Source organism: Microtus oregoni, unplaced genomic scaffold, assembly GCF_018167655.1.
Source record: "Microtus oregoni isolate MIOR12 unplaced genomic scaffold, Mior012 000008F_ref0000371, whole genome shotgun sequence".
Taxonomy (NCBI): Eukaryota; Metazoa; Chordata; class Mammalia; order Rodentia; family Cricetidae; genus Microtus; species Microtus oregoni.
This window is the reverse complement of record NW_024543067.1, coordinates 10741593-11029950: the sequence shown is the minus strand read 5'-3', so window position 1 is coordinate 11029950 and position 288358 is coordinate 10741593. Positions and strand designations below refer to the sequence as shown.

The following is a 288358-nucleotide window of genomic DNA, read 5'->3' as shown; positions in this document are numbered from 1 at the left end:
CCATGCTTTTTCAGTCACAGTCCAACTGGCCTTGGTGAGCTCCCAATAGATCAGCTCCACTGTCTCAGTGGGTGGGTGCACCCCTCGTGGTCCCGACTTCTTTGCTCATGTTCTCCCTCCTTCTGCTCCTCATTGGGACCTTGGGAGCTCAGTCCAGTGCTCCAGTGTGGGTCTCTGTCCATCACCAGATGAAGGTTCTATGATGATATGCAAGATATTCGTCAGTATTGCTATAGGATAGGGTCATTTCAGGTTCCCTATTCTCAGCTGCCCAAGGAACTGACTGGGGACCTTGGCTTGGGCATCTGGGAGCCACTCTAGGTTCAAGTCTCCTGCCAACTCCAAGGTGGCTCCCTTAACTAAGAATTGTGCTTCCGTGCTCCCCTATCTAACCTTCCTTTATCCCAATCCTCCTTTATCCCCAAGTTCCCCCCATTCTCCCCTTCTCCCTTTTCTCTTCCCATCTCCCCTTACCCCCATCCCACCCCACCCCCAAGATCTCAATTTTCTCCCCGGCAATTTTGTCAGCAGAGTGCTCTTAATATATGGATCTTTTTGTATGCCATGAAATATTTATGGAAAAAGCGACAGCCAGTACATCATGATAGGTAACTACTTTCAGCTCCAGTTGTCAATCTAATAAAGTCATGACTCTGGAAAAGGTTGACAGAGCAAACACACATTTTGGGCTTTGCTTTGTGCTTGTGCCTTTAGCCATTGTTGGCTATTTCGTGGCTGTTGTGTGTCATTATGTGTGAGATAGGGAGAGAGGAAACTCTCTGTGCCCTAAGGGCTGTCCAAGATTTGCCTTTATTATTTTTAAATAGCGGGTGAAAAATGAGAAATCTACTACATTTGAAATATATAAATATACTTGATATAGAAAGAATGTTGGTGGAACATGGTGGCTATCCTTGTTCTTCTGATTGTTGTTTATAGACAGATTGTAAATGCTTGTTTAAGAGATGTAATAAACTATTTTATCCATTTACGGACTTGTTCTTTTTAATTAAAAGCTCCAAGGAAGCCAATTCGTTAGATATTAAGTAGTTCACAAAATTTAAGGCACTTCACCATGAAACCAACCATCTGGAAGGTTTTGAATCTTAAGCAGCAAGAACGAAAGCAGAGTGGGGATGAAATCTGAAGACAGACCATGTAGGGATAAGTCCCGCCCCTTAGGGGGCATGTTCGCCTCGGGCTAATGTCTGCCTATAAATTTGGCAAGCGTGCTCCAAGCTCTCTCTTCTGCTTTCCTGGTCTCCGCGGGAATGGTGGTTCTGTAAGTCTATTTCTACATTAAAACTATATATATTTTTACAATCTGTCTGCATTCGTTTACGCCGCTACATTTTGGCGTCCAACGTCGGGCTATTTTGCCCCCGACTCAAGCGGGTAGCCCGCTAGCTAACACAGCACCCTCCCGGGTGCTGTTTTTCAGTTCATGACTCTGGCCCCAGTGCCGAGTCTGAGACATACTTGGCCACACAGGCCCATTCTGCCTGCCTTGGCTAAGTTTTGCAGCAGAACCCCACTGCCTGAATTAGCAGAAGCTCAAGTACCTGCGGTTTTGCAACAAAAGCTGCCACAGCGTCAGATTTGGTCTGATACAAAGTGATTTAGCCGGGCAGTGGTGGCGTACGCTTTTGCTACCAGCACTTGGGAGGCAAGGGCAGGCGGATCTCTGTGAGTTTGAGGCTGGCCAGGCAGTGGTAGCGCACGCCTTTAATCCCAGCACTTGGGAAGCAGAGGCAGGTAGATCTCTGTGAGTTTGAGGCCTGCCAGGCCGTGGTGGTGCACGCCTTTAATCCCAGCACTTGGGAGGCAGAGACAGGCGGATCTCTGTGAGTTCGAGGCCAGCCTGGTCTACAAGAGCTAGTTCTAGGACAGGCTCCAAAAACACAGAGACCACCACTGACAGGAACCGATCATTGCAGGTAAAAAATTTTTCTTTTATAAATGAAATGTCTGAACACATTACTGTTCAAGAATTTAACAGTTTTTTTAATTGTACCACGTGGGAGATTTTACAAGAGGTGTCTATCACCCCACATCTATGGATCCTTCTGGGATTCGTAGTTTTCATTGGCACCAAATGGTTTGATAATAGAAATATGATAAAGTCTTTACGAGACGAATCCAGGATTCTTAAGGCAGAGATTGAACGCTTAAAAACAATTGAGAATGATAACAATCTTCTCAAGAATAAGTTTGAAGTTCTCCAGGCTGATAACAATCTTCTCAAGAATCAGTTTGAAGTTCTCCAGACTGATAACAATCTTCTCAAGAATCAGTTTGAAGTTCTCCAGGCTGATGTTAAGGAGAAATTCATTACTATGGAAGAGGGAACAGCTGATCTGGACCATAAGATTCAGTCCCTTTCTGTAGGAAATGAAACATTAACTGAGAGAATCAAAACTGCTGAATGTGACAATCGGATTTTGTCTAAAGCTTATGACAGATTGACGGAAAGATTGTCAATACAAGAAGGCACGGTTTATGCCATAAACATTATGTCCAAAGATGAGGTGTTTTCTCTAACGGACAAACTTCATACTTTAGAATCCTCAATGAAGGCTTTGGAACATAATTCTGGACAGGAGATTCAGACATTGCAGAAGGCAATGGTGAATAGAATTGAAAAGATTGAGGAATTTCTAAATTCTGATGAAGAAGAGCAAAGGGTAGAAAGGCAAATTTTAACTACATCTGTGGGTAAGTCTCTCCAGGACAATTTCCACAAAGCTCTACCTACAGCTCTACCTGCCTTTCCAGTAATAACAACAGAGAAGGTGATTGGTTCCAAAAACCCTAGGGTCATCAAGGAGGATACATGGGAGCCTGTCCGTATGAATGACCTCAAGGAAATTAAACAGGCTGTTATGACTTTTGGGATGCAAGCCTCTTTTGTTAAAGAGATGCTAAGAACTTGGGCCACAACAAGCAGAGCAGCCCCCTCGGACTGGCTCCAGCTGAGCTCTGCAGTACTTGAGAGTGGACCACAATTGAAATGGAAATGCTTATTCAGGCAAGAGGCTAGACTCTTAGAACAGCAGGAAAAAGCGAAGGGAATTGACATTTCCCTAGATCAAATTCTAGGTGAAGGGCCCTTTTCCGATCCTCAGGAACAAGCTAATTTGGATGAAAACACACTCTCCATGTGTACTACAGCAGCCTTAAGGGCTTGGGACAGGGTACAAGACCTAGGACAGAGAATGGAATCATTTGTCAGAGTTAAACAGGGTCAGAGAGAACCCTTTAGTGACTTTTTACAAAGATTAACTAAGGCTGTACAAATAGGGATATCTGACCCAGAAGCAAGACGTATAATGATTGCGTCTTTGGCTTATGAAAATGCAAATGTGGAATGCAAAAGGATTTTGGGGCCTTTAAAGCTCAGATCAGAGCCTTTGGAAGAATGGGTCTTGCATACACTCAATGTTGATACATTTGATTATGGCACTGAAGCATGGGTAGAAGAAGCAATTTCCAATGGTAAAAGGAGACACCAGAATACCAAATGTTTTAATTGTGGCAAAATGGGTCATATGAAAAGGAATTGTAGACAACGGATTTTCAGAAATAATAATAATAATGCATCTTTCAGAAATAATAATAATAATAATGCATCTTCTAGAAATAACAGAAATAGGAGGACTCAGCCTTCAGGTTTATGTAGAAGATGTGGAAAAGGCAGACATTAGACAAATGAATGCAGGTCTACAAGAGATAGACAAGGCAACCTGATACAGTCGGGAAACGTGAGAGGGGGGGCCTCACAGGCCCCCATGGCAAACATGGTTCAGTCATATCCAGTTTCTGCAGAGAATGTGCCTCATCAGGACAATTAGGAAGCCCCATGCCTACTGTTACAAGCAATAATGATCAGAAAGATAAGTTACGTGTGTTTTGGCAAACTTCTATAAATGATCAAAGATCTAAACTGAGAGTGTGTGTAAATGTCATTTTTATTACTGGCCTGCTGGACACAAGTGCTGATGTAAGAATCATTACCCCAGAATCTTGGCATCCGTATTGGCCTCTTCAGAATGTAAATGTTCAGCTCCTGGGAATTGGAACCCTATCTCGAGTAAGGCAGAGCACGAGATGGGTTGAATGTATAGGGCCAGAGGGACAAATAGGAAAATTAAAGCCATATGTAGCCAATATCACAATGAATTTATGGGGTCGTGACCTATTACAACAATAGAATACCGAAATTAACATTCCTGCTAAATCTAGAGCCTATATTTCTGAGAATAATATTAAAAGATATTACAAACGGAGAAAACCAGCCATTCGAGCTGTACAAGAACAAGCAATTGATGTCCCTTCAGAGATACCAACAGCCTTGCCTCTAAAATGGTTGACTGAGAAACCAATATGGACAAAGCAATGGCCTTTAGCTGAGGAAAAGTTACAGGCTTTATAACAGCTGGTACAAGAACAATTAGATGCTGGACATATAGAAGAATCTACCAGCCCTTGGAATTCTCCTGTATTTGTGGTTAAGAAAAAATCAGGTAAATGGAGAATGGTGACAGATCTCAGGGCCATCAACAAGGTTATTCAACCTATGGGCCCTCTGCAATCTGGAATTCCTTTGCCCTCTTTATTACCAAAAGGATGGCCTCTCATAGTTATTGATTTAAAGGATTGTTTTTTCACTATACCTTTGCAAAAAGAAGATAGAGAAAAATTTGCCTTCACAGTGCCTACTTATAACAATTCTCAACCTTCGAGGAGGTACCACTGGACCGTTCTCCCCCAGGGTATGTTAAATAGCCCCTCCCTGTGCCAATATTTTGTGAACCAACCATTGCAAGTAATACGCAAGAAATTTCCCAAATCTATAGTATACCATTACATGGACAACATCTTGTTATCTGATTCAAACATGGATACCTTGAACAGACTGTTTGAAGAAATAAAGATACTTTTACCTAAATGGGGATTGCAAATCGCTCCTGAAAAGATTCAGAAGGGAGATTCTGTTAATTATTTAGGTTATAAAATAGGTTTGCAAAAAATTAAGACACAAAAAGCACAAATTAGGAGAGATCGCCTACGGACTCTTAATGACTTTCAAAGACTGTTAGGAGACATTTCCAGTCTACGACCTGTAGTAATAAGAGCGGCGGGGCTGCGTCCCCAAGCCGCCTGCTTGGCTAGCTTATGCCCCAAAATAACAACACACAAACTGTATTCATTTAATTACTGCTTGGCCCATTCTCTTCTAGGCTAATTCTCACATATTAATTTAGCCCATTTCTAATCATCTGTGTGTAGCACCCCAAGGTGCGCTTACCGGGGAGATTCTAGCCTAGTCCATCCTGGGTCGGAGCTTCATCCCGGGAGCGGGGCATGGCGTCTCTGCTGAGGCATCTGCTCAGGAGAGCAGAGCTGTGGAGTCTCTGCTCACTTCCTCTTCCTCCCAGCGTTCTGTTCTGTTTCCACCTCCCACCTATCTTCTAACCAATAAAATGGGCCAAGGCAGTTCCTTTATTAGCCAATGACCTTCCTCCATCAACGACCAGCTATTGGAATAACACCTGATCTAATTATTCATTTGAACAAAACCTTGGATGGTGATAAAGATTTAAACAGTCCCAGAGAATTAACAGCTGAAGCAGAAAAGGAACTGACAATGATTGAGGAAAAATTACAACAGGCACATGTGGACAGGGTGAATCCAGAGCTCGATTGTATTCTCGTTATACTACCATCAAAAATTTCTCCTACAGGAATTTTAATGCAGAGAGATGATATTATTTTGGAATGGGTCTTTTTACCACATAAACCAAGTAAGAAACTGAAAACTTATGTGGAAAAAGTCTCTGAGTTAATTATAAAAGGCAAGCTGAGACTTTGTCAACTAGCAGGCATAGACCCAGCAGAAATTATAGTGCCTTTCACTGCTGATGAACTAAAGAAATTATGGGAAGATAACGAACCATGGCAAAGAGCTTGTGCTAATTTTTTGGGAGACATTAATAACAACTATCCAAAAAGCAAGTGGCTTAACTTCATAAAGAGAACTTCTTGGATTCTTCCTCGAATCGTCCGTGATGCTCCAATAACTGGAGCCCGTACATTCTATACTGATGCCAATAAATCAGGGAAGGCAGGTTACAAATCAGAAGACTTGGATAAGGTGGAACAAAGTCCGTATAATTCTGTCCAGAAGGCGGAATTATATGCCATTCTTATGGTGCTAAGGGATTTTAAAGAACCTATTAATATAGTTACAGATTGACAATACGCAGAAAGAGTTATTTTACATATTGAAACTGCTGAATTTATACCTGATGATACTGAACTAACCTCATTGTTCCTCCAGGTTCAAGATTTGATCAGGAACAGGCTTTGCCCTATGTACATAACACACATCCGATCCCATACGGGTCTGCCAGGTCCTCTAGCACAAGGTAATGCAGAAATTGATCAATTATTGATTGGTAGTGTGCTACAAGCCTCTGAATTTCATAAAAAACATCATGTTAATAGCAAAGGTTTGAAGAAAGAATTTTCAATTACATGGCAACAAGCTAAGGAGATTGTAAAGAAATGCCCTACTTGCTCTTTCTATAACCAAACGCCACTGCCTGCAGGGGCTAATCCAAAGGGCACCCAAAGGAATGAAATCTGGCAGATGGATGTGTTCCACTTTGCAGAATTTGGCAAATTAAAATATGTTCATCACACCATTGACACTTATTCAGGCTTTCAGTGGGCAACTGCTTTAAGTTCAGAAAAAGCTGATTCAGTAATCACTCATTTATTAGAAGTCATGGCTATCATGGGTATACCTACACAAATAAAAACGGACAATGGTCCTGCTTATGTTTCTAGGAAAATGAAACGGTTTTTTGATTATTACAATATCAAGCATGTTACAGGTATACCATACAATCCTACAGGTCAAGCAGTCATAGAAAGATCAAATCGAACTATAAAAGATATGTTGAACAAACAGAAAGGGGTGGAAAACACCCCCAGAAATAGGTTACATAATGCTTTGTTAACCTTGAATTTTCTCAACGCTAATGAGAAGGGAACAACGGCTGCAGAAAGACATTGGATAATGGAAAAGTCTACTGAACTAAATAAACCAGTTTATTTCAAGGATGTGCTGACCTCACAATGGAAGCCAGGATATGTGCTACGTTGGGGAAGGGGTTTTGCTCTTATCTCCACAGGTGAGGAAAAATTGTGGATACCATCAAAATTAATAAAGGTTCGGTTTGAAGAAGAGAAGCCACTTGGAAAAGATAAACAACAATTCTTTCATAAGGATGGCAAACATACTGATGGTAAGAAATACAGATAGGTTGGAGGCAGGGTTCTTTTCTTATCTCCACAGGAAAATACTCATCTTCAAAGAAACTGAGGGACCCTGAATATTTAATTACTGATGGATGGACACATTTTGTAAGTATTAATTTTTATTTATATGTCTTATTAAACATTTCTTTATAAATATATAGAGCTGGTTTTGAAGTTGGACCCTGGCTCAGTCCCTCTCCAATTCCAAGCCTGTTAGTAAGAGAAAAACCCAGAGTTTCTGGAGTTTCTGTCTCATGTCAAGAGCCATGATATGGGACAGAAAGAAATATGAGTTTAGAAAACATCTTTGCTTTTCTTCATATCTATCATACTTTTCATTGAATATATCTATCATGCCTTTCATTGAATATATATATATATATGTATGTCTATATATGTCTATATGATTAATGTTTAAGTTTTTCACAATGAACAATGAGTTTTTCCTGAAGTGACATTTGAAGTTTCCAGGAAGAATATGGGGACCCACAACAACAACTCTACCTGGTAGATATGATGTCATGATACTGATAGCGCTACTACAAGACCTGTTTTGGATACCAGCTGCACAAGACGATCCCAACTTGGTTAGCTGAAATGGTGCACATCTTGTACAACATTCTGGCCAGACCTCCACAAAATACTCAGAGACTATTTGCAATTTTAAAAGACATTGATCTTGAAATTTAACCATCATTTTACTTTCACAGGATTCCCCAGAAAGAACGTCGCCCCCATGACAGCTGGAAGTAATTCTAGAGGACGACATCCCCTCTCCCAGTAAAGTTTACCCCTGGGTTTAGGGACATCATTTAGGGGTTGGGAGGTTGGGGGAGGAATTTTATAAGCTCAGGGATCATTTTGAAAAAAAAAAGAGGGAATGATGGGATAATAGATTTATAATTGTGAGTTACTGCTTTTAGACAAATATATTGGTATCAATTCTTGTATATTGAAACAAAGTTAAATTATATTGACTATTGTATGCATGCATGTTTCTATGTCTGTTTAAAACATTTTTATGTATTGACATATATTGTATTGAAATATATATTGTATATATTTACCATATTGCAATGTACATTTCTACCTCTGATTAAGATACTTATATAATGTTTGTGTATTGATATATATTTGCCATATTGCAATGTATATTTGTACAGTGTTTATATTTGGAGGTCATTATCCTCATTTGTTACACAGTTGTTTATTGTCTTAGTCTTTAAGTTAGATAGATATTGAGAATTATATAGATAAATAGTCATCTAAGTTTGTCATTTATAATCAGGCTAATCAGGTTCTTTAGATATATAGAGATTATACTCAGTATAGATAGATAATCTTCAACCTCTTCAAAGAGCTGTAGAAAATGGCCTTTAATCTAACTCAGAGTTTTGTGATAGTGAGACACAATTGCTCCTGGCAACACCGCTCTATTCCCGAGAGAATGTTGAGCACCAAAGACACTCCACCTGGAGCCTTTCTATTTGGCAGAACTGGCCTTTGGGCAAAGAAATGCCCATACTGCAACCACTGACACAGATACAGAGCATGCATCAATGGATAAAACAGGATTGTCATATCCTGCCAAGACAGGGTAAGATAGTTTTGAAAAGTTCCTTGCCTTTAATAATGGTATGTCAGTTATGTTAGGCCTTAGCCAAAATTGGTTGACTCAACGTTGCAAACGAGACTTTGGGTGATTGCCCAGGTAGTCAGTTGTCTCTGTCAATTGTTGCACATTTTGGATATATCTTGTTTGTTGAGTAGTGTTTATTCCCTTCTCAGATCTTTGACTGAGTTGAAGATTATATAATTGTAGTTACTCTTTACATTATTTGGACTCCTTAAGATAGAATGTTTAGCAAAGCTTTTGTTCTCAATATTGTTTGTTATATTTATTATTTGTTGTTATTGTATGTAGTTGTATTTGGTTTAGTTCTGTCTTATTTAGACAAAAAGGGGAGATGTAGGGATAAGTCCCGCCCCTTAGGGGGCATGTTCGCCTCGGGCTAATGTCTGCCTATAAATTTGGCGAGCGTGCTCCAAGCTCTCTCTTCTGCTTTCCTGGTCTCCGTGGGAACGGTGGTTCTGTAAGTCTATTTCTACATTAAAACTATATATATTTTTACAATCTGTCTGCATTCATTTACGCCGCTACAAGACCATGTCTCCAGTCTCTGGACGAAAGTCCACTAAACAGGGTACCACATTGGTCTCCTTTACAGAAAAGCCTCCTGTGTCATGGGCATTGAAAACTGTAGAACTGGTTAGTAAAGATGACATCACAGTTTGCTGGAAGTTTCATAGATTTAGTAACTGGCTCCATTACCTCATGACTCCAGATATTTCTGAACTTCCTGTTGTCTCATCAATAAAATTTTGAAGATTTATATCTGAAATCTCACAAAAGCATATTCCATAGTTCTCTATAACAATGGCAGTGCCAAGGTCCGAAATTTTAGCCATGTCATTGAAGTTTATTTCAGTTACTGCTTTTAGGGTTATTTCATTCATTTTTGTGCAAAGCATTATTAAATACTTTGGAGTTCGTTTTTATAATTTGTTAATAATTTATATATTAAATAATTAACAGGATATTTCTAATCATACCATTATGATAAATTAAATATTTATGTGTATCAAATGCAGTAGATTTCTCATTTTTAGCTCACTATTTAAAAATATAATAAGGGGGAAATCTCGGGCCACTAAAGGGTACAGAGAGCTTTATCTCTCTCCATCTCACCTATGGTGACACAGGGCAAACATGAAGTCACAGTAGTCATCAAGTATCATAGCATCTCTTGGATCCAACTTTGAAGGACAGTCATGAAAGAAAGAATTTACCATAGCCAAATTTAGGGCTGTGCATATGATAGTGCATTTTGTTTGGGAGGGAAAAATGGGCAGATGTGCACTTATATACTAATTAATGGGTGTTAGCCAATGGTTTGGCTAGATAGTTGGAAATTTGGATGGAGTATGATTGAATATTGGTGAGAAATGTCTGTAAAAGGGTGTGTGGATAGATCTCTCCCACTGAGTTGGACTAAGACATATGCTGGTCACTTAAGGGTCCTGATAATCTTGATGAACACACTAAGAATTGAATTAGTTTCAGTGGTGATCATTGATCCAGACTCTCAGGGGGGAATTGAACAGCTTATCTAGAATGGAGCTAAGAAAAAAATGTGTCTTGGGTACAGGAAATTCTTTAGTGCATCTCTTGGTGTTACCATACCTTACCATACCCTCTGCTTAAAATCAGTGGGAAACTGGTACTAGAGCCCAAGCAAGCTGAGAAATGGCCAAGAATCTTCCAGAATGAAAGTGCAAGCCACATCTCCAGAGACCTGAGATGTACTATCTGAAGATAGGAAATGTGAAATAAGTAGATGTTAGAAATACCAGCTAAAGCCTCATAGCAATTTACGTAAACAAGAGTCATGACTGCCATGCATGTTTCTGTCTTATTTTGTTATGAATTTTACAGTTCTAGAACTGAATAAAAATAAAAGCACAGCACATAAGAACATACAGGTTACAATGGAAGTACTTAAAATACCAGAGGGAAGGCAAAATGGATACGCAGGTAAAGGTGCTTTCCACCAAGCCAGATGATCTGATTTCAGTTCTTGGGAATTACTTGATACAAGGAGAGGACAAACAACTTATTCTGAAATTTATGAATGGCCAGCACTTGTGTTCACACACATCAACTAAGTGAATCAAAATAAGAAAATACCTGAAAAATCTTTAATTAGTAGTTTAATGGTGTATCTCAATTTCTTAGAACACCAAAAGAATTCAAATTAAAAAAATTAATGAATGAACATAATAGTAAAGAAGTGGGCAGAAACTAGTGAAATGGAAACAGAAAATAGCAACACAATGAACCAGTGAAACCACAGACTGGGTTTGGAAAAGATGAAAAAGTTGGCAAACTCTTAGCCAACTAATGAACAGGGAGGAAGAAGATGCAAATTAATAAAATAAGAACTTACAATTCAGACATTATGGAGTCTCCTCCCTCAGTCTGCAACAGGAGACTAGCAGCAGTCTTTCTTCCCTGATGCCTATATCCCCAGTGGATCCCAAAGACCATCCCTTCCTAATCTCCCTCTGCACACTTATCCCTATATCCCAGCCTCCAATTCTAGCACATAACCCCTACTAACCCTCAAGCCACACCTGCCAGAAAATTATGTAGGCTGACTATAAACTTTCTTCTATCTCTCACTCTTTTCCTCCAGACCAAATCCTCCCAGTGTCATCCCTAGAGCTTCCACAGAACTTACAACCTTCCCTCCCAAATATCCACTTGTCCTGTGGATCCCACAGACTATTCCTTCCTAAACCTCCTCCCCTATTTGTTGCTTTGTTCCAGAGCCCAACTGTAACAGGCATTCTGGCTAATCAATTGCCTCTCCTCTAAAGGCAACAATAGGCTCAAGGAATACCCACACCTTTCCTACTGCTCCTGATATCCAATCTCACCATTCTCATCCCCAGCTCTGTAAGAGGAAACCCATGATCTCCCTTTCCTCTCTAATCTCATCCACAGTAGATTAAAAAAGACCTTCGCCTCCAATCTTCTCTTCCCAAACTCATTCCAGTCTCCCAGCCTCCAACATCAGAAGATATTCCCTATGAACACACCAGGAAAACAAGAACACACAGCCATCATATTCTACAGATATTCAGATAGGACACAGAATCCAAGGAACAAACTTGCACCCAACAAAGACAAAATCAGAAATCAGCCTCTTTAAGCATCCCAAACTCAGATGCCTAAACAACATAATAGAAAGTCAATTACAATTAACAGCCAGGGCAATATGTCTGCCCTAGAGTCCAGATATTCAAACACAGTAGTCCCCAAATATTCTAGTATATTTGAAGTACAAAAAAAAAAGAAGAATTTAAAGCAGCCTTTACAAATATGACAAATGTCCTTAAAGAGCACATGAATAAATCACTTAAATAAATCTATGAAAGCACAAACCATGGAAGGAAATGACATTTTAAGATGTGAAATTAGAAGTAGAATTAATAAGGAAAACTAATATTGAGGGAATTCTGGGAATTGTAAATTTAGGAATTAGAAAAAGAACTACAAAGGCAAGCTTCACAAGAGACTACAAGAGACAGAAGGGAGAATCTCAGGCATTGGAGATGCAATAGAAGAAATGGATACATTGGTCAAAATTCGTTAAATCCAAAAACTCCTCACATAAAACATCCAGGCAATCTGGGACACTATGAAAAGACCAAGCCTAAGAATATTAGGAATAAAAGAATCCCAGCTCCAAGACTGAGGAAATATTTTCAAGAAAATAATAGAAGAAAATATTCCTAACCTAAAGAAAGAGATGCCTATAAAGGTACAAGAAGCTAACAGGACACCAAATAGATTGGACTAGAAATAGATTGGACATAATAATGAAAACACTAGATATACAGAACAAAGAAGGAATATTTAAAAAGTCCAGGAAAAAAGAACATGTAACAAGTAAAGGCAGACCTATCAGAATTAAACCTACTTCGCAATGGAGACTTTATGAGTCATAAGGACCTAGACAAATGTGCTACAGTCTCCAATAGACCACAGATACCAGAATAGACTAATTACTATACTCAGCAAAATTTTCGATCACCATAGGTGGAGAAAATAAAAAGTATTTTAAAAATAAATAAAAATAAAATATTCTATGATAAAGTCAAATTTAAATAATATATATCTATAAGTCCAGATTTATGGAAGGAGCTATATGGAAAACTCCAACCTAAGGAGGTCACCTACATACATGAAAATCTAGGAAATAAATAACATCACACCAGCAAAAGTGAAAAGAAGGGAAGTACATACATATAACCACTACCACCATCACCACCAAAATAACAATAATTAACAGAACAATCATTGGTCATTGATATCTCCCAATACCATTGGTCTCATTTCCCCAATAAAAAGACACAGACTAACAGAATGGGTGTAAAAACAAGATCCACTTTTCTTCTGTGTACAAGAAACACAACTCAGCATCAAGTATAGATATTACCTCAAGGTAAAGGGTTAGAAAAAGACTTTCTGAGCAAATGGACCTAAGAAGCAAGATAGTGTAGCCCTTTTTATATCTAACAAAATAGATTTCAGGTTAAAAAAAAAACTAATGAAAAGAGATGGGGAGGCATTTCATACTCATGAGAGGAAAAATCTACAAAGATGACATTTCAATTCTTAAAATTTATGCCACAAACACAAGGGCACCCAAGCTTGTAAAAGAAACACTACTACAGACTAAATCACATATTGATCTTCACACACTGATCATGGGAGACATCAATAACCCACTCTCACCACTAAACAGGTTATCCAGACAAAAACTAAGCAGAGAAATACTGTAGCTAACAGACATTATAAATCAAATGTACCTCATGGAACTTTTTCCAAGACTGACCACATATTGGACACAAAGCAAGTCTCAACAGATGAAAGAAAATTGAAATAACAAGCTGCACCCTCCCAGGCAACCCTGTATTAAAGCTGGATATCAACAAAAGAAACAACAGAAAGCTTACAAATTCCTGAAAACTGACCAGCTCTCTACTGACTGAAAAATGTGTTAAGACAAAAGTAAAGATGGAGCTTAAGCTTAACTTTCTACAGTTAAATAGAAATGAGTACTCAGCATACCCAAACTTATGGGGTGCAATGAAAGTGGTTCTAAAAGGAAAGAGAAAAGTCTAAATGCTTACATTGAAAAAGAGAGCTCTTTTAGGGGCTTGAAAGCGCAGCTAACAAGACCCTACCCAGCGTAACTTAGATAAGACTTATCGAGAGTGGGGTTTGAAGGATTTCTAAAGTAACTTCACACATGATCTGTTCTGGTCATGCTCTTAATTATTCAGCTTATTTTTCTGTTATAGCTCTACTCTTATAGTTTCTAATTCCTTCTAAATTCTAATTCTTTTTAGGTCTCCTTTGTTTCAATTTTACCCTGCTTCTTTGTTCACCTAGCTTAAATTAATTTTTCCAGGAGATTTGGGGCAATGGGAAAAGAGGTTATAAGAGTTATATGTCATTGAATAAATGATATTGGCAGAGCCATTTACAATGGCAATGCAATGTTTCAAGGTTTCTGGTGTAAGTCTGTGACCAGAGGCTAAGGGCACAGTGCCCAGTGAGACAAACTGAGAGACATAGGTCTTTATCAGCCAGATTCAACAAGTAATGAATTAGCATGATTTCTTTTAGGTTGCTTTGTATTTGGTTAGACATCAGCAACTTTGGCCTTGTGCATTTGCTGTAAGATTTTTACTTACGGTCCATTTACAGAAACATTCTGTCTAGTTTGAACGTGTTCTGTGGTAAAAATGAACTGTGTCTAGTTTTCTAAGACTGGGGAGAAATTGTTTTCTTGTGTTAGTCCGAACCAAAAAAAAAAAAAAAAAGCAAGTTACACATGGCAAAATATAGTTTTCAGAGAGGCATACATAAACAAATAACAACAGTCAGTTGTAATTGTTAATATGAAGCAAACTCACTCCTATCCACTACATCTGGGAGGGACACAGAAGCATAATCCAAGATCAATTTCTCGTTTTGAAGAAATTGATGTCACAAGACTCTTGCCATGGTTTCTCGAAGTTTTTCACAAGCACTCAGAAATCTCCTCACTCAGCTCCATTCTTGGACCATGTTCTGACAGTAAGCTTGTTAATCAGAATAAAGGCTGTAAAAGGAGGTTTAAGAAAGCTGATATAGAAGCACCAGAGCTACAGACTTACTGTAGGAGAGAAATAAGATGAATTTTTTATCTCGCTTTATGTATGTTGTCCACTGAATAAACTAAAATGAACCTCCACTTACAAACCTCAGCTTGCTTGGCTGCTTTCCAGCCTCTTTGCTTTTAAAACAAACTTAAATGGCTATCCAAAGGTATTCTCAGTCCCTGATAATTAAACAATAAACCTACGGCTGGAAAATTCTCTGACAGCCTCTATTTGCAGTAAAGGACAATAAGCATCGCACTCTAAAAATTGTATGAATTTAAACCACAAAAGAATTGCGTCATGCTTTGGTACCATTAGCTCGAGTTGCATCAGCTTTCTAGCTTTGTATAGATACACATCAGCACTATCATCCCAGGACCCCACTGCGGTTACTCCATCACAAGGAGATGTTGACTGAGGTAGAGTGTTCATCCCATACCAGATCATGATATTCCATGAAATGGGTCCCACTCTCTGCCTGTGTTTCCACATTGTCGCTCACTTCTCAGTGTTTCAAGGGAGCACAAATGCCAGGTTTCTGAATAAAAGTGTCGCATTATTTTGTCTCAAAGGGAGGGGGAGGAAACCACATGTATACAACCTTTAAAAAATCTGTTTCGTGCATTCGGGCTGTGTACTCTGAAAGTTTAGAGATAGATATGACTTCTTAGTATTCCCACGTTTCAAGGAACAGCTTTTGAAGATTAGGACAGCATAGTCTCACCATCTGTGTGATGTATAGGAAAATGGCATTGTAAGAATAAAGTAAAGGCCCGGGAGAGGACTCCCGCAACACCTCTGCCTGATGCCATTTAGCTGGGGTGGGTGGGGGAGCATCCAAATGTAGCCCAAAGTTTCTAGCTATGACCTGCAAGAGAATTCCAGCACCACCTTTGCACCAACTAAAAGCCCACCCAGCACCAAAGGCACTGGCTGTTAGGCACTACTTTGATCATTTTGTGATAAAGAAGCACGGTCCTTCCCAGTGCCATGATGAACTGAGCAGGACAAGGAGACCTACATTCAAAGTGGGGGAGGTCTGCCCCGGGCTGCAAGGAGAAAACATGGGTCCACCAGGCACCTTGCAACACCCGGCAGATGGGCACTATTATGGTTAGCACATGTATAAGGTGATATGGGAGACAGCGAGAGACAGAATGGTTCATGTCCTGTGGACAGGGGTTTTTCTGAAGAGGCAAGAGGGGAAGAGAGGACTGATGGGGTGACTTGATGGGGTCCCTTCTCTTGTTTTCTTAATTTTCTTTGTTATTTTTTTCCTTATTAAAAAAGAGTCTTCGTGTGTGAACTTCTGTCTTCAAAATAAAGTCAACTCCTCAGTTAAGAGTTCAATAACTGCATCTCTAGGCAATAGACTGTTGCTACAGCAGCACAGAAGATAGACATGGAGGTTGTCCAATGACAGAATCAACCCTCTTTTTGGTTTTGTTTATAATTGAAATTATTTAAAATTTAATAGTTAATATATTACGGTGGAAGGATACTAAAACCCGTGTCTTTCAAACTTCAAATTCTAAGTAGAATTTTCAGAAAAAAAATGACTTCAGAGCAAACTCAGTCTTGGATGCAGGCATCCATGCTCAGGAAAGTAGTGTCCAAATCATACTGTATTCATGGAAACAACAGACCAAAATATTCAGGTAAGATTGACCAGGAGGCCAGGGATAGAGACCGTATTCTCTGGCTGATTTGTTTGTGAGTTATTCATGCCATCCATGTCTTTGAGCACTGCTTTCCAGCCAAAAAAAAAAAAAAAAACAAAAAAAAAAAAAAAAACCTGAGACAAAATCTTGTCTATGCCTTCTTTTGCCTCTGTAGAAGTAGCATGAACTATTCTCATTAAGTTTTTTTCTAAATATGGGACTCCAGAATAAAAAGCAAGGAAAATGTAAACACTTATATAGTTCAACTTAGGTAACAGGCAATGACAGACATGTCTACAACATTCAGTAACAATAATAATAACAGTAAAGCAGCTCAGAATTTAGCTGCCTTTCTTTGTTCTGATGAGTATGAATTTTAAAGTTTTCAATAATTCTGAAATGTTGGGGTATGTCACCTCCTTCTTGACTCCTATACCTTGCCAGAAAAAAATTGTTTTGTCTTTGAAGAGAATCTGACTTTTGAGATTTTGCTAAATGTGGTAAATTTATTGTGTAATAAAGCAATAATCAACTTTTATTTATTCTCTGTGTTATTCCATGGGCATTATCACATTAAAAGCAACAAAACTATATTGTATAATATTAAACATAGCTTCCTATGACACCAAATACCTAGATTGCAATACAACCAAATGTTGTGAGTGTGAATGCCAACATAGCAGTCACTAACCATCTGTATCTAGTGAACATTCTAAATGTAGCTAGTGCAGTCAAGCAACTGACTTTCAAATTTTATTTGATTTTAATTAACTTAAATTTAATTAGGCATATGTGGCTAATGGCTACCATATTGGATTGTGCAGGAACCAGATTTTTCACAAAAAAACAATAAAAGTCATCTATTTGCAGATTTCCAAATACTTGACAAAATACTTTACAAAGTCTAGAAATAAAGCTATAGTTTTCTTAGTTGTTCATATGGGTTTGGGTCTGAAGAACTGTTTAATCTGAATTGCTTCCATGACAATGACATCTACCACCCTGTAGCTTAATAATGTGGTATTCTTACAGATATATCATACACATTATTTAAAATCCCCAAACAGGCAACTTTGTCACTATTTTTCCATAAGAATAGACTGGAACTTCCAGTCCAGTCAGTAAAAAGCAGTGATTCAAATCTAGTTTAGAAAAATGTCAATCTTGCCCTTCACCTCCGTACTAACTAATAGCATGGCTTATTATAAAATTAAAAATGTAAGGTCTTTTCGTGGTCTTGAGTTTTGTATAATGGTGATACTAATGTGATGCACATGTGTTTTCAATGTTTGTCTATTGAGGAAAAGAAGAACAAAGGGGAGTCACAAATTTTGTTGGGAGAGAATGTAACTCGTTCAGTTTCAGAAGAATGGATATTACTTAGGATCAAAAACAGTGAAGTAAAACCCAGTGAGCCAGTATTCTCTTCTGCAGGTCTAAAAGAACATATGTTATTTTAGGGACAAGGAAAGCAAATCACCTGCCATGTATTCGGCACATCCAGCTCTCTAGCTTTGTCTAGAGGTAAGATCTTCCTCCCCCATCGGTCAGGTGAAAGCTCACTAAGATAGGACTGTTTTTCCTCTTTATATCCTGTTCTCAATACAGCGCTTAACACTTTGCAGGCATGCTATGTTTCTACAGGAGTAGGGTAATATATAAATACAAACAGGAATGCTCCAGATTCAAGGAACATGCAATTACACTGATGCGGCACTTTGACAACTGGGTTCTTACCACATGTAAGTATTCATCGCATTTACATTAAGGCCATATTGTATTACTGTTAACGTGGGTCCCTAATAAGGCAGATTGAACTATTTTGTTGATAGAACTCTGGTGTGAGAATTCCTTCTGTCTGTGTGTTGCTTTTCTTGGTTAATGAATAAAGAAACTGCCTTGGCCTATTGATAGGGCAGAACTTAGGTAGCCAGGGAAACTAAACGGAATGCTGGGAGAAAGAAGGGCAGAGTGAGGAGATGCCATGGAACTACCCCTGCCAGAGATAGACATGCTGAGTCTTTGCTGGTAGGCTACAACCTCGTGGTAATATGCAGATTAATAAAATGGGTTAAATTAAGATGTAAGAGTTAACCAATAAGAAGTTAGAGCTAATGGGCCAAACAGTGAATTAATTAATACAGTATCTGTATGGTTATTTTGATTCTGAGTGGTTGGGATGAACAAGTTGTCTCCTTCTACAGAGCTCCATTATTTGCTTCATGTCTTGATATGGTAAATGTTCAACTAGTATTGGCAAGCACTAAATAAATGGATATACATTTTCTTTATAATCTACTTAATAATTCTTAAATTTAATTATAGCACAAACAATAAAAACCCAGAGATAGATATTGGGGTTCAAGCTGAAAGATCAGAGAAGAAAAGCAGCAAGCAGCCAGCCACTAGAGACTGAAAAGAGAGTAAGTTCCTGTCTCATCCAACCTTATATTCCTCTCCAGTGCTGGTATTAAAAGCGTGCACCACCACTGCCTGGCCTGTATGGCTGACTAGTGTGACTATCTTTGCACTCTGATCTTCAGGCAAGCTTTATTTGTTAAAACACAAATAAAATATCACTATATTTAATTTTATATTTTTTCTTTTTATTTTATATTTTAAGGTAATTTGATCTTAAATTTACAGCAACTCTACAAAGGATATGCAAAATATTTAATCATTCTCTTATATTTTTAAAAGCCAAAGGTCATATCTTCCAGTGGTTCAACTGTGGCTTCATGGCCAGGAAATCAGAGTGGCACCAGAAACTTTATTCTCTTACAATATCTACACTACAATGGAAATACACAATAGAATTCAGAGTTTAAACACAAAATTTCATCTGAGTTTAAGTTTTTCAAATGCATCAAGAAGAATAGGTTGAGACGCACAGAGGCGCAGCGGCGGCGGCGCCAGACGCACAGAGGCGCAGCGGCGGCGGCGCCAGACGCACAGAGGCGCAGCGGCGGCGGCGCCAGACGCACAGAGGCGCAGCGGCGGCGGCGCCAGACGCACAGAGGCGCAGCGGCGGCGGCGCCAGACGCACAGAGGCGCAGCGGCGGCGGCGCCAGACGCACAGAGGCGCAGCGGCGGCGGCGCCAGACGCACAGAGGCGCAGCGGCGGCGGCGCCAGACGCACAGAGGCGCAGCGGCGGCGGCGCCAGACGCACAGAGGCGCAGCGGCGGCGGCGCCAGACGCACAGAGGCGCAGCGGCGGCGGCGCCAGACGCACAGAGGCGCAGCGGCGGCGGCGCCAGACGCACAGAGGCGCAGCGGCGGCGGCGCCAGACGCGGCGCAGCGGCGGCAGCACGGCGGCGGAGCAAGGCCAGACCCAAGCGGCTGGGACAGGCGTGCAATAAGGAGAGCAGATCGCCCTACTACAATTGAATCAAAGAGGTAGGCCTTTGGTTGGCCAGGTCACTGGCACAAGGGGAGCCTGGTCCTGTCCTGAAGATCCTTCGGAGGGGTGAGAGGGTTCTTGGCCTGCAGCAGGAACCACGAAAGAGAGTGAGGGCATTTTGTAAGCGGAGCCCTTGGCCAGCAGGGAAACCTGATCCGGTTTCTAAAGGATCCATTGGATAGGATCAAGAGGAGGAGATGGGCAGGCGCCAAGGCAAGAACTCACCCAATAATCCGAAAAACAACATGAAAACATCAGAACCCAATGATCTTACAACAGAAGTATTTGAACAACCTAACACAGAAGAAGTGGAAAAAATCGACTTTATGAAGATAATAGAGTCCCTTAAACAACATGTAAAAAATGCCCTTATAGAAATGGATGAGAAGTATAACAAAAAGTTTGAAGAAATGAGTAAATACGTACATGATACCCTGGGAAACCAAGAAAAAACCATCAAACAGGTAATGGAAACAGTTCAAGAATTGAAAACTGAAATGAAGGCAAAGAAGAAAATACAAACTGAGGACCAGCTGGATATGGAAAATCTAGGCCAACGAGCAGAGTCTACAGAAACAAGCATAATCAATAGAATACAAGAGCTAGAAGAAAGACTCTCAGATGCTGAGGACACCATAGAGAAAATAAACGAACAGATCAAAGAAAACAGCAAAGCCAACAAATTCTCAACACAAAACATTCAGGAACTATGGGACACAATAAAAAAACCAAACCTAAGAATAATAGGAATAGAAGAAGGAGAAGAGTCACAGCTCAAAGGCCCAGAAAATATTTTCAACAAAATTATGGAAGAAAACTTTCCCAACTTAAAGAAAGATATTCATTTAAATATTCAAGAAGCATACAGAACACCAAACAGACTGGATCAAAGAAAAACATCTCCTCGCCATATAATAATCAAAACACAAAATATACAGGTTAAAGAAAGAATATTAAGAGCTGCAAAAGAAAAAGGGCAAGTAACTTATAAAGGTAAACCGATCAGACTTACACCTGACTTCTCGATGGAAACTATGAAAGCCAGAAGGTCCTGGATAGAGGTTCTGCAGAAGCTAAGAGACCATGGATGCAAACCCAAACTACTATACCCAGCCAAGCTATCGTTCATTATCAATGGAGAAAACAAGACATTCCAGGATAAGAACAAATTTAAACAATACGTAGCCACAAATCCAGCCCTACAGAAAGTAATAGAAGGAAAATCGCAACCCAAGGAATCCAACACTGCCAACACTGCCTACAATAACCCAGGCATCTAATGACCCTTCACGAGCACATCTCAAAGAAGGGAGACACACAATCTCTACTACCAAAAGCAAAAAGAATAACCGGAGTAAACAACCACTGGTCATTAATATCACTTAATATTAATGGGCTCAATTCACCTATAAAAAGGCACAGGCTAAAAGATTGGATACGAAAACAGGATCCAACATTCTGCTGTTTGCAAGAAACGCATCTCAACCACAAAGACAGGCACCTACTCAGAGTAAAGGGTTGGGAAAAGGTGTTTCAAGCAAATGGTCCTAAGAAAAAAGCAGGTGTGGCCATACTAATTTCTAACAAAACTGACTTCAAACTAAAATCAATCAGAAGAGACCGAGACGGTCACTTTATACTCATAACAGGAACAATTCATCAGGAGGACGTCTCAATCCTGAATATATACGCCCCCAATATAAAAGCACCTACTTATGTAAAAGAAATATTACTAGAACTCAAGGCAGACATCAAACCACACACACTAGTAGTAGGAGACTTCAACACACCTCTCTCTCCAAGGGACAGGTCAATCAGACAGAAACCTAATAGAGAATTAAGAGAATTATTGGAGGTAATGAAGCAAATGGACTTAACAGACATCTATAGAACATTCCACCCAAATAGGAAAGAATATACCTTCTTCTCTGCAGCTCATGGAACCTTCTCAAAAATTGACCACATACTCGGAAACAAAGGAAACCTCCACAGATACAAAAAAATATCAGTGTCCACCTGTGTCTTATCAGATCATCACGGATTAAAGTTAGAAGGCAACAACCACGCTGCCCTCAAAAAACCGACAAACTCATGGAAACTGAACAGTCAACTACTGAACCACACCTGGGTCAAGGAAGAAATCAAGAAAGAAATTAAAGTCTTCCTTGAATTTAATGAAAATAAAGGGACAACATACTCAAACCTATGGGACACAATGAAAGCAGTGCTAAGAGGAAAGTTCATAGCACTAAGTGCCCACTTAAAGAAAACGGAGAATGCATACATTGGGGACTTAAAAACACACCTGAAAGCTCTAGAAAAAAAAAGAAGCAGACGCGCCCAGGAGAAGTAGAAGACTGGAAATAATCAAACTGAGGGCTGAAATCAACAAAATAGAAACACAGAAAACAGTCCAAAGAATCAATGAAACAAAAAGCTGGTTCTTGGAGAAAATCAACAAGATCGACAAACCCCTATCCAAACTAATTAAACGACAGAGAGAGAACACGCAAATAAATAAGATCAGAAATGAAAAGGGGGACATAACCACAGACACAGAGGAAATTCAGAGAATCATTAGATCTTACTACAAAAGCCTGTATGCCACAAAACTGGAAAATACAAAAGAAATGGACATTTTTTTAAATAAGTATCATATACCAAAGCTAAACCAAGACCAGGTGAATGATCTAAATAGACCGGTTTCTCGCGAAGAATTGGAAATGGTTATCAAAAATCTCCCTTCGAAAAAAAGCCCAGGACCAGATGGTTTCAATGCAGAATTCTACCAGAACTTCCAAGAAGAATTAATACCTATACTCCTTAAGGTATTTCACAATATAGAATCAGAAGAGTCATTGCCAAATTCCTTTTATGAAGCTACAGTTACCCTGATACCAAAACCACAAAAAGACCCAACCAAGAAAGAGAATTACAGACCGATCTCACTCATGAACATCGACGCAAAAATCCTCAATAAAATACTGGCAAACCGAATCCAAGAACACATAAGAAAAATTATCCATTATGATCAAGTAGGCTTCATCCCAGAGATGCAGGGCTGGTTCAACATACGCAAATCTATCAATGTAATCCACCATATAAATAAACTGAAAGAAAAAAACCATATGATCATTTCACTAGATGCGGAAAAAGCATTCGACAAAATTCAACACCCCTTTATGATAAAGGTCTTGGAGAGAATAGGGATACAAGGGTCCTACCTAAATATAATAAAAGCTATTTACAGCAAGCCAACAGCTAACATTAAATTAAACGGAGAAAAACTCAAAGCCATCCCACTAAAATCAGGAACACGACAAGGATGTCCACTCTCGCCATACCTCTTCAATATAGTGCTTGAAATTCTAGCAATAGCAATAAGACAACATAAGGAGATCAAGGGGATTCGTATTGGAAAGGAAGAAGTTAAGCTTTCGTTATTTGCAGATGATATGATAGTGTACATAAGCGACCCCAAAAATTCTACCAAAGAACTCCTACAGCTGATAAACAGCTTTAGTAACGTGGCAGGATACAAGATCAACTCCAAAAAATCAGTTGCCTTCCTATACACCAAGGATAAGGAAGCAGAGAGGGAAATCAGAGAAGCATCACCTTTCACGATAGCCACAAATAGCATAAAATACCTTGGGGTAACCCTGACCAAGGAAGTGAAAGATCTACTTGACAAGAACTATAAGTCTTTGAAGAAAGAAATTGAAGAAGACACCAGAAAATGGAAAGACCTCCCTTGCTCTTGGATTGGGAGGACCAACATAGTAAAAATGGCAATTCTACCAAAAGCAATCTATAGATTCAATGCAATCCCCATCAAAATCCCATCAAAATTCTTCACAGATCTGGAGAAGACAATAATCAACTTTATATGGAAAAACAAAAAACCCAGGATAGCCAAAACAATCTTATACAATAAAGGTTTGTCTGGAGGCATTACCATCCCTGACTTCAAACTCTATTACAGAGCTACAGTATTGAAAACAGCTTGGTATTGGCATAAAAACAGAGAAGTCGACCAATGGAATCGAATAGAAGACCCTGACATTAACCCACAAACCTATGAACACCTGATCTTCGATAAAGGAGCTAAAAGTATACAATGGAAAAAAGAGAGCATCTTCAACAAATGGTGCTGGCAAAACTGGATGTCAATCTGTAGAAGAATGAAAATAGATCCATATCTATCACCATGCACAAAACTCAAATCCAAATGGATTAAAGACCTCAATATCAGTCCGAACACACTGAACCTGATAGAAGAGAAAGTGGGAAGTACTCTACAGCACATGGGCACAGGAGACCACTTCCTATGTATAACCCCAGCAGCACAGACACTAAGGGCATCATTGAATAAATGGGACTTCCTGAGGCTGAGAAGCTTCTGTAAAGCAAAGGACACTGTCACTAAGACAAAAAGACAACCCACTGACTGGGAGAAGATCTTCACCAACCCTGCAACTGACAAAGGTTTGATCTCCAAAATATATAAAGAACTCAAGAAACTAGACCGTAAAAGGCTAATCAACCCAATTATAAAATGGGGCACTGATCTGAACAGAGAATTCTCAACAGAAGAACTTCAAATGGCCAAAAGACACTCAACTTCCTTAGCGATCAGGGAAATGCAAATCAAGACAACTTTAAGATACCACCTTACACCTGTCAGAATGGCTAAAATAAAAAACACCAATGATAGCCTTTGCTGGAGAGGTTGTGGAGAAAGGGGTACACTCACCCATTGCTGGTGGGAATGCAAACTTGTGCAACCACTCTGGAAAGCAGTGTTTCGGTTTCTCAGGAAATTCGGGATCAACCTACCCCTGGATCCAGCAATACCACTCTTGGGAATATACCCAAGAGAGGCCCTATCATACAACAAAAGTATATGCTCAACTATGTTCATGGCAGCATTGTTTGTAATAGCCAGAACCTGGAAACAACCTAGATGCCCTTCAACGGAAGAATGGATGAAGAAAGTATGGAATATATACATATTAGAGTATTACTCAGCAGTAAAAAACAAGGACTTCTTGAATTTTGCATACAAATGGATGGAAATAGAAAACACTATCCTGAGTGAGGTAAGCCAGACCCAAAAAGAGGAACATGGGATGTACTCACTCATATTTGGTTTCTAGCCATAAATAAAGGACATTGAGCCTATAATTCATGTTCCTAGAGAAGCTAAATAAGGCGAATCCAAAGACAAACACATAGGCATCCTCAGGAATATTAACCTTCATCAGGCGATGAAAGGAGACAGAGACAGAGACCCACACGGGAGCACCGGACAGAAATCTCAAGGTCCAAATCAGGAGCAGAAGGAGACGGAGCACGAGCAAGGAACTCAGGACCACGAGGGGTGCACCCACACACTAAGACAATGGGGATGTTCTATTGGGATCTCACCAAGGCCAGCTGGCCTAGGTCTGAAAAAGCATGGGATAAATCTGGACTAGCTGAACATAGCGGACAATGAGGAATACTGAGAATTCAAGAACAATTGCAGTGGGTTTTTGATCCTACTGCACGTACTGGCTTTGTGGGAGCCTAGGCAGTTTGAATGCTCACCTTACGAGACCTGGATAGAGGTGGGCAGTCCTTGGGCTTCTCACAGGTCAGGGAACCCTGATTGCTCTTCGAGCAGATGAGGGGGGGGGGGGACTTGATCGGGGGAGGGGGAGGGAAATGGGAAGCGGTTGTGGGGACGAGGCAGAAATCCTTAATAAATAAATAAATTAAAAAAAATAAATAAATAAATAAATATGAAGATCATCTGTGTCAAAAAAAAAAAAAAAAAAGAAGAATAGGTTTTTACCTCCATATTACACGTGAGGATATTAAACCTCAGAGACATTGACTGTAGCAAGGTTACAGAACCAGCAGAAAGCTAAGTATGTATTTGAGAAGCAGAAACAGGAACCGGTCTCTAAGATGGAGTCCAGTTTTCTTTTTAGCTCAGTGCTTACTCCAGAAGGAACCCATGCTGACTCTTACAAAGGTGTGCTTGCTGGTGCTGCTAAGGAGAATACTCCCTGGGAAAGAAGCTTTGACTCTTACTTAAATAGACAGAATGGTGTGGTCTAGTAGCTGGGAAAGGCATGCTGGGTGTCATGGCTGCAGTAAACTGGAGAAGCAGAATTTTGCCATGATGGCAGCACACCTTTGGCATGGAAATGACACTTTTCTTTTTTTGTTCGTTTTCTTTTTTTTTTGTGTGTGTGTGTGTGTGTTTGTTTTTGTTTTTCGAGACAGGGTTTCTCTGTAGCTTTGGAGCCTGTCCTGGCACTAGCTCTTGTATACCAGGCTGGCCTCGAACTCACAGAGATCCGCCTGCCTCTGCCTCCCGAGTGCTGGGATTAAAGGTGTGCGCCACCACCGCCCGGCTGGAAATGACACTTTTCAACAGCTCTCTTTCTCTTTATAATCAACAACAAAATTCCCAGGAAACCACCCCTTACCTGCACAGACAAAGACGACTAGTGTTGTGATTCTATTCATGGACTCAGAGAATGTTCTTTAGAAAGTATTCTTGTCAGGTAATTTGGGTACAATAATCTGCACACATAAATTGTGCCACTGAGAGGTGAAGGCAGGAGGGATTCAGGGTGGTGAAGACAGAGCAAGGTTGTCTTTATAGGTATGCGAATTCTCTATGGAGTTATTACAAATTAGGCAAATACATTTACTCCAAGAATAAAGGGAAAGACAAACTAACAAGTACACTTCAGCTACACAAGGATAAAGAAAACTGATGTACTGGAAGAGATCAGTAAGATACCAGAGCCTTCCCATTGACCAGACAGGCATGGTTTTAACATAACTGATTCAATAAAAGTTACAAAGTTGAGTTACTATAAAAATTCAGAATCTAGAAATAAGTCTAAAATCAGAGGTCACACAACGTACAGAGAATGAAAGCAAAAGGAGCGAGAGAGCTGCCTCTCAGTAGCCAGCTAGTAGAGGGATATTGGCTTCTCATGAACTAACCTAGAATGTGATTGAATAAAGTCCATCTTGGTATTCTACTAGAGAGTGGGCAGCCAGGTGAAAACGTTTACCCAAATTAACAAAGGTTCAAAGAACTATCAGAGCATTTCTGAGAGAGAGTAAGGCAAGAACTCACCCCACTAGTGCTGTAATGTGTTATGAGTCCGTAGTAATTGAGGTAATAAAGAGGTGGTGGTGTATCTATGGGCTGTGTCTCTAGAAACTTGATACAGGGTGTTCCTGCTTTGCACAGCAGTGTACGGCCACGAAAAAACAAAAACAACCTGCTGTGGGAACTGGTAAGAAAGAGGTAGTGTTAGATGACTTTTCAACGTTTTGGTTATCAAGAAAGAGAGCAATTTGAGATAAGGAAATGAAGTAAATAGCAGAGATGATATTTAGTATATAGCAATTTAAAACAGTAAATATTAAAAATTAAAAGGGGTTTTATTCTGTTTTAAAAAAAATCTAAAGAGTAGTTTGAGCAATGCTTGCCATCTTTCTCTTGCTGTTTACAGTGCCGTGGTATCTTTTCTTTTTGTGCCTTACCAAACTGCTAAACTCCCTGAGTTTGCAGCAAGTCCCAGCATGTCATCTTTGGTATTGTCAGTGTCCTAAATTTAGAAGCATTCTTTTAGTGTCAACTCTTCTATCCTGTTGTCAGAACCACTTTCCTCATTTATGGTATCCATCTCCTTCACTGGGTTCCCCTGGCTGCCTAATTGACAATCTCAGCCTTCCCAAGACCAGTTACATGACACTCGAACTTCACGTCAGCTCCGTCATTTCCCCTTCTTTGATTCTGCAGTTGTAAACTGCTCCAAAGGGTTCGTCACTAGTAGACAAGGGAGCAACCTAATTATATTCTTTGCTGTCTGGGCCTGAACTTAAAAGCAGATGCACACTGGCCATTTGCCACCAGACAGACTCTGAAAGAAGAGAGATGCTAGGCCACTGATCAGGGTGTTATACACCTGTTATACAAGTAATGATTTGTGGATCAAGAAAGTGGCCTGTTGAGCTTGTACTTTGCATAATTTGATTAAGGTATTTATAGTGAATAAAGTCCACTGAAATTTGAACCACATGGTTGGGTGACTGGCCTGTTAAGTAAATCAACAAAACAATATTTATATATAACAATGTACCTAAAGCCTGTATGTACAGAAACTACAAAAAGCAAAGATTAATGGCCTCCAATAAAGGTGGCCTTGTAGAGCCCTAGAGTAATATGGTGATAGTAACATATGGATAAAATAAAAATGGGTTCTATCATCATGTTCTACAAAAGGTCAATTACAGATGAAACAATATGTGCATGTACATATCAGCATATATATAATATGTATATATTTCTCCCTCTTCCTCTCTTTTCCTCTTATTCTTTCTTATATCTTCTGTTCATTCTTTTTCTCCTTTTCCCTCTTTCACTCCCTTCTCTTTTCCATCTCCTATTTCTTTCTTTCCTACCCCCTCTTCAACATCTTTTTGCACTTCTTTCTCCTCTTCCCTCCCTCCCTCTCTCTCTCTCTCTCTCTCTCTCTCTCTCTCTCTCTCTCTCTCTCCTCACTGGAATGCCCTAGGGATACAGAAGACTTTCTTAAATAAGCCACAATGTATGCTGGCCAGTTTAAAGATAGCAGACTGCTAAATTCAGCTGTATTAAAATATTAAAATCAAGTATTTCCATCATGAAGATGACACAGCAGCTTTAAAGACCCATTAAGGGAAAAGTTTCTGGTCAAGAGAATGAAGTCTCTGACCTAAGTGGAGACCTAACATTCCAGCTGGACAGAGTTAAGGAGCTGGTAAGGGACGACACCTATGAAAGTAGGTTCATCCTGAGCCAGGCTAAAGAGGTACAGAAGGCTAATTATTTCTCTAAAGTGATAACATACTTTTCTTACCGAGAATTCCTGATCCTGAGGCTGCAAGCATGCAGCTTTGTAAGTCTGCCTGATGTTCTGCATTACTCAGAAAAGTGTAACTTCTCCTTTACTGCTTTCCTTCTCCCTTCCCAGCATGCTTGTCCAAGCACTGTGAACTCCCCTAATACTTTGGGCTTATTTTACTTCATCTTTCGAGCTCTCCTCACTGTGTGGCTGCCTACTGCCATGTGGCTAACCCCTGTGCCATCTTAACTCAAACAATAATGTTTGAATAGGTGTCGTTTTTTTCTTCTCCATTCCTCTGCTCTGGGGATTCTCCAGTACTTCTATCTTGCCTGGCCTGAGGTTTGCTTTTAAACTCTAACAAAAAATGTTTTTGAACATCCATTTGAGTTCATTCTTAAATTCTTTTACTAATAAAACTACAAATTCCCACAGGGAACTATCTTTCTTTGTTATCAACTGTTTATCTAGATGGGACCCCAAAAATTTCTGGTAACAAAGAATTCCTGCTGAAAAGGTGGTGTGAATTACTACTGGGCACTCTTCCCTCTTTGGCATCTCTTGGTGTCCCGAAGCTGGGCTTGAACTGTCTAAGTCGGTTCTCAGTCATGAATAAACTATGACCAGAAGCTGTGTGTACGTGTCCATCTCCTCTGCTTAATGGACGGTCTTTCCATGATCTTCTCTTCTTGTTGGCATGCTGTGACCAGCTCTGACCACACAGAGATATACAACACCTTGTTAATGAGATAGCATGATTAAAGGCACCAAGTCCCTAGGGCTAGGTGAATCATTTTAACAAACTCATAAAAAATAATTACCAGGCTTCAAATGCCATTAATGCTAATAACGAGAAACCTTGCTTCAGTGAAAAATCAATTTTTTTCCTGAATTTCCATTAATCTATTCCTGTCCATTTAATCCCATCTGAAAAGCTCAGCAAAGTCCCCAAGTATTCAAAGTCCAGCAGGTATTCCACCTAGCAACCACATTTTATCTTTGCTTTGGAGAGCTTCCTGCTTGTGCTTTCAGTGGCTTCTCTACCACGTGGCACAATATTATCTTTTAGATCATTGGCAGAATATGTATCATATTATGTTAATTTAATAAAAATTTTTATGTCTATCTGCTGCCACTTGACCTACAAGAATGCCTGCATCTTGCCCGCCATTGCAAGCCAGCCTCTGATGAAATACCCAGCCTAGAGCAGCCCTCTGTGAGAACCTCTTACATTGTGAATCAGTTCGTGTGAACCAGACTCCCTTTTGCCATGTTAAAGCCACAGAATAAAACCCATTCATTTCTGTTTACTAAGTACTTGCCAGACCACAGTATCTGAGATAGAGCCCAAGTGTCTGTTTTATTGAATTTTGCAGCTCAAAAAAATCTTCTTGATATTATGAAACTTTATAATTTTTGGCAACATGATGCTTCCTGTCTGTCCTCTGCTGTTAGCTCCCTGCAGACAAGCTGCACTGATATTAATACTGTAGGGCCCTCTTCTCTTTTTAACATGGAAATAAACTCTGGGTGATGGCACCTGCTTCTCATTCCCAAAACTTAGGAGGCCAATGCTAGAGGATTGTAAATTCAAAGCCAGCCAAGATCATATAAAGGAATTCCATCTCAAATAATGAAAAAAGAAAAGAGAAAAGCAACAGATGAAAAAGAACCTTGAGAGAATTTCACTGTCACCTCTCCATATCAGTAACAAGTTTCTGTAACAAATCCTTCCCTGGAAGGCAAATCTGTTTTCTTATGAGCCAACTTCTTTCTCCACAGACAACCCTTCCTGTTTGAGTAACTTTGTATGGAAAAAAAATCAGAATCACGGTGCTCCCTTCATTTTCCTTACAGCCATTTTCTTAACTTTCTAGAAACAAGTATGGTTAGAACATGTTCCCATACGCATTCCAGACCCCTGAGTGCTCCAGCTGCGTTCCTTTACCCATAATAGTTTCTGCCCAGCTGTTTTAGCACCCTGACTTCACTCCAGCCTTGCTAGGGTGGACTAGGCTTTCTATATCACCTGTCCCTTCTGTACCAAAGCAAAGATCAGAATCATTTTTAAAAGCACCTATATACATACATAGATTTCCATATTCAAGAAATTTGCAGTCGAGGCATGGGGCTATATGCCAAATCACAGAATCATAAAAAAATGAAAGACACAACTTGTTCTAGATCTCAAGTACTTGCAAAGTATGCTACTTGCATGGGAAATTTGATAAATGCTGAAAGAAGGGGGGTCAGTTCTTATTAATGGTATGACTTCTGGTAGAGTGATTACTCTCTGGAGCAGGACCCACACTAAAGAGCATTTGAGAAATACAAGGTAGATTCAATTGTGGTTGTTTGTTTGCTTGCTTGTTTGTAGAAGAGAACTCAAAGTTGGGTTGTTAGGGTTTGATGAGTGGATCTGGAAGGTGGTGGGGGCAGATGGTGATTATGACCAAAATATTTAGCATTAATCTCTCAAAGAATTAATTAAATTAATTAATTTTTAAAGTGGGGTTTGAAGAGATGGTTCTGTGGTGAAGAGAACTTGTCACTCTTGTAGAGGACCCATGTGGTGACTCACAACTATTTAAATGCAACTTGAGTTCCAAGACATCCTACGCCTTATCCTGACTTGCATGGCACCAGGTACATATGCTGAGAATACATATACACAAGTAAAACACTCATACATGTAATAAATTTTTAATTAAAGGTAAAGGGAAAGACTATTTCTGAGAAACCCTGGGCTTCCTACTACCTGCTTTGTTCCCATCCATGTCCAGCCTTCAGAATGAATAGAGAATGCACTGAGGCTCTACTGTGATACCTTCTGCAGGAACAGCACTTGATAGTGATGTTATTGAACGGTATCATTCTGTAATGATGCCACTGCAATACAACTCTGTGTAGTGGCATCTTTCTGTACTGACATCTCTTTATGGTGAAATGACTTGATAGTGGCATCCCTCTATAGGGATCACCTGCATTGACACTCCCCTATTGTGATGCCCTCTGTGGTGACATGACATTATAGTGGTATTCCTCTATGATGATGCATCCTGTTCGAATACTTTCAGTAGAGAAATAACTTTACATCTTTTATCTCTCTATAGCGATGCTACCTCCAGTGATATCTCCGTGTAGTGACACACCATAGTAGTGACACTGTATTATAGTAACAGCCTATAATAGTGTCACCATTCTAAATGCGTACCCCTATATAGTGACACACTCCTACAGTTACGTTTATAGGGTCACCCATTTAATGTCACACTCCCTTAGTGATACCCACTATAGTTACACTCCTTAAAGTGATATTCCTCTACCATGTCACCCTCTAAAGTTACATCTTTTCTCAGTGATATTCCATTATAGTGATATCCTTCTACACAGTAAAGATAACTATATCCAGTGGTATCCCTCTACTGTGATGTCCATCTATAGTGACAGCACTTTAAAGTGACAGCATGCTACATTGATATCCATTATAGTGATATCCACCTGCAGTAACACCTATATAAAGAGATAGCACTCTGTAGTGAAATCCCTTCATAGTGACGCCCTGCTATATCGACACTCATCTATAGAAACACTCCTATACGATACACTTCTACAGTGTCAGATCTTTACTGTGTTACTCCTCGACAATGACTTTCCTCCCCAGTGACGTTGCTCCATAGAGAACTGATGTTATCCTACAGTGACATCCCTCTAACAGCTTTCTTCAGTGTAACCCCTTCACACAGTGACTCCTATCTCTAGCGACACTGTCTAGTGACATCCATATACAGAAGCACTCAATAGTGAAAACAACTGTAGTTACACCACTCTTTGCTAACACAAAGACGCGTGTAACTCTACATTGTCATGGCTCTATAAGTGCCAGGTCTCTGCTATTACACCCTGTCCAGCTACATCCCAGTGTACTGACATACCAGTGGTGACAGCAAGTGATATTTCCAGAGATATCTCTCTACGCTGACACATGTTTATTGTCACATTTTCTATAGTGTCCTTCTCTAAAGTGACATTTCTCTATAATGGCACTAATATATAGTGACTTTTCTCTATATATATATATATATATATATATATATATATATATATATATATATGAATGACACCCCTGTATATTGACACTTTCCACAGTGGCATACCATCATGTTGATCCTTCTATAGTGACACTTCTCTATACTAAAATCTCTGTACAGTGACAGCCTTCTATACTAGCATCATCCTATAATGGCATCACTGCACACTGAAATTCTTCAGTAGTAGTACTTCACTATATTGGCATCCACCAAAAGTGATATCTCTCTACAGTGAAATCCTCTACAGTGACATCCACCTATAGTAACATCCTCTGCAACGGCATAAATCTTTAATGGCACATCCAGATAGTGACATCTCTACACCCTGGCATCATTCTGTAATGTCACTTGCTATTATGACACACCTCTGTAGTTACTCTGCAACAGTGAATGCTCCTTATCCTCATATGCTCTAGAGTGAGATCCTTGTAGAGTAACATCCAACTGTAGAACACCTCTCTAGAGTGATAGCCCACTTCAGTGAGTTCCCCCTGTATTAACGTCATTCTCTAGTGACACCTTCTGCCAAGATGTCTCGATACAGTGATACCAGTCTATAATGGCATTCCCCTACAATGGCATCTCTCATCACTGATGTATCTATAGTGACAATCTCTAAATTTATACCCTTCTATAGAGCCACCCTTCTTCAGCCACTTCTCTTTATAGTAATATCACTTGCTAGTGACACCTTCTGCAAAGACACCCAACTATAGCAACACCCACTCATAATGACATCTCTCTACAGTGATATCTTCCTTTAGTGACACCCATTATGGTTTGATCCTTCTATAGATTCATCTTTCTATAGTGAAATATCTCCCTGTGACATCCCTCCACAGGTATTTTCTTCTATAGTATATATTTCCAGAGTGCCATCCTTCTTTAGTGACATCCCTCCACAGTCAAATCCTTCTACAGTAATGCCTGTGTCTAGTGACATCATCATGTAGTGGCATCACTCCATAGTGACATCCATGTCTACTCACATCCTTATACAACACCTTTCTGCAGTGACACCCTCTGTAGTGACAGCCCTCTCTATGATACCCTTGTACAATGGTACCAGAGTAAAATACATCATATTCCCACATCCTTACTCAAGAAAATTTCTCACTTTCTCACTTTTACCTTGCTCTAATAATTTTATCCACACGACCCTGAACTCATGGAGCAGTTTCTCCACTGACTATTTCCCTATAGTCCTCTGTTCTCTGTATTTTTCAAAACATACATGTGTCTTCCTTGAAGTGGTTTTTCTATTAACATTTTCTGATTCCTTTTAAAATCATTATTGATTTCATTTTGATTGTTTAAATATATTCTTTCAATAAATGGTCATTAAAATATTGATACTGCAAAGCTGTCTACCAAAGACTAGGAAGATAAAGACAAATGATATATAATTCCAAGTTTTGAAAATAAAAACCTAACCTAAGGAGAGAGTAGGGATACAGGTAAAATACATTAGTACTCCTGCAATATGCATTAAAACATGTAACTGTATCATAGCAGCCAAGACCACATTTCTGGATCTGAATTGAGGAGCTTGAGTTTAGCTCTAGGAAGATGAGAAACATTAATGTGATATGGGAGTCCCCTGTATGCTGTGAGTACCATTGGTTAATAAAGAAACAGGCTTCGCCTGATACGGTAGAACAGAGCTATGTGGGGGAAACTAAACTGAATGCTGGGAGAAAGAAGGGCAGAGTGAGGAGAAGCCATATAGCCCCACCAGAGACAGACACTGGAACTTTAGCCGGTAAGCCACAGTCTCATGATAATACACATCTTAATGAGGATGGGTTAAATTAATATGTAAGAGCTACCCAGCTAATAGGCCAAGCAGTGATTTAATTAATACAGTTTCTGTGTGGTTTTCTCAGGGCTGAGCATCCTGGAACTAATAAGGGGCTTCTTACAACGTCAATGAACTACACTGACAGGACTTGCAACTGTTCCAGAAACAAATGGCGGGGGGGGGGGGTAAAGAGGATAAAGAAAGCCCCCAAGCCACAGCCTTTGGGGTGAGGTGGAGTGAGGCACACGGGAAAGAAGTTACTAATAATACCACCGGGGGGCAGAAGAACAGACACATGCACATACACTCGACATTTTCGCATTTCTGAAAATATCCCATTCCTTATGACATAAGTTTGTTTTTGTTTTTGTTTGTTATATAATAAGCGTCACTTTATAAAACGTCACCTAGAAAAGCTAATCAAGGTTTCATTGAGTGGTGGGCTTAGTCACTAATAGTGTGGCAGTGTTGGCTCATCAGTTGTGATAGCCCTTGCAGGTGGTATGTATGGGAAGTCTATCTACATGACATTCATGCAAGTTGAAAAGCTGCAAAATGAAAGCTTATTTAGAGAAACATTTTCTCTTAGATATGCTTTCTCAGGTTCCTATGACCTGTGCAACCATTTTATCTTCCACCTGCCTCTTATAGTACCTTTTAACAAAGTTGGAAAGCAAACTTTTAACCAAAAATCCAAATAAACTTTATTTGAGACCAGATTTCTCTGTGTTGCTTTGGAGTTTGTCCTGAAACTAGCTTTTGTAGAGCAGGCTGGCCTCAAACCCACAGAGATCCACCTGCCTCTGCCTCCCAAGTGCTGGGATTAAGCATATATGGTACCACCACCTGGCTCAAAGATCCAAATCTTACCTGGACCCATCTCATCATGACTGGTCAGAACATCCTTTGGTTTACTAAGAGACGACCTTAGTGGAAAAAAAATGTTCACTTATAAGATAAATAAACTCAGGAACCATTGAGACAGCTCCTTTCTACAGGAAAACAAAAGAACAGTATTTCTACCAATTACTCCATTGCTATCAGGTTGATGTACATCACCATGACATCATGAGTATATCATTACTTACTATTTTATGGGTGAAGCCACCATTTCCCTAAATTCCCTTTGGTTTCACTGAAATATCGGAAATCAGATATCATCCTTCTCATTTGTATTTTTGGAGTTAGATACATTATAAGAGAACAAAATGTTCTTTAATATAGTTAAGTTGCTCCATGATGTGGCCCCAGTTCTCAATTAAGTATTAACTTTCAGACACGCTCCAGGTTACATATGTTTATGTCTTTCGTACAGAAAGGCTATTCCCCAAACCACTGTTTCAAAATGACTATTATTGGCAATTATGAACTTCCATTAACCACTATACTTTTTATAGGTATCATAAGAAGTCAAAATTAAAATACAAATCTGTCTCCAATTCTAATTAGATGAAGTTGGAAGGTTTTTCTGCCTGAAGCTTGACTGGTCTAATTACAGCTGGCCACCCCCGCTACATCAGAGAGATTATTATTCCAATAAAAAATATGTTAAATAGCCCTTGAAAAAGAAAAGAATTCAAAGATCTGGAAGACAGACAGAGAAAGAGACAAAGAGCAAGTTCATTGCCAGTGAGGTGCTAGCCCATTAGAGCCCACTGCACTTGACCTTAGAATTAAGGTCATTCTGAGACCTGGTAGAAGTCACTCATCAGAGAAGAGACTATTTGTGAACCATAGTGATATTAGTCATTATGATATCACATTAGTCATAGTGATATTACTGGTGCAAATGAGGACTTTATAATAGTCCTAGATCCTAGAACTCTTCATCAATCCCACACTGCAATTGCTCAGGCACATTTTTATAAATTACCATTGTCCAAAGAACTAAGACATGGAAGCACAATAAATAAGAGGTCTCTGTAAGAGGGACACATGGATGGCCAGGGAAGGGAATTAGGTGAGATCTCCTGGGTAAACTGGTAATGGGGAGGGAACATGATGGAACAGGGTGGTCAAGGTAGGAGAGGGATGGAATTAGAGAGCAATGGAAGAGCGATCTTGATAGAGAGAGCCACTATGGGGCTAGGGAGAAGCCTGATGCTAGGGAAATTCTCAAGATTCTATAAGGATGACCCCAGCTAAGACTCCTAGCAATACTGGAGAGGGAGTCTGAACTGGCCTTCCCCTGTAATCAGATTGGTGAATACTCCAACTATCATCAAAGAACCTTCATCCAACAACTGCTTGAATAAGATGCAGAGATCCACAATTAAGCACTTAGGCTGAGCTCCGAAAATCAAATTGAAGAGAGGGAGGAGGGAATATATGAGCAAGGGAGATCAAAATCATGATAGAGAAATCTACAGAGACAACTGGACCAAGCTCATGGAAAGTCAATAACTCTATACCAACAGCTGTGGAGTCTCTATAGGACTAAATTAGGTTCTCTATATGTGAAAAACCATGGTGAAGCTTGAACTATCTGTGAGGCGCCTGGCTGAAGGACCAGGATCTATCCCTGGTGCATGTGCTAGCTTTTTGGAGCTTATTCCCTAGGGTGAGATGCTATGCTCAGCCTTAATGCAGGAGGAGGGGCTTTTTCCTGCCCCAACTTAACATGCCAGACTTTGTTGACTTCCCTGTGGGGGCCCATACACTTTGGGAGGCATGGATGGACGGTGTGTTGGGTTGAGGTAAGGATGGAGAGTAAGGGATAAGGAGTGAGGGGAGAAGTAGGGGAAGAACTATGGATGGAATGTAAAATGAAATTAAAAAACATATTAACTAAAAAAAAGAAAAGAAAAAAGGTACATGAGGACCATTGCCTGTCTCTCTCATGTCTGACCTTTAGAAAGACAAATGTAGTGTATTGGGAAATTGTATGAACAGATGAAATAATCAGTTTATTTGTGCAGTCTGATATATTCTAAAATACCCCCAGAGTGAAAGTCAGCAGAGTTTAAACAGAAAATAAGAACATTCTTGTGAATTCTGGAAAATTCAGAGGCATCTTTAAAAGTATGCACTGAACAGAGTTGTTCTGACAACCTCTGGAGAGGCTGGCACAGAAGCCCAAGCTGCTGTTTGATTCTCTAGAGCAGAAACAAAGCTGAGTGTGTTGTGAGGTCTTTGTAGAGAAGGCTGGCTTCCATCTGCTGAAAACTGGCTCCCCTTTCTGCTGAAGAGTGAACATCTTTATTTCTTTTAAAAGGGAATGTTAAAACACACCAAGATAATTATGTGAACAGTTTTAGGTTTAGGATATCAAAAACATCAAAAATCATTGAAGACACAATCACACATGTGCAACAGGGACAAAGCTTGAACTTCCCCAAGTGTTGCATAAACACCAAAAAATCAAAATCCTAAAGCAGCTAATCTACACATGGTCTCAGGTACACCTCAAAAGAATGATTGGGAAGTTTTGATTAGACTGAATTAGACATTGGGTAGACTGAATAGACACGCATTAACAATAAACAGAAGCCAGACCAAACTCCCTTGCCATTGATACCTCAGAGGAGAAAAAAAAAATTGCACCCAAACTCTGATATGCTGGCTCCTGTGATTACACTGAATTCATACATAAACTGTATTAAGGGAGTTTCATACTTTGAGTTGGAAGGTAAATGGAAACACAATCCCACCTAGACATTGTGCTGGAGTCTTTAACATTGACTCTATTTTACTTAGTTCAATAACATAATTCACTAAATATTTCCTACACTTCAAAACAAAACAAAACCCTAAATTTTTATTGCTAAATTTATGATAGATTCTGGTCCAGACTTTCCATGTTTTTTAGAAAATTCTTCTTCATCTCACTTATACCAAAAGTAGAATTTAAAGAATGCTTAGCAGGCCACCTCAACAAACCCTGAAATATTTTATGTTTTAAATGTGGTCTACCTAGAAAAGAAACTCACAGAAAATCCTTTCTTTAGTCCTTCTTGTTGGCTAGGAAACATCAGGCTCTGAAGGTTGATTTAAGGCAGAGCCATATGTCCTCACTAACACTCAGTCTGTTGCAAGAATGGATGAATCTAACAAATTGTCCTTAGTCCAAGAGAGAGCCAGTCTCCCAGTGGAGATTAACACAATGCTAACTCTGGTATAAGAACAGAGCTTTGACTAAATACACTACTTTAAAAATACAGAGATGGGGTTTGAAATGTAGATATCTGACATATGGAAAAGACCATTTTACTTGAAAATATTGAATGACAAGCATTAAATATTGTAACTATAGTTCTTGCTTGATAACTGTTTTGTTGTATATAATCTTGCGATTTTTTGGGGGGTGGTTGGTTTTTCAAGACAGATTTTCTCTGTGGTTTTGAAGCCTGTCCTAGAACTAGCTCTTATAGACCAGGTGGCCTCAAACTCACAGAGATCCAGCTGCCTCTGCCTCCTGAGTGCTGGAATTAAAGGTGTGTGCCACCACTGCCGGCCTGCAATCTTGCTATGTTAAAGTTAAAACCTTTCTTTTTATTTGATCAGAAAAGGGGAAATGGTGTGGGAAGTCCTTCTGTATATGTGTTGTTTTTATTGGTTAATGAATGAAGCTGCTTTCAGCCAAGGGCTTAACAGAGTAAAGCCAGGTGGGAAATCAAAACAGAGACGTAGAAAGAGAGTAAGTGGAGTCAGGGAGGAGCCATGTAGACACAACAAGAGACAGATACCTTTGCCGGAGCCAGCCGAAACTTTGCTGGTAGGCCACAATGTTGTGGTGATACACAGATTAATGGAGATGGGTTACTTTAGGATATGAGAGTTATCTAGAAACACACTTAAGCTATTGGCCAAACAGTATTGCAAATAATATTGTTTCTGTATGATTATTTTGGGTCAGAGCAGCAGGGAACAAACAGCCTCTGCCAACAAAGCATTGCTACTCAACTATTCTAAGACAAATAATTGTACTTAAAGAATCTAAGAAGTAACTCTTATTATTAAGTATCAGCTTAATAAACTTAGCATCATCAATTACAGGCAGCAGTGAAAGTTATCTGTATAATTTATTTATATATGTCAGATACTTAGACTCAACTTTCACACACAATGTTTTCTTTGTGAGAATATTTTTGTCTGCTTATGAATACCTCCCTCACCTTGAAATTCTACAAGAAGCCAAACACTACTTGTCCTCCTCTTTGTCACACTGTAGGTCAACTTCACTGAGGGCTGCACTCAATTTTCACCATTAAAACTCTTTTAGATGCCGTCATGTTCAACAGTCTCATCCTTACCTTTACTGTGGTTGCTATAGTCCCAGTAGCTTCAGCCCCTCTCAGGGAAGGTTGGCATATGTGGCCATGTGAAAGTTTAGCAGCTTTTCAATGTCTTCATGCTTTAACTTATTCTTTGAACTGATGAGTGTGAGGTTGTTGTAATGAGATTTAACAGCATCTCATTAGACACCTGGAAAACTTCCAAGGCCTTTACTTGTAGGTTTATTTTCAAACACCAACACCATTGTAAGCTAAAATCTTTGTCAAGTGTTTGTTAATGTTGATTTATCAGCATCAAGTGTAATCATTAACATCACCATAAATAGTCTCCTTCACTTTGAAATTCTTCAGTCTTCTAACTGTAAAAGGAGAATGAAAAAGAATCATGTACTTTCTCTCCCTGGAGACATATAATTCATTAATATGCCATGTTGTTTTCAGGAAATGGGCTGAAATAACCTCCCCTGATGTAAAACTTCACTGGAGGTGTTCAGGAGACAGCTGGATAAAGCATGTGTCCAGGAGAACTTCATGTTCTTCTTCTAATCCAATTTGAGTGCAGTGAAGGAATAGAACTGAGAGAAATGAAACTGGCCAGAGTGACCTAAATGTTCTCCAGCTGAACCATGCTGCCTAGGCTAAAGGAATAAACACTTCCTACGTGACAAGGGCCATCTGGCAGGAGCTGATAACAACTGGGAGAGTGTTGCTTCAAGGATAGCCAAGAACTGGCCAATTAAAAATATGTTTATAGTATGCTTCATCTACATACCCCAAGGACAGATAGGAATGGGCCAACTGAGAATATACTAATGTCCATACTTCATTTACTGTTTTATTAGAACAATAGAGAGCAAACCAGAACAGGCCCTATTGATATTCAACAAGAAAAGAGGCAATACTTAGAAAAGACAGTTCATAAACTTTGTATGGAAACACACAAAAAAAAATCAGGAAAGTGTAACCAATCTTGAATAATAAAAGAACTGCAGGAGGCATCACCAGGCCCAATCTCCAGTTATACTACATAGCTATAGTAATAAAACCAGCATGGTATTGACATAAAACAGACACATTTATAAATGGTATTAAATTCAAGACTCAGACATAAGTCCACACACCTATAGACATATGATTTTTGACAAAGAAGTCAGAAATACACACTGGAAAAAGTATCATTTTCAACAAATAATACTGATCAAACTGGATGGCTACATGTAGAACTAGAACTAAAATTGGGTTAAAGATGTAAGCAGAGAATTCTCAAAAGATGAAACACAAATGACTGAGAAACACTTAAAGAAATGTTCAACCTCTCTAGTCAAAGAAATGTCAGGGAAATACAAGATAGAGCTACTTTGAGAGTCCATCTTACACAAATGAAAATGGTGAAGACGAATTCTTTCTAACAAGGATTAGGAGTAAAGCGAACACTCATCCATTGCTAGTGGGAGTGCAAACTTGCAGTTACTGTGGGTGTCGGTGTTGTGATTTCCCAGGAAGCTGGAGATAGATCTTCTTCAAGATCCAGCTGTACCACTCCTGGGCATCCATTCAGCAGACTGTACATTCTACTACAGAAACAGTAGCTTAGCCATGATCATTGCTCTTTATTCATAATACTCAGAAATTGGGAAAAGTTAAATGCCTGTCAACAGATGAATGAACAATGAAAATGTGGTACAATTTGCAGAATATGATATTACTCAACTGTTAAAAAATATGAAATTTATATATTAATGTATAGAGCTAGAAAAAAACCATGCTCAGTAAAATAATCCAGACCCAAAAAGATATATATGGTATATATTGTTTTTTTTTCTTTTTTTTATTGCGAAAAGAAGAAAAAAAACATAAACAAAAAACAAGTTTCCACCTCCTCCCAGCCTCCCATTTCCCTTCCCCTCCTCCCACCCTTCTCCCCCTCCTCCCACCCTTCTCCCCCTCCTCCCACCCTTCTCCCCCTCCCCCCACTCCTCTCCCCCTCCCTCTCCAGTCCACAGAGCAGTCCGGGTTCCCTGCCCTGTGTTAAGTCCTAGGTCCTCTCCGTCATATTGTTTTATATTGTGCATATTGCTATAATCCATATAAACACTTAGGCTAGGTAAAGAGTAAGGTACTAGGCAGAAGGAAGGATCTCCCAGGGAAGGGGAACTAGAAAGGAGAGCTAAGGAGAGAAGGGGTTGGGGACTAGAATGGAAGAATTAAATATAGAGGGGAGGGAAGGGGAGAAAGGAAGGGACTTGGAGAGGGACAGATAACACTAAGGGCCATTTGAGGAGTCATATGAAAACCTATCATAATAGAAGCTTGTGTGTGTGTGTGTGTGTGTGTGTGTGTGTGTGTGTGTGTAAAAATCTACATGGAGGGCTGGAGAGATGGCTCAGCGGTTAAGAGCATTGCCTGCTCTTCCAAAGGTCCTGAGTTCAATTCCCAGCAACCACATGGTGGCTCACAACCATCTGTAATGAGGTCTGGTGCCCTCTTCTGGCCTGCAGACATACACACAAACAGAATATTGTATACATAATAAATAAATAAATAAATAAATAAATAAATAAATAAAAATCTACATGGAATCACCAAATAACAGAGAAGACAAAGTCCTGACTATACACCTGTTACCACCAAATGGAACCTCCAGTGCCACAAATGGTTTACATCTAATTGGGCTGTTGACTAGAGAGACTCTATGGAAACCCCGAAACCACTCAGGGTATCGCAATATTATAAAATGATGTTAATGCCCTATTACTTCAAACAACACTTAGATATCTCATTGAGCACAGAGAAGTTTAGTTGGGACCTACTTAGAGCCTTCATTCCTACTGACTAGTGTTCATGGTTCTAGAAGGTACTCTGATGGTACCAGAGGAGAAATGTGAATACCAATAATCTATAAGCCCTCTGATCTGCAATTGTGAACTGCTCAATGGTGCAGTTACAATTGTGGCACAATATTTAGAGGAGGAACCAGTCACCATCTTATTTGATTTAAGGCCCACTCCACGAGTTAAAGACTATGCCTGAGAAGGACCACCACGAACCCAGGATGAGATATCATACTGAATGCCTGCAAAGAGGTGCTGAGAACAAAATTATGTCAGCCCAAGAAGAAAGAGTGACAAGACACAGACTGATGCCTGTGCTAAGTGTGACACTTGTCAGTCTCAGAACTCAAAACGAATTAGAGAAGGCAGGCGGCAGGCAACCACTTTCATAGATGCAGAGGACTATTACTATTAGCAGCTCTTCTAATTTTGGGTGGTTTTGAACAAACGATGAAATAACATTTGCCACAGAGGCGGAGCGGCGGCAGCGCCAGACGCACAGAGGCGGAGCGGCGGCGCCAGATGCGGCAGAGCAACAACGCATACAGGAAGAAGCTTTCGGGGACCAGCACAGCAGCAGACCCAAGCAGCGGGGACAGGCGTGCAATAAGGAGAGCAGATCGCCCTACTACAATTGAATCAAAGAGGTAGGCCTTTGGTTGGCCAGGTCACTGGCACAAGGGGAGCCTGGTCCTGTCCTGAAGATCCTTCGAGGGGTGAGAGGGTTCTTGGCCTGCAGCAGGAACCACGAAAGAGAGTGAGGGCATTTTGTAAGCGGAGCCCTTGGCCAGCAGGGAAACCTGATCCGGTTTCTAAAGGACCCATTGGATAGGATCAATAGGAGGAGATGCGCAGGCGCCAAGGCAAGAACTCACCCAATAATCCGAAAAACAACATGAAAACATCAGAACCCAATGATCTTACAACAGAAGTATTTGAACAACCTAACACAGAAGAAGTGGAAAAAATCGACTTTATGAAGATAATAGAGTCCCTTAAACAACATGTAAAAAATGCCCTTATAGAAATGGATGAGAAGTATAACAAAAAGTTTGAAGAAATGAGTAAATACGTACATGATACCCTGGGAAACCAAGAAAAAACCATCAAACAGGCAATGGAAACAGTTCAAGAATTGAAAACTGAAATGAAGGCAAAGAAGAAAATACAAACTGAGGACCAGCTAGATATGGAAAATCTAGGCCAACGAGCAGAGTCTACAGAAATAAGCATAAGCAATAGAATACAAGAGCTAGAAGAAAGACTCTCAGATGCTGAGGACACCATAGAGAAAATAAACGAACAGATCAAAGAAAACAGCAAAGCCAACAAATTCTCAACACAAAACATTCAGGAACTATGGGACACAATAAAAAAACCAAACCTAAGAATAATAGGAATAGAAGAAGGAGAAGAGTCACAGCTCAAAGGCCCAGAAAATATTTTCAACAAAATTATGGAAGAAAACTTTCCCAACTTAAAGAAAGATATTCATTTAAATATTCAAGAAGCATACAGAACACCAAACAGACTGGATCAAAGAAAAACATCTCCTCGCCATATAATAATCAAAACACAAAATATACAGGTTAAAGAAAGAATATTAAGAGCTGCAAAAGAAAAAGGGCAAGTAACTTATAAAGGTAAACCGATCAGACTTACACCTGACTTCTCGATGGAAACTATGAAAGCCAGAAGGTCCTGGATAGAGGTTCTGCAGAAGCTAAGAGACCATGGATGCAAACCCAAACTACTATACCCAGCCAAGCTATCGTTCACTATCAACGGAGAAAACAAGACATTCCAGGATAAGAACAAATTTAAACAATACGTAGCCACAAATCCAGCCCTACAGAAAGTAATAGAAGGAAAATCGCAACCCAAGGAATCCAACACTGCCAACACTGCCTACAATAACCCAGGCATCTAATGACCCTTCACAAGCACATCTCAAAGAAGGGAGACACACAATCTCTACTACCAAAAGCAATAAGAATAACCGGAGTAAACAACCACTGGTCATTAATATCACTTAATATTAATGGGCTCAATTCACCTATAAAAAGGCACAGGCTAAAAGATTGGATACGAAAACAGGATCCAACATTCTGCTGTTTGCAAGAAACACATCTCAACCACAAAGACAGGCACCTACTCAGAGTAAAGGGTTGGGAAAAGGTGTTTCAAGCAAATGGTCCTAAGAAAAAAGCAGGTGTGGCCATACTAATATCTAACAAAACTGACTTCAAACTAAAATCAATCAGAAGAGACCGAGACGGTCACTTTATACTCATAACAGGAACATTTCATCAGGAGGACGTCTCAATCCTGAATATATACGCCCCCAATATAAAAGAACCTACTTATGTAAAAGAAATATTACTAGAACTCAAGGCAGACACCAAACCACACACACTAGTAGTAGGAGACTTCAACACACCTCTCTCTCCAAGGGACAGGTCAATCAGACAGAAACCTAATAGAGAATTAAGAGAATTATTGGAGGTAATGAAGCAAATGGACTTAACAGACATCTATAGAACATTCCACCCAAATAGGAAAGAATATACCTTCTTCTCTGCAGCTCATGGAACCTTCTCAAAAATTGACCACATACTTGGAAACAAAGGAAACCTCCACAGATACAAAAAAATATCAGTGTCCACCTGTGTCTTATCAGATCATCACGGATTAAAGTTAGAAGGCAACAACCACGCTGCCCTCAAAAAACCGACAAACTCATGGAAACTGAACAGTCAACTACTGAACCACACCTGGGTCAAGGAAGAAATCAAGAAAGAAATTAAAGTCTTCCTTGAATTTAATGAAAATAAAGGGACAACATACTCAAACCTATGGGACACAATGAAAGCAGTGCTAAGAGGAAAGTTCATAGCACTAAGTGCCCACTTAAAGAAAACGGAGAATGCATACATTGGGGACTTAAAAACACACCTGAAAGCTCTAGAAAAAAAAGAAGCAGACGCGCCCAGGAGAAGTAGAAGACTGGAAATAATAAAACTGAGGGCTGAAATCAACAAAATAGAAACCCAGAAAACAGTCCAAAGAATCAATGAAACAAAAAGCTGGTTCTTGGAGAAAATCAACAAGATCGACAAACCCTATCCAAACTAATTAAACGACAGAGAGAGAACACGCAAATAAATAAGATCAGAAATGAAAAGGGGGACATAACCACAGACACAGAGGAAATTCAGAGAATCATTAGATCTTACTACAAAAGCCTGTATGCCACAAAACTGGAAAATACAAAAGAAATGGACATTTTTTTAAATAAGTATCATATACCAAAGCTAAACCAAGACCAGGTGAATGATCTAAATAGACCGGTTTCTCGCGAAGAATTAGAAATGGTTATCAAAAATCTCCCTTCGAAAAAAAGCCCAGGACCAGATGGTTTCAATGCAGAATTCTACCAGAACTTCCAAGAAGAACTAATACCTATACTCCTTAATGTATTTCACAATATAGAATCAGAAGAGTCATTGCCAAATTCCTTTTATGAAGCTACAGTTACCCTGATACCAAAACCACAAAAAGACCCAACCAAGAAAGAGAATTACAGACCGATCTCACTCATGAACATCGACGCAAAAATTTTCAATAAAATACTGGCAAACCGAATCCAAGAACACATAAGAAAAATTATCCATTATGATCAAGTAGGCTTCATCCCAGAGATACAGGGCTGGTTCAACATACGCAAATCTATCAATGTAATCCACCATATAAATAAACTGAAAGAAAAAAACCATATGATCATTTCACTAGATGCTGAAAAAGCATTCGACAAAATTCAACACCCCTTTATGATAAAGGTCTTGGAGAGAATAGGGATACAAGGGTCCTACCTAAATATAATAAAAGCTATTTACAGCAAGCCAACAGCTAACATTAAATTAAACGGAGAAAAACTCAAAGCCATCCCACTAAAATCAGGAACACGACAAGGATGTCCACTCTCTCCATACCTCTTCAATATAGTGCTTGAAATTCTAGCAATAGCAATAAGACAACATAAGGAGATCAAGGGGATTCGTATTGGAAAGGAAGAAGTTAAGCTTTCGTTATTTGCAGATGATATGATAGTGTACATAAGCGACCCCAAAAATTCTACCAAAGAACTCCTACAGCTGATAAACAGCTTTAGTAACGTGGCAGGATACAAGATCAACTCCAAAAAATCAGTTGCCTTCCTACACACCAAGGATAAGGAAGCAGAGAGGGAAATCAGAGAAGCATCACCTTTCACGATAGCCACAAATAGCATAAAATACCTTGGGGTAACCCTGACCAAGGAAGTGAAAGATCTACTTGACAAGAACTATAAGTCTTTGAAGAAAGAAATTGAAGAAGACACCAGAAAATGGAAAAACCTCCCTTGCTCTTGGATTGGGAGGACCAACATAGTAAAAATGGCAATTCTACCAAAAGCAATCTATAGATTCAATGCAATCCCCATCAAAATCCCATCAAAATTCTTCACAGATCTGGAGAAGACAATAATCAACTTTATATGGAAAAACAAAAAACCCAGGATAGCCAAAACAATCTTATACAATAAAGGATTGTCTGGAGGCATTACCATCCCTGACTTCAAACTCTATTACAGAGCTACAGTATTGAAAACAGCTTGGTATTGGCATAAAAACAGAGAAGTCGACCAATGGAATCGAATAGAAGACCCTGACATTAACCCACAAACCTATGAACACCTGATCTTCGATAAAGGAGCTAAAAGTATACAATGGAAAAAAGAGAGCATCTTCAACAAATGGTGCTGGCAAAACTGGATGTCAATCTGTAGAAGAATGAAAATAGATCCATATCTATCACCATGCACAAAACTCAAATCCAAATGGATTAAAGACCTCAATATCAGTCCGAACACACTGAACCTGATAGAAGAGAAAGTGGGAAGTACTCTACAGCACATGGGCACAGGAGACCACTTCCTATGTATAACCCCAGCAGCACAGACACTAAGGGCATCATTGAATAAATGGGACTTCCTGAGGCTGAGAAGCTTCTGTAAAGCAAAGGACACTGTCACTAAGACAAAAAGACAACCCACTGACTGGGAGAATATCTTCACCAACCCTGCAACTGACAAAGGTTTGATCTCCAAAATATATAAAGAACTCAAGAAACTAGACCGTAAAAGGCTAATCAACCCAATTATAAAATGGGGCACTGATCTGAACAGAGAATTCTCAACAGAAGAACTTCAAATGGCCAAAAGACACTCAACTTCCTTAGCGATCAGGGAAATGCAAATCAAGACAACTTTAAGATACCACCTTACACCTGTCAGAATGGCTAAAATAAAAAACACCAATGATAGCCTTTGCTGGAGAGGTTGTGGAGAAAGGGGTACACTCACCCATTGCTGGTGGGAATGCAAACTTGTGCAACCACTCTGGAAAGCAGTGTTTCGGTTTCTCAGGAAATTCGGGATCAACCTACCCCTGGATCCAGCAATACCACTCTTGGGAATATACCCAAGGGAGGCCCTATCATACAACAAAAGTATATGCTCAACTATGTTCATGGCAGCATTGTTTGTAATAGCCAGAACCTGGAAACAACCTAGATGCCCTTCAATGGAAGAATGGATGAAGAAAGTATGGAATATATACATATTAGAGTATTACTCAGCAGTAAAAAACAAGGACTTCTTGAATTTTGCATACAAATGGATGGAAATAGAAAACACTATCCTGAGTGAGGTAAGCCAGACACAAAAAGAGGAACATGGGATGTACTCACTCATATTTGGTTTCTAGCCATAAATAAAGGACATTGAGCCTATAATTCATGTTCCTAGAGAAGCTAAATAAGGTTAATCCAAAGACAAACACATAGGCATCCTCAGGAATATTAACCTTCATCAGGCGATGAAAGGAGACAGAGACAGAGACCCACACGGGAGCACCGGACAGAAATCTCAAGGTCCAAATCAGGAGCAGAAGGAGACAGAGCACGAGCAAGGAACTCAGGACCACGAGGGGTGCACCCACACACTAAGACAATGGGGATGTTCTATTGGGATCTCACCAAGGCCAGCTGGCCTAGGTCTGAAAAAGCATGGGATAAATCCGGACTAGCTGAACATAGCGGACAATGAGGAATACTGAGAATTCAAGAACAATTGCAGTGGGTTTTTGATCCTACTGCACGTACTGGCTTTGTGCGAGCCTAGGCAGTTTGAATGCTCACCTTACGAGACCTGGATAGAGGTGGGCAGTCCTTGGGCTTCCCACAGGTCAGGGAACCCTGATTGCTCTTCGAGCAGATGAGGGGGGGGGGGACTTGATCGGGGGAGGGGGAGGGAAATGGGAAGCGGTTGTGGGGACGAGGCAGAAATCCTTAATAAATAAATAAATTTTAAAAAATAATAAAAAAAAAAGAAATAACATTTGCCATTCTGCCTTTTAAAGTCACCTGAATCTACCAGTGTTCTGTAAAGCAGTGACTGTGCTCTCCAAACTGTCTGGAACCCAAGCTGCCAACCTAGCCGGAGTGTCTAGAGTATACTGCCTGCTTGTGTTCATATGTGAATGGGACATCTCTGCTTGCTGATCTCAAATGCCTCCCTCATCTCACAAGTGCAAGGCTTCTATCTATTTCAGAACGCTTAGCTCTGGGCACCTGTAATTATTTACAGGATAAACAAAGGTTCATCATCTGCCTGACACTGTGCTGTGCACCCTTGATGCTCATTGCCCCAAACTACTCAAGTATGAATTATCTAGAGTGTCCTGACAGCTCTAGCCCCAGTACCTCTGTGCATGTGATTTTAACCATGCCTGTATTCTCAGATACAATAACCCCCCAGTCCCAAAACAGGTGCCAGCACGAGGGTAAGAGGAACTTGTTTCTTCATCCCAGCATTGCTCTTGCTCCCTACTCTACTTTAGACCCCCAATTAACCCCAAATAACCTTTATGCTTGTCTTGGGTCTGCATATGGATCATAAGTTGGCCTCTAAGAGCTGTCATGAATTACTCTGTAGCATTATTGAAGAAAGGAGATGGATATTGAACTATATATAGCAATCTTCAACCCTTATGTCAGATAGAGATGTAGAAAGTTCTCCTAAGACAAGTCATTTAAAATACTTCCTTGTGTGTTGTAGTCATACTTTTCCATTGGGACCGCCAGACCACCAATAATGACACAGAGACTTACTATTAGTTTTGAATGCTCAGCCTTAGTCTAGGCTTGCCTCCAACTAGCACCTATAACTTAAATTAACCCATTTATTTTAATCTATGTTCGGCCAAGAGCTACTGCCTCATCTCTGTACTGTTCATCTTGCTTCCTTCCAGCCTGTCTGACAACTCCATCCTTGTTCTTCCCCGAGTTCTCTCTCTGCCTGGAAGCCCCCCTGTACCTCTTGCCTAGTTATTGGTCATTCAGCTTTTTATTATACCAATCACAGCAATACATCTTCACACAGTGTACAAATATCCTACCACAGAGTTCATCTTCAGACAGCATGTGACCCGGCAGATCATTCATTCCCTTTTTGCAATACTATCCAATTTTTATCCCTTTATAAAATAAATATTGGGTTCACATAAAAATATCGTCCTAGGGCTGGTGACATAGCTCAGAAGTAGAGTGGTAGAGCTTAGAGCTAAAACATTTATCTAAAAGTATACAAGGCGCAACAGAGGAAAGAAAGGGAAGAAGGAAAAGGAGGAGGAGGCTGAGAAAAAAAGAGGACAAAGGAAAAAGGGAAAGAAGAGGAAGAAGGAGAATGGGAAGGGTGAGGCGAAAAAGAAGAGGAGGAGGGGGAGAAAGAGGCTTCCAGTTATATCTCTAATGTTACAAATTTCCATTCTTGTGATGTAGTACATAGCTCAAATTTCATTGTCAAATAACCCATGAATCTATGTTTCTGCATATATGTGAGACAAAGAGAAACTCCATATTATAAGGCAGTGGTTCTTAACCCTCCTAATGCTGTGACCCTTTAATACAGTTCCTCATGTTGTGGTGATCAAAACCGTAAGATTACTTTTGTAGGAACTTCATAACTGTAATTTTACTACTGTTATGAATCATAATAAAAATATTTGTGTTTTCCAATGGTCTTAGAGGACCCTTGTGAAATTTTCATTCAACTGCAAAAGGGTAATGCTCACAGGTTGAAAACCACTGCTATATAAGGTCTTGCGCTGGAACAAATAGCCATTACTGTTCAATAGAACTCATGCAATCCATTACCTTCAGCATATCTTTATATGAGATCATTTCAAATATTTTGCTGTCTAATTTATTTATAATTTTTATATATAGTGCTCCTGAGCATTCTCTGACATATTGCTCTCTCCATATCAAACCATCCTGGACCACGGATGGCATCTCATCACTGCAACCTCCTCCTGGGAACAACCTCTGGATATGTTTCAGGTCCTACCATGCTTGGATGATTTCACCATTAAATAGAAAAATACACCAGAAGGCTGGAAAGCCATGAATTATTATTTATATTCCCATTCTTGTCTCAGAAAATACAGTATTTTAGTAAATACAAGTTTTTGATTTTTATACCCTTTTAACAAGAAAAAAGCAAAGACGCTTAGTTGTCTTTATTGAACTTCCCTTGTTTATAGTGATAAGGACCAAACATATCTATGTAATACTGAGTGACTTTGTCCTGCAGGATGTTGAGATGGACCTCTTTCCTACAGGAAGCCAAAGTCCTCTCTACACCTAGGTACCTGCATTGACCAATGCCTGCAGGCTACTAGAACAGCAGGTAGGACAGGAGCAGGATCCTAGGTGGTCCTGGTGATACCTGTGTAACTCTATGGACCAGTGTAGCACTGTGTTTTCTAAAGATAAACCTCGGGGCCCCATATTTATTTTCATTTAATTGACTATTTGAGAGCTTTCTCTCATGGCTCCAAGAATTAAACTGTATCAGCACTTACTGTGTAGTAATCCTGTTGATACAAATGGCCTAAAGCTCAGAACAGATGGTAAATAAATTAAAACATGTGCACACAATTCAGCTGCAGTCTTTACTGAAGGTTTGTGGCTCCATATTGTACACAAAGGAATGTGGGGGGGCAAGATCTGCATGTGTTTAGTGGTTGATTATTTCTCTTGTTGCTGAAAAGAGAAAGGGAGGCTGTAGAGAGAACTGAAGATCCAACGGAAAAGTGGAATTCCTCACTGCTATGAAGAGTCCTGTTAGGAAGACGTCACTGGGAAGGTCCTTTGGATTTGCAGCCAAACGTGGAGGATTTGGCCAGCCAGGCTTTTTCTAAGGAAGGATAGTATGTGCAAAACTGGGTAGAGGCCTTGGGGTTCCAGCAAAGTATGCAGGGACCACTAGGGAGGAATAGGGTGGAACAGGTAGGGATTCAAGTAGGACTTGCAGAACAACATGAGAACTGTCACTTACAGGCCCAGCCAGCTAGGGAAAGTGTGGAGGGTTGTAAGAAACGAACTGCTATCTGATTGCTGTTTGAAACTTGCCACTTAGGCCGTGGATTGACAAACAGGCCACACTAATGCCCAAGTGTTCTTCCTAATCCCTATTCTCAACATACAGTAAATATCCTCAAGGAAGGTGGTTGGAAAGAAAGTGGAGGGAACAGGACAGGGAATCAGTTGAGTGTTTACCACATCCACACCTTATGCGTAGCTCCCCTGCTCTTCAGAAACTCAGGACAGCCTTTGTTTGCCTAGAATGGGTCCAAAGCACCCAGCCACTCTGTGGACAATCCTTCACGGAACTGGCTTTTCTCTCAAGAAAAATCTGGGTTTGATGGTGATTTGTGTGATGAGTACTACTACTAAGTACTCTAGTACTAAGATCCTGGATTCCTGTTTTTTTTTAGATGAAGTCTTTGAGACTCAGAAAACTTGGCTAGGTGGTCCCCAGTCAAAAAGCTGGGGACTGAGACGCGGAAATGAAACTGGATTGCTCAATTGAGCCTGTGAGATCTCCTGAGTACAATTGTCTGTCTTACTGGGAAGGCCCTATCTGCCCTAGGACATGAATAAGAAGGGACAAGGAATAGATGAAGAGGAAGGGAAGGGAAGGGAAAAGGATTAATTTAACAACAAACCTAACCTAGTAATCACCTGAACCTTGCTGAAGATTTCCTGCAACTATCTCAGACCTTTCCTCACTTCTTAAAGTCCTATAATTGATAATATGCTAGTTGCTTAATTTTTAAAAAATTATTTTAAGTATGTTTTTAATTGAAATAGAAAGACATCACTTCCCCGTTCCTCTCTTCCTCCCCCCAGCCCCCTTCCAGGTACTCTTCCATGTGCCTCCCCACTCTCAAGTGGATAGCTTCTTTATTTTTACATAGGTGTAAATGTCTACATATTTATTCACATAGCTATATGAATGCAACCTGCTGAATCTGCTTTTGATGTCTGTGTGTAGATGGTTTCAGGGCTGACCATTCTGCACTGGACAACCAGTAAGGAGGCTCATCCCTGGGAGAGGCTAATTCTCCTTCTCCCAGCAGTCTTTGTTTTTCTTTGTCTGGGACTATGGCCCAGTAAAAGTGCCCTACTTCAAGAGGAAATATTCCAAAGTAGACCCTGTTTGACCCCAACAGAGTTTTCACATGGCCTCTGAGAGTTAATACTTGTGTTGAGCTCCCTACCTTCCCCCTTGCCAAGGTCCAGCATCAACCCAACATTCCTTCAACCATGGGTGTGACCTCAAGTCTCATCCCCTTACTATCCATCTTTTCTAAAGATAGTCCAGAACTGGATCCTGTACCGTGGCCACCGTAAGCCGAGCTGGTACTCTTATCCACTCTGGTCACCCTCGCCAGGACATTAAATAAAGATCCTCAAGGACAACAAACCAAGGGCAATCAGCTGCTCCTTGGCACTGCTCCGTGCAAACCCGCCAGACTGTGAATAAATCAGGGGAGGCATGTAACGAGTTGAACTTGGCAGTGCCTACCCTGGGAGTATGAGCTCCAATTCCACCAGCAATCTCGTTCAGCCTCCAAAAAACAGTGATTTGTGGTCCCCCAGTTCCAAACACCCTGACTTCTAAAAGCCTCCCAGAAAAAAAAAAAAAAGAGGCAAACCTGCAGAACTAATGGGCTCAGAGTGAAAGTACAAACTGCATGGAAACCACTCATCTTGTGCAACTAATCACTTTGTGGCCAGTCCTGGGGACTCCATGTAGACTCCAAGCTAAATATTAATCATTGACTTTCAAAAAGGTCTCCCTTATCAACCTTGCTTGAGTTCTTTCCTAGGCTGACTGTGGAATGTTTTGACAGACAGGAAGACAATTCTAAAATATCAAAGGTCAGTGTGCCTATCTTTTCCTCTTGAGCCAAGGACAGAGAAGCCTCAAGTCAGTTGTCTGTATCTGCTGTGGGTTCGTATGATGCCACGGGAGCCCTGTCTGGCACATGAAGAATGCCACTCATCAGCACAGTGGTTCTAGTCTCTAGTTAATTCCTCAATATTGGAATGGCATTATTCTTTTGCCTTATTTTTTAAAATTGTTTTCCCCTAAATGAGTATATCTTCAATCTGGGAAAGGAGATACTGCTTTGGTTTGTCAGAAACTGAGAAAAATGAGAATTTGTGTCACATCAGATATAAGTTCCATTATTACCTAGTTTTGCTGGAAAGGGTGTCTTAAGAACTAGTTAGTTTGCTTCCAATAAAAGCAACTGCTTGAAGCAGGAAGAGCTAATGGCTGAAGCATCCTTAGCTGGTTTGGGGAAGGTGCAGGGAGATGTGCTGAGCCTTACTGCCGCCCATGTTAAATCACCCCCAAATCAAAAGTTCACATAAAGTACAATGCAAATTTGTTCTCAGATGGTTTTTAAATGGTGGTTTTAAAAGTGTTTTCATGTAGCAAACTGTGAATGTGCCTACTAAGGGGCTACTGGAAAAAAATACAAAATAGTCTAAAAGAGCTTAAGTAAATATCATCGAAAAATAGTGCACCCTTTAAAACACAAGTGGAAATGTAACAATAGAGATGCTGATAAGATTCCCCTATTTCTACTGGAACAAGTAGGTGCTGTGAGTCTCAGATTCTCTGAGTATCTTCTTCTCAGCCCCTCCTTCTTTTTATCAAAGTCTGTTTAGGACAGGTATTCGTGTCTGGATGAACAGAATACACAGGCTTGTGATGTGCAGAGAATAAACAGGTTTCTACTTTTTCAAGAACCTTCTGGAATCTTCCAGGTCAACATCTTCTGAACATTCTTGGGTGCTACTGTGATTCTCACATGATGCCTGCGGGTCACTGCAAACCAGCAGAATGTGGAACTTGGTTCTTAAATTCTATTTAAGAAAATATTTTGAAATCTACCAAATTATTGCAGATATAAAGAATTTATATTATAGGTTTTTTTCTCTCATTCTGGTCATTTCTAGATTAATTGGCACATATTATTTCTGGTATCCAACCATACCATGTGTTCTGTACTGTCTTTGTTCCAGGGACTGGACTATGTGTGGAACCACTGTTAGGTATCGAATAAGAAAGTGATGGAGCTGGGTGGTGGAGGTGCACACCTTTAATCCCAACACTCAGGAGGCAGAGGCAGGCAGATCTCTGTGACTTTGAGGCTTCAGATGCTCAAGCCAGGCCCGGTGTCATTCTCTCTTCCTGCTGCCTGCTGATCTAGATGTAAAACTCTCAGCTTCCTCTATAACACTATGTCTGCTTGCATACCTCCATGTCCCACCATGATGATAATGGGCTGAACTGTAAGCCACCCCATTAAAAGTTTTCCTTTATAAGAGTTGCCATGATCATGGGGTCTCTTCACAGCAATAGCAATTCTAACTAAGACAGGCAGCTATAACAAATACTTAGTAAGGGAATTCGGGTGCTCCTGAGTTTATGATTGCTGACATTTATAAGCACAGTATAACTAAGAAGAAAGTCACATTTGAGTGGCAGTAAAGGCCCTTTCAAAATGAGTTGACCTTGTGCAGATCACTGAACATTTTTTTTCAGCCTTGCACAAACACAAAACCAATTCTCCTGGGCAGGGTAGGAAGTCCTTATACCTCCTGTGGGCTACAACTGAGTACTACCTGTCTTTGTACAACCCAGGAATGAAGAAAGCTTTTTATTTTTGTTGGTAGTTAAAAAAATTTTAAGCAGAATAGTATATGTTGACAAATAAAGTTTATAGAAAACTTTAATTTCAATGTCCGTAAAATGAAGTATTACTGGTCACGTTGCTGCTTTTGGTTATGTGTTGTCTACAGCTGTGTCTGCCTTGTGCTTGCAGAACTGAGGAGTCCTGATAGATACTTTCATGGCTCACATAATACAAGATAGGTGGTATCTTGTCTTTTATGGAAATGGTATCATCCCCTGTTCTAAATAATCTCAATTATTTTAGTTTTGAAAAAGCTCAAAAGGAAATGCAGTAACATACCCAGAAGTGGCCCTCTATGAGCTCTTACAACAGGGAACTCTTTCTGTGTCCCCATCATTTTCACTGCCAGGTATCCAGGGATCAACAGTTAAACAAAGTAGTTCACGTGTGGCCATATTCTCAAGTGTAACTTCCACATACTACCTGGGATCCTCCCCACTGTCGTCATGGCCCGTGTGTATTTTATAGATTTCACCAATATCTTTAAGGTTAATCTGTAACTCAATGAGGTAAAAAGGAAATAAAAATCCTTGCTTCTCAAACTTGTTTTTTTAAATGCCAAATTTATACTCAGTTTGAATTAAATATTTACTTCTAAAAAATAAAGCACACAAATACCACTTACTAGTTTCCCTAGAGTGAGGCGCATATCCACTGAGTGTGCAGAAACCTAGTTCTCATTATTTCTCCAATTGCTGTTTACAAATTACTGTTTTTCAGTAATTGCTGATACTCCTACTTATTTGATGGTGAGACTTGAAGACATAGGATAATTGAATTAGTTTGTACCTTTGGATGAATTTTGCTGTCAGAAAAGACCATCAAAGAACAGGGAGGTGTACGATGGCTTTGATCACACAGCACTGAAAAAGGCACAAAAACAGGGGATTCCTGACAATTTAGCTGCATTCCCAATGCAGCTAAATTCTCTTGCACACCTCTTCCAAGCACCTGATGGACACGTACAATGAATAATCAAATGTGTTATTCGCATAGAATAAGCAGTATTTTTCTTTTGAGAATTATTAGAAGCGCCGGATTTAAAATTTGATCAATTTGACTGTTTTTTTTTTTTTTAATCTGCCACAATGACCACAACGTTCTTTGCATAGAAGCAGACACATTTGTCTTCTCTTGTTCTGTGAGCCCAAGTTCTGTGCATGGTGGTTCATCTAAATCCCCATTTAAGACTTCACAAGCCACAGTCAGAGTGCTAACTGTGCTAGTCTGTCCTCAGAAGGCCCTGGAAGCTTCCAAAGCTTTCAGGCTATTGACAGAGTCCTGTGAACAGCAAAGACCTCATCCTTGAAACCTGTGGCTACTCAGCAGGAGGAAGCTGCTCATTCTAGAGTCTTCTTTGATTTAGATCAGGCCCACTTGCCTAAACCAGGCTAACTTCTCTATTTTAAAGCAAGCAACCTCAATTACACCTGTAAATGCCTTTGCACCACATATTCATGGGCATAATGCTGGGGCCAAAGTCTATAAAACTGATCAAAATTCTTACTGCTCCATACTGTGTTTGAAACAGTAATGTCTATCTTCCAGTATTTTGTCTTTTCTCCTCATCATAGCCTCATGTAACAACCTTTCTTCTCTTTGACATTACTATAAATATATTGCCACATAAAGTAACTTCTGTGTTGGTGTATGCCTGCCACCCATTCCTACTAAACTATCTTTTTTGCCAATATAATTTTGAGTTACCATATGGATGATAAATGATCAGGGTAAATTCTGTCTCATAACCAAAGTGCTCTTAGTCATGGTATATGGAACAAGAATTCAAGGCTAGCTTTAAAGTAGGCCCTGGCTATTATTCTAAAGCTATGCAGTTATTTAAGTCCTATCTCAGAGAAATGTGTTAATGTGGTGTTTAGGATAGGTAAATGAACTTCTGAAATTGTAAGTCCCTTGCATTAAATGTTTTCCCTAAGAGTTGCCATGGTGATGGTGTTTTTTCACAGCAACTGAAACCCTAACTAAGACACTAAGCCTCAGTAAGTGCCCTGTTCCTGTTTGAGTGCTATAATACATATGAAAGTCCCTAACGCAAACATCCCTGCTGTAGGAATTCCTACTGCCGGTAACCTTTAAGTTACCTGCCCCACTGCCACATTCATGGCCGCATGGCGTCTCTTGTGTAGCTTCCATTTTGTGGTTCTTACCTGTGAGTTCTGGGCTTCTTGCTCCATGTATGGAATTGATTTAATTGCTTGTAATTAGTCAAGCAAAGCATATTTCTCAGTATTAACCAGTACCAAGGCAGGAAACTAAAGTGACTCATTGCAACAGATTGGTGCCCAGAACGGGAACCAACAGGTGGCACCCTCCTCCAACACATGAGAAGTCTGAAATGCCCCCAAATCCAAAGCATTCTTGGTGCTGATGAGATAAATACCATGAGGGGAAAACTGTATCCCATGAAACTGTTCCATGCACACCATTGAAAGCACCAAATAAAACCCCTGTTAGCACATGAATATAGATGTTAGACTCAGCTCTTATTCTCATCATATTTGTCTCATCATTTATTGTCTATATGCAAATATTCCTAAATCTAAAACATTTCCCTTCCTAAGTATTTGAAATAAAAGATACTCAGCTTCTACTAATAATCTTAAAAAGGATTATAATCCTCTTAAATAGAGGTTCTTAACCTACCTAATGCTGTTTAACCTCATTTTGAGGTGACCCCCAACCATAAAACTATTTTTGTTGCTGCTTCAAAACTGTAATTTTGCTACTGATGTGAGTCACAATATAACTATCTGTGCTTTCCAATAATCTTAAGTAACCCCTGGGAAAGGGTTGTTTGATGCCCCAAAGCGTCACGACCCACAAGTTGAGAAATGAAGCTCTAAAACATTAGTAACTATTGCTTTGCTAATCAGAATTCTGTACTAATGACAAGGAAAAATGTCTGAATCTCACTTAATCTAATGACAACAGAAATGATCAGACAAGAACTCACAGAGGAAATAAGAACTAGTATTTGGCTATCATAAGGGAACCTGAAATTGCTAAACCCTCTTAACACTGCTGGTAAAAATAAATATTTGCGAATGATTATGGAAGGGTGCTATAGTACAAGCACTAAATTACTGTCATGAGCAACTACCTATGAGCCATCTTAGGGCATTCCGCTATGCCCTTTTTCAAAGGATCATCCCTACTGTGTGTGTGTGTGTGTGTGTGTGTGTGTGTGTGTGTGTGTGTGTGTTTATACTCTAGACTGGAGAAGACTAGAATAATGGAGGCTTTGTTTCTATGAGGAAAACCTGACCCTACAGAGTTAAGTCTTTCCAGGTACAGCCTGCTGAGAGAGAAGGAGCACCAACTCCCTGAAAGGAACTCCAACTAGGCATTTCAAGAAAACCTGATAAGCTCATTGATTCCTCAGAGTGAACATTGGAATTGTGCCTCATTTTGTTGTTGGCAACTTAGGAAGAAGAGTAGGCATTGTTTATGTTTCCCCCTGGAAAGAAATTTTAGCAACAATTGCCCACATAGCACTCATGCCTGAGCCAGTCCATTCCAACCCGAGCTATAGTAACCACAGCACAGGCTAATGGGATAGATTGCCCTCAAACTTCTTCTAGCACATAATTCAGATGGTTTAAAACTTTCAGCTTTATATAGCCAACCTGGGTCACCTCAGCTTCAATCAAATAAAAATATAACATGTCAAGGAATTATTCTTGTAGGTGACTGCTCTTGGTTTCTGTATTTAGCTCTCAATATTTGAAAATAAAAAGGACATTGGTTCCAAAATGTAGGATAACTTTCATCACAAAGTTACACCAAGCCATGGCTCAGCAACTTTCTATGCTCAAAGGAGGCCACAGACATAGATTAAAATATTTTTTCCAACTCAAGGACCAAAGAGACATATGAATTTAAAGAGAAATCACCAGAAAGAGCAAGGAACAGAAATCTGGAAATAGACCTTCATCCCTAATGCTCTAATGGCACATTTTGAAAACTGAAATAATACTTATAAAATTCTCTCTATGCGACTGGAGAGCATAGAAAAAAATACTATTGAAGAATTTCTAATTTTAGTAGTAGAAATTCTTTAAATTTTAAAAGTTCATTTATTCTGCATGTGTGTGTTGTGTGTGAGTTTGTGCATGTGTGTGCGCGCACTTGTGTGTGTTTGTGTGTGTGTGTGCACACACAGGCAGCATGACAGGGTCCAGTAGTGATGTCTGTCAGCAGTGGTTCTACACCATCTCTGGCCTAACTGGGTCAGAGCTTGCTGGGAATCAGGGAATTAGAAGGAAAACATAAAGTTTGTCATTGGAAAGTCAACATGGAAGTCTCGTCCCCCTACCCCATTTGTTTTCATTAATGTTGTTTTCTATCAGTGTGTATTCACTGTATGAAATGAAGGATTCCATTATTATCATCACCCTTGCATAGTCTGTGTTCTGCTTATACTCAGGCCCAGTGCTCTCTCTATAGCTTCTCTTTCCTCTGTATTCTTCTCCCCATTTCTTTTCTGCAAATAGTCTTTCTCTATTTTTGCTAAGATATACATACATTCTAGATTCCACATAAGAGCTAAAATTTGTGATATCTGTAATAACTATATTTATGAGTTGGCTTTATTTTGCTTAACATGGTGACATCCAGTTCTATCCGTTTGCTTACAGATTACACAATCTCATTCTTCGGTGTGGTTGAGTAAAACGCCACCATCTTGTACCACAGGTTCTTTATTTATTCATGTTTTGACATTGCACTCATTTCACTTCATTTTCCTGAGTCTCAAGTCTCTGTTTGTAGATAGTACTGTAAGGACCACATTTGGTAACCTTTGAAACACACTTCTCAGTTCACAGAGGAGTCATCTCCTACACATCTGAGGACAGAGGAGGTGGAGGGAGAGGTGGAGAGGCTTCTACAGTGAAGCCAGGAAACTCATTTGGCAGCTTGCGTTTAGACCACCACAGTCCTCTCCTTAGTGCTCATTTGATTGACAGAGTTGGGGAAAATCACAGACTAAATAAAATGCTACTCAAGAGATAATTTGAATATTATCACAAAAAAGACTTTTTCATTTGTTAATAAAAGTGGAAATATTAGTGCAAAAAAATAGGAGAAAACAAGGCTGTCAGAGTTGAAATCTGTGCCTCAATAAAGTACATTCTCTTGTCAAATTCGATGATACAGTATACATTCTACATTTTCAAACATGGAGGCTTTTCTGTAGACAAATCTCAGCACCGAGAGAATAGTCAGGCAGAAAAACAGGAAGCCAAACAAACTGGATCTCTATCCTAGTAAGGGTTACTTTTGCTGTGTCTTAGTTGATGCTTTTTATTACTGTGAAGAGACACCATGATCACAGCAACTCTTATAAAGAAGACATTTAATTGGGATGGCTCATTGAATTTTCAGAGATCAGTCAATTATCATCATGGTGAGGAGCATGGCACTGTACAGGCAGAAGTGGTGCTGGCTAAAACTTCACTTTCAAGGAACAGGATGTCAACTGACACACTGGGCAGTATCCTAAGCATAGGAAACCTCAAAGCCCACCCCCACAGTGACATACTTCCTCCAATAAAGCCATACCCAATCCAAAAGCCACAGCTCCTAATAGTGCCACCACGAGGTCGTGGTCTACCAGCAAAGTTTCAGTACATCTGTCTCCAACGGCAGCTCCATGGCTTCCTTCTGACTCTGCCTTTCTTTCTCCCAATATTCAATTTTGTTTTCCCCACCTACATAAGTTCTGTCCTGCTATATGTCCACAGCAGTTTTCTTTATTCATTAATGCTAATCACAGCATACAGAGGGAAATCCCACATCAGATGTATTTTTATATACTGAGTGATCAAGGCTATTCACCCCTAAAATACTGTTTCTGATACTAAACAGTCCTGTCCTTTTTGCCAAATAGTGTTCTTGGTTTCACACCACCCTCTAACAACATGATGTGAAACCAGGGTGTCAGTACTGACTGCAGGCTATGTGGGACCCTCTGTGCTTTTCTTATGACTGGGAATACATAACTTTAAAAGGAAAATTGAGCTGGAGATCATTGTGCTAAGTGAAATAAAGCAGTGTGCCATGTGACTTCACTCACTCTGAGTTTAAAAGGCCAAGCCTGTGGGTGCAAAAGTAGGAGGTTATTACCAGTGGTAGGCAGCAGGCTTGGTCCATGAGGGCCAAGTCCAATCAGACCGTGAGAAGCAAGCAACTTCCGTGTGCTGCGTACAGAAGGGAGACTGTCCATAACAGTTATGGATGCATTTCAGAAAACTAGATGAAAGGATCTTGATAGCTTTTGTCATTGAAAAACATTAAATGTTTGACCAGATATTGATATTTACCATAATTTTGGGATTGCACGGTATATCAAATATAACATGGTACTACATGAATGTGTATGATTTTTGTTTGTTTGCATCAGTTAAAAATAAATTTAGCTTACATTACAAAAACCACTGAACATAGAAAAATGAAACATTAGTGGAGTCATCAAGACTGCTCAGCAGATAAAAGCACTGACCATGGAAAGCCGAGAACTGGAGTGCGATCTTGAGACACATCAGAAAGCAGAACGGAATCCAAAATGCTGTCCTCTGACATGCAAGGCACCTATATACTTAAGCAGTCACACCACACGCCATCTTAATTAGTAAAAGTTTCAGAGTTTTGATAGATCCTTATTAGCATTTTGCTATAATTAGGAGTTTCGTCTATGGCTCATCTGGGTGAGAAATAGCCCTTCTCTTGTCACTTGACTGACTTACCATTTTGGAGCACTCAGTAAGACACTGTGAACGACCATGGAACTGAGACAATAACATCCATCAGACTTTGGTAGACTTTTCTATCCTGGACCTACAATTTGGTACTTTTTCCTCCCTTCCCACACAGATAAAAACCAGTACATTTGTCCTTATGAACAGATACCTAAAGAAAATAAGACGTAAAATACTGATATATGCAAGATATTCACGAACTGTGAGATTTAAATTTTAATACATTTGCATCTACAGAGAATATAAATGATTTTTGATATATAAAAGAGACAAAATGTACTCATTATTTAAAAGTGATAAGGATTCATCTTTTTAAAATGTCTTTTATACACCAGGTATTAAGTACTATACTGGGCTTAGGGCTTAATGATTTTGCTATCATTATCCAAAGTCATGATGGATTGTTGAGAATAAGATTTCTTCAGTAACTCATGTTTCTCTTTGTGTAAATTTTCCCAGTAATATTTTGCAGATTGTTTATACCTTTTACAGAAGTGAATTTGTTAAAATTTCAAATGGCACAGGAATCCCATTTATTAACTCTCTTTTACTTATTCAAATCAATAAATAATTAAACATACACCCTTGCATACATCCTTCTTTATGTCTATATTTTGTACATTCAGCATCCACTTTTCTGTTTTGAATATGATTATTAATTCATGGCCTTTCATATTCTCCATTTTTCAATTAACAACTGTGCTTATGATCATCATTAAAATGATGGTCCTTGCTGCTTACCAATGGAAGCCCCTTTACATTTGTATTTCTGTCCTAGAACGGTGCCCTTCAGTGTTATCTTAGCTTCACTTCCTGTTACCGTCATAAAATACCCTGACAATTTAAAGGAGAAACTTCTTTGAGCTCATAATTCCAGGTTACAGTATGTTATACTATAGAAGTCAGGGTGGCCCCAGCTTGAGAAAACCAGTCATTTTACACCCACAGTCAGAGAGGGAGCAATAGATTAATTCACTCACACCTCCAGTGTTCAGCTCTCATTCTCTCATCATGCCCTTCAAGCCTAGAGAATGGTGCTATCCTCTGCTAGGGGGCTTAAGTTGTCTTCCTGCCTCAATCAAGAGAAACCCCCATAAACATGCCCATGGTCCAACCTGATCCAGACAATCCCTCATTAAGTCTTCTTCCTAGATGATACTACATGGTATCAAGTGGACAATTGAAACCAACCAGTACAACTACTTTTATATTCTATTTTGTTGGTTGTACTAGAAATTGAGCCTAGGGTTCTGCACACACGAGGCAAGCAAGCAGCCACCCAGCTCTGTACTCTGTTGTGCCCTTGACATGCTTCAAGTCACACTTGGCTCCAGGCAACAAAAGGATACTCTACACCAATTCTTTTGTCCTTTTTTTTTTCTTCTTTAAGATATGGAATCAGCTATCCTTCCAGATCCCTGGTTCTTTAAAGGAAGTACAGTTTTAGAGATACAATACAGGTACTTCAGCTCCCATGATAGTCAGTGTAAAGGAAGAAAAGCCAACACGGAGACAAAGGTGACAAATTAGAAAATGTGCATCCTGCCTTCCCCAGAACTCAGGCAGACTCCATAGGCCCCAGTGCAGTTCATACCAGTCAGAAGAATGGGTGAGTGACCTACCTCCCAGTTGAGCTGCGCTACACCCCAGATGGTTTCAGCACAGAATTCTACCGAACTTTTAAAAAAGAGTTAATACCAATATTTCTCAAATTATTCCACAAAATAGAAATCAACCCCACAATTGATATAGGGCCAATTTCCAAAATATATAAAGAACACAAGAATGAAACATAAACAAACCAAATAATCTAATTTAAAATGGGGTATATATCTAAACAGAGAATTCTCAATAGAAAATCTCAAATGACTGAGAAACACTTAAAGAAATATTTAATATCCTTAGCCATCGGGGAAATGCAAATCGAAATGACTCTGGGATTCCATCTTATACCTGTCAGAATGGATAAGCTAAAAAGCACAAGTGACAGCTCAGGCTGGAGAGGACGTGTAGCAAAGGGAGCACTCCTCCATTGCTGGTGGGAGTGTAAATATATACAATGACTTTGGAAATCAATATGGAGGTTTCTCAGAAAACTGGGAGTCGACCTACCTCAAGACCCAGCTGTACCACTTTTGGGCATGTTCCCAAAGGATGCTCAACTGTGTTCACAGTGGCATTAATCATGATAGTCAGAAACTGGAAACAACTCAGATGCCCCTCAATCAAAGAAGGGATGAAGAAAATGTGGTACAATGATGGTCCAGCCTGAGACTCATGCCATTAGAGTGAGCCCACCTCTGACACTTCCTCAAGTACCGGGCTGAATGGTCCAGAGACCTAGGATAGAATCAAACACAAGGGGAGAAAAAAGTCATTATAATGACTTCTAACAATATTCCTCTCTACTCAAAAATAAATGCCTAACCCAGTTGTCATAGAGAACCTTCATCAGATACCTAATGGGAACAGATGCAGACCCACAGCCGAACACTAGACAGAGACCGGGGAACCCTGATGAAGAGAGGGACGAAGGATTAGAGGAGCTGGAGATGGGGGTCAAGGACATCACAAGAAGACCCACAGAAACAACTAACGTAGGCTCTCAGGAGCTCACAGATTCTGAACCAACAACCAGGGAGCCTCCATGAGACTGACCTAGACCCTCTACTTTTGTGTGACAGTTGTGTAGCTTGATCTACTATAGAGACATTGAACAATAGGGGCAGGAATTGACCTTAATGCTTTGGTTGACTTTTGGGAGCTTATTCCTGCCTGGCCTGGCCCTAAAACAAGGGGAGGAGCTTAGTTGATATGCCATGCTTTGTTGATACCCATAGGAGCCTACCTCCTTCTGAACAGAAACAGAGGAGTTGTATATTTGATAGGGGGGAGGGCAGAAGGAATACTGGGGGAGGGAATGGAGGTACAGGAAGGAGGGGAAACTGTGGTTGGGATGCAAAATAAATAAATAAATTTAAGTAAATAAAGAAGAAGACATTTTAGGCAAATCTTTATCTTCCTTGAGATTTCCCTTAACAAAAGTAGAAATGTACAAAATCAAAAGTTAAAAAGAAAATGTGCATCTTTTTACACCATGAATCTTAATGAGTTTTCCAATTAAACACAGTGCTCTCCCATTTTTTTCCCCAGAGCGTGTAATTTATTGAATTCTGGAACCTGCCTACACGGATAGCTTCTTTCTCCTGATCTGTATACGGGGTAAGTGCCTGTGACCCTCCTGCACAGGTCAGAATGCCTGCCAAGATCTAACGAATACCAAGTAGGCCTCCTCTACTCAACACAGCCACACATGGAGCTCAGCCCCCAGTTCCCAGACACACGTTACACAACACAGACTTGCTGAAACTGGGACAGACATGTGCATGGAAATTATTTGTATGGCTTGGCAGATCGCCTTTCAGGAGGAAAACCACTGGGATTGTCCCAAAGTCGACTCAGGTACCTTTGAATATATGGGTCTGTAGCCTCTGGCTTGCATAAGGATAAGTGGCGCCGTCTGCAGCTACAGAAAGTCAATCCCATTTCATTTTGATAATTAATTTCAGGCACCCCACCCTGCTCATCTTCCAAAACACCCTCCTTTTCTCTCTGTTCTTGAACCTGTATCTCCAATTTCTTTCTTCTTTCTTTCTGGGAGACCATTACTGATTAAGTCCTCAGCAGTGGTCCCCAGCCCCCTTCCCCCTATGTGCGGTTTTATAATTCGAATTGCTTCTTCATCACAACATACCAGCCTATGGATTCCCAGAGACCAGGGCTCCATTATACTTCTGAGGACACCAGCGACCTTAGCCAGAGCAAGGTCTCAACTTTACACCATTTGTTAGCCAGCCCCTCCCTCCTCTGCCTCCTAGTGCACAGCCCTCTCCTGCTGCACCCTGTACAGCACTTACTGACTTCTCATGTCTGCTCTGCCCGGCTTGAGTACTTCACCCTACCTCATAGAATGCTCCCTGCCACTTCCCATTTCCTCTTATTTATTGCTCTGTGGTTGCTGTTCTGAGATTCTGGCTTGAAAAGTCAAAGCCCATAGTAAATAGCATCACAAAGAAATTTTACATAGGCAGAGAGGAGAACATTCCCTTTGACACACGCTCAGGAAGCCAGCACAATGGTTCTCCAACAGCCCATCTCCCTGCCTTTCCTTCCACAGCCAACTCACAACAGGTGAAGCTGAGCCAGAACCCTCACCAGCAAGAAATCGCTCATCAAGGGATTTGCTATAGGGTTTCTATGATGATAGTTTTTAACTATTTCTGAATTTTCATGTTTGATATGAGATTGAGGCTATTTTGGACAAAAAGCTTCAGCTTAATCAAATTAGATGGATTTTGTTGTTGTTGTTGTTGTTTGAGACAAGGTTTCTCTGTGTAGCCCTCACTGTCCTGAACTTGCTCCAGGCTGACCTCCAGCTCACAGAGATCTGCCTGCCTCTGTCTCCCTAGTGCTGGGATTAAAGGTGTACATAACCATTGCCCAGCTAAATCTGATACATTTCTATAAAATGACACCTCTTAGGGTTGACAGAAGTGAAGAGATAGGAAATCTCTTGTCGAAGAAGGCCGTTGTTAACATAAGGCTAATTACAGCTGCCATTTGTGTTTTTGTGAGGGCTTCTTCACAGCTGAAGAAACCGAGCTAAATGAGTCAGTGTCAGGTTTCACCAGAAGCATGCACAATGAAGAATGCCTGCCTCCAGTAGACATTTCCTTCAAAACTCTCAGTCAAATTCACTCCTAATCAAACTAAGGTAAGATGACCTTGGCATAAAAACATACCCTAGGCATTTAATCTATTGTATCTGCAATGTAAAAACTGAAGGAAGACTTTATACATTTCTGAGGTTTCCTGACTGATTTTTTCTTGTTATGTTAGAGAAATCTCTGAGGATAATATTTGGGGTCAAGCTTCATGGAAAAACTACTATTTCTGCAAGCACTGTCACATTTCCCAAATATTAGAGGCCTTTGTGAAAATAATATCAGACAGACTGAACCCTAATTAAGATTTCTTTAGCAATGGAAGTTTGTAACACAATAGCCAAAATGTGACCAAATGAAACAGGGACTGTGTATTACTTTTAGAGGAAAAAATATTTTGTAAACATTATGCGTATATGAGCACCAGGAGGTTTGATCGATGAAATAAACATATATTGTAGAATAATTTTTTTCAATACTAGGTGAGAAGATCCTTAAGAACACAGATATGAAAAATTGTAATGTGTTTCCTCCAATATTATGAATAATTCTATTTTATACACAAATGCACAGAAATAATTGCTACATTTTGGATGTGAGCATTCAACACTTCTGACTAGTTTTCAAACACTCATCTTCCTCTCTCTGTTCCTACACTGACTCTATCCTCTCTAACCTCACTGTTACAGTGTGCTCATCTCCCAGTGAGCATCTCCTCCACCCCATGTCCATGGTCCACATCTCTTTTCTACCTTCTCAACCTATCAGTAGATACCATACAAAGGTTTAGCTCAAATACACCATTTTCTAATCCCCAAGACACCATCTCTAACCCACATGAATCTCCCATGTCTGAGAATTCCCAAGTTATTTAGTTGTTGCTGTCTCTAAGTTAGAAGTTAGGAATGTCCCACATGGGGGAGATCAATTCCAGGGCCTTATACACACCAAGCATATGGCCTGTTGTTGGCCATATATGCAACCCAAATGTGACTAGTTTTCAAATAATAAGTCAATCAGTCATCCAAAATTTGACATATACTATTAAGAGAATATTGTGTCAGCCTAAGTGAGAGAGGATGGGACCAACACTAGAATAAAATGACTACTGGAGAAAAGGGGAGCATCCTGAACATACTTGGGACACATTTCATGTCACATATCTTTTTAATTGCTGCACTTTTGTCTGTATACCACATTTGTACCTTGCCTGCAGAAACTGAAAGACAGTGTTTGATCCCATAAAACTGTAGTTAAATATGGTTATGGACCACTCTGTAGGTGCTGGAATCTACACCCAAGTCGCTAGCCATCCCTCTTGACTACTGAGCGTCTCTCCATCTCACCACACCACATATGTTTCTAATCACCTTCCCCTTAAGTGCTCAACAAAATACTCGCAAACTGAATCCAAAAATCCAAAAGTATCAAAAAGATCAGCCACCATGATGAGGTAGGCTTTTTCTCAGAGATGCAGAGACGGTTCAACATACTGAAATCTATCAATGTAATATACCATATAAACAAACTGCAAGAAAATGGTCACATTATCATCTCATTAGTTGCTGAAAAAGTCTTTGAAAAATCCAACATCCCTTCATGATTAAGTCCTGGAGAGACCAAGGTTACAAGGGACATATGTAAACATAATAAAGGCAGCTTACTGCAATTCAATAACCAACAGCAAATTCAATGGAGAGAAATGAAAAGCAATTACACTCAAATCAGGAACAAGACGAGACTGTCCACTCTCTCCATATCTATTCAATAGAATACTTGAAGTTCTAGCTAGGGCAATAAGACAACTAAAGGAGATTAAATTGGAGAGGAAGAAGTCAAAGTATCAGTATTTGCAAATTATATGATAGTATACACAAGCGACCCCAAAAATGCTACCAGAGAACTCCTACAACTGATACACACCTTCAACCAAGTGGCTGGCTACAGGATTAACCCAAAAAATATCAGTATCCCTCCTAGACACAAACGACAAATGGACTGAAAAAGAAATCAGGGAAGCAACATCCTTTACAACAGCCACAATCTAAAATATCTTGGAGTAACTCTATCCAAACAAGAGAAAGACCTGTAAAATGTAAAAACATTCTTTAAATAAGGAAATTGAAGAAGATATCAGAAGATAGAAATCTCTCCCATACTCATGGACAGATAGGATTAACATAGTAAAAACAGCCATCCTACCAAAAGCAATCTACAGATTCAATGCAATTCCCATCCAAATTCCACCACTTATTGGACTGAAATACCATTTATTTACTTTTTTCATTTATTACTTCTATGATTCTGAGTCCCAAATACAAGTAGAAAATACTGGCTGGTTAGGGTTTCCATCCATTGTGATGGGCAGGCACAGCAACAAGAATGTGTGTGGAGGCTGAAATCAAGGAGTCCGGTTCCTGGTTACCTTCTCTGCCAGGCAGTTTCACTTCAAAAAGGTACCTCTGCCGACCTAACACTCTGAGTTGAGAACAGGCTGAGAAAGAGTCTGTGGCAAACATTGCAGATTTGGACCAAAACAGGTACGTCTACCCTCTGTTGCCTGTAGTGCACATTAGCCAGGCTATACTCTCTTTATCCCATTCGTCATTGCTTTCGGTGGCTGCTGACATTCCCCAGTACCTCTATGCAAGGCTTCAACCTTGAGTTCTCCAAAAAAAGCTGCTGCAATTTATTTTCATAGATTTTTAAAAAACTTTTTAATAGAATTTTTCATACAATGTATTCTGATTATAGATGCTGTGCCCCCAACTCCTCCGGGAATCCCCACCGCTCCCCTCCCATCTGAACCCACACCCTATCTGTCTCTCTTAGAAAACAAACAGGCATTTAAAGAATAATGAAACAAGATAAAATGAAATAAAAGCAATTAAACAAAAATCAGACAAAACAAACAGAAGGAAAAGACCCAAAGAAAAGGCATAAGAAACACATATTGATGCAGAGACGTAAGTGTTTGCACACACAAAAATCCCATAAAAATACAAACCCGGAATCCATAATATATGCACAAAGGATGTGCAAGGTTAAAAAAAAAAACAATTATGAGACAAAGAATCCCAAAGATTCCACTGAGTTCACTTTGTGTTGGTCATCATTTCTATGGACCTTTTTAATTTTACCTTTTAATGCTATTTAGAACACAATTTTTAAAGAACAAATTTCACCACAGAAATTAAATGTCATCATAACTGGTTGAAGAAATACTTCCCCCCTTCCATCATTGGATTGTTATAAGTGGATGGTCAGAATTTTATTTTTAAGAATTGTCCTTCCGTCCAAGCCAGGTTCCAAAGGTTTAACATTTACACCTGTGAAAGAATAGAGTCAGGTGTTCAGCAGTTGTCTTGAGCACTCAGGCCGTGTGCTGGTCAAATTGGAATGGGCCTATATGCACAGGTATATCTGTGCCATTAAAATTGCTCAAATAAGAAAGCCCCAAGAAGCAAAAGTAACATGTGCATGTCTAGACATAAGCTAATCCCATTATAATAATTAACTGGAGTCTGGCCGAATAGCAAATTCTTTTTTAAAAATATTAGCATTAACAAAGAGAACTTGGAGGTAGGCATCTTTGATGAAAACTAAAATGTTAGTCTTGTTTTTAATTATTCTGTCTCTCTCTCTCTCTCTCTCTCTCTCTCTCTCTCTCTCTCTCTCTCATAAAAGTTCTTCCAAGCGTTAAGGGCTGCACAAACCATCTTTGAACCATGAGAAGACTTAAAACTGGGCATCCTAGACCATGAAGAAAATTCTATACTTTCTTTGTAATTACCTCAATATTCACACCATAGGCAGTAATGCTATCCCAAGCTACACTGTTTGTTGCATAGTAACTTGTACTGGTCCTGTTAATAGGCTACCTCTGAAAAATGCCCTTTCTCATTGAGTTTGTGCAAATGTGCTCTCTCTGTGCTCCACTCACTGAAGTATAGAAGGAGTTTTATTTTTTGTTTCAAGCAGATTTTTTGAGGTCTGACTGATGTATAAGTGTTATAGGTTTAATGTATATAGACAATTTATACCTGTGAACTAACAATACACCACAATGGAGCATTCCCACTGGCCTCAAAAGCATATTCCTACTTGAGAACTAGGCTGTTTCTCTAGGGTGACGAATCATTCATCAAGCATGCTTTGAGAGTATTTTGAAAATATTTCTTCCATAAACTGATATCCAAAGATACTTTCAGAGGCAAAGGACTCTGTGCAGAAGCTGTGGTGGGGAATAGGGTCAGGAAAATCAGGGATTGGCTATAGATTATTTAATCTCTGAAACAGACACTAGTTGTTAAAACTGTTAAAACTCCCTCCTTTTTTTCTTGTAAACAAAATTTCTGCCTTTATCTATGGCAATTTCATTTACAATTACTGGCAAACTTCCAAAGACAAAGATAAGACAACCAAAGTGATTTGAGGATCATCAAACATCAACTTAATCAAATTAATAATTTATTGTGCCAGGTTTTATCTTTTGGGCCACCAATCAGCTCCCAAATCATGACACAGAGACTTATCAATTTTGAAAGCTCAGCATAAGCTTACCACATTTCTAGCTAGTTCTTTTAACTTAACCTGTTTCTCTCTCTATCTGTTTTGCCTCAAAGGTTTTTGTTTTGTTGGGTTTCTTTTTTTTTTGTTGGATTTTTTTCCTTACATTTTCTTACTTTCTTGATGTATCTATGTCTTACTGCCTGACTTCTGGCCCCAGGCATGTCCCTCATAATCTCCTCTCTTCTTCTCTGGTTCTTTCCCAGCCTAGATTTCTCCTCCTTCTTATTCTCTCTCCCTGCCATTCCAGCCTATCCTTTATCTGCCAAGCTATTGGCCATTCAGCTATTAGACCAATCTGGTGCCTTAGGCAGGCTAGTCTTGTCTACAGAGTGAGTTCCAGAATAGGCTCCAAAGCTACAGAGAGAAAGCTTGTCTTGAAAAAAAATGTAAAATATCTTTACATATTTAATATAACATTCCACAGCAATGTATCAAGTGAAAGACCTAAGTGACTACAGAACTGAGAACATTTCAAAAGTGTTATAATGAAAGCCATTCCTTCACAGGCAAGTGAGAAGACCCCAGTACAGATCCACTACCTCCACCAATAGCCCCATTCCAGGACAGGTCTGCTACAAGAACTTCATTGATGAGTTCTGTGAAAATATTCCAGGTTTTCATGGTCTACTAGTTCTCTATCATGGATGGCATGTTCTCAGTAGATGCAGGCTTTAGTCAGCTTTCTCTTCCTATAACAAAATAACTGAGACAATATATGTATGAAGCGAGGTATATTTTGGCTTATAGTTTGTCACAGGTTTACTATGTTCTGTTGGGCCTGTGCTAACACATCATAATATAAGCACACGACAGAGAAAGGCCTCACAACTCATGTCTAAGAAGCAAAATCCAGAAGAGGAAGGAATCGGGATACCAAGGTTTCCTTCTGGGATGTTCCCAAGACCTAAGGACCCAATTTCTCATTACAGTGTACCTTCTATAGGTTCTACTGTCTCCCAACAACAGCTCTTTGGTGACCAAGTCTTTAACATGTGAGTCTTAGGGCAGCATTCAGTGCCCACACTGTGGTAGTATCAAAGTCCTAAGCACTACAAAGAACACAGCCTCTGGGAAATGTTTTGAATCTTGTTTTCACTTTAACTATTAAAATATATATTCATTCCTTACTGAGTTTATCCTAGGGCTAATTATCACTGTTGATTAAATAGCCGGAACTATTCCGTGGGTCCATTCTTAGTGTTGCATGAGTAGCCTGGCCCTTCTGTGGGTACATTCAGATGTATGCCAAGAAAGGTCCTTACATGCGTGCCTGTTGCCACTTAAAATTAACCTAGTCTTTAAAAAAAATCCAGCCTTCCTTTATCCCAATCCTCCTTTTTCCCCAAGTTCCCCCCATTCTCCCCTTCTCCCTTTACTCTCCCCATCTCCCCTTACCACCATCCCACCCCACCCCCAAGATCTCAATTTTCTCCCCGGCCATTTTGTCTACTTCCCATAGCCAAGAGGACAACTATATGATTTTCCTTTGGTTCACCTTCTTACTTAGCTTCTTTGGGATCACCAATTGTAGACTCCGTGACCCTTGTTTATGGCTAGAAACCAATTATGAGTGAGTACATCCCATATTCATCTTTTTGGGTCTGGGTTACCTCACTCAGGATAGTGTTTTCTATTTCCATCCATTTGCATGCAAAATTTGAGAAGTCATTGTTTTTTACCGCAGCGTAGTACTCTAGTGTGTATATATTCCATACTTTCTTCATCCATTCTTCCTTTGAAGGGCATCTAGGTTGTTTCCAGGTTCTGGCTATTACAAATAATACTGCTATGAACATAGTTGAACAAATGCTCTTGTCATATGATCGGTTGGATAGGGGAGCACGGAAGCACAATTCTTAGTTAAGGGAGCCACCTTAGAGTTGGCAAGAGACTTGAACCTAGAGTGGCTCCCAGATGCCCAAGCCAAGGTCCCCAGTCAGTTCCTTGGGCAGCTGAGGATAGGGAACCTGAAATGACCCTATCCTATAGCAATACTGACGAATATCTTGCATATCATCATAGAACCTTCATCTGGTGATGGATGGAGATAGAGACAGAGACCCACACTGGAGCACTGGACTGAGCTCCCAAGGTCCCAATGAGGAGCAGAAGGAGGGAGAACATGAGCAAAGAAGTTGGGACCACGAGGGGTGCACCCACCCACTGAGACAGTGGAGCTGATCTATTGGGAGCTCACCAAGGCCAGCTGGACTGTGACTGAAAAAGCATGGGATAAAACTGGACTCTCTGAACATGGCGAACAATGAGGGCTAATGAGAAGTCAAGGACAATGGCATGGGGTTTTGAACCTACATAATGTGCTGGCTTTGTGGGAGCCTAGCCAGTTTGGATGTTCACCTTCCTAGAAATGGATGGAGAGGGGAGGACCTAGGACTTACCACAGGGCAGGGATCCCTGACTGCTCTTTGGACTGGAGAGGGATGGGGAGAGGAGGGGGGAGGGGGAGAAGGGTGGGAGGAGGGGGAGAAGGGTGGGAGGAGGGGGAGGGAAATGGGAGGCTGGGAGGAGGTGGAAACTTGTTTTTTTTCTCCTTTTCTCAATAAAAAATAAATAAATAAATAAAAATCTGCAAGGAGCCACATTTTCAACGTAAAAAGGAAAAAAAAAAGAAAGAAATAAAAAAATCCAGGCCAAGAATCAAGCATTGTATAGAAACACTCTGGCTGTCTAGTAGATAAGACCTAAGCTCTTTCAAGACTACAATCTGCTCTGACACCAAGGGCAAGGCCAGCAGCAGCAGAGCTGATTTATACAGCCGAGATCTTCGCCAAGTTCTGTTCATAGACCATCGTATCTCCCAGCCAAAACTCTTTGAGTTACACATAATTCTTCTTGATGAACAAAAAATAAAATGGGGCTTCAGGTCATGTCATCTTCTCAAACTCCAAAGTTTAAGAGCAAGGACTTTGGGACCAGGGCCTAGCTAGCACTTTAACAGCTGAGCTACAGCGCCTCCTGCAGAGCAAGGACTCGCACTCCCAACAAGATTTCTATAGCACATCCCTTTCCAAAAGATGTGGGAAATTGCATCCTAAGAGATGAAATAAAATCAGAACCCTTCAGTGGAGTGTCCTGTGTGTGCCTCAGGATTCCAGTCCCATACCTCCTGCATGGTCACCAACTGTGGAGACACAGCGTGTGCTTCTTAAGACACGATGCGAGAATGTTGTGTTGTTCTACCTGTGAGGTGTAGCTTGCAAATAGTCTAGTGTTTTCTGTAGAATTAGATCATACCGTGCTGTTAGAATGCATGGAATGAACAGAAGGGGAGGAGATGCTTGGGATTCTTCACAGAACAAGATGATGATATGCATGCAGCAGATCCCTGCTTCCCAGCCTCAGCCCAGCTGTGTCAGAGCAGTGTATTTCTGCTAGCATTAAGGGCTAAATCACCTGCTTACAAATGCTGACTATGTGATAGCTCATTTCCACACAGAGTTGCCAGGATGCAAACTTACGTGGTCAGAGTGAAAATGAAACCACCCAGAGGGAGAGCACCATCTTGCTAAGTGGGAGGCAAGAAGTCCTCAGAGCAGAGGGCAGAATAAGCACTTCACGAGGATGGGGGGGGGGGGCATTGCTGCTTCCCGAGTATGCTCCTCATGGAATACAGGTCCCTCACCACCACCACAGTATGCGGAATGCCAAGCCAGGGAGATGGCTATGTTATCATGCGTTATTGCTGTGGATTAGCACAACCTCTGGATCCAGCTGGAAGAGGAAGGAAAGCATCCCGAAGGGACTCCTGTAGATATTGATTTGATCACCTACTGTTACTAGATTTAGGAAACTGCTCGAGACAACCCAAAAATAATTAGAGTTCAAAGCCTGAGGCTTCGCTTTCACGCTTGAACTCTGACTCATCTGCTTCAGCAACAAGCCACAGATGAGAAAGGGCTTCCCCTGACCGCACTCCACCACTCACCCACAGCAAGGTTCTCACAGAAAATCAAAGCAAAAACTACTTTTGACTTGTGGCACAGAAGTGCTCCTACCAAGAAAATCTGTTGGCCAGATGGAGTCGTGAGAATGGGTTACGGCAGGCATTTAAGAAGTTAGAATAACAAACAAGGAAATGTAGGAGGCTGTGTGGGGTTATTGGAAACATTATTTCTACTTCTTTAATCCGTATTTCAGTGGAAGATAGATTGATTATATTAGTCGTATAAGCTTGTCTGCTAGTACAATTTAAGAAAGGCAAGATTAGCAAATGCTTCTAATACAGAGGAACTGAGGGGAAATATCTAAAATGTACATTCTTTCAGACCTTCCTAAGGTCCTATGCAGGTGGGGGAGATATCTGAACAGGCCTCTATATAGTATCAAAACTGGAACCAATGCAGCTCCGACAGGAAGTCTGGGGAAAAGCAAACATTTCTTATCGTGTTGATGACATCTGTCAGTTTTGCTCCGTGCTGACATGGCACAATGCTCGCGCTCTGTTGACTGCCATTAGAAAAGAGGCTGCAAACTGTTTTTGAAAATGAATACATTCATCTTGTCCATTTGTAAATGTTCTTATTTAATCATAATTCAGACACCTCAAAAGACTCTACGTCAGCTCTAGTGAGGAACAGTAAAAAACTGAGCTTTGTAGAATAATAATAAAACCAAAGGAGATACCTGCAGGTGGGTTTGCAGGTTGAGTTTATCAAGACAACCCCAAATTAGGCAACAAAAAAAAAAAAGTCAAAATGTCAAGACTGGCTATAAACTTGAATGAAATGAAATCCTGGAAACTGGAAACATTTCTCTCATTAAGTCTTTTAAATCTCTGGGATCTGGATAGAAAGACAGTGAGAGGCATTCAGGAGATGCTTAGCTGGTAATGTGTCTACAGTGCAAGCATGAGTTCAGATCCTCAGTAACCATCAACAGAGCTCAGCACTCTGACTTATATCCATAGCCACAGCATTGGTAGGCCAGAGACAGGCGGTTCCCTATGGCACTCAGATCATCCTTTCTGGCATATTAGTGAGCTCTGGTCTCAAGGAGAGACCTGCTCTCTTAGAAATAAAGTAGAGAATGATAGAGGGGAAAGTACAAGATAGTCTTCACACTCATGCCCACACGTGCATGAATATACAAACATGTACTGGTACATTCATACACAGACACACACACTCACACACACACACCATCATCATCATCTAAACTTTGAAATCAGTCATCAGAAGTTACCGTTTCCCTCCAGTTTACCCCTTTCACAGATATGTAGGAGTGGATCTGTCTGTACTGAGTACTGAAAAAGGGCTCAGCCATGTTAAATGTCAGTAAAACCACCAGTAGTGCTGGTGCTGACATAGTGAAGGTAGATTTTGACAAAGGGCCTGGATATGGGTCCTACAAGACCACTGAAAGGCAGACCAGAGACATCAAGACCGCCAGCTCAAAGCTGGGCCTGAGCTGGACTCAAGCTGGGCCGGTTTGAGCTGGTGCTGGTGGCCTTCACAGTTGCCAGCATGGCCATGCTGCTTATCACAGCTGAACCAAACGAGAAGAACCCCTGTGTGCTGGGTCAATGTCAGGACGCACCCCCTTTTCTGTATTAGGCTTTAATTTGGCTTTCTAAAAATAAGCAATGAAGATCACTTTTCAGGGCAGAAGGAGACCTAGAAGCAACTTAACAGATGTCCCACTGTCTCTGTAAAGCTGCATGTCACAGCACTAGAGATCAGGAGGTGGGGTTGGCCTTCTCTGTGTTAGGTTGTTTCTCAGGAGTTCACAGAGATGTGGGTCTCTCACATTTGGGTGGGAGAAGCAAACGGAGACTCGCTCTGCCAACACGTTCTGTTCTTCTAAAGCCAGGGCTTGAATGTTGCTCCCTTGTGACCAACTGCTTCCTGAATTTCATGTCATGGCAGGTCCTTCCTGCAGCTCAGGAGGAACACCCAGCAGCGACAGCGCACAGCACTGGAGCAGGGGTTTCTGCGGTAGTGTGCAAGCATCATGTTTCATCTGTTGCTGGGGTGTGAGATCTATCTTCCTGGGAAAGGGAATCGGGGGTATCAGTGGAAATTACTTGAACTGGGAATTTGCTGTTGATTTATCAAGTTCCCAACATAAGAAAAAATAATATCCACTGTGTGGCAAATTCTAAGAGACTACATGCCAAGTAACCACATGGCAGGTGAATGGTCTCAGGGGACAGCACCATCATAAACAATTTTAATAGTTAACAATAGTAAAAGCAATCAGTAGAATGGTAAACATTTATAAATGTATTTAAACAATGTTTGCTTTCCACATGTCAGGAAATTGCCCCCAGGGAAGAACTAATATTAGGAAGGTCACAGAAACTCTTTTTAGCCTCCAAATGGGTACAACACATTCGCCCGAGTCCCATCTTCTCCCGTGAGAAGCAGAGCTCTCTCGGCATTTTAAAGCACTTGTTTGGCTGCATTCTGCCTCAAAATAATTGCAAGTCCAAGCTGGTACCAGATGTAAACTATGCATTCTTTACGAGAACCCTCACGGCGTTTTAAATGGCATTCACGAGAACATATGGTCAGACGTCTGGTTATTATGAAAGGTTACTTGTGTGTATGTTCCAGTCCTGTGTGCACTCAATTTAATGAGAATCACCGCTTCAAGTTTTCATCGATTTATTTTTTCAGATGAGCCGATACACTGCCTCTCAGCAGCATCGACTTATTAAAATGCTACCACTTGCCAATGGGAAGGCTGTCAAAGCTTTTCTGTCTTCTTTATTACACGCACAATTCAGAAGAAAAGGCTTTATACCACACTGCATGGCAAATGATGGTCTAATTCCCACCACGGGTAAAAGAGCCGAAGTTGCCACTTAATTGTCAGCATCGACCTAACCATACTGAGTGGTGAGCCTGCAGTCTTTGGTGTCAAGGTATGCTGCCTGTTCACACTATCATCGAAGAGATATTATTTTATTCTAGCGACTATTTTATTCTAGCAAAGCCGCCGAGCAAAGTGGGTCTGTGTTGTTTATATGGCATAAGGACTCTGGAAGACACAGTCATCTGTATTTGCAGCATGTCATTTTGGCATAAGGCTGAAATTAATGAAGAGAAGGTGTTTTGAATCTAAAGCCTCTGTGAACAAGAGTATACCGATACTTATAAAGTATATGAGTCTGATTGTTTCATAATTCGGACACTAACAGCAAACACTGGTTGAATCCCCCTTGCTGCTCATGCCTTGCCAGGCTACCTTGCTATCCTGTGAGAGTTAGCTCTCCCTGGGAAGCATGTACTTAACATGCACGGACACTGATCTAATGTATGCATTGCTGCATGAAGAAAGGGATTACACACACAGGAATGTGCTGTGTCTGTTGGTGAACACTTACAGTCCACCTAAAGTTTAGAAAGATCTTCAAGTTAATAAAAGCCAAATCAAGCCAGCATAGACCCATACTACTTATAAAGACAACGACAGATGTCAAATAATATTCCCCAAAATTTAAAAGAGAAAAGCTGTCAAAGACAGACAAACACTTGATTAGACCAACGAAGCTCAGCTAGCTGCCCATGGAATGGAAGCTCAAGTTCTTGTGAAAGGTAACTACTTGACAGAAATTCACTCCACATTAAAATGGTCACCACTCAGTGCTCAGCTACAGGCTCATCTGTAGAGGACATGAGAATATGCAAAGATGGCTTTCCTCGCCCTCAGACCTTGTGAAGGGTGCGAGACCATAACTTAGTGGTGCAAATCATCTGCGACTCACCTCAGACAACCTAAAAGAGACTCCTGGAGAGATGAGCAACAGCCACTCTAGGCAGTAAATGCAAATACCCATGCAGGCAGCACCAGTTCAGTGAGGATAAAGGACCCCTTAGTAGGCATCGGGTCCTCCATCCTGACCAATTCTAGGCAAAGAGAAATTTTATATATCCTTATAAATCCTACATCCTGTGACTCCTGGTCATTTGGTTGATGAGAAAGACATTTGAGGGACATGAGAATTAATTTTATATGACAACTTAGGTGACCTATGGGGCTCAGATAGTTAGACGTTATTCTGAATGTTGATGGAGGTTATTTTGGGTCAGATTTAGTCAATGGACTTTAGGTAAAACAGATTATGCCCATAATGAATATGGCTTCAAGCAATCAGTTGAAAATTTTTACTAGAATAAATATATGTCGCCTTTAAGCAAGGAGGAATTCTGCCAGGAGATAGCCTTTGGATCTCAAGCCCTACCTTGTAAATTTTGGACTTGCACCTCTACAATCATTTAATTTAAGGAATTATGGGCCAACTTCTTTTTTTTTACCCTTTTTTTTAATGAGAAAAGGAAAAAAAACAAGTTTCCGCCTCCCCCCAGCCTCCCATTTCCCTCCCCCTCCTCCCATCCTTCTCCCCCTCCTCCCACCCTTCTCCCCCTCCCCCTATTCCTCTCCCCCTCCCTCTCCAGTCCAAAGAGCAGTCAGGGTTCCCTGCTCTGTGGAAAGTCCAAGGTCCTCCCCTCTCCATCCATATCTAGGAAGGTGAACATCCAAACTGGCTAGGCTCCCACAAAGCCAGCACATTACGTAGGATCAAAACCCCGTGCCATTGTCCTTGGCTTCTCATCAGCCCTCATTGTTCGCCATGTTCAGAGAGTCCAGTTTTATCCCATGCTTTTTCAGTCACAGTCCAGCTGGCCTTGGTGAGCTCCCAATAGATCAGTCCCACTGTTTCAGTGGGTGGGTGCACCCCTCGTGGTCCCGACTTCTTTGCTCATGTTCTCCCTCCTTCTGCTCCTCATTGGGACCTTGGGAGCTCAGTCCAGTGCTCCAGTGTGAGCTACAGTGATGAAAACAGTGTGGTACTGGCATAAAAACAGAGAAGTCGACCAATGGAATCGTATAGAAGACCCGAATTTTAACCCACAAACCTATGATCACCTCATTTTCGATAAAGGAGCTAAAAGTATACAATGGAAGAAAGAAAGCATCTTCAACAAATGGTGCTGGCACAACTGGATGTCAACCTGTAGAAGAATGAAAATAGACCCATATCTATCACCATGCACAAAACTCAAGTACAAATGGATTAAAGACCTCAATATCAATCCGAACACATTGAACCTGATAGAAGAGAAAGTGGGAAGTACCCTACAAGATATGGGCACAGGAGATCGCTTCCTATGTATAACCCCAGCAGCACAGACATTAAGGGCAGCATTGAATAAATGGGACCTACTAAAACTGAGAAGCTTCTGTAAAGCAAAGGATACTGTCACTAAGACAAAAAGGCAACCAACTTCTTAAAAAGAAGTAAACACACACACTATATTGTATACATATATAGACACATACACATACAGAATTGTATACATATACTAACACATATACATATACAGCATATTGTAAGCATACATAGACAAATTCTCCACACATATCACACTGTATAAATAGACACATTCACACATATTATATTATGTATGTATGTATGTATGTATATATATACATACATACACACCATATTTTATGTGTATATATATATAGGCACATACAGATGAATATATATATATATGTACACAGAGACACATACACATACCCTATCGATTCTATTATTAAAAACACCCTGTAACTTGTGTTCTCTGGAGAACCATGATCATTACACGACCTTCCCTTCAGTCACCTGTCTTAGTTAAGAGGTGACCTAAAAGTCCATCAGTTGAGCTGAAAAGAGAGAAATGTGTCCAACACTTCATACACACATTGCATTACCTATGCAGTCAGAGTGGTATCTGCATAGTGAGATTGTTACTCACGCTATGGCACAGCTTAGTAAAGACTCTCAACATTTAATGCCATAACCTTCACTGATTTAAAAGAGTAAAACAGCACCTCTGCTTCAGTCAATATTGCCCTTTGAAGAACAAGTGTTTCTTTCCTGCCCCAGTCCCTCATCCAAGTCAGGCAGCATGGCACCATAGAGGACTGGGGCTCTTCCACAGACCTACTGCCACTAAGTGTGTGCCCTTGCTCTTAGCAAGATCTCCTTTACAGTCTTTGTTTAGCAGATAGAAAACAATTAGGATGTACATGTAATTCCAGCATATCTGACCTTGTGCAGGTGTTTGGTAAATAGTATTTTTCACATCATCATACAAACCAGAATGAGCTATCAACATATCCAAGAGAATGCCTGTTTTGTTCAGTTATTTTCAGATCTAATTCTGCAGCAAACTAGTCTTCAAAGATAAATGCAACTTCAATTGATATCTCCTTCCCAGATGATTCTGAGCACAGTACAGTCTCTTGGTAACCTTAAGATCAGTATTGTTTCAGAGGAAATAAAATTACTCTTCTCCTCCTGAACTATTAACAGTTCCTCCTTACCTATCCTTAGAAACAAAAAACTGTCACCAGCACCTCCTCCAGAGGAACCTGTGTTAAAGGCTCGGTCCACGGCTTGGGGGGCGATGGAAACCTCATAGAGCAGGGCCCGGCTTTGCATGTTTCATTTGCTGGAAGAATGCTCCCTGAGGAAACTGTGGGACTTGATCCTTCCCCCTGCTTTCTGTTTTGGTCTGCCATGTTTTCTGCTATGACACGCTGTCTCACCACAGGCAGAAGGCAATGTGACCAATAAAGCATGAACAAGAACATCCAAAACTGAACCCTGTCTTCTCATAAGTTGATTATCATGGGGATTTGTGATAATGACAGAAGTCTGACTAACATTCCATGTTGACATATAACAAGGCATATAATAATATCTGGAATCATGATCATGAAGTAAATGGGGGGATGAAGAAATGACAGCTCTGAGAAATTTCAAACTTGAAACCAGCACCATATTGATTGCCAGATGGTAATTGCACTTCTTTGCGATGATGTAGCCAAGGAAACCTTATAGAGATGCCTTTTGGGTTGCTTTTATTGAAATCAGCTTTACCTAAGATAAATATGATGGCATACTGAGAACACATCCTCCTTTAAGCCCTCCAACTGATTCTGTGTTCAGGTAGGATCCCAAACAGATGGCACATTCATTACACGCTTCCCTTTATGTATGTGACACGGACATTCTGCAAAATGTAAGGTGTGCCCCCTCATGAAATGAGGGCTTGTCTCAACACCCAGCCAGGATCCTGGATGCTGCTGGGAAACACCCACGTGATGCATTATCCCACAGTAGCCTTGTGCGATGACTGTGTTCTCTAACAGATCTGATTTCACCGGGAACATCATTTTCATTCGGCGGCACGTGCAGACAAAATCTTCTAGAGAAATGAAACAACATCCCCAGTCTGGAAGCAAACATCTGGCATCATTTCCAGGATGGTGTAGGCAGTGGACCGACAGGATAGTCAGAGTCAGCCAGGTTCTGTGTACTGCCCACTAACACAATCTGTGGCACTTGTTTGGGCTCAGCCTGATTAGCCTGGGACAGTCTCACAGGATATACTACCTCTGTTGGTAAAGGCATTTGGAAAAATGCTATTCACATTATAGGTGTGAAAGATATCACTTCTATTACTTCAGTCTATTTTGCAGAAAGCTGGAAGCACAAATTCTATCACTCTAGAGCCCAATATTAGAACATTGTAAAGGGTGTCAATAGTATCACCACAAAACAGCTATTTCTCTGGAGGATACCTAAAGCTAGAAATAGATAACCATCTAGGCATCGCTAACACATAATATATGACTAAAATAGGGACACACTGATTGAAACAACACACAGAAGATGGTTGGACGATCACAGCAGACAGAAGTTGGGGCTGCTTAGAAAGGTCTGGGCACCAACCTCAGCACCAGACTTCTTCCAAGTACGCTTTGTTGATGCGCTTTCCTTCTCAGGAACATCAGATGATGCTGAAGGTCTCAGTTCCAGGAGCAGCTCTCAGTCCCTGGACTGTATCTGAAAGCTCCACAGGTGTCCTCACTGACACCCAAATTTTTAACAACTGCATCTGCGTTTGGAAATACCTTCTCCCATCAAGGTACAATACAGAACAAAAATATAGAACAAGGTACAGTATAGAAACAAAAGATTCTACGTTATTTTTACATTTTTGAATCATTAAATATGATCACTTACTTTTGTTCCACTTGGCCCATCCTGACGTGAGAGTTGTGTATTACTCTCTTATAACTGGGCAGCTATCCAAAGCCGTGTGGGTTTTGTTTTCTGAGAGAGATGGCTGTGCCGTGTGATACACAGATGTTGCCTAAAGTGAAATGTTTGGCCTTGCTCATTCAAGGCTTTCTGGATTTTGTGTTTGGTTAACAGATTGCTGCCCTTGTTTTACTTACATTTCTTTTTGTTCTCTGACTTTGGAAATCAATGGAGGAATATTAGTTGGTTCTCAGCTAGCACAGATATAACCCATGAACATAACCCCACATTGCACCGACAGACTTCATATCAAACAAGACCTTAATAATTTTGCATTCTCATAAGTCAAATCACTGGTCTTAAAGTGGATTGGAATAAACTTGTCTGTGTGGCCTGTATCACACAGATATTATACACAGGCTCATGTGTTGCCTCTTCTTTTTAGGAGCTCATTCCGTTTAGTTAACCTTAAGCCTATACTAGATATTTATGAGCTTCCAAATTAAAGCTTGAAAATGTGGGTGTATACACATGTGCAGGCACATGCACATACATATGATTCTTGCTTCTGTGCCTGATGCCTTAATTTATCATCTATCAGACAGATAATTATTTATTGTCTTATGGTTTGGTAATTTTTATTTTTAGTTAAAAACATACCTGCATGTGATGGAGGAAGGTCATTGGCTAATAAAGGAACTGCCTTGGCCCATTTTATTGGTTAGAGGATAGGTGGGAGGAGTAAACAGAACAGAATGCTGGGAGGAAGAGGAAGTGAGCTCAGAGTCTCAACAACTCTCCTCTCGGGAGCAGATGCCTGAGAGAGACGCCATGCGGCGCTCCCGGGATGAAGCTCCGACCCAGGATGGACATAGGCTAGAATCTTCCTGGTAAGCGCACCTTGGGGTGCCATACACAGATGATTAGAAATGGGCTAAATTAATATGTGAGAATTAGCCTAGAAGAGAATGGGCCAAGAAGTGTTTAAATGAATACAGTTTGTGTGTTGTTATTTCGGGCATAAGCTAGCCGTGCAGGTGGCTGGGGTGCCAGGGACGCAGCCCCGCCGCTCTTATTACTTCATGCATGTATTTGTATGAATCTCTCTGTTAGGGTTCATTTTCTTAAACATATAGCACAATACATATGCTATCCAGTTTTTTAGTAAATAATCTATCATGCAAATAATTGTTATGACAAGAACATCACTTGTTTATACAAGCAACTCTTCTTTTAACTTTCTTTTTATTTATTGTTTGTGCCTATCACATCATGCATCTCCATCCCATTCATTTACTTGTCCCTTTGCACAAGCAACTCCTTTAAAGACATCACCCCACAGTACCTCTTCCTATAGCATCTGGAGTACAATACTCAGGGGTGATGGTATATGTCATGCTTTGGACCCATAGGCAAATCCTCAGTTACCCCAGTTCCTCTGAGAGCCAAAGCAATGTTCATAGTCCTCAGAAATCCCTCGTGACCAGCAATACCCCAGGCATATCCCACCATTTCTCTGCTGCGTTTACACGTGATACCTGACTCTTGAACCAACCACTACAGACTCCTATATATTCTCTCTCCACACCCTCTCTATGAACAAAGGATACAAGCCCTAGAGCCTTAGTCCATAAACTGCAGAGGACTCCAGCCCCCTGTTATAGCTACAAAAAATTTAAAAATTAACTCTAGTTGAACTTAAAACTACCACAGAAATTTATTTTTTTGGAAAATAAAACTTTGTAGCATTGATTTCCTGTGAGTTCTAGATAGTTAGTAGTGGGTAACTTCTGTTGCCTTGGGGCCTGAGAACTATGGGAAAGCTGAGCTGCAAACCCACAGCTTTTTTTCTTTCCTCAGTTTGAGCTTAGTAAGTCACCTTGGCTCAAAGGGACATCTTGCACCCAGCTGAAAGGTCCATTAGCATCTCTATAGATTTTCCTTCACCCAAACCAAAAAGAGAACCTCAATCCTTTCCCTAGGTCTTAAAATACCCTATAGAAAACTGGTTAATGGGCCCCAACTCAACACTTCTGAAATCCTATGTTTGGATGTGTGTAGGTCCTTTCTCAAAAGAGCAGTTGCCTCATTTTATGGTTCCATACTTGGTTGAGTGGTGTTGTGTGGAATGTGTGTCCTCTGAAAACTCCTGAATTGAATAACACCTTTTGGAAATCATCATCACCTTTAGAGAAAAGTGGCAAGGGGGTAGGAATGTGCCTCAGTGGTAGATTGCATATTTCACCCAATAACAACAACAGCAACAACAAGAAGAATAGATAGAGAAAGATATAACAATTTGGTTGCCCTAACATGTTTTTTGAGCAGCAGTATGAAACATTTCATTTAGATTTCTATTCTATTTTATCTAAGAATTTTGATAGTGGTTTTCTGCTCTTCCTGACTCCACACTGGCATTTGAACATTTATTTTGCTTTTTTCCTCATTAAAAAAAAAAAAAGCCTATGTTCTGAATGTTTAATACTCTGGACTGAGCACCATGGTTACACAGTTTTTTATAGACCCCATCTCTTGCTTATATGTTTGTTTCATCTAAATCAGGATATACTTAAAATGTCCAAATGATTGCTTAATTGTCCAAGGAAAAGAAACTATAATAAATATCATATCAAGGTTTGTTTACCTTGATTCTTTAGACATTTCTTGAAATATGAATTTCTTTTGGTTCCATATAAGACATTTGTACTCTTCTTACACTTCTCAGAGAATATGGGGAGGAGTTGATTTGTTTCTGTGTAGTAATTTGTGTGTGTATATATATATATATATACATACATAGTATATATATATGTATATATAATACATTATCAGTACTTTGATAATTCTGAAAAATCTAAGAAGAGTAAGTAAATCTACCTATACATTGAAATATTCCTAATTTAAGCTCAAAAATGTAAATCCTGGAAGAATACACTGCTATAGTTTCAGGAGAGTAAAAGCTAAGCCTACTGCAAACCAGTAACCACACTGGTGAGTTTCTGTCACTCGAGATGAGCATGGGGCAGAGCAAAGGTGCTCCCCTCCAGCACCAAGGAAGCAGGGAACACAATACAGTTCTGAAGGACATCCCTCGGGTGACCTACTTCTTGCAGATAAATCTCACCTCCTATAGCACTGACAACCTCTCAAAATAGCTGGAAACCAAGTCTTGAATATGGAAGACTTGGAAGGAGGCTTTTTATCCAAATTGTAACAGTGGTTTTCCATGAGAACTGGCTTTTCAGGTATAAATTAACCCAAACTCTTGGTGGGGACCACAGAGAGAAAGCAGACCTGAGCATCCACTCATTGGGAGCAGGTGCCAACAGCTGTCATGCAAGTCAGTAAAAGAATACTCAGAGAAATTTTCAGCAAATTGCTAAGACCTGGGTGGGAGTCACGCTGGATCCCTGATCCCCATGCATACACCTCTTCCCAGAATTCCATTGCCCCAGATGCTTTCAGAGTTGGTGCACTGAGAAGGGGGCTCTCCAGGTGTTGGCTATCACTGTTGAGGCCCTGAAACACATCTCTTGTCTCCAATCTGCAGGGAGAAGAGCTACAAAAATCTTTCAGCCATTCTTAGAATACCCTCCAACTTGGGGAAAACAAGATGAAGAAATAAAGCCTCTGGTAATCAGGGGTGCCGGGTTAATACTAGGCTCACCATGTCTGGAGGAGCGTAGAAACTCTATGAAGACCATAGCCTCCAGACCTGGGTTCCCAGAGCCTGCCTGACAGGCCAAACCAAGCATTAAAGAACATACCCCAAGCTCTTTCATCAGCACACTAACAAATGTTGTGTTAGACATAAAATACAGCTTAGGGAGCTGCAATGGACATGTCAAAGTGAGGTAGATGATCAAAACTAGATTGGAATTAAAAATTGATGAAGTAGATTATAGGCCAAGCATCCAGGATTAGTCCAGGAGTGAGAAAATTAGGATACACTGAGGGTACCCACATCACTGACATCAGTATCTTAAGAGAAAAGATGGGTCTAGAGGGTCAGCTCAGCAGTTAAGAGCACAACATGAGCTGCTCTTCCAAAAGACATGAGTTCAATTCCCAGCACCCACATGACAGCTAACAACCATCTGTAACTCCAGGTCAAGGGGCTCTGAACCCTCCTCTGGCCTTCATAGTCAGTAGGCAATCAGCTGATGCAGACAGACATGGAGGGAAGGTGCCCATACACATAAAAGAAAATTAATTTTAGCAAAAGAGAGAGAGAGAAATATGAACTTTAAAAATGGCGTTTCATGTTAACATTTGTGGACAGTTAAGAAACTCAGGACCCAAATACAAACTGGCATTTTTCTTTTAAAAGACATGCATTTTCTTGTGGAAGGAAACATCTCAGACACGAGTTAGTATAAAGTGATGGCAGGGTGTCATGTGGAATTAGAAAATTTCCTCACCAGTGTGCCCAGGTATGACTCATAACAAACATGGTAGACTAAAGTAGCTAATGAACATGAAATGTGTGTGTGCACACATACACGAGTGTGCACGCACACTCATGGACTCTCACTCAGATGTATGTGTGTGTCTCCCTGTGTGTATGCATGCATGCATGCTCATGCACAAGCACATGTCTGTCGTTTCTATAGCTCCACGTGAACTAAATCAGTAGCCTTGGCATTCTTCTAGCGTTTCCCATGGGTAAGATGTGCATATATAATTAGGAAGTTCTAGTTTATGCTCAAATTGTACTTTAATGTATCAGTCCTGTTGGAACAAACTCGCATTTTCAAAACTAGTGTTTGAGCCAAACTGAATGTGCTTTGTCTCTTAACATCTGTTATCACATCTATTTCATATCCCAATTTCCTGTCTCAAAGCTAAGGAGTGACATCTTCTTGATAAAAGTAATTCTTCTGACTACATCCTTGATGGTTGTTTAAATCCCAGATCTGACAGTTTCCCACAGAAAAATGTCTCCCACCTGCCAACCTGGCTGTCCATTCAAAATGGGTGTGTTGTTTGTTTCATGGTCTTGACCACACACCCACCCACCACAAAGGCCTTCTGGAAATTCATCTCTTTGTCATTTTCATCTTTGTTAGGGGTGGAGAGATCAGCTTGGTGATCCCCTGGTGCTTTGCTAACAAAGCATCACCAACTGAGGGGCTTAAGCAATAGCTCCTGCTCTGCAGGTTCTTGGGGGCAGGGTGCCCTGAACAAAATGCTAATAGGCCAAGCAATTCACAGACTCAATGCAATCCCAATCGAAATGTCCACCGCATTTTTAACAGAAATAGAAAAACAAATCTGAGCAAGAAGGATATGCTGGGGGGATTACCAGTCCAGATTCTAAGATACATTACAGAGCTATAGTAATAAAAAACAATATGGTATTGGTACAAAAACAGACATGTAGAAATGAAACATTATAGAAGCCACAAACATGAGAGTACATAAACTACACAAATAAAGCACTTGTCAAAGCTGCCAAAGATACACACCAGAGGAAAGAGCATCTTCATCAGCTCTGGTTCTGATAAAATTTGGTGTCCACATTGAAAGAGTGAAAATAGACCCATATTTATAAACTTGCAACTCCTGGTGACAGTAGGAATGTGTCACATTTGATGGCTGGTGGTGACATGGCCCTGAGTTACTTAAGGGAAGGCTAGAGGGGTGGGCACGAGCCCACCTGGAATGCAGGTGGTTCTTGACTTTCCAAGATTGTGTATCCGTTCCTTCCCTGAACTAACTCATCTTTTTCTTCTCCCTTTTCTGACAGTTACCATAAGGCTGACATAAAAATCTTAAACTTTTCCTTTTCTGCTTTATAGTAACATCTTAACTTCAAGCACATGTACAACAATATACCTCTGCCTCTATCAGTTCTTTAGATTACTGATATGCTGCTTCTATTTCTTACATGTTTTATGTACAAAAGAAACCACAGTCCTTTTGATATATGTTTCTTGCATAGTCTATTTGAGCCTGATTTATGCAGCATCATTATGACCCTAGAGAATTCTGACTTTAAACATACATGTTTAGAAAGCACATATACTTTTATTCATGCATGTGGCTATGCAGTGAGAAGTAGCGTTCATTCTCTTTAACTTGACGATTCCTCTCAGCATTCCTTATAAGGCACATCTAGCTATGCTGAACACCAGCTTTTGTCTGTTGAGGAAGGAAGAACAGGTCTCCTGGGTATAACATTGCTAATAGGATTTTTTTTCAATTAAAAAGCATTGTTACATTTATATTGGACATATGTGGGGCATGTACTGTAGGCTGTCCAAAGGTCAGAGAAGACCTTGTGAGAATCATTTCTTTCCTTTTACCGTGTGATTCCTGGGGTGGAGCTCTGACTGTAGACTTTTATCTATGACCACCTCCAACTCCTTCTCCATCTCACTGACCCTCTTTTAATGTTTCAAGCATATCATTCTGTGATTTCTATGTCTACAAGTTTTTCTGTCTAGATATTCACTGGTTGTTGTTTTGGGGTTACCTGGTTGTAATGAATCATTTTCCTCTTATAATTGTAAAGTTCCCCTTGTCTTTGAAGTTTGAGAATTTAACTACTGTGCATCTGATCAATTCATCCTTCAGGTTACTTTTGTGCCACATTTATTTGCCTATCCATTTCTCTACCCAATTTTGAGACATTCTCAGTCATTATTTCTTGAAATATATTATCTCTGTTTATTCTCTCTGCCAGACATCCCTGCCTATCCTTTCTCTACTTAGCCATTGGCAATTCAGTTCTTTATTAGACCAAGCAGGCGCCTTAGGCAGGCAAGGTCAAACAAATGCAATGCATCTTTACATACTTGAACAAACGCAGCACAAACAAATGTAAGATACATCATTTACACAGTTAAAGTAATATTCTGCAACATAAACAAATGTAACACATCTTTACATAATTAAACACACATCCTTACATCATTAAACAAAAGCAGCATAAACAAATGAAACAACCTTTACATAGTTAAAGGAACATTTCACAGCATAAACGAATGTAACACATCTTTATGTAATTAAGTATTCCACAACAATTTAGCTAATGGACAACAACGTGGGTGCCCATGAACATCTAACTTTTAAACACGGGAAAGGCTCAGAACAAATGTTCCTGCTATTACTCGGGCACTCAATGACTTGATGTAGGTTAGCCAACCTACTCTTGGCTCCCTCTATTTCTTCCTCCTACTCCAGCCTCCAGACTCTTCTACACAGACCCCCATGCCAGCAATAGCCACCTACTAACCATCTGCCAAAGCTGCCTTCTTGCCTTCATTCATCTAAAAAACTGTCTAAAAGCCCACTGCAGTAGCATCCTCTCCCAATTTGTGGGTGGGATTGAAAGAGTCAGTCTCAACAGAGTAATAATGTTTTATACTTTATATAAAGTGTTTTAATATTAACTCTTTTCGTCTGTACTATAATAATGGAAGGGATCATTGTAGCTATTTTTCATGACTTCTTAAATGGCTAATTGAGTCAATTCCATAAATCCACTCTTCCACAAGTGAATAACAAGAGTTTTTAAGAACTATGGAAATTATCAAAGGCCATTTGAAAAGCAGTTGTTCAATGAAAAATATAGCTTGTATGAACCAGAGCCTGCGTATTGTAAATTTATTGACTCCCCCCCCCCCCACCGCCTAGTCCACAGCTGTGCAGTATCATTGAAAACCAATGGTTCTGTAAGCACAGAAGCTGTGGAAACCAACAGTGAGAAGAGTCATGTCTTGATATAACATAATCACACCACTGAAAGACACAGGGAAAAACAATCTTGTAAGTAGCACAGAGAAACAAGCTTATCACATATAAGCTTTGTAGGATCATGAATGACTTCCTGTCATAAGCCATGGGGTCCACCGATAGTAGGTATCTCAAAATAATGGGAGAAAAATACTAGCAAATACCTTAGGTTAACTACTGAGACATTTTGAAATCACGTAAACCTGGAACTCACCAGCAGATAGTCCTACCAGCTAGACTAGCAGGAAGTATCAGGGTGACTTGAAAGGGCACTAGGGGGCAATGAAAGTGTGTGCCAAGACAATGGGAAGATAAAATAGGGAAATATTTGTGAACAAAATACAGCATTAGAGATTCATATTCATACTATATAATCACTCATTAATTTGCAAAAACAATTAAAAATGAGTAAAGGACAATAATGACTATTTCTTGAATATACACAAATTATTGACAAGCACAGGAAAAGATAGTGAACACAATTAATTATTCGGGAAATGCATCAGAAACACATTGAGATAGGACTTTATACCCAATAGGATGTCTCTAAAATAAAGGACAGACAATAAAGCATTTTGGGGAGAATCTAGGTAAAGAAGAAACCTGCACATTCTTGGCAGGAATGTAACAAATAATGCATCCATTTTTGAAGCCAGTCAGCAGTTTCTCAACATTTTAAGCATGATGTTGCCATGTGATCCAATAATTATACTCCTAGTGAAGTTATAACATGCCAGAAACAGCAACAGAAACTTGTACGGGGATGTCCACAGTAGTCAATCATGGAAATAACCCAAATGTCTATCAGGTCATGGATGGACGAAGCTCAGTGCATCGATAGAGTGAAATATAATTTAGCCACACGAGAACGAAGCACTGATGCATGCTTCAACACAGGTTCACCTTGAAGGTGTTATTGAAAATAAAAGTCCCCAGACTCAAAAGTTGTGTGTTCTATCACTCCGTCATTCTACATTTGTGAAGCGCCCAGAGCAAGTGAGTTTTAAGGAGACAGGAAGCAAAATAATGGTGACAGTTTCCTAAGACTGGGAGATAAGGGGTTGCAGGAGAAACTGCTCTTGATTGTAGCTTTTCTTTTAGGGTGAAAACGGTCTAAAATTAGAGTGTGCTGATTAGTGTACTGATCTATGAATATATTAAACACCGTGAACTAGAGTGTAAATGTGTGAACATTATAATGCACAAACTGCATTTCCATAAAGCTCCTTAAACAAAAAGATAAGCACTAACTTTCCTGGTGCCACAGTCTGCGGCTGGAAAAGGAACCCAGAAATTGAAATAGGAAGGTATTGCATAGTGCATATGGCGGGAATAGAGTGCAGTGTATGTAGCAGCCATTGATAACAAGGAGAATTTATCATTTTCTCACTGTATTCTGCCAGGTACTGTGCTATGTAAAGCAGATGTTTTAAAAGTGAAAATGATAAAAAAAAATTGATTAAAAAATTTATTATTTCTCAGAATTTGCAATAAAATATAAAATAGCTTTAGCTAAAGAAGGGAGAAAGTTAAGGTCAATGACATACTTATTGCACCGTTATTCATAATAGTAAAAACCTAGAAGCCATCTAAGCGTTCAACAATACCGAGGTATTTCATTCATCTGTGGCATAATCCTCATAGCCAATGATGGCTATATTAAAAAAACTATGTCACTCCTCGCATAAATTATAAAATAGGTATAAAAAGTTACTACAAACTTACCGGAGAATTATAGTCTTAGTCATAAATATTTGAACAGTCTGGGCAGAATAATAAGGATGATCTCATTGTATCCTTTGAAGTCAAGTTAAGGGAGAGTTGTGGAGAAACTGAGGCATGTGGATTACTATGTATAGGCCCCCATGTATGTAAGTGTCAAAGGTGGTCTTCAAATCCTGATAACTTGCCTGCTTAGATGACCCTTTGCCCTATGCCCTTTTCTATCAAAGCAACTCCGTGACTGCAGGTGCTGCTGTAGAACAGACACGGGCTTCAACAAGTGAGTAACAGATTTTCAGAAACAAGGCGTTCAGATCACCCGAGCATTTGTAGCAAAATGTCCTGTTGTTTTTAAGATTTCTGCATTCATGTGTTTGTCCCTTTATTTACACAAATGAAAAATGAGGAACAAACAAAATGTCTTATATTCCTATCGCCTTTGACATTTTCAAACTGCCTTACCATGAAGGTTTCTTGCATTTAAAGAAAATGTAGTGCAAAAACATCAGCAAAACAACAAAAAGTCATTCTTAAGTCCATTTGGGAGAAGTTATATATCTTAGTTATGGTTCTTATTGCTGTGAAGAGACACCAGGACCACAGCAACTCCTATAAAGAAAACATTTAATTGGGGTGACACCCTTACAGTTTCAGAGGTTTATTCCATTATCATATGAGGAAGAGCATGAAGACAGATGTAGTGCTGGACCTGAAAGTGCTTACAGTCATCTTAGACACTGGGCAGTATTCTTAGCATGGGAAACCTCAAATTCCACCCCCACAGTGGCAGACTTCTTCCAAGGCCATGCCTCCTCCAACAAAGCCTCACCTCCCAATAATGCCATTCCCTATGAGATTATGGGGGCAATTACATTCAAACCAGCACAGTATACCATATTATATCTTAGTGAGCAAGTCACTGGCAAGTGGATTTTACCTTGAATATATCTGAGCTCTTGGGGTTAAACAGATGGTGCTTTCCAGACCTCAAAATAACAAGTTAGGCCCTGAACATCCTGCTTCTTCACAGACACAAAGGAATACTGATGCCATGTACCAGTGTTGACCAAAGTTTCTGTCCTTCCCAGTCCCACAGCAGTTCAGTCCCAAAGAAACACACAGAGGTCTAAATTATAAACTGATTGACCTATTAGCTCAGGCTTTCTTATTAACTTATTCTTACATCTTACATTAACCCATAATTCTTGTCTGTGTTAGCCACGTGACTTGGTACATTTGTCAGTGAATATCCTCATCTTACTTCCTCTGCATCTGGGTGATGACTGCAGACTGCAACTTTCCTCTTCCCAGAATCCTCCTGTTCTGGTCACCCTGCCTATACTTTCTGCTTGGTCACCCGCCTATACTTCCTGCCTGGCTACTGGCCAGTCAGCATTTTATTAAACCAGTACAACTGACAAACCTCTACAGGGTACAAGACCATTGTCTCACAGCATGCCAGCATTTTCAAGCTCTCCAGTGACAACGTTAAGCTTTTGGTCCCAATCTCCAGAGGAAAAGGAAAGAGATGGAGGAAAGCCCCACTATTATTAGGAAGACAGGGAATTTTGCGTAATTGGCTTAATTGGGGAATGAAGTTCGTGAACTAGATGTAGCAAAGTAACTACATCTGCTTACTGTAGACCTGCCCTTTGGAGGCTAGCGGATGAAACAGTTTTGAAAATGGCACACCATTTTAATTACAGAACAAACCACAGTGGTCTCTTGAGAACTGTAGATGCTCCTCTCAGGAACAAAGCATCTGAGGTGGAGGCAGTTAGCACTACACATGTGAAACGTACCGTGGTGTGTTTCAGTGCCCCGGCAAATCTTGAACTAGAGGTGGATGTCAGACGTGAAGGCATTATCTGTCCCAGGGAACACCTCGTAAAGCTGGGGTTAATGGCATGCTGAGCACACCAGGGGAACTTTAAAGGCAGAGAAGGCTTAAAGTGAAACAAAGACAAGCCAAGATTCATTTTTCCATGAATGGATGCTGAAGTCCCGTTAGAGTTCAAACAAAACCGCCAGAAGAGGGAATGGCCGCTCTAGACAAATAGAACCTTCCTAGCAGAAGGAGCTGGACTGGGGGAGGATACATGAAGCAAACACAGATTGAAAATAGAGAGAAACAATGCATCCTGTGAGCAGAACAGAGAATTGGTCTCCTTCTGTGGCAAGGGTTACAGCACAGAACGATTGAGACAAACAACAGCATCTTCACAAAAGACTTGTGCCTTGTTCAGTGATTGGTCTGGTTGGGGAGAAAAATTTAGATAGTATCCATTTTAGCATGTTGCCTCTTTGGGAAACTGCACCATCAAAGCCACAGCTGAAAGCTTCCCCGACCTTACAGCAGGCATTGGGTCCACAGCACGCACAGCAGCAGTATAAGTAAGCAGTGTGTTCTGTCTCTGTTTTGTAACTCATACATTGCTGCTCATCATAGATGCACCCCCTGGGGTAAGAGCAACTTGAAGACATTTTTACTGTCATTCTCAGGTGTTCCATAAACATGTGGTCTTGCATATAATTTTGACAATTCCAAAATGTAGCAAGACCCACCACCATTTTGGACATCGGAGTTCTCGGTATTTCTTCCACTAAGACGTCATTTTTCTTTGTAATGTTTACATCTGACCATTTCCCCAACTATGTAACCACAAACACTAATTAAAAGCCTTTAGCCATTATATAAAACTCGTATCAAGGACATCTTGCAGTGTTACATTCAATAATAAAGATGGAAATGAAGCCTCAGTTCCAAGTTCCGAAAGTTCAGCAGAAACCACTGCATGAACTAGGGGCAGCCTGTTGGCTTTGAGGAGCTTGGACTTGTGTGAGAAAGTGAACCATACGATTTTCAAAATGCAGTGATGCTGAGAAGCTTGCGATTATAACACTCTTTACAGAAAGCCTTACACCTGTGTTTTGGCGCTTACTCCAAGGAGGTAAAAAGCATCCTGTTTCCAGGTCTTCTTTCCTCCTGCACCCTTATCTCCTTCCTCCCATCTGCAACAGCCCTGAAATTTTTCACTTCACACTGTCACGGGGAGAGGGGCACACATGAGTTTACGTGTATGCTTGGATTGTTGTTCATTAAAATAGAGATGACTAACAAGGGGCTACTGATTTATATGAAACTGTGTCCTCCCCTTTCAGAATCCATACCACCATGGAATAAGTCTTAATGAAGAAATACTAAGCAAGCATTTTCTGAAGTTACTTCTGCTGTTCCTAAACTTTTCCTAAGCATAGTTTTCTTTTCTCGGAGTAGAAAATGATGTTTTTTTTCATAACTTATATAATGCACTTTTAAAATCTGATCACTCCATCTTTTTAAGGATACCTCAATTCCAAAATATAAAACATTTAAAGATGGTGTGTAGCTGGGTGTGATGGCGCACATCCAAAGCCCAAGTCCTCTGGAGGCTGACACAAACACCCCGAGGTCACAGTCAGCCTAGACTACATGGTACCTTGTCACAAACATCAAAGGAGCATTTGTAGAAAAGGACACAGCAAAACACTGAGTCAATATCTAAAATCAACTGTCCTGTAAATTAGTTTATTCATAACAGTGCCAAAAATACCTTTACAGTCTCTGAGTTGCTAATTGATGTGTCAAAAATTGCAAGTAGTTTTTTCCTTTTATTATTATTATTATTATTAAAAATTTCCACCTCCTCCCACTTCTTTCCCCCTCCCCCCACCAAAAAGAAAAAAATCCAACAAGTTGTTTTTGTTTGTTTGCTTTGTTTTGTTTTTTTTTGGGGGGGTGGATTTTGTTGTTGTTTGTTGTTTTGTTTTGTGTGTGTGTGTTCAACTTTCTCATTCTTTTGATTTCCACACAGCTTCTATCTACTTAACTCTTATGTCTCGTGGTAATACTGTCCTCTATTAATGTTTTTGAAAATCATTTCTATTGCAAATTTAAAAAAGAAAGAAGGAAGGAAGGAAAGAAAGTGCCTTGTGATTGAAGTCTAAATATGTACCTTACGTTTACGTGTGTCCTGGCAAGTTTCTAAAGCTTGTTGTGAAACAAGGAACTGTGACTGTTCACCAGCCTTAAATGGCAGTTCTCTGTCGTTGACTTCACCTGACACCATAGCAGTCAGTGACTTCTATGTAAACAAATACTGCTTTAGAAAAGGGGATTATTTTATGTTTTTGGACACACCATCTAGGAAACTTAATTTACTTTGTCTTAAAAAAACTTTTGAGGTTGTCTAGATTAAACTCTATAACCTCCAAATATTCCATAATAAAGCTGGATTCCTTCTCAATAGGGAATTTAGAAGGTTTGCCAGAACCTCCACTTTCATAAGAAAGTGTGAATGCTGCTGTTTCTGCTTTGGATTCCTTCTCAGTGATCGGTGGTTTACCAGTATCCTACACTCTCCCGATAAAGAGTGGGAATTCTGCTGTCTCTGCTCCACACAGCCAGAGCAGGTGTGCCTGAGCTGCACAACCCCAAACTAAATGCTACACCAGACTACTTTGATGATGAGTGGAATTCAGTATTTGTGCACCTTTACTATTTCGTGTTCAATAATGAAGAGACATTAAGTGACCATGTGTGTCACAAGATCAAATCAGAACTGACACAATTTATAGGCCTTACGTCATAACCAACCTTATTAATGGTTTGACAGAAAGACACCGTATTTCTTCATTGGGAGAGATCAGAGAGCAGGTAAGCAAATGATAAACTTTGGGTCAAATATGTCTTTCCACCTGTTTTGTGATCTAAGGTCCATTTACTGGGTTCTGTGTTATCCATGCATCTTCCCACACTGAAACAGCAGAATGATAGCAAACACCACATGGCCCATAAATCCTAAAGTGAATACATCTGATCATTTATTATTAAGGTTATCTGAAGGCTAGAGAGATGGCCCAGTGGTTAAGAATGCAGTAAGCACAATCCTTAAGGATCAGAATTGGAATCACAGCACTCACGAAACAAGCTGCGCATCCTACAAATGCCTACAACTCCATCTCTGGAGAATCTGGCACCCTTTACTGGCTTCCGTATATACACAGGCTTGAAAATGTATAAACATATTCATATATACTCACAAGGGTGTATACGTGCACACATACAGAGACATACATACATCAATAAATGTAATACATCTTTTTTTTTAATGTTTGCTGGTTCCTCATCTGTATAGCACTGTACTTCAAAAACACCCCCTCTGGGCTGTGTTTGGACATGTGCTTATCAATAGTCAATATTTGGGATTCAGCAATGGATATAGAGGTATTAAATGCTTTTGATCATGATACTACTGATTACCATGCTTTCTAACAATCTTAAGTCATTCCCCCATCTAAGTACTAGGTTTATTTATAATAGGCACCTAAGTAGGACATTCTGGAGTGGCACTCTCCATAACTGTCCTCACTGACATCACTTACTATTTTGCAAGATGGTCATTTAAACTTGATGTATCAAGATGTGAGATATTTCCATTTCTGTGAGTGAAGGGCCTTTGGCAGAACTGAGCCACTCGGAGGTTAAGGTTCGCTGGTGCTGTGAGAAGTCTTTTCTCTAGTCTTCTCTATGAAAACCCAACAGCTAAGCCACGAAAACTGAACTGGAGAACAGGCCCCTGAGTGTGCAGCCTCAGTGGAGGTTCAGCCTCATAAACAGGCAGCATGTGCAGGGCCTCTTAAAGCTGAGCATAACAGCTGTTGCCTGTAACCGTGCGTTATCAAACGAAACCACTGAAGGGCTCCAGCAAGAACTGCCCAGCTGAGTTATACCATCCTTCTATATCATGACAAAGAGTATAAGATGTGAACCTTGGGGTGACTCCTCATAGATGACTGGAACAACTTGTAAAATCATTTCCCCAGTAAGCCCTCTCCACTGCCCGTTTATTTCTATCTCCAGTCCTTTTTGCAACTGAGTATTTTGAGACAGAGTCTCCTGAGTCACACAGGCTGAGGATGCAACCACTGTGTAGTCTAGGCAGGTCTGTAACTTAATGGTCCTCTTGCTTCAATTACTGAGTGTCTCAAATGACAGGACTGTGCCGCCTTCCTGGTTTCCATTATCTTTTTGCTTATAAATACTAAGGTCTTCTTATTAGCATGGATGCAAGAGAATTTAACTAAAGGTAGTCCTTCAGGAATCCCAAATCAAGAAAAAAATTGCAGGCCTGCCGCTTGCCCCTTCCTTCATAGTGTTCTTACTGACTGGAAGTTTATTCCCGGTATGGTGTTATGTTGGTGCACCAAGTCTCCACAGCCAGTGAAGTTTCATAGACCTTCCTGGGATATTCATAGTTGTCTTCTCCGTAGTCTGTGCATGCTGCCATTGAGGTTACATGCATTTGACTTTGCAGCTCAGAAAATCAAGCTCATTGTTGAATATAGAAACATCTGAGTCTAGACACATTTTCACTTAGTTGGCAACTTCCTACTGAATACTCAAAGATGTGCAGAAAGGATGTGTGGAAATTAAGCCCTTACCATATATAATTGTTAGTTTCACCAAGGGAAAAAAACCTCACAGCCCATTTAAGTATCCACAGCACATAGAAGAATCTCTAAGACAGCCTGCTTTGATTCAGCTGTGGGACAGGCATCAGTCATGGCTGTGCTGTGCAACAGTGGGACCCAATGTGCAACGGATGTGAGGAAACTCAGCAGGCCTCTGGTGTCTCCTGGGTGCGATTGGGGTAGACTGAGACAGGCCAAGAACACCCCTATCATCGTGCAGGGATTGCTTCTTTGGGCTTGGTTGTTGGTGAGGGTGAGTATTGTAGTAGAGGAAGATGGGAAATTGTAGCTTGAGAAGAAAGTCCTGGAGTGAAACGAATTCACCTGTAGAGAAGCTCTCTGTAGGTCTTCCAAATGTTGTGGTGATTTTCTATACTCACATTGATCCATAAGAAAAGTTGGCATACGTGTGTAAGCAGAAACTGCTTGTTCATTTCCCAACCACTCAGACCCAAATAATCACACAGAAACTATATTAATTACAACACTATTTGGTCTATTAGCTCTGGCTTCTTATTGACTAACTCCTACATCTTAAATTAGCCCATTTCTATTGATCTGTGTATCACCACGTGGCTATGGCTTACTGGTAGGTTTCCGGGGCATCTGTTTCCAGCGATGACTACATGGCGTCTCTCTGACTCCACCTGCTCTCTATACATATCTCTTCAAGATTGGCAATATTCTGCCCTGCTATAGGATGAAGCAGCTCCTTCATTAACCAATGGTAATAAAAGATTTGCATAACATACAGACACCACGGTAGAGCATTGCTTATTGGTTTACTATTAGACTCTGATTCATCTACCTTTCTTATACAGCCCAGATTCACTCTCCTAGGGCTTTACCACAATGGGCTGGGCCCGTCTACAACAACTAGTACTGAGAAAATTGCCCCCCATGTCTAAAGGCCAATCTGACAGAGGCAGCTCTTGAACAGAGTTTTCCCCCTTTGCAGTTGACTGTCCATTTGTGTCAGTTTCACAATCTGAAGCTGATCGTGACAATTATTTTCTTTCTCTGTAGCAAAATAATCTGATAAAATAACCTAAGACAGTTCATCATGGTGAGGAAGGTGTGGGAGAGTTCACACAGCAGGTGAATATAGTTAAGATTCTTTATAAATCCATGGATCAGGAAACAGTGAGCATGGCCAGAAATGGGGCTGATCTTTAACACTCAGTGCCTGCCTGCCAGGGAGTCACTTCCTTCGCCTGGGACCATATCACCTAGAGGTTCCACAGCCTCCAAAACAGCACCCTAGGGTCCAAGTCTTCAAACAAATAAACCTATAGGAAACATTTTGCATTTAAACCATAGTAATCATTGACAAAATGCTTTCAACATTTTAGCCATAATTATAATCTTCTGTTTAAAATTACTGCTCTTTATTATTTATATGTGCTCTCTAATTTTCAGAAGTAATGCACATACTTTCTATTTAGAATACCATTTTAAGCCTTCTTATTTAAAGATTAGTAATTTGCCACAAATATTTTAAGTCCCCTTAAGATTACTAAAAGTTCCCAGATAATTGGTGAAATTTAGTCTACAGTATATGCATGCAAAAAATTTTCTTATAAAGTCATAAAAAATAAAATATAACCTGAGCTACAATTTCTAAAATAAGTAAATTCAAATTTCATCCTTAAAGAAATCTTCGTCTTGTAGACCAGGCTGGTCTCGAATTCACAGAAATCTGCCTGCCTCTGCCTCTGCCTCCCGAGTGCTGGGATTAAAGGTGTGCGCCACCACCGCACCAAAAAGCTACGGAGAAACCCTGTCTTGAAAATCAAAAAAAGAAAAAAGAAAGAAAGAAAGAAAAGAAATCTTCGCCTTTCAGTAGACAACCTGATGAATATAATTCTAAGAATGTCATAATGTCAGCATGAACCCTACTTAGTTCCAAATTATTTAAGAAAACACACATAGTCTTTAAAATATAGAGATTTATTAACCTTTAAGCAAACTAATAATTGGAATTTATCCATCTTATTGCAAGTGTTACAGCTCATCAGAAGTCAGGCGATGCCTGAAGCTATGGAGGTGCTGGAAGGGACAGTTCTAGAGGGCAGAGTATCCTGACCTGTCAGGAAGTCGGGTGATACCTAAAGCTGAGGGAATGGTCTCTCTACAGGATGTATCAATCCTGCTTCTCTTTCCAAGAGAAGGGGGGTACAGCTGGCTTTGCTCTGTTTCCGTAAGTGAAGGTCCTAGCAGAGTTATCCATTTCTTCTGCTCTGCTCAGCTCAGGCCCAAGATGTTACTACTTCTTCTTCACTATACTAAAGGGCAAAATGTACCCCTGAAGAAATGTAACAAACTCCTCTGGCTTCAGTGAAAAATTACCTTTTCTGCTCAAGTTCCAAGGGAATTTTCCAGCAGATGTAACTGTTTCTTCTGTGTTGTTTGTTTGATTTGTTATTTCTCCATCCTATTAAGAAAACATCTCAGCAAAGGTTCTGCTCTCTACCAGTGAGAAAAGATGTTCACCCAAAACTCTTTTAAGTTTGGATGCTCACCTTACTAGACCTGGAAGGAGGTGGGAGGTCCTTGGACTTCCCACAGGGCAGGGAACCCTGACTGCTCTTTGGGCTGATGAGGGAGGGGGAGTTGGTTGGGGGAGGGGAAGGGAAATGGGAGGCGGTGGCGGGGAGGAGGCAGAAATCTTAAATAAATAAATACATAATAATAAAGTACCCATAAAAAAAAGAAAGAGATTTATTTGGGAATGAGGAGTCCAGGAGATTGGCTGCCTCTGCCAGGGCAGGATAAAACAGCCTACAGCTGAACAGGCAGAGGGACTTTTATAGGACTTCTTAGGGGCAGAGTGTTCTCAGGGAGATTTTCTGCCAGGGGTTGATTAGTTTTCCTGCTCAGCGACTAGCTGGTTTAGTTGGTCAGGAGCAGAGTTGGCTCTGGTTTCAGGACCACGCTATGTTTTTTATCGCTGGCTATTTTTAGTCTTTTGGCTTTATTTTCAGGGATAGGGCATATTTCTCTCACTGTCTCTGGTTTCAGGGCCAAAATGTGTTTCTTTGGCTTTGGTTTCAGGGCCAGAGTGTGTTTCTTACATTGACCCTTTTATCCTACACTTACCAAGATGCACTTGAAAACATAAACATATTACTAACATGATTTCATGCTGATCTGAGGAAGCAAATGAAATCAACGAAAGCTTTCAAATTATGGAGTACACATGACTAATCAGTAAATGAGAAAGGGTCCAACATACTTGACAATGAAGTAAAGGCTAATCAGACTGTACCATCCTCCTCTTTCACTCCAATCAGAATGACTGTCCACCACAAAAACACAAAAACAACTTGGCATGAATGTGTGCAAAAGGAACCCTGCTTATTCGTAGTGTAAGTATGAATTAGCTAATTGCTTATAGAGAGTCCTCAAAAACTAAAAATAGAAGCAGCATAAAATTTTGCTCTGTTGCTCTGAAGTATGCCTCCAGATAAAACATTAGCACAAAGTTGAGATATTTCAATGTCCTCTTGCACTGTAGCACTACATGGGAGCAGAGTGATGAAATTCACCTAGGATAAAGAAAATGTATTTACACACAATGAGATTTTATTAAGCTGGAAGGAATAATGAAATAATGTAATCTACAGGAAATGGATGGAATGAGAGGCCATCATATTAAGTAAAAGGGCCTGCTTCAGAAAGACAAATTCTGCTTGTTTTCTCATATATAGAACCTACATTTTAAAAAAGAAAGAAGTGGGAATGGGGGGTTGACAAGAATATAGAAGAAGGTGATTTGGGGTAAGGTAAGCCAGAAGGAACCAGAGACAACAGAATATAAGGAATAAAAATAACCAAGAATGTCATGATGTAATCAATTGTTTTTATAAATAATACATGCTAATAGTATTTTAGATAGAAAAGAGAAAATATAAAAGGCCATTTGGAAGTGTTTGTTTCTCCTGGATAATGGTAGGAGGTACTGAAGTTGTATAGGTCAGCTTTATAAAATATATCAAATTTTATGGTTTTTTCCTTGAACTCACTTAAAATATTTTAATCAATTGTTTAAACTTAATAGTAATAAACTATAGAAATGTTCAAGGCAGGAACTATCAAGAGAATATGCTAGATGGTTAGAAGATAAAAAGTGTAACAACATTTACCAATTGCTTCCTCTTGTATTTTAGTTGGATGATTTATTTGCATTGCTTCAAAGGTAAAAGTGAAATAAGTTAATATTAACTCTGTTTTATTACATTATAAATGAGAGTAACAACAACAACAACAATAACAACAAAAGGAGTATGAGTTCAAACTCTTTAACAGGGATAGATCCTTTGGCTGATTCCTAACACTATATGGGGTGCATAAAACATCTCTAAGACATGCTTTCATGTATTTGTATTTCCTCGGCAAGAAATAGCTATCCATATAGTATTAGCAACGGGGACACTCTGGGATAATTGGGAGGTCATCTTCCATGATGTCCAGTTGTAACAAAAGCATCTTGATCTTCTTCTACTGCCAGTTGCCTTAATCCTCATCTTGACAATAAAGTTCAATTTCTGAATGTCTTAAGCCTTGGGACATAAAGGGAATCCATCTGAAGAAAACAAAAAAGGAAAACAGAAGAAGAAAAAATTAAATTTATTTCCTTGTTTTTTATAATGAGTAAGATTTGCTTCATTTCTGTTCATTCAAAGGTAACTATAAAAATTGATTTTTTAAAAATTAGTCAATCCCAGTCCAACTTATTATATCCTCATTTTTAGGTCTCAAACCTAGGACAAATGGCTAACCAAGGTGCCCACTATCATATCAAAACAGTCTCTGGGCACCAGGTTCTTCCACCATCTCTAAGTTTCTATCTGTTACAGGCCCTCTTGGTTGGCAGACCCTATCCCCTACCCTGAAATCTTCAGCCTAGGTATTGGCCTAGACTTCCCTACCTCACATCCTCTGATTGCTGATATGCCAGCCTCTTGGTCCAGGCCACCCATCTTAGTTGGTGGCACCTTTCCTTTTTTCCCTCTTTTCATATGACCCAGTTCAGGGTCATGCTCACCCTATACTCTCCCAGATGTATAAGCAGAGACTGTTCCTTTCCCAGACTTGAATAATCACACAGAAACTATATTAATTACATCACTGCTTGGCCTATTAGCTCAGGCTTCTTATTAATTAACACATACATCTTCAATTAATCCATTTCTATGAATCTGTGTATTACCACAAGGATGTGACATCCTGGTAAGTATCCTGCATCTGTCTCCTTTGTCAGCAACATGTTTTTCTGACTCTGCCTACTCTCTCTCTATCTCTTCCAGACTGGCTATATTCTGCCCTGCTATAGTCCAAAGCATGTTATTTATTAACCAATGCTAATAAAACATATTCATAGCATACAGAGGGACTCCTACATCATCACCCATTTTCTGTCTAAATAAAAAGGAAGGTTTTAAGTTTAACATAGTGAAATTACATACAACAAAATAGGTTCAAGCAATATAATAGTTACAGTATTTAGTCTATTTACCTTTGGCAAAATGAGAAAAGAACTCTATCATCTATCCTATCTTTGTAAGTCTAAAGTTTTATATCTAATTTTCCCTTTATCATAACTAAGGAAACTATAACTTCAACTCCACCAAAGACCCTAGAAAAATATATTACCTAAGTAAAAAGGAAATTCATTGTAGGCAACTTCCAAAACTTTAGAATTGACAGAGACATTTTGCTGCCTGGACAGTCACCCAAATTTCTTCTGTAATGTTGCCACATTCATCTTTAGTCTACAAGTCTGTAGTATCTGGCAGACTTTTCTATGAAGCAGGAAATTTGAAATGCTGTTTCACCTATCTTGACAGATTGTCAGTCACTTTCTTCTGTATCCTGCAGAATGGCTGGCAGTTTCTTCCTTAAATCAGGAACATTGAAGAACCATCATGGTTTTTGGCATGTTCAACAGTCACTTTTGTGTGGATCCTGCATGTCCACTATACCATCAAGCAGTCCAGACAAAAGCAGTTTCTTGCCCAAAAGGCTAGCCTTGTTGCATTGAAGGCTAATTCCATAACAGTTTTCTTCAATACCCATCAGCCTCTTTGAAGTAACTGGTGCTGCCAGCAGCAAATATGTCTCATTGTTGGGAAAAGTCTAAGTTCTTAAAACATTTTAAATGCCATATTCTGTAGGTCTTTAAAGGTTTGAAGATTATCCAACTGAAATATATCCCTATATGTCTAGAAAACCTAACTAACGTGACTACAAGATTGACTATTATAAATGACTATCTATTAATCTGTAATGTTTAATTATACATCACATTTTTAAGTGAGCTGTCTAAGCATAATACCTTAAACAAGAATAGAAATGCATATAACAAAATTGACCTTAAATTTGCATCAAAAGACCAAGATCCATACCAATGCAAAGTATTCGTCTCTATGCAATATCTCTCTATTTTCTGTATATGTGTTGCTTTATTGGGTAATAAATAAAGAAGATTATTTGGCCTGTGACTGGACAGAATAAAGCTATGCAGGAAAACTAAACCAAATACTGGGAGAAAGTAGGTGGAGTCAGTGAGGAGCTATGTAGCCCCACTGCAGGGACAGAGACTGGATGAAACCTTACTAGTAAGCCACATCCATATAGCAATACACATATTAATAGAAATGGGTTAGTTTATTATATAAGAGTTAGCCAGAAATATGATTAAGCTATTGTCCCAACAGTAGTGCAATAAATACAAATTTCTGTGTGATTATTTCAGGAGTCTGGGTGGCCAGGAAACAAACAAGCATCCTCCTCACAACAACTTAGGGTCTCCCTTTTCCTCTATTCAGCTTCCTCTCACCTCTCTTTAGGGACTGCTGCCATGTCTGCAGTCCCACTAAGCAGTCTCTTGGCTCTTGCCTGCAGCTGCCTCCTAAAATTTTCTCTCCCCTCTCAGGGCTACCTGCTCTACCTCTGCTTATGCCCTCCTGAGAATGTCCATTGCATGTTTTCTTACCTCCCCCTGCGAGCTGCCTGCTAAGTCCCTCTGTTTACTTGAGCCCTCTGGGACTCTAAGACCTTGCCCCTCCTCTCCTTCAACTCCTCCCTGGAAATCTTGCAGCTTCTCTATGTGCTCATGGCCTCTATGATATTGAAACCTTCCCTATGGTGGAGTTCATTTCATAAACCTTCCTCCTCTTCTTCTTGGACTTAATTCCTTTCTTAGATTCAGATTTAATAAAATCTTACTGCAAACAGCTTGGTTTCAGTACAAATCAATGGCCAAAGATGGCATACTTGAGTTCCAAATTCTTTCAGATTGTAAGAACTTCTGTCACTAAAAAATAATGATCCCAAAATCTCTTCTATCTAAAATTTCTCTGTTCTTCACTTCCTCTACTTCCTATTCTTAAAAATCTCTTTTCTCTATAATTTTTCTGCACACTGCTCTTAAAAAAATATTTTAAGACTATACTATAAATTCTATCTTAGGATTTATAAGTTTATTTTGTATGGTTTTAAAAAGTTTATAAAATATGTAGCAAACTCAGGCTCTAAACTTCTAAATAAAGGCTTATAATTTATAAGTCTATACATAAGCAATCTTAATTTGTTACAATTTACTATATATTTAATTCAACTCATATTTATAGAATATACTGTAGTGTAAATAATAGCCACATGACTGGCTGTAGTAATAAGCTGCTTGTTAGTTCCTGGCTGCTTAGCTCCAAAATAATCACACAAAAACTATAATAATTAGATCACTGCTTGGCCCATTAGCTCTAGCTTCTTATTTACTAACTCTTATATCTTAATTTAACCCATCTCCATTAATCTGTGCATCACCATGAGGTCATGGCCTACCAGCAAAATTTTAGCATGTCTGTCTCTGGTGGCAGCTCCATGTCTTCTCTCTCCTTCCGCCTCCTTTCTCCCAGCATTCAGTTTAGTTTTACCCGTTTACCTCTATTCCCTGTGCAGGCCCAAGACAGTTTCTTTATTAACCAATGGTATTCACATCATACAAAGGGAAATCCCACATCACCTCCCCTTTAATGCTTAAATAAAAAAGATACCATTAATAAATAGAAAACTGTCTTTGCCTGATAGGATAGAACAGATATTTTTAAATAAGGCACAAGATAGGTGTGTTTAATAAATAGGATTTATAAATTCCTAAAGTATATTCAGTTTACCAATAACTGACTTAAAGATATTTATCTCTTTCTCTTTTTCTTTGCTAACTTTATTAACCTTTAGCTATAAGATAAACTGAGTCATACGTGAAACTATGATATTCTAGAACTACATTATAAAATGATCAGTAAAGTTCCCAGTCATTTCTATAAACTGTGCTAATGATTTCAGTATTTATTTTATTGCTAAATGATCTTGAATTAAATCTCAAACTCAAACATTGAAGGCTCAAACTTAACAAGGAAAAAGCTATAAAATCCTAATCCTATAAAAGCTACTAAGTTGTAAAGTATTATATAATTTATTAAATAGTAAGCTTTATTTGGCCTACTGTCTGTGTTTTCAAGGTTAAGCCAAAAGCAAGTAATTAGTGAAAATACACTTAATTGATGATTCTCAAACCCTTAGAAATATGCTGAACATGACATTTCAAATGTTTAATAAAAAGTTTTCTATAATAGACAGAACTGCCCCCTCCTAGCAGGAACCATAACGTCTCCAAAAAAGGCAGATGGGGCACCAGCTGCTCCTGAATTGTGGTAATGCTAACCTCTGGGCAAAGAACTTCCCTTTACCTCACCAGCTGCCAGGGCCCGACACAAACTGTGGATGCTTTTGGGTTGACTGCTGTACTTTGCCTTGTCAATGTACCGTCAGTTTTCTCAAGTTTCTTCTCCACAGAGACCTGGATCTAGCAGCCAAAGGCCATGGTACTCTTTGTGACAGTTGATGGTGTTATGTCATCCTCTATGATAACTGGATACCCACCACTGCCCCCAGTGAAGCTATCAAGACCATAGAAACCTAAGGGCAACAATCTCAGGAGTAAGTCTCTGTCGATTTTATGAATACATAGGGCACTTGCGTTATATTTTATATAAATTATCCTTCTCAGATTTCTGATGGTATTGGTGACTAGGCTAACTGTACTTTTGTCAGTTTAGTAACAGAAAGTATACCAGCTCCTCCCCCAAGGCTCCAGGTACCTTTTCTTCATTTGTAAAAATCAGGTCTCAGGCCTCACATTCCTAAAGCTACGAGGTCCCCAGCTGAGAGCGTCAGGTTGCCTTGCTACCAGACCCTGAAAAGTGGTAAATTCACAGATGCTTTTAACCCAAATCATCTTTCTGTTCCCAAGCATGACTCAAAGGCATAAATCTACTGCCTCTTCTGCAATGTGGATTCCAGTACAGATTACAAACAGTGAGAAGGCTAACATATCTAAAACTTTTATCTCTGTTGATAAACTCAAAAAATTCTTGTAAGCCTCAGCAAATCGACTTGAATCTACTTCCTACAAGTCAAATGGGTTCCAGACGTTTGAAATTTCTCTACCTGCCTATTTCTGAGGGTGGCTCCCCAGTCTTGGGACTCACCTTTCCAACCACCAGGACTGTGGGCCTGGAAGTTCCGAATATATACTGTTTGGGTGGAAACGCCATCCAGAGGCCCCTCCCTTATCTCTCTCCAAACACTTCTGCATCTCAGAAAGCCCCCCCCCCCAAATGATGACCCCTTCCCAATAGGTAGTCAAGACCACTCCCACAGGTTATTTAAACTGTCTCCAGGAAAAAGACATGTGGTTCTCCAATCTTCCTTTTCTGTCTCCTCCCTAGGAACTTGAAAATCATCCAGGAACATTTTTACCCATTAAGTCTGGTCCTTTTCTAATTACTTTGATTGGTCTGATTTGGATTATTGTATGGAAAAAGAGGCTTAATAGGATACAGAAACTTCTCATCTGGAGGTCGCACTGAGGGGCTGACTTCCTCCCAGAGGTCAAGGGCCATGTGGTAGGGAAATACCCTTCTCCCCTGCACCTGCTTTCTGTCAGGCTAAGATCAGCTTTCAGTTTTCCTTTCCAAGTCATTGCCTTAGAGGCCCAAGGCCTCCTGTGATTTGGGGGGTGTCCTGCTAAAGACACGACGGTGCCAGGCCTCTGACCTGTTACTGGGACAAGGACCTGCCTTGTCCCTTGGTAACCCCTTTTTCAGAAGACGTTCTGTTCAAAGGAGTATCTCACATCCCTTGTTTTTGGACCCAAAGCCTACCACAGTGGACACATTGTGCTAGGTTTCAGATCACAGCATGGCCTTGTGAATGGGCGCCTGCAATTAGAAGCCACATCTCCAAGCACCCTCGGGCTGCCTTTTACAAAATCTTTTTAAATTGGGATTGACATCCTGTGTCCTAAATGCCTAAACAACTTTGCCGGCAAGTGGACAGGACTCTCGTATGCCCACGGTTTCTGGGTACTGGGCTCTCATCCTTCCATCATTAGTCAGCGTCCCACAGCACTGATCTTGCTGGCGGGGTTAACGGCACCTCCAGACTCCTGTCTATCTGGGAATTGGGACCCTAAAAATTCTGCCCTGATCACACTGCCAGAGTCATTGACTCCTCCCCCAATGACCCTGGAACTCTGCCTACACAAATCCCTTCTATGGCGCCACATGTTCCATTCAGTGGTCAACATTTTTCTCATTTCTTCCACTATCCACTCCCCCTATCCCCAAGATAAATGTCAAAGTTCGAGGGCCAACTTCCTGTTCCTTACCCACCTTCCATTCATCTCCTTCCTCCCACCCCTCCCTGCCCTTCTGTGCTGCACCCCACCTCCTGGTCACCCCCTACGCTTGGCACTGCTACCCTCAGCTCCCTTCGTCTCTTACTGTTGGCCGTGTGTTGGCATCTCCGCCTTCCTGTCTCTCTCATTTCTGGAATGTGATCTGGTCACACTGGGATTCTTCCTGCAATGGATCCGTTCCCCTGCTCTCCCACTCTGAGCTGCCTTAGGTATTCTTTCCGTGTGTTTCTGTTTTCCTTTACACATTTGCTGACTTGACCCTCAATTGGACACCCGTGCGCCCCCTGGCTCCTGCAGCCTTCCCCAGGATTTTTAAGTTGGTCAGCTGACATGGTTTCCTGGGAAGAGCGTTGCTCTTCTGTCTGTTAAATTATATGCGGGAATAATGTGGCCACAGTATCCTTGTTTATGCCTGGGCTTGTTTTAAAGTTAAATTTATAATTAAAATACTCTGAAAACCATCACGGAATCTGCAAATCCCTTAGAACACATGTGTTAGGCACCATTTTGGCTAAGGTCAGAGAGAGAGGCAAACTAATTCCAGCCCTGTCCTAAAAACAAGGTTTATATAGGATAAGGTTTAAAACGATGCTCATTTACAGAGGTGCTACTGCTGCGTCTCTCCAGTCACCCACATTCATGTACAGAGACGAACTTTGCTGGCACCAGATTTTGTAACCCAAGAGTAAACCCCATACTATTAGTCATGTAAAACTCTAAATTGTTGACAATGTTAAAACTTGGTTCTGCCTTCTACAGATTAAGATTATACTCTAGGTCTCAGGACCACACCTAAAAATTAGAGACTACAATACTCCCTCTAATCTTCTTACCTTTACTAACATAGGTAAGCTGTAACTGATTGGGTGAACGCTAGTCCAAATTTAACATATCTGTCTAATTTAGATATGCCTGACAGGTAATGGTACCCTGATCCTCAAGCACCTTTACAGATCTGAGAGTTTGGTATGTAACAATAAAGCTGATGATAGAGAGACACACCAGCTCCTGCGGTATCCTGTAGCTCCTCTAAGAAGATGGATTGGCAGCAGAAGGACTTCCACCTGGAGGCTTTCTTTAAAGTGACACTCAGCCACACAGCAAAAAAAAAACTGCTTTTCACTTTATCAACTGCCTGGACCCTGCTTGGACTGGACGAAAGGACTTTAGGGGAATCGATTGTCCCATCATGCCAAGACAAGTAGACAGATCTCTCCCTCAGCAGGAAAATCTGTAAGGTCTCCTGGACTTAGCAGCTAAAGGCAAGTACTGCTTTTGAGTCTTGCGTTTGTCAAAGACTATGGAGAAACTTGGGATTGCGTGAGTAGCTGGAAAAACTGTCTCACTTCTGCTCATTTATTTAGTCCTCTCAGCTCTGTCTGAGGGTGATTGATGCCTACGGTACTGTTGCTCAGTAGTTTATTAGTTAAGCTTCCTGCTAAAAGTACAGGCAGGTGTGCCTCTTTCACAGGTTTCATAGTTTAGGATTAACAGGTTTCAGACATAACTTCAGAGGCTCAAAATTTTAAATTTTCGTATCATTGTCTTCTAAAATGTTCATGACTTTGAACCTAAAATCATAACCTTTTTCTATGATACCAAGATATAAATCTATTCCAGTTCTTTTGCAGACACCTGAAGGTTCCTGTACAGGTTCACCCCTACTGCCAGACTCATGCCAAGGCCAACCTGCAGTGGGTTCTCCAGATAACACCAGCACCTACACCGGCTTCTGGGATTTCACCATTGATGCCACATCTTTATGCTCAAGCAGACACCTATTCAGTATACTTGATAGGTCCAATAGCAAGGACCCTCCACCCTCTGTTTTTCCAAAATGTTGCCATGAAGGGCCTCTCTTCTCTTCTTCCTGGCACATTCATCTTTGTCACTACAACTAAGACAGGTGTTAAAATTCTATTTTTCTCCTAGCAACCTGCCTTCTCAGCTCTCTCAAGGACCAGATGCCTGAGTTCTCCAGGATGGCAGTTAACTGGATGCCTCTCCACCCACACTTCCCGCTATGCACAAGCCAACCAACTCCCAACTCCCTCCTCCCCCATGTTGCCCCATAGCCACAAGAAGCAGTCAGAAATGAACCAACATCCATACGCCCAAAGAATATGGAATGTTCTGCTGGAAACTTTACTCCAGCCTCTGACATCCATCTACCCAAAGAGTCTGCAATGTTTGGGTCAAAGTTTCATCACAAGCTCCCTCTCCTGTGTCTCTCCAAACCCTGCAGCATCTCAGAAAGCCTACCAAATAATGAACCCTACCCCAGAGATGTTAAGACCACTCCCACAGGGTATTTAAACTGCCTCCCTCCCCCAGAAAACAGACATGTGGGTCTTAATTTTCTGCCTCCTCTCTGGAGTACTGGAAAATCATCTGGGAGGATAGTATCCATTAAAATTTTGCGTTTTCTAATTCTTTTTGATTTGGTCTGATTTGGATTGTTGCATCAGCAGAGAGGTTTATTGTGGTGCAGAAACATTTCATATACCTTAGATGAAACATTTTCCCTAAACTCCTCAATTTTACCTTCTCTAATATATATCTGTTCCAGCAGATTTCCAATCAATTAAAGACTGAAAACTGCTCTAACTTAGCCAGTCCCGGGTGTTTCAAACAAGCCCGTGTAGAGACTCCATCCTAGATTACCCCAGAGTTATTACCTCTGGTGGTCAAGTTTCACAAAATACTCCAAAGTGCCCTGCATTTCCTTAGCCCCAGATGGTCCCACAGAGCCCACAACTAGTGAAACACCCTGTTCTTCCTGGCATTGTTCAGAATTCCAACTTTTGTGTGTCTCCAATTACAAGGTCAACAGAAATTAGTCTTAGAAAAGACTACATCACCCTTCATTATTTATGTATTATCATAAAAAGGTGGGATGTTAGGTCTCAAACCCAGGATAAATGGCTAGTTGAGGCGCCCATTAACATATCGAAACAGTCTCTAGTCACCACGTTTTTCCACCATCCGTAAGTTTCTACCTGTTACAGGGCCCTCCTGGTGGGCATACTTTGTCATCTACCCTGAAGCCTCCAGCCTGAGTATTGGGCTGGACTTGGCTACCTCCAGCTTCTCTGGCCCTTATATAACTCAATCATTTTGGATATGCCAGTCTCTTGGCCCAGGACATACCTCTTACTTGGCAGCTCCTCTCTCCTCTCTGCTACCCCGACACCTCACATGACCCAGCTCAGAGACATGTTCACCCTGGACTCTCCCAGATGTCTCTGCCTCTGGCTATGCTCTCCCTTTTATCTATAATAAACCTTCTCCTTCACCATACCTAGAAGCAGTCATGTCCTTCCTTACTTCTCCTTTTTGCTCACTCATAGTTGGGGTTATATTGTAGCTATAGCTTGTAGAATAAAGTGTCCCTGAGCTGGGCTTATCAGACTCTATCACCATCTTCCAGTGGTAGACACAGGAGCTTCAGCAAGCTGCACCGAGCCAAACTGAAACCCTGAGAAATGTGACCCACTCACTGCCTGAGGGGAACTTTTCACAGAAAAATTAAACTTCACCATTTAAATCTCTGCTCTATAGCAATCTGTCTTGCTATCACATGCTTTGATGTAAAATCTTTTCCTTGATGTCTGAATTATATTACCTTAAACACATTGAAGATATAACTACTTTGCAGAATAAGCATTAGGTAATAGTGAATGCTAGCAGTTCCCCCAAATCAACCAAAGTTCTGTGTCACAAGCTCCCTGTTGGAAAAACACATCAAACCTGAACTGACCTGGAGAAGAAGGTCAATTTTCAGTGGCAGGATCCTAAGGGAAAGTATCATGTTATCAGAAATAAAGAAGAAAGAGAAGTTGGTCTCAGGAGGTTTTTCACAAGCTCTATCTTATGCCAAGCAAGCTTATTAAGAATCACAGCATCTTGTATAAAGTTTTCAGGGGAGAAATGGAACAAATTCAACAGAAAACTATCATACAATGAGAAAAAAATAAGCTTGAAGTCAATCAAACAATGTTTCACAAAGAGAACACAGAGTATTACATGTGTCACAGGCAGGGCACTGATCTTCTTAATCATATAGGAGGAAAGAATTGGTGTCTCAGGATCCAAAGCTGCAGCTCCCCCAAGACCCTAGCCCCAGACCATTACTGGCTCAGGCAAACATACTCATGATTTTAGACAAGGAACTAAATTTTACCAAAACCAGGGCCTCAGAAAAGTCTTAGATCAGCCTGTATCCCAACACTAGGCTCAGAAAATCGACTTTACAATTTGTGCCCTGTTGGAGCTTAGTTTTGCCCACTAAATTTTCTGCCCCATTCATGGAACTATTGTCAAGCTGAAATGAAGAAGCCATTAGAAAAACTTTATGTGCTACTGTGGTACAGAAATTTCATTATTCGGTTTAGGTACTGAGGAGTTCCATCTGGACGGGTGAGTGTGTGCTATCCAGGGGCGGATTGTCCCTGAAGAGAGCACAAACGCCCCTCCCCCAGCTCCTTCTGCAGGGCTATCTTTCTTACACACGACACCCTCCCAAGCCTGCGTTGTCTGCAAGGTCCTTTGCTCAGGAACAGTTTTCTGCTCCTACACTAAGGCTACCCACCCAGAGCAGTGAGTGCCTGCCTACCAGGTAAGCCTCAAGGACCCCCCTCCCCGAAAGGGAGCATGCGCACCTCCGCTTGCACGGCAGGGTCTCCTGTGTTCTACATGTCCCCGCCCTGCCCCCCAAGTTCCCCCTTTTGTCCGCGCGTCATTGGACTACCAGGCGTCCATGTTTCAGTGCTGAGGAGTTCCATCTGGACAGGACAGTTCCTGCTTCCACACTGAAGAGATACACCCAGAGAGTCAGTCACAGCAAAGACTGGACCAAGACACCAGGCCTCTCCTGGCTCCATTTGAGGAAGAGATGGGAAGGCGCCAATGCAAGAATTCCTCCAACAACCTGAAAAGCAAAATGAAATCACCAGAATCCAGGGATCCCGAAATAAGAATTGTACACCCTACTCCAGAAGAATTAGAAGAAATAGACTCAAAAGTGAATTATATGAAAATAATAGAGGACCTTAAACAGGAGGTAAAAAACTGCCATAAACAATTAGAAATTAAAAACAAAAAGGTAAAGGAAATGAATGAATCGCTCAAAGATACACAAGAAAACCAAGAGAAACAAGAAAAAGCAATCAAACAGGTAAGGGAAGTGGTTCAAGACTTGAAGAATGAAATGGAAATAATAAAGAAAACACAAACCGAGGGAAGGATGGAGATGGAAAATCTAGGTAAACAAACAGGAACTACAGAGACAAGTACTACCAACAGATTACAAGAGATAGAAGAAAGAATGTCAGACACTGAAGATACCATAGAGAAAATAAACACACTGATCAAAGAAAACAGCAAAACCAACAAATTCTCATCACAAATCATTCAGGAAATCTGGAACACAATAAAAAGACCAAACCTAAGAATAATTGGGATAGAAGAAGGAGAAGAAGTACAGCTCAACGGTCCAGAAAATATATTTAATAAAATTATAGAAGAAAACTTTCCCAACCTAAAGAAAGATATCCCTTGGAAGGTTCAAGAAGCATACAGAACACCGAATAGACTGGACCAAAAAAAAAAAAACCATCTCCTCGCCATATAATAATCAAAACACAAAATGTACAGAATAAAGAAAGAATATTAAGAGCTGCAAAGGAAAAAGGTCAAGTTACTTATAAACGTAAACCTATCAGACTTACATCTGACTTCTCTATGGAAACCATGAAAGCCAGAAGGTCCTGGATAGATGTACTGCAAAAACTAAGAGACCATGGATGCAAGCCCAGGCTACTATACCCAGCCAAGCTTTCGTTCACTATAAATGGAAAAAAAAATAATTTTCAGGATAAAAACAAATTTAAACAATACGTAGCCACAAATCCAGCCTTACAGGAAGTAATAGAAGGAAAATAACAAACCAAGGAGTCCAACAATGACCACAATAACTCAGACATCTAGAGACCCTTCACCAGCACAACTCAATGAAGGGAAACACACAAACTCTACTACTAAAAAAGTGTCCAGAGTTAACAACCACTGGTCATTAATATCACTTAATGTCAATGGGCTCAACTCACCTATAAAAAGGCACAGGCTAAGAGATTGGATACGAAAACAGGATCCAACATTCTGCTGTTTACAAGAAACATACCTCAACCACAAAGACAGGCACCTCCTCAGAGTAAAGGGCTGGGAAAAGGCTTATCAAGCAAATGGACCTAAGAAACAAGCAGGTGTGGCCATACTAATTTCTAACAAAGTAGACTTCAAACTTAAATCAATCAGAAGAGATGGAGAGGGGCATTTTATACTCATAACAGGAACAATTCATCAGGATGAAGTCTCAATCCTGAATATCTATGCCCCTAATATAAAAGCACCCACGTATGTAAAAGAAACATTACTAAAACTCAAGGCAGCCATCAAACCACACACACTAATAATAGGAGACTTCAACACTCCTCTCTCACCAATGGACAGGTCAATCAGACAGAAACCTAACAGAGAAATAAGAGAATTAATGGAGGTAATGAATCAAATGGACTTAACAGACATCTATAGAGCATTCCACCCAAATAGGAAAGAATACACCTTCTTCTCTGCAGCTCATGGAAACTTCTCGAAAATTGACCACATACTTGGTAAAAAAGCAAACTTACACAGTTACAAAAAAATATTAGTAACCACCTGTGTCTTATCAGATCACCATGGATTAAAGTTAGAATTCAACAACAATGCTACCCCCAGAAAGCCTACAAACTCGTGGAAACTGAACAGTCAACTACTGAACCACACCTGGATCAAGGAAGAAATCAAGAAAGAAATTAAAGTCTTCCTTGAATTCAATGAAAATAAAGAAACAACATACTCAAATTTATGGGACACTATGAAAGCAGTCCTAAGAGGAAAGTTCATAGCACTAAGGGCCCACTTAAAGAAAACAGAGAAAGCACATATTGGAGACTTAACAGCCCACCTGAAAGCTCTAGAAAAAAAAAAGAAGCAGACTCACCTAGGAGGAGTAGAAGACTGGAAATAATCAAGCTGAAATCAACAAAATAGAAACACAGAAAACAATACAAAGAATCAATGAAACAAAAAGCTGGTTCCTGGAGAAAATCAACAAGATTGACAAACCCCTATCCAAACTAATCAAACGGCAGAGAGAGAATTTGCAAATTAATAAGATCAGAAATGAAAAGGGGGACATAACCACAGACACAGAGGAAATTCAGAGAATCATTAGATCTTACTACAAAAGCTTGTATGCCACAAAACTGGAAAATGTAAAGGAAATGGACACTTTTTTAGATAAATACCATATACCAAAGTTAAACCAGGACCAGGTGAACAATCTAAACAGACCGGTTAGTCGCGAAGAATTAGAAGAGGTTATCAAAAACCTCCCTACCAAAAAAAGCCCAGGACCAGATGGTTTCAGTGCGGAATTCTACCAGAACTTCCAAGAAGACCTAATACCTATACTCCTTAATGTATTTCACAATATAGAAACAGAAGAGGCATTGCCAAATTCCTTTTATGAAGCTACAGTCACTCTGATACCAAAACCACACAAAGAATCAACCAAGAAAGAGAATTACAGGCCAATCTCACTCATGAACATCGACGCAAAAATCCTCAACAAAATACTGGCAAACCGTATCCAAGAACACATTAGAAAAATTATCCATTATGATCAAGTAGGCTTCATCCCAGGGATGCAGGGCTGGTTCAACATACGAAAATCTATCAATGTAATCCATCATATAAATAAACTGAAAGAAAAAAAACCATATGATCATTTCATTAGATGCTGAAAAAGCATTTGACAAAATTCAACATCCCTTTATGATAAAAGTATTGGAGAGATTAGGGATACAAGGGTCATACCTAAATATAATAAAAGCTATATACAGCAAGCCGACAGCTAACATCAAATTAAATGGAGAGAAACTTAAAGCCATCCCACTAAACTCAGGAACACGACAAGGATGTCCACTCTCGCCATACCTCTTTAATATAGTACTTGAAGTTCTAGCAATAGCAATAAGACAACATAAGGGGATCAAGGGGATTCAAATTGGAAAGGAAGAAGTTAAACTTTCATTATTTGCAGATGATATGATAGTGTACATAAGCGACCCCCAAAACTCCACCAAGAACTTTTACAGCTGATAAACAGCTTTAGTATTGTGGCAGGATACAAGATCAACTCCAAAAAATCAGTTGCCCTCTTATACACAAAGGATATGGAAGCAGAGAGGGAAATCCGAGAAGCTTCAACTTTCACGATCGCCACAAACAGCATAAAATATCTTGGGGTAACTCTAACCAAGGAAGTGAAAGATCTATTTGACAAGAACTTTAAGGCATTGAAGAAAGAAACTGAGGAGTATACCAGAAAATGGAAGGACCTCCCTTGCTCTTGGATTGGGAGGATCAACATAGTAAAAATGGCAATTCTACCAAAGGCAATTTATAGATTCAATGCAATCCCCATCAGGGTCCCATCAAAATTCTTCACAGATCTTGAGAGGACAATAATCAACTTTACATGGAAAAACAAAAAACCCAGGATAGCCAAAACAATCCTATACAATAAAGGATTTTCAGGAGGCATTACCATCCCTGACTTAAAACTCTATTACAGAGCTACAGTGATGAAAACAGTGTGGTACTGGCATAAAAACAGAGAAGTCGACCAATGGAATCGTATAGAATACCCGAATTTTAACCCACAAACCTATGAACACCTCATTTTTGATAAAGGAGCCAAAAGTATACAATGGAAGAAAGAAAGCATCTTCAACAAATGGTGCTGGCATAACTGGATGTCAACATGTAGAAGAATGAAAATAGACCCATATCTATCACCATGCACAAAACTCAAGTCCAAATGGATTAAAGACCTCACTATCAGTCAGAAAACATTGAACCTGATAGAAGAGAAAGTGGGAAGTACCCTACAGGAGATGGGCACAGGCGATCGCTTCCTATGTGTAACCCCAACAGCACAGACTTTAAGGGCAATATTGAATAAATGGGACCTACTAAAACTGAGAAGCTTCTGTAAAGCAAAGGACACTGTCACCAAGACAAAAAGGCAACCTACTGACTGGGAGAAGATCTTCACCAACCCCACAACAGACAAAGGTCTGATCTCCAAAATATATAGAGAACTCAGGAAACTAGACTTTAAAATGCTAATTAACCCAATTAAAAAATGGGGCACTGAACTGAACAGAGAATTCTCAGCAGAGGAAGTTCAAATGGCCAAAAGACACTTAAGGTCATGCTCAACCTCCTTAGCAATCAGGGAAATGCAAATCAAAACAACTTTGAGATATCATCTTACACCTGTCAGAATGGCTAAAATAAAAAACTCCAATGATAGCCTTTGCTGGAGAGGCTGTGGAGGAAGGGGTACCCTCATCCATTGCTGGTGGGAATGCAATCTTGTGCAACCACTTTGGAAATCGGTGTTTTGGTTTCTAAGGAAATTCGGGATCAACCTACCCCTGGACCCAGCAATACCACTCCTGGGAATATACCCAAGAGATGCCCGATCATATGACAAGAGCATTTGTTCAACTATGTTCATAGCAGTATTATTTGTAATAGCCAGAACCTGGAAACAACCTAGATGCCCTTCAATGGAAGAATGGATAAAGAAAGTGTGGAATATATACACACTAGAGTACTACGCTGCGGTAAAAAACAATGACTTCTCGAATTTTGCATGCAAATGGATGGAAATAGAAAACACTATCCTGAGTCAGGTGTCCCAGACCCAAAAAGATGAATATGGGATGTACTCACTCATAATTGGTTTCTAGTCATTAACAAGGGTCACGGAGTCTACAATTGGTGATCCCAAAGAAGCTAAGTAAGAAGGTGAACCAAAGGAAAAACATATAGTTGTCCTCTTGGCTATGGGAAGTAGACAAAATGGCCGGGGAGAAAACTGAGATCTTGGGGGTGGGGTGGGATGGTGGTAAGGGGAGATGGGGAGAGTAAAGGGAGAAGGGGAGAATGGGGGGAACTTGGGGAAAAAGGAGGATTGGGATAAAGGAAGGTTGGATAGGGGAGCACGGAAGCACAATTCTTAGTTAAGGGAGCCACCTTAGAGTTGGCAAGAGACTTGAACCTAGAGTGGCTCCCAGATGCCCAAGCCAAGGTCCCCAGTCAGTTCCTTGGGCAGCTGAGGATAGGGAACCTGAAATGACCCTATCCTATAGCAATACTGACGAATATCTTGCATATCATCATAGAACCTTCATCTGGTGATGGATGGAGATAGAGACAGAGACCCACACTGGAGCACTGGACTGAGCTCCCAAGGTCCCAATGAGGAGCAGAAGGAGGGAGAACATGAGCAAAGAAGTCAGGACCACGAGGGGCACACCCACCCACGGAGACAGTGGAGCTGATCTATTGGGAGCTCACAAGGCCAGCTGGACTGTGACTGAAAAAGCATGGGATAAAACTGGACTCTCTGAGCATGGCGAACAATGAGGGCTGATGAGAAGCAAAGGACAATGGGGCTTTGTGGGAGCCTAGCCAGTTTGGATGTTCACCTTCCTAGAAATGGATGGAGAGGGGAGGACCTAGGACTTACCACAGGGCAGGGAACCCTGACTGCTCTTTGGACTGCAGAGGGATGGGGAGAGGAGTGGGGGGAGGGGGAGAAGGGTGGGAGGAGGGAGAGAAGGGTGGGAGGAGGGGGAGGGAAATGGGAGGCTGGGAGGAGGTGGAAACTTGTTTTTTTTTTCTCCTTTTCTCAATTAAAAAAAATGGAAAAAAAAAAGAAAATGCCAGTTCTCAATGAAAAAGGATAATTAGGGCTTTAAAGGCAAGATCATCACCCTTGGATGAATGGATATCAGGTACAACCAATATTGACTCTCATGACCATGATGATGCTTGGATAGGAGAGGTAATTTCCAAAGGTCTGAAGAAAAATTAAACTGTCAAGTGATTCAATTGTGGTAAACAATGTCCTCTAAACACAGAGAGGCTGGAATTTTACCTGGTAAGCCACAGCCTCATGGGGATACACAGATTAATGGAGATGAGTTAATTTAAGATATGAGTTAAGCAGAAACACAACTAAGCTATTGGCCAAACAGTATTGCAAATAATATGAGTTTTGTGTTATTATTTCGGGGCTGAGCAGCCGGGCACAAACAAACAGCCTCTTACTATAGGCAGTTACAAAATCTACTATCATCTAAACTATAAAGATATTTAAGACATGCAATTTAATGCTTAGCCACTTTATAGTGAATTTTTAATGTTCTCAGAACTATGGTCATAGCCATGCTAAGTACAAAAGTAATTCATTTAATGACAAGATTTAGCCTTCTACATGTATTTCCAGGGTAAAGTCTAAAGCAAATAACTGGAGAAAGTAAAGTTTGTTTAAAATCAGGTACACTTAATAGATAATAGTCCTCAGACTCTTCAGCGATTTGTTGGATATGGCATGTAAAAGGTTTATGAAAAGCTTCCCATGAGAGACACAAATGCCAGCTCCTAGAGGTGACCCTATGGTCTCCAAAGAAGCCAACAGGACACAGACAACACCTGGACTTTGGTACACTAACCACTGGGAAAAGGGAACTGCCCATGTCTCACCCGCTGCCAGGGTCCTGCCCAGTGGTTGCCCTACTCCACCTGGCCAACGTAGGTCAGTTCCCAAAGTCTGTTCTCTACAGGAAAATCTTTGAGACCTTCTGGGTCTGTCAGCCAAAGGCCAGTGTTGCTCTGTGTGGCAGCTGATGATTAAATATGCTCTCCCATGTGACAGCTGAAGACCTGTGACCTTTGCCCCCAACTAAGCTATGAAGACCATGGGAGCCTAAGATAATCACCAGGTATTGGTAAGTATCTAGCGTTTTAATTGCTATATAGACCATGTGGTTTATACTTCCTTCTTTAATTTATTTTTTTCCAATCTCTGATGTGTTGACAACTAGGTGTTGACAGCTGTAGCTTTGTCACCTTAACAACAGCAAGCATACTAGCTCCTCCCCCAGAGCTGCAGCTGTCTCTTATGCAGCCTCACGCCTCACTTTCCTAAGTTTCCTTGCTACCAGGCTCTGAAAGGGATACATTCCAAGATGCTTTTGACCCCAAATCGTTTGTTTTTTGGATTCCCAAGCTGTTACTATGACTCAAAGGCAGGAGTCTACTGCTCTTTCTACCATGTCAATTACAGGACAAATTACAAAGCATGGTAATGCTAACATATCTAAAACATTTGTAAACTTAAAAAAAAAATCACATAAACCTCAGGGAGACATGGTCAAAAATATTCTAGATGAGTGTGCCTGTCAACTACCATCCTTAGTTTCCCCCCTACTGCCTATTCCTGAGGGTAGGATCCTCTCTCAGACACAGTATCTCTATCTCTTTCCGGTCTTGGACTCCCCTCTCTCAACTACCAGGACCATGAACTTAGAATTTGAAAAATACACCCAAGATAAAAAATGTTTCCCTTACTCTCCTTAACTTTCCCTTCTATCTCTAGCCTATATCTTCCCCCCAACAAATTTCTAATCAACTGAAAATTGGAAATGCCTGCAATGAGATAGTCCCACGTATTCCTTTGAACATATATCCACAATGGTTCCAAGGTAGTCTGCCTTGCCTAACTCCAGGGGGGTGCACATAACCTGGGAAGGTAGTGAAACAGAAGTCCCACAGCCTGTCTTTTGACCATCATTCCAACCTTTCTGATGCCTCCCACCAGACAATGATCCCCAATTTCAGCAGAAAGTAGCTATAGAGGAGATTATTCCACGCCTTTATCATCTACAAAAAGCTGGAATATCAGGTCTCAGACCCAGGACAAATCTCAGTACCTGGGACCCCTTCCCAGGACTTCTCACTCCAACCCCTACTTTAAACGTCTCCCTCACAGGGGCTTCCACTTCCCTTTTCTCAGCCTGATGTCTATATAACCCAGCTATTTTGGCTAGACAGATCTCTTGGTCTCTTAGCCCAGACCACCTCTCTTGGTCGATGACTGTTCTCTTGTTCTGCCTCCCCCTGACTTGTCTCCTGGTCCAGCGTTGTCTGCTGGCCCGATTCAGCCCAGACTTTTCTCTCCACCTGCTTTTTCTCTTATACTTACAATAAACATCTTCTTAATAATGAAGTCATGTCCTCTCATTTTCTTGTATTCTTTCATTCAGTATGCTTTTGATAGGGAACTGATTACTGGCATTGAAAACGATAGAAGAAATACTTGAGTCTATGCCTCCACCCCCACCTGAAAAATGAGCAAGACTCATCCCTGTGCCTCATTCTGTCATTTTCCCACCATCACCTCTTGTCACTGTCTCACCTAGGAATGGCTCAAAATGACAAAGAAGAGCATGGAAATATGTGGCAGCCAAACGCTTGCTCAGAATAGCAAGGGATGATTAACACTGGCCTCTTCCAGAGAAAAGCCAGGGAAGTCAAAGGTTTGCTCACCATCTCCTGGTAAGTTTTATTATTCTTTTCTTCTATAAAAAAGTGTTTTACATTTCTGTACTTTATCAAAATGTCTACATCAATTTTTAATCTATGTTGTTCATCACCTCCCTTTATTTCCAGAAAGAAGAAAGGAAATGCTTTGTCCATAGGTTAATTATTTTGAAAATGAGCAGATTCATTAAAAAAAAACATTTAATGAGACACCTGAAGTTGTTTCCAAAATAGAGAATTCACATAAATATTATGTGACCTCTAAGGGTTCCCAGCTTGGTATTCCATTGTGTCCACTCTCTCCTCTGTTTCAACCTCGTCTTTAGTTATTTTTCAGAAAAATTGACTAAACCCCCACTTCATACAAGAAACCATGTTGGAAATTAAAATGAAATGCATGAGGGTGTGTTCTTAAGAAGCTTATCATCTATTACCCAAGAAAAACACTTCCACAATGACAGTGATATTATGAACACATTCTGAACGGAGTGCTAAAAAAAATCACTTGAGGATTTTATTGTTTGTTTTTGTTTTTTGATTTTTGGAAACAGGGTTTCTCTGTAGCTTTGGAGCCTGTCCTGGAACTAGCTCTTGTAGACCAGTCTGGCCTCGAACTCACAGAGATCCGCCTGCCTCTGCCTCCCAAGTGCTGGAATTAAAGGTGTGCACCAACACCAGCTGGCCTGCACTTGAGAATTTTAAAGAGAGTAAATATGAGTTCACTCCTGGTGAGAAACCAGGGAAAGTTTCATAGATGGACAGCCGCTTGTCTTGCACATGGAAAGATGAAGATTTCAACCAATAGGAGGGAATAAAATCAGCTACAGCACATGAGGTCTTGGGAAATGAGCAGTGTCCTGGGGAATGGTGAAGGAAGGGTGCAAACTGCACTTTACTAATAAGAATTTTAAAACTAGGAAGTCAGGATGTTTGGTTCCTTTGAAACTCGTTACTACAGCCCCTGTACACAGGAGCAGTCTGGAAGAAAGATCTTCCTAGCAAATGGACGTATACCAAAAGAAGGGTACAGGGTCACCGGGCCTGCTCCAGGGTCCTTTCTTGTACTGTACACCACAGGACTGAGTCTATGGCTTATTCATAAGTTCACTAATTTAGAAAATACTTTCTGAGCATCCATGATGTTTTGTTTGTCCTATGAACAAGACTTTGATTATAATTTCCTGAGAGCACAGGCATTTCCTGTGGTTTTCTTGGAAGGACCTCCAGAAGTTGCAAAGCCAATAAGCAAGGAAAATATTTAGTAAATCACAACTGTGATGCATGCCTTTGGGTTTCCCAATGCCTTCGTTTTGCCCGACTTAGCTGCATTTCTGCTGATAATCTATTAGGGAAGCTCAGGATGTATTCAGAATTCCTAGAAGGGGCTATGAATATAGATAGCCAGGAAGCGAGGAGCGAGGACTTGTTTCAGCACGAGCAACCCTAAATCCAATCTCCAGCACCACACACACACACACACACATACACACACACACACACACACACACACACACACACACAAAAGTCAAATCTGATCCACAAGTTTCCCATACTGTGTCTACAATACTTTATTACTTTGAGGATCAATATAGAAGCTCCATTCCCTTCGATATCGGGCCTTTGCCTGTGACTGAAAAGCTGAACAATAATTAACATAATGTCATCTTTAAATCTGGGAGTTCTGAGGCGGAGAGTCTAGGCAAGCATCTGAAGACACACACAGGCTCGGCCTCAGCAGTTTCCTCCTGCAGAACATTAAGACGAGATTACCTTTCACAGGTGAAGACGGATTCTGACGCTGTGCCAGTCTCTTGGACGACAATCTTCTCACAGTACAAGCCCTGGGATGTGTCGCTGGCCTCGCAGCGCAACAGCACCCTCTGCAGGTTTCCAAGAGACACTGCTTCTATTTGAAAAGCCTCGACCTGGTGGAGAAAAACCCCAGGGAAATAACTAGAGTCTAGCAAATGATAGACGCTGGCAATGTGAGTGGCCCGAGGCTGTCAGCCGTGGCCCCAGCGCTTGAAGAGAGAAAACGTTACTGAAGTTAACAGCAAAATGGGCAATAAAGGAAGAAATCATAAGCAAATCGCTATGTACTAAATATATTTCTGGCTGTTTTCTCTTTTCCACTTTATTTTCTACCTTGGACTTTCAGATTTGAAAGAAAACACAACAAAAGGGCCTCTAGCTGCCCACCCTGAGAGGTGTTTGCTCAGGAAGCAGCTGGCAGCATGTTAAATGTCGACACCTGCAAAGGTGTGGGGGACAATTTGCTTTTCTCACTTTCCTTTCCCCCATCCTCAGCAATACCTCCACACACCTTCTCTGTCAATGGAAATCGAGTGTGTCCTGGGGTTCCTTCTGACAGTGTACCCAGTAACCTTATTTCCTAAATAGAATCAATGTATCTCATCCAGAATGCACTGACTTTTTTTTTTTTTTTTTTTTTTTTTGAGATGCAGGACCTGAATGAAAGCCCTGCTGGTTAGAATAACAAAGACTCCTCCCCAAAGGTCATTGTTACCAGCTGCTGGTTTATCTGAGGAAATTTAGTTAAATTTGACAAGCATTCAGAAAAGACAGTTGTCTGTTAGCTACTGTTACTCTACTTCCTGGTTTATAGAAAAAAAAATGAATTAAGAATTGCCTGTGTTGCCTTCCAGGGTGAGGCAGACTTAGCTGTGGTCTGGGGTCACTAAATTAAGTTTCAACTTAGTCACTGCAATGACATTCCCAAGCCTGAGTTGTTGGCTGGTCTTGGTAGAAACCTTCTCTTGGTTCAGCCTGTCTAACGCTGCAGCTAGTTGAGTAGATATGAATCCTCCTGTGTGTGCCATAGTAAACCTCTTGCTTTGTCCAGGACACCTTTCAAGGGGATATTCAGTAAAAAGTGTCACATATGGCAGCAGAGCCCCCTGGCTTCTTAACCCTTTTGGCAAGGCTGTGATACGCCATGAATTAAAGAAAAAAAAATTTTAATGGATAAATTCTGCAATGATTCTAGACTTTTAATGATGCCTTTAAGCTTATCCTTTGACTCAATTTTATTTGGCCTGCAACTGTACCTTCTATTCTAGTTCAGCTTCAGTCCACAGTGCACTGGCCCCACTATAGGAAAGGCCATCTGTGACGGTGAGCTGAAGTCCAGCCATAAAGATGCTTGTAAATTCTTAGCCTGGCACCTTCACTAGATCTCTTGATGTTGTCTGCCTCGGAGCACTGCAAGTGAGCTGGGTATGACGCTGCTCTCGCCATCCGTCAGAAAGTGAGAGTCGGCAGAATCCGGACCTTACACAAAGCCAGCCAACAAATTCAGGGGAAAATGTCACTGAGCACTTGGAGTAAGATGAATGGTGTAATATTAAAAAAGCCTCTTTTTCTGCTGTGAATTAGTTCACACGTGAAAGCAAACACTGGGCATGGCATTTGTGGTCTCATCCAATCAGAACTCTTTTTCCTGTTCATCACAATGGGCACTCTTCTATAACATTCACGAGTAAAAGGCTCAGGTGAGTCTTATTTTCACTGATGTTTCAGAATTCACGAGTCAAACACATGAGGCTGAGAACAGCACTATCAAACAGTCAAGGTGCCCTTTTCTTAGGAATATGCCTTAATCCTACACTTCCAAGTAGTGCTTTCTTCCCAAATACATTCAAAAAGTGTCAGAAATTGAGAGGGTCACAGACATCCATTGAGAACTCCCAGTGCTCAATTACACAGTTTTATATAAGACAAAAGGGTCTAACATGGGGCTTGGTTTCATTCCAGTTATCTTAAAGGGAGGCCCCTGCATGAAATGAGTTACAAGCCTTGTGGCCTGACCAGGAACAAGGCTGTGAGTCCATTAGGAAGATATCCATGCATATTCTCCTTCAAATCTTTTCAACTCAGTTTGTTCCTTTTCTTACACCACTAATTCACTGTATTTTCTTTCTTCTATTGTTCACTACACATTTAGCACATCCCATCAGTCTTTTATGAACAGCCTCAAAAAAAGCTTTGAAGATAAGCAAAAGCAAGACCCTTAATGAAGTCAAGTTGGGACACTTGAATTAAAGCTGCTCTGAAGTTCGGCTGAAGACTGCCAAGCACCCTTCACTTTCTAACATTCACAGGGCCACAGCAGAGAGAGCTTGGCATGAACTCACCTGTCCTCTCTGAAAGCGCACAGGCATGTTGGATCTGTGGAGCAGTCGAAGGCCCGAATCTCCCCTTTCCCCGTAAAGACAGAGGGAGACTTCAGACTCTGTTGCCTCTTGTCTCACCTGCCCAGTGTACACATCAATGTGGTATCTCACCACTGCCAAAGCAATGGGGAGAGAAATCCAGAAGAAATAGATTACCTCAGAATTCAAGCAAACAGAACCTAAATCTACAGGTTTTCGGGCAGTAACTAGAAAAACTTACATGACAAATCTGCTGTCTATATTTTCTTTATTTTCTTCCTATTGAAAAACCTTTGAGCCTTGGATTTTTATTCTAAATGGACTTTTTTTTTTCAAATGGAGAAACAAGAAATTCCTTAAAAGGCTGGTATACAAACAGTATAGGAAGGCATTTTGTCATTAGCAGTGACTGGGACCTGCTTTCATAAGTGATGCCTAATGTTGAAATGATGTCAAACTATTGTGAAGAAATAGACCAAGACTGTTGTGATGGGTGAGAGGCCAGCTGCCTCTGGGAAAGCCAGACGAGGCACAAGCATGGAGTTCCTTATCTTCACAGCCTTAGCCTTTCTGACTATAGCTGGACCATAAGAAGCATTTGAGAGCTATTTAACCCTTTATCCACCACTGACTGAGGTGCTGCTTCTTAATGAGAAACTAGAATCTGATGTCGGAGTCCCCTCTGTGTGCCGTAATTACCATTAATGAATAAAGAAACTGCTTTGGACCTGTAGCAAGGCAGAACTTAGGTAGGCAGGGAAAGCTAGGCTGAATGCTGGGAGAAAGAAGGGAGGAGTTAGGGAGAAGCCACGGAGCTGCCACGAGAGTCAGACATGCCTAAACTTTGCCAGTAAGCCACTGCCACATGGCGATACACAGATTAATGGAGATGGATTAAATTAATATTTAAGAGTTAACCATTAAGAAACTAGAGCTAATGGGCCAAGCAGTGATTTAATTAATACTGTTTCTGGGTGACTGGGAACCAATAAGTGGCCCTTCTCCAACAAGAATGTGAAGAGCAGAGAAAATATTTTCCAAATTCATAGTGCAGAAATGAATTCAAGCACCTACAATACAGTTAACACATGCAACATAGGCTACCAAATATTAATAACACACATGGAAAAACAGGCTCTCCTTCTTTCATTACAGGAAGCTCACAGACAATGTCCCCATCTGTCTGATTCCGAGAGAGCCACGCATTTGCAACAAAATTTAGGGTCTTCTTGCTCTTCATATGTTCCATTGTCACCTGGGTTAAAAGAAACAATGGTCAAATGGAGTAATTTATAATTTTTCATAAGTCACTACATAGAAAACACAAAGAGAGGTTGTTCAACGTGGTCACTGTGGTGGCAGTGGAACGGTTGTTAGCAGTGGTTTTCTAGAAGCATCGATCAGATCTTTATTTGAGAGATATTTTGCTAAGTGGCTTATTTTCACCTTCAAAAAAATCTTTTAACCCTCACTAAACAGGTTGGTAAATTTCTGACAATCTTATCCCCATGGAAACAGAAACTTGGACATTTGAAATGGACTCTGTACAATTGAAGGATCTCAATTCTGCCTGTGGCAGTGACCAAAAAAGTAAACTACTGGAGAAACTCAAAAGGAGAATCTTTTCATGTTAATCACTAAAGCAAGACACACAATGGAATGCTTTAAGATTTCTCATGTCCAACAAGGGCACTTGAGCACATTCAAGCTTGTAGCGAAGCCCAAAAACTGTCTGCTCATTCTAGCATGTCTTCAGGGTCCTTTCTACCCAGTAGCAGAAGATTATCAGAAGCCTTGCTCCTTTGGGCTATTTCGCCATGTCATTGTCTTCATATCTCAGTAACCAGCACAAGTCTTCTAGAAGGAGCTTCACAAAGACAAAAGTCTTTCCCATTACACAAAGGATGAAATGACCATGAGTTTATGGGGGTGTTCTTAGCTATGGGGCTCGCAATCCATTGTCTTAGCAACATACTGAGTTGCATGGTGATTTTCATGAGATCCCCTTGACCACCCAGTCCTGGTACTGGAAAACTCATTTGATGACAAGAGATGGCCATTTGAGACTCTGTCACTCCCATTATTAAGAGACCTCATATATTTTAGGATTTCCCACAGCACTATGTTTCCTTACCATCCCTCAAATGCCCCTCAATTCTAGCTGTCTTTCCCTATATTCTCTTCCTCGATCCTTTGTCCCTTCTCCTTACCAATCTGATCCTCCAGTTCACATCTCATCCCATGCATAGTCCATCTATGAAATCCATTCTATTTCTCCCTCCCAGAGATACTCCTGTAAGCTCCTAATCCAAAGACAATCTATAGATTCAATGCAATTCCCATCAAAATCCCAACAAAATTCTTCACAGACCTTGAGAGAAAAAATAATCCACTTTATATGGAAAAACAAAAAACCCAGGATAGCCAAAAAAATCCTATAGAATAAAGGAACTTCCGGAGGCATTACCATCCCTGACTTCTAAGTCTATTACAGAGCTACAGTACAGAAAACAGCTTGATATTGGCATAAAAATAGAAGAGATATTATAGGAGACTTTCAGCAGACAGAAAATTCTAAAAATTGAAACCTGGACTAAAATGATGATAATACAATGAAAAACATTAAAAATTAGGGATACAGTCGGGCAGTGAGGTCACTGGGAGTCATGGGATTTGGGGATCATGAGAAGGAACTAGCTCAGGGAATGGGTAGGGTTCTGACTTGGAAGGTAGGTAGGTGGCAACACCATCTGCTCACACTAGCAAGCCTGGCGGAAGGAAGCAGGCTGTGGTCTGGGATGAAGAGTTCTGGTAGAGTTTTACTTAATCCTTTCCCTTGGTGTGTAGAACTTGTGGGATAGGACTCAAGTAAAATTGTGCCGATCTTGAAGTTAGAGAAGCCTTAGAAAGCCACAAATTGTGAGAAATTAAACATCTTTTATGCCTATAACTTCAACTCTGAAGTTTATAACTTGATCTGAAACAAAGTGAATTCAGAGAAGAAAATATAAAAAAATCATAGATTAAAAAGTAACCATCAATTATTTGATAATACTCACTAAAATGCATTCCAGTCTTTCTTTCCTCAACAGTCAGAGTTAATTTCTTCCTGACTATATTCAGTCATAGGCACCTTCTTTTGAGTCCAAGTTACTCAAAAGTTAAATCAGAATCAATTCAGTCACCTAGATTACTGCTCAATTATAACTGCATGGGCACTGACTGGCACAGTTGGTCAATGTGTCAAAGGAAGTCAGACCTCCAAAAGTACCTTTAATATCTGTTGACTAACAGTGAGCCATGCCATAGACCACCAGTATACAGATAGCTCTATATCACATGTCCCCCTAATACCTGGATAGTCCTATGACACAGATTCTCCAGTGCACTGATAGCTCTGAGTCACAGGTCCCCCGGATAGTCCTAGGACACAGATGCAACACTTGCTAGACTCACTGACTTTCCCCAAACAGTAACATGTTCTAAGTGAATTCATTGCTAATCACAAAATGCTACTGGCTGTAAGGAGTGCATCAGTAACAGCTGGGGAAGGGACCCCATGGGATATGTTTAATGATAGCAGATGTTCATATTTCCTTAGTCCATTAAAGGCTGTCATGGATCATTATGGAAGCAAAACTTCTCTTTTAATTCATAAATAGTATTTTTTCCTGACTTTCATGAGAATCATCTCATTATTCTATCTATACTAAAAGATCTAACACTTTGGCTTTTGTTGTAGCTCTACTAAAGAGCCTCTGAGTGTGAACAAAACTGCAGGACTGAGGAAATACATGTGTGCTGGTGCCAGCGTCAGTGTCAAATGAGGAAAAGGAAAGGGCCAGACTTCTAGAAGTAATTTTTCATCATAGTATGAGCTATTCACTTACCTTTTAAAACAATGATGCAGAAACTAAGTAACGTCTTTACAATAAAATACCCAGCCATTGCTTCAGTTTCCTAAATGAGCAGAAAGGTCTAGGAATGCCCTCAGCAGAGACTGAAGCTCCATTGCAGAGTTTGCCCTCATGAATCATAGCCTCAAAGGCAAAGGGCTTCACAAGACAACACTGCCGTACAAAATCGCTTTGTTTCTTAGAAACCTTAAATTTCTGGATTGCTTTAAGAAGAATGGTCAAGATCAACAGCACTGAAGACAACTTATGCTGGAGAAGATGTGGGGTAAAGGGAACACTCCTGCATTGCTGGTGGGAGTGCAAATTGGTACAGCTGTGATGTGGGAGTGTCATATATCAATCTGTTGATTTCATTGGTTAAGCAATAAAGAAACTGCTTGGCCCTCATAGGTTAAAACATAGGTGGGAGGAGTAAACAGAACAGAAGGCTGGGAGAAAGAAGCTGAGTCAGGGAGTCGCCATGATTCTCCCACTCCAGGCAGACGCAGGTTAAGATCATTCCTGGTAAGCCAGCTCGTGGGCTACACAGATTATTAGAAATGGGCTAGTCCAGGTGCGAGGGTTAGCCAAAAAAAAGGCTGGAACTAATGGGCCAAGCGGTGTTTAAAAGAATACAGTTTCCCTGTAATTATTTTGGGTAAAGCTAGCTGTGCAGGCGGCTGGGTGGCAGGACACAGCCCCCCTGCTCCTAAACCAACAGAGTGGCGCCCAGACGTGATGGACTAAATCCACTTAAAAGCCTGAGAAGGCTTAAAAATAAGGGAGAGAGAGTTTAACACAGATTTTTGCTGTTTGTTGGTGGCGTGCTGTAGAGAGATTTCCTGATTCGGCAACAGCGGCAGAAAAAAACGCTGTGTCATTTTAAAGCGCAGCTTCTTGGGGCTGTGCTGCCAGTGCAAACTCTGGCTTTAAAGCATTTCAATGGATCTATTTTCATTCTTCTACAGAGTGACATCCAGTTTTGCCAGCACAATTTGTTGAAGATGCTCTCTTTTTTCCATTGTTTACTTTTAGCTCCTTTATCGAAAATCAGGAGTTCATAGGTTTGTAGGTTAAAGTCAGGGTCTTCTATTCAATTCCATTGGTCAACTTCTCTGTTTTTATGCCAATACCAAGCAGATGAGGGAGGGGGACTTGATCGGGGGAGGGGGAGGGAAATGGGAGGCGGTGGCGTGGCGGGGAGGAGGCAGAAATCCTTAATAAATAAATAAATTTAAAAAAAAATTAATTAAAAAAAATAAAACATTTCAATGGATTTTATGGGACTGGATGTTTCTGTTCCCGCTTGGGATCAGAAGGAGAGGGCTCTGAGACGGTGCTGATGGCTCAGAGCTCCCCGCCTGCACCTGGGCAGTCCGCAGAATCAGGCTTAGGCAGGCAGAAGAGCATGGCAGATTCCTGCCGACATATAGAGAGATGTTTTCAGACTGCGCAGTGCTCTGTGTGTCAGATTTGGCTGTAACTTGGATGAAAAGAGTTTCTGTGCTGCATGCTCAGTCTCAGAGTTAAACTTCTGACTGCGGTGCCAATGTGGACTTGCTGTGTACCTGGAACTATGCTCAGCTCAGGGGCACCAAATGGATCTGAGGCAGGAGCGGCTGCTCCATGCTGAACTGTGCTGACCTCAGGCAGGAACTGCCTTAATTACCATAATAATAGCGCAGTTAAGGTTTAGACTTGGCAGTAAACAGGCAGTACCACATTACCTGTACATGGTGCAACTTAAGTTTTTAAGAACTGCTTAACATTTTAAGAAATGCTCCTGGATAGTAAAAAAATGTTACAGATTCACAACAAACAGATTCAGACATAAAAGACTACACTGTTGGATGAATGTACGTAGGCTTGAGAGAGAGAAGAAAAATAATATAGAGAATAAAATTAATGGTTTTTAAAAAAAAGTCTTTAAAGAGACAGAGTACAGATAGTTATAGATTAAGAGAAATAAAGTAATAAGCCACGTAAAAATGGAAAATTCACAGAGAGTCTGGATTATGTACATTGTGTTTTCTTTAAAATTTTTGACTGTAAAGGAGCTAAGTACAGACAGACATTTCATTATATGGGCTGCCAAGTGGAACCAGAATGGATATCATGGGGGTATGACTTCAGAATTTGGGTCTAAGGATATGGTGCTTTGGAAAGGGTCTTCTTTTGTTTTCACAGAGGACCAGACCCTGTGGATTTCTTCTATCCCAATTTGGTATGATAGACCACAACCTCCCGAAAAGTTCCTGTGAACACCCTCAAAAAATTACTTCACTCAACTGCCAACTGAGATAAACCTGGCACACAGATTACACCCTAAATGATCTGATTAACAGCGCCCCCATTCAGCAGAAAGCAGTTTGGAGAGAAAAAACTGCGCTCATGTTCCCAAAATATTGTTTATAAATGTTCTTTTACATTTAAAGGGGGAAATGATATAGGTATGAATAATTTGCATTGGTATGGATTTTAAGGTCAATTTTGTTATATATATATATGTATTTCTTGATCTTGATTAAGATATTGTGATTCTGTAGTTCATTAAAAAATGTAATGTATAATTAAGAAATATAGGTTAATGGATAATCATCAGTAATAGTCAAGCTTGTAGTCATGTTAGTTAGATTTTCTAATATATAGAGATACATTTCAGTTAGATAGATATTCTTCATATCTTTCAAAGACTGCAGAATATGGCATTTAATGTTTTAATAACTTAGGACTTTTCATGACAATGAGACACTCTGCTCCTGGCGGCACCAATCTACTTCAAGAGGAAGATGGGCATCGAAGAGGATCCTTATGGAGTTTGATAGCCATTTGGGCAAGAAACTGCTCTTGCATGGACTATTGCATAAACTGGACACAGAGAACCCGCAGAGAGAGGACTACTGAACTTGCCTAAAGGTGAGATGGTCTTTCGGGGTACCTGACTCATGAAAGAGTCTGCGAGACATTCTGCAGGACACAGCAGATAGTGACTGAACTGTCTTTGGAATTTCCTGCTTGATGAAAATGTCTGTTGGATACTATGGGCCTGAAGGCTGAAGATGGATGCCCCAACGGTACAAAAGAACTTTGGGTAACTGTCCAGGCAGTGAGATGTCTCAGTCATTTCTAGAGTTTTCTTATTTCTTGTTTACTTAGGTAGTATTATATCCTTCTGGAGTCTTTGATGGAGTTGAAGAATGAATAGATAGTTATAGTTTTCCTTAGTTATGATAAATGATAAAATAGATATAAATATTGTAACTGTAATTCTTGCTTGATAACTGTTTTGCTATATATAATTTTGCTATGTTAAAGTTAAAGCCTTCCTTTTTTTGTTTAAACAGAAAAAGGGGAAGTGATGTGGGAGTGTCATATATCAATCTGTTGATTTCATTGGTTAAGCAATAAAGAAACTGCTTGGCCCTCATAGGTTAAAACATAGGTGGGAGGAGTAAACAGAACAGAAGGCTGGGAGAAAGAAGCTGAGTCGGGGAGTCGCCATGATTCTCCTACTCCAGGCAGACGCAGGTTAAGATCATTCCTGGTAAGCCAGCTCATGGGCTACACAGATTATTAGAAATGGGCTAGTCCAGGTGCGAGAGTTAGCCGAGAAAAGGCTAGATAGAAATGGGCCAAGCGGTGTTTAAAAGAATACAGTTTCCGTGTAATTATTTCGGGTAAAGCTAGCCGTGCGGGCGGCTGGGTGGCGGGACACAGCCCCGCTGCTCCTAAACCAACACAGCTGCACAGCTGCTTTGGAAATCAATATGATGATTTCTCAGAAAATTAGGAAACAACCTACCTCAAGACCCAGCAACTCCACTTTTAGGAATATACCCAAAGGATGTTCAATTGTACCACAAGGATATGTGCTCAACTATGTCCTTAGCAGCATTATTTGTCATAGCCAGAACCTGGAAACAACCTAAATGCCCCTCAACCGTCAAATGGATAAAAAAGATGTGATACATTTACATAATGGAGTACTACACAGCAGAAAAAAATAATGACATCTTGAAATTTGTGGGCAAATGGATCTAGAAAACATCATATTGACTGAATTAACGCAGATCCTGAAAGACAAATATCATATGTACTCACTCATAAGGGGCTTTTAGACATAAAGCAAAGAAAAACCAGCCTACAATTCACAGTACCAGAGAACCCTAAGAGAGACATACCTGGAACTAATCTACCTGGGAAAAAGAAAAAGATAAAATCTGCTGAGTAAATTGGGAGCATGGAGATCATGGGAGAGGGCAGAATTAAAGGGGGAGGGGAGGAGGGGAGGGGAGGAAATATATAGCTCAATAAAAAGAATTAAAAAGTATCCTAGGGCTCTTTCCATCTCTGTCCACCATAGAAGAGGAGGCGCCGCCATGTCTGTGCATCTGCAATGGATGGTCGTTCAGAACTGCTCCAGTTTCCTGATCAAGAGGAATAAGCAGACGTACAGCACCGAACCCAATAATCTGAAAGCCTGCAACTCCTTCCGCTACAACGGGCTGATTCACCGCAAGACAGTGGGAGTGGAGCCCGCAGCCGACGGCAAAGGGGTCATGGTGGTCATGAAACGCAGATCAGGTCAGCGCAAACCAGCTACTTCTTACGTAAGGACCACCATCAACAAGAATGCACGGGCCACCCTGAGCAGCATCAGGCACATGATCGGAAAGAACAAGTACCACCCCGATCTGCACATGGCGGCCATCCACAGGGCCAGTGCCATCCTACGAAGCCAGAAGCCTGTGGTGGTGAAGAGGAAACGGACCCGTCCCACCAAGAGCTCCTGAGCCCTACACCCCAGAAGCAATAAAGAATCTACTGACTTTTTTCAACCAAAAAAAAAAAAAAAAAAAGTATCCTAGGTGCTGAGAAAAAAAAACAGAATGCTAAGAGAAAAAGAAAAAGCCTGTAGCTAGGAGTTCCTATATAACTGTGGTCCCAGAGTCTTACCACTCTCAGCGGCGAGGAGCGCATCATCTACTAATTCCCATTGGCGCCCTTGCTTTGCTCCCTGCGACTCATGTTAAAGAGCAGCACTCAGCTCTGGCTCTCTGATTCTCCAGCTCTAAGTGCAGTGGTACTTGATGTGAACCCAGTGCTCTGGTGGTTCTGGAAAATTCATTTATTTTCAATTTTTCTCTCATTGCTGCTTGAAGCATGGAAGCGACAGACCACCATCCATTATTACATTGATGAGCTTTAAGTAATATAAATTTTCTTGTTGCTTTGTTTCATAAATTAAGCATTTACCTTGTAATACATGTTTTCTTTATTAGACATGTAATTAGCTATATTTATTCCTCTTTTTATTTTATCCATTTCATATTATTTTCTATAAAGAAATTTTTGAGTTCTCATTAAAAGGAAACTACATCCAAGAGACAAATAAATTTCCTAAAATATATTTGAGCATCATGGCAGCATTTCCACGGACTGTCTTACCAGCAGAACTGAACACCTAGGTCATAACATCTCAGTCACCAAACTTTTCTACTCAAAATTATCAGAGCAGGACAGGAATCGATTCATCAAATATTTCATCAAACTTAACATTTTCTCATTTACCTTCATTATAAAACCAAAGATACAAGAAGAAAGATCACAGATAAGATTACGAAATACTTTAAATGGAAAAACATTTTGTCAGATTTTACCAGCGGTATCTGAATTTTAAGCCTCAAATATGTTAAATAACATATCACACACTGTAAAGAAATCAGTGACAGATGCCGATGTTAAAGTAGAGACATTCTCTAATTCAACTTTAGCATTTTTCTTAAGTATAACTTACTGTTTCCATTGAGAAACTTAAGAACCACTAAGGGTTTATTACTATTTTTAAAAGCAATGGCTGAATGGCAATGCTTAAGGTTCTCTAGAGACCAATGTAGAAGACAGACATTTATTAAGTGACTGTAGTAAACTTATTTGACTTCATAGAGCCCCAGTTTTCTCATCTATAAAGTAGGAACATCAGTGGTAGCCAAATCGAAGAGTCACTGTTATGTAAACATACAACAACATTGGTAAGGCAACTGGCATCTTACAAGCATTCAGCAGACTTTACTGACAAGAACAATTGCAAAAATAAATAAATAAGATATCCAAATACATATATGGTGATGACTTGATTTCATTAAAAAGATAAAATATCCACATTTGAATATAATATATTTATACTAATAAGCACATTTCTCTTTCAACTATGTTCATATTTTATATACAAGTGGATTATATATTTATAGAGTGAAGATCCAAGTACACATGGAAGAGATTTACAGGAAAAAAAAAATCTTGTTGCATGCCAATGACAGAAAGACAACATTTAAAGACCATGAACTACTTAGATGGTCATAAAGATCACAGAATAAAAATGCCCGTTGAGTCTTCCACATTGCTATATTCTTCAGGTTTTCACCCATTAATTTCTTTGTTCCCTTAACAAATACACACAAAAAAATGATATTGTTAGAATATACTTCACCATAGTGAAGCACTTTAGAGTATGGTCCACTATGTTTGTTTACATTACTTAGGACAATTTCTAAAACACTTCCCATTTCCCACTCTGCGTGGACTGATTGCCCTTTCCATCAGCATGAAGTACAAAGCACAAAGGGAAGTCAGTACCTTCTGTAAGCTCCACTCCGGTTTCCCACTCGTTCCGTCATGTCCTATCCTGATCTTGTATATCTCTCCAATGCTTCTGAGAACAACCTGGATGGAATGCAAAGGGGAGAAAGTGATTAAGATGTTCTCAATTAATCATATCCCAATGTTCTTGATAATTTTCAGACTGAATGCACTTTGCATTTGTTACTGATGGCTGAACAGCTATTACAAGGCCTTGCAGATGTAATCCTCTCCAGAAGCTGGTCGATGGAACTCACAGGTGCAGAATGAGAAAAAATTATCCCATGCCAAAAGAAAGGAGATGAAAGAATGGGACAAAGAGCATGCCATTTTCTCTGATCCCCACACACGTCTCAGTAGACCAACCTTTTTGCTTGCCAATGGCAGAAAGGCAGCATTGAATTTTAAGACAAAAAACAAGAATTTTTACCAATAAAATTTAAATGTATAGGTTTTACATGCTTATAGAAAGCCCCTGTGTGTCCAGAACTTCCATCTACTCTTTAAATCCTCTTCGACTCCTCCTTGAAGATGTAGATATCATAGCTCAAGGAAGAGAAATAGTCCCATCCACAAATATATGCACTCAGTTAGATTTTATTTTGGAGAATTGGCATTGAAATTTCTGTGAACCCAATGGAAATTCTTGTGATTTTAAGCTGAAAAAAAACTATGGTATACATCTCTGCCTCATGTTTTCTTTATGTATTGAATGGACATAATACATTTAAAACAAAAATCTAGTCTTTGCACAAGATCACGGATATGAAAAGTAAAAACAGTGGCACAGTCTTCATCTTAGAAATATGTATAACAAAGAAAAGAATCAATTTGAAGGCAAACGTTTATAGTATAATAAAATAGGCCCAGATGTGGAACAGTAAAGATTTAGAAAATGAACTATAGCACCTGATCAATTGATTAATAAAGAGATACTTAACTAATTGTTATGATAGGTAACCCTCTACTGCTACAGACCACTGGTAGAGCTTCATTAAAATATCCTGCTGCAGGCTACTGTAGGCAGGTATGAGGAGGAGGTTATAATAAACTATTGTAATTGCTGACTGGGAGAACAGAAAGCAAGTCAAACCTCCTTATTTCCAGAATTGTTCTCAGTGGCACAGCTTGTAGATTAGCTCTTTCCATGAGAGGAAGTAGGAATTTGTTTCATCATTGGGGCCCATTTTGTCTCAAAACGGTAAACCAACCTTTAATTACACTTTTGTTGTCCTTAAAATCAATTGGCACTTGAGTATAAATTTACGTTTTCTTCACATTCTAAGTGAGGACACTAAAGGCATGTCTGAAAAGTCCCCTCACTTGAAACATGTAATTTCATGCCTGTACAGGTTACATCAGGAAATAGGAGCTACCCAGAACAGCAATCAACTCCATAGTAGCCAGGTGCAAGGACTTGATATGCATTGCTGTTCAGCACAGCTTGGCTCCAGGGACTGACCTCACTAGAGCAGCCAGGGAATAAAGAAAATATGAAAACAAAGACAAATAGGAAGGTTGGGAGCAGGTGGGATTGACTGTCTGATGGAGAACCTACAGCATGCAGAAAAATCAGCATGTTTACCATATGCAGCTGAACATGGAGGTAGGGTTGATAGTCTACAACTGAATCAATGAGGCAGGTATGGCTAATCTCTCTAGGCACTGTCTATAGAATAAAGCAATCTTCAGGATGTAAATATCCGGGGAGAAATCTATGGCGGACATTTTCTGCACACACTTTTCCCATCTGTGCGTAAATCTGAGAAATGTTATGTCATCCCTCTGAACCTCACCCAGAAGAAAGGCTTTGCCAACTTCCATGGGTCTGCAGCTTTGGTCTTTGACCCAGTATCAGTAACACCCACCCACCAAGGACTTGGTATAGAGTTTCCTCAGCTCCCCGACATGCATGGTTTCTTCAGTGGGCCAGCATCTCACTGGGAAGGAACGCTCTTCAAGAAGTCTACTTTATAGGATGGAGACACCCAAAGAAGTTGCCATTTCTTTAAGCATACACATTGTATACACATCAGGCTCTCCATGTATAGCATGTGAACTCATAGGCATTGTATACACATCACCCTCTCAGAGAATAAGATGTGAACTCAAGTCTATTTGATCAGATTTGCTACACTGTTTTCAAAGACACTTGGTATGAATACTTGAAGACTGAAAGGAAAAACTTAAAGACAAATACAGAAGCAGCAAATTATGCAATGCAAAGGAATACAAGAAACAGTATCACAGATTTAAAAATGTGAATGAGATCATCCTAATTTAGGATTATCCAGTTACCAAGAGGCACTGGCCCCAGCGCCTCATGTTCTCCAGTCCAGGCCTTCTTAAACTTTAGTATACCTACAACATTAACTGGGAATCTCACTAAAACTTAGATTCTGAACTTAGTAAGTTCAGATTCTGAACTTAGTAAGTATGGAGAGTGTCTACTTCATGCAGGCTCCATTGGTTACTGGTGCTACCTATGTTACTCTCTTGGAGTTCCACATCTATAGAAGCTGAGAGGTTTCCTAAACCCAACCTCCATCACTGGAAAAATGGATAAACAATCCATGTAAAGGAACAAGTGATAGGTTCATTTTATCATAATTTCATATTCCCAACACCAGGGCCTCTGTTCTTTACAATTTATAATTAGCTTGGAATTATGCTTGAAGATTGTGAACTTTTGATTCTATACCTAAACCCCAATATATCTTAATCAATCAAGCTAGGAACCATTATACATTTTGGTTGATAATAAATAAGTTTGTTTATTGCAGTAACATAAAATTTGTGCTTTGATGAAGGTTTTCCCTGAAAGCAGTGATGGATATTGCTTGAAGAGGCTGTAATTTGTTGGCAGATATCAGCGAAATCGAATGGATGAAGCAGAACTTTCTATCCCAAAATTTTCATCCTCTGAAGCAGTGATTGTGCCATATAGTTAGGAATTGTGGGGCATCAAGGAGAAGAAATGAGCCCATTCCTTGACCAACACTACCACCACTGGTGCAGTCATGGGTGCATACCATCAATTTCCTGAGCATAGTTCTCAGACGTGGTATCTCTGGGATCCAGAACGCCGTCATGGATCAGTCCTGCAGCAGACAACCCAACTGTGACCATGACTGTGTTTGTGCAAGTTTAGCACTGGGAAAAGATTTAGAGCTTCTTGCTGTATGCAATCTGTCTTGTGTCACACACCACAATCTCATCAAAAAATCATTCCTTAGTGAATAGTGAATTAAGAGAGAATGACAGTTCAGAAATGACTTTTTTTTTTCGAGCCACTTCATGAGCACCCACCCCTTGACTCTTTTGACCTCTTCAGTGTGTTTCAGGTCACCTCTGAGTTCTTTGGCAACTTCTCTGATAGTTGTAAAAGGATCAGACTTGACAGTTGATCTCACTTGGTCACTGTGAATGTGCAATGTTGGGACACTGGTCCTGTTGATAAAAGTTCTCCCTCACTCTGCAAAACTTCTTGATTCTCCCCACCCCCATTGCTTCTGAAGCAAATGTGTTTTGAAGCTGCAAGTTCCTCTGCTGCTTTATGACCCATTTGGAATTCGAAAAGGAATATATCTTGAATTTGCTTTTTATCCAACATAATTTCCATAGTATAAGATAAATATAAAACAAACAAGTCATTAGCCAAAACCATAAAGCGAGAGAAACACACATTAAAATGACATACGACTTGACTGTGTTTATTGAAGAAGATATTCCAATATTCAACACTGCCCATTTCAACACTGTAAAACCTGACACAACTACTTTTTCACTGACCTAATACATTTATTATATAATAAATAGGATTCTTTCTTATGGTTTATCCATGTTATTTGTGTCACACAGCTCCCCAGAATGTACACAGGATGGAAGTCATTGCCTCCATTCTACACATAAAGAGAATATGGGTTTGGAGAAATTAAATGACATATTGAAAGTCACACAGTTGTCACACAGGAAGTCAGCACCAATCCAGCTTGCCTGGCTAACAGTCTAGTGTTGGACCAGGACTAGTAACAGTGACTGCACTTTAGAAGCACTTAGGGGGCTTTTCACAACATCGGCGTCCAGGCTGCACCTACATGAAATGAACCAGGTTCTCTGGAAGTGAGCGGTCGTCATCAGTTTTTATAGCTCTCTAGGTGTTCCCATGTGCCGTCATGAGCCCCTAAGATTCTACCCTGTTGAAAACTTTTCAGAAAAAAACAGGGAAAGAATTAAACAGCACATCAATAGATATGGCATATGGTGTATTATCAGGAATGCCATACTTCTGCTGGTGATTTGGGGTTCTAATCCTAAAATGTATTCTGAAAATATTTTTCAGAAAATGTATTTCTGAAAATCTTCAGAAAACCATTCAACACACACACACACACACACACACACACACACACACATATATATATATATGAAGTGATCACCATGGGCCACATCAAAGCATCTCCCGTCACTGTAGACAATCACGCTCCATCACTAAACTCCAATAACAAGTGTTAAGTGTAGAGCTACAAGCTCACAGCTGAAAATGAAAAAAAAAATGTGAGTGTTAATGAGGGCAGGTGCTGGTCTTCTAAACAGCCTTGGCAGCCTGATGAGTCAGGTTAGCCTCCATAAGTCTCTATTCCCTAGTGTGCATGGGGACACTCTCAAGGGTGAGCCACTGTTGTTGAACTAATGCACTGAGCAATCATACAGCTACCGCCTTGCGGGGTTGGGAATTAGTAACGTGCAACATAACTGTCCTAATTGAAATTTGGCCAGTGCTCCCACCAACTAGACAAGCAGCCAGCTGCATTCAAATCACAGCAGCTTGGCAAGAAATAAGTGTCAGAGAGATGAAAATGGGCGTGGGTAGAGCCTCAGAACGTGCTCTGTGAAAATGCCTAGGAAATGATTTCACACACATGCAGTTCAGCTGAGCAATGTCTGAAAGTATACCAAGTGTAGAAAGAGGAACTTCCACTACCCCAAGAGTCTCCCATATATTTTAATTCAGGTATAACTTGAACTAGATTCGATGATTTCTAAAACAATGGCTTTAAATGAATAGTCCTTAAAAAGAAATTTTCTTCTGTAACCTTTCTTACTTCCTTGCATAAGAGAGATGAGCAAATACATTTGTTTTGGTTATTAAAATAGGAAATAAATTAATTAACTAATGGTGCTCATAACAGACTGTATTTTATACAGTCTCTGTGTGTATATGTGTATGTGTGTCCTCTATCACATGCCTTTGTAATGTCCAAACAATAAAATGACTGCTGATTTTGATTACCTGAAACTCATCCTTCTGTCCTGGAAGGAAGAGCTGTTCCGGGCTGTCCTTGGTCAGACTGATTGGTCCAGTGGCTCCTTCATCTCCATACACCCAGAGTGTGACATTGGCCTGAGTCCCTGTATCTCCGGTCAGCACTAGTACCTTCCATTTGTCTTCTGGCAGAAGAGTCTCAGGACTGTAGGGATGCCCGCTTTCTTCTGTATAGAGTGTGAGGAGGACATAAAGAGCGGATTAGGTATAGTAGGCTAACAGAATCCTTTGTCACACTGGCGTCCAAGAATATCAAAAAATGTCAAAAGGAGCATGGGTGATGTGGGGTGAGGGAGGCACTGAAGGGTGGGGACCCCAGGGGGTTGACTTGTGCTGATCTCATCACAACAAGGTTCTGGGCAACTGAGACTCGACCACTGAAGAAAACCACAGGAACACAATAATCAAATATAGAAACTAGAAATCCAAATGTTTGGGAAGTGAAGTGCTTGGTTCACAGTCCATGCACCTTTACAATAATGGAAATGGAAATTATTTTGATTGTATTAAATAATATAATATTCTTTGTAAAGCAACTACAAGGATGAAGCAGAGTAAAGATACAAACCAAATGAAGAGGCAAAGGCTGCTGCTTACTTTCTGATGCCAATGGTGAGGGGCGTCTGGCCGTGGATTTTGGGGGCATTTCTTCCTGGTATCTTGGCACATGGATCTTTTCTTTCCCTTGGTTGGGTGTTGCAGACATTCCCATTGGGTTTTCTCTGCCAACTGAAATTAAGATTAAAAAAAAAAACATGAAAAATGAGATCACTTCAAGATCCCTGCTTCTCCTCAGAATGTTCACCATGTGCTCAGCATCAAGTCTAAGTTTCTTCGTGGTTTGCATTTGCCTGCTCAGATCATTTCACTCTTGTTACACAGTTCCCAGAAAACAACCTTTCATTCTTACCAGCAGGCTATGCCTAAGTGGCTTTCCCATAAAGCCTGTTCACTGTTAGTATTCCAAGCAATAACTTAACATTACAATATGAATCAAATGACTTGTTCAAGATATTTTCCTTACAGATTCTAAATGGGAGCTACTTGAGTAATCTGCTGTTTAGCCTTCCTCAAAAGAAAAGACTGACTAAAGCATCCTTCAAATGGAACTTTGTGCAATCTAGAACATTCAACCAAAGAAATACATACATATCTATAAATGAAGGAAACCACTAGCTGCTTTTCTTTCATCTACAAAAAACAAGCAGTTTGAGAGAATGGTAAAAAGTGGTATCTCCAGCTTCGTTGAAATAAACTTTCTGAACACATTTTCGCTTAAATATTTGTAAGACTTCATAGTGGCATAGAGGCCTTTGTTTTCATAAACACACACTAAGAGAGCCTGGAATGTTAAGCCCACAGGTTTGTTCCTTCAAGAGAAGAAACCCAGAACCTGCTCTCCTCCCTAAAAGGACAGAGCAGACAAGCTTTCTAGCCTATTAACCTTTTGCTATCTGTGTGGCTGGTATTTTTCGGGGACAGAATCCTTCCCAGACTACTAAAATCGTTTTTCTCGGTCCAACTATAGAACCTTATCTTTTGGACTTTACAAAGAACTCTGATACAGTCACATATGACCTGCTTTTCTCTTACTTTCTCACTGAGGACATTCATGCATGTCTTGTTGCACATGCAAGACTGAAAAATTATCACCAAAAGGTTTTCACCAAATTGTACTGTGCTTAAGTCTACCACTGGAGCTCAGACTTGCAGATTTGCACTAACATCAGCTACGGGGTCATGTGCAGCTGAGCTGCCTGCCTTCTTGCCTCCCGCAGCTCACGGCTTTGCTGACTGTGAATGCTACAGAGTCCCTCAAAGACTTAAACCTGAAATCCTTTTTCTGAAACTTTAATTGTTACTGTTATGAATTATTAGTGCATTTGGATGCATATGGACGCACACATGTCATGGCACAAATATGGAGTGAAAATGGAGTTTTTTGCATTGTTTTGTAGTTGGTTGGTTTTACTCTTTACTCCTTGGGGGGACCCACCATCCAGCTCCCAGTTAATCACATGGAGGCTTATTCTTACTTAAGAATGCCCGGCCTTAGCTTGGTTTATTTCTTGTCAGACTTTCTTAAATTATCCCATCTACCTTTTGCCTCTGGGCTTTTACCTTTCTCTGTTTCTCTATGTCTTTTCTTTTTGTTACATGTCTGATGGCATGTCTGTGTGACAGGTCCCTTATTTTCTTATTCCTTGATCTTCTCCTCCCAGATTTCTTCTCCTATTTATTCTGTCTGCCTGCTAACCCTGCCTATCCTTTCTCCTGTGAGGCCGGCTAGTAGCTGTTCAGCTCTTTATTAGACCCATCAGGTGGTTTATGCAGACACAGTAACACAGCTTCACAGAGTGAAATAAATGCAGCATAAAAAAATGCAACACATTTTGTGCATCGTTAAACAAATGTCTCACGACATGAACAAATGTAAAATATCTTAAAATAATATTCCACAACATTGTTTCTTTCCTCCCACCTTCACATGGGTTCCAGGAATTAAACTCAAGCCATCAAACTTGTACAGAAAGCACCTTTACCTAACACTGAGTGATCTTGATGAACCCATGAAATTCTTACTGTCATAAAAATACAGTCTCTAACCCATGTCTTTAGTTCTATATCTTTTCAGGGTATTGAGCTAGTGTCCATTGATACTTTTTTATAAATAGTGTATCTCACACCATATTACCTGTCCAGACATAGAATAAGGAAAGGCCAAGTTTTCTGCATGAATTAAGCCTGTGTCCTAAAACGTTGCGTGGATTCACTCTGGGTTCAGTGCTCTATATGAGTAGGACACTAAAGTTGATGAAAGGTTTAAGTTCCAACTAATCTAAGGTTTTCATAACCGGACACAGAGGAAGGTTCCATTATTTGGGTTTGTAAGTTTTGGTATTACCTGGAGTGATAGGAATGAATGAAGCTCCAAAATAATTCATGCACGCTCACATATCTGGATTATACACAGAGAACCTCATACCCAGTTCAGCATAATAAATGCTCATTTCATTTCAAATGCTCTCAGTTGCTTTTATATATGAGGTTCATACGATTTGAGTAAAACTTCATGAAAGAAAATGAAGAAGTTTTGCTATACAAGCTTTCTGCTACAGCTAAATGATACTGGGGAAATTGTTGTATCATAAATTCTCTATTTTCAATAATTAAACCAAATCCTAACCGAATTACACATGAAGAAATCGAGTTACAGAGAAGCAATGTGATTTGCTCAAAGTGATTAGAGGAGATGATGACATACGATTTCTTGCTTTCCGGACATCTATCCGCTGTTTAAACTGTAAAAGACACACCAGGAAATGCTTTCTTCAATACCTGCGAGAGTAAATACTTATACAGCACTGAGAGTCGAACACCCTTAGATGTTAGCTCACGTGGTTCTCACATCAGTGCTGAGGTAAGTCATTCTTGTCTTCATTTTATAGACGCTTCCAAGAGACCAACTGGGGTCTGGATATTGACAGCCTTGCCCTTCCAGCCCACATGCTACAACATCACCTCCCTGCTCACCCAGTTACCAAGCCTTTGTGATTGAAAGGCAGACCACCCATTTGAATACCCTTGGCCTACAGGAGTATTCAACCTCCTGTTCTCTTCCTGTCGTGCTGTCCTCCCCACCCAAGCTCCCTTATTGTGCACATTCTACTCTGAATTTCAGAAAATGGGGAGACAAAGCTTGTGCTGTAAAAATAAGTTCTTGATTTGGGCTGTGTTGAAATACAAATAATTAAAGATGAGCAGTTTCGAAGTTTTAGTCATACTCTTCGCTTCTTCCTGGTAAAGATTCAATCTATTAACCACATTTACAGAGTACAGATTCTGTAAGGTTTATATTATTCTAAATTATAAACATTACTCGGGTAATTACTGAAAAAGTTTTAATAAATATTCTACCACACCGATACAACTTTGCAAGAGTTTTCTGGGAGAAAACTGTTTGATTTGTGGTACTTGGGAACAAGGCTTTGCACATTAAAGGATGGTTCTGCCAGGGAGCTCTCTCCCTCTCCAACCTAAGCAAGCTTTTAGGCACGTTCTGCATCAGTTTTAAAGAGTCCTTTTGTAGGACCTTCGGAAGACCGCCAACATCTTCCATCTCAAATATACATCCACACATACTTTCATAGGATCTATTTACTCAAACTATGCACACTTGCAATTTCAAATGTTCACAGATTCAAGCAAAAAAAAAATCTTACCACAGTATAATGTTACTATTCTTATGTACATAGGACAAAGCAGAATCTGAGATGTTTAATTTGGTACATATGCTACCACATAAAAATAAAACCCAGGAATGATATGTCACTGGATGAATGTTACAACATTTTCTGATTCAACACAGACACCCAATTCACCTACTCTGAACCAAGCGCTGTGCTGCATCTGCAGATGCCATGGGGCAGGGCCAAGTGCTGGCTGTATTGAATCAGTATTCAAGAAGCCAGCTAATGCTGGAGCAGGAAATAAAAAGAGTGGCATGGTAAGTTTCAGATGAGTGCCCGCTCCTTTGCTTTCCTGGTCTGACATGGAACTCAGCAATTCCTAGAAAACTGGTGGGCTAAGGATAAATTTCTGATCATACAGGACTCCCATGGTGGCTCCCGTTTGGCAAAGGGCACCCTGCACACATGAACCAAGCTTTGTGTTTTCTTTCTCTGAAATGTTACGTGTCTGTTAAGATTCAAAAACGAGTCTCTGAGAGCAGTGACAGTTGCTTGCTATTGAATCTCATTCTTCATTTTCCCAGATGGAAATCCCACACATTGGCCAGAGAAGCCAAGAGGTGTCCATGCTGAATGCGAACATGCACTTCCCTGTCACTGGAATTTCCCCCTCAGAAGCCCCAGAAAGCAGTACCAGGAACTGCATGTGAGGAAACACCACTGCTTCCGTACTATGATTCAAGGTGCCATGAGGAGGTTTTTGAGGCAGTGTCTCTGTGTTTTGCCCTTACTAAAATAAGAAGTTGCCCCTAAAAACAGGGGGAAAAATTGCAAAGTTCCCATGGTCTATAACAGAACACATTGGAAAGTTTGTCAAGTGTTTTTTTTTTTTTTGTCTACAAGTGTGATCTCTTAAATCTCCCATTTCTTGGCAGATCACCCTTCTTTTCCTCTCCTATTTATTTTTATAAGTTTATTTATAATTTCATTATCTGTTCTTCCTCATCTTTTCTTCTCAACTTCTTCCTTATTATGTGCCCTTTCATAGGCTTTGGTCCAGAAGCTTGATGGCTCCTGTTAGCTCTTTCTCACTGTTCCACTCCACCCTGCCACCTTCTGTGTGTTCTCCTGTCATCTGCTGCCCTGCAGAGCTCCAGGGGCAGATTGCAAACCCATTTGGCTGAGTGGGTGTGTCACTCTGTAACAGCCTGTGTGAAACAGAGGGTGGAGCCACTCGTCGCTTTACTACCCTAACATTTATAAGACCTTAAAAACAGAAACTAAAAGTTTAAATGGAGTCAATGCAGATAAATATAAGTCAGGTAAATGGCCATGGATATACTGACATGAAATCAAGCTATATTCTTGCTCTAAACCATCTTCTGTAAGATATTCTGCATACATGGACACACACAGGCACACACACACAAACACACACACACTCACATACACGTACCCTGAAACACACAAACATTTGAGAGAAAAATAAGTACACTCTAAAAAGAGATAAAAGCTAAAATTCATATAAAATTCATATTGACTTAAAAGAGCTAGAATTTGGTTGAATCAAAAACTATGAAACAACACTAGGCAAGATTTAGAAAAAAGCAGGTAACACCTTTGAGACAATCTTAAGATGCAATATTGCTACTGCTTGGGTCCCTTTGCTCAAGTCAGTATGCGTCAAACTTAAATTATTTAAATAAAGTTCTCAAATCCTTAATTTGTAAAGAACCTGAACTCAGATGTATGAGAAACTATTCCAGAATATCTCCACTTATTTCTTATTCTCAAACTCCTTCCCCCTGCATTTTATTTTAAAACCAAATCCCATTTATTTTTACCTTAATAATCTGTATCCTGCACTGTTTCTTTAAAAATGGAAAATTTAAAAATTACTAGCTTTAAACTAAGCATTCCAAGAACTTTACCCTCTCTTAGATTACATAGAAATATTCTTTAAAGCAAAATATTCCATATGCACTGTGCTGCCTAGTTTTATGTCAACTTGATGCAAGGCGGAGCCCGCTAAGAGAGGGAACATCAATTGATAAAATGGCTCTAGAAGATCTGGCTATATGAAGGCAATTCTGTAGAGTATTTTCTTAATTAGTGGCTGATGTGGAAGGTGGAGTCAATTTGTAAGTGGGTTCAGGTGCGGGTACTGAATTCTATAAGAAAGCAGGCTGAGCAAGCCAGTAAGCAGCACTCCTCCATGGTCTCTGCATCAACTTCCACCTCCACATTTCTGCTTTGTCAGCTCCTGCTCAGCTTTTGAGGATGAACTGATGAGAGAGAGAGAGAGAGAGAGAGAGAGAGAGAGAGAGAGAGAGAGAGAGAGATCTCACATGGAAACATGAGTGAAATAAACCCTTTTCTCCCCAAGATGCGTTTGGTCATGGTGTTACATCACAGCAAGAGTAACTCTAATTAAGACAGAAATTGGTAGCAGAATCATTGTGTATTGCTGTAATAGAACTGATCACATGATTTGGGGGACAATTGTGGAAGAACTTTGAAATGTTGGGCTAGAATAGCCTCTGGGAACAGACACCACCTACACCCATTGGACCAAGAGGTGAGTGACTGGCCTCCTACCTGGACAGCCCAGTCTCTGGGCCCATGATCAAGTAGGCTTCATTCCAGGGATGCAGAGAGTGTTCAACATACAAAAATCTGTCATTGTTATCTACCATATGAATAAACAGAAAGAGAAAAAAAAAACCTGACCATCTCATTAGATGCTGAAAAAAAATTGACAAAATCAACCACCCCTTCATGATGAAGATTTTGGAGAGATCAGGGAAACAAGAAACATTCATAAACATAATAAAGGCAATTTATAGCAAGCTGACAGCCAACATAAAATTAAATGAAGGGAAACTCCAAATGATTCCACTAAAATCAGGAACAAGACAAGGCTGTCCACTCTCTCCTTACCTGTTCAATATAGTAATCTAAGTTCCAACTAGAGCAATAAGAAAACAAAAAGAGATACAGAGGATACAGATTGGAAAAGAAGAGGCAAACTTCTGCTATTTGTAGATGATATGATAGTGCATATATAAGTGACCACAAAAATCTATTAGAGAACTCTTACAACTGATAAATACATTTAGTAATATGGAAGAATATAAGATTAACCCAACAAACTCAGTTACCCTCCTATATACAAATGATAAACTGGTCAAGAAAGAAATCAGAGAAACACCACCCTTTAAAATAGCCACAAGTATAAAACATCTTCAGGTTACTCTAACCAAATAAGTGAAAAACCTGTTTGACAGGAATTTTAAGTCTTTGAGAAAGAAACTGAAGAAGGTATCAGTAAATGGAAAGATCTCCCATGTTCCTGGTTAGGTAAAATAAACATAATAAAAATGACAATCTTACCAAAAGCAATCTTCAGATTCAATGCAATTCCCATCAAAATGGCAACACAATTCTTCACAGATCTTGAAAGAACAGTATTCAACTTCATATGGAAAAGCAACAACAACAAAAACCAGAATATCTAAAACAATCCTGTACAATAAAGAAGCTTCTAAAGGCATCAACATCCCTAACTTTAAATTCTACTATAGAATTATAGGGATAAAAACAACTTGGTGTTGACATAAAAACAGATGTGTGAACCAGTGGAATCTAACTGAAGCCCTGACATTAATCCACACATCAATGAACATCTTATTTTTGACAAAGAAACTAAAAATATACAATTGAAAAAAGAAAGCATCTTCAACAAATGGTGCTCATATAACTGGATGTCAACATATAGAAGATTGCATATAGATCCATATCTATCATTATGCACAAAACTAAAGTCCAAGTGTAACAAAGACCTCAACATATATCCAGGTACAACGACCCTGCCAGAAGAGAAAGTGGCAAGTAGCCTTAAACATATGGACACAGGAAACTACTTCCTAAATATAATACAACACCACAGACACTGAGAACAAAAATCAATAAATGTCACCTCCTGAAACTGAAAGCTTCTGTAAGGCAAAGGACACTGTCAATAAGACAAAACTACATACTACAGAATAGAAAAAGATCTTCACCAACCCCACATCTGACAGAGGACTGAGTTCCAAGACATAAAAAAAAAAAACTCAAGAAACTAAACATCAAAATAACAAATAATCCAATTTAAAAATTGGGTACAGATCCTAACAGAGATTTCTCAACAGAAGAATCTCAAATGGCTGAAAGACATTTAAAGGAATTATTCAACATCTTTACATCTGTCAGACCAGCTGAACTAAAAAATACTTAGCACAGCTTATTTGGAAAGAATGTGGAGTATGGGGAACACTCCTCCACTGCTGATGGGAGTGCACACTTATACATCCACTTTGGAAACCAGTATGGTGATTTCTCAGAAAATTGGGAATCAATCTAACTCAAGATTCATTAATACTACTTTTGGGCATATACCCAAAGGATGCTCAATCTTACCACAAAGACATTTGCTCAACAATGTTCATAGCAGCTTTATTCATAAAAGCCAGAACATGGAAAAAATATAGATGCCCCTCAACCAAAGAACAGATAAAGAAAATGTGGTATGTTTACACAATGGAGTATTACTCAGCTGCAAAATACGATGACATCATGAAATTTTCAGACAAATGGATTGAACTAGAAAAAAATTTCCTGAGTGAGGTAACCCAGACTCAGAAAGACAAAAACTATATGTACTTAATGGGAACTTTTGAAGTCCATCCTCAATGCTCCCTCAGGGTACAGAGAGGGTGCTATGGCAAGTGAGGGGCTTGGGATCTGAGGGCAGAACATGAATCTCTTTCACTCCATACTTTGTAAAAGTTTCTTTATTGTTTAGTGTCTATTTTAATTCTCCTGTCCTACTTCTAACTGTTCCTAGCTTCTTCTCATAACCACCAAACTCTCTTTTCTCCAGGAGCCTTGAAGCGATAAAGAAAATACAAAAGTTGTCTCTCGTTGGTCAAAAACACATTCCCAGGCCAAGTAATAGGGATTTGAATCATTTCCATGGCAACACAAAGGTCCAGAACAAAGGTCCACAGAAGTGAGTTCATGACCAGAGGGCCAGCAGTTCATTGTCCACCGAGATAAGCTTTGAGATGTAGGCCTTTTGTTAACAGACTTAGAAAGCAAAAAATTGGCATGCTTTTCTTAAGTAACCATAGTTGGACATCTGAGGTTCTGACCTTGTGCATAGTTGTAAGGTTTTACACTTATGATATATTTATAAAAAGCCATTAGTCTAGTTTGAACTTGCTCAAAGGTAAAAATCAGCTAATTATGTACAGTTTGTGTTGGACTGAGGAGAAATTGTTATTTTCTTATTTTAGTCTGAGTAAGAAGAAACAAAGCATGCTTTTAAGTGTCTATAATCATCAAGGGACAAATAGATCTAGCTATAAAGCATGTTCCAGCATATATTATATGCATATATTTTATATATATCAAAACTATATAGTCAAATAAACAGTCATCTTCCTGAACACTCACAGGTAAAAGTGCCCATAAGATGGAGATGCAATCATGAGATTATATGTACACATCACATGAGATTACACAATACAATGCAGATATTAGAGAGACACCAACCTGCTTTAGCAAAAGTAAGTAACAGTTTCCAGAGTTGATGGTCCTGCAGGTCTTGTCCGGACAGGATCAACTTCCATCAGATAAGCATTCCTCTGATAGGTTACTAGCTGAACCCTAGTTGTCACCTGCTGTAACTCTCATGGGCCCTGGCTGGCATGTACTCACTCCTAAGTAGATACTAGATGTAAAGCAAAGGGTGGGCATACTGCAGTCCACAGCTCTAGAGAAGCTAGGGAGCAAGGGGGACCCTAAGAGGGATGCATGGATTGCCTTGGGGAGGGAAATTAGATGAGATCTCCTGGGTAAACTGGGAGGGATGGGGAGTGATAGAGAAGAGAAGATGGGGAACGAGAATAGGAAATAATGGAATGGTGATGAGGCAATGAAAGAGCTATCTTGATAGAGGGAGCTATTATGAGGTTAGGGAGAAACCTGGTGCTAGGGAAATTCCCAGGAATCCTCAAGGATGACCCCAGCTCAGAATCCTAGCAATAGTGGAGAAGGCACCTGAACTGACCTTACCCTGTAATCAGATTGGTGACTACCCCAACTGTCATCATAGAGCCTTCATCCAGTAACCGATGGAACCAGATGCAGAGATCCATAGACAAGCACCAGTCTTGAGCTCCCAGGCTTTGTTGACTCTCCATGGGAGGTCTTACCCTTTGGGAGGAGTGGGCTGGGGGATGTGAGGAGGGGTATGGGAGAAGAAGTGGGAGAACTATGGTAGGAATGTAAAATGATTTAAGAAATGAATTTTCAAAATGCAAAGAAAATCCACAGGGTGTTCAAAGTTTGCTGTACTGTTCTGTGGGAGGTTGAAAGATAAGAATATTGAAGGGAATGCAGATGGTAGAAACCTGGTTTGTGAAGTTCTGAGGGAAGTGGGAGGGTTTCTTGAAGACTCTATTGGAGCTATTGCATATCTTGAATTAAGAATCTAGTCATTTGGGCTAAAAAATGGGTTGTGATTAACAAAATATCAGAACCACTACAGTAATACCTTGTTTTTGCTGAGACAATTGATGCTGGTTAGCTGGACTAAGAAATCAACAGTAATTAAGAAAAGACCAGCAGGGACTGGAGAAATAGCTCAAAGGTTAAGAGCCACTTGGCTGGTCTTCCAGAGGTCCTGAGTTCAATTCTGGTGCCCTCTTTCTGGTGTGCAGGCATACATGGAAGCAGAATGTTATATACATAATATTAAAATCAGAAGAAGAAGAAGGAGGAGGAGGAGGAACCGGAGAAGGAGAAGGAGGAGGAAGAGGAGAAGGAGAAGAGGAAGAGGAAGAGGAAGAAGAAGAAGAGACTAGCATCATTGATGTGAAAACTTCTGGAAAGTGTTTCCTCTGAGTGAACATACCGAGGCTGTGTCCCAGAGTCAGTCAAGGTTGTACTTAATGCTGGCAGCAGACATTAGTGGTGCAAGAGTATCACAAGTAGTAATGACTTTGATGGCTCAAGAAGGTCATGGAGAGCAGCTGAGGCTTGGAACTGTGTGGCAGGGTGGAAGGTCTTTAGTGAAAGTGAAGCCCAGCTGTAGCAGAGATGCCAGCTTTTTTAATATGTCACCACAATGGGACTGCCAAGAACAGCAGAAGCTATGTAGTGGACACAGCCTAAGCCTAGAAGTTAAAGTGTGTGTGCTGCAAAGAGCCGAGCCCGAGAAGTGACCCAGGTCCTTTGGAGGAACCCAGGAGATCAAGAGCGAAACCCAGGCATTTGACAATGAGTTATTTACACTGTTGGAAGTTTGGTTTTTCTTTGCTCTGATTGTGAATGTGCCCTGGTGCTTCCCTCTCAGAATTAGAGAATATTTCACTTTTTTCTTTGTAGGATTCCACAGTTGAGAGATGTTGAACTTTTAAATAGATTTTCAAGTTTTAACAGAAACTGAATTTTGAAAGAGACTTTGGATATTTTAAAGAGACTTTGAACTTTGAGTTGTTTTAATTTTTAAAGACTGTGGGCCTTTTAAAAGTTGGGGCATTTTATACTATGATATTGATAGTAATGTGTGATCTTGGGGATGAACAAGAAGGGAAAGGTTATAGCTTAAAAGCGATATGCTTGATTGTCAAGTTGACACGGAATTAATTGTTCTGGCTGTTCTGTGTCAGCTGGACAAAGCTACAGCTATGTGCACACACAATTTATGTTTACAAAGGGCTTCAAGACAGCCAAAATTCTGTACTTTATATTAATTACTTGGAAACTTGTGGGGAACAGACTTCATTGTCTTTCTCACATCACTTTTAGCATTTTTATAGAGAAACAGTCTAAGGATGGGTATTTTCTTATTAAAACTACAGAGAAAGTTTGAGACATTCTACACAGACCCTTATAAAATCAAACAACTTGAAGTGAACATACACTGGATGACACGTGGGTAGAAGCAAACACTCTCGTCTTTAGTGTAAATGACTGGTTTGGCCTGTCCATCCGGTTGAAGTCCAACAAAGAGTCCTGGACTCTTCAGGGATTCCAGACTTACAGATGCGTTTTCAAGGTTCCTCTTGATTTTAAAATGACAATCAGTATCTCCAGTGCCCTGCAATCAATATGACATTATTTCACAAATATGGATAAACACCAGACAGAACTGGAAACCCCTCATTCTCAAGAATACTTTTCCTTCCTTTTCAAGCCATCTACTTAAATCTAAAGCCTTTTAAAACTTTTTTCATAAGGTTAAATTACACAGATTAATAGAAATGGGTTAAATTAATATGTAAGAGTTAGCCAATAAGAAGTTAGAGCTAATGGGCCAAGTAGTGATTTCATTAGTTCAACTTCTGTGTGGTTATTTTGGGGCTAAGCTAGCTGGGTGGCCGGGACAAACAAGCGGCCTTCCTGTTACATTACGCCATGGAAGTCACAGAAGGTTTATGAATATATTGCAAAGGTCTTTAGAGCTAGCTCTTTAACACATTTCTTTTATGTCAACAAAACAAGTTTTAGCATTTACCCACTTATGCATTATTTTGTAGTTTTTAAATAACAGTCTAAAGAACCTCATTCCTTCTCTTTTTCTCCAGTATGGAGCCTTGGGCTACTCCTTTATTTAATATTTCTTTTTAGTGCACTTGACTTTTTAAAAGAACCTTAAATTTTCAAAAAAAAAACCTCAGAAAGATGGTATATCAGTCACACCTTTCTGCAGCCGTCACCATCTTATTTGTGCTTATTACAAAATGAGTCAACACTGAAGCATTATTAAAGAGATACTATAGGGGTATTTCTTTTATGTCAGCCCAGTGCCCATTCCTACTCCAAAATACCATCTGTATACCCCATCAGCCTTCATGTCTCCACGGGTTCCTTTGTATACCCCATCAGCCTTCATGTCTCCATGGGTTCCTCTGTATACCCCATCAGCCTTCATGTCTCCATGGGTTCCTCTGTATACCCAATCAGCCTTCATGTCTCCATTTGGCAGTAAGTTTATCAGACTCCCCTTGACTCTGACAACCATGGAATTTTCAGAAATACTGGTCAATGGTTCGGTGGGATGCTCACTTTTAAAATGTATCTGTTTTTCTCATGATTATAGGATATATAGAACATGGTAAGACTACAGAGGAGGCACCTAACAAACTTCACCATAAGGGTTTTACACTGTCAAATTTGCATACTGTTCGCACAAGAAGAAAATTGTTATGCTAAGCCTGGGCCTGAGATATAGGGAATCATGTTTCATCTCCTTGGAGCCAGACCTCTTATGCAAGTTTCTTCTATCTTGTTCCAACCTGAAATTTCCCAACCTAAGAAAAATTAAAGGAGAATGGGTTTATTGTGGCTTTGGTGAAGACATGGCCACAGGCAACAAGGGCATGCAAGCAGGAGCGGGGAGATGATTGTTCTCACTGAATCTACACTCAGGAGAAGGAGGACAAGAAGTGGGTCCAGATTGTAAAACCTCAAAGCCACCCCAGTAACATATTTTCTTCAGCGAGACACCATCTTCTAAAGATTTCATAACTTTCCCAAACTGCACTGGCATCTGGGTAGCAAATTTAAATACATGAGCTCATGGGAAACACTTCATATTCACAGCACGCAATAGCTTACACAATTTACTCAGAATTCTTCTACACAGAAGTTTTGTAACTTCCCATTTATTCATGAATATTTCTTTCAGATTTAGGGTTATAATCACTTGTATTATTATTTATTACTCAACTTGCTTCACATTTGGCCACTGTGATCTTTTCTACTTTGTTTCTGTGTAGAGACAAAACTATTAATACCGGAAACTAGCATTGGTCTGCAGAACAGAATCCTGTGATACCAGCCTTTGGCTTTATGAACTTTTTTCAAGTTTTGCATCTAGATAACCAAGGAAGAAGTGAAATTAACAACCAGATAATCTAATAAGGTAAATAAGCATGTGGGTTAAGTGTCATCTTTATTACCGACCTATAATAAATTAATCATTGAACTGGTCAGGCAAACCAAGATACTATTTTACAAAATATACTATTTTAGAGGGAAAAATTAAGCAGGTCAATTAAACAGTGAGCATGTACTCGGACTATTCATGTACTTACATACAGTGTAGATGTTAGTCAAACTGTGTTTCATTTTTATAATCTAATCATTCTTCTAAACCTTAGGTCTTCTGTAAATAAACTCAATTCCTGCACAGATACCAAATTTATGGGCTTTATTTTGCTGTTAAACACAGCACAGCTTTCCTACTGAATATTGATGTCATGTTGTACTGAAGGGCTCGGAAAGCTGCCCTTGACTCGCACAATTTAAAGAACCTTTCCCAGAGACTTATCTTCCCTGCCAGCATCAACACGCGCACCCCCTTGTACTGTTGCTCTTTTCACACTGGAGCCTAATTGCCTGTTATCACTCTTTTAAGTAAAACTAAACAAGGGAAAGGTGTGCCTTACTTCATTTGCCACAGCTCTGCAAACAGGCCGCCTCTACCGCCCCACGAGGCTTGACTGTTTGTTCACACTGTTAAAAATCTCTGTTGTGCCAGTGTAAGTGGTTTGAGTAAGGCCGTTTTCTCTCTCCTGTGATAATGAAAAATGGGATTATTCTCTCTAAAATTCATCATCCAGGAAACTTCTCCTGACTACTGTCCAAATCAATCCTCTCTTCAAGCCTTCAAATAAGCAGTTGATAATAACTTAAATGGGATTTGGGGTTTTCTATTTTCTCTAGATTATGGTTGCATACATATTTTTAGTGGCACCTCAAGGAATGCAATTTCTATCCTTCAAATGAAAATCTGAGAATTAAATTTAATATAACTAAATTTTAAAACATCATAGTTTCCTTCAGTCCTTTTTTTTAAAAAAAAAAAACAAACAACTCTACCTCTAACCCAATATTAACCGAACAGAAAGTATGTTCATTCTATCTACAAAAGGTTATTATGTAGCCTCTTCATATTAACAAAAATAACAGACTACATGAAGCCACTGTAGGGTATCAGGTGCAGGTTTTTGCCATGCATCTATGACTATGTTCTTGTGGTTATTTAGTAAAGAAAAAGTCCTAGTGACTTCCTCCAAAGTGACATTTTTAACTTCTCTTTTATTCAGTATTTGTTGAGCACCTACCAGTGGTAAGGCTTCTAAATGTGGGGTATTGTAATAAATAAAGCTACTATGTCTTTTTCATTCTATTAATGTAGATTCTGTACGTTCAATATCACTAATGTTCCAATCAGCCTTTTCTTCCAAGATGAATCGCTTGATGTGATATTCCTTCTGCAAATCTGTGTGATTCTGATAATAAAATCATTGTTGTTATCTTCAAGGCCCTCTGCACATATTGAAAAACTAATATGTAGCCTGTGGTCTATAGTAGCATTAAATGTGAAGACATTTGATACAAAAGTTAAGCGAAGTATTTTAGGTTGCATATGGCTATACACAAATAGGACTTTATTAAATCCATTTCTTTTAAAATGTTTGACTAGGTAAAATATGATCATAAGTACTTTCCTAAAACCAAGCAAAACTCTGATTAGGTGTTATACTTTGTACTCCACTGGTCTAACATTGTGCACAGTTAATCAGAACTCACTTAGACAAACCATGTGTATGCAGGCTCACTCATACTATTTCAACTTCTTAAAGACATGAATTACCCTGAAGTTTTTATTATTTTCAAGTATCTTTTGATTGAAGGGAAAAAATAGATAAATCATCAATGATAGAATAGTTTTAGTTTCTTCAAACTGAACTGTTATCTTCCCCAGCATCCTGACAATGCAAGATATTACCTGTACCAACTTCGCACATTGGTACCCTAATCTTGTTTGCTTTCTACTCCAACAGTCCTTTTTATGTGCATTCACTCTTAGTGAGACGGTGAGCTCAACCCATGCTGTTCTGAGGCTGTCTCTTCTTAAACCGTCCCCCGTGAACTGCGTGTTGTTTGCTATGAACCTAATCTCTACTACATCAAAACCTATTAAAGTGATTTACTCCTACAGAATAAACATTTTCTGGTGACAGAAACAGGAACATTTGTAAGAGAATCAACATCACTTGGTTTAAAGGTATGTTTACCTATAAGAAATGTTCTCGGATGTATGCTGGCAAGAACGATGGAAACAGGCATGATTTTATTCGATTCAATTTAATGCAGTAAGCAATTTGTGAAGCAACAGTCAATACCAGGCACTCGGGCTTTTAAGGCATAGTGATATGAGCATGCATTACTATTTACCTCAAAGCACATTTATAGCCCCTTGGAGACAGTAAGCATACTTTGCCTCAGTCTCTAAATATACACAAACTACAATAATTATGGTAATGTTCTCATTGTTTTCAAATGCAGTGCCGTTCCAGAAAAAGCCTAATGATGCCTGTCAGATACAAGGAGAGAAATGATGCTCCTCGCTGCTACACATTAATAGCCACAGGGGAAAGGAACACAGCGTCTTAGCTACAGGAACCCACTGACAAAACATTCCATGAAGAATGTCAAGTCACATAACCAAACCTAGTTATTAAATATATTACAACATGCGGAAAATGCTCAAGGGAAGTAGTCAGATATTTTTTAACTCTAGAAACAAATAAAGAGCAAGTTGTCATAGATTAATTGTGTAAGCAAGCAAGGTATTTTTCTCAGCCAGTTTTTTTTACTGGCAGGCTGCATATTCTAGTTAATAAAAGAGAATCACTCATTTTATTTTTATCTTAAAAAAGTAATCATAAAAATCTTAAAATAATCACAAATCTAAACTTTTATATATGAAAAACCACCAGTCAGCTCTACTTTAAAACCTCAGCATGCATATCCACTCATGAGCAGTTTTTTTTTTTAATCAAAAAGCTGGAGGCAGAAATAGGTACAAGGAATTAATCATCACCTTATCACCAACCCACCCTACCATGAAAGGTACATCAGACAAGTGTATTCCGTCACTGGCATCAGAGTCTGCTTCTTCAGGATTCCAGCATGTATTGTATACTGAAGACCAGCTGAGACATTCAGTCACAAGGATTGAAGAACTAGTAGATTCTTGGACTTCCCATTCATAACCAGTCATTGTTAAAGGATTAGCTAGACCACAGCCCACAAGCCATTGTAATTAATATCCCTTCTATATATACAGAGATTCTTTCTATAAGTTCTATTACTCATTAAAATAAACCATTTCAAATAAGAATAAAGATAAGAAATTTCATTTCCGCTTAAAGGGAGGGGTGGTGTATGCCTGTGATACCAGCACTCAAGAGGCAGAGACTTGCAGATTTCCTTGTTTGAGGTCAGCCTGGTGTATATAGTAAATTCCAGACTAACTAGAGCTACATAATGAGGCTCTATCTCAAATTTTAAGAAAAATCATATATGTCCCTCATCCAAGCAAAATCATTCCTTTATAGTACTTTCAATTGCCTTGTTAAGGGTCAAGATTGCTAATGTCTAACTTTCACTCAGAATTTAAAATTGTTTTGCTAAAAATGTATGGGGTTTTCAGGAGTGGGGATCCAGGCACTAAGAAGCGAAGGGAGACAGTAATCTGGGACATTTTAGAGACTGACTTTGTGGAGTAGGCTTGCAGACCCGCGATAGGGGCAAGATCAGAGACCTCATTAGAAATGTAGGCAAGCATTCAGGTGTGGTGACTGCACATGCCTTGAAGCCTGGAACTCAGGAGGCTGAGGCAAGAGGACAGGATCATGAGTTCAAGGCTAGCCTGAATAGGAAGGGTAAGGTAAGGGGAGGGGAGGTATAGGGTAAGGTGGGAAGAGGTGGAGACCTCATCTTCTAACCAGAGTCTTTGGCATCACGATCTGCTTTGAACACAAACACAATCCCTAGTGTTCTGTATGTGCACAATATTTCATAATCACTGTGGATTCAGTCTTTGTCTGAATCCACCAGGCCCATAGTTACCCTCCCCGCTCATTGAAACACCAGACAAAGACAACATGCCACATATAATATCCAATTTCCACTGTATTTGTAGATAAAGCATAAAATCAGTGCACTCAGAAAGTGCTGTCCTTATGGCTATTACACAAAACATCCTAAACATTTGCTGGGGGAATTAAGAGAGATGCTTACTGTTCCGTTACAGTGTCCATCCTTAATCCTCAGATACATCCGTGCATTTTTCACACTTTCAAACATGCAAATCCCAGAACTAACTCTGTGCACTCTCCAGTAGGATTGTTCTGACTGGTCGCCTGCTCCAGTGCAGGTCCCACTGGGCTGTAGACACAGGGCCTGACACAAGCTTGTAGCCAGTATAACCACAGCGCTGTTGAGGAATACTCCCTTCCGGGAAACAAACAGAAAAGCAGTGAGTGTTTATTCCTCTAGAAAACTATCAGGGAAATATTATTTCAGGGACAAACACACAGCTGAAATTACTGCTGAAGGGAGCGAGGTAGTAAAGACATTAACGTTACCCAAAGTGGCTTAGCTTGGACCTCAGTTTCTAACCAGCCATCTCTAAGCCTTGGAGCATCAGGCCTGAGAGGAGTGTCTGACTGTGTATGCAAGCTGTGTGCCAGCCAGAAAGTGGCCGTGTGGACTGGGGTGGGGACTGTGTGGCACACCTTGCCAGTTAACCTACTGAGAACATGGAGACTAAGCCCAGCCACACGGACTCCTTAGGCTGTGAAATGTGGACGCCACTGCTCAGGTGAAGGTTCCTGATCAGGAAAGTTCCTGAAGCACCTCTGCAAGCCAGCACTGAGAAACCATCCCTGCCTGACTCCATTGTGAAAGGACAAGGGTAACTCTATGCTTGCAGCTTTTCAGAGGCTCTGCTCCACATGTCTCCCATTGTGCAGATGTGATCTGTATTCTTTTTCTGTGATAAGCTGAAACTCTGAGCATGACAGCTGGCTCCTGGAGTCCTTCCAGTGAATTACCAAGCCCGGATAGTGAGCCCAGGGACCCAAGCTGCAGTGGGGACAGATGTGAACAGATGGTGTATACTGTTCTCTCTAACAGCACACCTGGCTTGGCTTCTACAGAAGCAAAAACAGATACATTTCCAGAAGAAAAATGTTGATGAATATTTTGTTTCAGCCTTAACATTTTGTATCTTAATTCTTAAACTCAATTTCTAGTTTTCAAAGCTAGTAAAATGATAAAAAAGGTTCAGGGAAGGTATTGTCAAACTATATCTTATGTTATCATAAGCCCAAGGAGTTAAATAGAAAAAGATCACATGTTTACTGCTGTAAAACACATATATACACAGAGAATAAAATAACTTGTTTCAATGCTATTGAACTTAGGATGAGTTAAAATTACTCTCTGTTGAGTAAAATAATGTGAGAAAATATTTATATCGATAATGATAAACTATTTGAATGGCAAGCTTGGGTTGGAATCATGATCCACCTTTGACTAATTATGCTGTTTTTGGCAAGAATCACAATATCCCTGAAAGTCTTTGCCTTTACCCTTAAAATATTGATGATTTTATTAAAATTAGTCTTGTATATGTTAAAGCTTTCTGCAAAGGAACACAAATAAGCAATCCTATAAATTACAGTTACTATATTATAATGGTATTATATTATATTAGAATAGCTTATGTATATATAGCTTTTATATATACACATATAGAGCATATATATATATACATATATATATATATATATATATATATATATATATATATATATATATATATATATGCTGTAAAGAAAGAGACATAAGGATTAGGTCATCTATCTAACAATCAAGGAGTACAGATTCTAAGGGTTGGGAAAGTTCAATACAAGAATTGCTAAGGTTCCATGAGGAATTCAGATCTGCAGTTTAACCTGCAACCCCCCTTAGACACAGGATGTTACTCCCTTCACAGTCTCACTGCCGCTGAAAATGCAGCCCCAGCACTGCACCCAAAGTCAGTAAGCAGAGTGACAATGTCCTCAGGGTCTCCCTTGTGGAAAGAGATCTGATTACTGCAGTAAACGCCGGCTCCACACCTTTCAATAAGGCAGAAAAAAGTCGGGGCTGGACCTATAAGCCCTGATGGTTTTCATCGAGTTTACCTTAACAAAAACCACGAATTCTTTTGACAGCTCTGCATAGCCTGAAGACGACTCGTCAGCTACTTTGCCATGACGATCAACAAACAGGGTGTGACCAGGACACAGGGCAGACTCAAGAAGCGCACAGCGGTTGGGCTGAGAAAGCACTCGCAGCTCAGTGAGAGCTCCTCCACTGGCCTGAAAGAGAATGAGAGAAGCCAACCCTGAAGGAACAGGGAAGATGATGGAGTTTAAAATCTCTAGACAGCAGTGTATATGCTATATAGTCCCTGAACTAGGCATCCCTTCAGGCCTTTGTCACTCTCACTTACCCAGCCTTATTGGCAGTGACTTGTTCCAAGGATATTCTTGTAAGCAAGAGCCCATGAAAGACTATTGCTCACAAATCAGCCTGGTGTCAGGACAAATTCTCGAGATGTAATGTGCATTTCATCCTCACTTATTCTCCATTTAGTTATTTGAGTCCTTGTAACATAAGACTGCTTGGAACTGAACAGTGAAATTAACAATTTGTCTCATTCCTATGTTTTGTTTTTAAACTAGCAGAAGACATTCCTGTTCCTGGTCATGTTCGAGGACATTCATGCCCACTCTGTGCTCAAGGGAGGAAGCAGGGCTCTCTGGTAACTCCTGAATGTTGTGCCCAAGACTCTGGGTCTACCAACCTTGAGAAAGTTCAACTAGCCAAGGGTGATAGGTTCCCACAGGATTGTTGGCCTTTGAGAAACCATTCACGGTTATCTAAGAACAGCACAGTGAGCAGAGTGGATCAAACCATAAAGTCAGAGGCTCCATGCCAGTGAGATCTTATGTGAAACAGATAAATTCTGACAGTAGCTGACAGAATTCCGTACCGGTAGATTGCATCCTAGCAAATAAGGGCTTAGACTTCATTCAATCTAGAAAAATGTAATGGAACTATTTTGTCAACTCTTTTTTAAAAAAAAAATAGTGGAATTGTTTTCTAGGGCTTTCTTTTTCTTTTGTTCACTTTTTTTTGGTGTGTGTGTGTGTGTGTGTGTACACACACGCACACATGTGCAAGCGTGCATGTGTTGGGATGGAGAACAGAGTTTTATAGGCACTGCACACTGAATCAAACACTCAGCCCTCTCATCTCTACAATTACCTGACTAGAGTCCATACAGATCAGACTCATATTTACTAAGCACTCACTAAGGACTTTTTCATGTACGCTGAAGCACATAGTGCAGGGTGTCTTTCTAAATCCAAAGCCAGAAAGAAAGAAAGAAAGAAAGAAAGAAAGAAAGAAAGAAAGAAAGGAAGGAAGGAAGGACTTCACAGAGAACAATAGATTGGTCAATCCCTTAGCCTAAATTGTAGGCCTACACATGACATTAGAAGTTTCCTTCCGTTAAACGTGGGTTTGAGTCACTATGTAACATGTGCAGAAGATGTAAAATGAGTCAGATGCCTGTTTCTATGTTCTATATTGCAACCCTGGAACCTCAGTCCTATATCTCATGTCTGCATCTGTTAAGCCGCATAACATTAGTTCTCTCATCAGGTAGAAGAACAGATTAAGCAGCATTATGCGATTAGGATTCAACACACTGCTCACCAACCATCCTACGTGGTGGCATTTTAAAAGAAATGCCTTGCACGCCCTTAAAAGTAGTACATATGTTGAAAGACACTTTTCAAACCTAGACTAAACAGCACAAAACAGAACTGGGTAAAATTGTTTATTTTGTTTCTTTCTAACAGTATGATTCTTAAATCATTAAAAAACAAACAAACAAACAAAGAAACCTCAGGTAAGCTCCCAAAAGAGCACTGAAAACTTGAATGTTATCTGCCTATTTCAATTGCCATTTACACCTCAAATTTTCAAATCTTTGTGAAACAAAATAGCAATTTAAGTTTCTTGAACCTAATATAGAAAGTAAAAGTGACAAGACAAAGAAAAGGGGTGATTTGATAATTTTATGACATAAACCTACATAAGATAAGTCACGTACAATGCATAATAACGAAAATATACTGCCGACTGCCATGATGTAGCACACCTGAAAACCCCACATTCAGGAGAGCAGGGCAGGGGCCTGGGTTACCTACGTGCGCTCTGTATCTCAAACGCTGCTACTCACCCTTCCAGTGGCAACTCCATTGTCAAGGGCAAGGGAGAGATGCCTCATCTCACGGCTTTGGAAAATGCATATATTCCCTTTGTTGAAAACCACATCGAAGAGACCTAGAAAATATGCTTAATTATTTAGCAAGTAGTACATTCTTTAAAAGCTCCTTTCCCTTCCATTATACACTGAAATCTTACAATGGTACACTTTAAAGAGTTGAGTTAAATGTTTGTAACTAGTAAAAAGGAAAAATATTTACCACTATATATATATATGAAAAGCCTAAGGTATAGTATATACTTTGGCTTTCTGGGATATAATATATTTGAATAAAATAAGTCCTAAAATAATGGTTTCTTGACCCATGGCTCATTTCATTTCCTAATAAATGTGCAAAATGTATTTTTCTCTGTGTGTGTGTGTGTTATACCTTACATAGGAACACACATAGGTAATATAAAGTATATAGATTAAGACATAATATGATGTTTGAATGATTATTTCATTGTAACAAAATTTGATTTTCTAAGTAGAACCTGTTTTTCCTATCTATCCAACTGACATAGCCCACTTTGCATTAATTAAAACCTGAAGATCGTCACAGCATATCAAAAGGGGGAGGACTATAGCAACTATTCAGTGATGTAAGTTCCTAAACACCCAATTTTTAACAAGAAACTACCCAACTTACATGTACAGATTCACATAGCATTGAGCAATGCAATTTATACATTAAATATTTATATTTTTATTATGATTAACTACATGGTAAGTAGTTTTCGCTAACAGCCAGGACTGATAAAGAAAATAACTACAGACTGCTAAAAAAAAATTTAAAATTCTATGTATTTACATTTTAATTCATTTAAAGTCACAGTTTTCAAAGTGAATTGTTCAGCAGATCATTCAGAATAGAAAATGGCTTAATTTAACCTGTAACTGATATTTTGTCTTCCCAATAAAGTGCATCTTAATGGTTTATAATTGAACACATTTATGAACTTAAATAATACTGATGAATAATTACAGATAACCCTAGAGGCTGGGGTGTATCAGTGATGCGTTACAAACACCTTCTTCTTCAGAGCTCCCTGCTTTATATATCTGGATCTCCTGTGTAGGACTATACAGTCCTATCTCACCTAATGAAGAAGGCAATCTGCTAATGTGCCATTAAGTGATGTCATCATTGTACAGAGACTGTATATTTATAGAGGTATAGATAGCATATGCACCAGTCAGGGGTATGACAGGGTCCATAACTGAATGTGGGTATATAATATAAATTTTATTCATGAACTGTGAGGTTTATTTGTGCCTGTTGAATGTGGGCTGAGACCACGGCAGGCACCTCATGTTGGTCCAAGCATATTTATCTCATGTCTACTAAGACTTGTGTCCTACAGAAGCCTGAGTACAGGGGAGGAGAACAACAGAGTGCAGAAGGGTATTAAAAACATCGTGCCCTGGGCTGGAGAGATGGCTCAGCAGTTAAGAGCATCGCCTGCTCTTCCAAAGGTCCTGAGTTCGATTCCCAGCAACCACATGGTGGCTCACAACCATCTGTAATGAGGTCTGGTGTCCTCTTCTGGCCTGAAGGCATACATACAAACAGAATATTGTATACATAATAAATAAATTAATTAAAAAAAATCCTGCCCTGCAGGACAGCTGGAAGGAAAACAGGGCCACTACCTTTCACCCTGCGGTAAAAGGTGCCTGCAATGGGAACAAGACATCAGGATCTCATCTGAGACGAGCATGCTCCGCCAGACAGGAACTTCAGCATGACTGCCTCAGGGATACCCCAGCCATTTCTGCTGGATATTTTAAGGTGGTTTAATGATGCTTTCCTATCTGTCTTCACTTTTTTTCTCTTACTGGATACCTCACTGAGAGGAAAACACTGTTCCTCCCAGGACTCTTCATTGGAAAACTCCAACAGGGCTTCTCCTGCCATTTCTGCTGCATGTGGTGCGGACCTGACTTGATATTCGTTCGTCTGCTGCTTGCTATTTGTCCTCTTCTTGCTTTCCTGATTAGGCTACTCCATTCATTCAACTAGATGCTATACGTGCTCGGTTCTATGACTATTTTCTGTCTATTCTGTCATGTTTTGCTTGTTCTTCTACTTTTACTTGCTATGTGTTTAAAGACTTACTCATTTAAAACCAAAATCCTGTCATGGTACATTCTCAAAAATTTGGCAATAGTAAAAGATTTCTGGGTTCATAAATCAAATGTCTAATGAATCAGAAGTGTTTCTGGCAGTGCCCACCCATGTTGCTTCACATAACTTCGCTGCAGTTGCATTTTTGAACATCCAAGAAGCTCACTTTTCATATCATATGAGAGAATCACGTTACCATATCTGTCTGTCTGCTCTCCCAGAGCATCAACGGTGCCGTCTGGATGCAGACGGACAAACCCTCCAGTAAGCTTGTTGTAGAACTGAAGAGTATTTCCTTTCGTGAACTTCCAGCTCTCAGCAGCCCACTAAATATAACCAAAGCAGAGATTATCTGAGAAGGCAGGAAGAGAAGAAACTACTAATCGGTAGTCCTTACCAAAGACGGCATACTGTTTTTGTTTAATATGTCAAATGGCTATTTGAAATTATTTGTACTAAACCATTTGAAATAAAACCTTACTGTTTCTTTTTTCTTAACTTCTAGCTTCTTCCCTGTAAACAAAAAGATGGTGATTAATTTGAAGGCTTTGTTTAGCATCATAAACCTGACTTTCTGTGTGTGTTTATGTGTATTCATGACACTCACTCACAGAGAAGACAGTGTTATCCCTAGCATACATTTCTCTGACAATTCTGCCGTCATCTTCTCCTTCGTCCAGCCATCTGTGGAAAGAAGAATGTGTCAGCAGTTAGCAAGCTTTTTGTTTAGCCATTGGCAGAAAAATACACGGGCACCGAGTTAATGCAGGGCACTGACACAATGAAGTGCAGATGAGGAGGGAAATCCTTAAATGACAGGAAGGGTGTGAGGGAGGAGGAAGAATCACCCATCTGCTGAAGAGCAAATGTGTTCTTCAGTCCACAGGTGAGTCAGTCCGTTCTGCTGCTACTGCCAATGCATAGATTTTATATCTGGTGAGCTAATAACTTGATCCTGTTCTCTGGCTACCAACTACAGTTCAGTTATTTAGACAATGACGACTATTGTTTCCATAGAAAAGGAGGAAGGAGAGTGCAGAAAAATCAGTAAATCTGTCACTGCTGCTAGAGAAATGAGTCAGCAGTCAAGGCCCACTAGGAATGGGCCAGTGATTTCATAAATGTTGCTGTTAATATTTATTGTACAAATTGATTACTTTGTAAGATAAGTCTCATCAGAAACCACATTTTCATATCAATTCTTACTTTCCTACCAACATATAAAGGAAAATCATGCTTTAAGCTTTTTAAGTCTCATCAGAGACCACATTTTCATATCAATTCTTACTTTCCTACCAACATATAAAGGAAAATCATGCTTTAAGCTTTCTCAAACTTTTCCAAAGTATTCAGTTTCAGTCACAAGGAATGATTGTACGTAAGACTGAAAATATTTTTCCATAGAAGAAGTGGCGCTAAAGATTAAAGTCCTCAGACTTGATCGAGGAAAGTTTGCTTTTAACTGAATGGCAGTTAATGGAAACTTATGGTTGGTCTAGGTATTGAGAGCCAAGTGACTGTTGAGAGGTCCTCCTTAAACAGAATAGCCATATTACCTCTTCCGAGGCCCAAAGAGGCTTCACGGGAGAGTGGATAGAAAGAAGAACTGGATGGCAGGAAGGGCTATGAAGTACCTTTGATAGATATGACACGGCTGTGACACCAGGGAACTCACAGCAGCTGCAGGTGCCTATACAAGACCAAGTCTGCAAGCACGCAGTTATAACTGGGATTCATGCAGCCATGCCCAGGGTAGGTAATGGCAATTGACGTCTGCCAGGAGATAACCATTGTCTATAGCTCCACACACTCATCACACACTCATACACATGTGCCTGGTTAAATCTAATGGGAAATAAACAAACAAGAACTAACAAAAAAAGTGAAAATAGAAAGGCAGCCCATAGGAGGAGAGTGGAGGAGGTTGGTGGGATGCAAGAAAAGTAATAAAAAGATGGGGAGATGACTAGGACGTAGAACTATCAAAGAACAAATTAATAAAAAGGTTAATTTTCATAAATGTTATATACAAAACCTCAGGAACCAGGAATAATCTATAAGCTATCTAGTTCTCACCAATACACGAACTTAGAACTGTCTGATAGGAACTGACGTGCCAATGTAAACACACCTGTGACAGAAAAAGGCATATTCTTGGTTGGTGGTAGGATCCCTGACCACAACATCCTCGAGAAACCAGCCATTTCCTAAGAGCAGAGTTGAGAAGATAAAATGTATTAATGAATATGTAGAGTATATGGGTTATGACATGCTTTGGGTAATAGGTCTCAATTCTAAATATATTCTGTGCAGCTTAAATCTCTACTACTTCCAAAAAACTATTTGTAACAGAAGGATAATGACAAATATTTAACATGATTCAACAGAAGTACAACATTATTTTGAGAGTTTTATGACATATGTTTCAATATGACTTTCCAAATAAATATAGAATAATTATCCCCCTGATTTCAGAAATTACATTCATGATGCTAAACCAAACAATTTTAAGAATATATATTTCATGAATTAGTACTTTTTATATGTCCATAAAATTACCAAGATTTCCCAAATATTGTAGAAGTCTATATAAACAATATATACATTTTTAGATAAGCTAAAAATAAAGCTACTCATAATGTATCTAAGGACTCAGACAAGTAAAGGTTGGTATATATAAAGACCATCATCTCTTTTTAAATGTTTAAATTCTTATTAATTTGCAAACTAAGGTTGGATAAAACATAATTTTATTTATTGGAAATGATAAAGTATTTTAACTACTAATAGTTGTTTTGTCTGCAAAGATACATCCTAAAATAGCCCCTTTAGCATCCTAAAATAGATGAAACTCAAGCTGATGGACTAAGGCTGAACAGCTTCAGAGCAAAACTTAACAAAGGTGTATATATTCCATACTTTCTTCATCCATTCTTCCATTGAAGGGCATCTAGGTTGTTTCCAGGTTCTGGCTATTACAAATAATACTGCTATGAACATAGTTGAACAAATGCTTTTGTCATATGATAGGGCATCTCTTGATTCCCAATTCCCAAGAGTGGTATTGCTGGGTCCAGGGGTAGGTTGATCCCGAATTTCCTGAGAAACCGAAACACTGATTTCCACAGTGGTTGCACAAGATTGCATTCCCACCAGTATGGGATAAAACCGGACTCTCTGAACATGGCTAACAATGAGGGCTGATGAGAAGCCAAGGACAATGGCATGGGGTTTTGACCCTACTTCATGTTCTGGCTTTGTGGGAGCATAGCCAGTTTGGATGTTCACCTGCCCAGACATGGACGGAGGGGGGCGGACCTTGGACTTTCCACAGGGCAGGGAACCCTGACTGCTCTTTGGACTGGAGAGGGAGGGGGAGAGGAGTTTGGGGGAGGGAAAAAAGGGTGGGAGGAGGGGGAGGGAAAAAAGGGTGGGAGGAGGGGGAGGGAAATGGGAGGCTGGGAGGAGGCAGATACTTTTTTTTTCCTTTTCTCAATTAAAAAAAAAAAACCTTAACAAAGGCAGTGTGGCCATCCTGGTCTGGTCTCTGCCCTGCTCCATGCCTCCTCATGCTTCCCTGCCAGGCAGTGACACCCTCCCCACAGTTCCCTGGACTGCTGGTTTTCAAGCTCCAGTGAGCATTTGAGTCACTGTCACCAATCATGATAATGGGCATTGCTGGTCCATTCTCAGTTGCTGGGTCAAGAGGGTACGGAAGCCACAGGCCACCATGACCAAATGTCCCAGTCTGTGCAAGAAAGGAGGAGGCTTACAGGGCATGATATATCCTGTATTGAAATCATAACAAATTCCAGCAAGTTCCCAGACCACTTCAAAAATTAGTCACAAGATAAGTTTTATAATCCACGAGCCATTCCTAACTGTCACTGCCCCCAAACAATGTTATTTTAATTTTACTCTGAAGTGCTACAAAAAATACTCTTTTTTTTTAAAGAAAACTAGAAAGTTACTAGAACTCTAAAGCAGGTTTAAGAAGGAACAGAGGAGCCGGGCCGTGGTGGCGCATGCCTTTAATCCCAGCCCTCAGGAGGCAGAGGCAGGCGGATCTCTGTGAGTTCGAGACCAGCCTGGTCTACAGAGCTAGTTCCAGGACAGGCTCCAAAGCCACAGCGAAACCCTGTCTCGAAAAACCAAAAAAAAAAAAAAAAAGAAGGAACAGAGGAACCTAAGTAGTAGCATTTTAAAGAAAAACTTTAAGTTTTTTGTTTTTAAGTTATATTAAAATTATTTTTATTAAATATTTTTCATACAGCATATCTTGATTATGTTTTACTTTCCCCAGCTCCTCTAGATCCATCCCACCCAACTTAATGATCTTTCTCTATCTCTCTAAAAAACAGAAACAAAAAATAAATAAACCAAAAAACAGGAAGACAAAAAAATGTCAAAGCAAAACAAAAATCCACAAGATAACATGGAGTTCATTTTACATTGGCCAACTATTCCTAAGCGTGAGGCTGCCTGCCCTGGAGTGTGGTTGACACCTAGTGACAGCCCATTGAAAAACACACTCATTTTCATTTCCAAGCAGACATCAATTGCAAATAGCTTCTTGTTACGGGTGGAACTTTGTCTCCACTTCCCCTTTCAGTGCTGGGATTTTTGCCTGCTTTGAACCTGTACAGATCTTGAACATATTGTCATGGTCTCTGAGTTCATCTATGCATCAGCAGTGTTGTGTCTGGAAGACAAAGTGTTCTTGGAGTGCTACCCCATCTCTAGCTCCTTCATCTCTTCTTTCACACAGATACCTGCCCTAGAGAGAAAGGATTTCATGACGACATCCCAGTTAACACTAAGTGCTCTAAAGTCTCTCACTATCTGGACATTGTCTATTGGTCTCTGTGTTAAATCTAATTTACTGAAAGAAAATTATCTGATGAAGTCTGAAAGATGCCTTAAAGGGAATGAGGAATTGATTGTGCAATACCAACTTTGCAAGTTAACAAGATAGCACAAAGCTGGGTCTCTGCTTCATGAAAAAGTCTGCTAGACATTCTGCAGGACACAGAAGAAAATCTGCTAGATACTATGGGCCTGTAGGCTGAAGATGGATGCCCCAAAGGTACAGAAGAACTTTGGGTGACTGTCCAGGCAGCGAGATGTCTCTGTCAATTCTAGAGTTTTGGAAGTTGCTTACAATGTACTTCCTGTTAACTTATGTAATATTATGTGCCTGACTAACTGTCCAAACTTTCAAATATGATAAAGTTCTACTGTGTGGGATTTTTTTATTTCTTTTTGACTCTTCATATATTTACTTGAATGCCATTTGTTAGATAAAGTCTCACTAGTATCAACGCCTCATTGAGAATCACTAATGTTAACAGGAATGTCCACAGAAATTTTCTTTCCTATACCTTTTAATTATTGTCACCTTGAATTTTACTCTACTGTATAAGATTATGAATAAACTCCAGTTTTATTTACATATTCATATTACATCATACTCATGTCATAATTGGATCTGTCATTTTCAATATTTTTAATACTTTATTGTTTTTAATTGAGCTATATATTTTCCCCACCCCCCTTCCTTCCTACCCTCTTCCTTTCCAACTCCTCGCATGCCCTGTGCTCCCAATATACTCAGGAGATCTTCTCTTTTTCTCCTTCCTAGGCAGATCCATCTATGTCTCTCTTAGGGTCCTCTTTGTTGTCTAGGTTCTCTGGGGTTGTGGACTGTAGGGTGTTATTCTTTGCTTTATAGCTAAAAGCCACTTATGAGGGAGTACATATATTGAATGAGCTGGAGAGATGGCTCAGCAGTTAAGAGCACTGCCTGCTCTTCCAAAGGCCCTGAGTTCAATTCCCAGCAACCACATGGTGGCTCACAACAATCTGTAATGAGATCTTGTGCCCTCTTGAGGAAGAGACCTGGTTAGTCATCCTCATCAACTTGACCATGAAACCCAATATGGATAAGTTCTAAAGAACCACTGTATAAAGGCTGCCCATGCATGCTTCAGCATTGCCAGGGCATAAATTTCATTTTCTTTCTTTCTTTCTTTCTTTTTCTTTCTTTCTCTCTCTCTCTCTCTCTCTCTCTCTCTCTCTTTTGTTTTTGCTTTTTTGTTTTTGCTTTTTTGTTTTTGCTTTTCAAGACAGGGTTTCTCTATATATCTATGGCTGTCCTGGAACTCACTCTGTAGATCAGGCAGGCCACAAACTCACAGAGATCCACCTGCCTCTGCCTCCCTAAGTGCTAGGATTAAAATCAAGGAAGCAGGAAACACAGTCAAGTCCTTGCAGTCAAGACAGGTGTCTCAACCCACCTCCATTGAACAATGAGAAACCTTTCAAGAAATATCATTGCCAGGAGACACTCTGGTTGCCTCCATCATGGGCATGATCCACAACATCCACAAATTACCTCTTTCTAAAAGATTCTGGAATCCCAGGCCGATCGTATGGCATCCACTAAATTAGTTAATACCATTTTGAAGAGAAATACATCAATTTAGTAGGAGATGTGGGAAAAATATTTTTATTCCAATAGTATGTAATAGAATCTTCCTTTCCTTCCTTCCTTAGACCCTTCCTTCTCTAAAGATTATCTTTCAATAAGATATTCCATCTGTTTACTAGATGCATGCGGAGTTTCATATAGATGGAATTGAAGCAGACATCCATAAGAGCTCTGTGAATGAGCCTTACCTGGGCCGAGTCCGTCATGGCCTATCACAATCTTGCATAAATTTCCAAGATTTACAGCTTCTAGGAAGAAGGTATCAATCTGCAATCAGTAAGAGAAAAACTCTGATTAGATGTAGATTATAATTTTGATTCTCACCACGAACATCTAATCTATGTAACTTCTGAGATCAGTAACATGTATTCTGAAAAGCCTTGTCTGTTGCTTTATGCTTTATGTGGCTGGATAGGTCCTATAGTTCATGGCTGTCCCTCAGCTTTGCTTAGTGTCCCACTGTATACCCCCAGGTTACAAAAGCAAAGAAAACATGAAAATTTTAAGGCTGATCTCTACTCAGTGCAGGTGACGCTCACCTCCACCTCTTTTTTCTTATTTGAAATTTTTAGTCAGGCCACCTAAGAGGAGTATCATCTGCATGTTTAGACTTCCTTCCATTACAACAACAGAACACTCAGACCAAAATCAGCCTGTGGAAGAAAGGATTTGCTTGACTTCTACATCCCCATCACCCTCTGCCATTGAGGGAAATCCAGGCAGGACCCCATGTAGGAACAGAGGCTTCAATCATGAAGGCAAGCTGCTCACTGCCTTGCTCTTTTTGTGAATAACCCAGCATCACCTGCACAGAGGTAACCACCCTCACACCAACCGTTAATCAAGAAAATATTTCACAGACGTGCACGCAGTCAAATCTGTTAGGGGAAGTTCTTCAGTTGGGGTTCCCTCTTGCAGAGCATCTTTAGTTTGTCTCATCATGGCAAAAAGTAACCAGCATACCACCAGTGACTGTGTGATTCAAATGTGTAGACTGGCCACTGCAGCAAATCCCACATGCTTTTACCACAATCATACTTTTAAAACCAGACAAAGTGATCTTTGTTTACTTACTTGTCCTCTTAAAAACTTTACAGCGCTCTTTGATCTAGAGAGTTTCCTGGATCCTGTGTCTCCTTTCTCCCCATAGATAGAAAGGTAGACATTGGCCATTGTTCCCGCATTCCAGAGCTCGCCTGTTGTAATATACACCTCGTATTTGGTCACTGACAATAAAAGAAAATAAATTTAAGTTTTAAGTGCCACGAGTTACTGACATAATTGAAAATCAAGGTTATAAATATGATCGAGAACCCAAACTTTAGGTAAGATGTAACAGAATATGGCACCTAGGTACCACCAGGCCATGCAGCCAAGGATGCTCAACAGAACCATGGGCATTCTGAAGTGACCTGCTGAAGAGGCACGTGGGAAGAAGACGAGGTGTTAAAGTAGCACCATGCAACAGGTTGGCATTGTTCTTTCTTCAAAGTTCTCCAGCCTGGATGCCGTGCAGAAGAAACTTGGCAAGAGGCGTGAGAGCTTAGACTCAAATTACTATGCAATTACAAGCAAGGGCTACAGCTATTAATATAAAGACAAAGGAAAGACATTCTACCCTCCTCCCCATTGCCCAGCCTCTGAAATCCCAGTGCTTCCTCCCAGAAGCCTACATTTTGAAAGAGAGGAAACTTCCGTTCTGTTTAGTGGAGCTACATTGCAACAGACTGAGTCATCAACCCCCAATGCCCATTTTTCTTTTTCTTCTCTAGACACAGGGAGACTGGAAGTACATAGGACAATACAGTTAAACCCAAGCTTTTCAGCCACAGGAACAGAAAGATCTGGGAACTAGAAAGGCTTTAAGAACTGAATAGATATTTGAACCACAGTTCACAAGAGACAGATTGGAATTTGTGACCTGGAACTAACCAATGTAGCCAACTGCACTCTAAAGCAAAACTATTAACATTCTTTATAAATTTTATTGAACAGAAACTCATATCTGCAGTGTCCAAGATACAGTATGAAATTCCTCAAGACAATTAGCAATCATAAAACTCGCAGCTGTCATGGGTAAGGAGGCTAAAGAGACATGGCCAGTGAGGTAGCAGCACCATTGGCTCACAGCTGACGGCTTCCAGATGACACTGGTGTTATTATATAGCAAGGACTTTAGAATGTCTATCATACAAATGCCCTCACTAATAATTATGAAGGCTCTTAAAACAAAACAATCAAATGAGAAAGTCTCAGCAGCAGAGGAATAGAAAATTTAAAGAAGAGCCACGTAAAACCTTCAGAACTGTCAAAACCTTCCAAAGTCAAATTTTGATTTCACTGACTAGTCTCATAACCAGACCAGAAAAGGAAGACACCAATGAGAAACGTGTTGAGAAGTGACCAGACGCTCCTGAACCTGAGGGAGAGGAAAGGAGCTAATGTTCGTGCGTGGTGCTCCAGAGGCAAGAAAGATGGATGTCAGAGTCCCAAGTGCTCTTTCCCTCCAGCTTCCCACCTGAGTTCCATCCTTGGTACTTGGGCATCAGTGACCTTTGCACATGTGCCAAACATATAAAGGTGGGTCTTGGAAGGAGGAACCGCTAAGATCTATATCTATTTTGGAGTACAGCTACTTTTGCAATCACCCTCTGTGGACTAATAACGCTTCTCTTAAAAGTTATACCTGACAGATATGAGCAGTCTAGTTCTAGATCGCCGCATTAAAGTCACATTGTTCTTTGTTTCCCTAGTATATATAAAGGTTAAATTCACAAGTGACCAGGAGCAGTGTCACAACCCTGTAGTCCCAGATAGTCAGGAGACTGAACCCTGAACCTCAAGGCCAATCTGGGCAATGTATTATACTTTTAGAGTAAGTTCCATTTTTAAATGCTATCTTCATACCAAAATTGTGTTCTATTTAATGGAATTTAGTCTAAAATTGTGTGTGTGATAATTTTTAAAAGCATCATTGGGAAAAATAAAAAACAAAAAATCATCAGACCTATCCATCTCTCAATCATTCTATTTTTGCCAGTGGGGAGTCTTGCTTTACATTAATGGTGGCCAAGCCATGGCAGGGTAATTGTGGCCATGTCTTAAAACAGAATAATAACACTGACTAATTCTCCTTCTGACAAAGACTTTGTAATACATAATACTACCTGACAGAATTTTCCCACACTGGACTTTCTTTCAAAAGTATAGTCTTCTCAAATCATGATGTTGCTATATCAAATATATTAATGTAGTCTTGTAAATTGTAGACTATTGTTCCTAAATTCTTCGCTAAGAATACTTCCTGTTACTAAACCATTTTTATACATAAAAGGTAATTGTTCATTTTTTAAGGTTTTGTCCTAAGATTGCATCAAGAAATTCAATCACATCACATCTAATGTCTTAGTTAGCGTTTCTGTTGCTGTGATGAAACACCATAACCAAACGGCAAGTTGGAGAGTAAATGCTCTATTTGGATTATACTTCCACACTACTGTTCATCATCAAAGAAAGTCAGGACAGAAACTCAAACAGGGCAGGAACCTGGAGGCAGGAGCTGATACAGAGGCCATGGAGGGGAGCTGCTTACTGGTTTTCCTCCATGGCATGCTCAGCCTGCTTTCTTGTAGAACCAAGGACCATCAGCTGTGGGGGACACCAGGCACAATGGACGGGGCCTTCCCAAATTAATCCCTAATTAAGAAAATTCCCTACAACCAGATCTAAAGGAAGCATTTTCTCACTTAAAATGCCCTTTTTTTTGAGATAACTCTAGCTTGTGTCAAGTTGACACAAAGCTACCCAGAACATCTACTTGAATTGTGTAGCTAATCCTGCTAATCCTCCCATGACTGCTTTGAAGTCTCCAACTTCTGAAAGTCAACCTTTAGTGTTGCAATCAACTTCTCCAAACTACTGTTAACATTGAATTTTAATCTCTTCCTATCAATAGTGAATAATCATAATGGCATTTTGAGTGGTAGCTTCTTTATAGGAGTTTTGCTGAGATCTTCCAGAAGAATCAATATCTACAACAATCACATGAAACGTATTTCTTAAACTTTATGACTTAAAGTAGAAACAATTCTTTGGTCCATGGGCTACAGACAGTATGTTGTGATAGTGGCATGAAAACATTAGTCTTATTGCACATCTCCATCAGAGCTATTGGCTGACCAATAGCATTGTCATGAGCAGTAATATTCTGAAAGGATTTTCTTCTGAGCAGTGTGTTTAAACAGTGGACTTAAAGTATTCAACAATTCATATTGTAAACACATATCCTGTCATCTAGGCTTTGCCGCCCCATTGTAGAACACAGGCACAGTAGACTGAATATCAGCCACAGTAGCTCTGGGATTTTCAGAACAGTAAATGACCACTGACTTCAAAATAAAATGGCCAAATGCATCTCCTAACAAGAGAATCAGTCTGTTTTTTTAAGTTTTGAAGACAAATAATGATTTTTCTCTGGATAAGGAAGACTCTGACCGCATTTTCTTCTATCACAAAGTGGTTTGCCTGCATCTCCCACCTTCCAGGAGAGCTTTATTACAATCTAACAGTCTTCATCACTTCCAGCTGGACCTGCCAGAGAACTAGCAAAGGCTTCTGCATCAGAGCCAACTGCTTCACTATACCTTCATGACAGGGAAATACTTTCTTTTTTTAAACCTAACAAAACAACCTCTGTAGCTTCCAACTTTTCTGCAGAAATCTTCACTCTTCCTTCAGCATTCACAGAATTCCAGCTTGACAAAATCAAGCTCTTCGTCATGGCTAAGCTATGACTTTTTTTTTTAACAAGTGTAACGCATCCTTACTTCATTAAATAAATGAAGCATAACACATGTAACACACCTTTACACATCCAGTGATATCCCATAGCATAAACAAATGGAAAACATCTTTACCTAGTTAAAATAATATTCTATGACAGAGGCATGTCATGAGGTGTGGGCTTTGAGGTTTCAAAAGCCCACCACATTCCTAGTTAGTTCTTTCTCTGCCTGTGCTTGTTGATCTAATGTGAGCTCTTGATTTCCGTTGCAGCATCGTGCCCACCTGCCTGCTGCTGTGCTGCTCTATCATAACAGTTAAGGACTTTTACCCTCTGCAACTGTGAGTCCCCAAGTGAAATGTATTTTTTTCTCTAAGTTACCTTGGTCATAGTATATATTCGTGACAGTAAAAATGTAACTGAGACCAGCATGAACACAGACATGTTGGGATTGTGTGGCCTGAGCTCTCTGATGGAGAAGCTGCAACACTCTAGAAGTTCCATTTCGGGTTATTGCACACGGTTGAACAAGGAGGCAAGTTAGCTAATCTCAGTTGGAAGTCTCTGTAGATGAGAGTCTTCAGGCTGTATCCATCCATGGAGTAGAAAGCTATATTGGACATTTTTTCTCATGCTATCAACATCCCCACATATGGACCAGTTAAGAAAGCATTGTGGGTGATTTGATTCTCTGTGAGGACCACTAAACTTTATAACAGCATTAGTGATAGTTTGTTCCTATCATTTGTGTATTTACTGTAGCAACAGTTTTCATTTCTTTCAAGAGATTTTCATTCACTGTCTGAATAACTGGTTGCAAAAAGCCTGTTTTCAAGTTCTCTGGGCCCTTGACATTCCTCCCTCACTATACTTGATCACTTCTAACTTTTTTATTTAAAATTAGGCATGCACTTAGCCTTAGATTCAAACATTTAGAGGCCACTCTAGCATTATTAATTGACCCAGCTTTAATAATGTTATACCTCAGGCAATAGAGAAGCCTAAGAGAGGGAGATAGGAAGATGATTTGTGAGCTGAGCAGTGCACACACACACATTTGCCCCCATTAAGTTTGTTGATTACGAACATAGTCTGTGGTGCCTTAAAACAATTATAATAATAACATCGAAGATCACTGATTACAGATCATAATGAATAAACATGAAAACATTTGGAATATCATGAAAACTCCCAAGCAAAATAAGACAGGGAAACACACCAAATGAACACGGCAACTATAAGACAGGTGCAACAGCGTTGTCAAAACCTTCAATTAAAACAAAAAAAACGCACATCAGGAAAATAAGACATGCTTGCATTCTATGCTTCAAATTTCCTTAAGAAAATAAAAAGCAACGAAGCAACTCATATTGCTAACCCCTAGAGAAGAAGAGAGAAAAGGGAGGTCAGAAAAATGGTGGTCTGCCACCTTCTAATTAAGAGTGTTTGTTTTGCACACAAGAATGGAGAGAACAAATAAAAAGTGAACTGGAGATGTCCTTACCAATTGACATATTAATCACTTAGGAGTCAAATTTAGAAACAAAAACACAAAATAGTTGGTTCATTTTTCAAATGTCCGTTCGTCATCAGAGAGAGCTCAAAAGCAAGCCTAGATCTGCATTCTCCTAGAAAGACCATCATGATGACACCAGACCAGTCAGCTTTATGACAACCACAGTAACTAAGTAGATTCTCCTGCGTTCAGCTCAGCTCTAACACCAGAGGACACACACTGAAGCTGGTGAGAATGTGCTGCATTTTTCCGTGGCTGAGCTCCTCTCCAAGCCTAGCGCATATACTGTGACTAAGTTAGGTGTATTCCTGGGTATGAAAGTGTTATTATTCAACATCAACACAATGAAACACATTAGCATAATTAACAACAAGCATCACATAATTATCCCATTAATGTAGGAAATGTTTGTTTTAAATATCTTTTTTGCTTAAGAAACAAAAAACTTTCCACATAAGAAAACCCTTCAGCCAAACTGTGGAAGTAGGCCATGTCTGGGTCTGTGACCCTACTAGGGTCTGTGTTGATGTCAGTGACTTCTGAATTTATAACAAGTCTCAAAGAGAATGAAATACTTAAAACTCAGTTCACCCAAGACAACAAAACACTTGCCACTGGAAACGATGAAACATACTTACTTCCTCCAATCTGCATTTTTTTGTTCCATTGTTCCTTCTTTCCTTAGTCCCCCTTGCCTTCTATCCCTTTTCCTTGAAATCTCATACCCCAAGGTCCCTTCGCAGTTTCCTGGCTTAAGGAGATACTCCAATTTATGTACACATGTATCTAAAGATTCACAGCTAAAATCACTGCAATGTAAGAACCAACAGATAGATAGTCCATGCTTATAAATGAAGGAATTAATATTATTTAAATGCCTATATGATCCAGGGAAACCTAAAGACATAGTGTAATCACTATAAAAATTCAGCATAAAATTTATTGAAATAAAAAGCATAATAAAATACATTATTATCTAGATTGAATTATCTCTAGATAATTAAACTACCTTGAAGAACAAAATGTTCTCACTACTTCGTTTTCTTGATTTTAAAACATGCTACAGAGAAAAAGTAACACAGCAGTCTACAAAATGATAGAAATGAATAATAGAGAGCACAGCAGCAGCACTTAAATTCAACACCAAGTCATTTCAGCAAGTATGAGAAAACTGCACAAGAGGGGATGGCAACTTCTTCAGTGAAAGGTGCTGGTGAGCTAGCTATCTACATGAGAAATAATGAGCTAGTCCCTTATATTATACTCAGAAAATAACTCAAAATGCACTGAGGACCTACACACAAGATCCAAGATAATAAAATGCAAAAAAATACAGAGAAAAGGATGGTAGAACAAATTTCACATTGATTTTTCAGGCAAGAGAACAAAATAATAGGCAACAAAGGCAAAAGCAGAGACATGCACAGGATATTAAACTTAAAATATTCCACACTGTGAAAGGAAAAATCAAGAGCATGAATAAGTAAGCCATAAAATTGTGAGAAATAATTGCAAATTGTATATTTATTATGGGGATTGGATACAGAAAATAGAAGGAACTGTGAAACTTGACAAAATAACAATAAGACAAAAAATTCATAGTTTGCAAAAATAATAGACAATTCCTCCAAATAAAATAAATAAATGATCATGAAGCATATGAAAACTCAGCATAAATATAGAACCAATTCAAAGAAAAGACACAGTATAAAACACTACTCAACCATTCAGATAGCCAATGTGAACATAACAGAAACAAATGTTACAAAAAATGAGGGAAGAAAACTAAAGACAAACAACAGTTTCAGCACTTGTGTACTGTTGTTAAAATATTCTGGAATTAAACACTATAAGGCTCCTTCAAAAGATTAAATAATATTCCGACATAATCCTGCAGTCACAGAAAGAGTACAGGTGTTCATCAAATATAGCAGGGCTGACTACTTTTCTTATTTCATACTACTTTATTTTTGTTATATACCAAAATTCTATTTATCTAACAGTGGACATTGATTTTTCTGAGTGTATTGTCCATAAGGTGGCATTGAAATGGTTAGCTCAGATTTAAATATCTCTTTTTAAAGTTCTGTTTTGTATTATATGGTCTTATGTATTATGATGGGTAATACATCTTATTTTATGAATATTGTTATGTTCCCCATACATTAAAAGAAATAATCCTCTGTGCATGCTGGTGAGCATCTTTAATCCTAGCACTCAGGAGGCAGAAATAGATGGATCTCCTTGAGTTCAAAGCCAGCCTGGTCTACAAAGTGAGTTCCAGTACACCCAAGGCTGTTATACAGAGAAATCCTGTCTCAAAAAATAAAAGAAGAAGGGAAGAAGGAAGGGTGGAAGGAAGGAAGGAAGGAAGGAAGGAAGGAAGGAAGGAAGGTGATGTGGAAGTGCCCTCTGTGTGCTGTGATTACCATTAATGAATAAAGAAACTGCTTTTGGACCTATAGCAAGGCAGAACTTAGGTAGGCAGGAAAGCTAGGCCAGTGAGTGTTCTCAGAGTGTGGAATTAGCCATGCTGGTTTTAGACCTTACTTTGGTTCAGTATTTCTTCACCATGCCCCCTTTCCTCTCCTTTGGAATTCATGACCTCTACCTTTCTATTTTGGAAGTATGTGATCCTACTTTTCATTTTTATTTTACAGGGGATTGCTATTAAGAGATTGCTAGGAGTATGCAAAGAGATTTTGCACTTTGGCCTTTTAAATATTCCCTGTTTTCTTCTTAAACTGTATTTTTTCCTTGCTTAGCTTGCTTTTTTTCATTATAGATCTGCATAAGACTGGTCACTAATAATCATGTGACACAGCACAAGGCTGTTTTGAGATCTCTTCTGCCAACACCATTGATACAAAATTCTTCAAATTAGCCTACTGTGGGATAATGCTTTTCTACAACTGCAAAGATTTGTCACTCATATCGGTTTAATAAAATGCTGATTGGTCAGTAGCCAGGAAGGAATTATAGGCAGGAGCACCAGACTAAGAATTCTGGGAAGAAGAAAGACAGAGACACAGTCAGCAACCACATGGAGAAGAAGCAAGATGAATTGTCACTGAGAAAAGGTACCAAGCCTCGGGGCAAAACATACACAAGAATTATTGATTAATTTAAGTTACAAGATGAAGTTAATAATAAGCCTGCACTAATAGATCAAACATGCATCTCCTTTAAGAGAAGCTTTCTGACTCAACTTTAGCTGCAAGAACCTTGAAGTTCTTTTAAGAGGCCCTGCCACCAAACATGGTGTTTATGAGCATACGGCACCATGCTTCTGGGCAGTGTCAGGGACATTGAAACTCCACAGAGTTGTGGCAAAAAAAAAAAAAATGTCTGCCACCAGTACATCCTACATGAAGCTAGACTCTGAGAAAGCTAAGGACCTGAATAATCATACAGAAACTATATTAATTACAACACTCTTAGATAATGGCTCAGGCATATTCCTAGCTAGCTTTTACATCTTAAATTAACCCATTTCTATTAATCTATGTATCACCATGAGACTGTGGCTTATTGGTAATATTATGGCAGGTTTCTTCTTTGGTGGCTACATGGCATCTCCTCTACTCTGCCTTTTTATCTATCTATCTATCTATCTATCTACCTATCTCTGTCTGTTTGAATTTCCCACCTGGCTTCACTCTGCTGAGCCCTTGACTGAAACAGCTTTACTCATCAACCAAGAAAAGGAACACATATACTTAAGGACATCCCACATCAAAAAAAACAAAATGAAAGAAAGAGAGATGGACACACACACACACACACACACACACACACACACACACACACAGAGTGGAGGATAGAGGAAGGAAGGCAGATAAATACAAATAAATACAAAGGGCCTCAAATAGTCAGAATAACCACAAAAAGAGAGAGGTTGGAGATATAATAGTAACTGATTATGAATTGTGTTGCTCTGTCTCAAAAAAAACACACTCCAAAATCAGAATAACAAAAGCAACATGGTACTGGTACAAAAATCAATGTTTAGAGCAATAGAACGGAACAGAACAGAAGAGTGGAAACAAAGAATAAATCCATGGAGCTACAGCCATCAGCTGCCGCTGAGAAAACTATATATACCCATGCAGAAAGGTTAAACTAGATCTTCATCTTTCTATTCCAAATTAATTAAGGTAAAACTGTAAACTTTGAAACTACTCGAAGAGGATACAGATAAAAATATGTTAATATGTAGGCCCAAGTTTGAGCTCAGATCCTCCATGTCCTATGTCTGAAGTATATCGTAAGACACAGCAACAGGGTCTTACCTTGAAATTCTAATAATTGTGGCAACAGTGCCAGCTTGTACTGTTTGGGGTTTTCTTGGCCCCTCTTGGCCAAGGATTCTAAAGAATGTCTCCAGATCTGGCACCAGAGTTTCAGTTAGATAGTCTATGGCTCTTGTGAGGTAATATTATTTTGAGTTTATAAAATAATGTTCCCCTATAGTTTTTACAAACACCTTTAAATTTATTTGTATCTCCATCCTCATTTTTGCTGTATATTATGCTCCAGCTCTCCTCTCCATTTACGTCTCCTCCTCCTGTTTTCCCCCCTTTCCCTCTATAGCACCCATGTCCTACTAAGCTTCTAGTCAAATGTCCTCCATCCCTTTCCCATAAGTCCCTTTTACTATCTGGCTTCTGTAGTTACCTCAGATTACATGCTCAATCTAAATATTCATAACTAGGATCCACAAATGATACATGAAGCTTTTGTTTTTCTGAGTCTCAATTGCCTCACTCGGTATATTTTTTTTCTAATTCAAGCTAATTCAATCCATATACCTGCAAATTTCATGACTTAATTTTTCTATATAACTAAATAGAATTCCATTGTGCATATGCACCTTTTTATCATCCATTCGTCAGTTAAAGGATGTCTAGACTGTGTCCCTTTTCTGGCTATTGCGAATAGAACTGCAAAGAATATTCTAAGCAAGAGTTCTGCAGTAGGATATGAGTCTTTTGATAAATGTGAAGGAGTGTTATATCTGGGTCAGATGGTAGGTCTATTTTTACCTTTTGAGTTTTCGCTATATGTATTCCCATAGCAGCTATACCAGGGTATAATAATCCTTCCCCTGTATTGATGTGGGATTCCTCTCTGGATGCTGTGAATGTGCTTTGTTACCATTGGTTAATAAAGAAGCTTCTTTGGGTCTCTGGCAGGGCAGAATAGAGCAAGGTGGAAATTCCAAGCAGAGATAGAGGAGAAAAGAGGGCGGAGTCAAGGAGATGCCATGTAGCCTCCAAAGGAGATAGATGCTTGGGAAACTTACCAGTAAACCATGAGCCTCATGGTAAAATATAAAATAATAGAAATGGATTAATTCAAGGTGTAAGAGCTAGCTAGTAATATGCTAGAGTCATTAGCCAAACGGTATTGTAATTAATATAGTTTCTGTGTTGTTGGGGACTGCAGGCCACCAGACCCTGAATTTCCTGTAAACAACTTGTTTTCCTCTGCTCTGAACAGCCTGCAGCTGCCAGGAGCAGGAGACGCTGATGGCAAGGGAATGGTTTCTGGTGGCTTGCAGCTGAAAAATCCTGAATGCTGGGGATTTTTCACTACATAAGCTGCCCCTGAGCACAATAAAGCGGGCATTCTTGTTTCAAAGATGCCCTGTGTCTCTGTATGTCTTTGTGTTTAAATCTTCCGGCCCTAGCCTGACTCATGAACTCGAAACATCTCATAGTGTAGACACTGCACTATAGGCGTAGTACTGTAGTACACGTAGTATCCCGGATGCTACACTGTGTGATATTTGGGGTCTGGGCTGCAGGGAAACAAGCAAGCAGCCTCTGCCTACACTGTATCCTCATCAGCCTTTGTTGTTCATTGTTTTATGGGTGTTAGCAATTCTGACTGTGGTAAGATTACGGAGTATTTTAATTTGTATGTCCTTGTTTACTAAAAACATTAAACACAATAAAGATGTTTGTTAGCCATTTTTATTTGTTCTGATGAATACTCTTTATTCAGATTCATAACTTTTTTCTTAGGTTGCTTGTTTCCTTGATTCTTAAGTTTTCTTTTATAATCTGAATATTAATTCTCTCTCAAATGTATGGATGGAAATGATTATTATTTTGTAGACTCCATTTTTACTCAGCTTATAATTTCCTTTGCTTTATAGATTAATGGATTTTCTTAATCAATGTTACATAAAATGAGCCTTATAAAAGAGACCAACAGAAAAACTTGGTTCTTCTCCTGTTTGCCTTAGCACTTCCCTGGCAAGTTCAACCACCCTGTTGATGAGTTCAACTACTATACTCTTATTGCTGCCTCTGCTGCTACATTGTTTCATTAATAATAGAATATAATTTCTGTAGGCCTCCAGCATAGACTGAACACCAGTGCCTGGTTAGAACTCCTCAGGCCTGCAGTGCCAGGGAGGGACAGCAGAAGCATTCAGCCTGGTAGATTGAGAGAGTTACCTGTTCTTGGTCTCTCCAGTGTGAAGGCAGCCACTACTGAACACCAAGACTATACTAGGTATATTACTGGGTATAGGCTGTGCGAGACAGGAGAACAAACCCACTATTCTATTCACTTAGTTCTATTGCTGTAGAGCAGCAGTTCTTAACCTGTGAGTCACAACCCCCTTAGAAAGCCTCCATCTCCAAAATATTTACATTACAATTCATAACAGTAGCAAAATAACAGTTATGAAGTAGTAACAAAATAATTTTATAGTCAGGGGGTCACCATAATATGAGAAACTGTATTAAAGGGTCACAATTTAAGAAAGCTGAGAACCACTGCTCTAGAAAATGTTGAGTATTATCTTCTATTAATTAATCTTATTTTCATTAAGTGGCATTTCAGTCGACCTTCCAATAGGACTAACTGCAATATGAACATATTACTGAACACTGATGTATAAAACAATTTAAGCGGGGCTGGAGAGATGGCTCAGTGGTTAAGAGCATTGCCTGCTCTTCCAAAGGTCCTGAGTTCAATTCCCAGCAACCACATGGTGGCTCACAACAATCTGTAAAGACATCTGGCGCCCTCATCTGGCCTTCAGGCATACAGACAGAATATTGTAGACATAATAAATAAATAAATATTTGAAAAAAAACAATTTAAGAACATTTGCATGCATTTTTCATAAGAGCAACAATAATTGATTTCAACATTAACCATATTAATCACTCATTCAATCACTTATTCAACATGGATTTATTGAGTTCCTTGTTGTTCCACATTTGAGCAGGTTGCTTTTACCTGAACTTCACTCCTCCTTACCTGGAAGGACAGGTTGTCCTCTACTTAAAATTGGGAATTCTCGGCAGATCTCGCCATCCTCCTGCTCTTGTGCCAGCCATCGTTGAACGGGAATATAAAACTTTTCTCCAGAATTTGTATTTTGCAATTCAATCTGTAATAGAAAAAAAAAGTATCAAATAATAAGGTGGATTTTGTCCAAGTCTGATACTTAAGTCATAGTTCAAACTTACAAATTACAGAGTTTTGAATAAAATGGTAATAGCCTACTATCTGGAATCTTATTTAGCCAAAACAACAAACTGTGCAAGGTTTTTATATATATATACTTAGAATAAGTTTCTGAATAAAGAATGTGTCTTGGAGCAGTTGTGTCTTGGGAAGTGGAGCAGCTCAGAGGTGGATATAAGTTTACCATGCACAAAGTCCTAGTTCAATCCCACCACCTCCCCTCCTGCAGCAGGGGAAGTTCTTTCTCCACGGGCTCTCAGGCGGGAGAGCTCTTGCGATGAGAATGTATTTGTGCTAGAGGGAGATGAAAGGATATTTCCCTCTGACTGTTGTATTTTTCCATTACGATATCACATAACCTTTTCAAACTAGTGTCGCAGCACACTAGCTTCATAATTAATATAACATTAGCTATTGGCTAGTAACTAAATTAGATGGAAAATGGATTTATGATAAACTTTTATAGACTTATTCAACAAAATAAAAATGTTATGTAACTAAGTATCAACTTTGTATCCTTTGAAAGTCTAAAAGGCAAAAAGAACATTATCTTATACAGGGAGTAATTTTGGGTTTTTTTTGGTTTTTTTTGTTTTTTTATTTCATATTATACATTTTATTGTTTTGTTTCTAATAGTTTTATATACAGACCTGTGTGATTGGCTTCTGTTCCAATACTCTATCAGATTATACCTAGAAACATTCACAGTAGTGAATCTTATAGACTTTAAATTTTTCTCAGATTTTTGTAATACTCACATAAGTAATCATTATTAACATTTTTGAAATCTTATGTCAATTCATTGCAAATATTATTTGTTCTGATTTTTACCCCCACAATGAGTCCTATGAGAAATATTCATCTAGAAACACACTGATATTCGGATGTATGTTCTGCTGAGACAAATGTAGATTATAAAACAGGCATTAGCATGGAGTTGAGTTATTAACCAAATCATGGAATACCACTATGGTGTTTGAATAAGAATGCGCCCATAGGCTTATACATTTGAAATACTTGATTCTCACAGGGAGTAATTTTGAACTAGCCACTACTTTTCACAAAGCAAACTTAATTTTCCATCCTGCTTCGAGAATCTTTACGACTTTAAGGTAAAGGTTATGGCATTACTAACATTACTCATCCCTAATAACACAGTAAAATTATTCACCTTCCATGAATTTTTCAATGTATTCTCTCATAAAACTGCAAGAAAGAAAATTTACCAAGTGTATTAGGTACTTTTCTATTGCTGTGATAAAACACCATGACCAAGATCACCTAAAAAAGAAAGTGTTTAATTGGCTTATGGTTTTAGAGGGTAAGAGTCCATGATGGCAGAGCAAAGGAATGGTGGAAGGAACAGCTGGGAGCCCATATCTTGAGCCACAAGCAGGAGCCAGAGAGAGGTACACTGGAAATGGCAGCATTATTGGAAACCTCAAAGCATATCCCCAGTGACACACCTCTTCTAACAAGGCCAGAACTCCCAATCCTTCTCAACAGTTTCACCACATTGAGAATCAAGTATTCAAACACAGGAATCTATGAGGACTATTTCTGTACAAACCAGCACATACCACTATCTGGCATCCATAGGCTCCTGGGTATATCATAAGGTAAAACGTATTCAGTTCAACTTCAAACACCTGTACAGTTTTTTTTACAGAATTATTTAAATTATTCATGCGTAAATAAATACATACATCAATTCAAATAAAATAGACAAATTACGAATATTTTCTAATACATGATTAGTCATTGTACTGGCTGGTGTTTTGTGGGTCAACTTGACACAAGCTAGAGTCATCGGGGAGAAAGGAGCCTCTGCTGAGAAAATGCCTCTATGAGATCCAGCTGGGAGGCATTTTCTCAATTAGTCATCGGTGCTGGAGGTCCCAGCCGTGGTGGGTAGTGCCATCCCCGGGGTGATGATGGTGCTACGCTCTATAAGAAGGCAGGCTGAGCAAGACAGGAGAAGCAAATCAGCAGCACTCCTCCTGGACTTTGCCTCAGCTCCTGCCTCCAGGATTGTGCCATCTTTGAGCTGCTATCCTGGCTTCTTTCAGTGATACATACTAATGCTAAACTCTGAGCCTAATAAACCTTTTCCTCCCCAACCTGCCTTTTGGTCATGGTGTTTCATCACAGCAATAGAAACCCTAATTAAGACAATCACCAAAGACTTAAAGGCACCTGCAGCAGACACTAAAAGCTTTATTAATGATAAGTTCTAGCCTTGTCTCTCATCATTTCACCCCTAGTTGCTAACACACAGTTCACCAACGTTAGCATTCAAAATCCTTTTCCATTGTTTTGACATGTTTCCAAGCAATTTAACTCTCTTTGTTGAAGTGCTGTATAAACTGGACTTATAAACCACCTTTCAGAACATTAGTTCACGCATGAGGTACATCCCTTTGTCAACAAAATAAATGTTTTGTCAATGTTGTTAAATGAAAATTTGTTCCAATTGTATTTTGTCTATAAGACATTCATTTCAAATAGAATTATGTCTATAACTTTTAAATAGGTTTCATCAGAGTTCTTCATAATGTGTATCATTGCACCTTATTCTTGTTTATTCCCTTTGTCCCACTGACTCCAGCCTTACCCCTCCACATTCCTCCAGATGGTTTCTTTCTGCCTATGGCCCAATTTTCCCAACTGTGCTTACCCTCCTCTTTTACTGATATTTTTTGCATAATATATTCTGATCATACTTCCTTCTCCCCGACTTCTCCCAGGCCCTCACTAGATCACTAAGTCCTTACATCTACAGTCTTTCTTTTTCTCCCTCTCTGTAAAAAGCAAACAGGCAAAAAAAATATTTCTAAACACTAAATAAAAAAAGAAAGAAACACAAACCAATACCCCCTAAAAACCCACAAACTCACAATATTGGAAACCAAAAGAACAATAAGGCAAAAAATACCAAAACAAAGCAACATAAAATAAGTCTATAAAAGTTTTAAAAACATACATATTGAGTTTATTTTATGTTGGTTGTCTACATAGAACCTACCCTTAAGTATGGTAAATGTATTCAGTGGTACTCCATTAGAGGAAACTAATTTTTTGCAAGTGTCAATAGCAGATAGCTTTGGGATTAGGAATGGTAGATCGTGTCTACTTCACCCTGTCAGCATTGGAACTCTGTCTGACTTGAACCCGTGAGGTTTCTGTGCACGCTGCCACAGTCTATGTGAGTTCATATGTACCTGGAAGACACTGTTTCATTGGAGTCTTCCATCCTCTCTGCCTCTTACAATCTTTTCTCCTCTTCTTCTGCACAGTTCTCGAGCCCTAAAGTGAGAAGTTTGATGAAGAGATCCCCTACAAAACAGACTATCCCAAAATCTTTCATTCTCTGTATGTTGCCCAGTTTGAGTCTCTGTTAGTTCCCATCTATGAAAAGAAGAAATATGATCTATAGGTAAGGCAGAATGCCAATAGGAGTCGTTAAGCAGAAACATAGTATTTGCCTTTCCCTAACCCTATGGAATATCCAGTTTCAAGTTCTAGACTACCCAAGCAGTGTCAGACTTGCATTCCATCTTATGGAGCAGGACTTGAATCCAATCAGAAGACTGACTACTTGTGCAAAATCGGTGCCACTATTAAACCAACATATCATTCAGGCAGGTCATCTTTACAGATGCAAGGATTTGTAAAGTGGTTGATGGCTACCTTTCTCCTCTTGTGTCCTGCATAGTGCCTTCAGTATCATGAACACTAGTAAGTAGAGGTGAGAGCTCTCATTATGAACACCTTGACTTCACCAAGTTAAGTGAGATATATAAGTGTTATCTTAAGCAATAGGACCTTATCGCTTTGTGAAGGGAAACCAATACCCTTGGCAACAGTATATGATGTTTGAGGATGGCCATAAAGCCCCTTTGGCCAGTGATTCAAGTAGATGTAAGCTTTGCCTAACAAATGATGGCAAAAATTAGTCGAGGCATTATCTCCTCCATTATTTGGTAACTCCATTTAGATTGCTTTAATTATGTATACAGTTTAGGAAGATTCTACATTGGTAGGTTGCCACATGACACTCAAATGGTCCTAATGTTAGTTATCTTTCCTCACACTCCCTCCCCTACTCCTCTTTTCCATTCCCCTCCCCGATTCAGTCTTCCAGTTCTAACCTTTCCATAACTTTATATTCTATTTTCATCTTTCTTGGGAGATCATTCTTTCCCTCAATATCTTATTCTATAACTAAACTATGCAGTTATTCAGATTGTAGTACACATATTAAAAGTTTAAAAACTAACATCCACATAGAAGAGAAAACATAATATTTGCCTTTTTGGATCCAGGTCAACTCACTCAGGGTGATTTTTCTTCTATCCCAAACAATGAATCTCTGAATGTCTTATTTTTTTAACAGCTGAATAATCTTCTGTTGTGTAAATGGACCTTTTTTTCATGTGTAAATGCACCAGCTGATGGACATCTCGGCTGTTTCTAATTTCTAGCTATTACTAATACAACAGTAATGAACACAGATGAGCAAGTGTCTCTGTAATGCAATGCAGTGTTATTTGGGTATAGGTTATACATAGCATTTGTGGAAGAAGCTATTTTCTAGTTTGTATTTTTGGTTTCTTTGTCGAAAAAAGTTGTCCATAGGTGTACAGTTTTTTTTCTGCATCTTCAATTTCATTCCATTAATCAACATGTCTGACTTTATGCCAATACCATTCTGGGTTTATTACTATATCTCTGAAATACAACTTGAAATCAGGATGGGTGATACTTTCAGCAGTGATTTTATTATTCACTATTTTGGATTTTGTGTTCCCATATCCATCCAAAAGGATAAAAATTGTCCATTTGATTTCTGTGAAAAATGCTTTGGAATTTTGATGGAGATTTATTGAATTTGCTTTTATAGAATGGTCACTTTCTCTATTTTAATTCTACTGATCCACAAGTATGGGAATTTTTATATCATCTGGTATCTCCTATTTCTTCTTCAATATCTTACATTTTTATTACGTAACTCATGAATTTGCTTGGTTAGAGATATTCTGAGCTATTTTTGAGGTTATTGTGAAAAGTATTGCTTCCTTGATTGCTATCTCGGCTTGTTTAATCATTTTTACACAGGAAGGCTATTGCATTTGTGTGTTAATGTAATATCCTGCTACTGTACTGAAAGTCTTTATCAACTGTAGAAGTTCCCTGGTAGAGAGAGTCTCCAGGGTCTTTTATGTATAAACACTATCATCTAAAAATGAAGATACTTTGACTACATTCCTGTTTGTATTCCTTGGTGTCCTTCAGTTGTCTTCTGGCTCTATTAAGATTTCAAAGACTACAATGAATGGGTATGAAATCAGTGGGCATCCTTGTCTTGTCCTGAGTTTCTCTCTTTTAGACGTTAACTGTGGGTTGCTGTATATTACCATTATTATGGTGAGGTATGTCCCCTGTATCTCTAGTCTCTTTAGGACTTTCATCATGTTGTTAAAAAGAACTGTTGGTTTTTAATAGCCTTTTTGACATCTAATGAGATTATCAATTGGATTGTGTCTTTCATATGGTTTATGTGGTGCATTACATTTATGGATTTTCATATATTGCATCATCCATGACTCTCTGGAATAAAATCAACTTTTTGATGTGTTCTTGAATTCAATTTGCAATTATTTTGTTGAAAATTTTTGCATTTTGCTCATAAAGTGAATTAGTCTGTAATTTTCTTTTTTGGGGGGATTATATACCAATGTAGTTTCAACCTCATAAAAAGAATCAGAAAATGCTCCTTCAGTTTCAACTTTGCAGAATATGAGTAGTATTTGTGGTAATCTGTTGGAAGTCTGGATCCATCTGGCCCTGGGCTTGCTTGCTTGCTTGCTTGCTTGCTTGGCTTTTTTTTTTTCCTGGTTGGGAGACTTTTAATTACAACTTCTATTTAATCATTTGTACAATTATATTTATAAAGGAGCAACATTTTTTTTTCAAAAAGAGTGACAGCCACCCTGATTCACCCTCAGATCATGTTAGTCTCCTCCTTTCCGTCACTAAGTCACACCTCCTCTTTGAAACCTGAACCTCATCAGGGCTGGACTCAAACAACAAATTTTATACCTACATTTTCAATGTTAAAGAGCTTGGATTACTCTTCCATTAGAGTTCCTGCCCAGAATGCACTCTGTTCTCCTAGGGTGGTTCCTTGCTTTATATGCAGCTTTCCTTGGCAAATATGTCTCTGGCTCTTCTAATATTTTGGGTTCTCTGGTGAAATCTAGACTGCACTTCAATAGTTTCATACAACAGCCCTTCAGAGATTCTTGCCCTTTTAGAGTCTTCATGCAGACTAGTCTGCTGCACATTCTTTGGCCTCAGCAACTCTCCTTAACTGCAGAGAAAGATTCCACAAACCCTTTGCTCATGTATTTTAATGACTCAAACTCTAGAACCAGATTTGGTAGCCTCCTTGCAATGGATCCTGGTTTTCTTTAAATGCATTTATAGCCCCGATACATAAATCCCTGGGGCTCGCAAAGGCCCTTCAACTGGCCATAGCAACTGCCCAGGCTTTCTGACCTTCCAAATCTGAGAAACCCTGATCTCTGTTTCAGATGCTGTCAGGAGGTTCGCTGGACTCCTGGGCCTGTCTAATCCCTCATAAGTCACCCAGACCATTTCCAAGGTGCAATCAAGTAGAGCATTGTGTGTTGACTGTACCTTTATTCCTTGTGGCATGGGGACATCAAGCCCAGACATCACTTCAGCTGGCCTCCTGTATCTAGCCACAGACTCCTGAGGGGCCTGAGCACCCTTGGCCTGACCATGACCATCTCTCCCTGGGAGCCTTAAGTAGACATAACCATATCAGGGTGATCTAACTCTTTCCTCCTGGACACTGGGGCCACCTACTTAATCCTGATGGAATTCTAAAGAAACACATTTTCTTGTTCCCCTTTTGTCGTGGTAGGGTTACACCTTTACCAGCCTCATCAAACCCCACCAAATATATTGCCCAGGCTCAATACCCACTCTCTCTCCATAACCTCAGAGGACTGTAATCTTTTCAGAGAGAATCTTCTGCACCCTTTGGGCTGCCCACCACTTGGGCATACTCCCCTCAACAGCCTTCAAGGCCCGCCACATGTGCAATTCTACTTACTAGGACGCTTGGACTTCTCCAGCTGTTTCCTCTTCTATCTGTTCTAACTTGCCTCTCCCCTTCTACTGGGTAAGTGTCACCACAGGGCTCCTAGCTTTGTTTACTTTTACTACAAAAGTCACATAGGTGGACCAAGATATCTTTCCCTTCACAGCTGCAGGTATGGCCTGGCTTCAGACAGCCTGGATACTGTTCCCTTCTTATCTGTAGTTACAGTGTAGCTTCCAACAGCCAGGCTACCTTTCCCTTCAGAGCTGGAAGTATAGCCTGGCTTCAGACATCTAGGATACCTTTCACTTCAGAGCTGCAGGACTTGCAGGTATAGCCTGGCTTCTGACAGCCAAGATACCTTTGGCTCCAGATCTGTAACACTTACATATTGGTGCCAAAACTTGGAAGTCGCTACTTCTTTAGCTATTTACCATTGGTTTTTTCCTCTTACTTCATTCAAGATCTCCAAAAGGTCGCTCAGACCACCCTTACCCTCAGTGGCCAAATAGACCGACTGGGACACCATAAGTCCTACAAAAGCAGTGAGGATTAGACTCACTAACAACAAATAGCGATGGTCTTTTTCTCTTCGTCAGGGAGGAATGTTGCTTCTCTGTCAACTAGTTAGGTACAGTAATAGACAAGACCTGACATCTCCAGATGGATCTCCAAAAATGTAATAAATAGTTTAATTTCTTTGGCTGGATGCTCATTTACAATCCCTGTGGAATTAGATGTTGCCCTTCTTCATCCTCTTTCTCCTGTTTTTATTAATCCTACCAGTTGCACCCTGCCTTATAGACTTTTTAATTTAGATTTTTTTTCAACAACAGATTCAAAAGATCTCTAACCAGACTTGTAAACAGCTGTTATTACAGGATTCCGAGCCTCTATTTACAGAGCCAGAGGAGAGTGACTCCTGATTATAACCTGATTGTAAAGATCAAGTGAAGATCGTGGAGGCTGTAAAGATTGACACTCTGATTCAACAGGAAGCAGTTTAATGACATCACCCCATTTCCCATGACCTGATTGTCTATAAATAATAAACAAAAAAGACAGAATGTAAACCACTCAAGCCACATTAGTAGCAGGATCCCTCTACCAAAGACCTCAAATTGCCAGGTTCTACCCAAAGAATACTCTAACTGCCCTAACTGATGGAGCCTGCCCCCATCCTACAGAATAAAAAGTCCACTTCTGGAAATGAAACCCTACCACTCTCCATCCTGAAAAACTCCACCCTGAATAGTTCCACCTTTGTCCCAAGAAATTGTCTGTAAGCCTTGTACCTTTCTTAGGTTTTGCTGTTTCTCTGCTGAGCGGAGACAGTCACTCTCCTTCCAATGAATCTCTTGTTGTGCTGTGTGACTTTACGGTATTCCTTGGCTCCTAGCTGTCAGGATACCTTTCTGTCAAAGCTATAATACTTACATTAGTGATTCCATCAATTCCTATAGCACTTACAAAATGTCTCCTTGAAGCATGATTTCGGAAGAAAATTTGTAGAAAATTTGGTGTAAAATGGGAATGAGAAGATATTCTTACCCCCTTACAGTGCCAAGATGGGGAGCATCCAGAATTAGTGTGGCCAATGCGAATCTTAAATGGTTTTCCTATATCCCCAATTGTGATCTACAAAAGAGTCAAGAAAACATGTTTTAGTTATACTTCTTAACACAACTCAGACAAGAACATTGCATACTGATAAAGGGGTCAATTCATAAAGACATCAGAATGACAAATATGTATCCCAACCTCAGAGCACTGAAACATACCAAATGTGGTGCTATAGATTGAACCCAGGGCCCTACATATGTTGAAAACATTGCTGTGTCACTAAGTTGTACACCCATTCCCAAGAAAGAAAAATTTGAAATGATTGTGTAATGAAACAGACAGTCCACTATAATAAACTGTAGAAACATGGCTAAATGACAGAAAAAATAAACAGAATCAGAAGGAAGAAGATCTCACCAACATGGCCTAATATCTATCCAACATTCATTCAACAACAACAAATATATAATCTCCTCAAGTATGCACAGAACATTCCTTAATATAAATGATATGTTAAAAATACTAATGGTAGAAATTTTAAAGATTATGATTAGGTATGGTGGTACACACCTTTAACTCCAGCACACAGAAAGGAAAGGGTTGCAAGTTTGAGGTCTGCTTGGCCTTATGAAGTAAATTGAAAGTCCATACTATAAAGTAATACACTGACAAAGATGTGGAGGAAGGATATTTTAAAACAAACAAATGTAGATATAGATATTATGTATAATATATAGTATCTAAATACAGTGAAATAAAACTAGAGATAAATATGAGAAGGAAAACTGGGAAAGTTATATGTAAATTAAAGAGCATATTCTCAGTGAGTTGGTCAAACAAGAAATTCCACAGTAACTATAAAATACATGAGGATAAACTAAACCAAAACACAACATATAGAAAGTTGTGTAAGTAAGCTATGAGTCATATTCATAACTGTAATCACATATATAAAAAGGAAAAAACACCATAAATGTATAGTCCAGCTTTCAACATTAAAAGAAAGTTCAGAGTAAATGAAACCCTAAACTGGCTGAGTGGAAAAAATGATAAAAATTAAAGTGATAAATACATATTAGAAAATAAAATAACTCATCAAGCAAAGGCAGTTTTTCAGAGAAATTATTAACAGAAATTACAGTTCTTTGACTACTCTGTTAAGAAAAGAAAAAGATTTAAATTGGTAAAACCAGAAATTTAATATAAGATGTTGTGTAAAAACTTCACAAAAAATAAAAAGGGTTAAAAAGTCTAGCATATAGTCATGGAAATATTATGTATAATGTTAATAAATAAAAACTAAATTTACTAGAAATTTTATAGAAACACACAAACCACCAAAACTTATACAAATGTGTCTTTTATTTGTGCATGTGATTCTCATGCCTTTTCTTAGCACCTACTATAGTAGGGTGTATGTGTTCTGGTGGACGGACATTGTCTTACTATTAATGTTTGTGGTTTGTGTTAGTATCATCTAGGCATCTGGTTTGGGATGATTGAGGTGATTCTAGTTCATGATATCTGGTCTTCTTAGATGGGGACGTGTTCCTTTCCTTGGTTTCTGTTGCCCTCTCCGGATCTTAAGAAATTGTGGTGGGTGTGGGTTTCTTGGAAGAGACTGCTTCTGCAGGTTCCTGGGTAGCAGAGAAGTGGGGTAGGAGTATAAGCTGAGAGGCACTTCAGGAAAGAGCTAAGTGGATCCTGTCCACACCAAGAGGGAGCGTCTTCAGGGAGCTGGAAGCACAGTTGGAAGAGTGATTCCTACAAGCAGGTTGAAATAAGGCAAAAAAAAAAAAAACTAATCTGAAGAGATAGGGATAGAAGGGCCATGGGGACCCTGGGTCCAAACCAAGAGTTAGAGTCTTCCACAGATGGAGTTGAGGTGGGAAGAGGGGTACCCACAAGTAGGTTGTTACCAGGTTGATGGTGAGAATAGCAAGAGTGTATGGAAGATAATAAACACAATGTGAACCACCCAACTGAGTCCCTTTCAAGTATGGTCAATGAAGGTCCCAGGTAAAAAGTGCTTCAAGGTATCTGGAGCTGACGCAAAGGAACAGAGAGTACTAGAAAGAGGTGCTGAGAGGGTCCATAAGAAAAAGGAAATCTAGGTCCACTCCAAAGTTAGATAGAGTCTACAGGGAATGGAGGTAGGATGGGAGAATGTGGTCCTGCAAGAAGTCTGCTTCAGGACCCAAATGAGACTGGAGAGACTTTAATGGAAAACAGGAAGGAGAGTGAAAATTGCCTATCTAGTGCCAGCCTGGTTTGGCCGAGACCACATAAAAACAGTGACTATTAAGGACAAAGTATTTCTCTCTAGCTTATGTTTCTTCCCATGTGGTGGACTTATGGTAAACCTTCAAGAACAAAGATAACTATGAATTTCTTTTAACTGACCATCTACAAGACATATGGTGTTTAATAAGAAGGGCCTATTTGACAAGCTGCACTCGTTACAAAGTTCCCACACGTCATTAATAGTTTTTACTCCATTTTATGACTTACAGTAAAGATGTCTTTGTGTCCAGCCTGGAACCGAGCCCCATCTCTTCCATAAAGATATATAGGCACTGAGCTTCTGTATTCTCCATATAATACAATGTAAACCTGCGAGCTGGTCCCTGCATCTGGAAAGTCACTCGTCATGACTGAAACCTTCCAGTTTCCACCTACAGAAGCACAGATAACACACAGTGTGATGGCAGGCCATTATAAAGACAGGGTCAAGACAAAAAGTTCTCCTTTTCAACTCCCCTGTAAAAGTATCATAACATTGGGTTTTAAAACTGGTTTTATAAATTCTCAGTATAAATGTCAAACCTACATTGTGCTGGAAAATATTTCCCAAAATAAATTTAAAAACAAGGGTAGAGATTATTGGCCTATTGTAGTTGGTCATGCTTCATCTCTGAGAGTCACACTAGAACTTCCAGAAAACTCCCAGTATTTTGATTAAGTATCTACAATATTCTTATGCCTAACATGTAATATGTATGAACAGAAATAGTCATTTTAAATGTTTGTTTTTATATGTGTTCTTTCTAAAATAGTCAAAGAATTTGAAACATCTTACATCTGTTATTTTAACTGTCCTAGATAAACAGATAATACTAAGGTTAACAATGATGAGAAAAACTGTGTGTCTCCAGGAATACAAAATAGTGCTCTACAATAAATGACTCATTGTGAATATAATAAAGTTCCCTGTATTTTGCAGCTACAGTTTTATTTGAATGTGGCAGGTGTTTCGTGGGGGTAAACATTCAAAATGCAACTTGCGTGTGAATTAGTGAGGAATTAGAGCATATCCTCAATTCTACAAAAGTAAACAACAAATTCAGAAACTCAAATGACACTGTAATTTTTGTTCTAAATTTAAAGCAAAGTATATTTTATATTTCATCATTATGATAAATAATCAAATTCTAGATTTAAATTTTACTTATGCCACAATAATTTGATAAATAAATGCTGTATTTGTGAGAGTCTACTTTAAACCCAAATTTTTATTTTACTTGTCAAATACATGACAAAAAACCATACTAGTATCATCTTGGTAGATGTTCAGTTTGTAAGTACAAATAATTTCTCTAGTTAGCAGAAAATACCAACCCATTTTGTTGTTGTTGTTATTGTTTTACTTTTTGATTCACTTATTTATTTTACTTCCCAGGTGCAGCCTCCCCCTTATCCTCTTATCCCAGTCCCTCTCCCCTACTCCACCTTCCACCTCCCAACCCTCTCTTTTTTAGTTTCCATCCAGAAAAAGAGAGGTCTCCTATGATTATCAATAAAAACATGGCATATCAAGTTGCAGTAAGACTAAGCACTTCCACCTTTGTTAAAGTTGAGCAAAATGTCTGAGTATGAGAAGTAGGGTCCCAAAAGCCAGTAAAAGAGTCAGAGAGAGCCCCTATTCCCATTGTTAGGACTCCCATAAGAGGACCAAGCTGCACAACTGTAATATATATATATATATATATATATATATATATGCAGAAATATATATATATATATATATATATATATATATATATATATGCAGAGGACCTAGGTCAGTCTCAGGCAGGCTCCCTGGTTGTCGGTACAGTCTCAGTGAGCACCTGTGAGCCAGCAATGGAGAAATTCCCCTGCTCATCACCATTTCCAGCATCACATGTGTTGTTGATCTTAGCCATTCTGAAAAGTGTAAGTTGGAATCTTAGAGTCGTTTTGATTTGCATTTCCCTCATGGCTAAAGCTGTTGAACATTTCCTTAAGTGTTTCTCAGCCATTTGAGATCCCTCTGTTGCGAATTCTCTGTTTAGATCTGCACCCCATTATTTAATTGGGTTGTTTGGTTTGTTGATATCTAGTTTCTTGAGTTCTTTATGTATTCTGGAAATCAGCCCTCTGTCGGAGGTTGGGTTGATGAAGACATTTTCCCATTCTACAGGCTGTCATTTTGTCCTATTGATGGTGCCTTTTGCCTTACAGAAACATTTCAGTTTAATGATGTCAAATTTATTTATTTATTAATTGTTTGTGCTACTGTTGTTCTGTTCAGGAAGTTGTCTCCTATGCTAATGAGTTTGAGATTATTTATTACTTTGTTTTCTATCAGGTTCAATATAACTGGATTTATGTTGAGGTCTTTGATCCACTTGGTCTTGAGTTTTTGCAGGATGATAAATATAGATCGATTTGCATTCTTCTACATGCTGACATCCAGTTAGACCAACAATGTTTGTTGAAGATACTTTCATTTTTTCCATTTGTGGTGTTGAAATAAACTCAGCATGAAATCAACGCAACCAAAAGTAAAAAAAAAAAAAAGTAATAATTACGTTTTCGGGTTAGATTATAATTGGGAGCTCACACTACAGAACTAGGTATGACTCATAAGCACTGAACGCAGAGATGAAATCACATGAGAGTGTTTCTACCTGGTCTCCCTCTGTAAGCGTTCGTCTCTCTCCAGCCACACTGAAGAACTTTTAGCATTTGAGGCCCATATTATCAGAACCATAGGTAAGGCATGATCCCTAGTTCTAAAACATCTCAAGTTTTACAAGTCTGATGAATTCCTCATGAATTTACAGGACAGCTCCTCAGAAGACTTCACGATATTGGTCCAGTTCATCAACAATTGCCAGAAATATAAAACGTGGTGCCAAGAATTAAGTGTGAATCTTGAAAATAGGTCATTGGACTGACAGCTAAAGGGAATAATCTGAATGTTTCCTGTAAAGCTCACCCCCACCTATTAAGCCAACAGCTCATTAAGTTTTCTTGAGCTTCTGCTAAGACCTCAATGCCTTGCCCTTCATTTGCTTTCCCTGGGGTCGACTGACCAATGACGGTGGCGTTTCACTGTATAATCCTCTACACGGGAACTGCAACTCGATTTACTGATAGCGTATTTCCTTTTGTTCTGAAAAGTGCTGTGCCCTCTACATTGAAGACCTGGGGAAACATCTACATGGTTAGTCCCACCCCTCCCCGCTTCTTCCAAGCAGAAGCAGACAGCCCAGGCTGTCCCTGGCAGTCATTCTCCACACGGGATTCTTCAGAGAGCTCCAGCTTCTGATAAGGCATTGCACATCTGCCACCTGGTGGGCAAATGCATAAATCCACCACTCCATTTTAAGACAATAGTCCCTGGCCTCAGACAAGCATCCATCAGTAGTAGCTAGTCATCCACAGGGCTTATCAAGATGTGTCCCATCTTGTGTTTAAAAACACCTAAGCTCTACTGGATACAAAAAACTAGACTCCCACTTTTTGTCATTCAAAGTGTTTCATATAAGAGCAAGAGTGAGATCTGTATGATCATAAATTTCCTTTACAATTTTCCTTAATATTATAAAATTCATAGTGTTGCAAGGTGTTCTTTAATCAGGTCTCACACTACAGTTCAGGCTGCCCTAAAACTTACTATGAATTTTTATTTATTTCTTTGTTCATTCGTTTAGTGTAGGTCTTGTATAAACAAAACATTCTTTAAATATTTACGAGCAAAATTTTAGATATTTCCTGAAATTGTTGAAATACTCTGTTTTACAAAATACAAGATAATTAGTGCTATCATTTACTAGTTTGAATATCCTTCTAAAGATAAGGATCTGAATCTATAAACAAGAAAAAAAATAAAACAAATGCCAACAACAGCATTTCTCATCCATACAGGATACATTAGGAACATTTCCCAGTAATGTGCTGGTCTGGAATATAAACATGACCATTAATTAATGTGGCCTCAGACCTCAGAAATCAACACATGCACATTTTTGTTGCAAGTCAGAAGTACATTATATGTCAACCTCTACCAATTGTCTTCAGTTTCATTTTCCTGTGTAATAAAGAAGAGATGGAGAGGCAGGAAAGATGGAGGAGAAAAGTGGCTTTTTTCCATTTTTTATTATTGTTTATTTTTATCATTTTTTAGCTTTCCATTCAGGGAGACACTACAAGAGTTAGGGGTAGATATGGAGGGACTGAGAGACAAGCAGAACTGGGGTGCACGATGTGAAATTCCCAGAGAATTAATTAAAAGCAAAACAAAACACCACCTCAAAGAGGATCAAAGCTGTATCCTACAAGACAAAGGTATAAAAAAAGGACTTTCTAAATAAGACTCCAGAGCAAAAAATTGACAGCTTGGACCTCATAAAACTAAAACACTTCTGATCGGTCTGAGCTAGGTCCTCTATCTATGTTACAGTTGTGTGGCTTGGTGTTCTTGTAGGGGTGTAGTTATTTCTGACTCTTTTATCTGCTCTTAAGACCCTTTTCTTCAGAGTGGGCTGCATCATCCAGCCTTGATATGAGAGTTTGTGCCTAGTCTTGTAACTTGTTTTACCATGTTCAGTTGATATCCCTGAGAGCCATGCTCTTTCCTGAAGGTAAATGGAGGAAGAATGAATCTTAGGGGCAGGGGACTGGAGGGAGAGGGGAATATGGAAACTGTTTGGGATATAATATATGAGAGAAGAATAAATAATTTTTTTAAAAAACTGAAATATTTTTGTAGTGATATTTCTTTTTTTTTTTTTTTTTTTTTTTGATTTTCGAGACAGGGTTTCTCCATAGCTTTTGGTTCCTGTCCTGGAACTAGCTGGAACTAGACCAGGCTGGCCTCGAACTCACAGAGATCCGCCTGCCTCTGCCTCCCAAGTGCTGGGATTAAAGGCGTGCGCCACCACCGCCCGGCTCTCATTTATATTTTAGTAAATAAAGCTTGCCTAAAGATTAGAGAGTAAAAGAGCCCCACTGGTCGACCTTACAGACCAGGCAGTGGTGGTGCACACCTTTAATCCCAGTAGCCATGCTAGTTTGCTATGGAAACCAGGTGGTCCATGCCTTTTATCCCAGTGGTACAGGCCTTTAATCCCAGCCCTAGAAAGAAATATAAAATGGAGCAGGCAGGGAGGTAGGACAGCTCTCAGTCACAGTCTCATTCTGAGATTCCTGGAGGCAGGATGGCCATTTCAGACTGAGGCAGAGGTAAGAGCCAGTGGCTGGCTTTTCTGACCTTCAGGTAGAACGCCAACTTGTGTCTCTGGGTTTTTATGAACTGAGCTACACATTTCTGTAAACTAAGGAAACAATCAAGTGAGTGAAGGAGAAACATACAGGACAGAGATTATCCTTGCCAGCTACACACCTGACAGAGGATTAATAACCAAAATAACTCAAAAGCACGAGGAGTCAAGGAAAAGATGACCCAAAGGGGAAAAAATGGGCCAGAAATTTAAACAGAGAGTTCTCAATAGAAGAAATAAAAATTGGCCAAGAAATACCTTTTAAAGTGTTCATAATCCTTAGCAATTGGGTAAATGAAAATTAAAACAATTTTGAGATTCCCTCTGACCCTCGTCAGAATGGAGAAGATCAACATAACAGCTGACAAGAAATAATGGTGAGGTTGTGTGCAAAGGAGGACCCTCATTCTCTGTCGAGGAGAATGCACATTTGTCCAGCCACTCTGGAAGAACCCTCAAAATATTAGCAATAAATCTATCATGTGACCCAGCTATACCACTCCATGGCTTATGTCCAGAAGACTAGACATCCTACTCCCCTGATCCTTGTTCAGTTCATTATTGTCCTATTCACAATAGCTAGGAAATGAAAACAACCGAAATGTCCTTCAACAAATGACTGGATAATGAAAATGTAGTACCTATACATAGTGGAGTACAATTCAGCTATAAGGAAAAGTGAAATCGGGAAATTTGCAGGTCAGTGGATAAACCTCGAAAAGAGGATATTGAGCGAGTTATACCAGACTCACAAACACCACATGTTCTCTCGTATGCAGTTCCTAACTCCAGATCTTCAGATGTGACTATATCACACGGAGTAATCACACAAACCAGGAAAGTATAAAGGGATCACAGGCACAGGGAGAGGCTTGAGAGGGAATAGCAGAATATGGGTGATATTTATGGAGAAACAGAAAAACAAGGAGACTTCAGCTGGGGATGGGACGGAGGTCAGTATAAAAGGAGGAGAAACAAATAGCACCGAAGTTATTTGATAAAGCTTCAAGAATCATTCTATATTTATAGGAAATAATATACATATGTGTTGGAATATAACTGTGAAGAAAAATTATATCATGAAATTTTCAGGTAAATGAATGGACCTAGGAAAGATTATTTTGAGCAATGTATTCAATATCTGTAAAGACAAATGCCACTTGTTCTCTCAATTTCCTAGCTCCAGATAGACAAGATTGATGGACAGACAGGTAGGTAGATGGCATATTGTAAGAGCCAGAATACTAGGAAGTCCTCCGTGAGACTGCCTCTCTTAAAAATAGCTGCACAAACAAAACCTAACAATGATAATACCAATGGACAATGCTAACACAGAAAAGGGAAACCTCATGGGGTCTGACGCCTACATAAAGAACTATAGGCACATGAGTGCTGAAAGAGAAAAAACTAGCTTCACCCAGCGACGAGTCTCCTAATTGGTTATCCAATACAAAGTAGCCCAGCCCTGAAAACAAATACACACAAGCAAGAAAAATAGAATCAGCAGTCTTTACTTACACATTTGTTCCTATACGTGGAACAATAATAATCAAAGAGGCTATCAATTTGAGAGTTGGAGTAGGGACAGTGGAGGAGCTGGATGGAGGGTGTATGGGAGGTGTTGGAGTGAGGAAAGGAAAGGGAGAAGTGATGTAATTCTATCTTAACTATAATATATAAAACTTTGTTAAAATAAATTTTAAAAATTTAATTTAAAGATTAAAATTTGACAGCACTTGGAAGGCAGAGGCAGTTGGATCTCTGTGAGTCCAAGACCAGCCTGGTCTACATAAGCAAGCTTCAGGACAAGCTCCAAAGCTATAGAGAAACCCTGTCTCCGAAAAAAGATTATAATTTGTAGAAAACATACTGGAGGGACAATGGTGACAAATGTCCTATAGAACACTTAGTAGCTTCAGTGGATGTCTGAGGAGACGAGACAAGACTCTCTGCAACTCTAGAACAAGAAATTTGCAGATTGTGATAGAGAACTTGCAATCACACTTTTATTCAATCGGCACTTAAAATAATAAATTAAGTACTTTAAAGTTACATTTATTCACTAATTATCCAATATGCTATATACATAGTTAATATTTTTAAAGACATATTTCTTGTCCTGGCCGTATTTCTGATATTCTGGTCAAAAATGTCATAGGTACAGAAAATCTTGTAAGTTTAAAATGAAACCACATAAAACCATAATTACTAAGAAACAAGGAACAAGGCAATGAAGAAAGCCAAATCAGTTTTATCCAAGAGTATATTTTCCAGATATTTGAAAGTAATAAATTCTTAGAGAGGATCTAGCCTAAATTCCATCCCATACATTGCACCTTTTTATGGAAAAAAGCATTGAAAAACCAGACTGGGTTCATACTGTAGCTATAAATTATCTTGCTTATTATTGCTTTCAATATCTATTACATTTAATTGGTTTTCCTCTTCCCAGATGAAAAGAATTTCACCTTCTAAAATACAATGTATTTCTAATATATTTCCATTTCTGATATTTACGGATTTCTCAACTTGGCAAATATCTAACACGTAAGCTAGACCAAACAGTTCAAAGGGGAACTGATAACTGGGATTTTCTGTTACTGATTGGTTAGGATTTGTTCTTGAGTTCTGGGCTCCGTTAATTAAATTGCTATTCTCATCAACATTTTTGAAGTTATTTGTCCAATTGCTAGGGCTTCGTTTAATGGAATTTATATCCTCTGCAACTAGCAATGATGTATGCATGAGATCTGAAAACTTTTTCTCTAAATATAATTGGAATTTCTTTAAATCAATTTTTTCCTCTAAGTTCAAAGAGTTAACATGTGTGTGTTTCATTCTTTCATCCATCAAGTCAACCATGTTTTTGGAATAAAAGTGATCAAATGGACCACCAATGGCATTATCCGTAAATGTTTTTCTCACACTCGCATTATTTCTCTTGCTTCTGAGTTTGTTTGGCTGCAGCAGAAACGGGTATATTTTCATCCATAAGTGGTAACCCAAAGAATTTTCGATATCAGAATCTTTGCGGTAAGCAAAGCCTCGGTCTTCCTCATTTACAGGTTGAAAGGTAACTGTTAGTATTGGACAATGTTGGCCACAAAGAGCATAGAGTTTATCCAAAGAGTCGCCTTCCTGAAGTGCACTGTGAGTGATTTTACTCCCAGGTAATGGCTGGGTTTCAATAGCATCACTGCAGACGGGGTGGACTTTATTGCCAGCGGGAGCAAAGGTTTGTGTAACAGATGTACACACTCTTTCAGATGGATCCTTAACCTTCTCCTCCTTGTGATGATTTGGCATTCTCTCTTTGGGATGGGTTTTATTCTGCACATCTAGAAAATCTTCACAAAAGGGCTCAGAGTCACTACCATGAGGAAAGCTAAAATAATTACATTTTACTTCAACGGGTTGAGTCATTTCCTCCAGTTCTGAAGAGGACAATTCAGCCAATGTTGGTCTCGGAGCCAAATCTCCTAAGTGTGAATACGGCACCTCCAAGCTGCTCTTATCAACGAGAGTATCCACTGATGTGGTGTCTGCATTGCCATACATGCCAGTATTGTCAAGTGACACTCTCCACAAGTGATTTTCCTGCAGGAGCCATTTGCCATTGTCAATCAGCTCTCCTTTCTCTCTTTTTCTAAGGACCTTGTCATGCTCAGCTGGTTTTGTAACATGTTCTAGGGTGTTACCCCCAAAACCTCTCATGCCATTGACGTCACCTTCACCTTGTCTTTCCTCCTGGAATTCCTGAAACAGGAGGGAACATCTAGATTCCTGTTCAGAAGAGATCGATGACTGGCACTCAGAATCATTAAAATTTGTTTTCTTAGCACACTGAACTTCCACGAGATTATAAGGACAAACTTGAGATCTGTGTATAGACCTATGAAAAAGTTGTGGTTTGATAATTTCTGCTTTGCCATAAAGCTTTTCTATTGCCCTTTTAACAATTCCTCTGTTGTGCTCTTTCTCATGGGCTGCATCATCATTGTCACTGTGATCATCACTGGATGTTTTATGAGGATGCCCTCTCTCACTATCTGGTCTACAGTCTGACCAGTCTGAAGTCATGGGACTTCTGAGATGGGTTTTACCATTAAGTGAGGACTCTGCGTAATTTACATTTTCAATACTTTCTACCATCATTTTAACTCTCATCTTATTTTCTCCTCCACTGATCTCCTTTTCCATATTTTTATTAGAATCATAGCAAAAACCTAAAGATGGTGATGTCACCTGCCCCCTACCAATTTTCTCCAAAATCACAGTATTTCTTCTTTCATCTTCTATAGTATTCCTATTTGATATCTGCATCAACTTCAAACTCATTCTGGCCTCTAACTCTTTTTTCACGGACTCCTCAGTAGCTTGTTCTTCAGCACTTACTTTTATATTAAAAATATCTGTGTCTTGGCTTTCTGATTCTTCAAAAGATTCTAATTCTGAAATGCTATTTCTTTCTTTTGATGTCATGCTATTGGTTATGGACCCTGGTTCTTCAGAAGTTCGTGATTCTTCCTTATCAAAAGATAGGCATTTCTTTTTATTCACAATTTTCTTAAGTGAGCAATTTTCTAATTCTTCTAGAGAGCTACAGTCCTTATCAAATTCCGGGCCAGTTTTCCCTAGGAAAAGACCACAGGAGCTTATGTCACTGACATTTTGATGCGATGTTGATACATTAGAGTCATTTTTATGCACAGAGCCTACCAAAATATTTAAATCTTTTGGAACTTCATCGAGTGTCTTGAGTTTTTCAGTTAATTCCAAATTATCACCATCTTTTTTTTCTTCTGAATTCACAAAGTCAATCGTATTGCAGGCTTTGATGGGAATGTAAGTCTCAGCACTCAGGCAAGCTGCCTCACAGGTGCTCTCTGTCTGAGCACAAACCTTATGGGAACACACACCACCGGTAAGTAAACAGCCCGCTCCAAGGGAAGAAGCATCATTTGTGGAGAGCTGACTCATAGTATAACTATTACTGGTGAAAAGGGTGTTGCTGGGGTTACCTGCCTCTTTTGAAGGATAAGTCATATTCACAGTACACACCTCACATTGAGAGGTATGTTCCTTGTCAATCATTTCTGAAACACAGAACTCGGGGTCACAGTCCTCCCTGGCAGAGTAACCCTCATGCAAGAGCATCTTCTGTGTTCTCTCATTTTCATTACACTTGACAACACTCTGAATGCTGGCTGCAGTACAAGTTGCTGGTGCTGTATCTTGTTCCCTCTCACTGGGTTCCCTGTCATTTTTGGTTGATTCCACTAAGTTGGCAACAGCAGCCTTCAAGTCGTCAGCTTCCTCTGCGATGGCAACGTGCTTCAGAATTTCCAACAGTGCAGATGTTTCTGCACATCTGCTGGTGATCTTATGAGCATCATTTTGACGGAAGCTATTCATACTTCCCTTTAGGTTTAGTACCAAAAGCCAAGCGAGAAGGAGGTTAGTGGATGAATTGTACAGTGCAGAAGGAAATGCAAGATCTGCTAATGAACCTAGAATTTGAGCAGTACCATTTTGGTTTTTCTTGTTGCTAGCAACAAAAGCTTCCAGGTGTTGAAGCAATAGGGCTGGTAAGTAGTTCTTCAGAACATTCTCTCCCGTGGCGTCTACCTGAGTGGCAGCCTCAATCCTCTGCCCTTTTGTAGCTAGGTTCATTTCTTGGTAAATAAGGCTCACTTCTGGTGTGGACTTTTCAGTAGATAAATGACTTTCAATACTATGATGGTTAGCAGTGGCTACTGACCAAGGGCCACGGTCATGCAGAGAAACATCTTGACTCTCACAGGCGTGTTTATCAAGCTCTTTGCCATGATCTTTAACAAGAGATTCACCAGCCTCTTGATTTTTATCGCCTGTCCAGTTGTCATTTTTAGTTTGGTGCTTATTACTTTCCATAACAAAACTATTTCTTTTTGAAGAAGCTGTGTGGAGATTATTTCCTGGAGAACCGTTACTGTTATAATTTACCATGATACTTCCATTTTTGCATAGTGGAGCTGAATTTCTGGGCTCAAAATCTTGATACGTATTTATGTTCTGCAGCCATCTCTGTACATAGTTCTTAACTGAATGATGGGGAATACCCTCAGGAAAATCAGGTTTTTTGAAGGAAGCTAATGGGCCTGCCCTTCTCATAGCATGCTGCTCACTTACTATAGCACCTGACTTCAATTTATCTACCTTTTGTTTTTTGTGGCTTTTTAAAGTTACGTGTAAATCATTAACTTTAGGGGCTAAACTCTTGCTTGTCACTCCTCTTAAATTCTCTGTTACTATCTCCACTTGTGACTGTGGACTATGAAAAGGTTTCTGGTTTTCCTCAAGGATATTAAATACATGAAGTAAACTCTGATTCTCCAAATTACTTTTAAAAAGGTTAGATTCATTGTGGAGAAATACTTTATCTCCTTGACCAATTTCTTGTTTCCTGAGTCCTCCTAAACTTACCATCTTTAGTGGTCTGGGTTTCCTTTTGACTAAAAGTCTTTGAGTCTTAGGATTTTGAAAGCCATTTAACTTATTTTTATGGAAATTCTTGGAAATTTTGGTACTGATATTATTACTTTGGGGGCAGAAATGATTTGATTCAGTTATCACATCACTTGGATCCAGGCCTTCCTTACAAAATCTCCCTCCTTTAAGAGGACCATCTGAATCTCTCAGTAGTATTTCCTGGGCAATTGCTCCTTCTTTGTTTATCCTCCCAAGTTTTTTAGAGGTTCCTTTGATTTCAATCACTTTTTTCTTATACCTGGGATTTATCATATGTGGCTGAGATTTCTTCTTCTTTTTGCTGGGAAAAGAGGATAAAACCTGCTGTCTATTTTCTTGAAGTTCTGTTAAACCACAGTGAGCAAATTCCTTAACTAGTGTGTCTACTCTTGTGGTGACAGCTGAGGATCCTACAGAAGGAACCTCAGAAATACTTTGGTCATTTCCAGAGTTGTTACCGGAGGGAAGAGTTCTATCTGCTGCAAACGAACTGCCCCTGTCATGCGTGTTACCACAAGTTCTGAAACGCTTAATACCAGCTTTGTCTGACACTACACTCTCAACTATGCCTTCCTCCACAACTGAACTCTCCGAAACAGTTGGTGGTAAACCACTGCTATGGCACATCGTGAAGACCTTCTGACTTGTAATTTCTATAGCACCAGCGTTTACAGCGTTTGACGTAAGCAGTCCACTTTCCTTTGATCTTTCTAATGTCGACTCATCTTTGCTCTGGATATGAACAAGTTTATTAGATACTGATGACATTTTGCTGCAAGAATGTGCAAACACATGATACTCAGATTTTTCCCCACCCTCTCTTTCTTCACTGTAGGAAAACTGCTTCTCCTGAACCTCGGTTTCGGATACTAGAGTAACAGTACCTATCACAGACTTCTTTTGTCTCCTTCTCCTTGGCCCAGGGGTTGGGGGCCTATAAAAACGTTTCACTTGCTCCTGGCCTCCCTGAATAACATCTGTGTCCACAGAAACATTCTCCCAGCCAGCAGAGCTGCATGATTCAGCCTGCTGCTCTGTCTTCTGAGAGTTTTCTGCCTCTGTCAGACTGCCCTGCTGAGTGGTATCTGTGATGTCTTCGGACAATGCGCGTGCTGCATGCTTTAGGCTGGATGGTCTCTTATCCATTCTTCCCGGATAACTGCTTTGCTCACTCCTTCCGTCGTTAATTGGAAGACCAGTTCTATCGACAGTGGCTGTCCACTTTACGGTCTCTTCTTTGATCTTGAATCGAACTTTCATCACCACGGTCATAGTGCCATCCTGATTAAAAACAACGGACTTCTCAACACCGTCTTCAGAAGGAAACGCTGGCAGATCCTGAGAATCATGCCTCTCCAAGGTCAAGCTGTTTTCAGGGACTACAGAACAGTCTGAAGAACAGTCACATGTTTTCTCAGAAGCCAGGGACTCGATCTGGGAACTTAGGACTGAAGGCCTGCGTGCGCTCACTTTCAAGATTTTAAGAGTAAAAGATGCCATGTTAAAACCCAGCATGGAAAGAGGAAGTTGTAAATATCCCAAGGAAGACGCAGCAAAGAGAAAAGAAAAGGAAAAATTAGTACAAAATAGCATTTTTTCTGTAGTTTGCAATAAAATGTTACAGACGTATTTCTTTTTTTTTCTTTTTTTTTAATATTTATTTATTTATTACATATACAATATTCTGTCTGTGTGTATGCCTGCAGGCCAGAAGAGGGCACCAGACCCCATTATAGATGGTTGTGAGCCACCATGTGGTTGCTGGGAATTGAACTCAGGACCTTTGGAAGAGCAGGCAATGCTCTTAACCTCTGAGCCATCTCTCCAGCCCCATACAGACGCATTTCTAAACTCTATATACTCAATGGTTATTTGAGAAATCTTACTACAGTTTCTGGGGTTTTTTTTTCAAACCACTATTAAACGTAAATTAATCATACTTTAATGGAAACATATTTAGAATTTTAATTTTAATTTATAAAGGAATGACAATAAGAATATAAAGTACAAATTACTAGTGAATATATTGGGTAAAAATGTTTTCTTTGTGGTTTATTTGCTTACCAGTACTGAAACTGGAATCTGACAAAGTTCTGTAGATCCCAGTAAGAGAGACTGGCAAGCAGCAGTGTGTACTGGGGTCCATTTAAGCATGTGCAGAAGACACTCAGTAGCCTTATGGAAGCTAACCATCTTTATACTTGATCAGTTAAATAATATTTAAATTTTATATGTGTCGTCCATGCAGTTGATTTATTTACATATACACAAAAACACCAACATTTGACACAGCCCAAGTGTGGCTTTTAATATGAAGTCTGTCATTAACCTTAGTAGTTGTGCTTCTTAGCGTGAGAGATTTCTTCCTAGAGGTCCTTGTAGATTTGCACATGTCCCCTAAAGTAATTGTCTTTGGAGTTTTCAGAGCTAATCCTAAAATACTGCTTATAGCTTTGGGTAAATAAAAATTTCTCATTCTTAACTTGATGAAGCAAAACTCAACAAAGCTCTCATAGCCCCAAAGACTATCAAAAATAATAAAGAGATGATAAGAGACACAAAAAGAGGCAAGTCCACTTCAAAAATTGATCAAGGTAAAACAGTACAACTATATGCATAATATATGCTCGGCAATTAATACCTAAAAAATAGGTGCATTAACAAATATGAATGTACTCCTGAAATAATCAGATAAAGGCGATAAATTATTTCAGCCATACTAGCAATAAGAACAGGGATTATTACTTCTTAAAATAAAGATTACTCCAAGTCTAAAGAGAATGAAAATTCGAATTCATGTGTAAATGGCAATCGGCACTGAGCTTCTCTCGGAGTTAATGAGCACAGTGAGTAACTGAGTTAAGTTTTCTCACACTCTTGAGCCTCAAGATGCCCTCTTTCTCCCCTATCCCAGTGACAGTGCCCCACTGCTAATCAAATCCTAAAATTTTCAAAATTTAGATTATTGTTACTAATGTGAACTGGCTGAACTAACTACTTTATTTTGATCAAAAAATGTTTCTTAGCATAGATAATTTTACAGGAACAGCTTCAGAAGGGAGAGTATACAGTTAGGTTTTTTTTTTTAAATTTATATAGACCACTGATTTACTGAACTCAGCTAGGAATGCTCCTTCAGACAAAAGTCTACAACTACCAGAGAAGTCACTTATACAATTCTATAAACTCCAAAGCAAAAATTTCTGACATTTTGTCTTTTTTTAAAAAAGCCAGGCAGTGATGGTGCATGCCTTTACACCTATAATCCCAGTACTCAGAGGTGGAGAGGGGTGGATCTCTGTAAATTCAAGGCCAACTTGGTCTATAGAGCAAGTTCCAGAACAGGCTCCAAAGCTACAGAAAGACCCAGTCTTAAAAAAAAAAGTATATTTCATCCATGTAAAAATGTGTATCATTGATTATTTGGAAAAGTCTTTCGAAAAGTAACCAGATATCTGTGACTATTTCCTGCTATACATTAGCAAATTTCTGTGGTGATATTTTGTTTGTTCAAATCAAGCTGGCCTGAAGATCAGAGGGCAGAGCTAGCCACTAGCTAGCCTTATAGATCTGGAGGTTTGTACAGACAGGCAAAAAGTGATATGGCTGGGGGAGAGAGGAAGTGATAAGGAGGAAGGAGACAGAAGCTCAGTCTCTTTTTAGCTAGAAAGCTGAGAGGTAAGGTGGCCGTGGTATTGCTCCTTCGTCTCTCTGATCTCTCAGCATTTTCCCCAATACCTGACTCCGGACTTTTATTAATAAGACCTATTAGAACCTGTGCTACAAATCTCATTTTGGAATACTTTTAATCCTCTCATAATTTGTCTTTTGTGATGAGCCTGGTCCTTTAAATATAATTTTTCCTGGTAAGGCAAAGAAAAGTTTCAGAGCTAATAAGTGAGTATTTATGAGTGACTTACTCTTTCTTTTCTCTAACGTGGGTTTACCCTTCCGGTGCACACGATGAGAGACCCCTGGTAACCTAGCAGGAAGCAAGGACTTTTGGATGTCGTAATTTCCGGGCTTAAATGGCTCCCTTCCGGCTGCTACCACAGCTCCCGAGCTCAGAAGCACTGCTTGGAGACTAGGTACCTAAAAGAAACCGCAGAAATCCTTAATAAATAAATAAATTTAAAAAAAAAAAAGAACTTGAGGACCACACTGTGCAATTCAGGATAAGTCACAGCACTAGAGAAGCCAGTGACAGCAGGATGAAGCTAGTACTGTCTTGCCACATTGCTGAAACTCTCGCCTTGTTCTAAGTGTTCTTCAGAGTCCTTCCTGTCACATTAGCAGGAGAATCATGTCGTAGAGTTGGACATATGACAAAGAATGCCCATTCTACCTCCAATTATGTGCGATTACCCTTTTGTGCTGCTAAGAGAAATAAAGAAATGAAAAGAAAAACGCCTAAAAAAAAAAAAAAGAAACCAGAGTCACTGTCACACATGAGCAAGTACTGATCTTTCCATGAGGTATGTTTATAACTTGGGCGTTTTCTTAGATACCAATCACGCACACAAAATTAATCTAGGCATGATGGGGGATGGGTGTAAGCAGATCCATAGACACTATTGAGCCTGCATACTAGCTAGAAAGTGAGAGACTAGTTTTCTAGAATAACTAAATATCTTTAAAAGCAATGTTGTATTCCCCACCGAAGTCTGCAGTTTCAGCAGCCAAGTGCCCACCAATCCGCAGCCAACTGCGCAAGGGCATGAGGGATAGCAAGGTTGAAAGCTGATCTCTTGAGTCCGTATGGTTAGCCACAGACCCCGCATACCCTGCAGACCTGCCACGGGGGTACTAGGAAGATGCTTTTTCTAGATGGGAAAACACTACCCTTGGTCACTCGCTTCTAAGGAATACTATGAAAATGGTATTCTTAAACCAAACATTGTAAGTTTTGAATTTAACAAACAAAACATGAACAAAACATGTTCACAGACAACAAATGAGGGGGAAGCAGATGCCTTCCGACCCAATAATCTGTCAGGTTCTGACAAGAAGACCAAGACTACTACACACATACATGCACATGTATACACACACACGTGCACATACACACACAGATACACACGGGAGATGACTTAGGAGTCACCAAAAACACTCACTTTTCTTCCGTCCGTGGCATACAGTTTGGCCACTGGCCACTGCATGACCTGTGTCAGGTACTGCAGAAAGGCCTCGAAGCTCTGCGTAATCCTCCGGCTGAGAAGGATCACACGCCTGGTCTTCGGGTCGCCGTTCCGGAAGACCACAAGCCTCCTCGGAGCACGGAGCATGCCGGGAGCAGTGGTGGACACCAGGGCAGTAGCAGAGCCGAGGTGCACATGTGTGCTTATAGAGCGGCTGCTAAGCCAGGGCCGAGGGCGCCGGCGAGCCTTGTCCAGGTCAACTGGCAGCACCTTCCTATTGTGGGAGCACAGGTAGGACTCGCCGTCCTCCAGCTCCTCCAGCCTAGTGATGCTGTGCCTTCCACGGGGTGTGCTGATGTTCCTCACCCCAAAGGGTAGGGGCACCTTCCTGGATAAGTTGTCCAGGAGAGCTTCGAAGGTCTTAAAGGAACGAGGATTGACCACCACCTTCACACCGCCAAACTGGGGGTCCCCGCTCTTGTAGAAGCTGATGCGTTTAGCCACCACGGGGTGAGTGACGTTTGAATGGCGAGGGATAGGAACTTGACCTTCAGAAGAAGTCAGTTGAATCATGGAGAAGCTAGTAGACGGTGCCTCACTCATTTTGGCAGAGACCTAAAGAGGGAGGGAAAATGGCTTATTTTCACAACGGTCTGGAGCTGTGTCACTGAGACTGTATGGTAATGCTAATGCTTGCATGTTTGCCCACTCCACCTTGTGATTTTAGAATATAAAAGAATACTGGGCACTAGAGAGATAGCTCGGTGGTTAAGAGCTCTGACTGCTCTTCCAGAAGACCCAGGTTCAATTCCCAGCACCCACATGGCAGCTCACAACTGTCTATGACTTCAACATCTGACACTCTGACACAGACATACACACAAGCAAAACACCAATGCACAATAAATAAATAAATAAATAAATTATATAAACTGGCCTGGAGATCAAAACCTTTCAGGAACTGTCCTGGCTTTGGTCCAGCAAGGACATCTCCCCCCTTCCATTCTTGTTTGTATCAGAGTGCTTATTCCAGAAAGATCCCAACAACACCCCCAGCCCCCGTTGGTTCAGAGAGAATGCTGCCCTAGGGCCTCTCCTCACACTGAAGTCTCTGGAACTGGGAATCGTGCACTCAAGGTTCTAAGGTCCTCTTGCAGGGGCCAAGGGGAATGTGAGACCCAGAATCAGTCAGTCTCTTTGAGTGTACAAGGATGAGACTAGGCTGGACATTTAGACCAGCAAAGGACCAGCAGAGAGCTAGGCAGGAGTAAGGACCTCCAGGGAGTTAGGCAGAGTAGCCAGGCAGACTGGATCACCCGGCAGGAGTTTGCATCTGAAGCCTTGATGGGATACCAGTGTGGCACTGGTCTCCAAAGGAAAAGCAGATTGGTCACCAGCAAAATAGACTAGGAAATTAAAATGGGAATGTCTAACTTAGGAATAAATGGTGAATGGGTCTAGGAGTCCTTGCAGTGGCCCACAGCTCTGGCTATGGGATCTCACTGGGTCCCAGCCTGCAGTTCCGCCGAGGTCGTTTCACCTAAATGGGCACTCATATTCCATAGCAAGAGGTGACTGAGCACAGGGATGCATGTGGCCCTAATGTAAGACCTATTAAGTCGCTGGGAGGCAGCCAGGCAGGTGTGCGCCTATATGAGGGAGAGACCTGTCCTCCACCACAATGCCCATACACCACAGTGGGGTAGGCACACAGAAACTCCCCTGCCCCTGGTTGTGGAATATTTCTCACCATGGAGTCTGCCCCATCCCAGTGTGAGACCCACAGACTGTCAAGCCTGAAGGACCGAGGAAGCACCCCTTTTAGCTACCCCAGAGGATGAAATCTTGCACATGGTGCAACCTCCCAGCTGACTACAATTACCAGTGCCACACAGAGACAGTCCCAAGACCATCTGATCTGGCCTCTTCAGTGGCATCAACCCTGATACAATTGTCATCAACCTCAACCAGCCTGCCAGGACTGCCACACTCCAGCTGGCTGCATTCCAGGGAAGAGCCTGTTCTAATATATCAACTAAGGGCATGTCGAGGCCCACCCACCACTCATCCAAGAAGACTGTAGTTAAGTTATCCAGCTGCATGATTACTTGAAAAGAAGAGGGGGCTCTTCCTTGACTGTGGAGAAGTTATAAAAAGTAATATTTCCGCATGCAAATGGATGGAAATAGAAAACACTATCCTGAGTGAGGTATCCCAGACCCAAAAAGATGAACATGGGATGTACTCACTCATAATTGGCTTCTAGCCATAAATAAGGGTCACGGAGACTACAATTGGTGAACCTAAAGAAGCTAAATAAGAAGGTGAACCCAAGGAAAAACATATAGTTACCTCTTGGCTATGGGAAGTAGACAAAATTGCCAGGGAGAAAATTGAGATCTTGGGGGTGGTGTGGGATGGGGGTAAGGGGAGATGGGGAGAGAAAAGTGAGAAGGGAAGGAGGGGGGGGAACTTGGGGAAACAGGAGGATTGGGAAAAAGGAAGGTTGTACAGGGGAGCACGGAACCACAATTCTTAGTTAAGGGAGCCACCTTAGGGTTGGCAAGAGACTTGACCCTAGAGTGGATCCCAGGAGCCCATGGTGATGTCCCCAGTTCATCCCTTGGGCAGCTGAGGATAGGCAACCTGAAATGACCCTATCCTATAGCAATACTGACGAATATCTTGCGTATCATCATAGAACCTTCATCTGGTGATGGACAGAGACCCACACTGGAGCACTGGACTGAGCTCCCAAGGTCCCAATGAGGAGCGGAAGGAGGGTGAAGATGAGCAAGGAAGTCAGGACCACGAGGGGTGCACCTACCCACTGAGACAATGGGGCTGATCTATTGGGAGCTCACCAAGGCCAGCTGGACTGTGACTGAAAAAGCATGGGATAAAACTGTACTCTCTGAACATGGCAAACAATGAGGGTTGATGAGAAGCCAAGGACAATGGCACGGGGTTTTGACCCTACTTCATGTTCTGGCTTTGTGGGAGCCTAGCCAGATTGGTTGTTCACCTTCCTGGACATGGACGGAGGGGGGCGGACCTTGGACTTTCCACAGGACAGGGAACCCTGACTGCTCTTTGGACTGGAGAGGGAGTGGGAGGAGTTTGGGGGAGGGGGAGAATGGTGGGAGGAGGGGGAGGGAAATGGGAGGCTGGGAGGAGGTGGATACTTTTTTTTTTCCTTTTCTCAATAAAAAAAAAAAAAGTAATATTTCCTCACAGCCAGACTTACAAGATCAGCCACTCCCCCAGTTGAGATATTCAACCTTTTATGATGGAAGCTGAAGCCTACAACATGGGGGATAGCCCCTTGCATCAAGAGATGGAGAAAGGGAACTGCTTACCTCAGGGGACAAAAAAATTAAAAACACCAGATCCTCCAGCTCCTGGAAGCTGCCTGGGCCCTCGGCTCACACAGAATCAAGATCAAGTGAATCAGGGAAACCAACTGGCAGACCAGGCTGCTCTCTGTCAAGACACAGTACTGAAGTCACCTCCGTGACTACCCAGAAGACACGTTATCACTCCCAGTGTTCCCAGAGCTCCCTATGTAAGGCATAAGAAAGGAAAGGAGCAGCAGATGCAGGGACCACTGAAAATATTGTAGGATTATAAAAAAAATCACAAAAGAGACACAAATCAGAGCCCCTCCAACAAGAAAAGTAAGAGTTTAACAATTCAGCAATTTAGTTCTTTATGGGTTAACAATAGGATGGGAGAGGGGACAAGGAAGGGCTTAAATTCAGATTGACTTTTGGGTGGAAGGAAATGCGAGTAGTTAGAGGAATATATGTATCATGGAGATCTACAATGGATATGTTAAAATAGAAGCAGATGTTCTCTCTGAAATTAAGGAAGTACAATAAATCATCTGCCATGAACGTTGAGCACTACTCGCTGAATAAATAATCAAATTACTATGAACTGATGAAAATGGTGCCATCTGGCTACTGTGTGCACTATCAGTTCTAAAACAAAAACGCCAGGGAATGGAAGAAGAGTCCCTTTTAGAAAACCGCAGAGGAGTTCCTTGAAATCAGAATCTGACTGACAAAATTAACAGCTTTAGAAAGGCTTTATCTGGCTGGGTCTTCCTTTAGCATGGCATATCATGACTGTTTCTGTTGTTTTAATTCCCTCTAACTATTAGTGCCTTTGAAAGCATAAGAAAGCCCTCAAACCTCAAAGACAAATCGAATGAAATAGATTTGAATGGTAGTGTGGAGATACCAAAAGGAATATTGCACTGTAAATCTGGCCCAAATCACATGCATAAATATTTACAAGCAATTATCTAAGACTCTTCTTACATCTCCCAAGTGATTTTCAAATCTTTATGTGCAATTTAAGAGAAAAAAATCATTCTGTGATCAACCTAGATATGAATTGTCTCTACATCTCACTTCCCTGGAGATTTGCAGTGATTGTAGTCTTGAAGATAATAAAGGTAGCCAGAGCTGGCATGCGCATCAGGAGCTGGGAAATCCAGCTTTTAATAGTCAGCAAAACTGAAGTCGCTTCTCATCCTCTTCTAATCACTGACCTGGCCTTGAGAAGCCTCCTTAATCTCTCTTCCCTTGCCAGCTCTAAGAAAGAAAGAGGCTGGCTCACCAATGTGTGACTACAAGTGGACAGGAAGAATGACTCCTGTTGTTCTAGACAGTAGGCTGACAGGTAACCGAGTCCCTCAGACAGTTAGTAGATGTTAGGGCTTCCCAACAAGAACAAATGGCAAATGTATCTGAGGAGCTAGTTACACTGTTCACCTGGGTCTGATCAAGATGTATTGTAGTGGGTTGAGAGGCCACACTGTATTTCATAAATATGTATAATTAATATATTTTTAAACTTCCTTCACTATTTAAATAAAGGACTTCAGAGCTCTTTACCTCCACATATTTTTAGCTTGGTTCATTTACATATTTATTTGAGAATTCATAAATAGGTATTTGAGATATATTTTTACCTCCTTCTTGAAAAATGGAAGGCTTCACTTCATAAGAGCATCGTGAAGGTTTTAATGTTATTGTCTGCATCTCACTGTGGAAATGCTGCTAACCTGGTGGACATTTGGGGACCAGATTTGTACATTGTGAATGGTTTTGATAAGTTTTATATTTCTTTGATTTGTGCTAATATACCATACAGAAAATTGGTACTGGGACCAAAAGGGAGAAGATGTAAGACAAACCCCACAGGAGAAAGAACTAGCAGCCTCCCCCAGCCTTTTCCTTACTTCCTTACAGCAAGCCCTGATTTGAGCCTAATCCATAAAAGGCAAGCTGAAGGTTGCCAGCATGCCGCATTGGAAGAAGTCACTAGGGGACGTTTCTAGGGAGCTGTGTGATTTTGCACTCATGGAAGTGAGGCTTAAGAGCCCGTGGTGATGTAGACTCACAACATACTGGAGATCCAGCACTTGTATTAAATGAAAGGTCTGTCTGTGTTCGGTGTGCAAAGCAATCACTGGGGAAGAAGTTACCCACATTCCTTTCCAAGGAAGTGGGTCAGACTTGGCCCTTTTCTAATTGCACTCCTGAGAATCCGTCATCATTAATGCTGTAAATCAGGAAGTGAATTGACGATGAGTATGAGAACCAAAGGAATCCTCAAGAAGGGATGTCCAGCCGGATTGAAGGCAGGAAATAGAAGGTAACACTTTCCAGAGGAAATCCATGGAAATCTTAGATGCCAGCTGCAGAGTAGTGGAGGAAGGGGAAACCAGTGGGGCACGCATGTGGCCACCTCACACGAGCAAGACCAGTGATGTGAGGGATAAGTCTCGGTGGCCAAATGTGCCCTTTGATTATTGTGCTTCTTTCTTCATTTATAAAACTAACCAAAGTTTGGACAGTAAAGTTTTCTTATAAGCACTTTCAAACATATGCCCTCTGAGATTGGAATAGTAAACTTTGGAGTCACTTGAGGAAACAAGCCAAGTAGCCAGACATGTTTAATTCTCTCAGTTTGCACTGAAAACGAGTGGGGGCAGAGGTAATAAGGAAGCTGGAATCTTGAGAACTGCTTCTCTCCTCCACTGACTCTCTTGAGATGGCAAGGGAGCTGACTAACAAAATGTATTTGCCTCCAGTGCAATTTACCCTAACACTGGTTGCTGCTAATGTGATAGCTTGCTGTCAATATCGTCCCTTCTCTCTTCAGAACGTTTTCATTGCCGGAAGTTAGGCAATGGAGCAGTTATGAATACTTTGTCAGACTAAGGACGAACATATAACACCGTGTGGTTCACCAGGTTTAGCTGTGTTACGCTTGTCTGCCTTCTGACGGGTCTCAGTCAACAATACATTTAACTCTGTGGTTAACCCGGTTAGGTTAACTCGGTTCCAGCAACTCAGACCTGAACAGTTGTCTCTACCCACATGTTGCATCTGGTCCCCCAACTATCTGACAAAATAAAAGATGCATGTGCCATTCCATTAATTATATTCTCAATTTAATTTTCTCCCACACAGTAGGAACTCGGGCAGTTGAGGAAGGATAATGTAGAAAACTGGACAAATCAGAATGTTTATTCTCAGGACAATTCACAGGTGACACTGTATGGAAACTAATTTGTTTCATCACTAATTACCACAGCCTTGTTGGGCAGAAGGGAAGAGAGACCCAGAGGAAATATATAGTATTTATTCACTATGGCAGCCATAACACTTAAACTATCAACAAGTTCTTTTCTTTAATGTATTGGAAAGTTTTCTATAATAAATGCATAATGCTATTATAAGCACAAATAAATAAACTTTCCTCATATTTCACTAAACTGGAAACACAATTTCCTGATGCTAAAGCTCTCTCCTCCTTCAATACCAGCATACTACAAAGACTGAGATCAGATCTGAGTAACAGACAGAAATTATTAGTAACATTTATTATTCTAGTAGTTAAAAATAAAACAGAGGTTTATAATCTTATATATGAAAGGGAAAAGCAGAATAAAATGAGTAAAGGATAATTTTTGGTGAGATATTTTAAGCAGTCTTGTACTTACCAGAACCTGCACCCGTCCTTATGAAGAAAAGAGGAAGAAGTTTGAGGGGTTCACATTAAACATCTCTGGATACATAGGCAACCTGCTCGTCTCATGTAAATGTCTTTGGATTTGTAATTAGCACGTCCAGCCAGGGATTAGGGACAGCCAATTAACTTAATCCACGGTGATGTTAATCACCTGAAGGAGTTCACCTCAAGGATGCACAGCCGGGAAACAAAGCGGCTCCTAGCACACTGAGCATCTGAAGTCTCTGGAACTGCTAAGCGTTCTCCTTAGACTGTCTCTCCTACAGGCGCCATGTTCTGCATTAAGTTCATCAACTCACAAATACCTCTCTTCTAAGTACCTCATTTGTGATGTAGAAAACCTACTGACACAAATGGTCTGACGTTGAATCATTCTTTTGGGTGGGAGCTTGTTCTGTTTGTTTAGCTCTTTAAACTTTTTAATTTGGATGTCATAATTACATCATTTTGTCCTTCCCTCTCCTCCCTCCAAACCCTCCCGTGTACCCCTTTTTGGTCTCTTTCAAATTCATGTCCTCTTTTTCTGTTACATATGTGGTGCACACGTGTGTGTGTGTGTGTGTCTGTGTGTGCGCACACGCACATGTGTATTCCTAATATATAAATACAACCTGCTCAGGCTGGATAATGTTACCTGTAGCCATGTTTTCAGGGATGATCATCTGGTATTGTATAACCTGTTAGTGTGTTATACAATAGGAAAACAGTTAGGAAAACTGTTTCTCTGGCTTTCGGCATTCCTTAGTTGTAGTTTTTGAGGATGGATGAGGCCTCGTGAGCTCTCCCCCTTCCGAGTCAGCATATCTACTGGTGTTGTCCCTGTTCACTTCATGTTTAGGCAGCCATGTTGGTGAGACATCAAGGGTATTGCATCTCTGACATTTCTAGGAGACACAACCTCACAGCAAACCCGTTTCCCTTGATGTTACAGCTCTGTAATTGGACTTAAAAACCCAATTAATAAAAAGGAAACCATGCTTAATACTGGAAACTTTGTCAACTCTCCAGAATTGGTGAAATCAGATATCTTGAAGAAGAACATAAAATCACCACCCTACTAAGACAACATAATGCCTAACTATACTCAAATATTTATCCCTGTACACACAGATAATTGTAGTTTTCACCCCTATTCAAGGAATTTTCCATCAGAGGGAGACCACTATAGAAAATCACAACCAGTCCAAATGCGGAGCTGTGGAGCCCAGCCCAGTCCCAACTGACGAATTATTCTTCAATAATGCTGTGAGGACATTTTCTCAAAAAAGTGTGTTGGAGGAGGCTGCTTGTTCATCCTGGCCGCCCAGAACTGAAATAGTGACACAGAAACTGTATTAATTAAATAACTGTTTGCCATATTAGCTCTAGCTTCTTATTGGCTAACTCCTACATATTAATTTAACCCATTTCTATTAATCTGTGTATTGCCACATGGTTGCGGTTTACTGGCTAAAATTTTGGCATCTGCCTTAGGCAGGGCTACATGGCTTCTTTCTGACTCTGCCTCCTTTCTCCCAGCATTCCGTTTAGTTTTCCCCACCTAACTATGTTCCCCTATAGCTCTGCTATAGGCCCAAATCAGTTCCTTTATTAACCAATGATATTCACAGCATACAGAGTCCCACATCAAAACTGAAAAGAAAAAGGCAGACATTTTTTTCTTTTGACTTAGTTATTCCCACTTATGGCCAAAGCAGATAGGATTATGACAGACATGGCTGCCAGTGTAAACAATGTGGCCACACAGCAAGGCAGCCCATAGCAAAATCACTGTCTCTGAAGTCTTCCACTGCTACTGAGTCGCAGTGGAATTTGAACATAGTCTCGCATGAAGTCCCATATGGTACAACCAAGCCCTTCTAAAGACTGATGTGACTAAGAAGCCTCACATAATCGGGTTTCCCACAGGGCTTCCCACTGCTACTCTGAATAAGACAAAGAAAGTGGGGGTTCTCTGGGTGGAGAGAATCAAGGTTAAGCATGTGTTCCAGATGGTTGTTTCCAAACATCGTGGAATTGTGTCTACATACAGACTGTCACAAGCCATCTATTTAAAAGAACGATAAGATATTAGAGAAAGAGAAGTGTAGACAAGAGGAGCAACTGTGTTTAACTTGATACAAATTTTATGGCATTCCCCTCTGTATGCTGTGACTATGTTTTATTACCATTGGTTAATAAAGAAGCTGATTAGGCCTATGGCAGGGCAGAGTGAGGGTGTGGCTTACAGTTTCACAAGTTTTGTCTATTATTATCATGGAAGGGAGCATGGTGGCCCACATGCAACCATGGTGTTGGAGAATTCTACATCTTGATGTAAAGGCAACAGGAAATAAACTGAGAGACTAAGCGTGACTTGAGCAAATATGAGACCTCAAAGTCCACCTCCATATTGACACACTTCCTCCAACAAGGCCACACCCATTCCAGCAAGGCCACACCCATTCCAACAAGGCCACGCCCATTCCAACAAGGCCACACCCATTCCAACAAGGCCATGCCCATTCCAACAAGGCCACACTCCTAGTAGTGCCACTCCATTTGGGGGCCATTCTCTTTCAAACCACCCATGTAGTTATTTCTCATTTCCACTCATATCCCAAAAGCAATCATAAATCTATTCTGTCCTGATTCGCCTAATCTGGACATTTCATTCAAATGGTATCATACAAAATTGAATGTTTTATATAACAAGAACATGATTTCAACATAGGTTACTGCATTGTTCCCGTTTAATGGTGTTCTGATATAATGATATACCACCCTTTATTTATCAATAATTTTGTGAGGCAAAAAGGCCTAACTATTTTTAATGCATTCCCATAAACTACAACAACCACAGATCCTTCTCTAGAAGTAATTGCTAATAAGAAATACGGGGGTGAAAGCTTGAGAGATGAGATTGTCCCATAGTTAAGAGGACTGATGCTCTTCCAGAGGACCTGGGTTCAGTTTCCAATACCCACATGGTGGCCCACAACTGCCAATAACTCCACTTTCAGGGCATGTGACACCACTTTTGGCCTCCATGAGCAACAGACCTGCACATAGTGTGCAGACGTACATATAGGCAAAACACCCATGCACATAAAATAAATAAACAGAAAGAGGTGGGGATGTTAGCTCATGCCTCTTGTTCCAGCATTAGGAGGTTGAGGCAGAACTAGTATAAATCTGGGGTCAGCCTAGAATTCAGGGTAAGATTCTGTCGTAACCAAACAGAAGAAGAGGAAGAAGAGGAGGAAAATGGAGAGAAGGGAGGGGGCACTAGCCTTCCATGCATAGACTGTATGTTGGGAGGTGGTGGGTGACTGAAGAGCAAGCAAGCCCAAGTTCTCGGTTCCACAGAAATTTTAAGATTCCAGGTCTACAGCACAGAGCACAACTAAACCAATGACAAACAGAATTGACTTACTGGCTCATCCGGCAGTGCTGCGGCAGTGCTACCAAACATAATATAGCAATAAGAGGAAGAGGAGGAACTACAAGAACAACTTTGCAGGCACTGGTTTTAATGCTTTAAATGAAGAATTGCATTCAATGCTTACAACTGTGTGAAATACAAACTATTATTACCTGTGTCTCTCAGGTCAGAAAACTGGGGTTACAAAAAAAGGAATGGAGAGAGAGAGAGAGAGAGAGAGAGAGAGAAGAAAGTGAGTCCTCTTAACATGTGGCAGCAATGCTTTCTGTCTAACACTGAAGTGTGTGTGTGTGTGTGAGAGAGTGTGTGTGTGTGTGAGTGTGTGTGTGTGTGTGTGTGTGAGAGAGAGAGAGAGAGTGTGTGTGAGTGTGTGTGTGTGTGTGTGTGTGTGTGTGTGTGTGTTGAAACCATGCTGTGGAAAGTAGAAAGCCACAGGCACAAAAGGTCTATTTACTTTGTGGGACATAAAACACTCTGAAGGTTTTTGAGCAAGGACAATCCATCTTTATGTCAAATAATCTGGAGGAGGGAGGGGACTATGGTGACAGGAACCAGTAAGATGGCTCCAAAAATCATTAAGAGTTCACAAGGGCTTGACAGAAGAGCAATGAAAATAAGAAGTAAAATATACCCCCAAATTGTTTGGGGGTAGATCCAAAATAACATAATGATGGATCTGTTATAAAGAATAATAGGAGATTTGCTGAATCTTTTAAATGAATAATACAGTATAAAGCTGTTTGCTATGGTGTATATTATAAAGTAGCATAAGACAGTGTAAGCAAAGAATGCAGCCCAGGCATAGCCAGAAATATTTCCATGAACAGACGATGACAGGGCTCTTACTGAATGCTCGCCATGTCCTTGTTTAAATGAGTAACTCAGACTGTACAAGCCTGGCAAAACTGTAGTTCAATAAACAACATAAAAGGAAGGAAATAGTAAATCAGAACCTGGAACAATCCACTCCATTTAAACATAGTTTAAAATCTCAGAAAAACATCCAGGTACTGGTTTGCCAAAATGAAGTTATTATTACATGGTACTGGAGATTTAAAGAGAAGGGGGAGTAAACATTGGGTGGCATTCGGGACATAGTGTCTGTCCTGGGACTGTTAGGAAGTAGCTACAGGAAATAGGAATTATCACTCATGCAGCAAGATAGCTACAATGTAGCTTTTCACATGCAATGGGTAGGGACCAACCTGGAAAAGATTGAGTTAAACTGAAATAACAAATATTTATGACAATACTATGCCAAAACCACACTTGAATTTCCCATTTTCATGAATGATTGAGCAAAAGAAGCCGATCTAAATTCTACCGTAAGTTAAAATTAAAGTTGAACCCCAGTAGTTGAAAGCCTGAGGCAGGAGGATTAAAATGTTCAAAGCCAGCATAGACTACATAGAAAGATCCTGCATCCTTAAAAGGAAAAAATTAATGATGCTTCCAATTAATGCACACAACAGACAGGAATGAAACACGGTTTGATATCTATAAAAAATGAACAATATACAGCCATGCATTGATTAGCAGTGAGATACATTCTAATTGGTGACATTAGGCAGTTCCCTCATTATGCAATGTCATAGGGTGTGTCTACACAAACTAATAGAGTTGTGACCACACTGCCTAGTGTGACCCTGGATCTCCATCACGTCCACACGGCTCCCAGTGTACCCTGGATCTCCATCACGTCCACACGGCTACCAGTGTGCAGCCAGTAGCTGGAGTGCTTTATACATTCTAAGAATTTCTTGAGGACACAAAAGTAAAACATATGTTTTTGCTGCTTGACAGATATTTATTTTTAATTTAAGCCAAATTATTAAGCTATTGCCAGTTGATCAGAATCCAATAAGTATTTAATAAGAGAAAGAAAAAAAAGAAAAAGAAAAAAAAGAAAAGAAGAAAAAAAGAAAGAAAAAGAGAAAAAAAAGAAAAAATAATAAGAGAAAGAAAGAAAAGATGAGAATAATGACTTTCTCCAAAGTGTTTCCCTGTCTTGCCTAGAGTGTCTTTCAGAGTGTGTGGAACACTAGAAGAGTCTATTTCATTTTTCCCTGGCGAGAAAGAAAATGCAGCCATTGTCAATGCGCATAACTAAACTAAGACGTGCCAGACTACAGAGCAGCTCCTGGCTAACTCCTCAACACAGGAGAGCAGAGCTTTTGCCCAGAGGATCCAAGGCAGGAGAGGCTAGGCTTACACACCTCTGGAATTAAGACATAATCCTGGAGATTTCACATAAGTTTTTGGAAGCATCCTTAAAAAGATGAGTCATGCCTAATTTTCCCTTGCACACTGCCACAGGGGAGCACTAAGTTGCTAGAAGGTTCTAATTTCCTCTGAAGAAACATTACAAAGTCTCACTCTACCCAGACAAACTAAGCTCCTAGATGAAGGCAGTTAGAGAATCCTTCTGCTTGGAGGGAAGGTAATCCTGAAATAAAAAACATGTGCAGGAAAAGGATTCTTGTAAGGTTCTTTGTGAAAGTTGGAAAAACATCATGAAATTGTTTCAGCAGAAACACGTCTCAGCCTATTGGCCTAGGGCAAGTAAAGCCACTTTAACGTTGCTACTTTCTAAGTGGTGTTCGGATGTTCTTTCAACAGCAAGCCTCACTGTTGCTGGCTGCTGTCAGGAGAGTTCCCCTTCCTGTTACAGGATTTTTTTTCTTTTCCCATTTCAGCTTTATAATTTCATAATTCTAGGTTACTTAAATTTAACTTCAACGATAAACATCTGAGAGACGGCTTAGCAGATAAGCCTGGTTACCACTCCTGCAGAGCACCAGGGTTCAATTCCCAACACATGTCTGGCAGCTTACAGCCTCCTGTAATTGGGGTTACTGTAGCTGGAGCTCCAGGGGACCCAACATCCTCTTCTAGCCCCCTTGGGCATTCACACTCCTGTGTACATACCCAAACAAATACAGAAACACGTAATTTAAAATAAAATTCAAAATAATAATAAACAGCTGGATTTCAGATCTGTTGAGACGGTGTTTCTGGTCATAACTAACCAACTTGCTTTGGTTCTGGAAGGTGCAGCTGAAGCTGCTTGCAGAGCTGGGGACCCAGCCCAGAGCCACACTCATGCGAGGCCAGCGCTCTACCGCCAAACTCCAGCATCAGCCAAGAATGCTTTTTTAAATATCAAACACGTGGGCTGGAGAGATAGTTCAGCCAATGAAGGCTAGGCTCACAACCAAAAATATAAATATCAAACATGTTCTTTTATTTGGTTGTTTTGGTTTTTATGAGATGGGATCTAAATGCGAGTATGGCAGGGGATTCACTATGCAACTCAGCTGGGGCTCCAAACGGGATCCTCCTGCCTGAGCTTCGGAAGTATAAAACCACAGGCACACGTCACCACCCCTGCATCAAACAAGATCTTTTCATCTTGTTTTTAGATGGAAACGTCTGAATTCTGGTTTAAGTCCTATATGCCAGGGTTCTCCTTCAATTGTTTATCTCCAATGAGCAGCTTCTGCAAGTGCAGTGCCCTCTGGTGGCCTTTTGATTCCTTAGATTCCTTTTTCTCAAATCTTGCCCTCTAAGACTCCTAATGAAAGAAGGAAATAAAATAATTAATTATTCACTGAAGTTTAATCAACACTAGAATTTTAATTCTTAATCTTTCCTTTAACACAGCACGGTAATTTTTTCTATGCTTATACTTGTTCATTACACAAATGATTTAAAGTAATTTTTGTTAAATAAATAATTGTCATAATTAATCCTATAACTTTTCATAAATGTGGCATTGTACCTAGTGATACATATTTAACAGAAAGAGGGATAATACTTATACAGGTAGGAAAGTGGAGGATGGTAAGACACACCAGTCCCTGCCTGAACGAGCACAAATTGGCTACCAATAATGAACTCTTGCATAGTAGGGATTTGGTCTCCCAGCCACAGACAGAGAGCTAAGTCTCCCAGCCATAATGGAGATCCCGGGGCAGGGAAACCCTCAGCTTTCCCTGTGCCTTCTGGCCTATGAATCGGTCAGTATGAGAGCTCGTGTTTGTCACTGATGTATGTCCATCTCTACTTGGAGCTGCCCACACAGGCTCATGTTGAGTCGTGACTGCACTGCCTTTTCACAGGACCGGCTCCTCCTCTTGCCTTCTGTGTCGAAGGTCGCCCTAGCCTGGGCTCCTCTATTCCCTTCACAGTGCATCTCACCGCTCCTGTCCCTGGGAGCTTGTTTCTCTACATACAGAGTGCACAGCAGCACAGAGCAGATGGTGTGGAGATTAGCTGGGCTTGGGAGTGATTATCAATTACATTGCTGGTGTGGGGGAGGTATCAGTCAGTTAATACAAGGAATAGGAGGCGAGATGATAGACGGACTACTGCAATGGAGAGCTGAGGCATAGGAAAGGAGAAGAGGAAGATGGAATACAGGACAGCAAACCAGCCGCAGAAAAGGTTGGACTAAACTTGGAGACAGAGTGAGAAAATGAGCCTTTAATAATTTAATGTGACCTGGAATAAAGCCAGTTCTCGAATGAACACAGGAGAGAAAATACATATTGAAGACTCTCCAGAGATTAATAAAAGATTAAAGATCAGTATACCAACAAACACTTTTTGAGGTCAAAGACAACGCCGACACAGCTTGTTGAATGTGGAGAGTCAAATGATGCCTACATAGAGCCTTCACTCCTATATTGTAGCATCTTTGGTACAGGAAGGGGCTTCTTGCACTACTGAAGAGAAATGTAAACACCAACCCCACCACGAACCCTTTAACAGTCGTGTCCTGCCTGAAAGATATGCAAGGCCATGGTGGCACAAAGACTGGGAAAATAACCAACCAATATCTGATTTTACCTACGGTCTACTTCACGAGAAAGAATCCATACTGGATGCTTTAGTGACTAAGAACCTGAGACTCAACAGCCCAGGAACCTAGGGTAAAACCAAATACTACTGTTAATGAGAGGCTCATGTGATTTTTTGTCTTTCTGTTTGTTATATGGTGGGTTATATTTATTGATTTACATATGTTGAACCATCCCTGGATGTTTGGGATGAAGCCTACTTGATCATAGTTAATGATCTTTTTTATATGTTCTTAGGTTCAGTTTGCAAGTTTTTATTGAGAATTTTTGCATATATGCTCATAAGAACAAATGGTCTGAAATTCTCTTCTTTTTTGGATCTTTATGCAGCTTGTGTATCAGAGTAACTGTTGCCTTGAAAGATGAATTGGACACATTTCTTTTTACAATAAAGTTATAGCACAGACATATCTGATGAGAATGGCAGAAGCCATGCAGCCAGCACAGCTATTTGGCAAAGATCCAGCAAAGCTGAGCCTCATGATGGCCACAATGCCATCTTTGATTTTCATCTCCACCTGTTGCATACTTGGGAGACTTTTAATATTTGTGCAATTTGGGAATGTTGGATTGATGGAAAATTTTTATGAATCATTTAAGCCTTCTCTCAGAAACACCATTACTAAGTTTCCCCAAGACAGTTCCCTGACCATACTCTTCCCCCCACTTTAGGGAAAAATCCTTCTCTGCTTGAAGGTATTCCTTACACCTTGGAGGTCATGACACACATGAAGAAGCCTGGGGTCTTTTTATGAGGCAATGAGACATTTTTTTGAACATCTGTCCCTGTACTTACTCCAGAACAAGATAATCAAAACAAAATAAACTTCAAAAAGTCAACAAGATTCAGTGGGCTAGAGGAGTTGGCCATAGTTCAGATTACAATTATATGGCATACACAACAAAAAGTTAGATTTAACTGAAGTTACCTCTGTCCTACACAGATACTTACACTGATGGGCAAAGAATGTTGTAGAAAGATGATAAAAGTATTCTATAAAGATATAAAATATAAACATTGTACTATGTCAGAATTTGAATAATAACTTCAACAACTTTGGTCTGAGGATATTTCTTGCTCAATCTGAGCATTAAGAGTTAATAATACATTGGTTGGGACATGGTAGTATACCCAGGAGGGCTTGAAGATTGTTTTGGTCTAATGTCCTTATAGTAACAAAAACTACTCTACTAGCCTGAGAACAGCTTGGCATATATCTCTAGATTCTTAAAATTTGGGTTATGGGGTTGATGAGTAAAAATGGTTATGAAAGATAACTGTTTATCAACTATGTCAAAACATGAGGGTAAATGATTGAAAATGATAACTCTGTTCTGCCACAGTTTATCAGTATCAGTGCTATGTTAAAATGTAGTGTAAATTCTAATTGTTCTTAATAAAAACTTGGGGTCAGATATTAGGGTGTGAAAGTTGAGAGATCAGAGAAGCAGATCGGCTAAGCACTAGACAGACCTTTACTCCTACTGATGCTCAGACCAAAGGGGCTATCCTGTTCTCAGAGTGCATCTCCAGACTGCACTGAGCTCTTGTCTCCTCCTGACTGTATTCCTCTTTCCACCCAGCCATATCACTCCTGTCTCCTCCTGCCTAATGCCAAGATTTAAGAAGTATGAGATCCCAAGTGCCAGGATCACCTTTGTGTGAGATCCATTTCTCTTTTACACAGATTCAGTAAAGTATGGTCCAGGGCGGCCCTGAACTAACAGAAATCCCTCTGCCTCTGTCTCCTGAGTCCTGAATTAAAGGTGTGTGTCACCACTCCCTGGCCTCTAGTGGCTTATCTCTGCACTCTGATCATCAGTCCAGCTTTATTTGTTAAAACACAAGCAAAATATCACTGCAGTAAAATGTCAGGTTAGTTCAGCGCCTTTCCCATGGAGAAAGTTACAGCCTACTGTCCAGTTCCTCCTTTGCTCTGTGCCCATTCTTAACACAAAAGCTCCCTCATTCTAAACTTTAAAATATACTGAATTTCTAGGTCTTTCTTTCTGCTCCCACCTAGACTCTGAGTCCTACTCCAAACCTCAAAGCCGTTGTTGATCTTCCCCTCAATTCCAAACTCGCCCTTTCTTTTGCACCCAATTCCCGTCCCCTATATTTACCACCGCTGCCATCCTTCCTGACACTCCATCTTGATGGCATGGTCCACCAGAGCCTTGTTCTTGGGCTTGTACTCATTGCCATGTATTGTTCAAGCTAAGAACAGATGACCCGAGAGTCTTGACCTGAGGCATCATTTTACTTGACATCTGTTGTGATGTCTAATTTTCAACCTTCCAGATCTTCAGTCTAAATTTTCAGATTCGAAACCTGTTAAAATTTCCTTCTATATACCAGATAGAGGACTAGAAGAAACTTTTCACTTAAGAAAGGTTTGATGTCCTCAAATTCAGATAGGTATTCTCGTACAACCTGTGCACTGGTACATGAGACTGCAAGGCCTTCTTTCACTGTTTGCACATGGCGAATTATCCCAATGACTTTGGAATAGCTAAAACACATTTCCCCCACCTTCAGTAGTTCACGGAAAGATAAAACAATATCTCCAGTTATTAAGGGCTGTTTCATTCCAACCATTATACCAGCTGCTTTTGCCTCTGACCTTTCAACTCTGCCCTATACTTACTTATGTCATTTATAGAGGAGGAAGCTGAGGTTAGCCACAGTCTTATCACCAAATGTATGTCAGAGCCAGTATTTTAATTGAGCCCACTTGAAAAATCCTTTCCTTGTCTGCTGCCATCTACAACTACTGCCACACCTGCTAAATGATGTTGGTACCCAGCCTAGAGGTCAACAAATCCAAGCAGAAGAATCTCTCCTGACCCAAGAGGAATGCTAGAGCAAAGATGAGTCACATCCCAACAGATGGATTTCCTTGAGTGTCCTGAAAACAAGCTTACAGGAAAGTGAGGATTGTATGTAGATACACAACAGGTGAATCTGAAGACAAGGCTCATGCATGAGTAAATACAAAAGTCTCAGAAGCTGAAGAAATGCCAAGATAAACAGGGGAATATGGAGGTCCCTGCTTTCCTAGCCATGACCAGGACAAAGGCATAGCAATGCGCTGTTAACACAGTTACCCATTTAGATTGGAATGTCATCAAAGACTCTGAGCTCAACCAACACTTTGGCTTAGTCAATAAGGTCATCAGGTCTGTGGTGGCATGTGTCTGTGGTGGCACATGTTGGCAGCCTCAGCACAAGGGAGACTCAGGCAGGAAGACAACGAGGGAAGCCTTGATACATAGCAAAATACTGACTAAAAAGAAAATAAAATCAATATTATATTCTTATGGCCTCAAGCTTCCTGCCTCCTTGACTTCCTTGGAACATGTAACTATAGCCTGAAACTTTGAGCCAAGCAAGCCCTTTAGCCCTGAAATTTTGTTAGGGTATTAAAGCATAGCGACAAAATAAAATAAATACAAGGACCATATGATTAGAAATTTTAAAATTCTTCCCTTCAGAGTACCAGTGGCAAAAAAAAAAAAAGAAACAGAAAAGAGAAACGCAAGATATAAATCTGCTTTTTCGAAATTTCTACTGCTTTTTGTCAACTGATATTATTTAAATAGTAGTTGATTCCTCTGACTCCTTCCACACCAATTTTCATTCTTTAATCAGAAAATAATTGCCACACCTTCCATTTCTTCCTTTCTGAAAAAGTCCTTTAAGCTTTCTGTCACTAGGATTTACCCACCTATGGTTAGCAACACAAACAATAAAAATATATCACAAGCAAGCCCTGAACATGGGCATACCTGGTGTGTTCCTTGCTGTCTGATCGGTTCCATCCATCGGTGATAGCATAGCGAACTGCAGTATAACAGTGTATAAAAAACCTACAAGCTAACCTAAGCTACATTCCTCCAACAGATAACCGAGTCTCATCCAGTCACAGCAGGAGATCTTCACCAGTCACTTGCGGCTGATAGAGCACCTCTGTGTAAGGTAAGCACCACACCACACCGTGGACATAGTGAAAACACTGTGATTCAGCCCTTTGCTTTGAAATGCTACTTCCTACACTCTGCAGGTGTGCTAGTGACGCATTCTCCGTTGCACCTACAGTAGGTGGCAACTACAAAGGAACCAGAATAGATTCTCATAAACCGACTTAATCAAACAGGGTCTTCAGAAATGTCTGTACATTTAACTGTGGAATATGGACGGCACCACCCACACGGAGAATTTCCTCACCACCACATCTGAACCCACTAGTACCGTGCACTGTCTTATCTAGAACAAAGAACCCATGAAGCTCCATGCAGTAGAAAGAATTCAGCTCTTGTCCTAATAAAAGTTGGTTTTTAAAGTTTCCTTTCCAGATGGCTGACATTTCTTTGTGACTTGGGCCGCACTGAGGCTGCAAGTTTACAAGGGAAACAATAGTTTAGGGTCTCTTCACTATGGCGCGTATGTCAGCATTTTTTTTTAACATGTCTGGCAATGATTTTTCTGGCAACTAGTACATCTTTGATGAATGTCTTTTAAGCATGAGAAAGGACCATATAAATCATGTTTCCACTAAGGCAAAAGAAGTGAAAGTGTGAAATTCTGTGGCTCCTGCCGATGCTGCTTAGGTCAGCAGCTACTGCTGGACAAGCATGAATCAGAATGTCTTTGACATAGTCATTCTTTCTCTTTCTCCCTGAGATATGGCAATGGCTCATAAATTGGCTAAGAATGTTCCAATACAGCAACCAAAATATGCTGAGAAAGCGGCACATTGCTCTGTCCGCTGGCACTCTTTAGTAAGCAAGAACTCTCTCCCTCTCTTTGGAATTGAACATCTTCCATGCTTCCTTTAAGTCACTGAATTCTCCAAAACCTCACTGATCTCAATCACAACAGCATAGTTGCTTTCTGAAAGCGTAAGCCAGTCCCAATTGTTGCCATGATGATAATGGACTAAACCTCTGAAAGCGTAAGCCAGCTGTGTTCATGTTGTCTCTTCACAGCAATAAAAACCCTAAGACAGAAATTGATCCCAGGGACTGTGCTATTGTTGTGCTAGACCTGACAGTGCTTTTGTTTAGAGACATGTGAACTTTGGGACTTTAGATTAGACAAGCAATTGAATGATTTAAGTGGGCTTAATGGGCCATACCAGCAAGAACATGGAAGACAGTGGAACTAAAGGTGATTTGAACTACAGGGGCTGGCACAAGGGGTTTCAGAGAAGAAGAATATTTGTATGCTGCCTAGGGACTGTTCTTGCGATAGTTTGGTAAAGAATGTGGCTGCTTTTTGCTCCTATCCAAAAACTCTGCCTGAGGATAAACTGAAGAAATTTGAATTAATCCCGTTGGCAGAAGAAATCTAAAAGCAGACTACTATTGACACTGTTATGTGGTTATTGACTCCTATGAAGATCTATAATGAAGAACAAGCAGAGCAATGAAAAATATAAAATGTACAGTTTGAGTAGAAAAGGGTATCAGGATGTGGAATGGAGCTAAATCCTGTATTTAAGGAGATAAACAGATTAATGTACAGCCTGACATTAAATGGAATAAAAGGGAATGGTGACTTCAGAGCAAGATCCTACCTGGTTAATCTTTTAACTTGTGAAAAAGAAGTAAAGAACAGTTTAGGTTTAGACCTGGTGGTACATGCTTTTAATCCCAGCACTCAGGAGGCAGAGGCAAGTGGATCTCTGAGTTCAAAGCTAATATGGTCTACAGATCAAGTTCCAGAACAGCCAATCTTAAGTGGTGAAGGAAACCAGTGAAAACAGAAAGCTAGTGAAGATGTAATTGAACAAGGGGAGCATGTTCCAACCCCAGTAAGCAGCTGAACTTGGTAGTTTGGGTCACGTGGTTCTGCCTTTAGAGCCAAGGATACAAGAAAGAGGTTGTGGAATCTCCCTCAAAGACTAAGGAAAGCTGCCGAGACCAGGCAAGTATCAGGGTTGTCCCTGCATGGAGGCCTAGCGATGCCATCGTGTGAAGCTGTGAAGGTAAAGCCTGGATTTCCTTGGGGACCACAAGATGTTAGAGGTGCCAGGACATGGGGTACCTGCGGAGGAAAACTGATAACAGGGGGGTGGAATCAATCCAAGAAAAAGAAATGTGAAGGCAGCAGGAGACTGTGACACTAGACGTAGTTTGAGCATCTAAAACCTTAAAGCCTGCCTGCATAGTGACACCCCTCATCCATCAAGGCCACACCTCCTAATAGCAGCATTCCCTGTGGTCCAAGCACTCAAACACATGAGTCTATGAGAACCATTCCTAGTCAAGCTGCCACATTCCACTTCCTGGCCCCCACAAGCTTTTAATTTAGTCCAACTTCAAAAGTTCCCATAGTCTATCAAATTTGAAACTTTTTTCAAAGTCCAAAGTCTCCTCTGAGACCCATCTAATCAGTATGTAGAACTCTTAGCTACCTCTTCAGCACCATATTGGCCTCCTTGTTGCTGTGCTTCTCACCATGACAATAATGAAATAGGCCTCAGAAACTGTAAACCAGCCACAACCAAATGGTTTTCTTTATAAGAGTGGCCATGGTCATGGTGTCTCTTCACAGCAGTAAAACCCTTAGACACTGGCTTCACACAATTTCCCATATTCGACTTCAGCAGAAGTTACACTGTGATTTGTGGAACCCTCCTCCAAGAGCGCCCTAGTTGGGGAAACTTGTGAGTGTGATAGCTGTAATTGGGCCCCAACAGCAGATCAGATGACGGAACACACTTCTTTTTCATTCCTAGCTGGGTCAGCCCAGACTGTACAACTAGGCAGAAATAGCAAGCCTCTGTTTTAAGATGGTTAACTGACTTTATCTCTGGCTTGGCTTCTGAGACAGCAGATAGCTGAAATATTGACATAAAGTGAAAGGACTGAAAATGGTCCAAGGTGCTGTTTTCCCTCGTCAGTGCACACCTTGTGGGGCTTAGGTCAAAAGTCTCCACTAGCCCCACCAGCCTTAGTCCTGCCTAGATGCAGTAAGTATCACCACAAAGACTGTGTGCATCTGGTCCTCACATCTGTTACCTATTGTGATTTCTGACTATTTTACATTACTTAAAATCTACTTTTTGCCTTACAGACCTTATGAAGTGTGGCATGTTTTTTTTTTTTCAAAAACAAAATTTTGAAAACCTTCCTTATATAACTTTGAACTAAGGCAAGGCTGCTTCTCAAAAGTCACCCCAGAGATGAGTTACTCTGCCAACCTCTTTCTCTCAAGGCTGGGGGGATGGTGATTGTTTGGTTAGGGTCTGGGGGCATTGCTTCAATATTCAAAACAGAACACCAACAGTTTTGTTTCCCTTTCTCGTCACAGCGATGATGCCCACCTCCTTAAAGGTTAAATCCACAGAGTAGACCCAGTGCAGCCAGTAGACAGGGACATCTCAGCTCTGTTTGCTTTGGAAAGGCCAAGTGGAAAATGAAGTCCAGGTCTCCCTGGAGCGTCTCTGCCTCATTCTTCTTGAACTAAAAGAAGGTGATGACTGATTGAACTAAATGAAGTCAAGACATCTGGTCCACTTCATGTCAGTCTCTTAATCAAAGGCAACAGTTTTATGACAAAAAAAAAATTTAAAAAAAAAACAGCATCACAATTACAATGAGCATTGTAACCAAGCAATACAGTAGAGGGCAAACATGTCCAAAAGTCTCTATTTAAACTAAGATTCTATTATTAATAGGGGGTTTTAATGCCAGGATTACAAAGTTAGTATTACACCTAGAAGTCCCCATTGTCCAAGAAACAAATGAGTAATACTTTTTTGATTCTTCAGTGTGGTATCAGGAACAGAAACAACTTTCCAGGGCTGGGTGTACAAGTCAGAGGTAGAATGTTTGCCTAGTATGTCCAAGTCCAGGTTTCCATAAGTAAAGCTGCCAGAAAAGAAGCAATTCTTCACAAAAATTAGCTACTGGGCCGGAGAGATGGCTCAGTTGGTAAAGCCACCTGCCACCAAACCTGGTGAGCTTGATCCCCAGGTGCAAGGCAAGAACCAGGTCCCACAAGCTGTCCTGTCATCTGCACACACAGGTCACTTTTAAAAATTAGAATAAATAATTATTCTGAAGATGAAACGGCATATTGAAGTAACACACATTCTAAACACCGCCACCCCACTGGGCATGACCTCCTGGTCCATGACTGTCCCTGTTGATAGAAGTGGGTTCCTTGTGTGTTGGTCCATCTCTTTCAAGTGGTAGGTACTGAGTACACAAAAGTTTACAGAGCTGTATATGTGATGGTATTTGGGGTAACTTGAATCCATGCTCCCCAGCTATAGTTATTTTCATTCCTATTTCATAGTATTCTCACTGAGTACAGGAATTCCATATGCAATGGCATGGTATTTGCATATTTTTAGGGTCTATAATTAACTGAAATTTAGGTTCATACATCACGCATTATCTTATGGATTGTTCTATCAATATTTGTTAGTGATTTTTCTGTTTAATATGTATTTTGGGGCTTTATTTACTTAACATATATGTAAAATTATTTGACTATCAGTGCAGGGGGAGTATGTTTGGTGTAGAGTATATGCCTGTAAGAAATGTTTTAACTAAAGAAGAAAGATCAGAGGTTAAAAGAATTGTGTGAGTGAACAAACTCAAGGTAAATGGAACCGATGTGAAAGTTGGCACTTACTGATTTATCACTTGACAAGCCACAACTGACGCTTTCATCTGTTGATCACCTGCAATGTCCTTGTGAGCTTGGCCAGTTACCACTGCCTGCTGAGTGCCCCAGCGTGGCCCCCTACCACACTGAAGGAATCGTTACCACTGCCTGCTGAGTGCCCCAGCGTGGCCCCGTACCACACTGAAGGAATCGTTACCACTGCCTGCTGAGTGCCGCAGCGTGGCCCCCTACCACACTGAAGGAATCACCAACAGTGCCAGTGCCCAGGCTCTATGGGTGTCACTTCACTTTCATGCTATGTTGCTGTCACGTGAACCTAAGCTACTAAATAAACAGAAACTAAACACTGATTGCTATGGTGCCCCAGCAAGTAACTTAAATAATTGTTTTGTTGTCTGAGTTTATAGTGTGATACTATGAGTCAATTTCTGTTTTACTGAAAAGGGGAGAGTAGGAAATACTATATTTTTGTCACAGTGTTGAGCCACTAGCTGAAAACTCACCAAATAAAGTAAGGAATTTAGGGTTTGTTAAGAAGTTCAGTTTATAGGAGCTTTTTATTTTGTTGGGTTTCAGGCTGGGGCTATAGTGACAGATGGTTCCTGTGTGGTGCCCTGTCCGCGGGGTCCTAGAGCTCACCCAAGGGCACAGCCCACCACCATGCACTTTTGCTGAGCGTTGGCCTCCAGCAGCAGCAGTCTCTGTAAGCATCCAAAGGTTGTCTTCCTGCAAAGTGGCTCCTGTCTCCAAGGACTAGAGGAGGTAGAACAAGCCAGTTTTCTACAGTCCCCATATGGAGGCCAGTTCCAGGCCCACCTGAGGTCACTGAATGTCACCCACAGGGATGACACTAGCCATGTGGGTCTCCCTGCTTGGACAACCTGACCACGTCAGTTAAGCAAATGGGATCTGTAGGTTTCTATGCTGAGTGTTCACAGCGTACTCAGGGTTGAATGTGGCTTCATATGGCCACGCAATTATCACTGTCAATTTGCAAAACCGTGTGGATAGTTAGCAAACGAAAATGCCAATTAGGTCTTGATAAATTGTCCCTGTGCCAACTTTTACATAAACTACATATGGTAAATGGCCTAAAGGTTTTCTGAACAATGAGAAATTCTGCCTCCTATTGAGAAGTCACGGGCACCAGGGACAGTCTTCTCATGTTGAGACAGGTGATGAACAGCAAAGACATCACTGAGCCAGGTACCAGAGGGGCTCCAGCCTGAGTCGTTTGAGTGCCTACTCAAAGCCTTTGTGCCGAACTCCACATCAGGAAGGAAGGGCAGACTCGGTAGATTTCCAACACTGCCTCCATCCCCAGTCTTCTTGAGGCATGTGTAACAGTTGGCACTGTAGTCAGAGCACCAGGACCTCGAGTGAAAATAGCTCTGTCCTGACCTCATAAGAATCTAAAGTTTTCCCTCGGATCATCTCATCTGACTCCACTGTTCCCGAGAGTGCAGACGCTCACCCTACCTCAGCAGGACAGGGTTACACAGAGGGACACGCCTACACAGCCCTCTGGGTCCATATCTACACCAGTGATAATACCCTCATTCCTTCTTCTTGATCCACAAACCGCTGAAATACTTTGGTGGCTTAATTATTATTAATTAGACATGAAAATTGTAACACTTGTGCTGAGCTCTGAGTCTTACAGAAGAAAGAGAGGAGGGATTGTACCAGCCAGAGGGGTCATGATGGGGGAACCCACAGAGACAGCTGACCTGAGCTCATGGACACCAGACCAACAGTCAGGGAGCCTGCGTAGGATTAACCTGGGCCCTCTGCATGTGTATGACAGCCTTGTAGCTTGATCTCTTAGTAAGGCTTCTAACAGTGAGAGCAGGACCTCTCCCTGGTGTTTAGCTGGCTTTTGGAAACCTGTTTCCTATGCTGGATTACCTGACCCCACCTCGACTAAGGAGAGGAGCTAGGTCCTCCCAAACTTGATATGCCATGCTTTATGCAAGGCCTGTCCCTTTCTAAATGGAAACGGAGGAGTGGCTGGGGAGGGGAGAAAGGTGAGAGGAGAAAAGGGAGGGAAACTGATGGGTATGTAAAATAATTTTTTTAAAAAATGTTATTTAAATAAAAAGAGAAAAGAAAATCGTCATGCCAATGTGAGAAATTAATACCGTTGAAGTTATAAACCACAGAGCCCTATAAAACTTTCTCTCTAAACTGGGAGCAGAGCTCTTAAATTCATTCCAGCTTTCTTTCCCTCTGTATTCATTTCACGCCTTGGTCCTGGCTTCTCTGAGGCCTTAGAAACCCATCTCATTTCATATTGTCTGCACACATCCTTCCTGTCCACCCCACCATGGGCCTCTGTGATATTTATCTCTGTGATTCTAAATGCCAACAGTCACTGACAACCTGAAGCTGAGCACATAGGTTTGTCCCTTTCCAGCAGTGCCGCGAGGTCCTAAGGATGTCCCAAATCCCATTCATAAACCCCATGCTTTTCCACATGAGGGTATTATTTTATAACTAATCTGCAGAAAAAAAATACTTCACAGGAGAAATAAGTACTACTGTTTCCCGTCATAAACGAGACCAACACTCGGCAGCTTAGCCTTCACCGCTTCCGTGACCTTTGGCACACCAGCTACATCCTTCAGCAGACTTGTACATTGAATTGAATTTACAGGTAGCCTCCCATTCTAGAGCCTACTTATAAAGTGTAACTCCTTAGCTGCCATTCCTTTCCAAAATTAAAAAAAGGCAAAGAGAAATAAAGCACATTTTACCTGTAATTTCTCAAGCATAAGCAGGACTCCCTCTGTTGCATCAAGAGAAGAATCTGAGCCAAAAGCTGAGCTGGTCCTGAACCTGCCCTGCCTATGAAGATCAGAGACAATGGTGGCATTTGCATTGTCAACAGTGTTGCCTACAGAGACAGCAAACACCTCACATGACACCCTAGCCAGAATGAGGCTGGCCAGGGTACACGACTGTTGTCAGGAGGCAGTGAACACAGTCCTTTCTATCTAGTAAGAAATACTCAAACTACAGCAGACAAAGTAGACAGCAGGTGAAATAGCCCACTTTGCTCTTTTTCTAATCAATCCATCCTTGTGGTGTGTCATATAGTACTGGCACGGAATCAAAGAAGCATTCTGTTTCATTTTGAAGCCGATAATTTCAATACTTGGGAGCTGTGTTGTAATCTGGTTGGACACCAAGAAGTGGGGTCATGGGCCCATAACAAAGCAAATTAGTTCAACTATTTTGCTTTCTTTCTGGAGAAAGACAACTTCTTTCCTCTTCCATGAATTAGCAGGTCAAATATCTGTAGAAAGACAACTGTCAATACGCATGCTCTCTCACCTCCCAGCTATGCTTCCAACACTATAGAAGCAGATATTTGAGCTACACAAAGCAGACATCCTGCAGTGCCCATAGCCCAGGTGGTGGGAACAAAGCTCTGAGCCAGATATATATTCCCTTCCCTCAAAGTCTCCATTATACTGATTTTGGTCATCTGGACCCCTGAATCTAAGTCTCAGGGTGTTTGTTCTTATTTATTTCAGGAGTTTTACTGTTATAACTGATATACAAGGATTTTTAAATATTTAATATATACAATTTGATAAATTTCAAGATATACTTATACCTATAGCCATTATTGCACTCAAGATAATAAATATGTCCAACAACCCCCTCCTTGTATCCTTATATTTAATTGGGAGAATCATTGTGAGAATAACATATATATATGTATATATATACATATATATATATATCTTAACTTTTTATGAGACAGGATCTCATGTATCCTAGGCTAGACTTAAACTTTTTATATAGCCAAGGCTAGCCTTTAACTCCTGATACTGCTCTTTTTATCTCCCAAGTACTAGTATTACAGGCATGCACCACATTCCAGGCTCCTTAAACAAAGTTTTAATCATGCAATTAGTGATTAGAGACACTATGTTTATACAGCAAATAGCCAGAAATTATTCACCCAACAAAAATGAAACAGTATTCCCTTTGGACATTATTCCTCCATCCTCCAGCCTATCCCCAGCATCCTCCATTCTGCTGTCTACACCTTTGATCTTGACTGCTTCAGATCTGGTGCCTAAATGGATTGTGTGGTTACCTGCCCTTTGCTACCTGGCTTACCCCCTCATAGTATGTCATAGTATGCTCTGCGTGCACTGATGCTGTTCCAAGAGCTAAAGTTTCCTTTCTAATGACCGAAGAATTTTCTACTTTATAGAGAGAAGGGTTATAAATACGTGCATGGGGCTGGAGAGATGGTGCTCTTCCTGAGGAATTGGGTTCTATTCCCAGCACCCAATAGCTCACAATAGTCTGAAACTCCAGTTTTAGGGGATCTGATACCCCAGCACTGTCATGAATGCAGGCAAAAAAGTGCACATATAAATACATGCATCTATATGTATACATTATAATATTATATATGGGGGTTCTTCCATTCTGCTATCAGTAGGCACATCATTGTTTTTGCTTCTTGACTATGATGGCAACATAGCACATAGACATGATCATATCCTAAACTTCAACTCTTAGCTACACCCAGATGTGAGGTTGCTAGCATATGGTATCTCTATTCACAATTTCTGAGGAATTTCTACAGTATTTTCTGTAGCTATTGGGCCATTTCACACTCCCTCCTCCAGTCGAATACAAAGATTTCAATTTCCTCACATCATTACAAGTGTGTGGTGGCTTTTAATGGCAGTCATCCTGTGTGTGAGGGGACATCTCGTTGTTAGCATATTTTTTTTAATGATCCACGGTGCCAATCATATGAAGAAAAAGTCTGTTCAAGCCCTTTGCCTATTTTCACCCAGTTTGGTGGGGGAAGGGGTCTGCTATTATTTTGTGGTCTCCTGTTCATTTTAGTACTTAGGACAATGTTGCATTCTGTTTGCTTTTATTTTCAATTCAGGAATATCTTTTGGCAAAACAGAACATATAAGAGGCTAAGTCCCTTCACACATTACCTTGGAATGTAGTTACAGAGCACGATTGTACCTGGAAGAACCTTTGCATTCGAAGCACCATTTCTTGACCAGTTAAGCAGAAGGGGGGGGGGGGGGGTACAGGAGGGAAGGCGTGGCTGGCCAGCCTGTGGCTGCTATGCTGCTTCTGGAATTCTTTCTGCTCCCGCTGAGCTCAGGTTAACCCTCTGCAAGGTGAAGAAGAACTGGATCAGAGGAGCTATTACTCAATACTCAATAATTATTATTAAATAATTATTATTAGTAAGTAAGTAATAATTATTACCCGATAATGCTATTGCTGAGGCTGGGGTGTAGATCAGCAGAAGAGTACTTGCCATGTGTGTAAAGCCTTGTTTAAGCACACGTGTGAAAATAGTAATAATATCATTGTACACCTGCTATGTGGAAATCAGCAGAACAAGAAAATGGACTTCATTAACATGAAGGAACCATTCAAAACATATCTCTAAACTACAGTCTACAAGTCTAACGAAGTCTGAGATAATGAAGGAACATACCCTGCATCCAGGACCACAGCCCTTTCAATACTCACAAGAGCCATTTCAACTCTTTGTCGTGACCAAATGCCCAAGTTCTAGAGCCAGCATCAGGTAACAGGTGGTGGAAATTAAGATTCTACTTTCACCGTTCCAACCCCCTTCAAGCTCCAACTGTGAGGCACGAACACACTTTCATCAGAAATACCCATCTTTTCTCCCCGCTGTGTGTGATTTCACTCTTCCCACTTGGTTATGGCTGCCCTCTTTCACTCCCAATCTCCCAACTGAACTTTTGGATGGTCCTGGACTCCTCTCCCCGCTTTTCTTCCTCCACAACCCTACTGCAACTGTGTCCATCAGATGCCACCTTTCCCAGGGAACGCACGCGCTGTTCCTGGGTCTGGGGGGCCCCTGGGAAGGCCTGCTCTGATCTTTCACTGCCCCCTTCCCTGACTCACATCTCACCAGGGCCAGGAAGGGAGGGGAAGCACCAGGCCAGTGTTTCCTATCAGTTCAGAGGGGCAGGAACCAGGGGCTTTCCCACAGGGCTGAGCCTGGCCCTCCACTGAGAAGTGTCTGCATTCCAAGGCTGGAGCCTGTCACCACCCTTCCAGCCCCTTTGAAGCTGGGCAAAAGGCCTGCCAACAAGCGCCAAGCTTGGGAGCACCTCGCTTGCCCTGGGAGGGGCTCTTTCCTGCCTGCGCTTTGCGGCTTCTCATGAGAGGGAATGGCAGGCACAGTAACTTTGCAAGGTTTTACTCTAAACACCAAAAAATAAGAACTCTAGTGAAGTGAGCCTTCTAGCAAACAGACCAAGATCCGTTTGGTCCTGAAAGGTAATTCCACGAACTTAGCAACCTACTGCCTTGGTTTACTTATTTACATATATTTGCATATAGACCTTTTCTTCAAGTGTAATTAAATATTCTGAATTGCTGGCCTTTACCACTTTGGCGTCTCTGTACATGCTCCATCGTCTACTCTCTGTGAAGCACGGCAATGAAAGGGGTCACAAGATTCCTGGCGGAACCTGAAGGCAATTCCCTAGTCCCATTCCCAGCTTTCACACAGTGACCTCGGTCAGAGCTGACTTCTTCATCCCCTGAGCTGCCTCCCAGTCTTCTGGTCCAGACTAAAGGGATTGGGCTGGGAGGCTTTTGTTGGTGTTCGCATTTATTTTTAGAGACTCAGAGAACATTAGAACTGAAGAACCCAAGGAAACTGCCAGCATAGGTTGAGTATCCTTAATCCAGATGCTGAAATCCAAATTGCCCCCAAATCTAAAGATTCCTAGGGGCACAAATAATGGCCCAGGTAGAAAACGACACATCTGACCTCGGTCTCACCTCAAGAGATGGCTCATAGTTCGAACACAGCTGTACTTAAATGTATTTTATAAAGTTATCTCAGACTATGGATATAAGGTACATATGAAACAAATTAATTTCACATTATATTTGGACCCAAAACCCTAAGCTTTTCAGTGTGTGTGTGTGTGTGTGTGTGTGTGTGTGTGTGTACAAAGAAGAAGAAGAAGAGGAAGAGGAGGAGGAGGAGGAGGAGGAGAAGAAACACAGAAGCATTGAACACTTCTGGTCCAAACCATTTTGGATAAGGAATGCCCCCCCCCCCCCACACACACACATACCCTTTTCAAGGGGTTTACCATAAGCCACTGTGAGCCATGACATCATGTCAGCAAGCCTTTGTTATGGGAAGAGAATTTACATGTTTGTGTCCTCCGTGTGAAAATGCTAAGACATGGGGCACTGGGGAGGTGATTCAATCATAGGTTTGAAGGATCAGTGTTTTGTGAAAGAGACCCAGAAATCTCTCTTATTCTTTGCAATGTGAGGACACACTGAGAGACAGGCGAAAAAGGAGACCTTACCAGACACCTAAGTCTAGCTCCATGGTGCAGGACTTTGGAAATACTTGCCATGTAAACCTCCCAGGGCCTTTCTGTTAGACTAGCTGGAATCAACCCACAGCCACAATCAGCTCCCTCTGAGAAGCAGAAAAGAAATTTTAACAGCATTGTAGCTGCTGAATAGTGGTGGTGCTCACCTTTAATCCCACAGGCAAGTGGATCTCTGTGAGATCAAGGCCAACCTGTTCTACACTGTGAGCTCCAGGACCGCCTGAGCTACATAGTGAGACCCTGTCTCAAATACTAAAAACAAACAAATAAAAAATAAATAAAAGTTCTGTAGCATGCTGCAGGTGGGTACAAGCAAGATTTCAGCAAAGTTTTTTACAGATATACACACATGTGTATGAATGAGAAGTTCATGACAGACTGTAGATTGATTCCCTGTTTCTTTCATCAAAACAGTTTGACTTGGCCAATTTCCAAGCAGTTTCCATTAACTAGAGGAGACACATGCCAAGACCAGCAAACACCTGAGATGGTGAATAGTTCCAAATTCACATGCACCATGTTGTTTCTTATTCATTATTTTTATTCTTATTATTATTGTATTTTTCTTATTCATTGATGAAATTTATTAGTTAGGTACAGAAGGATTTAAAATAACTTTAAAATAGCACAGTTATAATATTTGATAATAAAGTTGCCCTCATCATTACCCCTCTTACATTTTGGGACATTGTTAAGAAATGGAAGTTACCTGAGCTCAGGTACCATGATTCTGAGATGATCTGCTAACTGAGAGACTACCTAAGGACTGAATGCACAGTCATGCATAGGAACAGTGATGTTCCTGGGGCGGGAGACAGAATGCAGGAAAGCTAGACTTAAATTTGCAATTCAGAGTTGTATGCAACTTAAAACTTCTGAGGTGTTCCTTCCTATAATCTTCTGTTTAATATTTTTGGACTGCCATTGACCACAGGTGCCTGAAAACATAGAAAGCAAAACTGCAGTAACTATATAAACAGTGTGCTTGGTGACAACGTTGATAGCAACTGCCCAGGCTGCCTCACGATGGCTAGCAACCACAGTTTGTCAGTTGGCATTCTGCAGATACACTCTTGGTCCTGCTCTGTGAGACGACAGGGATAAACATCACCATCATGTTTTTGTTGCACTGTCTGGGATACATACCAGCCCTGTTCCACCGTTCAATGCTTTATGCACCTCCCCAGCAAAGACAAACCTGTGCCTTTGCAACTGCTCACTTTCATCAGCCCATCCCTAGACTTTTTACAGAAACTCCAATTGCAATAATAACTTTTAGTGACTTTGCCTCATCTATACACCTGCTGAGTGTGTCAGCAATGGTAATCGAGAGAGGGCCAAGGGCATGTCTGCTTATGTTATGACTACACCTTACTCAATACTGCAAACACCCTGAGGTCTCTGTTGTTCCTCCTAGGGTCTGCCTTTCCTTCCCAATTCCAGAGCTTCATGTGAGTCCAAACATCAGGAATTAAACTGTTTTAGAAGCGCCACCTGCTGGTATGCATACATTGGTGCACCTGCATACTGGACAAAGGAACACTGGCATAGCCAGGTTGGGCCCAAGACCCTATCCAAGGGGTGTGTTTCATAGCGCTCTTGATCAGGGAGATAACTCAGGAAAAAAAAAAAAAAGCATTTTCCAGATACCAGGAAAACCTGAGTTTAAATTCCAGAATGCCTGGAAAATCAAGCACAGTGGTGCACATCTGCAATCCCAGTACTCATGTAGTAAGATGAAGGCAGGGACAATGGACAATGGAATCCCAGAAGCCCATGGGCCTGCTGCCCTGGTGTATGTAGCAGTGAAACACGAAAGAGAGACTCTGTCTCACAGAGGGTGGAAGGAGAAAACCAAAACCCAAAACTGTATCCTCTGACCTCCAGATACATGCCATGACACACGCCTGTACTCACTCACATAAGTGAGCATCCTTCCCACACATACACACTCACACCAACATTAGAACAATAGTAACACTAAAAATTCATTATTCATACTAAAGTTTAACAAAATCTGTAAAGGGTTTGTATGCTGGGAAAGCACGTTACACTAATGAAAGGAACTAAAATTGAAATAAACTGATATGTCAATTTATGACTGGAAGGGGTAAACATTATTAAGCATGCTGGTGACATTTTGCATCTCTTTGACAAATACCCAATGAAAACAGCTAGAGTATAAGAAGATTAATATTATTCATAACTTCAGTGGTTTTAGTCTGCAACAGCTGTCACTGTTGATTCTAGCCCCCACAGAGAGGTAGAATATTGTTGTGATGGAAGTATATGGGGTAGACTACACAACTCATGATGGACAGAAAGCATAGGAAGGGAAGTGGAATATGAGGAAGGAAGAGAGGGGAGGAGGAAAAGAGACAAGGGGGAAGAAGTAGACAGAAGGGCTAGCTAGATATTCCTGAAGGCTTGCCCTTAGTAAACTATTTACAAAACAATTCAAACCATGGAACCATCAGGCCCTTTTCCTGAAGGCTGTATTAATAAATCCACGTTCTCTTCAGTTGGTGTGCTCAGTACAAGACACATTAAATTTCAGTCAAGTTTTGGAGGAATCAACTAACTCTGAGTGCTAATTGAAAAAGGAAACAGAAAATTGAGAGCGATTCTGAAAAAGAACAGAGTTGAGAAACTCATTCTCCTTGGTTTAAAATGTAGTATAAAGTTAGACAGTTCACAAGATTCTGCAAAAGACAAACCAAAAGGGATGAGAGAAAGAATCAGGAACCCAGAAATGTACCCACAATATAGAATGAATTATATTCTGGAAAAGGTAGAAAGGCAACTCAGTAGAGGTTTTATCTTTGCAAAAATGCTGCTGTAACAGTTGGGCATCCACATGTAGAGAAAGAACCTTCGTTGCCAAAACAGCAGTTTGAAGACTTCCAGGCTTTGGAAGGTGAGTGGGGTCTTCAGCTACAATGGGGATTACCTCCTATATAAGGAACATGAAGAGGACAGACGTGCTCAAGTGCATATCTCTTCTGCCACATAAGGACACAGCTTCTGGCCCCTCTGGAGAATGCAGTAAGTAGGTGCCACCATGGAGTAGCAGCAGAAATTGGGGCTTCATCTGGCACCAAACCTTTGAAGACATAAGTAAAGTATTTGAAAAGATGTCCCATGCCAGTAGTCATTGGGAAACATAATTATACCTGGTAACACCATGCCCGCATAGCTGAATATAAAAGCTGATATTCACACTGGAGGGTAGTGCAGCAGAAGACTCCTACGTTGTAGGCATGAATACAGATGAAACAGTTTAACAGCTTTCTGTAGAGTAAAGCAAATGATTGCATTTGACCAGAAAACCCCATGTCTAAGTATTTACTAAAGTGGATGGAAAACATACATTCTCCTAAAACCTCTGTGCATGAACTAACACCTTTCTCCCAAACTGAAAGCAGCATGCTTCAACAGTTTGTAGACAAAGCAGCCTGAGGTATCCACAAAATTATATACTTGCAACAATAAGAGAAGGGGAGTAAAATACTGATTTCTTCAACAAGATGGATAAATTGGAAATGCTTTTTACTGACCAGAATCCAAGCTCAGAAGACCTCATATTGTTTCATTCTATTCACCGGACTGTTAGCTCTCTGACATTGTAACAAAATATAACAGATAATCAACCTGAAAGGAGGTGTATCTATTCCTTCAGAGCCAATAGGAAGGCAGAGAGTCATGGCAAAAAGCTCACAGTAAATCAAGCAGCACTCCAAGACAGCGAGAGAGATGGAGGCTGAGATCCCAATATCCGTTTCCAAGGAAGACCTCCAACTGATCACCACCTCTTAAAGGTTTTACCATCTTCAAATGACATCACAGACTGATGATGGAGGAAGGTCATTGGTTAATTATAATAAAGAAACTGCTTGGCCCTCATAGGTTAAAACATAGTGGGAGGAGTAAACAGAACAGAATGCTGGGAGGAAGAGGAAGTGAGCTCAGAGGCCATGTTCCCCTCTCCTGGGCAGACACCATGAAGCAAGCTGCCAGGTCAGACATGCTGAATCTTTCCCAGTAAGACTGATGCTACTCAGATTATTAGAGATGGGTTGATCGGGATGTGAGAATTAGCCTGTAGGGGCTAGAGTTAATGGGCCAAGCAGTGTTTAAAAGAATACAGTTTGTGTGTTGTTATTTTGGGGTATAAGCTAGCTATGCGGGAGCCAGGCAGGACAAAAAGCAGGCCCGCAGCTCCTACTACAGACTGAGGACCTTCACACATATAACTGTGAGGAATACTAATCCAACCCTAAGAACTCAATTCATGTAGCCATTGAGAAAATACAAAGGCCATATGTATCCTTTTGTATCCACAAAGTAGCAAGTGCGCAGTTCTACATTGTTGAGGCAGAGAAAAAAGAATGCTCCTAACTGCACTGCTGTTGGAATTCTAACTGTTCGTTTTGTTGACAATGCATACCCATTACAGTTCAACTTCTGTTACAAGTCATATAATAAAGCAAATCCACTTCCAAACACCACCTTAGAGAGCCTAGTGAGACATATAGATAATTACCAGTAAGTGGAAAAAGCAAGTTCCTGAATTTGCACTATTATGGCAATGAGTAAGAAAATTCCACGTTATCTAGCAAGGAAAAACCAGCAGTCCAGAAGCACACATATGCCACTATGAGCAAATCTCAGAAACGCTTCCCACACTAAAACCTAGCTTTAAGCGACCATCTGCCATTAAGTGGTTGAGTCATCAGAGGCTTTAATCACTGGAAGACTCTACTTCCAACAGCAACTCCCACAAGACAACATTCGGACAGGAAAGCTTGCAGGTGGTGGGCAATGGCAAAGCAGGATCAGAATTTAAACCTGCTGGACCCTGGACAGCTGCAAATGCAACAGCCTAAGAGGGAGAGAAAATAACCCGGGGCAGTGGCACTCCAGCTAGAGAGACGACATGGGCTGCTCTGGCAACTATGCCCACCTCCGGAGGTGCTGAAGGAGGATGTTGCTCACTGTCTGTGGCGAAGTGCAATTTCTATTACACCGTTCCCCATCAGAGTGAAGCACCCGTTTCCCCGCAGCAGCCAGCCAACATTTTGCACAACTCAAAATGACAAGTAAGTTGAATGTCACACTCTCCAAAGACTAGGGTAACCCCATTAATAACTATGGGAGACAGAGGCCTGGACGAAAGACTTAAGCAAACCCTACTGTAAAAGCAATGATGTAGATGTTCTTCTGGGCAAAGGAACACCCTGATCCAGGGAACAGGGACCCAGAAGAAGATTAGCCCAAATTTGGACTTTGGGGACAGATGTTTGATACGGTAATGGAGTGAGTGACTAATCCAGAATACTTCTAGCAGGAGTGGGGGCCGTGACTGCTTTTTCCCACATTGGGAGGTTCAGAAGATTTTGGAGCTGTTTTTATTGGGGGGGGGGAGGGATTTTCAAAAGTTTGGAAATACTGGCAAGAAAGGCCTTAGGATGCTTTTCCCGGAGTAGAATGGGTGAATCGGGTGGCGCTTAGGAAGTCATAGGTTGATGGGTGCAGAGTGAAGACTCCTCTCAATGAGTCAGAGCCAGCTGCAGCTGTAGTATGATAATAGTTCAGTCATGGTTCACCTAGAAACCTTGGCGTTGCCCATTAAGCTGATGGAGCAGCGATGCGAAATGCAAGCATCATACTGTCGCGGAGGCTTCCGTATATGTTTTAAAGGAAAGCCTGGCAGGCCAAGCAACCTACGACCAGCTCAGGATCCCATGAGCAGCTCTTAAGTGGATGATGCGCGGAGCAGTGAAACGGAAGACAAATGGGCATTGGAGATCTCAGGGAATGTGGAGTGTCTGCAAGAAAAACCACAGGCAGCGACTGGAGGGAGCCTCAGACAAAGCCATGAGTCTGCAGCTAGCTTCATGGGGGCGGGGCTTCCCACCGCCGTTGGAGTTTACATCACACCAAATATTCGTGGTTTCTAGAGTGGAACCATAATTTAATGCTTCCTTGCTGGAGTTTAGTCTTTCTTTGACCCCTCTCTCCCTTTCTATGCCCCCATACCTCCCTTGTAAAATGAAAATGTTTGTTCTGTACGACTCTATATTGGCAGTATAGAACTTGCTTTTTTATTTTATAGGGATTCGTTGCTAAAAAATTTGCCTTGAATCTCAAGGGCAGTCTGTACTAAACTATTGAGCAATACAGAACTGTCAGGAGCCTGAGGACACTTGGAGATGGACAGAATGCATTATTTGAGATAAATGTGGGCCTTTGGGGGACCAGGATGGAATGCTGTGAGTTAAATGATATGGCTGGGTGCCAAAGATAAGAATGCCTGTCACAAGGAGAGAGGAGGAGTTGGGAGACTTGTAAAAAGCACATTTCCGGGAATATCCTTACTGGCATTTCCATAAAGGAATAAACGGGGGAAAGGATCATGCTCCAAATGTAGGCAGCAGCAGCATCACATAGGCTCTGGATCTCGGATGGATTAAGGCGGTGAGTAGATTTTGCCCGCTTCCTGCTGCCATGTGAACCGCTTCGTTTCACAGGGCTTTCCTCACCGCGGTCGGTTGGGTCATGTGAAATCAGGAGCCAAATGAATCCTTCCTTCTCCCAGGTTATTTTCTCAGGCATTTACCACAGTAACGGAATCACCAACAAAATTCTATTCCTTAATGCTGCTCAGATTGAAATTCCAATGTTTTCCTTTGGGCTTGCTTCTGCCTTGCTGCAGCTCCACCACAGCTGCCTTTGACGATCAGGAGTACTTCCTAAATGACTTTCAGCTTCAGGTTTTTGAAGCTGCTCCTCTGCCTCCACCTAAACCTGCACGATCATTAGGTCGGCCGCTTGGAACGTTCTCTTCAGCTGTGCATCCCATCTCTCCCATGGATCTTCTCACACAAGCTCCCCATACAGTCTCAAAATTGGGCACCTCTTTCTTTTAAAAAAAAGGTTACGTTCACAGGCTTTTTTTCTTCTTTTTCCTTTTGCATCTGTATGTGGCGGGTGTCCACATGTGTATGGACACTCACAGATGTGTGGGGTCATGTGTGTGTGAGCGCACACAAGCACATGGGTACGTGTACATATGGAGGCCACCACTTGAGATCGGGGTCTCCCTCAGCTGTCCTCTGCATCATATATTGTAGCAATCTCTCCCCTGAACCCAGAGCTGGCTCACCAGCTGTTCTAGGGAGCCCCTGCCTCCTCTTCCTGGGGGCTACAAAGCTGTGCCTCCATCCCTGCCCAGTCTTTATATGGGTGCTAGAGATCTAAAGTTCAAGCCCCATGCCCGCCAACAGCAAGCACATTACCCACCAAGCCATCTCTCCTGCTCCTATGCTTTTATCTTGTCATGACAATAAACATTATTTAACAACAAGGTACAGATTGTAAGAAAACCTAAAGCTATAAACTAAGAGTGCCTTGAAGAGAAATTCCTTTTTTATTTTTTTAGGACTGTGTGATTTGTTGTAGCTTCACTGTGCTGAAGTAGCTTATGAATCCTTCCCATCAGATGTATTATGAAAGAAGAATGGGAACAGATCTTCAGAAAACCACCAAGGGCACACGAGGATTCCAGAAAAGAGGCTATAGCAGAGGAACTGAACACATTTCGGCCCCACAGATCCTGAACCAAAGAAAAGAAGTGGGAGTCACCAAAGCGAGCTAACTGGTCATTTTGTTTTGGTTTGTTTTTCTCTTTGCTGAGTGGTACTGGAACTGAGCCTCCGAGAGCAGGTTACTTAATAAGTTCACCCTACACAAAATCCACAAGAGATATTCAAACCAATATGTGCACATCACCAAAACAAAACCCTCAAAATTCACAACAAAGCCAGGCAACGCAGCTCCCCCAAAAGCCCACAACTTCTCAAATACTAAATTCAAGGTCATGAAGTAGATAAAATGCCAGATGAATATGTCAAAGTCCTCTGGTAAAAATGACCGATGGCTTGAAAGAGGATATAAACAAGCAGGCGAATTTAATCCAGGCTGTGGAAGGCAAACAACAACACAAGGAGAAAGGACACAGAATGAATAAGGAACCCAGGAATATGGGAGATAGAGTAACAAGGAAATTGAGATTTGGAGAAAGAAGAGAGAGAAGAAGGAGAAAAAGGAGAAGGAGGAGGAGGAGGAGGAGGAGGAGGAGGAGGAGGAGGAGAGAAGAAGAAGAAGAAGAAGAAGAAGAAGAAGAAGAAGAAGAAGAAGAAGAAGAAGAGATGCTGATAAGTGTTGCGGGAGGTCCTCCCACTCCTCCAGCCTATCACCGCTGAGGTACCAGCCCATTGGGGCGTGGTTTCTCTCCCTTTAAAAAAGCGGCCACTTCCCTCTCCTTGCTCTCTTCACTTCCTGCTCCGCCAGAGACTAGACTCCTTTCCTGGTTGCGTAGAGGGCTGTTGCCTGGGACAGTGATCTGTAAGTTTTTTCCCCTTTAATAAATACCACCCTAATAATCATAACCCAGAATTGGTGTGGCATTGTTTGTGACTTACGCCTTCATTTTGGCACCCAACGTTTGGTTTCAGAACCTCTCCTTTCCCGGCTCGCAGCCGCGAGTTCGGCTTGGCTGCCGCGAGTCTGGCTTGGCAGCCGCGAGTTTGGCTAGGCGGGAGCCCTCCCTTCCTCAGTTGCCGCCTGTGCCTTGCAGCAGTGGCCTTGGACTCCCCACGTGGATTTAAACTCCACAGGCCCGCATAGTCTCTGCCCGCGTGGTTTGCTCTTTTCTGAGTCATTTTTAAATCTCCCTTGCAAGTACAGCTCTTAAGTGGCACGAACCAGAGCAAGCGGTTGTTGAAAGCTGCAACCCCTCAGGGTGACTCTGTCACGTGGAGGCATAAGCGGCTTCCAGATTGCTCTTCTCTATCCCTGGATTCTGGGTTTCTGGTTCCTTCTCAGGAATTGATTTAATTACATTTACTTTGTTGAGAAACTTGCATTTTCCAGTTTTTAACATCTACTAAGGCACTGAAACAGGACCATGTTTTCACCGCGACTCTGCAACAGCGCCATCTGCTGGATAATAGGTAATATGGCAGTTTTCGTTTCTAACGCAAATTTTACTGCTTTGTTTTCACTAATACAATGGATTAGTAAATTTATATTTACTAATACAATGAATTACATCATACAAGGTTTATATGATTATGGGGATACCTTAATTTGCTTGTTACTAGGCCTCAGTTTTCTTTTCCATATTCTATCATTAAGGAAGAATATGGCACTCCTAAGAACGATTGAATCTTTACGTACTAATAATGAACAGAAAAATATGGCACTCCTAAGAACGATTGAATCTTTACGTACTAATAATGAACAGAAGAATATGGCACTCCTAAAAACGATAGACTCTTTACAAACTAATAATGAACAGAAGAATATGGCACTCCTAAGAATGATAGAATCTTTACGAACTAATAATGAACAACTAATTGACAGGATTAAAATTATTGAAAATCAGAGGTTATCTGAACAAGTGGATACTATGACAGACAAAATTGATTCCATATCCAAGGGTATTAGAAAGTTACCTGAAAGGGTTCAGGCTGTTGAATTTGACCTTCAGACTTTATCACAAAGTTTTGATAAGGTAACAGACAGAATGTACCTCCAAGATGGGAATCTACATGATATACAAGAAAAGTTGAAGGAGGACATGTTATCTTTGAAGGAAAAAATTAAAGCTTTGGAATCACAGGTGCAGAATGGGGACCAAAAAATTGATACCTCAGTGAAATCACTGGAAATATATACAGGTCAGGAGATTCAGGATTTAAGAGAGACACTGATAAAAAGATTTGAAAAGATTGGGGAAATTATTGCAGCTGGTGAACAGAGTAAGGAGGCACAAGGACAGGATACAATGCCTCCACCAGCTATTAGAACTGGCTTACCCAGGGTTCTAGCAACATACCCTATACTTAATTCTGAAAAAGCATCAACTTCTAAAGGCTCAAAGGGAGTCAGAGAAGCTAGATGGACGCCAATAGCAATGAATGATCTGAAAGAAATTAAGCAAGCTATTGTTAATTTTGGCTTGCACAATGCATATGTAAAGGAAATGATAAGGACTTGGGCTTCTAATGCTAGAGCTACTCCCCATGATTTCCATAGGAAGACTAAGGCCATATATTGCCAATATTGCCATAAATTTATGGGGCCGTGACCTGCTACAGCAATGGAATACCCAGGTTAACATTCCTGTAGTTCCAGGAACTCATAATTCTGGGAAGGATATGATGAGGTATTATGGAAAAAGGTCACCAGCCATTCAGGCTGTACAAGAACATACAGCAAATACCAAACCTTTAGAGGTACCAACAGCCCTACCTTTAAAATGGCTAACTGAGAAGCCAATATGGATCAAACAGTGGCCTCTAGCTGAAGATAAACTACAGGCATTGGAACAGCTGGTGCAAGAGCAACTAGATGCTCACCATATTGAAGAATCAACCAGCCCTTGGAATTCTCCTGTGTTTGTTGTAAAAAAGAAATCTGGTAAATGGAGAATGGTGACAGATCTAAGAGCTGTCAACAAAGTAATTCAACCTATGGGCCCACTACAATCTGGAATTCCTTTGCCTTCTCTGTTACCAAAAGGATGGCCTCTTATAGTTATTGATTTGAAAGATTGTTTTTTCACTATACCGTTACAAGAAAAGGATAGAGAAAAATTTGCCTTCACAGTGCCTACTTATAATAATTCTCAGCCTAATAGGAGATATCAATGGACTGTCCCCCCACAGGGTATGCTCAATAGTCCTACACTGTGCCAATATTTTGTAAGTAAGCCATTGGAAATAATTCGTAAACAATTCCCCAAGTCCATCATTTATCATTACATGGATGACATCTTGTTATCTGATTCAAATAAAGATACTTTAGAAAGGATGTTTGAAGAAGTAAAGAAAGTCTTGCCTAGGTGGGGATTACAAATTGCCCCTGAAAAGATCCAAAGAGGAAATTCTATTAATTACCTAGGTTACAGAATAGGGTTAGAGAAAATTAAAACGCAAAAGGCACAAATTAGGAGAGACCGCTTAAAGACTCTTAATGACTTCCAAAGATTGTTAGGAGACATTTCCAGTCTACGACCAGCTGTTGGGATAACACCTGATCTGATAGTTCATTTAAACAAAACCTTAGATGGTGATAAAGATTTGAATAGTCCAAGAGAACTGACAGCTGAAGCAGAAAAGGAACTGACAATGATTGAGGAAAAATTACAGGAGGCACATGTGGATAGGGTGAACCCAAATCTTAGCTGCATCCTAGTCATATTGCCTTCCAGAATTTCTCCTACAGGGATTCTAATGCAGGGGGAAGATATTGTTTTAGAGTGGATATTTATACCTAATAAACCAAGTAAAAAATTAAAAACTTATGTGGAAAAAGTCTCTGAATTAATTATAAAAGGTAAGCTGAGACTTCGTCAACTAGCAGGTATAGACCCAGCAGAAATTATAGTGCCTTTTACTACTGAAGAAATAAAAAAGTTATGGGAAGACAATGAACCGTGGCAAAGAACTTGTGCTAACTTTTTGGGAGAAATTAATAGCAACTATCCCAAAAGTGATAGACTTAATCTCATAAAAAGAATTTCTTGGATTCTTCCTAGAATTGTACGTGATGCTCCAATAACTGGAGCCCGTACGTTCTATACTGATGCAAATAAATCAGGGAAAGCAGGTTACAAGTCAGATGAATTGAGTAAGGTGGAACAAAGCCCTTATAATTCTGTCCAGAAGGCAGAATTATATGCCATTCTTATGGTGCTAAGGGATTTTAAAGAACCTCTTAATATAGTTACAGATTCACAATATGCAGAAAGAGTTATCTTGCATATTGAAACCGCTGAATTTATACCAGATGACACAGAGTTGACTTCATTGTTTATCCAGGTACAAGACATAATCAGGAACAGGCTTTGTCCAATGTACATAACACACATCCGGTCCCATACAGGTCTGCCTGGTCCTCTAGCCCAAGGCAATGCTGAGATTGATCAATTATTGATTGGAAGTGTGTTGCAGGCCTCGGAATTTCATAAAAAGCATCATGTCAATAGTAAAGGCCTAAAGAAAGAATTTTCCATTACTTGGCAACAAGCTAAGGACATTATAAAGAGATGTCCTACTTGTTCTTTCTATAATCAAACACCGTTGCCTGCAGGGAGTAACCCAAAGGGTACTAAGAGAAATGAAATCTGGCAGATGGATGTGTTCCACTTTATGGAATTTGGTAAATTAAAATATGTACACCACACCATAGACACGTATTCAGGTTTTTAATGGGCTACTGCCCTGAGCTCAGAAAAGGCTGATTCAGTAATCACACATTTATTGGAAGTTATGGCCATCATGGGTATACCTGCGCAAATAAAGACAGATAATGGTCCAGCATATGTATCTAAAAAAATGAAACACTTTTTTGATTATTATAATATAAAACACATTACAGGTATACCAAATAATCCTACAGGTCAGGCAGTTATAGAAAGATCAAATCGTACTATAAAGGATATGCTGAACAAACAGAAAGGGACTGAAAATACCCCCAGAAATAGATTACATAATGCTTTATTAACCTTGAATTTTCTTAACGCTAATGAGAAAGGAACGACAGCAGCAGAAAGACATTGGATAATGGAAAAGTCTGCTGAACTAAATCAACTGATTTATTTCAAAGATGTGCTGACCTCTCAGTGGAAGCCAGGAGATGTGCTACGTTGGAGAAGGGGTTTTGCTCTTGTTTCCACAGGAGAAGAAAAATTGTGGATACCATCAAAATTAATAAAGTTTCAATTTGAAGAGGAGAAACCTCTTGGAAAGGAGAAATGACAACTCATCCACAACGATGATATTCATACAGGTGGTAAGAAAAACATATAGAATGGGGGCAGGGTTCTGTTCTTATCTCCATAGGAAAACACTCATCTTTGAGAAATTCAAGGGACCCTGGATGTTTGGATACTGACAGATGGAAAAATACCTGCCCAATAGGAAATATCAAGACAACTGAATGGGTTGTGTAAGTAATATTAAATCATATTTCTAAATTTATAAAGCTGGTTTTGAAGTTGGACTCTGGCTCAGTCCCTCTCCAATTCCAAGCCTGTTAGTAAGAGAAAAACCCAGAGTTTCTGGAGTTTCTGTCTCATGTCAAGAGCCATGATATGGGACAGAAAGAAATATGAGTTTAGAAAACATCTTTGCTTTTCTTCATATCTATCATACTTTTCATTGAATATATCTATCATGTCTTTCATTGAATATATATATATGTCTATATATGTCTATATGATTAATGTTTAAGTTTTTCATAATGAACAATGAGTTTTTCCTGAAGTGACATTTGAAGTTTCCAGGAAGAAGATGGGGCCCCATAACAACAACTCCACCTGGTTGATATGAAGTCATGATACTGATAGCGCTACTACAAGACCTACTTTTGGTACCAGCTGCACAAGACAGTTCCAACTTGGTTAGCTGAAATGGTGCACATCTTATACAACATTTTGGCCAGACCTGCACAAAATACTCAGAGACTATTGGCAATTTTAAAAGACATTGATCTTGAAATTTAACCATCATTTCACTTTCACAGGATCCCCCAGAAAGAACGTCGCCCCCATAACAGCTGGAAGTAATTCTAGAGGACGACGTCCCCTCTCCCAGTAAAGTTTGCCCTTGGGTTTAGGGACATCATTTAGGGGTTGATTATAATTAGTATACGATTGAGGGTTGGGGGAGGAATTTTATACGCTCAGGGATCATTTTGAAAAAAAAAAAGAGGGATGATGGGATAATAGATTTGTAATTGTGAGTTACTGTTTTTAGACAAATACATTGGTATAGATTCTTGTATATTGATACAAAGTTAAATTATATTGACTATTGTACGCATGCATGTTTCTACCTCTGTTTAAAACATTTTTTATGTATTGACATATATTGTATTGATATATATATATATTGTATATATTTACCATATTGCAGTGTACATTTCTACCTCTGATTAAGATACTTATATAATGATTGTGTATTGATATATATTTACCTACTGCAATGTATATTTGTACATTGTTTATATTTGGAGGTCATTGTCCTCATTTGTTTCACAGTCGTTTATTGTCTTAGTCTTTAAGTTAGATAGATATTGAGAATTATATAGACTAATAGTCATCTATGTTTGTCATTTATAATAGACTAATCAGGTTCTTTAGATATATAGAGATTATACTCAGTATAGATAGATAATCTTCAAGTTCTTCAAAGAGCTGTAGAAAATGGCCTTTAATCTAACTCAGAGTTTTGTGGTAGTGAGACACAATTGCTCCTGGCAACACCACTCTATTCCCGAGAGAATGTTGAGCACCAAAGACACTCCACCTGGAGCCTTCTTTTTGGCAGAACTGGCCTTGGGGCAAAGAAATGCCCATACCTCAACAACTGACAAAGATACAGAGCATACATCAATGGATAAAACAGGGCTGTCATATCCTGCCAAGACAGGGTAAGATAGTTTTGAAAAGTTGCTTGCCTTTGAAAATGGTATGTCAGTTATGTTAGGCCTTAGCCAAAGTTGGTTGCTTCAACGCTGCTAACGTGATTTTGGGTGATTGCCCAGGTAGCCAGTTGTCTCTGTGATTTGTTGCATGTTTTGGAAGTTGTTTTACTAAACTTCCTAATTACCCAGGTAACATTATTTCCCTTCTCAGATCTTTGATGGGGTTGAAGACTATATACATGTAGTTACTTTCTCTCATGACTTGGCCAAGTTATTTATTATACAAGACCTAAGCTAGTTAGAATAGGATATTTGTACTTATTGTATATAATTTCATAGTAGGTTTAGAACTCTCTTAGTTAAACAAAAGGGGGAGGTGTTGCGGGAGGTCCTCCCACTCCTCCAGCCTATCACCGCTGAGGTACCAGCCCATTGGGGCGTGGTTTCTCTCCCTTTAAAAAAGCGGCCACTTCCTTCTCCTCTCTCTCTTCACTTCCTGCTCCGCCGGCGACTAGACTCCTTTCCTGGTTGCGTAGAGGGCTGTTGCCTGGGACAGTGATCTGTAAGTTTTTTCCCCTTTAAATAAATACCACCCTAATAATCATAACCCCGAATTGGTGTGGCATTGTTTGTGACTTACGCCTTCAGATAAGGAAACCTTCAATGTCTTCAGTAGAAGACATCAACAATGGGCTGGCCAAATAGGAGAAAACATATCCAGGATGAGGGACAATATTAAGAAAATACCATTCAAATATCAATAAGAAAAAAAATAGTATCGACACAATTTAAAGAATTCTGAGCTGTGGTCCAAGAGACCAACCTAAGAATCTACAGGATAGAAAGAAATGGAATAAACACTAAAACATAAATAATCTACTGAATGAAATTGTAGCAGAATTTATAAATCTAGACAAGGAAAAAGACATTCAAACATGAGAGCAATTTAGAACACAAGATGGACATTACCAAAGAAGAATTCCTCTATGACATTATAGTCAAGATGTCAAAAATGCAAAGAAAAATGATATAAAAAAACTGTAATGAAAAAACAACCTAAAAAGGCAGAAGTATGAAAATAACATCAGAGTTTTATCCAATAATACGCAAAGACAGGAAATCATAGAAATGTATTAATATCTCACATGTTCTACAACTTAACTGCTGCTAATCAAGGCTGCTCCATCCAGCAAGATGTCTTCTTAAAGTGACATGAAAAATAAGGGCATTGCAACACAAGCAAAACATCTGGTCACCCTCCACAGAGGAGACACCTGGCTACCTTCCACAAAGGAAGAAGAAAATGTTTCAAGCATGGAACCACAGGAAAAAAATAAAGCTCCTGAGAGGAAAAGCCAGAAAAGAATTCATTGTATCCAATACAACAAACAGAAACAATTCTAGCACAGCTAGAGGAGAAAGTAAAGAAGAAACAATAACTCAACCAACCAGAATGAACAAGAGTTAAAAGTATTAGCGCTTCTCAGCACTAACTTTATACAACTTCAGCTCACCAACAAAGAAAAAAAAGAGTAACTGAGTAGATTAAAAAGCCTTAATCCAGCAATTTAAAAAAAAAGGAACTAACAAGCAGAAAATAGCAACAACAACATCAAAAAATAACACCCCACTTGGTAAAGACAATCATACATTGAAAGTCTCTGGAAGGAAAATAATCTGATAAACTAATGGCTGCTAAATATAACCTGGCAGAGCCTTTCTGCTACCTGATAGAATCAACTTCAATCCAAAGTTAGAAGAGATAAAGAAGGGAGCAATTTCTAATTGTAAATATATGTGCATCAATATTAGAGCTGCAAACTTCCTAAAACAGACACTATAGGACACAAAGGGGCAGGTGGGACCTGATACGACAATAATAGGCGACATTTAAACTGTACTCTCAACTTTAAATAGGCCATCCAAACTGGAAGAAGCCTCAGAGTCAAGCCAAACCATAGGCTGAGTACACTTAACAGACATACGCAAAATATTTCACCTGACAGATAGAGAACACATTGTATTCTCATCAGCCCATGGAACCTTCTCTAAAACAGATCACATACCAGGCTACAGAGCAAGTCTAACCAAACACAAAAGTTCAGATTAATTTCTGATATCTTATCAGATCACAGGACAGTAAAACTAGAAAAGTTTGTAGCTATGGATGCTTAAATTAAAAGCTCAGAAAAATCTCAAATAAACAACCTAACAATGGACCTAAAGGGCCTACAGAAACAAGAGCAAGCCCCAGCCAAAGGAACTAGAAAAGAAGAAGTGTTAAAGATCGCAGCAGAAATCAACGCAATGGAGGATAAAGGGATGACATTGGAACAGACTGGAGAGGTTTTTTTTTTTTTTTTTTTGAAAAAATAAATGAGGTGGCTCTACCTTAGCCCCTTAAAAATGCTGTCCTGGTGCCACAAAAGTCTGCAAACCCTGCTGCAGTAATGGATTAGTTGCACTACAACCCTCTGAGAAAATTCAGTCTTTGCTATGCATTCCAGAAAGGACTGGTGATATAATAAATTTCAAAATGGTTGTTCTTGATTACTGCTGTCCATAGCACTCTGCAGTCCAAATTGCATCCTAGTGAGTTTACTCAGAACCTAAGAGGATGGCTCTAGTTCTCATCCCATCAGCTGTAAGAACTACTTAGGACATTGATTTTCTTAGATACAATATGATTACATTTTACTCTTCCATTTTCTCTCTCCAGATCCTCCCATATACCCTCCCTGCTCTATTGCATAATTTAGGTATGTGTGCATGTGTCTCTGTGTGTATGTGTATTCTAAAATATAATCTGCTCAGTTGATACTACATTACTTGTATGTTTCAGTGCTGACCATTTGGTATTGGATAACCAATTACCAATTGGCATGTTCTTCTCTCGGGAAGACTTCCTCTCTTGCTCCCGGCTTTCCTCAATTCTTCCTGTAGTCTTGAGGCCTCATGGGCTTTTCCCCATCCACTTTGGCATGTCCACTGCTGTTATCCTTGTTCAACTCATGTTTAGGCAGTTATGTTGGTGAGATTGTGGGTGTAGCTTCTATACTAGGAGACACAGACTCACAGAAAACTCCCTGATCCTCTGGATCTTACAATATTCCACAATGTTCCCTGAGCCTTAGGTGGGGTGGGCATGGAGATTGGTACTGGGTTCCCACACCTCCATGTCTTGATTGGTTGTGGTTTTCTGTAGTGGTCTCTGTCTGTTGCAAAGAGAAGTTTCCTTGATGAGGAGTGAAGACTTTGCTTATCTGTGGGTATAAGGACAAATGTTTATAGATTGTTGTTAATAATTATGCTGGTTTAGTTATTTAGTGGTTAGAGATTCTCCTTGAATTCTACTTTACTATCACTGAGTAATTAGCTAAGTTTACAATGCCAGGTGTGGGCTCTCTCATGTTGAGTAGGTCTTAGGTCTAATTAGAGAGCTTTTGGTTACCACCAAGGTATTAGTGCCAATGCTATACCCTTAGGGCCATCATGGCATTCTGTCTGAGTTAGGTTTTTATTTCTGTGAGGAGACACCATGACCATGGCAACTCTTATAAAGGCAACCTTTAATTGGGATGACTCATGTACAGTTTCAATGGTGCCATTCATTATCATCATGACCAAGAGTATAGGAAGACATAGTGCTGGAGCTAACAGTCTTTACATCTTGACTCAGAGGCGACAGGAAGTCGACTGACTGTCATCCTATGGAAAGCTTGAGAAAGAGACCTCAGAGCCCACCCCTACAATGACATACTTCCTCCAACAAGGCCACACCTCCTAATCATGCCATTCCCTTTGGAGGCCATTTTCTTTCAAACCACCACAGACATTTTGGAGGCAAAGGGATCATCTGAAGAGTTACAGTCTGAAATGTGCTGGTATGTCTCTGTAGCTCTATGGTGAGCAGATCTGCAGATGGTGGCAACAGTGAGTCGGGCTGACGGGCATGCTAAGGAACACTGGAGCCAAATGCAATGCAACAGCACAGAATTTCAAAAGCTGCCAAGGAATTGGGAGGGTGTGTGGCATGGTGCAGAAAGTCCTGCCATAGTAGACAGGTAGCAGGAAGGCCAGTCCTTTGGACAGCTCTTCCTTTTCATTTTATTTTAAAAAAAAATTTTTCTCATTTTACATACCAATCTCAGTTCCCACTCCCTCCTCCCCTCATTCCACTCTTCCCACTTTTGCCTCCCCCACACCATCCCCTATCCACTGTTCAGACAGGGTAAGACCTCCCATGGGAAGTCAACAAAATCTGGCAGATCACTTTGAAGCAGGACCACGGCCCTCCCCACTATATGTAAACTGATCATGATCCCTTTGCTCATATTATCACTCCCCCCTCTCTTTGACTAGACTCCGGAACTTTGGCCCAGTGCTTAGCTGTGGATCTCTGCATCTGCTTCTATCAGTTGCTGAATGAAGGTTCTATGATGACATTTAAGGTAGGACATCCTGCAGAAATTGCTTGTCTTGACAGCGTGGGTTCTGTGAACTGAACTTGTGTCGTCAAGTTTGGTGGCAAGTATCTCAATCCACTGATCAATCTCATGGACCCCTTTATATTTTTTATTATAAAATTTAAAACCTACTGTAATTATAAGGAAAGATTGTGAGGTCTGGAAATTGCTAATATTTTTGCACTTAAGAGAGAGATCAGCTAATGTTTTATGGACATCAGCAGCTCATTGAACAGAAACAAATAGGGACAGGAGAATTTGGGGTTTTCTTTTTATTTGTTCCCCTTGGCCTAATCCTTTCACATAAATCCAGATACCCCAATCCACTGAATGTTAACACCACCTCCCTGAAAAAGCAGGAACCATCACATAGGGTACCCTAAATCTTTTCTACCCTTGAGCCAACTGGGGGCTCCTGTTCTGTACCAACCCCATGTTCCCTTCCCTTTCACAGAAGCCCTGTTCTCCCAATCTCTCCCCTTCAAACTCCACTCACAGCCTGTTTCACTCATTTCAGATACCTTGTCTGCAAATACAATGACCCTATCAGGGGTTGTTCGGCATTCTCAACTTAACTAGCATCACAAAACGGCTCATCAAGTAGTATCACTAACCTCTATCCCACCAGCAGCAGAACTCTTTGTCCTCGAAATCTGAGGAGCTTCATGTGTTTGGCTCAGCCTTGCAGTTTTTGCCTATCCAGAACGAGGTAGAAATTACAGCTCCGTTGTGCATTTTTCTGATAAACGTAGTAGGAGGCAGCTGCTCTTATATTAATTGCCACTCCAGCTTCATCGGCTATATCTTGTTTGTTTTATAGCCTTGGTCATTTTGGGGGGATGTCGAAATGATTTCTAGTTTTCTCCGTAGTCTCTAAGCAACAATTGTGTCGATTAAATGCTACGCAAAGTTCTTTTCAATCTCCCAAACTTGGTTGATGATGCCTTTGATAGCTTAGACTTTAAACTTTTGGTGGGTTTTGTTTACTTGCTTTGTTTCATTTTTATTTCCATGCAGTTCCTCTGCCACTGGGCTCCATCCCCAGCCCTGAGATTATAACTTTTCAATAACCAGAATAGCATCCATTATCATCTATACTTCTTGTTCTTTCTTTTTGAAAACCACTCCTTGCCATGGTGTTACAAAGTCCTGCCCTATTTTTTACAACTGTGCTGTTAAACTCTGCTGTTTCAATTTTTCTTAAATCCCCCAGGGAGGGAGGAAGGGAGGGTGGATGGGGTGTTGTAGTGTTAGGTGGCTACAACTTCCTTCTTCACTTACTCCTTTATCTTCCCTTTTCCTCAACCCTAAGATAGACCAGCAATTATCAGAACTGATAGAGTAAGAAGAGACAAGCTCTAAAACATATCTGATGGGCCCAAGGTCATGCATTCTGTCTGGGGCCAAGAATATCAAAGTGAACCTTCCTTTTAAATGCTTCGGGGCATATCAGGTTCATCAACATTTCCACAGTGAGTCTTATCTTTTCCCCTCACTTCAACCCTGGCCTTGCTGCTCCTCTCCTGGCCTTCCGGTCCAGTTTGGGCTCCTGAGGCAGCCTTTTCCAGCCCACAGCTGGCTGCACATCACAGCTCCCCTCCCCCCAACAGAGATGGGAGTATTATTATCAGTCTACCTGCAGCACTGAGCAGTTGCTACTGCGTTAGCTGAACTTCATCTGAAGCCAGAGCTGTGAACATTAGCTCAGTATCTCCCTGTATGCCTTAGTCATTGATGATCACCTAAAATCCTTTCGTTTGTACCTCTGCTGATGGTCCTCAGTCTGAAACCAGGGATGCTGCTGCTAAATATTAGCCTTATGCAGCCCCACTACCAGACACACTAAGAACAAAGAATTATCAAGACAGATTATCCGCAGCCAAGGCTGAGAACCCTGGACCTAGAATATGTTACTTTCACCCACGAGATCCAGCCCTGCAGAATACCATTACAGGAGTCAGGGGTGCTCTGGTGGAGGACCCCTGCTTTCAAAATTAGCTGTAATTTAACTTTGAAAGGGAGCCCCCGTGATACATACACATCAGAGTTTGAGAGTCACCCTCCCAACTCAGGTGCCACCCCAATCAGTTAACAAATCCTCAAATCCTATCCTGACAGCCCACCAGGAAATTGGCCTGATCTTCCATCTCTACTGCAACTTCCTAAAATCAGGACTTTGCAATTTTGTGTCTCAGCTAGCAATTGCCTTCTAAGCTGACCTCTCTTTGGTTTGGTAAGCTGCTGAAGAAGTCATAAAGCATTGTAAGAAGGGAGAAAAGACAAACCTTGAGCACACCCCTTGCCAGAAGAACACACACATACCATGCTCCTGCTTTGATCACATTGCATACAGTCCCAATGAGTTGGGAGAGCTCTCAGGGGCTCTCCAGACCCTTCTAGGCTAGAACTGCCACCTTAGTCTTCCTGAAGAGTACTGGTGCTCAGTTAGGGGTGAAGTTGGGGTTAGGGTTAAGGTTTGGGTTAGGGATAAGTTCCCAGTATAGCTCATTTTGGATATCCAGACACTCTAAGGTCCTTTGCTGCCTGTCCCCGAACAAGCACCACCCGCTCTAGCCCATCGAGGGCACAGTAGTTTCACATGTGCTTTTACTCTGCCACATCAGGCTTGCATCCTCTGTCTCCCGTCCAATCCTGTCCTCCCCTGCCTGCTCTGGTCTCACCCTGTTCTATTTTTCAGAGCCCAATATGTCTGCCTTTGAAAACTTTACTGAGAGTTCATCTCCATCCCCACCTCATACTCCTCTTTTTCAGTCTTCTCTCACATATTACATCACAACCACAATTTCCCCTCCTTCCACTCCTCCCAGTTCCTCCCAGCACCATCCCCTCTTCCCCAGATCCACTCCTGCTCCATAGTCCATTTCCCTTCAGAAAGGAGCAGACCTCCAAGGGAAAACCAACAAACGTGGCAATCAAGTTGCAACAAGTCTAGGCACATCCCTTCATATGAGGGCTAGATGTAGGGAGAAACGGATCTCGAGGACAGACAAGGAGTCAGAGACGACCCCGCCCCCACTGTTAGGAGTTCATTAGTTCAAGTTACACAACCATAATATATATGCAGAGGACCCTGCTCGGGCCTCTGTAGGTTCCCTGATTGTCAGTTCAGTCTCTCAGATTCTTTTAACCTCTTAGTTCATAAAGTTTCCTTCTGCCAAAGCCCTTCCTTGAGCGTGTCATGGGCTATGTGTGTGTATACACACATGTGTATATGTGTGCACCACAAGCCTCCATGGATCAGAAAGGTTATCTTTCATCTTTGCAACCTCAGTGACTGGCACAAACAAAAGTTCATTAAAGCTTGCTAATAAATTTAAAGAAACAATAGACTGGCATTCTTTTTACTCCGTCACATTGCTTTCCGATTTATGCTTTGGTTACTTGGTATTTTTCCCTTGTAAATGGAAGTGTGCTGGTTTATCTTCATCAAGTGTATTTTCATGTTCCTAAAACACATTGTATTTATTAAAAGGTTGAAACTATAATTACAATGTCAAGCAAATGTCTTGTTGTCTCCTCCCTTCTGTGGAAATGTACCCCAAGATTTGCATTCCAAAACCACTGCTCCTGATGCCCCAGGTCCAGCAATGAGTGCCAAACTGTTCTGGGTTGGTTGAGGGAGGGGAGACTTTAGAAACACTTGTCCATGCTAGAATGTCTAACTGGTAAAATTTACCAGGAAAGAGAAATCTGATCTTGGGTTAGGACTAATGAGGAAAAAACAAAACAAAAACAAAAACAAATCTTTGAGACTTCTGGAGATTATGAATGAACTGGGTCACCAATCCTCACTAAAACCCAAAATGTCCACCCCTCGTCATCTTCAACCAGAGAAACACTGGGGACATGGTTTACTGAGAATGGCTCTTCCAAACAAATAACTATTCTGGGGAGGGTTTTCTCGCCTCTTCTACACTTTTTCCATCACAGTGACTCTTTCTGCCCTCTAAAACAAACAAACAAGAAATGTCTTTTGCTTTTAAAATGCCACCTCTTTTTCACTTTGATTTAGTGCCCTTTGGCTATAAGCCTTCTGGCTGTAGGCCAAATGGTCAGCTCCTCCCCAGAGCCTTGGCAAGACAGGGAACCTGGATCACTGTTCAGGAAGCCTGCAGGGACCTCTACGTGTCAGCTACCTCCTGTCCTGCTCTCCCTCCTTAAATAGGGGGCTCCACAAAGTGCCCCCTTCCCTTCCTCAGGGACAGAAGCTGGGTCGACAATCTCACTCTCAACCCCCACCTCCGAATAGGGTGGAGTTGATCCTTCTGGGGACCAACTTAGAGGAAGCAGCCCACAGTCTGGGAAAACACCAGCGATGAACGAAACAAAACAACCCCTTTCATTCCCAAAACCCATGGATGTCCTGCATTCCAGCTGCCCCGAGCCTGCCACTGTCCCTAGGAATGGGCCCAGAGATACCAGAAACACATCTCTAGGCCTCACAGAAAGGAAGCACTTCTGCAGTGTTGGCAGGGAGGCATGACTCCTTCAAGGTTCAAGTCAATCTTCTGTTGCAGGTGTGGCTCAGGGCTCGGTCCCCAGCGCTGCGGTAAAACAATAAAGACTGGCTCTGTCTTGAACAAGTCCCCACAGCATTTGTCTCGGCCCCTGTGAGGGGTCCGTGGAGGCACCAATAAACCCTGCCTGGCAGCAGCTTCCTGCATGTTCTTCTTCACTCCATTTAAGAAGTTTTGCTTAACTTACGAAGATAAGAACTAAATGCTTTGAATTAGCTTTGCTAAACGAAGAATAGCTTTTACACACACCATTTTATACTCTGATGCAATTCTCTGGGGGAAAAAAAACTGCTCTAGTTTGTTGTGCTCCCAGGTTCTGACTAGAAATAAAAAACCAATTGCATGGAATATTAAAGACATAATTTTTCCTTTCAGTGTACAGAACTCTTTGCTACACATCCCTTCAAGGGTTTGATGTGTGTGTATATGTATGTATGTTTGCAAGTATTTGTGCATGTGTGCATACATATGCAAATATGTGTGTATACTATATATATATATATATATATACATATATGATGAAGGTATGGTATTTGTTTTTCAGATTGGGGAACAAAAAAAAAATACTTTTGATTTGGGTATCTGCCCAGTTGCACACAAAATCAACTGAAAGCAATTAAAATGCAAAATTGCATACACGTGTATATGCATGCGTGCAAGTATACAAACAAATACTGATATATAGAAGTGCATGTATGAAAATTTAAACTAATATATTTATCGTTGTATAACGACCTTCCAAATGTTTGATCATTCAGCATTTGAGGTGCTCTTTCTCTTCCTGGGGTGATAGGCTGATAGATTGACACAGAAGAACCCAGTGTATGCAATCCGAATCTGGCCAGGAAAGCAATGGTTCAGCGATGCAAACCTTTGCATCCAAGGATGCCCAGTCTCTCTCTGACTCCCAGTCAGCTATTCCTTTTCATTAAACAGCTTCCTGTTTTGCTCCGCTGTGTCCTTTATCATGCTGGACTCTTGGCCACACTATTTTTGTTGTGCTTTTTTCTACCAGCAAAATCATTGCACCTGAATGAGAAACTGTTTTCTTTCTTTCTTTTTTTTTTTTCCTTTTAAATAAGTTTTCTCATAGAATCAATGACAGAAGAAGATTAATTGTTTGTTTTCAATACCGGCTTTTTTTTTTTCTTCCCCGGGTTCTATTTTTGAAACAGTTTTATTTTTGGATGTCCTGACTGGGATGATGCGAAACTGGAAAGACTGGTGCACCTTTTATTGACCTCCATTTCCGCTTATAAAGGATGTCCCCACTAATCTGTCAGTTACAGGGCAGACAAAGGCCAGAGGCAGGGAAGCCATGCCAGATGGTGTGCAGGAGACAATCCCACCAGACGCTTTATGTTTTGTTGGTTGTTTTTAAGATTATGGGCTACGGGGAGGGAAAAAAACACACGGGCATCCCTGTTCCAAGCGGAACTAAAGTAAATGTTTCGCGGACCATGAATGGAACGGTAGAGCCAGAAAAGAGAAGGGAGACGGAGCAAGTGAATGAAATGGTGGGGGATAGATGGCTGGATGAATGAATGGAAATTAAGGATATTTTATTTAAAAAGGAAGAAAATATAAAAATGCATCACTTTGAAATAGAAAGTGAATATCTCCTCCTATTCTGCTTTGCAGAGATAAAAATCCTGTTCTGTCTGTATCTTTCGCAATTTTGTCTGATTTTGTCTTGATCGCATGCATATTTTCTGCCTGCCACATAAATTTCCACAGAAGTGCATTGTCTGTGATCGTCTGCATTTCTTAATTTCCACTCGTGTTTCAGGGAGGTCTCTTCAACCAGTAGACAGCTTCCCTTGCTTTCTTTTAATCATGGTGTAATATGTCGCCACCACATAAATTGTTAGACTCCCCCAAAAAATTACACACTGGGAATATACTGCAGTGCTTACTTCAGAGGTATGAGCATGGGGTGCAACCCCAGCACCCCTAAGAAGAATAGAATGCTTTCAGAGCCACAGACGGCCAAGATTTGGATCCCGGCACGCATGCATGTGCACACAGACACATAAAATAAAAATAATAGTTTTTAAAAAGAAAATTCTGTAGAATATTAATATCAATAGTGCAATGCTATGGTGTATTTTCTTCTAAGCAGGTTATACGTCTGTCTGCACTATTTGAAGAATTAATTTAGCCTTTTTGCTTTCTCTGTTGGTATGCCATTTTTTCTTTATGAAAATTCTGAAGGTAACTTGTGTCTTTTTTTTAATGTGGCGATACTTCCTCTCAATCTGCCACTTGCTTTTAACTTTGAAAGATTTAATCTTTTTGAACACTTACATTTTTTCTGTAGTCTCATCTAATAATTTGTTTTATTTATTTTGTATATCCCTGAGCATTCTTCCCCATTTCCATGGGTTAAGCATCCATATTTGACAATGGCATCCTCAGCATTTAAATGTGTAATACTGGCCATGTGCTCATCTGCAGAAACCCCGTTTTCCTTTTGGGGGGGATGTTTGTTGCTGTTGTTATTATTGTTGGGGTTTTTTGGTTTTTGTTTTTGTTTGTTTGTTTGTTTGTTTGTTTCAGGCAGCATTGCTCTAAGTGGTCCTGGCCATCCTGGAACTTGCTCTGTAGATCTGACTGGCCTCAAACTCACAGCAATCCACCTGCCTCTGCCTCCAGAGTGCTGGGATTAAAAGTGTGTGCCACCACCACCTGGCATAGCTCCCATTTTTCAGGGACTTTTAAAAACTGATAATGAGTATGCAACTTATTTCTACTGAGGAGTTAGGGTAGATGCGAGAGTGCTGCTCCATGCTATTTTTACTCCGCCCACAAGGACCAGCTTTAGGATCCCTCCCCCCAAGCTCTCGCTGACGAGAACCTCAGAACAAAATGCTCCAAATTACACAGGAACAGAATGAAGGGACATTGACACTGAGTTCCCATCTGGAAGGGAGCCACCCTGGCTTTGCCGGAACCCTTCTTAGACTGTGTGGAATAGAAAACCTTTCCCATGGTAAGCCACTGTAATTTGAAAAAATTGTTATTGCAATATAATTAACCTAATAGTATAATTATTCCTGCATTTGGATGTTCATTTTATATTCAATTTTCATATTAACATGCTGTGAGAATAGCTTTCTTCAAAATATTTTTACTGTACAATTTAGGTTTCAATGTAATTTAATGTGTACCAGCGTTTGCCTACACGTATGTCTGTGTACCACATACATGCCTGGAGGTTTGACAGTCACGTGGGCTTTGAAGACTTTGTTTAGTCAGTTCTCACATTCATTTTTGAGACTGTATGAAGGAGTGTGCACAGCCATGCACACTCTTGCTCTGAGGCAGGGTCTTTATCCATTTTCAGTTGAGAGGCATCTAGGTTGTTTCCAGGTTCTGGCTATTATGAATAATGCTGCTATAAACATAGTTGAGCAGCCATGTGTCCCTTTTAGAAAGCTCTCTTCTCCTCAGATGGCCTCACATTGCCTATGTTCAAAACAGGGTCCTTCTTGGACTTTTCGGGATTAAAGAGATACCTCTTCCCCTAGCAATCTGGACAGGTTACCCCCTAAAGGACTCAATCAGAGGGAAAACAGCATGAATTGTGTTGTGAAATATTAGTAAAAATAAATAAAATGAATGAATGCATGAATAAATAAAGATAAATAAATAAGTAGAAATAGCCAAGTGTCTACTGACAGATGAGTTAATAAACAAAACACTATACCATTGACTGAATCTTCAGACCACAGTTACATATTTAACCAACTATGGATTGACAATTACAAGCTTAAAATTACTAAATAAGGTATAACAACTATTTGCTAGAGGAAATTAGAGAAAGATTCCCAGGGTTTGAAAAATAGGTGTTGCAATGATTTCAAATAACAATCTTTTTAAAACTTCTGGCCACACACTGGAAGACTGAGGTAGAAATTTCAATGGCCCACATAACAAAGTATGTTATGTTTGTCTTGTATGTTTCTAACGGGGAAGGACTCTAGGTTAGTGTATGACCTGTATTACAAAGCATGATGCAGACATGTGTTCGACACATGACCTGGGGGTTATGTCAGAAGTCAGGAAGGCTCTAGGTATAAAACTCTGATGCAAGCTGCTTCTGACTCCAAGCAGCGAGGACCTGGACTTGCTTTCTCAGACTGCTTATGTCACAAAGGGCATGGCTACTCTAACACTATTAGTGTGCCATTTATAGTATATTAGACATAAAGAAATCTAGAAGCTATTGGAAGTATAAAGGACAATATGTGTGGGTGATATGAAAATACTGGATCACTTTGTACAATGGTCCTGAGCATTTATGGATTTTGTCATTTGAAAAGCCAAGAACCAATTGCTTGCATATATCAATAGATAACTGTGTTTCTGCTGCTAATGTTGTTGTTGTTGTTGTTTTACTCTTTACTCTTTGGGGGGGGGGTCTGCCACCCAGCTCCAACAGAATCACACATGGAGCCTCATTTTTTCTTATGAATGCCTGGCCTTAGCTTGACTTATTTCTAGACAGCTTTTCTTAACTGAATTATCCCATTTACCTTTTGCCTCTGGACATTTATCTTTCTCTACTCTGTAAACCTTTCTTTACTTCCTGCTTTGTGACTTGCTGTGTAGCTGGGTGACTGGTCCCTGATGTCCCCCTCTCCTTCTTTTCTCACTCCTTGGTTCTCTCTTTTTCTCCTAGTTTATTTTCTCTACCTATTTCTCTCTCCTGCCTAGCTATTGGCCAGTCAGCTCTTTCATAGATCAATCAGGTGTTTTAAACAAAGTAACACAGCTTCACAGAGTTAAACAAATGCAACATAAAGGAATGGAACACATCTTTGCATCATTAAACAAATATTCCACAGCATAAGCAAATGTAATACATCTTAAACTAATATTCTACAACACAATTATGTATACAGAAAGTAGAACACTATTCAACTTTGCAAAGCATAGGAAGTCTAATATAAGAATGAAGGGAAATAAACTGTGGCATGGGCCAGCTTAAGTGGATTTCACTAGAGCCATGGGAACTGAGTGGATAAAGGTAGTCCCTACAGATCTCATTCCGTTTGAGTGTGTGTGTGTGTGTGTGTGTGTGTGTGTGTGTGTGTGTGTTAGCAGATGAATTTCTCTGTGTCCCGTGATCAAAGTGCATTTTAACTTTTGCAGTAAGGTCCTTCATTCTAGCTGGTGATCAAAAGCCTGAACAACAACTTGACATGAGATAACCTGTGCCTGGGCTTCTCTTGTTGTTGTTGATTACTAACCTGTGGCTTCTGGAAGGAGCAGTATTCCTCTGTGTAGTAACTTCAGTTAAAAATATCTGGCAGTGGGACCAGGATTTATCTCTTGTGCTTGAACTGATGTCTTGAAGCACATTCTCTTTGGAGGGTACCTCCCTCGCTCAGCCTAGATATAGGGAGGAGGGCCTTGGTCTTGCCTCGAAGTGAAGAGTCAGACTTTGTAGGCTCCCCCATGAAAAGTCTTACCCTTTCAGAAGAGTAGATGGAGAACAGGGTATAGGGAAGGGTGGGGAGGGAAGAGGGGGGGGGAGTAGGAACAGGGATAGCTATGTAAAATGAAAAAGGGTTATATTTTAAAATCTTAATAAAAATATTTATAAAATGGCAGTCTATAAGACAGTAGGCTTCTACATAGTCTTTTAAAGCATTCTTAATGTTAATTATCCCTCCCTTTATCCGTTTTCTGTCATATCCTTCCATCCTGATCCTCACTTAAATACCCCCACTGTATTCCCATTTCCCAGCTCTTACTGTACTCTACTAAAGGACTATTTCTTTCTGGCTGTTTCCAACATTTTTTGTCTTTAATTTGGTTATGAAGTGTATTGGCACCAAAATATTTGAGTTCACCCTACTGGTAGTTTGCTCAGCTCCTCAAATGTGTAGTTTCATGAATCTTGCCAAATTGAGGAAACTTCAGCCCTTATTTCTACTAGAATTTTCAACTCCACCCCTCTACCCCCCCCACACACACACACACTGTCATCTCTTCAGTTAGAGTCTAATCATATGGACATTAGATCTGTCGTTGTGTTGGAGACCAGCATGTTCCTGAGACCTTGGTCAGTCCTTTTTTTAACTATGCTTTTTTCTTTGTTGCTCTGATTGCTTAGAGTCTTCCCTGCTTTACACATTCTTGCATCCATGTTCCCAGTGTCTCTGCCGAGTCTTCTCAATAAACTCTTTGGTTATTTCTCAGCTACAAAATTTCCATTTTGGGTTGTGATGGTTCTGTTTCTCTTTGCTTGGAAGGATCACTATATACATATCATATGTAAGCCTGGATTGTGTAGTAACTTTCAATTCTCCTGCCTCAGCCTCTAAAGTGATGGATTACAGGTGTTCTGAAGCACACTCAGTCTGGGTCTTCCTTATATCATCTGTTTCCAGTCAGAGCTATTTTATTTCTTTCTTGTGACTGTCTAGTTTTTGAGCCTGTTTCTATTTATGCTCGTAACTAACAATCAAAAGTCATCTGTGGTGGTAGATTTAAAATGTGTATGGAATAATTCTAATATCTGAGTGGTCTGAATACCTTATTCCATCAGAGTTGAGACCTTCCAGGTTCTTGCTACACGAGTGACATTTATACAACGTGGGTGTATTAGGTAAAGTGAGTCTGTATACTATTTAAATCTTTTGTTTTGGATTTTGTCCTCTGATGCAGCCTTGGAGAAGGAAAGAGGGGAAAGTCCATCCTTGTTTCTTCATAGTTACGTTTCACTGATCCTGTGAGGTATCCCACATCCTGGCTCTCCTTTCTGACTCAATCCCAGAAGGAGAGAGAGGTAGGTGGTCACTCCAAGTGGTGATGCTGACCCTTCATGGGCGGGATGTGGTCTCAGCTCCCCACTCAGTCCTCAGTGAAAGCACACCAGTGGAACATGGACACCTTGATACTGAATGGCCTTTGCCATCAGAGAGGTCCAAGGAAGAAAGGGACAATTTTGGTTTTGTTGTTATTTCATATAATGTCTTCTCTAAATACATCTAAGGTACACAGACGACATAAACACTCGCTCAGGTCCCAAAATCCCTAGTGAGTTATTTCTCCTAATATTTGCTCTTATAAAATTTTCAAAGATTTTGGTTATAATTAGGAAGAATTGAAAAACTATGTCTAGTGCTCGCTTCGGCAGCACATATACTAAAATTGGAACCATACAGAGAAGATTAGCATGGCCCCTGCACAAGGATGACACGCAAATTCGTGAAGCGTTCCATATTTTTAAACTGAACAGTCAACTTCTGAACCATACCTGGATTAAGGAAGAAATAAAGAAAGAAATTAAAGTCTTCCTTGAATTAAATGAAAATAAAGAAACAACATACTCGAACTTATGGGACACAATGAAAGCAGTGCTAAGAGGAAAGTTCATAGCACTAAGTGCCCACTTAAAGAAAACAGAGAAAGCACATATTGAAGACTTAACAGCCCACCTGAAAGCTCTAGAAAAAAAAGAAGCAGACTCACCTAGGAGGAGTAGAAGACTGGAAATAATCAAACTGAGGGCTGAAATCAACAAAATAGAAACACAGAAAACAATCCAAAGAATCAATGAAACAAAAAGCTGGTTCCTGGAGAAAATCAACAAGATTGATAAACCCCTATCCAAACTAATCAAACGGCAGAGAGAGAATACGCAAATTAATAAGATCAGAAATGAAAAGGGGGACATAACCACAGACACAGAGGAAATTCAGAGAATCATCAGATCATATTACAAAAGCCTGTATAACACAAAACTGGAAAATGTAAAAGAAATGGACACTTTTTTAGATAAATACCATATACCAAAGTTACACCAGGACCAGGTGAACAATCTAAACAGACCGGTTGGTCGCGAAGAATTAGAAGCTGTTATCAAAAACCTCCCTACCAAAAAAAGCCCAGGACCAGATGGTTTCAATGCGGAATTCTACCAGAACTTAGAAGAAGAGCTAATACCCATACTCCTTAATGTATTCCACAATATAGAAACATAAGGGTCATTACCTAATTCCTTTTATGAAGCTACAGTTACTCTGATACCAAAACCACACAAAGACTCAACCAGGAAAGAGAATTACAGGCCAATCTCACTCATGAACATCGACGCAAAAATCCTCAACAAAATACTGGCAAACCGAATCCAAGAACACATTAGGAAAATTATCCATTATGATCAAGTAGGCTTCATTCCTGAGATGCAGGGCTGGTTCAACATACGAAAATCTATCAATGTAATCCAGCATATAAATAAACTGAAGGAAAATAACCATATGATCATCTCATTAGATGCTGAAAAAGCATTTGACAAAATTCAACATCCATTTATGTTAAAAGTCTTGGAGAGATTAGGGATACAAGGGTCATACCTAAATATAATAAAAGCTATATACAGCAAGCCGACAGTTAACATCAAATTAAACGGAGAGAAACTCAAAGCCATCCCGCTTAACTCAGGAACACGACAAGGATGTCCACTCTCTCCATACCTCTTCAATATAGTACTTGAAGTTCTAGCAATAGCAATAAGACAACATAATGGGATCAAGGGGATTCGAATTGGAAAGGAAGAAGTTAAACTTTCGTTATTCGCAGATGATATGATAGTGTACTTAAGCGACCCCCAAAACTCCACCAAAGAACTTTTACAGCTGATAAACACCTTTAGTAATGTGGCAGGATACAAGATCAACTCCAAAAAATCAGTCGCCCTCTTATACACAAAGGATAGGGACACAGAGAGGGAAATCAGAGAAGCTTCACCATTCACGATAGCCACAAACAGCATTAAATATCTTGGGGTAAATCTAACCAAGGAAGTGAAAGATCTATTTGACAAGAACTTTAAGGCATTGAAGAAAGAAATTGAAGAGGATACCAAAAAATGGATGGATCTACCTTGCTCTTGGATTGGGAGGATCAACATAGTAAAAATGGCAATTCTACCTAAGGCAATTTATAGATTCAATGCAATCCCCATCAAGATCCCATCAAAATTCTTCACAGATCTGGAGAGGACAATAATCAACTTTATATGGAAAAACAAAAAACCCAGGATAGCCAAAACAATCCTATACAATAAAGGATCTTCTGGAGGCATTACCATCCCTGACTTCAAACTCTATTACAGAGCTACAGTAATGAAAACAGTGTGGTACTGGCATAAAAACAGAGAAGTCGACCAATGGAATCGTATAGAAGACCCGGATTTTAACCCACAAACCTATGAACACCTCATTTTTGATAAAGGAGCTAAAAGTATACAATGGAAGAAAGAAAGCATCTTCAACAAATGGTGCTGGCACAACTGGATGTCAACCTGTAGAAGAATGAAAATAGACCCACATCTTTCACCGTGCACAAAACTCAAGTCCAAATGGATTAAAGACCTCAATATCAGCCCGAACACACTGAAAAGGATAGAAGAGAAAGTGGGAAATACCCTACAACAGATGGGCACAGGAGATCGCTTCCTATGTATAACCCCAGAAGCACAGACATTAAGAGCAACATTGAATAAATGGGACCTACTAAAACTGAGAAGCTTCTGCAAAGCAAAGGACACTGTCACTAAGACACAAAGGCAACCTACTGACTGGGAGAAGATCTTCACCAACCCCGCAACAGACAAAGGTCTGATCTCCAAAATATATAGAGAACTCAAGAAACTAGACTTTAAAATGCTAATTAACCCAATTAAAAAATGGGGCACTGATCTGAACAGAGAATTCTCAACAGAAGAACTTCAAATGGCCAAAAGACACTTAAGGTCATGCTCAACTTCCTTAGCAATCAGGGAAATGCAAATCAAAACAACTTTGAGATATCATCTTACACCTGTGAGAATGGCTAAAGTCAAAAACACCAAGGATAGCCTTTGCTGGAGAGGTTGTGGAGGAAGGGGTACCCTCATCCATTGCTGGTGGGAATGCAATCTTGTGCAACCACTATGGAAGTCAGTGTTTCGGTTTCTTAGGAAATTCGGGATCAACCTACCCCTGGACCCAGCAATACCACTCTTGGGAATATACCCAAGAAATGCCCTATCATATGACAAAAGCATTTGTTCAACTATGTTCATAGCAGTATTATTTGTAATAGCCAGAACCGGGAAACAACCTAGATGCCCTTCAATGGAAGAATGGATGAAGAAAGTATGGAATATCTACACATTAGAGTACTACGCAGCGGTAAAAAACAATGACTTCTCGAATTTTGCATGCAAATGGATGGAAATAGAAAACACTATCCTGAGTGAGGTATCCCAGACCCAAAAAGATGAACATTGGATGTACTCACTCATAATTGGTTTCTAGCCATAAATAAGGGTCACGGAGTCTACAATAGGTGAATCTAAAGAAGCTAAGTAAGAAGGGGAACCCAAGGAAAAACATATAGTTATCCTCTTGGCTAAGGGAAGTAGACAAAATTGCCGGGGAGAAAATTGGGATCTTGGGGTGGGGTGAGTTGGGGGTAAGGGGAGATGGGGAGAGAAAAGTTAGAAGGGAAGGAGGTCGGGCCTTGGGAAAGCAGGAGGATTGGGATAAAGGAAGGTTGGACAGGGTAGCACGGAACCACAATTCATAGTTAAGGGAACCACTTTAGGGTTGGCAAGAGACCTGACCCTAGAGGGGCTCCCAGGTGCCCAAGCTGAGGTCCCCAGTTAGTTCCTTGGGCAGTTGAGAATAGGGAACCTGAAATGACCCTATCCTTGAGCAATACTGACGAATATCTTGCATATCATCATAGAACCTTCATCTGGGGATGGATGGAGATAGAGACAGAGACCCACACTGGAGCACTGGACTGAGCTCCCAAAGTCCCAATGAGGAGCAGAAGGAGGGAGAACATGAGCAAAGAAGTCGGGACCACGAGGGATGCACCCACCCACTGAGACAGTGGAGCTGATCTATTGAGAGCTCACCAAGACCAGCTGGACTGTGACTGAAAAAGCATGGGATAAAACTGGACTCTCTGAACATGGCGAACTATGAGGGCTGATGAGACGCAAAGGACAATGGCACGGGGGTTTGATCCTACGTAATGTGATGGCTATGTGGGAGCCCAGCCAGTTTGGATGTTCACCTTCCTAGATATGGATGGAGGTGGGAGGTCCTAGGTCTTACCACAGGGCAGAAAACCCTGACTGCTCTTTGGACTGGAGAGGGAGGGGGAAAGGAGTGGGGGGAGGGGGAGAAGGGTGGGAGGAGGGGGCGTAGGGGGGAAGGAGGGGGAGGGAAATGGGAGGCTGGGAGGAGGTGGAAACTTGTTTTTTTTTTTCTCCTTTTCTCAATAAAAAAAAATGCAAGACATGGCACTAAAAAAAAAAAAAAGAAAAAGAAAAACTATGTCTACCTAATCTTTCTGGAAACAAAAGTTGAAAAGGATTGTCTTTTATAATTTCCAAATATTTTTACCTTTGCAACCTTTTCTCTAAATGCATAAACCATGCAAATCCACATTTTCAACAGTGTTTTACCTTGGTGAAGAGGGTGTGGGCACACACATGTGTGCACAGTCTTGCAGGACGGGGAGGGTATCCGCTGCGCTGCCCTCTCATTCTCTACGTCATTCTTTCTGGGTCTCTCACTGCACCTAAGAGGCTGCTGGTGAACGAGTCTCACAGACCCTCCTGTCTCCAACCCCACCCCCACCACACACACGGAGTACTTACATTATAGGTTTTGGTAGCCACGCTCAACTCTTTTTGCGTGTGTGCTAGCGTCCAAACTCTGGTCCTCATGCTCGCTGAGCCTCCACTCCAGTCCTAAGATTATCTTCCATAGCTCTCTTTTTATGTCTTAATTTCAGTATGGTATATATCGCCATTTTAAGGATATATAAAAGTTCTTACAAAATTATCAGTATGGATTTTTAATACTCAAACAGAAAATTATGTTAGTATAATCTATGTCCAAGTTTTACTAATACAGAGGGGATTACTTTAGTCTACTAAAAATGAAAGAAATGTTTATGTTTGAAAAGAGTCTATAATACTGTAAAGGGATAGAAGCAATACATTGCATTTAATTTTTAAAATGTTTTCTTTTAAATGTTTGATTGATTGGTTTGTTTTCTAAGAGAGGGTCTCATAGAGCCCAGAGTGGCCTTGAACTCACCTCACTGCTAAGACCTTGAACTACATCGTCCTCTATCATCTTCTGAGGGCTGGGACCACCGAGGGCTGGGACCACAAGTGTACACACCACACCCAGATTTGCCCTGAAGTTTTATGTTTCAAGACCAGCACCAGAGAAATTACAACTGATTTCTGGAGCTACCATCCAAAAACTGTTTCATCCAGCCCGCTGCGTTTGATAGCCACAATATTTGTGCTCCATCCAGGCTTTCTTCCAGATTAACTTTGCGGATAAGACACGCGTTTCTACAAATTTCCACAGTTTCAAGTCTAGCCATGTTCTACCTTGACAGCCATGTCTGAGCTCCTTGGTGTGTAGCCTAGAATACGAAGAACAAACGCAGACATCATAGAGAACCGAAATCTGCAAGCCGCTGTTCCGTAACCCTCAGAAGTCACTTCCAGCAAACAGGTGTTTCTCCTTCTCCGTTTGCTCTGTGTGCATGACAGAAAAACAACTTTAAAAGCTGTAGCACACCGAGGTCTGACCTATGACTTTCCCACTTCAAAGACGTCTAATAATAGCACCTACATAGAAATATAGAGCGCCGCTCCGAGTAAACAAACACTTCTCTCTCCTGAGATCCATCAGATGAACCAATTTATGTCAGATCTCTCCCAGAATTCCATTGTTGTCTCTCCAAACAAACTTTGAGGAAAGCCACTGACTCTGGAATCAGGAGCTTTTCTCAAACGTGTTTCCTTTAAAAACACGGGGAAGCAGGATTGGGGGCTGCAGAAGGTCAAGGTCGGCAATCTGACAGAATTGGTCCTTCTGAGCTTCCGTTCTAAGAAACACGCTCTGTTATCTGATAAAGCTGGGGGGGGGGGGGGGAGGATGCAGACTTTAGCCTCAAGCACTCAGAGATGTCTTCTCCAACAGGGAACTGTTCTGGAAGCGCACAGTCTGGTCCATGATACCAACGCGCCTGTTTCTAGGATACTGTGGAGGGTGTGCATTCTGAGAGGAGTGTGTAATATTTCATCATTTTTATGTTCCCACAAAGAACTGCACAGTGCTCCTGCACGGTAGGTACCAGTGTCTATTTAATGAGGCGTGTTTTTAACAACTGAAAAGAAACGTGTAAGTACTAAAGAGATGGCCTGCAAGCGCTGCTGCTCTTCCAGAAGACCCAGTTTGGTTCCCAGAACCCGTGTTAAGTGGCTCACACCTGCCTGTAACTCCAGCTCCAGGAGATCCAGGGCCCTCTTCTGGCTACCATCAGGCCCCGTACTCATGTTTTCATACCCCAACATAGGCACGCAGATGCACATAATCAAAAATAATAACTTTTGTTCTTCAAAGAAGAAATAGGAAAAGCATTAGCAATACAAAGAAATATAACACTCAAACTGGCTTCCATGGATACTATATTTGCTTTGGTTGTCAGAATTTGGGTGGAAATATTTGCCAATATTAGCAATCCTCCCAAATAAAATAGAAATGTATTTTCCCTAGGATTACCTTAGTACTACTGTCATAGATTTGGACAATATCTTTTGAGAATATCAGAAGGCTATCTAATCAATTACAATATATAAAAGTTTCAGAATGTTCCATGGTATTGCCTCCATTAAAAAGATGGAGAAACTGAGGACAGGTGTACCTAAGGGCACCAAGTGAGCAAGCTGTAGAGATGGGCTGTTACTGAACCTCGACTCCCACAAGGGGGCTGTCTCAGTTTTTCAGGGGAAGGCAGCCCAAAGCACCAGGGCAGTGAGGTGGGCTTGGGGCCACTCACTCACTGCTGGATCTGCTGGATTTTGACTGCATCTCCCCTAACTATCTATCTGTCTATCTATCTCTACCACCTAACTATCACTGAACTTTAGTTTTGTTTCTAAGTTAAAAATCCGGGAAGGGAAACAGCAAGCAGGAGGAGTAGGCAATTTGTCAAGCCGTCAGGTGTGTCCTCCACCTTCTGAGCTGATAGCAGCCGCTTCCTGTGCAGAGGAGAAGGCTCAAGGAAAATGTCGGAAACGTATTTCCTCTAGCTTTAAGCTGCTTCATGAGAAACCGTAAAGATCTCTGATTCTACACGAGAGAAGGAGAATTACTGGATATGGTTCCAATTCTAAATTAGGAAATAAGAAGCCGTGGATGACAGAATACCGTGTTTACATGAAATGCCTCAGTATTGTTTGTTGTTTAGGACGTAGCCTAAAGTCCAGTCAGCCATTTTCCATTTACTATTTAGGAGCCTCTGGTTGCCTTTTTTTTTTTTTTTGGTTCAGGGACTGGAGAGATGTCCCAGCAGTTGAAAGACTGGTTGCTTTTCCAGAGGACCCAGGTTCAGTTCCCAGTACCCACATGGTACCTCACAACTACCTGTAACTCCAGCCCCAAGGAATCTACCGCATTCTCTTCTGGTCGCATTGAGCACGCTAGGCACATAGTATACAGATACACCCCCAGACAAACTCTCAAACACAGAAAACAAAAACAAATAAATATTTTTTAAAAAATAAGTTTTTGCCTAGTAAGAAATAGTTTGGGATCTGTTCAGTTAAAAAAGAAGAGGAGGAGGAGCAAGAATAACAAGAAGAATAACAAGAACAAGAAGGGGGCTGCAGCATCTGACGCCAGTGTGCATTGTGGGCTCCAGGGAGACGAGAAGAAATTAGCCACTATACTTCCTTTAAGTAATTGTATTATGATTCTTGGAAAATAAAACAAACCAGAAAAATAAAAAATAAAAAAGAAGACATACACAGAACCGCATTTTTTGTCTAAGAATATATTAATTAAAGATGAGTTTAAAATGTCTTTGAAAAGGGTGCAAAGTGTCTAAATGCTGCTTCCAAATGGGCTGAAGTCTTTGTGGACCAGATAGGACACAGGCCTCTCTGGTGGTGAGCACCAAGGAGTCAGCATGACAACCACATGCACCTGGGCCACCTGAGCTTGCCACAGACCTGACCCAGTGGACAAGACTGTCCACAGGCAAAATGTCACATGTAGTCCAACAGGAAGTTTTGCTCTCTGTAGGGGTCTTATCTTACTTCATCTTTTCCCTGGAGACACAGTGCCTAGCAGAAGCACTGGGAGTGTACATCTCGAAAAAAGAAAGAAAAAATGTAGGTCCAGCTTAACTGCATGAGTGCAGTGGGTAATGTTTAACCTTGTTGGCTGGGAGAACAATGGCAATGCTCTCCTAGAACAGTACGTTGTATGTGGTAATAACTCACTCAAAGGCACAGTCATCCAATAAACAGAATTGTATGGGCCAGGGTTCTCTTACCAAAATTTCTGATAATATCTTTATTTGGAAAGTTTGTCTTGCCATAACATTCTGCTTGGAGAAACACCTATATTTTCTTAACTTAGAAGCTATTTTCAGACAAGCCAAGGCCTGGTATTCTTGGATTTTATGACTTTAAAGGACTTAATAATTTAGATTGTCTAGAAGTCTCTAAAACATAGCCAGGTCAATGCCTGTCTAAGAATTGACCACTCTGGATTCTAAGAAAAAGGGAAAGTCCTTCCCGGTCATCTGGAAAGGCCAGGTGTAGGTGCTCTGACCAAGAGCTCAGGTATTCTGCAGAAGGAGCCTTGGGAATGACTCCAACCTCGCTACTTCCTCTTGCCGCGCATGAGAGATCAAGAACAGAACATCATTGGGTTCAATCAAGCCCCAAAGTGTGAAAATTGACAATTAATAGGTGTTTTGTACCAGCAATGTAAATACATATACTCCTAGTTTCATTCAATAGCTAGAGATTTGAGCTCAAAATAGCAGGATGAGTTCCATTAAAGTTGGGTCTTTCAGTGTTTTGAACTTTGCTGTTGCTTTTTCGTTCTTTGGTTAGGATAGTACCAGGTATCTAACTGAGCTTCCTAAGCACACACTCTACTCTACTGCTAAGTTATAGTCACATCCAATCCTGGGTACTTAAGCAGCCAAGTCTGGAAACAATCAAGTCTCATAATCCTTTGTTTTAAAATAAGATTACACGCTTTTCTTCTTCTGGTCCCGATAACTTTTTAGGCAGAGCGCTGTGGATTCCAGCAGATCTTG

The 288358-nt window shown here is 40.3% G+C and overlaps 2 protein-coding genes and 1 non-coding gene across 4 annotated transcripts; 2 read left to right on the top strand and 1 right to left on the bottom strand.

The window, feature by feature from the left end:
• Positions 1–104813: 104813 nt before the first annotated feature.
• Rp1 (RP1 axonemal microtubule associated) lies at positions 104814–217926 on the bottom strand. 2 transcript variants are annotated; one of them, XM_041657697.1, is made up of 22 exons: positions 217294–217920; positions 216100–216271; positions 200652–200815; positions 198129–198215; positions 189235–189367; positions 176729–176880; positions 175843–175921; positions 171296–171371; positions 169772–169848; positions 169646–169677; positions 169361–169490; positions 167019–167110; positions 164896–165072; positions 162944–163156; positions 156767–156944; positions 145203–145334; positions 144573–144772; positions 139277–139363; positions 129867–129999; positions 128727–128878; positions 126343–126497; positions 104814–104883 (listed from the first exon to the last, which is right to left on the bottom strand). In XM_041657697.1, the coding sequence occupies exons 1-22, from the start codon at positions 217918–217920 to the stop codon at positions 104814–104816; spliced, it is 3318 nt and encodes a 1105-aa protein (XP_041513631.1). The 2 variants fall into 2 exon arrangements, with proteins under 2 accessions (XP_041513631.1, XP_041513630.1); XM_041657696.1 differs by lacking the exons at positions 104814–104883; positions 126343–126497; positions 128727–128878; ... (15 more) ...; positions 198129–198215; positions 200652–200815 and adding an exon at positions 208055–213648 and having other exon boundaries at positions 217294–217926.
• Positions 137020–137482, top strand: LOC121451899 (60S ribosomal protein L28-like). The gene has a single exon (XM_041657698.1). The coding sequence runs from the start codon at positions 137020–137022 to the stop codon at positions 137431–137433; it is 414 nt and encodes a 137-aa protein (XP_041513632.1). The 3' UTR covers positions 137434–137482.
• A 61408-nt stretch (positions 217927–279334) lies between the features above and the next one.
• On the top strand, positions 279335–279441 carry LOC121452042. Its single transcript, XR_005974779.1, has one exon. It is a non-coding gene; the product is annotated as a U6 spliceosomal RNA (small nuclear RNA).
• Positions 279442–288358: the final 8917 nt, after the last annotated feature.

What these genes read in the sequence shown, in the direction of transcription:
- Rp1 (XM_041657696.1), bottom strand. Translation starts at nt 217,920, where the DNA reads ATGAGTGAGGCACCGTCTACTAGCTTCTCCATGATTCAACTGACTTCT. An exon ending in ATGCCACGGACGGAAGAAAA is followed by an intron (nt 216,272 to 217,293) that starts GTGAGTGTTTTT and finishes GGTTTCTTTTAG; the next exon opens with GTACCTAGTCTCCAAGCAGT. An exon ending in CACGTTAGAGAAAAGAAAGA is followed by an intron (nt 213,649 to 216,099) that starts GTAAGTCACTCA and finishes AAATCTTGAAAG; the next exon opens with TGAGCGCACGCAGGCCTTCA.
- LOC121451899 (XM_041657698.1), top strand. Translation starts at nt 137,020, where the DNA reads ATGTCTGTGCATCTGCAATGGATGGTCGTTCAGAACTGCTCCAGTTTC.